The sequence below is a fragment of the Eulemur rufifrons genome, chromosome 2, assembly GCF_041146395.1.
Source record: "Eulemur rufifrons isolate Redbay chromosome 2, OSU_ERuf_1, whole genome shotgun sequence".
NCBI classification, from domain to species: Eukaryota; Metazoa; Chordata; class Mammalia; order Primates; family Lemuridae; genus Eulemur; species Eulemur rufifrons.
The window spans coordinates 75,138,039-75,426,396 of record NC_090984.1 but is presented as its reverse complement, the minus strand read 5'-3'; the positions used below and the strand labels follow the sequence as shown (position 1 = coordinate 75,426,396).

At 33.4% G+C, this 288,358-nt stretch overlaps 1 protein-coding gene across 5 annotated transcripts; it reads right to left on the bottom strand.

Moving 5' to 3' along the window:
• Nucleotides 1-48,359: 48,359 nt before the first annotated feature.
• On the bottom strand, nt 48,360-287,081 carry LRFN5 (leucine rich repeat and fibronectin type III domain containing 5). Of its 5 annotated transcripts, none has more exons than XM_069464583.1 (6): nt 285,391-286,595; nt 164,929-165,103; nt 64,135-65,539; nt 60,767-61,479; nt 54,424-54,467; nt 48,360-48,752 (listed from the first exon to the last, which is right to left on the bottom strand). In XM_069464583.1, the coding sequence occupies exons 3-6, from the start codon at nt 65,517-65,519 to the stop codon at nt 48,735-48,737; spliced, it is 2,160 nt and encodes a 719-aa protein (XP_069320684.1). In that variant the 5' UTR covers nt 65,520-65,539; nt 164,929-165,103; nt 285,391-286,595; the 3' UTR covers nt 48,360-48,734. The 5 variants fall into 5 exon arrangements, with proteins under 5 accessions (XP_069320684.1, XP_069320685.1, XP_069320673.1 ...); XM_069464582.1 differs by lacking the exons at nt 48,360-48,752; nt 54,424-54,467 and adding exons at nt 57,474-57,519; nt 57,625-57,707; XM_069464584.1 differs by lacking the exon at nt 164,929-165,103 and having other exon boundaries at nt 285,391-287,081.
• Nucleotides 287,082-288,358: the final 1,277 nt, after the last annotated feature.

Below are 288,358 nucleotides of genomic sequence, written 5' to 3'. Positions count from 1 at the left end.
GCAAATAACTGGAAATTAAGTGCCTCTTATTTATAAGACAGGAATAGGTAAAGTGATCTGGGACTTCAGAGGAGGGGGCAATCATACTATAGCACATCAAAGCTACTGGAAAATAAGAAACATAATTCAGTAAGATAAATAAAAAATGTTTTTAAACATCCTTTTTAGCTCCAGCAGTTTGTTAGCAACTGATAGAAAACAAAACAAAACAAAAAGACAGTGCCTGCCCTCCACAATTTTAGTGACCTAGAGAAAGACTTGATGCAATTTGCAAAATTTAAATATTTTTCCGTGTATATTGTAAGTGCATTAGGGCTGAGGGAGAAGAGATCAGGGGAACCTAGAGGGAAACTCTTCACAGAAGAAATAAAACTCAAAGAGCTTGGAAAGCCAGGGAAGACAATGGCTGAGGAAAGGCATGAGCAGAGGTAGAGTCTGTCATAAGAATCTGTGTTCCAGAACTTCTGAATAGATATACGTATTTTTCCAACAGATACTTCTTCTGTTGGGATATACAGATACAAAAGAAGTATCTCAAACAATGAGATAAACATTTCTTATAATAAAGGAAAGGGCAGAGAAAAAGATACAATGGAGTTGAAATCATAAAATTTGGTTCAAAATGCAGTTTGGAAACCTTGTAGTATTATAAGCAAATGAACATTTATTTGGCAGCTAGATGCAAGATGGATCGGAGGAGGCAGAGGGAAGAGGCAGCGAGAGGAGAAATAGATGACAGAAAAAATTTGAAAAATTTCCTAATATGAAAGTATGGTTCATTCTTGTTCCACCTTCAGAAATGAACGGTTTCCTCCCCAGGGGCTGGAGTGCTGCCAGCAGACAGCATAGGTGTTGGCCCCCTTTGGAGATTCCTTCAGTTGAATACAACCACTCTACCAAACATCAAGCCCCTCCCCCAGCGGGTCTGCATCCGGTTTTCTTGCTCCAGCTGGGGCGATGTCTGAAGGATCATCCCATCTTTGAATCTTTCTGGTCAACTGAGGCTTGCTTTAGGGTACATTGGAGCTTAACTTCTTTCTCTGCCCAATCCCAATGCCTTCCCTTTCCTTCTCTTCCGGGTTACCTGGAAGGTACTCCCCAATAGCTCCCTTGAACGTTAATTTCCTTGGTGCCAGCTTCATATGACCCCAAGTGACAAATATTCTCTTTTGTTTCTCTTTATAGAACTATAAAACTGTGTTCTTTGAGTTATACAGTGTTGTCAGAATGTGTAAACTATGTCCCGCTATTGCCTGTCTCTGCTCTTGTCTTCAGGAGCTACTGTTGTACCACTGTCTGTTCTCTGCACTTCCACGGGGCACAAAAGCACTGAAAAAACAAATGCAACATCTATAGCAAATGTGAAAAAAATAGAGTATATTTCTATGTTGTTTATTAACAGTGGCGAATGTCTTAAAACTTTTGCCTTGTTCCTTTTACTCTTTATAACATATTTCCTTGCCAAGAAGAAATTATTTAAAAGAAATTGATAGAATATGTGCATTGGTCTCTTCCCTCCTAAAGAGGAGGAAATGCACCTTCTTCCCACTATCGCCATCACCTCCATGCCACTCCGTGCACAATCCTGTAAGCTGAATCATTCACTTTCTGACCCAGCTCTTCCCTTTTCAGCAATGAAGAACTACATTTGTAAGAAGTGTGAGAAGAGAGATGCTACGTTGGTTTGCTCTGTTGAAGGTAAGTGTACCTGGAACACTTCACTTCTGTTGTGAGAGTCTTAATGGGAGCAAGCTTTAACAAGTGGAACGAAACAACTTCAAATGTCCTGTTATTTATCTACCCATGTTCACTTTTTAAAAATTATACATACAGAAAACTGTTTTAAAATAATGTTTGAAATGCTGTGCTTTTAAAAATGTGCATAAAAATATAATAAAAATCATTATGACCATTATTAAAGATTATGGCTTTTAATTAAGATATTTGAGAGACCAAGTCACTTAAAGGATAAAGCCAGTATTCTTGGGACAACTTTTTCTTCACATATTCAAGGAGCAAAGCTTTTTAATGAGCAAAAAAATTATCATTATTTGTCTCAAGCATTGTTTTCTCAAGAGCTTATTATAGGAGGAAAAAAAAAGCCTCATTTTTGGATAAGTGCAAATTTTCAAGCAAATCTAAAAGGTTGAAACTTTTATCATTTAGTTCATTTGAAGGAGAATGTTCCAATTATTGTAAGAATGGTTCAGATTTTTAGTTGGAAACACTAGTCTGTGGCCCATCCACCAGATTAAGTGTGGAGAACATAATCAACCAATTAAGTACTCGTTTCTAGGGAAGCATCCAGCTATAGTCAAAAAGTGAGAAAGGGCTATTCAAGGAAATGTCTTTCTCTGTTAGACCTAATACAGTGATTTAGCAGTTCTGAATTTATGCCGAAGACATAAAGAAGGAATGCTTTTGCTATATATGATTTTAAGCTACATTATATTAATTTCATCTCTAAATAAGTCTAAACCTAAATAAGCCTCTTTAATTTATGCAGAAATATTCCTAAATAATACATATTTGTTAAATCAAGGAAAAGGTTTTATTATTATTGTCTTCTCAAATATTACAACATTGAGTGGTCCACACAATATTTAGCAAAATGTTGGCCTTAAATATCCAAGACAATCAATCAAACAATTCAGTTTTTTTTCTGGTAACCATTTAATGGAAACAGCTCATGAACTGGGAAAAAGTAGTAAGTTTTCACAATCTATCTTACACCTAGGTTGATATTAACTGCAGCGGTCTAAACTCCAATAGCAAGCAAATAGAATGTGATTTTTATGATAATATAGATATCAAAAATTTACTGTATCTTATGTCTAACATCTTTGAAAGTTTCAAAGATAATAAAAAATAATTAATAGTTAATGTTTCAAAATATTTATTGTAGTTTCTATCATATGCTGCCTTTTCTCCAGAATACCCATCAGCTCCTATCTCTGATACTCTGACTAAAATGATCAGTTGATTACTTATTAATGCATTTCAGTCATCACTTTACAATTTCTTGAGGCATTACCATTTTTAATAGTAGACTGTTTTCCCCCAGAGGTCCTTACTGTTTTGCTAAATAAATTTATTATTATGATTTATAATTAACATGAGAAATGTAATTTTCACTAATGCTTCCTACTACTGAACATATAAATTCATATTCTCTTAAAAGGAGTAAAATTTTGCAGAAAGAGCATTCTAAAAAGAAACAATATAAAATGGCAGGATAATGAAATAACTATATTATAAATCATAGGCAATTAATAAATGTAAATTCTGATACATCCTCTTGCATACTAAATATCTTCATTCCTTCATATAAACTGATTCAAATTTATATGAACTTTATTCTCAAAATATCTCCTATGCATAGTCATATAGCACTTTAGTTTATTAATTAAGTAAATCAAAATTGATTGTTGCTTTAATTATACTTCCTAACAGTGGCCCACTGAAATTGTCAAACAGTATATTTAGATAATAAAAACACTCTCATTGAGAAAGATATTATATTTACTATTATCTATGTAGATTTTTTGTTTTTATTTATTTATTTTTATTTCAGCATATTATGGGGACACAAAAGTTTGGGTTACATATATTGACTTTGCCCTGCCCAAGTCAGAGCTTCAAACGTGTCCATCCCCAAAACAGTGCACACCGCACTCCTCTCCCCTGCCACCTGTCCAACACCCTATGAATGTTACTACTATATGTGCACATAAGTATTGATCAGATAATACTAACTGATATTGAGTACCTGTGGCACTTGTTTTTCCATTCTTGTGATACTTCACTTAGTAGAATGGGCTCCACCTCTATCCAGGATGATACAAGAGGTGCTAGATCTCCATTGTTTTTTGTGGTTGAGTAGTACTCCATGGTATACATATACCACATTTTATTAATCCACTCATGTATTGATGAGCACTTGGATTGCTTCCACATTTTTGCAATTGTGAATTGTGCTGCTATAAATGTTCCAGTGCAGATGTCTTTTTTGTATAATGTCTTTTTTCCCTTTGGGTAGATGCCTAGTCATGGGTTTGTTGGATCAAATGGTAGATCTACTTGTAGCTCTTTGAGGTATCTCATATTGCTTTCCACAGAGGTTGTACTAGTTTACAGTCCCACCAGCAGTGTATGAGTGTTCCTATCTCTCTGCATCCACACCAACATTTATTGTTTTGGGACTTTTTGATATAGGCCGTTCTCACTGGAGTTAAGTGATATCTCATTGCGGTTTTGATTTGCATTTCCCTGATGATTAGAGATGTTGAGCATTTTTTCCTATGTTTGTTGGCCATTAGTCTATCTTCTTTTGAAACGTTTCAGTTCATGTCCTTTGCCCACTTTTTGATAGAGTTGTTTTATTTTTTCTTGTTTATTTTCTGGAGTTCTGTATAGATTCTAGTTATCAGTCCTTTATTGGATATGTAGCATGTAAATATTTTCTCCCCTTCTGTAGGTTGTCTGCTCTTATGATAGTTTCCTTGGCTGTGCAGAAGCTTTTTAATTTGATCAGGTCTCATTTATTTAGTTTCACTAATTGGCAATGATAAGATCTATTCAGTTTCTTGAAGCACTTGTAGTGAGTTTTGAGGACCATTTCGCTGGATACACACTGAATATAATTCATATTTACAACGATCAGATGACCCTGGAAAGGTTCATGCTCAATCTCCTTGATCCCTGGAGCAGCAAAAGGCCTAACAGCGGAAAGAGTGAGGCACAAGAAAGCCACCTGGGAGCAATGCAGTTTGTTAGGTCTATGCAGTTACAGTCTGAGTAATTGCAGGGTGCTTGCTACAGGACCAATTTAGTTTTCTAGGTCTCTGGAGCCCTACAACAACCAATAAATCATACTAGCCACCAAGGAAAGAGCTCATGTTACACAGTCCTACATATGGCAAGGAAAGCAAAAATGACCAAGGGTAGGAATCAATCTCTTTTATGGGTTTCATTGGAAAACCAAAGTAATATTATATGGTACAAGACTAAGTGATCCACCTTGGGAGAAATGCAATTGTACTAATTCTTTGAAGCATGAAAATAGCTCAGTGGATCCTTGGTTGAATGATACGTGGCTGCTAACTGTACTGTTGGGAGAAAGATGTCTCTTCCAAGAGTGAAATGTTTTGTACCATTATTTTCTAGATTGCAATGTGGAACAAGGCTGTTCTGTTTTATTTTCTCTGCCATGTGTTTGAAAAGAATACATGCTGGTTTACTAATATTTAGTATTCAGTTGCTAATGTGTAAGAATTTTTTCCAAAAACACAGACATTATTTCAAGAAATTCCAATTTTTAATGAAGGGATTGAGTCTATCCAATAATTAGCATTGAGTAAAGCTTAACTGAGGACTCATGCTTCTAAAATTCATCTTCTTAGAGAGAATGTTTATGTTGCAAGCACACAATATTGAGCAATCAGGTAAAAATCAAAGAAATAAAAAATGGACAGGATAAAAATAAATTTTATCTGAAATTAGTCCCAATGATTACATTTTGCATTTCATAGCCATATGTGCTTTATAAAAGGTTCAATCCTAATGTAATTGAATTATAATGATTGCAAATTTGCAAAATGACAAAGTAGACAACTGTCAGGGCAAAAGGAATCACAAAAATAAAGTAACCTGTTTCTATGCATGTGGTACTTCCGCCTTGTTGGCAAATAGAGAAGTCAAAAAAAGGGCTGCTGGTATGTCTGTCCCTCAGTCACTTTTTAAAAGCGTGGAGCAGCTTGATCTTTGAAAACACTCACGGCTACCTAAATTGTTGCACTTTGGAGTGGTTCAACTCAAGGAAGCTGACCTAGTAACTTTCGTCTCTTGATCTCTTCAGTTAAGATATTCCAGAGGACATCTCAAGCCCAGTATTATTCTTTTATTCTGAGCTTCACAACAAACAGACTTCATATTCTATACATTTAAATTATTAGAAAATAAACAATAAAATTCCAGTAAGGCAGCAAATAAGTACTATTTACCTTTGTTAGATAGTGGAACACTAGACTAATGTGCTAATCTAAGTGGTTTCAGAGAAATAGAGTAGTCTATTCCTGGTAAAAATCCAACTAAAGATAATCTTATTGTGCACAAATTAAGGAGGTTTATATACCATTTCCATCCATAGTCACAAGAAATACACACACACACACACACACACATACATATATATGTACCCATATGTATATGTGAAAGACGTTAGCACAGAAATTTTTCAGAAGCATTTTGAGGCATTGCCATTGGAAAAACATGCATAAGCTTATCTGTATTGGAAGTAGACTTACATCTAGCATTTTGGTAGCCACTTGGAGTTGAACAAAGACAAAAAAGATCAAAAATATCAAACACAATAGACATTTGGTGGATTACTTTTAAGAACTAAACTTTCGGCTGGGCGCGGTGGCTCACGCCTGTAATCCTAGCACTCTGGGAGGCCGAGGAGGGTGGATCGTTTGAGCTCAGGAGTTCGAGACCAGCCTGAGCAAGAGCGAGACCCCCTCTCTACTAAAAAAAAAAAAAAAATAGAAACAAATTATATGGACAACTAAAGAAATATATAGAAAAAACTAGCTGGGCATGGTGGCACATGTCTGTAGTCCCAGCTACTCGGGAGGCTGAGGCAGGGAATCCCTTGAGCCCAGGAGTTTGAGGTTGCTGTGAGCTAGGCTGATGCCACGGCACTCTAGCCTGGGCAACAGAGCGAGACTCTGTCTCAAAAAAAAAACAAAAAAAAAGAACTAAACTTTCACTCTCACACATCTTGTTTGTGTAGTTATAAAGAGAGAAGGACAAAGAGCAGACAGGGAAAAGAAGTAGTGATATAGTAACACTGGTAATAATAATAATCAACACTTATTTAGCATTTATAATAATCCAGGCACTATTTTAAATCACATGCATTAACTCATTTAATTCTCTACATGGAATGTAGGAACTACTATTACTTATACCTTCTAAGTTAGAAAACTTGGGCAGAGAATAAGTAATTTGTACAGCATGATAGTTATTTTTATTTGTGTATATATAAACATAAATTTATAAAAATATAAATTTTTTTTACATTTATAGTGTCAGGATTGGAATATGCACACTGGAATTCTGAACTCAGTGCCTATATGAAAATGAATAATCTGGCTTAGATGCATCTAGATGAACATAAAATAAGGACTTCAAGGTGAATAGAGACAGATCATAAGATGCTACATAATGGCCTGATAACCTAAAGTTACTAACAACAGACTAAAAGTTAACAGCACATTGGTTGTATGATAGTTGTAAATTACTTCATATAGTCACAAGTCTGATATTTATTTCCAAACCTTATAAACAATATAGAGTTCACCTTATGATTAATTAAATCATGTTGTTCCCGTCATAATATTTAAAAATTAAAGAACTACATCAGGCAACAGTTTAGATGAGGTACCTTAATATTTTGGTTTAAGCCATATCTATAATTTCTATTTTGATATCCAACTAGAAGTCAGATAAGGCAGACTGCTGCACAATGATTTTGACCAGGTCTTATTCTCACTATAGATTTTTATCTACCTACTGTTACTATATTTTGTTTACTACTCATTGGCACTGTCCACTAAGATATTGAGCTAAAAAGAAAAAGAACCTAAAAAAAATTTTACTGGAACTGATGTCACACCATGGTTTAATTTAAAACTATAACAAAAAGCTGACAGAATTATTTTTCCTGTGGCTTGCTACATCTTCTTAAAATATACTCCCTGTAAAGTATACTTTTAAATTATATTCTGAAATTTCAGCAATATAACTTTCACTGACGTTAATGGAAACTGCCTTGCTAAAATATCATGTGATGCTTCCTAATGCACCCTGCAGTCCCCGGTGACCAATGTGGCCTATAACATATTGATTCACTCATTACTGCATAAGGCTGCATAAGCAAAGACAACTAGTGAACTGTCGTTCCTAGGTATGTTATAACTCTGCTTCAAAATAAACAGATATCTTTTCCAACTATTCAAATTACAACCTATAACTGAGGAACTATAAATAAGAACAATTACTTCCTAATCCATGTTAAAAGGCCAATATTGAAGTTTGTCTTATTGAGCAAAGTCTTGCCACATCAAGATTGAAGACACTACATACTAATGATGACTCCATGGCCATAGAGTACATATTGTCCTACTGTATTGCATTCAGGATTCTGAAGCAGAAAGCTACTGACCTGAAATCCTTTCAGATATAATGATCTAAGTTCCATTCCTTATGCAATGCTTCCTTACTTAAGAATCTCTAAGATGTTTGCATCTTTTCTTTCTTTTCTTAGTACTTGTAAAATTGTGTTTGTTATAATACAAAACAGTTTGCAATACATTAGTACGGATTCCAGAAATCTATTTGATTCTTTCATTTTTAAAAAGAGTTGTAATTAATTCTGAGATTTAAAAGAAATCCAAATACACACACACATACACATATATAAAAATATTCATAATACTACATATATGTGCATATATTCATGATAGTGTTCCACACCAATGTAAGTGATTTTAGGGAAATCTGCTCAAAGAAAAAGGCCAAGGACCTTATTCCTGTAAGCCACATTCTGTCTGATTCCAAGTTTCTCCTGGATTTCATTCAGTAGATTCATGCATTTCTTTCTTTCTTTCTTTTTCTTTGGGTTTTTCTTTTTTTTTTTGGAGGCTGAGTCTCACTCTGTTGGCCTGAGTAGAGGGCCATGGCATCAGCCTAACTCACAGAAACCTCAAACTCTTTGGGCTCAAGTGATCCTCCAGCCTCAGCCTCCAGAGTAGCTGGAACTACAGGCGCGTGGCATGACACCTGGCTAATTCTTCTATTTAAGTAGAGACAGGGTCTCGCTCTTGCTCCGACTGGTCTTGAACTCCTGAGCTCAAGAGATCCTCCTGCCTCAGCCTCCCAGAGTGCTAGTAGTAGAGGTGTGAGCCACCACCCCTGGCCAGATTCATGCATTTCTAAACATGAAATAAGTAATATATTGTTAAGTTAATATATTGAGCAAGCACAATACAAAGATTATTTATGCTGACAATGAAATTGAGATGGAAATTGAGATGGACTCAAAATACCAAACTAAAAACAAAAAATGAGATACTTGTTACAACATATTATTAAATAGTAAATCCACTTTCTTATAAGCTTTTCAAGCATTTATTTCCAAAGTTCAACTATGTGTATTTGTATTAACAACAACAACAACAACAACAACAAAATATTAGCTGGTCTCTAAAAACAGGGAGACCTGATTTTGTAGAGTTTAGGGGCTGGGATAATTCTGAAAAAAAAAAAATATATATATATATATATGCTTTATGTATAGTCATATTTGATGAGGACATTCAACCCTAACTCTACTAACTCATAGCTCTATTGTTTATCTGCTTATTTTTCCATGAATTAAATCTATATCAATGCATACCTAAACTATTGAAATTGTTGCACAGTTTTCATATCTGTGGTAAGAGGGGATGAGCATTATAAAATAGGTAAAAGAATTTGATCCATTCAGGCATATAAAGAGTTATTTAACTCACTTTCTTCAATAGTTTTACCTAACAAGGATATACATTTAATAGAGGAGATTTTTAAAAGTTATTTAAGGTAAATGTAACAAATTCTCTTGGTTATTACCTCATAGTCCTTAATGGCTATTCATCCTAGATATTCTTTGTCATTTATATCATGCCAAAAATCCTCTATACAGGGTTTAAGTAAATTTATTCTTATCTATCATTGAGAAAAGAAAATTCTCTATTTACAACATATCTTGAGATCTTTCCACTTCTCAAAAGCCTCAAATTAAATAAATCCATTTTCTTCATGTGGCCACAGTTACATATATTATCTAATTTTGAGGTGCTATTTTTAAACTTCAATTCTCTTTATAGCTATTTTATGGGTATAATATCTAGATACATTTGAAATCATATACATACAGTTTATTTCTAAAAATTCATACTTGTAATGGTATCTCCCACTGAGAATCATAACTCCAGAATAATTGTTTAATGGACATGTTACTTCCTCCCTTGTTTAGAATTACTATTAGTATTGAGAGGAAAAAAAAGTGTCTCTTTCTTGAATGCAAAGTATTATGTACAAACCCAAATCACATTCAATTAAGAGAATGATGTGTGAGTTTCAACCAATGGTTTTGCTGTGTGCTTATACTTCAGGTTAGCAAAATCTATTGCCTGAAATCCTTCTTTCGAACTCTAATTCTATTCATCTTTATCTATACTTATTGTCTCTATACTTATTGGCTCTGATATCTTAATAAATATTTTCTCATGTATAATAAAGCAAAAATTATTTTTAAATAAAAGACAAATTTTATGAAGATAAATATGCTACCAAAAATTATGTCAGTGTTTAGGTTCTAAATTATATTAGAGGACTTTAGAAATTTCATGGAAAATGCATATTATGAAAAACCTATGCATGGCTTTCAAAAAATTTTGCACCAAAATAAACTTGTTCTAACTTGTTATAACATCTGAACAGGAGCTAATTCGAGGCACTGAGAAGGATAAGACATCAGTTTGAAAACAACTCCTATCAGAGCAACATGAATTCTGCTAAAATTGAAGCAAGAACAAACATCATATTTATGGTGAAGGTTGGGTAGAAGAATGGTGAAATCATTGATTTGCAAAATGTTTTTGGGGACAATTCTCCAAATGAACCAGCAGTTTATAAATTAATAACTCATTTTAAGAAGGGATGAGATGATACTGAAGATGAAGCCCACAGTGGCAGACGATTTATATCAATTTTCAGGGAAAAAAGTAATCTTGCTCCTGTTCTCACTGAGGAGGACCAATCTTTAACAGCACAAATAATAGCCAACACCAGAGACATCCCAATTGGTTCTGCCTACACAATTTTGAATGAAAAATTAAAGTTGAGCAAAATTTCCACTCAATGTGTGCCAAAACTGTTGCACCCAGATCAGGGGAAGATAAGAACAGAGCTTTCAATGGAAATTTTAAACAAGTGGGATCAAGATTCTGAAGCATTCTTGGGAGAATTGTAACAGGAGATGAATTATGGCTTCACCAGTATGATCCTGAAAACAAAGAGCAATCAAAGAGATGGATACAAAGCAAAGTGATGCCGGAAGTGGTCCAGTGAAAGAAAAGGAGAATGGTCAAGAGCAAAGTTCATGGCAACAGTTTTTTGGGATGCTCAAGGCATTTTGCTTGTCAAATTTTTGGAGGACCAAAGAATGATATTTATTATGAGAGCATTTTTGAGAAAGTTAGCCAAAGCTTTAGCAGAAAAACACCTGGGAAAGCTTTAACAAAGAGTCCTTCTCTACCACAACAACGATCTTCCCCATTCCCTTCATCAGACAAGGGCAAGGTAGGACTGCAAACTAGTACAACCTCTATGGAAAGTATTGTGGAGATACCTCAAAGAACGAAAAGTAGAACTACCATTTGATCCAGCAATCCCACTAATGGGTATTTACTCAAAGGAAAAAAACACATTCAATAAAAAAGATACCTGCACTGGAATGTTTATAGCAGCACAATTCACAATTGCAAGGATGTGGAAACAACCCAAGTACCCATAAATACATGAGTGGATTAATAAAATGTGGTATTTGTGTACCATGGAGTACTACTCAGCCATTAAAAATGATGAGCTAATACCTCCTGTATTAACTTAAAGGGAACTGGAGACCATTCTAAGTGAAGTATCACAAGGATGGAAAAACGAACACCATATGTACTCACCATTAAATTGGTACTAATTGATATGCACTTATGTGCATATATATAAGTAACATTCATCACAGATCAGGCAGGTGGGGGGGGGTAAGAGGGGATGGGCAAATTCACCCCTAATGGGTACAGTGAGCACTGTCTGGGAGATGGGCACGCTTACAGCTCTGACTCGGGTGGTGCAAAGGCAATTTATGTGACCAAAGCATTTGTACCCCCATAATATTCTGAAATGTTTTTTAAAAAGGAAAAAAAAAAAAAAAAGAGCAATTTTGCAGGAGTTTCAGTGAAAAATCATTAGGCATTCACCTTACAATCCTGCTTTGGTGTCTTCTGACATTTTTGTTTCCTAATCTTAAAAAATGTTTAAAGAGCACCCATTTTTCTTTAGTTACTGATGTAAAAAAGACTGTGTTGACATGGTTAAATTCCTAGGGCCCTTAGATCTTCAGGGATGGACTAAAGGACTAATATCATAGCTTGAAAATTGTCTTGACTATGATGGAGTTTACGTCAAAATATAAGCTTTATATTTTAGTCTTTTAATTCCATTTTCCATGACCTTTTTTGAAGTCCTTTTGTATTATCCGAAAGCTACATCTTAGTGAATGTGTTCCTAAACTTACTTTTTGGCTTTCAGGGTGGATCAATTAAATAAAGTTACAATAACTGCTTGAAGGTCTCTGCTGTGTAATAAGAAATTTTATTAAGATACAAGTGATTTAATGAAATTCTCGGCTGAGTTTTGTGTTTGTGAGTAATCAGAAAAAAGATTGAAAGGGATTGGAGAATAGATAATACATTTAAAGAGGAATAGTTGCCTTAACTTTACTGTTTTTAAGTTATATGTTGACGTTCTTCTGGTTATATGCAAATAATCATTTTCCTTAATGTGGTTGTACAAACATTTGGGTTGTTTGAACAAGAGGAGAGATAAAGAGAAATTAGGAGAAAACAATGCATATTAGGTAATTTTGTGTGTCATGATAGGTATTAAATGAGGTATATAATATTCTGTCATTTTAATTCTATGGTCCAATGATGCAGATACTACTCATAATTGAAAAACTGGGTTCCAGAAACTTTCTTTTCAGCAGTCACATACCCTATTATCACCCTTTCTCACTTAGAATCAGACACCCGATTCTTCTGTTTAAACTTAAAAAATAAATAAAGGAATACTCTGAGTTTTCTTTAATCTCTTTAGAAAGCAAAAACAAACCCTTTCTTTTAACTTAAAAGATTCAAATGGAAGACATTTTGTGATTGTGCTGAGATCCAAAATTAAATGAAGCTGATTTTTCTGTCGGTATCATGGAATCTCTTTTGTTATTTAATAGCCATATTGGATAGAGTCTTAACATTTATTAATTTTCTTTCTCTCACAACCAAGAAATTATACATTTTCTAGCATTTTTTCCAGAATCTTCAATTTTTGAAAAGCAATGATTATTACCTCTTCCATTCATAGTTGTTGTGGCACAAATCCTTCAGTCCTGAGATTGCTTACCAGATTGAAAGGGAGGGCTACTCTCCCAGTTCCCACATAGGCTTGTATCTTTTCCTCAGCAGCCTAAAGCACAAATCACCAGTGAGTACCGGCTACACATGCAGGGGCTTACAGGAGATATGATCAGGAACAAACAAGCTGCTCTGTACTGATATAACATGTGTTATAATAGGAGTTGAATGAAAACCTCATGGTTTCTTGCAAAGAACTCCAGAAATGTGAGATTCTGGGTTGATAGTCATAAATGTTGGAACGCAAGGTAAGAATGAATGTGTTTCTTTGTTGTCATAGTTCTCTTTTTAAATAGGAGATAAATAGCAGTAAATAAAATGCAAGGTAACAAATAGCAGGTTTTCCCTGTGTATTTCTGGGACTACTGTACCTGCTAACTTTCAAGCATCTCCTAGATTCTACGTTTCTCATCATGGAATTCTTGTTCAGGTTTATAGATGACTTACACTCTACTCTTTGTGACCTTCTTGGGAATCTTGCCACCGAGAAAGCCTCACTTTTCATCTATTTAATAATTGCTTCAAGTATATACTTACCATCATTCAGAGTAAATGTGAATAGGAAAACATACAGAAAAAGAACTTCAGATGTATTTTAAATGCATTCAATTTCATCTGCATTGCCTCAAAATGCTTTCATTCGGAGGAGTTATGATTCACATGCAAGGAATACAATGTACCTAAAACTTTAAACCTTGCTCCTGATAATAAAGGAGGGATTCCATCTCAGAATATCTGCACATAGTTTACTCTTTCTAATACCAATAGAGTGTTTATCAGACTATTCTGTCACCCTAATTTGAAAGAAAACACAATGGGTATAATACACTAAAATGAATTGCTGATTTTACAATGATTGAAATTTGGTATAGAAGGGGTGCATTTACCTATGGTGACAAAGAAATCATCAACATCCAAATGATAAGTAATGTTGGATATGTGCTGATTCAATGATGGCTCTATTAAAGATACAGTGAGTCAAAAGTAACATCTTGAAGATTAATGGATTTCTGATTTTATAAATTAAAAAAAATTGGAATTGTTTTTCACAGAAAAGAAATAATCAAGCTGATACAGATTACAAAAATATATATGAAGTTGCTTCTTAGAACACCTTTAGGACTTTGTATCTCCATATATGTCAATTTCTTAGAAATAAAGAATTAATAGAAAGTGGTCATTAGAACTTCTAGGAACAACATTTGTAAATCATGATCTACAGATTCGTGCAATTCCTATTAAAACACCAACATCATTTTTCACAGATCTAGAAAAAATAATTCTACACTTCGTATGGAACCAGAAAAGATCCCATATAGCAAAAGCAATCCTAATCAAAAAGAATAAATTGAGAGGCATCAGTTTACCAGACTTCAAGCTATACTACAAGGCTATGGTAACTAAAACAGCCTGGCACTGGCACAAGAACAGAGAGAGACATGGACCAATGGAACAGAACTGAGAACCCAGATATAAAAGGATCCTCATATAGCCATTTAATCTATGACAAAGCAGACAAAAACATACACTGGGGAAAGAATCCTTAACAATAAATGGTGCTGGAAAAATTTAATAGCCACATGTAGATGACTGAAACAGGATCCACACCTCTCACCTCTCACAAAAATCAACTCATGATGGATAACAGACTTAAACTTAAGGCACAGAACTGTAAGAATTCTGGAAGAAAATGTTGGAAAAACTCTTCATTGGCCTAGGCAAAGAATTTATGAAGAAGAGCCCAAAGACAATCACAGCAACAATAAAAATAAATAAATGGGACCTGATCAAATTAAAAAGCTTCTTCATAGCCAAGGAAACTGTCATGAGAGCAAACAGACAACCTACAGAATGGGAGAAAATATTCACATGCTAACTATCTAATAAAGGGCTGATAACAAGAATCTATACAGAACTTAGGAATATCAGCAAGAAAAAAATCAAACAACCCCATTAAAAAGTGGGCAAAGGACACGAACAGAAGCTTTTCAAAAGAAGACAGACTAATGGCCAAAAAACATGAAAAAATTCTCAACACCTGTAATCATCACAGAAATGCAAATCAAAACCACAGTGAGATATCACTTAACTCCAGTGAGAATGGTTTTTATCAAAAAGTCCCAAAACAATAAATGTTGGCATGGATGTGGAGAGATAGGTACACTCATACACTGTTGGTAAGACTGCAAACTAGTACAATCTTTGTGGAAAGTGATATGGAGATACCTCAAAGAGCGACAAGTAGAACTACCACTTGATCCAGCAATCCCATTAGTGGGCATCTACTCAAGGGAAAAAAAGACATTCTATAAAAAAGACATCTGCACTCGAACATTTATAGCCGCACAGTTCATAATTGCAAAGATATGGAAACAACCCAAGTGCCCATCAATACATGAGTGGATTAATAAAATGTGGTATATGTACACCATGGAGTTCTACTCAACCACAAAAAACATCTAGCATCTCTTGTATTATCCTGGATAGCACTGGTGCCCATTCTCCTAAGTGAAGTATCACAAGAATGGAAAAACAGGCACCACAGGTATTCATCATCAAAGTGATATTATCTGACCAACACTTAAGTGGACATATTGTAGTAACATTCACTGGGTGTCGGGTAGGTAGGAGGAGGGAGGAGGGGATGGGTTTATTGACACCTAATGGGTTCGGTGCCCACTTTCTGGGGGATGGACATGCTTGAAACTCTGACTCGGATGGGGCAAAGGCAATACATGTAACCTAAACATTTGTACCCCCATAATATGCTGAAATAAAAAAATAATGAAACCTAAAAAAAAATTTTTGAATCACATTTATGCACCAAAAAGAAAAAAAAAGGAAATGACTGTTGATGTAGCTACGATTATGTCTTATGATACATTTTCTCAAAATGAACATTCAAATAAGTAGAGATAAAATAATAAACATTAATGAAAAGAACGGTAAATAATTAACTCTCTATATAATATGATTCAGAAATCATCAGTCACCACATTTTCTACCCCCAATGTAGCAAGTATATAATTTATTCTTAGCTCAATCATACAGTATATTTCTGAAATAGTTGTTTTATTGCATAAGCATTACATTGTTTATAGTGCTTTTAGTTTACCACATAATTCCTTTATTTTACCATATATTAAATAGTGAAAACTACATATAAGAATAGCAAATTAGTGTTATAATAGGCATAACTATATTTAGGTACAAAATCATCTTTCACAGTCTTTTTAAATTTTATTTTCATGGATAGCAGGAAATATAGCCTTAAAACCACATTTTTCAAGATCGATATGTTTTTTTTTTTTTTTTTTTTTTTGTTGAGACAGAGTCTCACTTTGTTGCCCAGGCTAGAGTGAGTGCCGTGGCGTCAGCTTAGCTCACAGCAACCTCAGACTCCTCGGCTTAAGCGATCCTACTGCCTCAGCCTCCCGAGTAGCTGGGACTACAGGCATGGGACTACAGGCATGCGCCACTATGCCCGGCTAATTTTTTCTATATAGATTTTTAGTTGTCCATATAATGTCTTTCCATTTTTAGTAGAGACGGGGTCTCGCTCAGGCTGGTCTCGAACTCCTGACCTTGAGCAATCCACCCGCCTCGGCCTCCCAGAGTGCTAGGATTACAGGCGTGAGCCACCGCGCCCGGCCAAGATCGATATGTTTTTTTCATGGCTTTTATTAGCAGTAGTAATAATGATAATGATGGTAATAACCATGGTACTCTCTTGGGAGAGATATTGTGTATACATACATTATCAACTTCATATTTTGAATTGCCAAAATAACTGATTTTTTATTATATTAAACATAAAGGATTGTTCATTAAAATGAAAAAAATGTAAATTTTCTACATTATCTACATGAGTACGTATAGGCATAGAAATACTTTGGATATATGTATAGATTCGCATGCATTGATGTGGGTAAAAAGTTCTATAGGAAGAAAATATTTGTTTGAAAAGCTTAAAGGCAATAAATCATGGCGTTTCCATCACTGTCACAGACTGGAGCTGTAGGTGAGTTATGATTACCATAAGAAGCCACGTTTTTGCATTTCTCAATTGTAATGGTTTTCCAATTTCCATCTGCCACATTGTTGAAAAAAATCTCATTCCCTGTTGCCTTCCACAGTAAATCATGCCTGACTGCCCAGTACCAAGCTTTATAATCTGGATCTCTGAGCCAAATCATTTACTAATTATCAGTGTTCCAAACAGGATTAAACAATAGAGCTTACAATTGCTTCACTGGTTTTTCTGGTTTTATAAAATAAGCTGCTTTCCTCTAGTTGATTATGTACCATTTTAGGTAGATACAAAATTTTTCTTGGCCTTTTCCTCTAAAATTTAATTTGTATTCATAGAATGCAAACATAATTCTTTTTGAAAAGAGACATACTTTTAAAAGATAAAAAGTACATTGATATTCCATCAATAAGATGATAATACTGAATAAAAAACTGAAAATTAAAATCCTGAACATCACAAAAAGAGACAGGAGTCTCTGGACTTTTCTTTGTTTATTGTTTCCTTTTATTCAATTAAGTACTCTTTCACTTAAATGTTTTTCCAAGTTGTTTTGTATTTTCTTTTATAATGTATATTTTATTTTTTAAATATTATATCAGCTCTCCTATTGTAAACAGGATATGATAAAAGATCTATAAACTATCTGAAAGATTCCAAAATTTACCTAAAGATTTTTTTATAGAGATCCATTCAATTAATAGATAGCTGCTGTCACTAAAATGATTTAAAGTCTGTCAAATGCCTGTTGTTCCTGAAAAGATCATTGTAGTTGTGTGTTTCCTCTTTGTTCCCCAAGCTGAACAATACTGACACTAAATGCGCAGATAAGGAAATAATCAAGAGAGTAAATACATGACATATAGATGGAAGAAAATATTCTCAAGCTGTACATCTGATAAAGGGCTAATAACCAGAATCTACAAAGAACTCAAGCAAATCAGCAAGAAAAAAATCCAACAACCCTATTAAAAATTGGGCAAAAGACATGAACAGAAGCTTTTCGAAAGAAGATACACAAATGGCCAATAAACATATGAAAAAATGCTCAATATCACTAATCATCAGAGAAGTGCATATTAAAACTACAATGAGATATCACTTTACCCCAGTTAGAATGGCTTTTATTAAAAAGTCCACAAACCGTAGATGCTGGCATGGATGCAAAGAGAAAGTGTGGGACTGAAAATTAGTATAATCTCGATGAAAAACAATACAGAGATTCCTCAAAGAACTAAAAGTAGACCTACCATTCTATCTAGCAATCCCACCACTGGGTATTTACCCAAAGGAAAAGAAGTCATTTTATCAAAAGACACCTGCACTTGAATGATTATTGCAGCACAATTCACAATTGCAAAGATGTGGAATCAACCAAGTGCCCATCCATACATGAATAGATTAACAAAATGTGGTATATGTATCCCATGGAGTACTACTCAGCCATATAAAAGGATGCATTAATGCCTTTTGCAACAATTTGAATGGAACTGGAGACCATTATCCTAAGTGAAGTATCTAAATAAAGAATGGAGAAACAAACACCTCATGTACTTGCTATTACATTGGAACTAACTGATGAGCAAACGTGCACAGAGAAAAGTAAACCTCAGTGGAAATCAAGCAGTGGGGAGGGAGAAGAGGGGATGAGTGAAAACTTACCTGTTGGGTACAGTGAACACTATTTGGATAATGGGTACCCTTAAGGCCATGACTCAAGCATTACAAAAGTGACTCATATAACCAAAACTGTTTTTACCTCTTAATATTTTGAAATAAAAATAAATTTTAAAATGTGCTGTTGACAGGAGTAAGTACTGAATGCTGTCATTGTAGGGATAAGGTACTAATAAGTTGATTGTTAATGGACATAATTAGATAATTCACTGCTACATTTAACATAGAAAAATTCTATTCTCATAATTCCTTCCAGAAATTTTCTTTTTTTTCTTTTTTTTTTTTTTGAGACAGAGTCTCACTCTGTTGCCCAGGCTAGAGTGAGTGCCGTGGCGTCAGCCTAGCTCACAGCAACCTCAAACTCCTGAGCTCAAGCGATCCTCCTGTCTCAGCCTCCCGAGTAGCTGGGACTACAGGCATGCGCCACCATGCCCGACTAATTTTTTCTATATATATTTTTTTTAGCTGTCCATATAATTTCTTTCTATTTTTTTTTAGTAGAGATGGGGTCTCGCTCTTGCTCAGGCTGGTTTCGAACTCCTGAGCTCAAACGATCCGCCCACCTCGGCCTCCCAGAGTGCTAGGATTACAGGCGTGAGCCACCACGCCCGGCCCAGAAATTTTCTTAAATCAACTTTACTTTTATCTGCTTTACAGATTTAAAATTGCCATACAAATAGTAACTGTTCGCTTATGCCAATCTTATTTCAGTAAGAAATTTCAAACACATGAGGAGACAAGGACTTAATGTTATGGGGAACATTTTTTGAGAAGTACGCTATCACTGAGAAGTACGTAGAACAATTTCAAACCAAATAGTAGTCATATATTTCTAAAATTTTAGGGTGGGATTATAAAGCCATGAAAATTCTTTATCTCCACATTCCATTCTAGGTATTGTTTAGTTATTTTTAACTTATAATTTTTCCATTTAATCAATTAGTATAACTATAATACAATAATTGAAAGAAATTTTATACCATCAGATTTCTCTAACCAACTATTCCAATAAAATTTCTCTATTTTGATCTCAAATCATTTTTACTGCATTAATATCATAGATCATTCACATGTATCTTTATCCAAAAGTCTAAGTATTATTTAGAATTCCCCAGAAGAGAGGTGTTTTGGAAGTATTTAAGATGTTCAATAATGAAAGTAAGAGTTGTGTTACAGAGTATAGAATTGCTCTTATGTTAATCAATGAGCATCAAATGCTCTTACTATACAAAATTCTAATATAATACTGACTTTTTGTTTTTATATCTGATAAAAAGTATACTTATTACATCTAAAATGTAATCTATATTTGGAAGACAGGTAATATTCTCTCTAACCTAAATAGATTATATTTTCTATTCTTTAGAATCATCACAATCTTATTTCTGAGGTAACAGTGTTTGAATTTTTATTGATCAATTACTTATGGTATGTATTACTTTATATGGCTATTGAGTATATTGAATATTTAGATAAGATATTTTAAATGATATATGATTTATACATATATGTTACAGTTTATCAGTTTAACTGAGAAAAGGAAGTCAATGGTGTCCTCAAATAAAAAAGAAGCAACTTTAATAAAATGATGTACATAAAGAGACATAATTCAATGAGGAACTTCAAGATGATTTCATTATAGCTAAAAATCCTTACCTTTAAAGAGGGAAGACTAGATTCTAAGACTATATCTACAAAAATATTAGGAATCCAATTGACAAGTTATACTTGAAATAGAGTTAAACCCACCTGTGGCACGGTAAGTTAGTAATTGCTGCAAAAAAGCTGTGTAAAACAATATACATATAGTCAATACTACTGTAATGCACTTACTTAAAAGTGGTTAAGATAGTAAATTTTATGTTATATGTTTTTTTTTACCAGATTGAAAAAAAGCCTCATGAAATTTCCATGTTTTTTTTTGTTTTTGTGACAAGTCTCGTTTTGTTGCCCGGGCTAGAGTGAGTGCTGTGGCGTCAGCCTAGCTCACAGCAACCTCAAACTCCTGGGCTTAAGTGATCCTACTGCCTCAGCCTCCTGAGTAGCTGGGGCTACAGGCATGCGCCACCATGCCCGGCTAATTTTTTTTTCTATATATATTTTAGCTGGCCAGATAATTTCTTTCTATTTTTAGTAGAGACGGGGTCTCGCTCTTGTGGTCTCAAACTCCTGACCTCGAGCGATCCACCCGCCTCGGCCTCCCAGAGTGCTAGGATTACAGGCGTGAGCCACTGTGCCCGGCTGAAATTTCCATGTTTTAAAATTGGTTTTAAAGATGAAAACATGTAAGTTTAACTCAATTGAAGAGAGAAAGTCTAGATCAAGATTATGATTAACTTACTTTATGAACAAAATTATGACATTATCTTAGAAAAAATTTACAAGTAGAAACATATTTTGTATAGAATAAATAATATGTTTTCAGTTTCCATAATTTATTCAAAAAATAAATATATGCCATACTTTGATTTGAGTTTTATTTTTCATGACATGAAACAGGGAATATTTTGTTTAAGGAAAAAGAGCATAACATTATAAACAAGATTAACAATGTTATGAATAATAAAATATGTAAAGTGAAATATTTAAATGAATCATAGCTTATTTAAAGATTAAACAACAAAAATCCCTTTCTTGTTATTTTTACAACACCAGGAACAAGCAATTATGGTATTGATCTTACTGTTTAAATGCATTTGATCACTTTTGATTTTTGTATATTGTTCTAATAAGCACCAAACTTCCTAAACATAATTATTAGTTAAAATTATGTCCCTATAGTACATGTTGAGTTTTCTATGTATAAAATATATTTGTTAATAATGAAAATGCTATTTTTGTCCTTTGATTTATTTTTCTTGGCTTGATGCACAAGCTGGAACTTCCAGTACATGTTTATTAAATAAGGTAAGGGTGGGTTATCTGTGGGTTTGTATGTGAGGTTTTACTTTAAGGACAGTATCTGTTTAGGTTTTTGTAATATAAGGATAGATTCATATATTATAAAAGAATTCATAGTTGAAATTGGTATAAATTTTCTTCCTTTATAGTCTTCTTATCTTTTCTAAAATAATTATTAATATTTTTATTGGCACATAATAGTTTTACATAGTTATGGGATACATACAATATTTTGATACATGCATACAATGGGTGATGATCTTATTTGTGTAATTACAATATCCATCATCTCAAACACTTATTTTTTGTGTGCAAATATTTCAAATCTTCTAGCTATTTTGAAACACACAATAAATTATTAACTATAGGCCTCTGTGCAATTGAAACTAGAACTTATTCCTTATATCTAATTGTAATTTTGGACCCATTAACCAACCTCTCTTTCTTCCACACAACCACACTTCCCTGCTTCTGGTAACCATCTACTCTCTACCCCCATGAGATCAAATTTTTTAGCCTTCATATATAAGTGAGGACATGTGATACTTGTCTTTCTTTACCTGGCTTATTTCACTTAACAATGACCTCCAGGTTCACCCATGTTGTTGCATGTGACGGGATTTCATTCCTTTTTATGGATGAATAATATTGCATTATGTATATATACCACATTTTCTGTATCCATTTATCCACTGATGGACACTTAGGTTGATTCAATATCTTTGCAGTTGTGAACAGTGCTGCAATAAACATGGGCATGCAGATATTTCTTGAATATACTGATTTCCTTTCTTTTGGATATATATCCAGCAATGGGATATGTGGGTCATATGCTAGATATGTTTTTTGTTTTTCTGAGAAATCTCCATATGATTTTCCATAGTAGCTGTACTAATTTACATTCCCACTAGCAGACTACTAGCATTCCCTTTTTTCCACATCCTTGCCAGTATTGGTTATTTTTGTCTTTTTGATAATAGTCATTTTAACTAGGGTAAGATCATATCTCATTTTTCATTTGTGTTTCCCTGACGATTGGTAATGTTGAACATTTTTTCATATGCCTGTTGGCCATTTGTATGTCTTCTTTTCAGATATGTTCAAATCATTTGCCATTTTTAAAATCAGGTTATCTTTATTTTTGCTATGAGTTATTTGAGTTCCTTAGATATTTTGGTTATTAATCACTTGGGTAGATAGTTTGCAAATGTTTTCTCCCATTCTGTAGATTGTCTCCTCACTCTGTTGATTGGTTTCTTTGCTGTTCAGAAGAAGCATTTTAAATTGACATAATCATAGTTTTATGTTTATTGCCTGTGTTTTTGAGGTCTTACCCAAAAATGTTTTGTCCAAACCAATGTCCTGAAGAATTTCCCCCATGTTTTCTTTTAGTAGTTTCATAGTTTCAGGTCATATATTTAAGCCTTTCATACATTTTTATTTGATTTTGTATATAGCGAAAATTTATACATAAATTATAAAATGAGTGAATGAGTTCTGTCTCATTTTATCATTTGGAACAATTTAGATAATATAATCAATTTCCTGAAAATTTAATAGAATCTCCCTAAAAAAATCATGTATGGTTCCTGTATGTAAGTACTTATAGGTCTGTTTTCTTTTTCTTAATGTGTTAACTTAGACAATTGCTTTTTGTAAAAATTGTTTTTGATTTAAAATTTCAATATTAATAATATATAATTGATTTATAATATTGCTTCATGATATTTTAAATATGTTAATAAACATTTAACATTATTTATAGAATTTGTAACTTTCCTGGTCTTAATCAATCATACCATAGAATATTTTCCTATTGAATTATCTTTATAAGAAAATGCTTTTCTTGTCACTCACATTTTGTTTTTTTTACTTTATTAAATTTAGCAATTACATGTATTGCCTGCCTTCTACACCTATCAATTTATTATCTTCTTCTTTATGAAGCTTTTTGAATTGCGTACATTAATATACAATTTTCTTCTTTTACAATATATGAATCTATGCTTATAAGTTTCCCTCTGAATGCTATCAATACTTTATCTGCATCCTAGAAATACTGAATATTGTGTTTTTGTATTCATGTGACTAATTTTTCATATAAAATTTTTAATGAATTATTTTGGAATATTTTTTAAATTCCTAAAAGTGAAGTACTGAGTTTTATCTCTTCATGATTGACATCTAATGCCGTGAGATAAGAACTCACGTTTTGTTTGAATTTGTTTGTTAAGTTCCTGCTGAGATTTCTTTTGTGACTTCACATATGGTCAATGTTTCTAAATATGCCATGAATGTCTAAAAAAAGCATTTCCCAAATTGTTAGACTAAGATCCTACATATGTTCTTTAAATTAAATTTGTTAAGTATGTTAATTAAAATATTTTAAATCATTGCTCAGTTTTGTCAATTCATTTTATTCATTGTGAAGAGTTTGCTTTACAATTTCAATGCTTTGTATCAATATACAGGTTAAAGAGAGTTTTATCTTTCTGTGGACCACAGAAATGATTAATGTTATTATCCTCTTTATTACTAATGTGCACATATATACACATACATTGTTTAGTATATAAATATATATACATACAAATATATACATGAATTCATTTATTCAATATTTTAACTAATCTTTATTTCTAAGTACACATTGTGAGTAATATGCACTGATATATATTGTGATTATATATTACAAATAGTATGTATTACTATACATACATATGTACATCTACTGATAATTTCTAGTATCTTAGTTAGAACTTTGAATTTGACATAGCTTTCCTTTATTTCCTTTATCTGCTTGTCATTTCATTTATCCTGTTTTCTTCACTTTCTATTATTTCCTATATTGCTTTGGCAGTTAAAATTTCTACATTTATATTTTTAACAATTAGTTTTACATTTCCATAACTATTTTTGACATTGGAATTTTCTTAATCACTGTCTCTGCTAGCCTCCTCTGGATAATATAAAGTTAGAATTTTTGATTTTTTATCAACTAAATCTTATCTTCTTTCTATATCTTATCACCCCAGTTGGTAATAATTATCATAACTATTTTTCACAGTTTATGATTGTTCAGATTTACTCATATACTTACCAATTAAATTGTGCAATATTGCTTCTAGCACTCCTCTCTTTTACCTAGATTCAATTTCTCTTTTCTATGAGTGAGTGACAAAATATTTTTTCCAGAAAAAAGTTTTTACTCTTATTCTCACATTTTAGTTCAATGGGATAAAGAAATTGGGTTGACGTTTACTTTTACTGATCACTTTGATGATATTATTCTATTGTCTTTGGACTATGTTTGAGGTTAATATACCTAAATATGAATCTAATAATTGTTACTTTGTTTAAAATTTAATGTTATTTTTTCCTCTTGCTGTTAATATTATCTTTTTTGTCAATGTTGTTCTGTAGTTTTACCTACTGTGTAAAAGTATGAGTTTATTTATTTACCTGTCCTTCTTGTCATTCTTTAGAGTCATTTTTTTCTTTCCCCAAAGTTTCTGTGCTTGCTTCAGCCAGGGGTTACCCTGATAACAGCATCCTGTGACCATTTTTCATGTTGTTCTCTTTGTTTGAAGATTCCTCAACCACGAGGATTCTGAAAGTCATAGTTGCAGTTTTTCAGGGGAGTTACTCCCGCTCTCATTCCCCATCAACTCTCCCAGAAACCAGGAAGAAACAAGTGCCTTTTGTCTTTTGCCTGTAACAACTGGCAGATATTTGCTCGGGCTACTTTTTATGCTGGAAGGATTTATTCAAGGGTTATGCTTTATGCAGTTCCATTTCCTGCTTCCAATTTGGTTCAGATCCAAAATCTTAACCCGTAATTGTGTATGTGAACACAAAGCCTTTACACAATGTAGTCTGATGATTATTTTGCCATCATTCCCAAGGTAATTTGATGTTACAGTTTCAACAACAGTGCCTGAGCTTAACATTTTGATTTTTTTCCCATTTCTACCAACTTTGCACTTTCTAATTGTTCATGCTATTTGTTTGAACTATTATGTTAATTTTTATATTTAATTCAGGTAGTCTAGCTATTATAGCTGAAGGATGTGTAGATTTTCTTAATCCACCATTTTTCATAATTTTCATAATGATTGAAATATTTTATAAATAATATAATAAATGCCAGTTCATTTCACCTTAAAGTTGTTTGTGTTATTTTCCAAAATACAATCTTTTTCATAAAATAAAATCTATGAAGACACATTAAAACAATTGGTTTTACTCCATTGATGTATTACTAAGAACTTATGTAATTTACATTTAATCTTTTTCATTAAAATATATATGAATGAGAAAATCATCATAGTCATAATTAATAAACTTTTAAACTCTATTAAAATAACAATTGCCACTAGAAATTATGCTTCTTCAGCTGTCATAGATCTTTTCCCTAGAATCAAAAAATATTCTTGATTGTTTTGACAAGACTGTTAAAATTCTGGATGCCTGACTATATCTGATGTCTACATGACTCTATTAATTAATTTGACTGATCCAAAACACATTTGTTGTTATCACTGCTCCATATCATCATCATACCAACTTTCCAATTCTCATTGCATTTTAGTAGTAAGATATAATGTTACTAATAATAGCTATCATCTTACTTTTGAGATTAGGAATTTCATAACTGAAGACAAAATTATTTGACAGTGTTATAAGAATGTTACTGTTACTAACTTATTTATATTTCACAAGAAACCTAGAGAATTTTTTGTGTTAATATCACTATTTGATATATGAGGAAATAGAGGTAAAGAAAGCTTAAGTATCTTGCTAAGGGCACACAGATAAATGATAAGATGGGTTTGCAAAGTCAGACATTTTTGGATACCAGGGACAGCATCTTAACCACTGTTCATGGAAATGAAACTGAAAGGAACACTTGAAGAAATGATCTTGCAATTCAAGTTAGAGCTATCATCAAGTTAGAGAGGAAAAAAAAAGCCAAAATAATACTCTTTTTATTTTTAAAGTTAACCTTAAAAATTTACAAAGAAATGTACAGTATAAGAAAAATTATAAATCTTAAATCAGAGATGAAAGAGAAGACTTGAGTAAAATCATTTTCTTAGATCGAAAATTCAAATGTATAGAAACTCTCCCTCGATTCTTTTATAGTTCATTAAGAACAATACAAAATAATTTTAGAAAGATGAAAGAAAATAAGAAAAGTTCTAGAAGACCATGCAGTTATACATGTACTATATAGTTAAAAAAGGTCTCCTCAAGAATAAAAACATTGATGTGGTATCAGTCAAATTGATACAACAGATTGAATGTGCAGAAACAGATTGTGTTTGTGTGTCCATGTATGTATAACAGAAAGTGGTTTCTGGAAAATAATGAAAGAAAATCAATGAAGAATGGAGAAATTATTCAACAAATGGTGCAAATGGGTAAATCTGAAAATTTTAAAAATTAAAAAAATATATTTCTCTGGCATACACTATATAATAAAGATATATTTCCAAATAGAAAGTTAAAAGAAAAAGTAAATTACTAAATAATATAACAATTTAAAGAAAATATTAGTAATTATCAAAAACTTTCTAAACATAAAAACAAAACTAAAAATACAAAAAGAACCACCCAGAAAATAATGTATTTAACTACCTATAAATTAAAACTCCAATATTTGTAAATGATTATATGAAAATACAAGGCAAATCACAAGCTTGTAAAATGTCAGCACACATGAAAATGAGTTAATGATATTATGTTTAATAGTACTTATAAATCAATGTAAAAATAATGAAAATTTCAAGAGAAATATGGAAATATGTTTAGGTACAAATAAACATGTAAAAATTGACCAAAGTCATTATTACACAAGGATTACCTGCATAATAACAATATATTTTCCAGACTAGAAATTGACCAGACCTTCTTTTCTGTAATGATAATTCCCCATTTTAGTTATGGTGTATGGTAAGATAGGTACTTCTAGGCATTGCTCGTGGGAAGATAACTTAACCCAATACTTCTGAATGCCATTTTGGTCATATGAATCAAAAGTGTCCAAATAGCAATATCTTTGATGGCTAGAAGTAGTTGTAAGAATTTCTGATAGTTGTGTTTATAACACCTAAATCCAATAGATTGGGATATGGTTTCATTAATTTTAATGCAGGTATTTAAAAAAAATGGATTCTATGCAACTTTTCATATTATTTTTTCAGAGTATTTAATAACAGAGAACAATGATTATGATTCACGTATCCATGAGGTGAACGCTGTACTATATTATGTGCATTAAAAGGAAAATATCCTTTATATATATACACATACATATATAAAATATTTTGAAGGTGTTAAAAATTTATTCTGTGCTTTTCACACAGGAGTGAGAGGATAAAACTAGAAGAGGCTAGTTTGGCGGTTGTAGGGACTCCCGAGGGCTTCTTTCCAGTGGCTGGAGGGCACAGGGCAGGGAGGGAGTTGGGTTAAGCTGTTGCCCTGGAAGATCTGTAGGTTGGGGGTGGCTCTCAGGTTAAACAGTTTAGGAAGGGACCCAGGTGTTGGTGGGGTTAGGGTGTTTCCTTCAGCTGGGTCAAGTGGAGAAAGAAGGCAGAGAGCAGACATCAGAATGCAGGCTGCAGTCAGGAGTGGAAAGGCTCACTTAGCACAAAAAGGGCACAGGACCTTCTTTATCACCAGCTCCACATACAGCGCACTGTAGATGTGGTGCAGCACATGTCAAATGGCTTTCAATCCCAAGTCAGTATTCATGAAAACCTTGACCCCAACAAGTGTCCCATCTATAACAGAGTTTGTAACGGCAAGTTTGGAAGGTCAGGAAGCCTTCCTTCATGTCTAGTTGGGATATCTTGCTCAGAAATGAGTTGACAGAGAAAAGCAACCCTTAAACCAGCTGTGTCTATACTTTGTTTCCTGGGATCTCCAATTGCTTCTTGCAGTGCTACCTTTTGTAGTGTAGACACACTCCATTCCAGAAGGTCAAAGAGGTGGTGCACAGCCATTGGACCTGCTCCTAATACCCATTACTAGCCACTTTTGTTGTATGCACACACACACACACACACACACGTATACATATACACACATAGACACACATATGTATATGTATACAAGAAGTAATGTGTGTGTTTGGGAGTCAAACACATCTGAGTTTAACTTACGATTTTACTGCTTAAAAATAGGGTGACCTGGGCTATTTATTAATTGAGGTGAGCCTCAGTTTTTTTTTTCTTAATTTTTTTACACTTCCAAATATTACAGGGGTACAAACTAGTGATCATCAAATCTAACTCCAGTGTTGGTGAATTAAAATTTTATATACAAACCACTTAATAAGTGCCCAATGGTAAGATAAATTGGTAAATCAAAGTGACATCTGCACTCGCATGTTTATTGCAGCACTACGCACATAGCAAAAATATGGAATTGACCTAAATATCCATCAATATTTGAACGGATAAAGAAAATGTGGTAAATATACATAAAAAATACTAGTCATCAATAAAAAAGAATGAAATCATGTCATTTTTAGTAATGTGCGTAGAACCAGAAGTCATTATCTTAAGTGAAATAATCCAGGCACTAAAAGAAAAATATTGCATGTGCTCATTCCTATGTGAGAGCTTAAAATTTTGGTCACATAGAGGCAGAGAGTATAAAAACAGATAACCGAAACTGTGACGGGTGAGTGATGGGGAGGGGACAATGAAGAAAAGTGGGTTAAAGGGTACAAACATACAGGAAGATAGAAGAATGAAATTCAATGTTTGACAGCTGAGTAATGTGACTCTACTTAACAAAATGTAATGTACTCAGAGGATGGACACCCTAAATACCCTAAGTTGACCGCAATGTATTATTTAATATATACATGTAACAAAATTTCACATGTATACCATATTTTTATAAAAATAAAAAAATTAAAGTCCCCAATAAATTTTTTCATAACTACCACAACTTTAATAAAGTAATATTGAAACTAATTTTAAAAGAAATGGCTGCCTATTATGACAAATTATTTTTTTTAAAAAGGAGACGCTTCACATATTACACTTACTATTCAAATATAGTATAATTTCATTGTTCTAATACTATTTTATTCTGGAGATATTAAGTTTAGTCACATGGACATGAATTGAGAATGACAGGGAATGCTGGGAGGTTTGGAGGTTGATTTGTGTCTCTAACATTCATGGGCTGAGTCATCCTGGGACAGTTGTTTAACCTCTTAAAACTTTCATTCACCTTTTAAAAATGGAAAAGTTTAGGCCGGGCGCGGTGGCTCACGCCTGTAATCCTAGCACTCTGGGAGGCCGAGGCGGGTGGATCGCTTGAGGTCAGGAGTTCGAAACCAGCCTGAGCAAGAGCGAGACCCCGTCTCTACTAAAAATAGAAGGAAATTATATGGACAACTAAAATATATATAGAAAAAATTAGCCGGGCATGGTGGCGCGTGCCTGTAGTCCCAGCTACTCGGGAGGCTGAGGCAGTAGGATCGCTTGAGCCCAGGAGTTTGAGGTTGCTGTGAGCTAGGCTGATGCCACGGCACTCACTCTAGCCCGGGCAACAAAGTGAGACTCTGTCAAAAAAAAAAAAGAAAAAAAAAAGGAAAAGTTTATATCTAACTCATAAAACTCTTGCAAGAATGTGATACATTAATGAATGTAATATGACAAAAAATGTGCCGGGCACATAGCAAGTATGAAATTCTTAATAAATTTAGTTTTAGTAGTATTATTTACTGTATTAGTTGTAGTAGAAATAGGACTAAAATAAAAGTACTATCTCACTTTAATAATACAGTGTTTACCTCTGCATGGTGCTACCTCTTTGACGTGTTATAGATTAGTTTTATGTCTTTAAGACCTGCTCTATGGTGTTAATATAACAATCCACCTCCAAGAAGAAAGGATGACAGTGCTTAGGAGACAGGTTTGGTACTTTCTGATATATGAATCTGGATTTAAATATGCTTAAGTAAAATGATTATCAGGTTTATAGGTATGTATCTATAAATATCATGATGGAGATTTTCATTGGATAGATTAGTAAATTCAACCAAGGACCTGATCAATTTAATTAAGATGAGATTGTCTGGTCTTATGACATGTGAGTAAATTAAAATAATTGTAATAGTTGATATTTTTTCCAATTGGTCTTTAGGCTAATGCCCAATCGATGTTAGGTATTTAAGAAGAGAAGTTATTTTGATGATTAATATAAAAAAAACTATAAACAATATTGTACCCTTATGAATGTGATGGCTTATTTTTTTAATGTTTGAAAATATTTTTGCTTCATATTAATTTTATATATTCATCCAACAAATAGTTATTACCAATTCTGTGCCATGCACACATTTATATGGGTTTTAATTCACTATGTTTCATTAGGTAAGTTATCTTCCCCCTTTTGAAAATGTAGTGGTTACAGCTTCTTCAAATGGGGAAAAATGTATGCTTTATTTAACAATAAAATAGATAATTAAGCATTAGGCTTTTCCTTTTCCCTTAACTTTTAAGGACCAACTTTTAAGTATTTTCAGATCTTTTTGTGGTAGTGAGATTTTGGGTTTGAATTTTGATTGAAAGTTTATTCCATTTGAAAAATATTCTGTAAAGAGACATAGAAAGGGTATGTGGATGTCTATTTTCCCCATCCATCCAGTCTTGGGTTAAGTATACGCAGTTTAATGTCTCTAAATTAAAAGAACATCTCTTTGCCTGAGATGATTGTTTAATATTCAGTCACCAATGAGAAAATTAAGTTCAATTTAACCTGTCACTTGGATCTACAAACAAGTGGTGTTGTATGTTATTAAAAGCAGTCTCTATAAGGCCATGGATGTTCCACTAAAACTTCTACTGAATTTTCCAGGCAGTTTAATATTACAAAGTCAAAGTTTGTATTTATTGGTTCAGGAGAACTCCAGGGCATTTATTACCTACTTCCTGACTGGACTTAAATCTTCTGAAGAGATAGCAGTGGCAAGAGAATATGACTTGATCTCCATTAGCTCCACCTTTGTTCTTTAAGAAAATTAAAACAGTCTCAAACTTAAGTAAAGTTCTATGAAAAACACAGCTTCATGTTGTGCTTTCAACAGATTGTAGTCTTGTGTGCCCTCCCATAGAGAAATTTTTGAACAGCCAGAGAGCATAGGCAAAAACCTTAGAGAGGTGCAGCCTAGTTGTATTTCAGGGATTTTCCAAGGATGATGAAAGAATATGTGATAAACTTGCTTACTTAACATTTCTACCTAGGGCCATGAGTTCCAATGAGAATAACAACACATCTATCACAAATCACATATCAATAACTATATAAATGCATTATTACCAAGCAAAACAAATATATTATAAAATTATAATGTTAGAGATTATATAAATTTAAATATATGTCTTCTGGAATGTGTCATCAGCTATCTCATGCCATATAAAGGCTTCCATGCAAACTAGAAAAGATACTGCTGTGTCAGCTTCTCATAATGAATCTAGGATTTCTAACTCTTGTAAAGTGAAACATTCTATTTTCGAAGACAAAGATTCTAGCTGTAATTTAGTACTGAATACATTTATAAGTGATGCTTAAATAATTTAAGCTAAGTAAGACCACACTTACAACTAAAAGCAATTTATAATTGTTCGATGAAGTAGATCCTGCTCTAATATACTTGAGTCCTGGCTTGAAACACAAAACACTAGACCATGATTTTTAAAGCTTTATAAATTATATCTGAGCTGCCACAAAAGGTCATCAGAATATGGTATAGTGGTTACACTGGCGAGTCAGAAGTCTTGAATTATATTCTCCACTATATTAATGACTCTCTTGTTCTTTTTAACTCTGGGAAAATCAATCAAATAAACAATAACCAAATACAATCAGCTTTGAATATAGCCTGATGATACTACACTGAGGCTTTTTAACTAGAGTGTCTGCTTTAGCCTAACTTTAACCTTCTTCATTCTAGGGCACCATACTTTGGCCACATGTAGGAAAGAAAATCTGGGTAAGATTCCACAAAATCTACAAACAAAAAATTTTGATTGCTATCTTACTGATGAAAGAACCAGCTCTGGAAAAACACACAGATGCATGTGAAATCCATCACTATTTTAATTTTAGCATGCCCTCCTTTTATTTTCTCCACCTCAAAGTATCCTGTACCATTATGTTATTGCCCTTTGGAAATTAATCCATGTTCTTCATGCTCTTTCATATCTGGCTTAGTCTCTAGACCATAAAAATGGACTATCTCCTATCAAAATATAAATATTAGGTGTCATTTACAGAAAGCTGTCTTGGGTCTAAAAATACATTTCATATTTTTGTTATCATGTTCTTTTCCTTATTCACCAATTTCTCCATTTAGACACTTTTGATAATTTTCTACTCTCTACTTGCCCTCAGATTCCATCTTAACTGATAAACCTGTTCTATATATTCAGTCTTCAATAATTTTCTTTAATATAGCACCTCTTCTTACCCACACCCACTTCTTTGGTCCCTGCATTTATATACTTAACTCCATTTCCTATGAGCACTCCCTATCTAAGGCCACTATTGTAACTTATTTATTTTTATGCAGACAACCAGAATTATGCTTTCATTTATTATTTCTACATGACCTTTACAAATTGTTGCAACTGCTATTTTTCAATATACTATATTCAGTACACTTCATCTTTCTCTTGTGCCTACTTTTTTGGCTTATTGTTAAATTAGAAGATGTATTAAAAATATCAGAACAATTAATCTTGAGGACTATAACACTATAAGACTGACAAAAATGTCAAGGCCAAGAGAGAATCATGTAGCCAAGTAAGGAACAAAGAAGTTGTGTACAATTAGATAAATTTTAAATATCTTGAGATAAAAATGTGAAAATGTAGTTGAATATTTAATTTAAAATTCAAGAATATAGTAAATAGTACAATTTAAAGATAATTTCACAGAAATTAAAAATAGGTAAAAAAAATAATTGTGCTGAATATTACATTAAAAACCAATCATGTAAAGAAATAAGATAAAGATGGTTGAAAACACGAAAGAGAAAAAAGAATTATTGGTACAAATTAGATATTTCTGAAAATTTAAATATCCAGCATTCTAAGGAAAGATTTGATTGCCTTATTTACTTACCTTAAATAACCGGACATTGATTAATTATCCACTATTTTATCTTGTCTCTAATTTTAAAGGATCTCTGAAAAAAAACTATCCTGTATAGATTACTAATGAGGCTAACTAAATATATAAATTCAGTATACTTGACATATTAAAGAGTTGATTGATCTAGCATCTAGTTGTTGCTTTTGGAATGGAACTTTTAGTGGCACATTTTATAAAATATAGAGTATTAAAATGTTACATAAAATTACTATTGATATGAAGATATTATGTATCTTCACTAATTCAAAAAATATATTAGAATGATTTTTCCATTTTAATGAACTAAAAACAATTATCGCTATTAAAATATTTCTGAATTACTAATGTTGGTTTGCTTTCTTCCTTTGCATCAAAGTCTTATATTAATCATGATTTTGGCAACATGTTGAGATCTGAGGAAATCTGAAATTGTAAGGAACACAATACTAGTTGACTTATTTGATATTTTTTCCTCTGGAAAACTTTAGTGCTACTTCTAAATACCTTTCTTATGAGCTCATGTTCAGAATAGTTATGGAGGCACTATAATAAATACCTTTACAGACAAATAATTTAATATTATTGTTTTTGACATTTGGGTTTGTTTAATTTACTAGAACATTAAAATTACATAATTAAACAAAAGAATTAATTCCTCAATTTATGACTTGCATAAATGTGAACATTCTTTGATAATAAATTATTACAATTGCATGATAGAAAATTTTGGCAGAAACATTTTACAATTTTTGTAGCGTAGAAAAGGCCTCCAAGTTGTAAAGTTAATATAGGATGAGATGGTGTCACTAAGAGCAATGAGATTTAATAAAAATAATTCCGTTTATTTAAAAATAAACATTTCATTTTAAATAATGGAAACACATGATTCTGATGTCCAATAAAGTTTGAGAAATATTTTTTTAGATAACATTTGGTGTCATTAAAAAACATACTGAAAACATTCCTTTGAAAAATATGGTTTGCCTACATTGTGTTATTCATTCTTGAATAAAAAAGAGTGTAGAGAAAATAATAGGGCTATTGGACCGTAGAACTAGAATTTAAAATGACCAAATTGCAATGTTTCAAAGAATCTTCCCAAAGAAGGATTAGAGTGTTAGCATTTAGTTGTTACGGTTTTCACTGACTATGTAAACAAGAAAATTGATTTTGGGTCACAATGTCAGGGGCATAAATATTAGTTATTTGCATCTAAATAATAGTCATCACTATTTTGACTTTCCTATACATTTGAAAATTATATTTTAAAAATGAAAATAAATAATTGTTCTTATTCTTGAATACTATTTTTTAATTCAAGTACTTGCCATTGAGCAAATAAAAGAAATATAGCAGAACACTAAAATAATTGCCAACATAAAATTCCTAGGGAAAAATCCTGTTACTGAGGTTCTTAAAATAAAATGAACTTACAGTTAATTTGATTTCACAATGAAAACTTCTTTCCTGATATTAAAGAAAGTCAATAATAAATAAGGACTAATAAAAGCACTACTAATAACCATATGATGGAAAAACCCACAAATAATGAAATACAAAGAAATGCATACAGCCAATTTTAGCTATTCACAATTGTCAAATCTGTATCAATTGATTTACTTGACTCAAACCCTTTAGCTCAGTCAAGGCAGCCAGCATAGAGAACGGAGAGTTAAACTATTTTTGAAAGGAGACTTTAAGAAGTAATTTGAGTAATTTAAAGTAATCATAGAGAGAATGTCCTGGGAAGACTCTTTATTGAGTTAAGGATAGAAAATAAGTTTCCTAGAGAAGAACAAGAGAAGGGTGGTTAAGCACCCAAGAATGGTGGTTAAAATTTTATTTCATTTTATACTTAGAGTTACATACGTTTCCCCATTCTCAAAGCTGAAAGTTTCTATTGTCATCATTATCAAAATTATACATTTAAAATGGAAATAACACTTGATGTCACTCATCTTTCCATTACTCAGTGTTAATCACTATATTCTCAGACATCAAACTCAGAAACATGTAATCATTTATAATCATTTATTTCTCTTTGTTTCTCATAGTGCATATATTATGCTTACTATCTTGCATATATTATGTCTTATAATAGAATTTGCTGTTAATATCTTTATCTATTCCTTTCAAAATGAACTTTCATAGCTCAGGAACCAGATTTTCTATGATGTCTAGTACATTGATTTGATATGAACACATCTCAGATATTCAAAAGTCTCTTAGTCTCTGTTCTATCTCAATCACCTAAAAGATTAAGCAGCACATGATTCTACCAAATATGTGTTAAATAAATATGAGTTTATTGAATAAATAAACAACTTCTCTCTGCTCATTAGCTATTACCCTAATGTCATCACAGACAGACTTTCCCACATGCTCATAGTTGACTCCAAATTTGCCATTCATCAGCTCACTCTGCATACAGCTACTGTTGCAATGTATTTATATTACAAGACAGTGTATATTCAAAGCACTATACTAAACATTGTAGGAGACCCAAAATTTAATAGAACATAATACATTCTCAAAGGAATTTTAAGTCTAGAGACAAAGACACACATTTCTATAAATAACACAAGGAAGGGTATGTGGAGTTTGGGGAAGGTGGATTGAGTTGATGTGGTAAAGTACTGAGTGTGGATTCAAAATTAAATCATAAGATCTTGTGGTTCCATAATTGGAATTATGACTTTGGGATGTTACTAAATCTTACTCATCTTAAGTAGCACCATTGTATGACCTTTTTTTTTTTTGTTTGTTTGTATTCATCTCTCTTGATCCATTGGGTTGGTTTATACTCTGTTTTCACATAGTTGTGATTCTAAATAACCTAATAATATAAATTCTTAGGTAAATATATGTGTCCACACATTTAACTACTATCTAGATATGAATATTTGGGAGTCCTCTGAGTCATTTATGTCTGTATCCCCAGTAAAGAGTACCAGACCAAGGACTCTTAAATATGGAGTACTAGATCAAGGACAATTAAATGTTGAACAAATGGTTGCAGAATTGAAAAAGGTTGATAAAAGAGGTCAGAGGTTTTGAAATATCTTCCCTAACCCATAATAGATACCTTTTAGGGATTGGAGATTCTTAAGAACATTTCTTAAGCTATTTCATTCAGAAATTCATTCAAATAAAAATAATTTCCAAACACATTCAATTAAATTGTTATCTATAAATTGTTAAATGTGATAAATTACAACTGTTAATGCGCTGACTTCATTTTCTTAACTTGAGTTGGAAAAATAACTTGCACTGATTCTATTGTTTTTTTGTCTCGACCTTTACACATCTCATATGCCTTAGGGGCTATGAAATGCTATGTTATTCTACTTTATGGCTACCCCTGATGCTCCTTATCTTTGAAAATAACCAACAACAAACAAACAAACAAACACAGCTTAAAATAACTCGTCCAAGATACTTGGTGAACCTCAAGTGGCCTCTGTGTGTGTGTGTGTGTGTGTGTGTGCTGCAATAATATAGAGCATTTATTGTTAACTTATATGTGAATTCACATATAAGTTATAATATTAAAGATTTATGAGTGAGTCATGCATATATATATTTAGATAGATTATGCATCCTTTTGGAAAGAAGTACAGTGTAATTCCCTCGTGGTCACTTTTAATTTTTAGGTTGGCACTTTGATCATAGGAGCAAGCAGAAAGTTGTTTACTACCTACTTTGTTAACCTAGAGAGAAAAAAAATATTTCCTGGTGATTTCATTAGGTGAAATTTGGGAATGCTGACTTGTGGGGGCAGGCTTCTAGAAGTTGGTAATATGTTAATTATAGAGAGTTTGGCATATGGGTTAGCTAATAAAACTTATGTGGGTGGTGGATGTTAAGATGTAGAAGTGGATTTCAAATAGAAGGAAAGAAATGAAAGATTAGGGCCAGCAAATAATGTCAGAGAAGGAGCGATTGACAGTTTGAGTTTTAAGTGAAACAGATGTGACAAATTTAGACGTAATGAATGAGGCGAGTCAACTTCAAATAAATTCATTCAGTTAACAATTATAATAATCAAATTTGTGATATTGAAAATATTTTAAAAGTTTAAAAATAATCATGTTCACTTTGGTAGAGTAGGAAACTCCAAGCTCTTATTATCCCACAGAAACATTGAAAACTAAGCAGAAACTATCAGAACCAGCTTTCTCAGAACTCTGATTAGTAGTCAAAGATTTATAGCAACCAGGTAGATGCTGAATTAAGGAAACTGCAACCTAAGATGGCAGGAAGGCATTGTGGCATTTTGATTTAACATCGCTCCAACTTCTCCTAGCACACCAGCAGTCTCAAAGCAGCAGCAACCTGTGTTCCCTATTTGGGGCCCTGGTCCCTAGGTCTGGGGGGAGCCAAGTGGAATTTATTCACAGATTATTGTGTATGTCTGCCCTAATCTCTCTGGGGACTACATGAAGGAGTAATGCAGAGAAGTCATTTCTGTTTTGTCTAACTTGGAACTCAGGCTACAGAAGTAGTAGGCATTGCTCAAAAATGCACCAAGGTAAACTAACAAACTGAAGATGCTTGAGGTAAAAGATTATGGTTGAGATATAAACTAGACTTCCTAAGGTCCAAGAAGACATTGTTTGGGAAATCAGGACATTAAAAAAACACTGTGTATACAAGGGAATTTAGAAAGCTAAGCACTTTCCCAAGTAAGACACGTGTTTAGAAAAGGCCAGGGAAGATCCTCTGTCTCCACCCTGGACTGATGCATAGGCCTGGTATAAGTCTGGATAAATGTTAAAAGAGTGTCACAGCACAGAGACAATCTGCAAATACTGAAAGACGTGCTTTGTTTTGTTTTGTTTTCTTTTCTAAGTTTTTGATTTTTTGTTTTGTTTTGTTTTATTTTTAGCTCCTAGAGTTCAAGGAAACCTATGACAAAACATTAGTAATACACCAGCTAAAGAAACAGACACTTCAGTGATTAAAAATACCAACAGAGACAGTTTTGGCAAATATAGCTTGGAAAGGTCACTACACAGACTACTTACTACAGCTTTCATGAATTAAAAAAAATAGCAAATCTTATGGAAGAGGTAGAATCTCATGTCCACAGTTACCATATTATAATTATCAAACACTCAATTGTCAATCAAAAACACACAAGGCAGACAAAGTAGGATTATTAAATGGAAAAGAACAAAATAAATTGACAGAAACCATCTCAGCGGAAGGTTGGGCATCACACATACTAGAAAATGATTTTAAAACAGCTGTTTTAAATATGTTCAAAGAACTAAAAGAAAGCATAAGTAGAGAACTAAATGAAATTAGAAAATACTGATGCATGAACACAATAATATCAGTAAAAATAGAAATTATAAAAGTGAATTAAAAAATATGAAGCTGAAAATTGTAATGAATGAAATAATAAATTCACTACAGAGGAAGTTCACTGAGGTGGTAGGGGAAATCATAATGGACTTAAATATAGAAAAATGAAATTATTGGGTTTGTGAAAAGAAAAAAAAAGATGAAGAAAAGTGAACATAGCTTAAGGGACCTGTAGAAAACCATCAGGAGGACATGCATTATGGAAGTCTCAGAGGAGAAGACAAAGAAAAGGTGGCAGAAAGAATACTTGAAGAAACAATGACTGCAAAGTTCTCAATTTTAGTCAAATATATGAATATGCAAATCAAAAAAGTTCAACAAATTCCAAGGTGGAAAAACTCAGTTACACCCACAGTCAGAAACATTATCAAACTACTGAAAACCAAAGACAGCGAGAGGATCTTAAAAGCAACAAGAGAGAAGAAATTTGTCACTAACAGGGTATCTTCAATAAGAATAATAGCTGAATTCTAACCAGAAACTATGGGGGTCAGAAGGGAGTATAATGACATAAAATATTGAGTATATATTTTTTATTATTATAAAAATTGTGTTTAAAAACCCATCAACCAATAATTCTATATCCAACAAAACTGTCCTTAGAAATAAGAGGGTTATTAAGGCATTCTCAGATAAACAAAAACTAAGAGAGTGTGTTACCACCAGATCTGCCCAAGAAGAAAAGCTAAAGGGAGTCCTTTGGATTGAAGTGAAAGGACATTACACAGTATTTCAAAGTCCTATAAATAAAAGTCTTCAGTAAAATAAGTACAGGCAAATAAAAAAATACTATTATTCATAAATTCTTTGCCTAGGCTGATGTCTATAAAAGTTTTCCCAACATTTTCTTCTAGATATCTTATGGTTTTATGCCTTATGTTTAAGTCTATTATCCATCATGAGTTGATTTATGTGAGAGGTGAGAGGTGTGGATCCTGATTTAGTCTTATACATGTGGCTATCCAATTTTTCCAGAAGACCTCCAAAGCAATCACAGCAACAACAAAAATAAATAAATGGGACCTGATCAAATTAAAAAGTTTCTGCAGAGCCAAGAAAACTCTCATTAAAGCAAATAGACAACCTATAGAATGGGAGAAACTATTTGCATGCTGTACAACTGATAAAGGGCTGATAACTAGAATCTATATAGAATTCAGGAAAATCAGCAAGAAAAAATCAAACAACCCCATTACAAAGTGAGCAAAGGACATGAACAGAAATTTGTCAAAAGAAGATAGACTAGTGGCCAACAAACATATGAAAAAATGCTCAACATTTCTAATCCTCAGGGAAATGCAAATCAAAACCACAAGGTATCACTTAACTCCAGTGAGAATTGCTTTTATCAAAAAGTCCCCAAACAACAAACGTTGGCATGGATGTAGAGGGATAGGAACACTCATACACTGCTGGTGAGGCTGCAAATTGGTATTAATACAATCTCTATGGAAAGTAGTATGGAGATACCTCAAAGAACTAAAAGTAGAACTACCATTTGATACAATAATTCCACTAATGGGCATCTACCCAAAGGAAAAAAAAGACATTCCATAAAAAAGACATCTGCACTCAAATGTTTACAGCAGCACAATTCACAAATGCAAAGATGTGGAAACAACCCAGGTGCTCATCAATACATGAGTGAATCAATAAAATGTGGTTTATGTATACCATGGAGTTCTACTTAGCCACAAAAACAATGGTGATATAGCATCTCTTGTATATCCTGGATAGAGCTGGAACCCATTCTACTAAATGAAGTATCCCAAGAATAGAGAAATAAGCACCACATGTACTCACCATCAAATTGGTATTAACTGATCAACACTTAAGTGCACATACAGTAATAACATTCATCGGGTGTTGGACAGATAGGAGGGGGGAGTAGGGGATGGGTATATACACACCTAATGGGTGTGGTGCACACCGTCTGGGGGATGGACACACTTGAAGCTCTGACTCGGGTGGGGCATGGGCAATATATGTAACCTAAATATTTATACTCATGTAATATGCTGAAATTAAAAAAAAGAAAAAAAAAAGAAAATGTGGTATATGTATACCATGGAGTACTACTCAGCCATAAAAAATATGAACTATCTACTGTATTATTCTGGATGGAGCTGGAGCCCGTTCTTCTAGGTGAAGTATCACAAGAATAGAAAAACACCACTTGTACTCACCATCAAATTGGTACTAATCGATCAGCACATATGCACATATGGAAGTAATATTCATTGGGTGTCAGGCAGGTGGGGGGGAAGGGATAGGTAAATTCACACCTAACAGGTGCAGTGCTCACTGCCTGGGGGATAGGCACGCTTGTAGCTGACTCAGGCATAAATTGCAATGGCAATTTATGTGATGAAAGCATCCCCCCCAACTGTAATACTCGGAAATAATAGAAAAATAAGCAGATTATGGAACTACCTATACCTCATGCTGCTTTGTCATTTTCCTTTGTGTTTTTATTATTCCTAAAACCAAGAACAATATTTCTGTTTCTGATTTATATCAAATATGTATCTTATATAAAGATGTGCTTTACCCTTTTCTGTTATAAAAAAAGAAAAAACATAGTATTACTGTATTTTGGGTTTGTCACTCCACTTTGTATTTCATAAATGATTTAAAGAGAAATGCATAAAAATATTTATAAATTTGTTCTTAGACATAGAATGTATAGATCTGTAATGTTACAATAAGAAAAGAGGGAGAATTAAACTGTTTAGGAGCACACTTTTTGTGTGATATTAAAGTTAGGTCGGTGTCAATTCAAACTATGTTGTTATAAATTTAGGATAATACATGTAACTGTCATGTTAACCACAAATAAATTATGTATAGAGTATACACAAAATAAAAGGGAATCAAATGGTTCACTATAAAAGTAAACTACACACAAACGAAAGTAATAATGTGAAACAAATGAGGGACAAACAAGATATATACAGAAAATTAATAGCAATATGGTAGAAGTCTTTTCTTATCAATAATTACTTTAAAGGTAAATTAATTAAACTCTCCAATCACATAGCAGGAATTGGAAGAATGGATAAAAAATTATCCAATAATATTTTGGACATGACTACTGTGACCAAAGACACAATTCATTGAAAGAGAAAGAATGAAAACTTAATTCTACACAAATAATAACCAAAGAGAGCTTATATGGCAATACTAATATCATACAAAATAGTCACTTAGTGAAAAGCTGTTATAAGTAACAAGGAATGACATTATAAATTGATTAAAGGGTCACTTTATGAAGAGAGTACAATAGTTATAAACTTATATTACCAAAAATAAAGCCCTAAAATACGAAACCAACATTGATAGAAGGTAGAAATAGTCAGTTCTACGTTAATGCTTGAAGACTTCAATATACCACAATCAATAATGGATAGAACTGACTTACAGAAATGAAAAAATATATATACATATAAAAATATGTTGAACAATTACATACCAGCGAATTATATAGCCTAGATAAAACTGAGAAATTCCCAGAAACACACATATTGCCTAAACTGACTCAAGAGAAAGTAAAAAATCTCTACAGGCCTATGGCACTAAAGACATTGAATCAATAATCCAAAACCTTTGAACAAGAAAATTCCAGAACTAGAGATGGCTTCACTGGGGAATTCTACCAAACACTTAAAAAATTAGAATCAATTCTTCTCGAACTCTTTCAAAAAACAAAAACAAACAAAACAAACAAACAAAACACAGAAGAGGAGGAAACTCTTACCTCATTCCATGAGGCCAACATTGTCCTCAAACCAAAGACAGATAAAAAGATAAAGACATCACAAGAAAATAAAACTATTCACTAATATCCATTGTATAGATGGATATTTACATATCCTAATGAATATAATGCATTTTATATATATGGACATTCATTAGGAGCAGAGTTTTTGTATACTATTAAGATACACAAATATGAAAAATATATATTTGCAAAAATCCTCAACAAAATACTAGCAAAACAAATGCCACAGCATAGTCAAAAATTATGCACAATGACCAAGTGGGATTTATGCTACTAATGTTATGGTAATTACAGACAGAAAGTTGATCAATATAATACACCATATTAATAGAATAAAGGAGGAAGAAACACACACAATCATCTCAATTCACGCCAAAAGGGTATTTGATAGAAATCCAATACTGCTTTATGAAAAATACACCAGGAAACTACAACAAAAGGAAACTTCCTTAACATGATAAAGGCAATTTATGAAAAATTCACAGCTTATATCATACATACCATGAAAGGGTGAAAATTTTCCTCTAATATCAAAAAGAATAAAATAATGTCCATTTTTACCACTCATCTTCAATATTCTACTATAATTTCTAGCCAGTAAAATAAGACAAGAAAAATAATCCACAAGAAAGATACTAGACTAATCAACACATTCAACCATATTACAGGATACAAGATCAACAGACAGAATTAATTGCATTTCTAAATATCAGCAAAACATTGTTGAAAGAAATCAAATAATTCATAAATATAAATATATCTCATATTCATAGATTGGAATTTTTAATATTGTTGCAATATCAATACTGCCCAAAGAAATCTACAGGCAATACAATCTCTATCAAAATTCCAACAGCTCTATTTTTTACAAAAATGGAAAAGTCAAACTTCAAATTAATATGGAATTGCAAGGTGCCTTGAATAGCCAAAACAATCTGGACAAAGAACAAAGTTGGTAGATTCACATTTCCTGGTTTTAAATTTTACAAAGCTACAATAATGAAAATACTGTGGTACTCATATAAAGACAGACATATAGATCAATAGAATAGCATAGAGATCCCAGAAGTAAATGGTAATTAACTTTTGACAAGACTGCCAAGTCTATTAAGTGGGAAAAGAATAGTCTCTTCAATAGATGGTGCTGGGACAAATGGATTTCCACATCCAAAAAAATAAAGGGGGACCTCTATATCACACTATCTGCAAAAAAGTATTCAAAGTAAATAAACCATCTAAACATAAGAGAGAAATCATAAAACTCTTAGAAGAAAACACTGGGGTAAATCTTTAAGACCTTGGATTTGGCAAATAAACACCAACGGCATGAGCAAAAAGAAAAAAAAAACAAAAATACATAATGAGACTCATAAAAACTAAAATGTTTTCTTCATTAAAGGATAATATAAGAAAGTAAAAAGGCAGCCCACAAAATGGGAGAATTATTTGCAAATCATATATTTGATAATCAGCTGGTGTTCAGAATAGATAATCAATTCCTACACCTCAACAAAAGACAACCCAATTTTTAAAAAGACAAAAACTGGAGTAGACATTTCTCTAAATAATATATACAAATGATCAATAAGTACATAAAATAATGCTTAACATTATTAGACATTAGGAAGATACAATTTAATCACCAATGAGATACTTTATACCTACTAGGATGATTATAAAAAGTAAAAATTAAAAATGAAGAGAAACTGGAACATTAACTTTCTCACAAATTACCGGAGGGAATGTAAAACTGTGTAGGTATGATAGAAAGCAGTCTGGCAGGTTCTCAAAAAACTCAATAAAAATCTCAAAACTAAAACTATCACAGGACCTGGCAATTCCACTCCTACATATGTACCCTAAAGAGTTGAAAACTGGAATTCAAGTAGATACCTGTACAGCAACGTTCACTGTAGCATTATTCATAGTGCCACAAAGGTAGAAACAACACGTGTCCATCAAAAGGTAAGCGGATAAACCTCAAACAATATTCTCTCTCGAAAGGAAGAGAGAGAGAGAGAGAGAATATTATTCCTCCATAAAAAGAAATGAAGTTCTGAGGCATGCTTCAACATGGGTGAACCTTGGATATGTTACAAGAAGTGGAATAAGCTAGATATAAGAGGACAAATATTGCATGGTTCCACTTACATGCAATATCTATAATAGGCAAATGCTTAGAAAGAAAAAAGTAGATTAGAGTTTGTCAGAGACAGGGATAGGGAAAAATGACTATTATTGCCCCATGGGTTCAGAGTTTATGTTTGGGATGATGAAAAAGTTTTTAAGTTCTATGGAGAAAAAAAGTTTTTTAAATGGTCTTTTAGAAGTATTTAAAATAGATGGTGATGATTGGACAACAATGTGCACGTAATTAATGCCTTTGACTTATATACACAAAATGGTTACAATGTTGAGGTTTATGTTACATGTTTTTGACAATAAAGAACACTTTTAAGAAAACTTAGTGCAAGTAGTCTCCCTATATATTACACTTTTATATTAAACAAAACAATCATGTGCTACGGACTTTGGTTGTACATAACATATTGTGCCTCATTTGTACTTTAAAATTAATTCCATATGCCTTCATACACACATACACACATTTAATCAGCAGATCTAAGAAATGTCAGCATAAATACATTTTGGAAATAAAAAAGAAAATAAAAGTTAAATAAGTTCCCAGTATAATAAAACAGAATGAAAGAAGAAATAATCTGAATTTATGAATATATTTTATAAAAAATAATAAAAATCTGTCCTAAAACATTTCATGTATATGAAATGAGATATTATGTGATTTAATTGGCAATAAACCATACAAAAACTAATCTGAGAGCTAATTATAGATAAAATAGAATATGAAAGTTATTAAGCTTTATTTCCATGTGTAAGTTATTCCTTTCAACCAATAACTCTTTATTGCTAATCTTCAGTTTTATAGGTTATGAATATTAAAAATAATGATTATAGATTTTCAAAATATGAACTATAGTTTTAAGTTCACTTTAATACCTCATATGCTATATCTATGTCATATTAAAAACACTTTTAACTGTATTTCTTTTGTATGTGCTTGATGTGCTTTATAATAGACTATGTGTAAGATGTGTCATAAGCTGCAGGCATTCATAGTTATGCATTTTTAGCACCCAGAATACTTCCAGAATTATTCAGAAATGTAACAGAAATAATATAAATGGTTTTCAATCTATGTCCATTTACCTTACCATTGAGACTATTGATTAGATCATTCTTGTACATTATAAACGTTCAGCTAAAATAAATTAATTGTTCCCACTTATTTTCATAATATTGTTTTGTCACTTTTTGTAGAACTTTTATTTGTGAATGATCCTTAATAACATCTAGTTATGGTCATACACCTGTGTTCTCTCAATCTTCTTAATATAAGAAGTAAATATCATTCCATAAAAACAATTAATACCTTGCATACCTCGAGCATCAGAGACTGTGCCTTCCTCTTCCTCATAAATATTTAAAAAAGAGAAACCGCCTATATTATGAGTGTCTGAGTAATGTTCGAATGCATGCATAAATGGAAGTTTTAGATTCAGGAGTAGGGGATGTACAGTGAAAACTTGAAATGACTAAGTTTAATTTTAGTTCTAACACAAAAAATTGTTTCTTAGGAAACAATGTGAATATCCTGAAGAAATGGAAGTAGATGACAGGTCAGGCTATGAACACTGTGTTGTTATTATCATAATAAAAGAAAGAATAAGTGAAACATGGGACGATGTGCTTGAAGAAAATTATCAGGCTTTCACAAGAGAAACCTTAAAATGTTACTCTGTGCTGAGATCTAGGAAAGCCATTACTATTCCTGGTTTTTTGTATACGTGTTTGAGGAGAAAAGTTATATACAACAGGTAGTGATTTTGAGAGGCAATGTTTATTGTTCAATCTGTCTCCTTTTTATCACCATAAATATTTACGTATGCATATGCACACACATCCATAAGCAGGATTGTTTCAGGGCATAAAAATTGTCAAGAAACAGAATTATGCAAATCGCCCAATGTCACTAACTATAAAATTGCAACTCAAAACCATAATTTCTGCTTCAATCTGCTTTGTGTGTCTGGAAATATGTGTGTCTGGGAGTGTGTGTGTGTGTGTGTGTGTGTGTGTGTATGTTCGTGTGTGCATGTGCATGCATGTACCCATATCAATATGCCCTCGAATGGCTGACATTCTGTAACCTCTCCTTGGATGCTTGTATATTTCTTGTTAGTCCAAGAAATGTGGACTGGCTAGCAGATTAGCCCAAATTTCTTAAAAGGCAAACAGTTTTCTAGTTTTTTTGTTTTGAACTATTTAAAAAAAAAATCACCCACATATCACTTTCAATAACTACCACAGTTGTTAAGGAATAGAAATATAATATTTAATATTTTAGAGAATTCGATTCAATTAGCAATAACAATGCTACTTATGATATTTTTATTGCTTATGACATGTACTGTAGTAATTTACATGCATTTCCAATTTTATGTCAATATTTATCCCATGACAATATGGAAAATTAGAGTGGGTAAGTAACTGGCCCAATTCACACAGCTCAGGCCTGTCTCAGACCAGGTACAACTCTTAAATGCAAACCTTGGATACTGTTTAATATGACTTTTGAAATTTATTAGCCATCAATGATAGCTCAGTACTATATATGCTGGTGATAAATCAAATGCATTATTTTTTTCCCCTCTGAAAATGTGCAAAGTTCAAGAAATGGGCACTTACACTGAAACGTAAGGCCTGAAATTATCAAAAGCTCTTTTTGCCTGGCTCTCTAGAAAAGCAATAAATTAATTTGGATTAATTGCAGCATGTCTACCATGATCTTTTTGGAAGTTTCACTAGGAGAAGACAGCCCTCATCACTTTCTGTCTTACACTGAGGCATGAAATTTCTACAAATTTGTTTAAATAGCTGTCCTACTCTCCTATGGAATTAAGTGGACCTAGTCATGGAAGAAATAATTTCAACACTATAAAGCAATCTGTGATCTTTTAAGGTTTTTGCATTACCTAAACATAAAACAGTATTATTAGTTCTGGCAGTAGTCATTTCACCATTCATACTTGAAGCATTAGGTAGTTCCAGAAATCAGGCAATGTGCGAATTCTGTCATAGTAAAACATTTATTTGTTAAAGTGATATAGATTATTCAAGATTCTACAGTCTGTTAAATCATGGATGGCAATGTAAGATGGATTGATACAGAACTTGATGCCAATGTAGGCTTTTTTTTCTTTCATTAAAAAAAAAAAAAATACTTGTAGACCAGAAGAAAAAAATTTGGTTTTAAAAGAGGATGAACCATGGTCTGATAGAGCCAGTTCCGCCAGCATCAGAGACCTGCGCCTGGGCTCCTGTGGACAATTTCTTCTAGGACACCAGTTCAACAATCAGCCTTTGTGCATTGAAACATTTTTGAACTTTATCCAGTAAAAATATCAGTGGCAACTTTTTTCAGGAGAGAGAGAAGTGGTGCTCTTCAGATTAACTCCAGCCTCTGAAACAAAAGAAAAAGAAAAAGGAAAAAAAAAAAAAAAAGAAAAAGAAAGAAAGAAAACACATGGCTAATAAGATCATTGTACTAGCAATCTGGAAGTTACTGAACTCTAAGCACCCAAACAGGAGTTTCTTGCCATAAAATAAAAATACACCTCTGAAAAATATCTAAACATGCATATCAATATGTAAAATTATGCTTGGTTATTTCACATTGACAAATATATAAAAATGTTACTTTAAAAAAGAATTTTAGGAGATGAGCCTAAATTACGTACATCAAATCCAAATTGTGGAATGGCATTTTCCCTTACTTTTGTTGTCACATTTATACTCTCAAGGTAAGATAAGACAAGTAATGATTTTATTCATTAATACATGCCATTTAAGTTTTAACAAATATTCATAATAATTTTTAAAATATGAACATCTTAGATCAAATTTGTTCAAGAATATTAAAATCTAAGTGAATTCTACATTTGTTCTATTCTTTCAAAAATTTCGTATAATAAAACTTTAGAAAAATTTATTCATTCATTTAATAATAGTAAATATTATTATTCATCTTTACTAATTAGTTCTTCTTCATCCACAGAACAAATAAAATAAATGAAAAACTTACAATAACTCACAAACAAGGGCACTCCATGGCTAAACTAAACAAGACTTTGAAAGAAAATAGTATAAAAACAATTTCATAAAAATATTTCTATATCAAACTGTGGAGATATAATTCCTCTAATATGGGTTCTAGTCTTTAAGGATTTAAAATATTTATAAATATTCTATCCTTGATAAAAGATGAAAATAATTTTTCAATAATATATTTTTTCATATATATGAAATAGAAATAATTTTCCTTCTCTCCATTCAAAAACAACTGCATGTTCAAATTTTTGATTTGGGGATTATGAAATGGCACAAATGAATCAAGAAATATAGATTTTTAGTTTACTTAATATTCTACATCAAAATGCTGCTGTAGAATATGTTTGAATCACCAGTGATCAGTTATTAAAGTATATCAAAGTTATTTTGACAAATTAATGTGATAAAGGTAGGTAAAACACTATAGAGATTTTATTTAAGAAAATTTTTCAAAATACTCTTAATCTGAATAAGGGAAGTTAATTTGGGCACAAATAGTAATTTTTGAAAACTAATATGGGACACAACCAATTATTGAAGATTGTTAAGGGACCAATGTGCAATCTATTTATAAAAATCAACACAAAGGTGCTCACACGGTAGTAATATTCACTGGGGGTTGGGGGATGAAGGTGGGTAAACTCACAACTAATGGACGCAGTGAGCATTGTATGGGGGAAAGGGCACGCCTCAAATCCTGGTTTGGGTGAGGGAAAGTCATAACATGTAACCAAAATGTTTGTACCCCTATAATATTCTGAAATTAAAATAAATAAATAACTGAATACCTTGGAAACCACTGAAATATAGACATCACTATCACACTTTACCTAGAATATACTAAGAAAAACATTACAAAATCATGTGAAAATATAATCGTATATATCACTAAATTCTCCTTTATTGGTTTCAAAGCAGAGCTTATATTGGTAAAATTGGATATCAACAATCTTTTTCCTCTTTATATTTCTAATAATATAACCCCTTTGATAGAAAAAAGTGTAATTTTATTATACCAAATTTCAAATTACAAAAAGTAATAAAATTACAAAAAATTCAAGATTCTTAAAAGAAAAAATATTGACCATGTAATTAGTTTGACTGTGTAAGTAATAAATCCTTCCAGGATAACAAACTTTAATTTAATATTAAGTTAATAATTTTATAAGCTTACATATCTTAAGGAGTTTTTTAATTAAATTTCACATTACATAACATTATTAACAAACTGTGGAATTAAAAATTTAAAAATCCTGTACTATCTCTAGTAGTAAAGATAGATTTATATAAATGCTGTTAATTTTGAAGAGGAAGAAATAACAAATATTTTTTGAACTATGAGGGTGTGCCCTGAACTTACTATCATTATTGAAATGATGACACAATATGGAGCCAAATAAAAACTAGTATTGGGTAGGAAATCCAAAATAATACTTTTTAGTTCAATTATCAATAGGCAAACTCTTAAAATAGTTCCATAAATATCTAAACATAAAATACAAAATCACAATAGCATCACAAAGATAAAAATGAAACAGATTATAATAACTACAATAACATTTCACAAAAACTAAAAGTAACTTGGGGCTTTGGTTATTGTTCTCATTTAACAGTGAAAGATATGCAAAACACTGTGGATGGACAGTCTGAAGAGTACTAAATAATAAGGAGGAAATGCAAGCTTCTTCAACATTAAGAGAAGGAAAAATGAACTCATATTTAATGGATTGTGGGGAAATGTTTATTACTGCCCTTATTCTGAATCTAATTAAGAACGATGAAAAATTTTGATCTTATATAGCCTGGATATCTAAACATGAAGAAAATTATTTCTAAAGGTCATTGCTGACACTAGCGTTCTATTTTTTTTTTCTGATGTGGTGTTGTGTTCAAATAAATATGTCAAAAGGTATGCTTTAATTATAAAAATAGTTAAGAGTTTTCTACACATGGGTCAAAAAATTCACTTGAGAGGAATTTTCATAGAAAACTCACTCTGTAGAAGCAAATCTTTTGTACTATCATTCTCACTTGGAAAAATATTGAAAGTATATTCTCTGAGTATTTGCTTTGATCTTTGGCTCCTATTTCATATATTTTCCTACCTTGTGTTTTCTTATTGTTTTTGAATGTTGCTGTTTATTTATAATCAGCATTAACATTTTATTAATTTATATATTAATAGTTTCTCTGAAAAAACTATAGTCTTTTCAAGGTTAGAACATCTGTACTAGAGATTTTAAGATAAAATTTAAATTTTTGATTGATATTAAACAGAATAATTATAAGTCAAATTTACTAAAATCAAGAAGCGGTATCTTAAAGGTTGGTGTTAACAATCACAGAATGTCACAGTTCTTGTGCATATTTGCACACACACACACACACACACACACACACACAGAGGTAATGCAGACATACTGGTTTGAATACAGCAAACATTTCTTAAGAAATTTTATTTAAGGCATTTTCAATATAAAAGCAAACTAGTCAACCATTTCTATAGTTACTGACGAACATGGCATACCTATTGTTTTACTGTGTTCATTTTAAGGATAAAATTCTTCGCCAAACATAAAATTAATTTATATGTAAGTACTAGTTTACATGTAGAGTATGACTAATTTTATCAATGATTCCCCCTCCCCTTGCTCTTGATTCATCTTAGTGTGATTAAAATGTTATGATGTTATAGAAGAATTTCATGCGAGACACTGAAATATTTCAAGTTCACTCTATTTCTACACATATTCAGGAAGGCTGCTAAAGAAGAAATTGGCATGGGGCATATTCTGGCTAATGGCCATGAAATAAGTGTTTTAACTCTCTGTGCTTTGAATAAACTAACCCGGTGGGTACCTCAGTATAATTAGCTATAGAAAACAAAGAGCTGAGGAGCTGCCATCAGAAGGGGCCCCTGCCCACCCTATCTCACTTCATTCACACTGTAAAGTGCTGCTGACAGAGGGCAAGGCCATGAGAAGACTAAGAGCACACAGGTCACACAGTCTCCTCAGCAGGGGCATCATTGTTTGGTCCTGTTGACAGCCGCAGAAATGATCCGGCCTGCTATAGCAGAAATCATTTACCAAAGACCAAGAATAGTTATCTTGAGGTCATGTAGTAACTTAAATTTGATAACAGAAATGTAGCAAGAAGCTGGTTAATGAGTGAATGATGTGTTGCCAATAGATTGTCTTACAATTATTCTTTGTGGATTTGTTTTTCTTGCTAATGTTTACAGAAAGAAGAGAAACTTAGCTCAAGTATGGAAGGAAGTTTTCTATGATATTATGACACAGTTATTAGTTTCATAAACATAACTAAGGAGAGACTCAGTATCAAGTTTTTAAAAAGATGACCTAGTTTATACATACATTCGCTATGTAAATCTAATGCAAAGGATACACACACGAATTTATTACATATTGAAAGAGCTAATCAATGAAAGATTATGAATCAGAGCACTAGTATTAGTAACAGGGTGGTGGTTAATGATTGTTTTACATTTTCTAAATTTTTTTAACTATGTTTTTGGAATTTTTCACAATTATTACTATTTTCTTTAGGATAAAAAAAGTCATTATTAAAAATCTTATGTACTGATCACCTTAGCAAATCCTGTACTATTTCTAGTAGTAAAGACTCCCAAAGAGATTACTTTTCTCTAAATTCCACTATTAATAGTGTGGTAAAATAAATATATGAGCACAATAATATATAATATGCCCCATCATATGTAAATATTTGGGAAATTTTTTAAATTGGTAATTGAAAAATGACTTAGACATTGAATCTCCTGTTTCCAAATTTTGATTTAACACTTAGCACCATTCTGGATTTTGCTACTGATAGATTAATCGTTTACTTCCTAATCCCTCTCTAAAGGTATCCTAAATTTCAGCTCAGCTAGATGTTCAAAGTCACGTGATAAACGAATTTTCAAAAATGAAAGACAGAGATTAGGGAGAGAAGCGGGGGGGAGGCAGGAGAGAGAGGGAAATGTGGGGAGAGAGGTTGAGATTGGTGAAATAAGGCACCTTCATGCAGGTCAATTCAGTACACACAACAGAATACAAAACATGTGCCAGACATTGTGCTATTGTTTTCAGTGAGCCATCTGTTCTTGCAATGTAAGAATAGGATCTTAAATTCAGTAAAGAAATGATGCATGAAAACATTTTTTTTCTTGATTTGGGGATGGAATTCATTAGGGAAGATCCTGAAAGATTGAGGAAGTTATATTTTTAAAAAAACATGAAATGTTAAAATACAAGGTCCTATTTTTACCTATCAACAAATAAATCAATGGCTCTTTTTAGATCTGAATTTTTGTGCCAAACCTCAAGCAAATGGCTGATGCTTCCAGCTGTTTGAACAGATTGCTAAAGTGCTGTTCTGCTCTGGAAACACACTTTCCAATCCAATTAAAATGCAGGAATCAAATACTCATTTAAAACTTCCAAAAAAAAAAAAAATCCACTCAAGAAGAGTAATTGGTTGATGACAAAAGGAATACGATGAATATTTCATGTGTAGTCTTTTGCTCCATTTTAAGGAGGCTTCATTCATTTTAGATAACAGTGAAACACTTCTGTTCATCCGTTTCCAGTGAGGCATAATGCATCATCTCAGCTTCTATTAGGATGTAGAAATCAAGGATAGGAGTAAATACATTCCTATCAAGCTATTGTCCTCACGTTTAGAAATATTTGTAAAAATGCACATATGTCATATGTGACCTTAAAAGTGACTCCAAAGTCCCATCTAGCATTATTAGCATTACTTTTATTTCTTACACTATTAATCAGAAATGTTTAGTTAACCTGAAATATGTCTAAATTTAGAAATTGGATGTTCACTTAACAAAACTTAACCTCAGCTTGCACTGTTCAGCATTCCAAGTATGTTTTAATGGAAAATTTCAACAAGTTACATAAACCAGCAAACCAAAACTTAAAAATCCATTTATAAAAGAATATATGCATTTAAGTGTTGAAATATATAACAGGTAATAATCTCACCTGTGTTTCCTGGACAATCTGGTCAACATTAGTCAGCAAAGCATCTGGGAATAAAATTTTCAGTGTCATGAACAATTCATTTTTATTTTTTAAGAAACAGATCCTAAATCACTTCTTAATGAAATCTTGGTAAGAGTCCTTACCAAGAATTAACAAAGATTTATCTAAACTTTTTTTTAACTTACCAGTTCTTGAGTTACTTGTACTTGACTATTACAATATTTCTTAGTTGTCTATGGCTAATTTCTGATACATAAGAATTAAAAGGAAAATTTTAAAAAATATTGTCCTAGTAAATAAAATGAGTGATTTTCAATGTGGAATATACTATTCCTGCCAGACTTAAAATAAGCTAATCAGATTTCCATTCATTTTCCCTACTCATAGTTAACATTTCAACTATATAGTTTCATATGATTAATATGGAAAAATACATCAAGGAAACAAGAATCCACAGAATAAAATATAGTTTAAGCATATTCACTGCATGGAGTATAAAATAATCATTTGTAATATTAATCATCATTCAATACTCACTCCCCAAATAGTAGCATGTTTACCAAGTACCCATTCATCCTTATGTAAAACAGTAACATTCTAAATACATTCTGCCTTTAAATGTCTATATGTATGTTTCATTTCTATAAATGTTTAATACCATTACATAAGCTTGCACAGCACACATTCTATTTCTTTCCAAAATGTTTTCTTTTTAAGCAAATATTTTTAATCCTTTAGAAGTGCCACATGATAAGAGAAAACTAGGTGTCTAACGGAAAGTTCACTTTCAGGGTTCATATATGAGTACGATGACTCTAGGACAAAATATTTTTACAAAACCTCCAGTATAAATATTTGTGTAAATTTACAATGGCCTCTGGAGATTAGATTTTACATGAAAGCAATAATAAGACTTACATCACAGAGAAAAAAGTGATTAGGGAATTGCATTATGGTACAGCCAACATAGTATATTTCATAAGCTCCTTGACTTTACTCAAACAATTATTTATTAGACACATTCTATAGCAAAAACACAATATCTACATAGCCTATGTGTCAGATAAGATTAAATATACAACCACTTGAAAACACAATTACTTTAAATGAAAGGCTTTCATGGCTTTCTCCTGAATGTATTTGAAAATAGTTTGGTTTTGTTTTTAAAATTCATGAACATAACAGTAATTTGAAATGAACAGATGAATTTTGACAGGTTGTAGAAATGGTTATCATTAGGAAATGCAAAAAAATAAAAATAAATAAATTTGTATTGAGATTTTATATTCCATTGTTATTTGATAAATAACAAGTGTAATTTTACAGGTTTTCTGGCTGAAGTTTTCTGACACCCATCCATTTAAATTTAATTCTTACATTAATAACAATCCATATTGCAAGACATAAAATTATGATTTTAACTGATTAATTTTATGGGTATAGAGATTTATGTACCTATATGGTACATATATAGATATTTATATAGTACATATATATGTGTGTAACTATATACAGCATATAAATTTATTCCATGTTAACTTTATATCTTAAATTTAGACTTTCTAATAGCCGAACATAATCAGAAGACAATGGTATGGTGATTATATTGATTATTTGCATAATCTGATAAAATTGCAAATGCATTCACGTTACCTTAATGAGGTAATTAATACTTAAATATATTCCCAGTTATAAACTGTTATTTTTCTATGTCCCACTTCAAATAAAACCACATTTTTAGGATGATTCAATCACAGTGATATGTTTACCACTCTTTATGTTAGGTGGTCTTCTGTACTGCTGCAAGGAGGACTGATTTCTGTTCCAAAAGAAATTTAAAAATAAATAAATAAAAGACAAAAAAGAAAGACCTGAAAAAAACTAATTACATTTATAATCCCAGCATATATTTATCTAGCATGGGAAGGAAAGGACTGACTAACTTGTCCTTCGAAATTTTTAAAAATCCAGTTATTTATTTTGATTATTCCTTATTTTCTCTATGCCATTGCAAAAATGACATATTTCTTTTCCATATATTTAATTAAAAGTAACCAGCATTATAGGATAAATTATTAGTATTACTAATAATAGAAACCTAGGAGGATAAAAAATATCCTTTTCACACTCAACCCACCTCTGTGATGAAGTCCTTTCCCCAAAAACTTAAATACACTCTCAGCAAAAGCTGATTTTTAAGGTGAAATCATTGTTCTTGAGTAACAAGGGATGGTTGAGCAAGGGAAAGAAAGTAGACAGTCTTTATTCTGTCTAATATAAATGAATATTATTTTCTTAGCATTATAAAATTCAATTGGAAATCAACCACACCAAGAAGACAATGGGCTTGTACCTACTGTCTTCTTAGAAGAAAGGGCTCATTTGCACAATTCTACCCACAAGAAGATGCTTTATATTTGTGAATTTTTTTAATTATTGACATTTTAAAGTTTGTTTATTACTCTAAATAAATAGAAGGGAAATACTTAAATTTAGGAACTAGAAGGAAATTGATGTCAACTTTGTGATAATTACTCTTAAATTTTTTTAGCTTTATAAATGAAATCCTTTTCATAAATACAATCAAATAAAATAATTAAAATTTATATGAGAAGCAAGTACTTTATCAGCGATTTCAATTGAAGAGAATATAATTCACAAAAAAAGATAAAAAAAATTCCTGTACACAAAAATGATACATTTAATTTTTAAAAATTCTTTAAAAATTTGTGGAGAAAGTATGCATCTTTCAAAGAGTAGACTCGCTATGTTTAGGGATTGGTTACAATAATTCAAAACTTATATTATAAAACTTTTTAAAATAAAATATATTTACAAACTACGTAAAATCCACTGTTTTAAAGATAAAATGGCTTACTGGGAGGTCCACTGACACCATTCATGATTGAAAAAAAAACAAACCGAAATATATTGGCCATAATGTGAGTGTTACTGCATCTAATTTAAATTGTATTTAATATACTTATATATTTGTATATTTTAGAATAAAAATAAATAATACTCATCAAACTAAAATTTGCTGCTTCTTAGAATTTTGAGGTAGCTTTAAATCTTCATTATCCCTTTATGATGCTCCTGTAATAAATAGCAGTTTGGTACGTTAAATTAGGGGACAGTTATTCAAAAGGAACAAAAACAGAAAAAAGAACACACTTTTGAAAAAATGTTTGAAGTAAATACCTGTTAAAACATGCTTAATGACAAACATAGTACTTTGTTAGTTGTTTTCACATTGAATATGCTGAAACCATAATGTAACATAGCTAAAAATGAAAAAAAATAATTAAGAACAAGGAAGTAAATATGATATATATAATCTACATATAGTCAACAACAAACAACAAACCACATGCTTCATATCACATATATATGGCTGTTTAAATGAGAAATTCAATAAATGGCAGAAAGAAAAACAAGAAAAGGACAGAGAATTTCTAGCTTATAATATCTAGATCACAAATCTCTATTGTGCTAATTAATCAAAATTTTCATTTCCACACCTTCCTTGCTGACCCCATTTATTTATTTATCTATCCATTTACTCATTCACTCATAAGCAACTATTGTGTTTCAGACATTATAACAAGTAACATTATCCCTAATTTTCCCATAGATTTATTTTTCAGTCATTTCATACTGCAACTGCTCTAGGCAAAAAATTCTTTATATATTTATAAACAAATACAAAAACCATTTTACCATCTTAATAAGACAATCTTTTGTTGATCTCTCAAAATATAAACTTTTTAAAAGACAAACACAAGTCAGAAATTCACCTATCATTTTAAAGAACAAGCGTTTAAGCATTTGGTTTAAATACCCTGAAAATGGTCTGATCAAATTAATAAAAAATTAAATTATTTTCAATGGCTTTAGTCAAAATAAATTTCACATGATTAGATATCATAGTTTTAAATATCTGTGAGAAGTAAAAGATATTTAATTAAAGTTTCATTAGGAACATAAGCAGGGCATTGATTTTAACAAATACAAGCCACTGAGAAATACAAAATAAGTTCATCCGTAGATTGGAGTAGATGTGGTAAGCTGCTCCGTATGTTTCAAGAATTCAGAGCCTTTTTATCCTTGTCACAACCTTCATAATTCCAAAAATTCTTTCTTTGTAGATTCATTTTGTTAAGCTTTAAATCTTGAAAGCTTTTGTATATTCAAGATTTTTTAATACTGTGCTGATAAATCTAGGAAGGGAAAAGTAATAGGCTTTTGACAATCAGCACCTTGTGAGGAATTATGTAATTGATGTTAATTAAAAATATTTGGTTGGGATTAGACCATTATTACCGTAATAGTATTGAAAATACACTTCACTTTGAGTAGTGCTTGGATTTCATAAACTACTACACATGTGATCTCATTTACTATTCACAAGAACTACAGACCTGAACAATGATGGGTGATTAGGCTTTGCAAATGTGAAAAACAAACTTTTCAGAAAGGGAAGCAGAGTAGAGAAGTGATTTAGTAAATGCCTGAGATAATAAAAGCCCATGGGACATTTTTTTTAAGACTGGCACTGAAAGTAATCACTAACTGCTTTAATCTTACACTCCATCGAATAACATGATGATAAATCTGATACGATCAGATGTTCCTCTGTCAAGTTAAAATTAACTTATATAAATGTTTATGTGCTTCTAGAAGAAGGAAATTAAACTAACGATTCATCATTTCTCACCTGTGCTTTAAGTGGTATTTCAAGTGATCTAAAAGAGTTAATAAACCTTTACTGTGTGTTTAACTTACTCCCAGGGAGTAATTTACAAAAGATAGTGAAGTACTTATCTTATTATGGCTAAAATTTCAGGTTCTTTTGTGCAAGGTAATATGTCTAAGTTCTCATGTGAGCCTTATTCTCAAAACAAAACAAAACACACTTCACGTTAACCCCATTTATGGATTTCCAGTAAAATACCAAGTTAGCATATAATTAAGTTTTCAACAAGTAGATAGGAACATTTATCTATAGACCTTGATTTCAGTGAATTTCCAAGAATACCATATTACCAAGAAACAACATTTGCTGACTAAATTTAAAATCCTTTTGTAAAAGCATGCATTCTCACTGAGCTGCATGATTTTTAATTAAATTTATCCCAGGTTTTAGTTAGAATAATAAATGCATTTACTTTAAGAGAGAGACATTCAAATGCAAAACTATAGTGCACAAAAGAAAAAAGCCACTATCTGGTTAATGAGCAATGACTTTATATCACTTAAAAATGTAATGAGAACTCCATTAGAAGTTGTGTTTTTTTTTTTTAATTTTACTTGGTGATAAAAATAAACACCCCTTTGATACAAGGGAAGTCTTGTATTTTTGTCTCCTTCTTTAACTTTCATTAAGAGCCATATAAAATTCATTCATTCAGCTAATGTGTATTAAATGAATGAAAACACTTTCATATGTCCATGTAGACGCATACAGAATTGTGGTCTGTGACTTAAAACTAATTGGAATTTTTGATAAATGCAAAATAAATTGCGTTTTCTTCTTTCCACTGAAAATAACTGTGTCATGGATAAGAGATATCTTAGAACCATTAAGGCACCTGAACCAAGGCTGTTGTTTAGAAGGGTACTTATTTTATTACTGTCTGGGTATGCTAAATGACTATTATGTTTTGAATAACACAAGAACATGGGGTTGTTCTCTACATTTTCCTAAAAACAAAGGCAACACTATTGCCATTGAAAGAAAATAGTCAGTCTACTCATTAAAAAATAGCAATCATCCATAGGTGGTCCTTTGTAAAATTGGAGAAAATATCACTTTTATATAAGACTTTTTTTCCTATGACAGCTTCCATTTTGTGATCTGCTGTTGCAGAACCTAGAAGTTGGTCCTAGCATAGGGAAAGGCACTGCTGCTATCTCTTGCTTTTTTTCCCTTAACCATTTTATTTATGTTACCTTCCAACATATATATATATATATGTTGAAATATATACCCTAGAAGGTTTATACACAACCTGGGCTTTATTAGCCATGTATCAGAGAGACAAGACTGGAATTACAAATTCCAATTTCTCATGTGAGTTCTCAAACTGCTTTTTCATTTAAAAGAAAATAGATTACACAGAGCTTTCCAATATCCACTCAGAATTTGAAAGAGTTGCTTTTCCACTATGACCATCAGAACTGTCGGACTGAATTAACATCCCATTCATAGACATGCTTCTTTTAGAAAATAGTCCACATGTGTTCGGTGAGTTAATATAACAATAGTATTCTTTTAATTCTCCATTCAGGGAGTACCTGTGCCTTGCTCTGGATCTCTCAGCAGGCAAAGTGAGAAACTTACTTGGCTTTGTATGTGCTCTTTTAGATGAGGGCTCCTCTGTGGTGGAATCAGGAGGTCGGCTAGCTAATTGCAATGCAGTTGAGTTGTTCCTGTTAGTGTTTTGGGACTCAACATTTGTGACAGCTTCATTCTGTGGTTCGGTACTTGGCTTTGTGCTAGTCTTTCTTTTCTGCTTTTGGGACACAGAAGTGCTTGAAGTCCAAGAAGGAGGCAAAGCAGAGGTAGTGGTGGAGGAGTCCTGACTGGAACAAGTTTCTGAAGATTGAATCACATTGTCACTGGCAGCTTTAAAACACTGGGCGTTCTCTTCAGGTCCCACAGCTTGTTTGGACACGGACTGGGGCAGTGTTACACTGCAGCCTTGAATTTGAGCCCCATTAGTTTGAGAATAAACATTGCTAACCTTGGTTACTTTATGTTGCCCATTATTGTTACAAACCTTATACCGGATCATTAGAATGATGATGAAAACCAGCACAGATGCTACAATTATTCCACCAATAATAATAATCATGGTGCCTCCCAAAAACTGGGACTGCATGAAATGGCAACGCACATAATCCTGTTCCGTAGTAAACTGGATGCAACCCACGACTCTTGTGGCAGTGAGGGAAGTGATGCCATCGTCATATATGGCCAAGACACATAAGTCATACATAGTTCCAGCAGCCAGATTATTGACCAGAAATGTTTTGCTCGTAGGAGGTATCATTCTGAAGGACAATGGAATTTATGTTAATATTTAGAACAAAATAAAACATTTACACACAAAGTCATTGTCTTTAGTTCTGTCTCATTTTAGTATTCATTAAGACAAGCACATTTATAACAGATATGAAATATGGGAAAATGATCTAATCTTATATTTACCCAGTTAAAATGACTAAAATCCATTGTTGGAGTCTACATTATATTAATGGTGCCTGTACTATGCCTTGACAAGCTGACTAATTACATTGCTTGGCAAAGCAGAACTCCAAATAAAAGCCACTGCTAAAAAATTATTTTTGACAAATTGCTTTTGAAAGGTGTGAGCGTGACATTATCTGACTACTAAACAAATCCACTTAGCACTTACAACACCTCTATGACTAAAAGCCAATTTGAAGGAAGTGAAAACACTGACAATAACATTAGAAAACAGAACGGAAATATGTTCCAGAGGATTTATTCTCCAAATCAGTATTAAGCCTGTGTGGAATGGTATCCACTAAATATTTCTTTAATAAAATTAAGATAAATAATAATATTGAAGTGTTTTATTTACAGACTTATCCCTTTCTAACGCCTTTAACAGTTGGTCCCCAGTATGCTTTTATCCCATAAAGGAAGATGATGAAAAGTATGTATATGAATAATATTATCCCGGGAATTTGAACAAGGCAAGGTTGTTGACCAGATCATAAATGCCTTGTCCCATTGTGTCTTAATGCAAATTTTCATCATAACACATTTTCTAAAATTTAAAGAAAGTTTATAGACATCTCTGAATCCATTACATTCTAAAAGATTTTTGTGGATGGCTATTTTCTACTAACTTTTTTTTTTCAGTTGCAACTACAAATGACCTAAATAAAAATTAATTTAGAAAAAAAGACTTGAAACCATATTTTCTTCCCTGAAAGTGAGTTGTAGAAATTTCAAAATTTGGTAATACTCATCTGTTATAGAACCTAAACAATGTGTTCTAACTTTCAGTTCAGACTATATAATTAGGACTGAAATCACCACCATTTAGCAGAATGCATGATAAATGCCAAGTATTACTAAGAACTTTAAATACATTAAAAATTAATCTTTACAATGACTTTATGAGACAGGCATTATCACCATTTCACATATGACAAAAAATCAGGGTCATATATTGAAGCAATTTCCTCAAGGTCACACAAAGTTTACTTATCATGGCAGGATTAAAATATTGGTATTTGGAAAATAAAACCTGACTTATTTCACAGAGCTAATGCTTAAAATACATGGACAGTTTAGCAGCTACAGAAAGGCGAGAGGGGGCCATGGGCACTTTTCATTGGCAACAGATTAAATACCCCAGAGGTTATGTGAAGAGACTGCTATGACAAAAGCAAACTACTTTCTGCTAATATACATGTAATATAGTCTATGTCCCCATATATTTAGTGATTAGAGGAATATTAGAAAACGTTTAGTCTAATCTCTTCCTTATAACAATGATAAAATTAAAACTCAGCCAGATAGAACCTTGCCCAGGATTGATCATATGGCTAGTTAGGATAGTTTTGTTTTTTCCTACCAGCCCATGCTTATTTTTAAAAATTACTCTCATTTACATATTTGAGTGAAATAAAATTATATTCAAGAATTTACCTGGGTATATGAGAACTGAACTGATCTGATTTCTGAAAAGCTTCAAGACCAAAAAAAAAAAAAAATCAAAACCATGATTTTACATCATTTCCTAGGGGTAATAATAATCTATAACAAATGAAATTATATGAAGGAATAAAACTGCGTATTTTCAACTGAAAATTGGGTAAGATGTGACTATAAATCAATGAGGCTGAACTTTAGAAAAACATACCAGAAATTCTTTAGCAGATGCAAATTCTCCATCATTATACCTGCCTGGAGATTATATACTTAACTCCAGTGATACTTTCACTGCTCAAAATATTTGTAAACTTTCTCTTTGGAACTGTCTTAAGAACCAGTGCACATGAGACAGAGCACACACACACACACACACACACACCACACACACAACTCATCATTCAGAAAATCAGTCTCATTATTTTATAGTTACATCCTATTTTTGACCATAAATGGCAATACCCATCTTGATCACCCACCTTATTCACAAGACTTGACTCCAAATGGCTTTTGCTTGTTTCCAAAATTCAAATTCACCCTCAAAAGACGAAGATTTGCCACCACTGAGGATGTTCAAAATAGTGTGATGAAGGTTCTAAAGATAATTCCAAAAGTGCTTTGAGCAATGGCAGCATCATTGGGATAATGGTATAGCTTCCCAACGTGACTTCCTTGAAGGAAAGAACACTCATGTGGATGTGTAAGTTCTGGTATGTTTTTGAATTTTTAAAATAAATCATTCTTGTTCTCTGATAGTCACATCTCTTAGATGAGGGAAATAAAACGTAAGTAAGCATAATATTAAATATAAGTTTAAACTCTCTAGAAACAGCACCATTCAAAATATTTCCCCACATGTATTCACCACCTTTTACAAACCTTACATTATACACTTTAAAAAATGGAGTACTATAATTACAACACAGAAGTACTGTCAATTAAAAAAAAATCAGTAGTCCATTAACAGGCCCTACATTAAGATGCATGGTAAGTATACAAAGTTGCTTAATTTTTCTTACCTGTAAACAAGGGTGTCATCAAAAGTACCATTGTACTGGATTTGAAACATACGTATTCCAGGGATATTTCTTTGAAAATTGAATTTAAGCAGTGCCGTTGATGATGTTGCCTCTGCCACCACAATTTTATCTTGACTCATTTTAGTATCACCATTACTACTGCTTGCATTAGACCCTGACTTGGTAGAAGTTGAGATATCTGAAGAACCGGGATCAGGCTCATGGATATGGTTTGTACTGTTTAGTAAGTGAGGGAGCTTAATTATATGAAGATCCACTGTTTGTGTTGCTTCCCCAGCAGGATTGGAAGCAATGCAGGTAAAAGCACCTGTATCCTTTACAGTTGTTATAAGAATGTCAAGTGTTCCATTATCATACACCAGAGATCTTGTTGCATTTGAAATAAGCTTCCCTTCAGGAGAAATCCAGTGAATTGCAGGTTCAGGGTCTCCCCTGGCTTTGCACCTCAGTGTTGCCCTTTGACCCTCCAAGACTCTCATTTCATGTGTGTGACGTGTAATGAGAGGAGGCTCACACAAAAACTCTTCCTCAGGAATTGACCAAAAGTAGCGGCCAGTTAAAAGTGCAGGAGAAGCACAGGTCTCTAGGTCATCTTCTCTGGACAGGCGCCTCAACCACAACAATTCACAATTGCAATGCAAAGGGTTTCCACCAAAACTCAATGCAAAAGTAGATGGGCTTATGATTCCTGAGGTTGCCAGTACCTGAGCTCGCTGAAAGAGAGGATCAGGTGGTAGCTTCTGCAATTTATTTGATGTTACATCTAATCGAGTCATCTTGTGTAAGTGGGAGAAAGTCCCCTTGGGAATGTTGTCAATCATATTGTGATCCAGACTAAGGGTGTGCAAGCTAACCATCTTCTCAACAGCATCCCAAGGAATGGTTTCTAGATTATTATATGACAGATCAAGCTCCTCAAGGGCAAATACATCATCAAATGCTGTAGAAGAAATTAAAGTCAGCTGATTGTTGTTCAATATCAAATGATGGAGATTGGAAAGACCACTGAACATATCATTTGTGATTTTAGTCAATCTGTTGCTATTCAAATGCAAAGCCCTCAAATTTCGTAGGTCAGCAAATGCATGAGGTGTAATAAAACTTATTGTATTCCTGGATAGAGTCAGGTCCACCAAGCTGGTCATGTTGGCAAAATCTTTCCTTTTAATATTTGTAACAAAATTGTCTGCCAACCGCAGTTCCACAGTTCTTCTGTCAATGTTTGGTGGAACAAATAAAAGCCCTTTCTTGGCACAAAGGGTTGCAAGATTAGGAGACAAAATTTGACAGACACAACGCTTTGGACAGATCTGAGCTCTCACTGCTATGCCAATGAAAAACAAATAAAAAAGAAATTTTTCCATTGTAGATCAGATTTAAGAGCCTGTAAGAGAAGACACAAAATATAGTATTAGCATCCCATCATTTAATTAACATTGATGTTCCTACAGAATAATATTTTAATGCAATTTTGAATATGGAAGTATTTTTGTTTATATAAGAAAAAGTATTTATATTTACTCAGTACTAATGGGTACTAGAGATGAATAATATACCATTCATGGTTTCATAGGATTTAAAATGAAATGAAAAAACAAAGAATTCAAAAGGTTATTATAATTATTTAAATTAAGTGCCATTTTTGAAATAAGTACAGGGAACGCCATGGATGTACAAAAAACAGAAATTCAACCCAGACTAGAGGGCTAGGAGTTTAAGAAAACTTCCCCAAAATCCTGAAAGACATCTTGTTTCATAATGAAGTTCAAAAAATGAGAGGTGTGGGGGGAGGGGATGGGCGTATACCTACATGATGAGTGTGATGTGCACTGTCTGGGGAATGGACATGCTTGAAGCTCTGACTCAGGGGGATGGGGGGGGAATGGGCAATATACATAACCTGAACTTTTGTACCCCCATAATAAGCTGAAATAAAAAAAAATAAATAAAAATTTATAATGGATATTCAGATGGTGAAAATTTACATAATGATGGACATCTGTATACAATATACAATATATGCATGTACATGTTGACACACACAGATTAAAAAAAAATGAGAGGCATATTTAAAGATTTACAAGTAGTTCAAATCAGTTGCCTAAATAGAAACAATAAATGACAGTATTTGTTATTGAGTTAACCTTGTAGCATAACCTTTGAATATAATTAATTACTGATTAAATTTTTCATCTTTATAAACTATCTTGACATAGTTTAACTTTCACATTCTAACTGCAAATATAGGATCTTATGCTAAAAAAAGGATAAGGCTGAAAATTTGCCACAATAGCTTCTAGTTTCCTACATTACAATATTGTACTAGTTATAAATGTGGGATTTTTGAAGATAATTTATGGAAATCATCGTCGAAATACTCAATGAGTTCAAGAAGATATAATATTGTTTTCTTTCTCTTAAAATCTTAATGCATTGGTATTTATCCAAATTTAATTTAAAAAATAAACACTTTGACAATTTCATTTTACAATTTGACCTTGAGTATATGCTATTGAAATCCATCTTCAAAAATAAAAATAACATATGTAATTAAATGTTCTCATACACTGCATGAAGTTTTAAATACCAAGTGGGAAAATAGCTGTAAAAATCACCCAAATTTTATTTGAATGTAAATGTGAAATATGGAATTATTCTAGAAATATTGTGCTTAGTTTTCTAAATAAAGCATATTTTTTATAACTGTGAATTATTTATGCCTATTTTATGCCATATTAAATGTGGTTGTAATTAACAAGAATAATCGTTTTCAACAAATATAGATAGAATCTCCTGTTCTTGACTAGTATTGAACTAGCTTTTCCATAATAAACAATGACAAAAGTACAAAAATATATAAAACATAGTTTTTAGATATTGGAACTGATCAAGCACAAAAATGTGATCCTTGAAATAGTAAATAAAAAATAAAACAAACCCTATAATTATTCCTGGAGACACTTTCCAAACCACTACACAAGAAGGAGAAACAAGGCTTGTTAAAGTGAAGAGACAGAGACTGGAGAGCAGAGAGTCTCAGGTGGCTTGAATCTGAGGGGCAGTGAGTGTATCAGAGAGGAGAGAGTTATTGAAGCAAGAGCTTCAGAAATCTATATAGGTGGAGACAGGATACTAACCATCCTGAAACAGTGATGAAAAGAGATGAAAAGAACGTGAACAAAAATCCAGTGACCTGTGGAACAATATTGAGAAGGCAAACGCAGACACAGACACACACACACACACACACACACACACACACACAAATTGCAGTATCAGAAGGCGGTGAGGCAGAAAAATAAAAAAACAAACAATTTTCCAAATGTGATACAAAGAATACCAATCTATAAACCCAACTCAACATAAAGAAATCATGCCAAGACACATCATAATAAAATTGCTGATAACTAGAGGGGGAAAAAAAAATCTTAGCAGCAGTCACAGAAATAAGACAGATTACGATAAAATAACGTGAACAAAATGAAAGTAACTGCAGACTCCTCACTGACTTCCCTTTGTAAATAAAGCGAGATGGCAGATAATGAAAATGTCTTTAAAGTGCTGCAAGAAGAAAGGAAAACTTATCAACCTAGATGGGGTTATACTTTTATAAAAGATGAAAACAAGGTAAAGAATTTTTAAAGAAACAAACTGAAAGTTTCATCACTGGCAGATCTGCACTATGAGGAATGTAAAGAATATTCTCTTTAGGCAGTAGGAAAATGAAATCAGATGGAAGAAACTTCAACCTTTACAAATGGATGAAGAACAACAGAGACGACATATCTGTAGATAAGTATAATTTTTTTTTTTTTTTTTAAGAGATGAGATCTTGTTCTGTTGCCCAGGCTGGAGTAATCATAGCTCACTCCAGCCTTGAACCTCTGAGTTCAAGTGACCTTCCCACCTCAGACTCCAGAGTAGCTGTGACTACAGGTGCAAGCCACCATGCCTGGCTAATTAAAAAAAAAGAAAATTATTTTAGAGATGGGGTCTTGCTAGGTTGCTTAGGTCTCGAACCCTTGGCCTTAAGGAGTCCTCCTGCTTCCACCTCCTCAGTAGTTGGGATTAGCAGAAATGTGGAAACAATTTTTAAAATTCAAATACTCTAAAATATGAAAAAAATTGTTAAATGTGCTTAACAGAAGACTGTACACAGGAAAAAAAAAAGTATCAGCATAATTTGAAAACAGATTAATAGAAAAAAATCTAAACTCAGACAAATTAAAAAACCTGAAAACGCAGAACAGAAAGTTGAGATAATGGTGCAAAATAAATATTAGAAGTGATAATAGCTGAAAAGATTTCAGAGTTGATGACATTAATGATCTAAAAAGACAAATACAGCAGATAGACATAAAAATAATTACATCTAGATGTAAGAATAAATTTCTGAAAGCCAAATATAAAGAGAAAATTCATTAAAAAAGACATTACTTATATGGAGACTAACCACACAAACTGTAACTGAATTTTCCTCATAAAAAGTAAGCCCACCCTCATGGAACAATATATTTAAAATTCATAAATTAAAAAAAAGAAGGAAAAAACCCTGTAACCAAGAATTTTATGTCTAATAAAAATATCCTTCAAAATTAGCTTAAAAATATTCACAGGTAGGCAAAGTGCAAGAAAAATTTATCTCAGGTATTCTCTATAAGACATAAAGAAAGCAGTTCGCCAGTATAGAAGGAATAGAGAGATAATGGACCCTTTGGGAAAATATAAAATCGATTCCAAAGTGGTAGTCGTAATCCTAAAATATATCAAAAATCTTAAACACAAATGGAGTGTAAAATTAAAGGCAAAGACTATTTGTATGACTAAAATAGCCAGGTCATCCATAAAGCATTTAAAAGAATACACTTTGAAAATAAAGTCATGGACAATTGAAAGTTAAAGTCTTGAAAAGATAAGTCATGAAAACACTGGGCATAAAAAATCTGGTTTGGCTGTAAGTTAAAAAAAAGGCAAAGAGTATACCAGAGATAAACAGAGGCATTTTAGAGAAAAAAACAAGGAATTCATCAAGAAACCATGAAAACATTGAATGTACATGCACTTAACAACAGAGCTTCAAAATATCAGAAACAACATGTGGCAGAACAAAAGGGAAATTTTTTAAAATCCACAATTATAACTGGAGATACAAACTCTTCTTTGTCATTAATTGGTAGAATAAACTGAAGAAAAAATGAGAAAAGTAGCTATAAAAGATTTGCATAGAACCATAACACTATCAATCAACCTGACCTAATTTACAATTATAGAACACAAATTCAGTAAATACAGACTACACATTCTTTTTAGGCACCCATGGAACTTTACTAAGATAGTCTGTGTAACAGAACATAATTCTCAAAATATATAAAATAATTTAAATCATATTGAACATATCTGGCCACATGACATTTTATTATAAATCAATAAAAACAAAATACTAAGAAATGCTAAAATGTTTGGAAAATTTAAAATTATATGCATCAAAGAAAAAAATCACAAGGAAAAATAGCTAATATTTTCAGTTGAATGAAAATGAAAACAAAGTATAGTGATTCATGGTATAAAAAAGCTGTGTGTTTTTATGGTGGGTCAGACTGAATGTATTAGAAAGAAAACATGCTTTGAAATCAATTATAAAGACTTCATATCTAAAAATGTAGAAAACAACAAAAAAGCAAATTAAACCCAAAGTAAACAGAAAAAAGGGAATCATTAATATAAGAGCAGAAATCAATACAATATAAAGGAAGACAGAAAAATTAGGAAAATACACAAAATCATAAGTTGGCTTTTAGGTTGATAAAATTGATCTATCCACACAAGAAAATTAAGATAAAAATAAAAGAAAAAGATTGCCAATGAGAATAAAAATGAGACAGCAATACAAACCCCATGTCATGCCAATAAACTTGACAACTTAGATGAAATGGACAAATTCATTATAAAGCACAAATTACCAAACTAACACAAGAAAACACATAGAAAAAATACATAAAAGATATGAACAACATCACATGTATTAAAGAAACTGAATTCAAAATCAAAATCTTCCCACAAAGGTAATTCCAGATCAAGGTTGAGATCTATGTATCTATTATCATTTAAATATAGTACATGATAAACTATATAGAGATAATTTATATATATAATCACATCTAATTAAATATGTGTGTGTATATATATGGAGAGAGAGAGAAAAGAAGATGGAAAAGAGGGGGAAAGCAAACGGTAAATTTGAGTATTTGCTAATTTGGGGAAAAGGTATGCAGAAACTCTTCATGCTATTCTTGCAACATTTTAGTAATCATTAAAAGGTGATTAAATTTTTAAAAAGGAAATAGGGTTTTTTTGCATTGTTTTTCCAAATATGGGTTCAAAAGGAAGAATACATAAAATGGCACATCAGTAGTTAATTAGAACTTACCCATATTTTAGAAACATATCTTCTTAGCTCTGTCATATATATTCAAAGATGTGATTCTACTCTACCTAAAATTTTGTTTCCTATTTCATAACCTGATTTACTTTTTATCATCAGGCAACATATACAAATCACTACAGATACGGTGATTTAGAAAATAAGAGTAAGTATAGAATTAAATGTGGACCACTCTCTTAACTCTATGTTTAATTTCTGTTTGATAGGAATGTTTGATTTTTTCTCACTGATTTTCCTGAGTCCTATCAAAAAGTGGGCAAAGGACATGAATAGAAATTTTTCAAAAGAAGACAGAAGAATGGCCAAAAAACATATGAAAAAATGCTCAACATCTCTAATCATCAGGGAAATGCAAATCAAAACCACAATGAGATATCACTTAACTCCAGTGAGAATGGCCTTTATCAAAAAGTCCCAAAACAATAAATGTTGGCATGGATGAAGAGAGACAGGAACACTCATACACTGCTGGTGGGACTGCAAACTAGTGTAACCCCTATGGAAAGCAATATGGAGATACCTTAAACAGATACAAGTGGACCTACTATTTGATCCAGGAATCCCATTACTGGGCATCTACCCAAAAGAACAAAGGACATTCTATAAACAAGACATCTGCACTGGAACATTTATAGCAGCACAATTCACAATTGCAAAGATATGGAAACAACCCAAGTGCCCATCAATACATGAGTGGATTAATAGAATGTGGTATATGTATACTACGGAGTACTACTCAGCTATAAGAAACAATGGTGATATAGCACCTCTTGTATTTTCCTGGATAGAGCTGGAACCCATTCTACTAAGTGAAGTATCTCAAGAATGGAAAAATAAGCACCACATATACTCACCATCAAATTGGTTTCACTGGTCATCACCTAAGAGCACATCCAAGAATAACATTAATAGGGTGTTGGGCAGATGTGGGGGGGATGGGTGTATACATACATAATGAGTGCGATGCCCACCGTGTAGGGGATGGACACGCTTGAAGCTCTGATTCAGGGGGGAAGGAGGGGCAAGGGCAATATACGTAACCTTAACTTTTGTACCCCCATAATATGCTGAAATAAAAAAAAAATTCTGTTTGAGACGTCTAAGTAATGAATACCAACATATAAATTGTTTTTAATGAGATTTTTCAAGTTATTAGGACAAAATGGAGATTTCAAAGTTTGTAAAAGATAGTAGTTAAGAGATCATGTAAAGAAGCATAGTTTTCATTTGCTATATTTATAAACTAATCCTTGACATATTTATTAAATTAATATATAGCTACTTGAAAATATTAATGTGAATGGAAGAGAAGAATAATTGTCATGCTTTCCTGGAATTAATAATTTAAAAAGTAATAAATATCATCAAACACAGTATCCTTATTTTTATTAATATCTAGTTAAGTAAAACTATTTTAAACATGATCTGTCGCTTTCTCTAAATAGTTAAATGCAAACATCACAGACAGATTTTTATTAAATATTTGAGTGGGGCTGTAACTTAGTAAATAGTGATACAGTGCAGCTCTTTAGATAATATTTACTCATCTCTATATTATATTCTTTCAAGCAAATTCCTTTCAGATACAAAGTGACACATTTATAAAGAAAGAAGAGTCTATCACACAACAAACTGGAAAATAATTTTCTAGCATTGCATCCATCTTTCAGCTCATGGCTATTACATAACACATGCTCAAGAGAGTCAGTATGTATTTGGCAACCAGAATGGAATATACAAGCAAATTTGGACTTTACAACAAACTGAGAGTATAATCTAGTCTCTGAAGAAACCAATATGGTAGCAATTTATATGTTGAGTTAAAGGAAAGCTACCGGGCTCCTCTGGAGCTGTCTTGCCATCATTCAGCAGAACTCTATCAATTCAGTTAGTGCCCCTTTGCCCAGACCAATGCCTAAGGACAAATACTAATGCCTGTTGATGCTGAGGAGTTGTTTTAGGATGTGTTGAAATGGTTATAGTACTGTAAAGGATATTTCATAATATAGTTCAGGTAGTGAAACACACTTAATAGTTTTATTTCAAATATTTTAGTTTTTCTGCCTAATTGTTTTTCTAGAGAGACTATCAGTGCTAACATTTTAACTTTATTCTCTTTTAAAACACATACTGAGGATATTATGATTGAACCTGTTAAGTCCAAGCCTCAAAACATGACATGTATTATACAGAACAATTATCTTTTGGTCCTTGATTATAAGAGTCATTAGTAAAATTCCTAAGCACACTCAACATAATAAACTCTTAAAATTCACCTATGCATCAGTTCATTCATTCTTTCTTTTTTTTTAATTTCAGAATATTACAGGGGTTACAAATGTTTTGGTTACATGGATTGCTTTTTGTACTGTTTGAGTCAAAGTTATAAGTGTGCCCATCACAAAGATAGTGTACGTTGCACCTGTTAGGTATGATTTCACCCATCTCCACCTCTTCTCTCCTACCTGGATTATTTCCATTGAGTTTTACTTTTATCTGTGCATGAGTGGTGATCAGTTAGTTCCAATTTAATAGTGAGTACATATGGTGTTTGTTTTCCCATTCTTGAGATACTTCACTTAGGAGAATGGTCTCCAGTTCTATCCAGTTGTTGTAAAAGGTATTAATTCATTTTCTATGGCTGAGTAGTATTCCATGATATACATATACCACATTTTATTAATCCTCTTATGAACTGATGGACACTTGGGTTGATTTCATTTCTTTGCGATTGTGAATTGTGCTGCAATAAACATTCTAGTGCAAGTGTTTTTTCATAAAATGACTTTTTTTCCTTTGGGTAAATACCCAGTAGTGGGACTGCTGGATCAAATCGTAGGTCTACTTCATTCTTTCATTATTTTTCAGAAAGATGTATTTAGTACCGGCAATACATACAAGGTACTTTGACAGAATCTACTAAAATCAGGTTAGAATTTGTATAGGACAAGTATGTATACAATCAACACTGATGGCAGACTATGAAAGTTTTGACTTAGATATCTTTTGATATTTAAATTTATACAGTTCAAATGGGTTTGTGAGTTCTTAATATAGCATTCTGTAATTTTTGGTCTCAACATGTGTGCATACACATATATGTATTTTTAACATGATGTAATATATAAATATTATTTATATAAATTGACTACAGATAAATAACAACTTACATAAACAAAGTAAGTAATTAAAAATATAATAGCATTCATTGAGCATAAGTAAACATAAAGGAAGTAATGGTCTGTTTATTTTGTCAATGATAAACTAATTTTGAGATTGTGATAATTTATAATTAAGCCAATTCACTGAGTGGAAAAGTTGCCATGCTCACTCTAACTTGTAGATGTACAAATACTTCAGCAATTCTTTGCTTCCCAAAATTGAGGTAACGGCTATACATAGAGATTTTTAACGTATTTTAAAATATTTATTTATATTAATTTTGTTAGCTTACATTAGAAAGCTAAAACAGGCTTGTTATATTATGTACTTATTGTACCAAATCCTATTTAATCCTTGCTCAACTGCATATAGTTATTTTTATTCCCATTTTATATATTAAAATCAAATTTGAGAAATTCCCTCAAGATCATATAGAAAGTAAACAAAGAGGTATGTTTAAGAGAGAGAGATATCTATTTCCAAAATCCATGCTCTTTCTAGTTTATGTTGCTAGTGGCAAATATTATGCATATTGTGTTTTTCTGATTATGTAGCACTTTCACATAAAAGATTGTTAATTCTTACAACGATGACTCTTTAAATTCATCAAGTCATGTACTTATTTGTTTTCTTGATGTCTCTTCATAATTGAATTACATATAAAATGTGCTAGCAGATTATTGTGGTAAAGACTTAAGAGCATAGGAGAAGGCAACTAAAATGACACATTGAACTACAAGTCATTCATTTTTCTTTGGTATGTCAAGATATGACTAATGTCACCCAAATGCTTTAATCCAGAATGATAAATATTCTTTTAAGTATATAAATTCCACCTTACAGAAAGGGGAGTGATTTATGTATATAAAAAGGTCTGAGTATTCTCTCTCTGGTATAAACTGAGTTGTCACCTACTTTACCTGCTAGAAAGTCTCCCTATAGAGACTATATTGTTATTAAGAACTCATGGATCCTGAGAGGAAATGCTACTAGGAACTGTGAAGGTGAATGTATTTTCTCTTGCAGAAAATAGGTTGAGGAGAAAAAGCAGCCTAGAGCAGCCCAGTGCTAAGTGGCTGTGAAGATTTCCAGCAGTTCTGGAACAGCAGTAGGCTAGAGTTGAGTCAGCTGGCACAAGTGGCAAATGGTTCTTTGAAATTAATTTCCATTGATTTTGAGCTCTCCTTATGAATGTTCAAAAGTAAGTGGGAAATATTTGGGAAGGAGGGAGTAATGCATACAGAAAAGAGGAAGATAACTTATATTTAAAACTTTAATTAAGCCAGTAGTGCCTCTGAGGGATAAGTATAATTAATCCACAGAGAGAACGGTTATTTGTTTTGACAAATAACTTGATAATCCACTTTGTATGTAAAAGATGAGTTTCCCAAGGTGTAGCTTTTAAAGGTGCAGTGAAACAAGGGATAGCCAGATTCCTCTGATTGATTAAATTAAATTAAAATGCTTTAGGGAAGAGGAGAGAGGACTGGAGAAAATATAGAAAGAGGCAATATTATGTGTAAATGGTGGACTTCACATAAATAAGCAGAGGTAAGGAATCTCTCAGATAAGGGGTATCTTGTTTGCTGTGACATTACACTGCTGCTTCCCATCAATGTCCAAACTGAGGAAGTTTGCTCCAATATATCCATGCTTTGTGGCAAGCATGAAGCATCAAGGTAACAAGAGCTTACATTCCATGTCATTGAATGATGAGGAATCTGAATCTCAGTGAAGGTCTGAAGACGTTATTAGGTGTCTAAGATTCCAACCTGGATTTAAGGTACCAGGTTCTTTTCCTACTGGATCTCATTGCAGGATAATCAAGCTTCAGTGGACACAGGGGAGATGATAAGTTCACAGATGGAACAGTGTCACAAATGTGAAATGCAATGAAATCACCATCCTCCTATCTCAGTGCAGTAGATGACCCCTGTTTTGTTCCAATTTCCAAGAATATAGCAGCTCCCTCTCCATAATTCACCTTGATTTATGACAACTTGAAAGGGCATAATAAAGGTTATAATACGAATTTCAATGCTATCATCAGTGTTTCAAATACAGTAAATGATTTAGTACTTTACCCACTCATTTCTTGAAATTCTGAAAGGTGAATCTCTGACACTTTGAATGTCATACTATCCATTGTAGTTCAGTTTCCCTAAGGTATTTAACATTTGATGTAACTGTAGTCCCTGTGCTTATATTGGCTCTATTGTGCTGTTGCCATAGCAATTAAAGACGTACAGTCAGTCATGGGGCCCTGCAAAAAGTATGATCATCAGCACAGAGATGTATGACAGGATTCAGGCATTTAGAAATATGGATAATTCGTCATAAAAAATGTCGTTCAGACTTTTTCTTGATATTATTGTGGGCATCAAAATAGTTTAGTTATCTCCAACAGAAAATCTAATTGAATAGCTGAGATTCAGTGAAGCTGAAAAAAATGGAAAAAGAAAGACAGACACACAGAAGGAAGAAAAATGAATTTACTGAAGGTTTAAATACTAAATATGTGTGCGGGTGGAAAGTTCCGGCAGTACTCCTACAGAAATATTTTACAAACTAATACCATATGGAATCTTTTATATCACTGAAAGCAATCTCTCTCACTCTCCCTCCTTCCTTCCCTCCCTTTCCTTCTCTCTCTCCCTCTTTCCCTCTGTCTCTCCTCTCTCCATTTCTCTATGTCTCTCTCCATCTCTCTCTTCCTCCCTCAGGGACATTCAGGATATTTTATTGTATTTTGAGCAGTGCACTCTCCTATTCTATTCCTAAAGAAAACATTACGTAAAATGTGAATGATTCTCAAGTGTTTTTGAGATTTGAGTTTGTATTTTTTTTCAAATCCCATACTATACCTGAAAATAGGAGCAAGGAGCAGTTTTATTCACCTAACATGTACATAAACTATTTAACAAAATACCTGGCCCAGGATAGATACTCCCTAAGTAGAAGCAGAAGCAGCAGCAGCAGCAGTCATCAAAGCAGCAGCATGGCAAGTAAGAAGAATAACAATGTGGAGATCCTGTCACTAACTTTGGGGTATACTATGATACATCAACTTAGTGAATTTTTAACCAGGATATGAAATTGATTATGAATCATAATGAAGCAGAATTTAGACAGGTGCTTATTGAAAAATCAGTATAAACTTCACACATATATTTTATGTATATACAAATCTATATGTGTATCTGTGTGCACACTTGTGTGCCCGTGTATGTGTGCATGTAAGGAAGTAGTAGTTGCCTGTACAATATTCATTCTTCCCTTATTTAGAAACAGAACCCAATTTTTTCCTGTCATATTGCTTCTCAGAATGGTTTATTTTCTATTTTCTTTTCCAAGTAGGTATACTCATGTGAATCACTCTTCCCAATGATATGTATATGAAAATGTTGAGATTTTTATAGAAGGCTGCCAAAAGAGAGATGACTGAAATGGGGTCTGCCCTGCTTGTCCTCTTGTCTGTCTGCCTCCTTCTGAACTACAATATGGATGTGATGTCTGAAACTCTAGGAGCAAACTTGGACACTGAGGTGACCTGGAAGATGAGTCATAAGCAAGGACTATAAAGGAAGCATTCCTGATTGTCACAGATTTGCTCTACCAGCTTGAGATTACCTTCCAGCATGTTTAAACTGTGATTTTGAAAAGTCTCTGTTATCCATAGCCAAACTAATCTCAACTGGTTACAGTATGATTTTTCAAACATAAATGTATCAAATATGAATTTGCTAAAAGTGACTAGAAAGAAACAGAGTGTATATTCAAGTCTGTATGTCTACAGATACTTCAGAATTTTTTTAAAAAGTATGTACATATTTTCTATAACATTAAAAAAAATTAACCCTAACTTTTATTCCTTTCATACTAAATCATTCATGTTAGCAATGAGTCATAACCACAAAAGTTATCTATTAATTGAGAGATTTTTAAGTTATTGTTCTAAGCTATAAATAAAATAGTTAAAACAAATATTTTGTGATGATCAAAGTGACTAAACATAGTTAACATGCATCTTTCATCTATCAGCAGACAGACATTATTCTTTTAGTCCCTGAAGTATTTTTTGATAGTAAGTTAGTTAGGAAATGTTATTAATTATTTCAAGCTAATCAAATAATATTTTATATATAATCAGGTATTGGGCCAATTACAGATATTCTCTGACCATGAGAATGTAACATAAAAATAGCTTTCAGACTTGATGATTGGTTAAACTGTGGGGTAAGCACAAATGTTGGCTGACTTCCTCAACTTTGGCTTGGGTAAAAGAGTGGATGGGGTGGTATTAATTAAAATACAGAATGTAGGGGGAAAAAAGGTTGAGATATGATGAGATATAATAATGAATTTCACATGGAATAATCTATTTTTGAAGGTGTCTGTCTTGTTTAAGTCAGGGCTGGAAAGATGTTGAAATAAATGATATGGGTATTAAAATCTATGAGAATCCAAACCTTGATGGATACAATGGATATGGCTGGTTTGCAGACAGCAAATGTGTTATTTTAAATTTCTTGATAGCACTCTATTGTCTAAATGTGGGAGTTTTTTTCACTGTTATTTATTTATTATTATACAAAATAATGATTATATTTGATCTGATGATTTTCAGTTGTCAATTGGCAAGACTACTGACACAAGCATATTTTTTATGAGATAAACATAGTATCTACTATTTATCTCTAGGATTTTGAAAATAGAACCAGATAGATTTTTAATAATGCACTCACCCCTCACTTTTTCCAGTTTCTAGTTTGCTGATTTCTAGTTGAGACAACTGAGGCCCATGTTATTTGTCAGACATTAGAGTTTTTAAGACCTTAAAAATTAGACAAATACAATAAAAATACTGATAAATATATAAAGATATATATACTGATAATCTAGTGTTTAAGTGAATCATATTAATAGTATACTTGATCAGATGGACCATGATACAGTTATGAAAAATCTTTAAGAGCTAAAAATCATAAGAAAAATATGTGTCACAATGTACGGTATGTCCCTGTCATTCCCACTCCCTGGTGTGTACACTCTTGTGTAATTTTCTCCCATTGAGTGTAGTGTAGTTAAAAGGTACAACTTGCTTCTAGCCAGTATATTAAATGGCGTTGATAAAGTGATTTTGCAGATATAAGATCTCTAATTATTTGATTTTTAAGTTAATAAAAAGAGGATTATCCTAGGCAAATAGCATATTGGGTGAGTCCTTTAAAAGAAGGTTTAAGCTTTTCTTGAAGTTTGAGGCTTCACGCAGCAGAAATTCTCTTGCTCCATTGTTGGCTTTGAGGAAGCAAAGTATCGTGATTCTATAGCAGCAAGGAAATGAATTTTACCAACAACCTGAAGGAGCGTGGAAGTGAGTTCTTTCCTATTAAAGCCTCCCAGTACAAACTCAACCAGGCCAACACCTTTATCTTAGCCTTGAGCAGAAGATCCAGCTAAGATGTGCCCAGACATCTAATCCATGGAAACTGGGAGATAATACATATATACTATGTACTGTTTTAAATTTGTGTTAAATTCCCAGCCATAGAAAAGTTTTTTATATGTATATATATATATTTAGATTTAAAAGTGAGCTATAAAATTAGATGTGCATTATGATCACAATTATATAGAAAACTAAAACTAAATATAATACTCAATAGAATTTTTATTTTGTTAATGTTGGGCTAGATAGTTTGGACTCTCTTTTAAGCTGAATGAAATACTAATGAAAAGCTTTTTAAAAAGCTGCATAAAGTTAACATAATGAGGTGTGCCAGTTTAATGTTGGGGAAACATAAGATGGCACAGAGGTTAGCTTACTTCTCCAAGCCAATTTTGCCCTGAGAGCTTTTCTGCTTATGAAAATGGAGACTTCCTAACAGACCTGTGGTGTCGCACGTGTGCCTAGGAGACATACAGAAAGTGTTTTAAGCAGCATTGTTTGTAATAACCCCAAACTGGAAACAACCAAGTTGTCTACCCAGAGTAGAATGGAAATATAAATTGAAGTTAATTAACAAGGAAAAACTATAAAGCAATGGAAACGAATGACTACTGCTCCAGGCAGCAACATGTTGTTTACAAGTATAGTATTGACAAAAGTAGCTAGACACAAAGGATTAAGTACTACTCTATTTATGTATAAATTTTAAAACCAGGGAGATATTCAAAAGGCGATGGAACCATAAACAAAAACAAGTCAAGTGATTAACATAAAATCTGAATTGTGTTTATTTGTCAAGGAATGGAGGGTATGTGGTCTCCATAGGAAATATAGGGTCTGGGGGTACTGGCATGTTTAATTTCCTACCTGAGAAGCAGGATATATGGGCATTCATTTCATAGTTACTCATTGTACTGCAAATGTGTGTTTTATGCACTTTTCAGTATGAATGATACAGTTCACAAAAAATGTTTAAAATTACTAAAATGTTGAAAAATAATCAAAGTGTCCTTTGAGAAACAATGGTCTTCATTCAAATGCTGCTTCTCATTTCAACCAAGTAGGTACCACTAAGGCTAGGGAAGGAGTCATGGGAGGGAAATGATGTGCTCTACACATTCCAGGGCACATTCTCTTTCTGGCATGTGTCAGTAGGTTCTTAGGGGCTCATTGGTATGCGCTCTTTGGAGAAGCCAAGTTTTAAGAATTTATTTAGGTTTTGTTATGTGAGTAAATGACTACTACCACTACTGTAACTGGTTAAATCAGAACTCTTAATGATCTGGCAAAATTTATTCATTGCTTTACTTGTGTCTGGGCTAAGCTTGAGGGAGCATGATAGTTTAAAATATTACTCAGTGAGGTATTTTTTTTACTATAATCCCTTAACCTTGATATCTCCTATTCAGCAGGTAGACAGACATAAAGAAAATTCAAAGAGAAATAAAGAAAAGTTAATTCTTATCTTATGAGCTTTGGAAGGCCTAGGTCCTGAAAAAAAAATTTTTTAATGTACCCTATTGCCACCTAGCTTGCTGTTACTTTTTGATTGCTTTTTTTTCCATCATAGAGGAAGATGATAAAAAATATTCTGGCCTAGAGGAAAAAAGTACAATGAAAAATACGTACACATGGACAGCACCACCATCATGAATATAAAAATTGTAGCAAAAGCATTCATGGATTCCAGGAGTTGAAGAAATCTATCCTATCTTTCTGTCCGGATTCCTGGAAGACATTTTTTCCCCACAAAAGTTCTTTTTGCAATCATGTAGATGAAGAAGAAATGAAGCAATACACTCAGTAGCGTAAGACAAAGAGGGAAGCAGGGAGGTAGAGTAGCAAGAGAGTGAGAGAAGTTGAGAACTGACAAATATAAAAGGTATGAATGAGGAGATTTGTCAGTCATTTCATCACTGAACAAAAATTGCAGGAATCTGGTTGGGATAAAACATCTAAGCTGATGGTAATATGGAGGTATATTATTATCTGAGAATCAGCTGGGATGATGTATAATACATAGTAAGCATCAACACCAATGTGGACTGATATTAATGACCTGTCAATCTATCATGATAAAAACCTGGTTGACATTCTGGATAAAAGAATGGGAAGGATTCAATAATCAGGTGAAAATAAGTTGAAATACAGAGATTTTTATTTACATAAAACACAGATCTCTTTTTATAAGTTGGAACATTTGTATTAAATCATTGTTTCCACCATGAGTGCATATACACAGAAATGTGTACATGTCTAAAATATATCAAATAACATTAAGATGGCATTATTATGTAAGTATTATTAAAATTGTTTTTAAACTTATAGAGTTTAAGTTAGTCATCAAGAGTCATAGTGCTATTAAAAAGTATATCTATGATTTCAAATGCATATATGTTTGAGTCTAAAGCCTGTGTTCCTAAATAGCATGTTATATCACCTTTACTGGAAATAGTCATATATCATAATTCAGCTCCTTTATAGATTTAAGAAGGCTAGTCTTAAAGCAATTTCTATAACTAAAGGCTCAGTGCCAATAATCTTGTCAATATACTTTTGGAAGACAGTTCTTTGTGATTTGGAGACTGTATCTCACTATATTAGACAAATTGCATTGACAACTACATAAATAAGAGCACTTGGTTCATATAATTATATCTAATATTATTCATCTAATAATATGATCTAGGTCATATCATGGATTCATTACATGAGATTGCTTATAGATCTTATAAAAGACAGCATTGTTAGATGTCTGCCTTACTGTTTTTAGAAATTGATAACCATGTGTTCAAATCAGGTATATTCAGTTTATCACATAAATGTAACTTGTTAATTATGTGATAATTTTAAATTCTGTGATTTGTTCTACACAGGAGCTTTTCTGTTTCATATTCATTGTTCAATAAGTAAAACAATAATGATAAAATTCAAACAAAATACAGAGGGTGTTTTCTTCTCTCTTCATAATAATATGAAACACTGCCTGGAGTTATCAGGGTGGGTTGAAGGAAAGGCACCTAGCTAAGTAATAAGACTGGGTATCATGGGAGTACAGCAAGCAGCTCACACAGTTTATTTGTATTTTTGGATATCCTTGGGCTAAGTTCATATATACCGCATGACTTGGGCTGAAATACCTTTCCTACTTATCTCATTGTAAGAGACCCAAGAGTAGAAAATTTAATAGTAGCAGTAACTCTGTAACCCTTAAAATGATAACTTGGACTTGGTCCTCAGTCATATCTGCCTTGAACCTACAAAAGCTGAGAAACTCCTTCAAAGGTTTTATACTTCTGTTCTCTTAGAGCCTAAGAAAGTCTGGTAACACAATACATTATTGTCAGAATTCCCAGGCAGAAAGAAATGTGGATGATGAAGAATGAATATACTTCCTTATATCATACAACAAAATTTAACTCGTAGGTCTAAATTTAAGACCTAACCCTATAAAACTCTTAGATAAAACAGAGTTTTATCTAAGAGGGAACAGCTTCTTATATATGACACCAAATTCTAAATAACTAAATAAAATGGCCAAATTGGAAGTTATCAAAATTAAAAACTGTTGTGCCATCAAGAGATACCATTAAGGAAAATGAAAAGACAGCCTACAGGATGGGAGACAGTATTTGGAAATCATATGTCTTATATGGGACTGGTACTGGAAATCATGTCTTATATGGGACTCTTATATGGGACATAATAATAAAAAGGAAACCTGATTATAATTGGGAAAATGATTTGAATAAATAAACATTTCTCCAAATAAGATATACAAATCACCAATAAATACATGAAAAGATGCTCAATTTTTAAAAATCAAAACAATAATGAGATACCACTTTGCATATATTATAATGGTTCCAATCAAAAAGAAAGACAATAACAAGCATTGGTGAACATGTGGAGGGATTAGTACTTTCATACATGGCTTATGACATTGCAAAAATGTGCAGCTACATTCAAAAAGTTAAAGATAATTGCTTAAAATGTTAAATACACAGTTACCACATGACCTTATAATTGCACTTCTAATTATATACCAGAGAAATGAAAACATGTTGACACAAAATTTTGTACAAAATTTGTGGAAGGAGTATTATTCATAACAGCAGAAATGTGGAAATAATCCAAATGTCTATTAACTGATGAATGTATTAATAAAATGTGCCATATTCACATAATAGCATATTATTTGGCAATAAAAAACAATGAGGTATTCAAATATGCTACAACATAAACGTCAAAATTATTATGCTAAATAAAAGAAGCCAGTCAAAAAAGAACACATATGATATTATTCCATTTATATGCAATGTCAAGAATAGACAAATACACAGAAACAGAAAATAGAGTAGTGGTTGTCCAGGATTGGAGATGGGGCATGGACAGTGTTGTTAAAGAGCATGTTTTTTTTTTTTTTTAATTGGGTGACAATAATATTCTAAAATTAGATTGTGGCCACGGTTGCACAACTCTGTGAATATACTAAAAGCCACTGGATGGTACAGTTTAAGTAAGTAAACTATATGGTATATGAATTATATCTCAATAAGTGTTCCAAAATAATGGTACACATTTAAAAAAAATCAATAGAATGTCTTTTCTTCCTTTGGGTAGATGCCAAGTAATGGGACTACTGGATCAAATGTAGTTCTACTTTTAGCTCTTTGAGGTGTCTCCGTTTTACTTTCCATAGAGGTTGTATTAGTTTTCAGTCCCACCAGCAGTGTATGAGTGTTCCTATCTCTCCACATCCACGCCAACATTTATTGTTTTGGGACTTTTTGATAAAAGCCATTCTCACTGGAGTTAAGTGGTATCTCATTGTGGTTTTGATTTGCATTTCCCTGATGATTAGAGATGTTGAGTATTTTTTCATATGTTTGTTAGCCATTAAGCTGTTTTTTGAAAAGTTTCTGTTCATGTTGCTTGCCCACTCTCTGATAGGGTTGTTTGATTTTTTCTTGCTGATTTTCCTGAGTTCTATATAGATACTAGTTATCAGCTCTTTATAGGATGTGTAGCATGTGAATATTTTCTCCCGTTCTGTAGGTTGTCTGTTTGCTCTCATGACAGTTTCCTTGGCTGTGCAGAAGCTTTTTAATTTAATCAGGTCCCATTTATTTATTTTTGTTGTTGCTGTGATTGCCTTTGGGGTCTTCTTTATAAATTCTAAAAGACATATGTACTAGAGTGTTTATAGCAGCACAATTCACAATTGCAAAGATGTGGAAACAATCCAAGTGCCCATGATGAGTGGATTAATAAAATGTGGTACCTGTATACCATGGAGTTCTCCTCAGCCACAAAAAGCAATGGTGATTTAGCACCTCTTGTATTACCCCTGGTAGAGCTGGAGCCCACTCTACTAAGTGAAGTATCACAAGAATGGAAAATCAAGCACCACGTGTACTCACCATCAAATTGGTATTAACATATCAACACTTATGTGCATGTTTAGTAGTAACATTCACCAGGTGTAGGGCAGATGGGGGGGAGGGGATGGGTATATTCACACCTAACGGGTGCGGTGCTCACCATTTGGGGTATGGACATGCTTGAAGCTCTGACTCAGGTGGGGCAAAGGCAATATATGTAATCTAAACATTTTTACCCCCATAATATGCTGAAATAAAAATAAATAAACAAATAAAATTTAAAAAGTCAATAGAAAAGTAAAATTCTATCAAAACAGACAAAAAGTTTAAAACTGTTTGTATTTTTCAGCCTAAAAAAAGGCAAAATAACTAATTTAGTTATCCTGTATCAAATTAAGAATATACGCTGTACAAGAAAATAAAGTACAACATAATATCTAATAGAGGAAAGAAATAAGAATCACAAGAGTTCTTCACTATTCTAAGGGAAAAATAACTAGAAAACACACAAGAGAGAAAAGGGGGAAAAAATGTATAACAGACTAGAGAAAGAGAAAGCCAATGCTAATATAGTATATTTAACCCAAAATGTATTAGTATTTATATGAAGTATAAATAGACTAAATATTCTATTATGGGTTGAATTGTGTTCCTTCAAAAAGTCGTATTAGGTTTTGAACTGTATTCCTCTCAGTACCTCTGACTGTGACCTTATCTGGAGATACGGTTATTGCCGATGTTTTTAGTTAAGATAAGGTCATAATCAAGTAGGATAGGTTCCTAATCCAATTTGACTTGGGTCTCCATAAAAAGGGGAAATTTGAAGACAGAGACACAGGGGGAACACCATGTGAAGATGAAAGTAGAAATCGGGATGATGTTTGTTCCAACCCAAGGAACACCGAAGATCTTCAGCAAACCACAAGAAGTTAGGCAAGAGGTGTGGAATAGCTTCTCTTTCACAGCCCTCAGAAGGAAGCAATCCTTTCACTACTTTGATCTAGGACTTGAAGCTTTCAGAACCATGAGACAAAAAAATTATGTTGTCTAAGTCATCTAGTTTAAGGTACCTTGTTACGGAAACCTTAGCAAAGTAACACATGAGCCAAAGGAAACCATTTACTAAGTTAAGTATCCCAAGAATGGAAAAATAAGCACCACACGTACTCACAAGCAAATTGGCTTCCCTGATCATCACCTAAGTGCGCATTTGGGAATAACACCAATTGGGTGTGGGGCAGATGTGGGGGGTGGGGGGAGGGGATGGGTGTCTACCTACATAATGAGTGCGATGTGCACTGTCTAGGGAATGGACACTCTTGAAGCTCTGACTGGGGGAGGGGAGGAGGGGGGCATCGACAATATACATAACCTAAACTTTTGTACCCCCATAATAAGCTGAAACTAAAAAATAAATAAATAAGTAAAATAAAAAATCTATCAGGGGGCAAAAACCTAAACCCTACTGTTAAGAAAAAGGTTAATCCATATTAAAAAAAAAAAGACAAGTTTGTCACACTGTATTATTAATAGAAATAGTAAACTTTGTGTTCCTTGTACAGAAGACACATATAAAATATAAAAAAATATACAAATGCTGAACATAAAAGATAAACTGTCAGATGCAAATCAGAAAAAAGTAGATGTAACTAGTAATATCAGAAAACACAGATTTGAAGTAAAAAAGTATTATCCACAGTAAAAAAGACACACTTCAATAGGAAGATATACACATTATGAAACTGAATGATTTTAACAAGATAGTCTTAAATGTATGAAGCAATGTAAGTACAGTCAAAATCATCAGGTATAATATAATACTTCACCCTCTTGCATATGACAGAATAATCTGAAACTAGTAAGAATATGGAATGTTTGAAGACATGACTAACTCATTGCTTTAGTAAATATTATATAATATATACATATATGGGGATGTGTATCAACTGCAAAATGTGTATTTTTAAGACAGAAAAAATGTATTTAAAAATAAACATTCTTTTAATTAAAACTGGTCTATAAAAATATCAAAAAACTGAACTTAGAATAATTTTTTGGATTGTGGTACAATTAAGCTAAAAATTAATAAGAAAAATATATTTGTACAATCTTCATATGTATGGAAGTTGACCAATACACTTTAACCCATGGGTCAAAAGAGAAATCATTAACATAGATTAGAAAACATTTTAATTAAGTGAAAATAAAAACTTTGCATATCAAATCTTATGGGATACATCTAAATCATAAAAGGCTAAATGTATGGTCTTAAAGGAATACTTTGAAAACAAGAAATGCTGAAAAGCAATGTCTAATCGTCACTGTTTTAAAGGATACAGCAAATTAAGCCCAAGGAAAGTAGAAGAAAATAATAAAGACAAGGCAAATTTATTGAAATAGAAAACAAATATGCAATAGGAAACACCACAAACCAAAAATATTATTTTAAGTAACTATTAAAATTGATTACCCGTAGTGAGACTGATTAAAGGCAGCAAGGTAATTCATTATAGATAATAAAGACAGTTAAAAATATATGAGGCTACTAGAACAACTGAGGCCATGTCTTTGAAAATTTACATGACATGGACAAATTTTTATAAAAATAGAATTACCAAGTCAGGCACAAGAAAAAAATTATAAAATTTGAATATTCCTATCATTATTAATGAAGTAGAATCCATAATTAAAATCCTCCTCGAAGAAAATCTTCAGGGACAGATGATTTCACTGATTAATACTTCCAACAAAGTAAAGAAGAAATACTAGCAAACTTACACAAATTTAGAGAATACAAAAAGATGAAACATTCTCAAGCAATATTACTAAGTATAACATTAATACTAAATATTGATGAGGATGTTATTAGAAGGAAAATTATGAACTAATTTCACTAAGGAATACAAACACAAACATTTTTAATGTGTTATTACTAAACCAAATACAGTCATATATTAAATGAAAACACATGATGATAAGTTTGATTCATTTCAGAAATTATTTTTAACATTTCAAAATCAGCCAGTGTAAATCCTTAATAGAGTAAAGGAGAAAAATGTGATCATTTCAATAAATACAGTAAAAAAACTGAGAAAATTCAACACCCATTCTGATTAAAAAAAAAGTAAAGCTTTGCAGACTAGAAATAAAATGGAAAGTACTGAACCTGATAAATGATGTCCTAGAAATATTCTTCTTTATGATGAAATACTGAAAGCTTCTATCTGAAGGTAACAAGAGGGTGTTTACTACCACCACTTCTATTTAACAATGTACTGGATGTTCTAGCCAGTAAAAGAATCAAGAACATAAATAAAAAAATCAGTAATGGAAAGTAAATCATTATTATTTATTGATGATAATGATTTACTTTCCATTACTGATTTTTTGTACAAAGAACGGTAAAGCTAAAGAAAAAAATTTCCATTTGCAATAGTAGAAAAAAGCCAACTACATCTGATTATATTTAATGGAACTAATGCAACAAAAGCAAACAAAAATAAATGAAATTAAATATTGAATTAAAAAGCTAAATAAAAATGCAAGAAGTTTCATTATTCTAAAAATTCTCATTTAAAAGTCCAGTCAAAATCCCAACATGGTTGAATTTGTTCCACCACATAGAATGATTTTTCATAAAGCTACCATAAATAAAACTATGGCACTGGAAATAATAGGGTAGAATTGAGCAACAGACGAGAAGATATTTGCTATCCATGTAACAGTAAAGAATTCACATCCAATTTATGTAAATCTCTATAAATCAATTAGAAAAATAAAAATCAATAAAATATGTAAAATATTTGAATAAACACTTCATTCACTATAGGTGATTCCTAAAAGGCCAATATGCATATGAAGAGATAGTCTATCTTGTTAGTCATCAAGAAAACACAGAGTAAAATTTCAATAGGTTTTTATTACATATCCACACATTCACCAATTACTCCTCCTCCCCAAAACGCTGCAAATTCTAAGCATGGTGAGAAAATAGAGCAATAGGCCTGCTCATAGCCTGTCAGTAAATTGCACAATTATAGTTTGGTATTCTCTACTTAATGTTGAATATATATGTTCATATTATGAACCAGCTTTTCCACACATGGCATATATTCAACAGCAATGCATGCATGCAGGTACTAAGATAGATAAATAGGAATGTTCCTGTCAGCATTATATGCAATAGATATGCCCATAAATGTTGGATACTCGTATAGTAGAACACTATACAAGAATGAAAATGATTTGAATTACTGTTAATACACAGAAATCTACATAAACCTCACAAGCATAACACAGGGCAAACAAAATAACATACAGAAAGTATTGAATGATTCTACTGTATAAAATATAAAACCAAGCAAAAATAATTAATGATGTATATAGAAGTCAAGATGGTGGTTTTCTTTTAAGAGGAGGGATGGGTTACTAATTAGGCAGGGCATGAGAGAGCTTCTGGGGTATTGGCAATAGTGTTTTTCTTGACCAAGGTGGTGTTTACATAAAGATTCACACTGTAATAATTAATTGAGCTGTAAATTTACTTTTTGCACTCTTTTGTGTATTGTACTGTACTTCAATAAAACAGTTGAAATAAGAATAATTCACGAGAGCTATTGCCACCTCCTATCGATGCAACATGTGTTTACTGATCATTATTACTACAATGAAAGCATTCTGTAAGACATCAGAAATACAGATATAAATAAGACAATGTCCCTCTTCTCAGAGAGCTCTAGTGAAGATGAAAATAAATAAATAAATAAATAAACAAACAAACAAAAGCTAATTAAAAATGCAGCCCAGTATTTGCCAAAGTGAAGCTCCTTAAAACTGTATTGGTCAAAGTGGGTTACGTGTAATTTGAACATCAAAATATATGACAGCCGTGGATTATAATCTGTTGAGTAAAATAGCAGCTGATGACTCAGTACTGATAGAAATGAATAAACATCTGAACAAGAAGTGGAGAAAGAAATGGACTTCCTTAGAGTAACAGAATGCCAGCTAATAAATACAGAAACAATAATAAAGCTAGTAAATTCACCATTTTACAAACATCATAGTGACAATTGATTCAAGCATAACCATTAACAGATGATAAAATAGTGGGTGAAATTTTTATGAGAAATAGGATATTTCCACAGTCTCAAAATATCTCCTGACAATTACTAATTTCAAAGAGAAATGCCGTTACTTTAGAGTAAAGAAACCTGGGAGATAACATATTAAATTAAAAGTTTACAAAAATTAATTACATTCTGAAGAACTGTTGCAGATCAATACAAACTAAAAGGGCATGAAAACTAAATGCAATATGTAATCCTAGATTGGACACTGAACCAGATTTTTTTCCTATAAAGGAAAATCTTGGGATAGTTAGTTTTAAAATTTTTTTTGAAAGTACATTATTTCTCTTTAAATGTATTTCAATTTCACTGAAATTTGCAGGGATTTCACTTTGTAGTGGATGTCTGTTGCTCTTGGTTCCCAAACATCCCTTCCTCACTCATATGCTAAAGAACTCCTCTGTCTACGGGAGAACTCTGTCACTCCAGGTAGTTCTCAGGGAATGACTAGTCACAGTACTCGGCCTTTCTTCCCTGAAAACAGGGGCAGGCCTGAGAGCCAGAGGAGACAAATCACAGTCATTTTCTGTATTAGCCAGTCTTGGATGAAAATAGAGAGGAAAATCTCCCTTTCCTCATTTAACTTTTAAATAGTACTTTCAAAAACTTGGTTAAATATAGCACAGAAGAAGCATGCTATGAGCCGGTAGAAAAAAAAATTCTAAATCTTTGTGCACACTACATAAACCATGATAAAGTGTTAGACAAAAAATGATTAGCTTCAGAATAATCTACTTTGCAGAATCCATTTATATTAAAATATTGTCTATGTGGGTATACTTATTTTTATTTATAGAAAGAGATCTAAAAATATAAATCTAAAATAAAACTAAGATTAGAGCAAGAGAAGAGAAAGAAACACTTTTACTTTCTAAAATCCTGTAGTATTTGAAATATTGAGAATTATTTTGTAATAAAGCAAATGCAATAAAATAAAAGATTTTCATTGTTGTTTGTTACTGTCTGCATGAAATGTGCAAGGATTTTTATTTTTTATGCTGGGTGCCTTATTATGCTTATAAATTTTCAGGTATTTTTCAATGTTTTGTTTTGTTTGTTTTCTGGGCTGTAGTAGGGATTCTGGACTTTATTATTATTTGTTTTTTCTAGGCAGCCATCATTGCACTAAGGTAATGAGGGCAGTGAGAACCACCTGGATCCATAATCCTTGGAGCCAATTTGAGAATATTCGGACAAAAGTCAAGCAGAAGAATGCACAAGGCCATGCTATCCCCCAGCATAAGTCATGTGTTTTTGTCTGGGAACCACAGTAGTTAGCTCCAAAATCCAGTGTAGAGGGAAGTATATGGTAAGTGATATAATAAGTGGTTGATTATAACGTAAAAGAAACTTGGCACAAATAAGAGGGAAGAGAGGCTTTTAATGTGATGACAACTCTGAGAGAGTATTAAGGTATAACAGTAATTTTCAAAGGTATAATATTAAAATATTATCAGAGATAAATTCAGACAGAAATGTTAGAATTGCTATTTTTTTCCTAAGTAATTTGTGCCAGGATAGCCTTGAATTTCTGTATGTTTGGATAATGCTTGGATTTTTCAGTAAATGAATGCATCTATAGCACTCCCTAAATATGTTTACAGGTAGGCACAGTGACCACTGAATGCTTCTCCTCTGGGGGATACACAACAGATATTTGTGATGTTCACCCTGAGGCAGGAAGGAGTTTAGCCACAGCCTATATGTTATACTAAAGGAAGAGTTATAACTTCACCAAACTTGAGGGTGATGGTGGTCTTTCTTTATGAGGTTACATCCTCTCAAGTGGATGTAAATAAATATGGTTTCATCTATAGAACTGTATTTGAAGAGAGTTGAATTGGCTGGGAAAAGATGTGGAAAGTTAATAAAACTCTAGGACTAATAAAATCATTTAGAATTGGTCTCTGTATCAAAGTTAGTCCTACATATAATCTGATTTCTCATGACATATAGCTAAGAAAGTTTCTTAATCCAGTGGTTTGTTGGAGATGGCTCTCATTGACGTGTGAGAGACACGTGTTAAAATTTCAGGAATGTTGTGAGCTAGTTCACTTCACAATGGTAGCATGGAATTGGCCCTGGTGGGAATAATAACACCATAGAAATTCACAAATCAGAGTTTCTCCCCAACCACCAGGCAGCCATTATCCATTTGCCAAAACACTAGTGTGGAATAGCCTGCCAGCCAAATGGTCTTTGTCTTAATTTACGTCATCACTGAGACCACAGGAATCATTAGTCCAGGGCAGAATTTGTATGGGAAACAGAGATTAGAAGGAAAAACATGGAGAAGAATATGATGTTACGGAAGTGAGGGTAGCAGAGAGTTCTAAGAATAGTAAACCACGTGAAATGTGTGGAGAGCCCAAATAAGATCGTGATTGAGAAATATCCACTGAAGTTCACGGTTAATAGGGTTAATAGTTCATTATCTTTGGTGTAATGGTGGAGACAAAACAGTTTGCAGTGGACAGGGCAAAGCAGGGGAAGACAGGAAGTGGTAACAGTGAGTTTTTTTGGAGTACTATGAAAAGTCTGCTTTGAACATGAGACTGAAAGGACAAAGATTAGAGAAGTATGAAGGATCAAAGGACAGGCTTTTATTTTGTTGTTTTATTTCATTTACTTTTTAGCATAGTCCAGGCCAAGGCAAGGCAGAGGAAAAGAGCTGGGAGAGAATGAACCTGTGACAGAAAAAGTATTTGATAGAGCATGGCTTTTATGAGTCCACGAAGGGATGAAATCAAGAGCATAACCCGGATCAGGAGATGAGAATAAAAGATGAATTATATGTAGAATCAGAGAAATTATGTATTGGGAACAGGAAGTTGAAAGAATGTGGGTGTAATGGCTTTTTTCTCTCAAAGAAAAGGAGATTCATTCTGCTGACATCATCTGAAGGTGGCATGGACTGGCTGGTGCTGGGGAGAGCAGTAAAGGTTTGAGACAGCCCCTGGGCTAGTGAGCAAGGATGCTGCCTCGGGAAAAGCTACAGTCATGTGAGAAGAGTGTTCCTACTCATGTATTTTTATTTTTATTTTTTTGCCTAAAATTAAACTTTCCCCAAACATGGCTGTAACCTGTTTTCTTCTCTCATCTTTCACCACTGCTTGCGGGGACTCTACACTCCAATCACGCTGGACAGCTTATTCTTTGCCCAGTAATTTCAGTTCTTTCATTTCATTTTTAATGGAACTAACCCTTCTCCCTTTTCCTCTTGACTAACTCTGCCAACTGTCAGGTTTCAACTTAAATGTCCTCATCTCCACAAATGTTTTCACTGTCATTCCTACTGAGCATAAACTGCCATCTCCGTTACCTTCTAATGACATTTTTTAGAGACCTCTCATAGAGAACTCGCAAGAATGCATAACAACTTTTTTCCAGATATGTGTTTCTTTCCAAACTGTGAGAAGAACAAGTACAGGGTATGTATATCATGCATCTTTTTGTCATCATACCTAGTATAGGTTCTACAACAGTGTTAACATGTGGGATGTTACAATGAATGAAAAACTGAGTTGCACCCAGCAGCAAAATCAGAATTAAAAATAGCAGTGCCACCAACTTTAAATAACTCTGCTTACCTGTGGTGGAAAATTGATTTACATATATACTGAAGAAGCAGAAACCACTGAAAGGCAGCTTCTGGGCATTGTATAATTCCATCTGTCTATTTTTTAAGTATTATATTTTACCACAAAAAATAACAAAAGTATTAGCATCTGTCTCTTGTTTGTTTCCAGGGAAAGAGTGTAATTAAATTAGTTAAAATTGTGAGATCTAGGCTAATTACTTGGGCTGCATCAAAGCATCACTCTGCCACTGAAAGCTGTGAGACCTTGAACATGTCACAAAAGCCATTTGTCTTAGATCTTATCTATAAAATAAGAATAGTAATAACACCCACTTTAATTCACTGTGAAAATAAAATAATATGTGTAAAGTAATTCGATAAAGGCTTTGCACATAGTAAGTATTTATTAAAGGTAAGGTATTATCACCCATTAGTAATTAGGAAAGAATTCCAGAATACCTAGAAAATCTATTAACAGAGCTGGACAGGTTTAGTGCCTTACATATATTGGGTGCTCACAATGTGTTCAATAAATGGGTCAGAAAGTGAATGTTTGAAATGCTAGCATAAAAGGGGGCACACATGGTTTCTTTCTCTTATTATTGCCTCCAACAGGGCTTTATCTCCTTGAGGGAAAAGGCTATGCATTATTTAAATTTCTATCTCTTGTGTATACTACAATACCAAGGATTAGCTATTAAATGCGTGGGTTGATTAGGTATCCAAATTTTGATCATGTGTTTATAGATAATGATTCTCTTTGTTCATTGTCTAGATCACGAACTATGGTAGTTGCACAAAGCCAGTCCATTTGTTATATTTGCTGAAAGAAAAACCAGGTAAGAGAGATAGGGCCTTAATGCATACATGCCACTTTTCTCTCCTGAAAATATTGCTGAGATTTGACTTTTCATTGACGTGAAACAAGAAGTTTAACTGCCGTGCCAATATATCAATCTTGGTAGAATATTTTCATGGAGGGTAACTCCCTTACAGAACAAAATTAACTGTCTGGAAATGCCTAGCTATCAGGATAGGGAAGGGGTTGACAAAAGAAGTCACAGGTTGATTTCTTAAATACTTCTAAAGAAAGTAATTATTTCAAATTATCTAATATGTATTTATCAGGTCTCTAAACACTCAGAAAATAAGTCCAAACTGATACATAATTTCATAAAATGATTATTTTATTTGGTTAGGTCCTAAGAGGCAGAACAGTTTTTTTAGTAAAAATATCTGTTTTACTGAACTTTCTGTTTGGGTTGTGAAGGGTGAATCAAAAATTTATTTTAAGTCAGGAGGACTAGTTAAACATTTATAGAAATGTTTATTCAGCTTACTAGCAGCAGTCATCAAGAGTTTTCTTAGTGAACAAGAACTCCATTGGAGTTAAATTTTTCAAAGTGGAAATGTGCCAGAGATGCTAAGTGGTTAAAATATTTAGCTATATTTTAACAGTCAAAAATACACCCCTGTATCTAGGTCATCCTCTCCCAACTGTACAAAAGAGCATTGTCCTCAAGTGTTGCCCTAGGCTTAGAATAGAAAAGATAACAAAAGAAAAAGTTATGTCAACCTAAAGTATAGCTAGATATCTTCAGTGGTATTAAATACCATAAATTACAAAACAGTAAGGCTCATCATCTACTTCCAAATATATTTGTCTCATCACTCTAGTGCTTATAAACCTCCCATGTCTCTCAGGCTATTACAGGATGAATCTATACACAGCGTGATATTAAAGGCCCTTCACTATCTGTCCCTAATATTTTATGGGAATTATATCCCACTATACAACTTTACTCATCCTACATTTAAGCCAAATCATCTTTATTACTTCTGGTCATGCCTTTGTTCACCATGCCACTTCCATCTGTAACACCCTTTCCTCAAAATTTTGCCCATGAAAATCCTATTCATTCTAAGAGTATCAGTTAAAATACGGTTTCCTCTATGAAACCTTTCAAGATCACTAGGTTTTAATGCAGACTTTTTTGAACTTTGATGGACTTTTATCTGTCTTTTACCTGGAGCATTTAACTAATTCATTTCTTATCCTGCTTTCTAGAATCAAGGGCCCTGTGCACAATTTATGCCATAGATATATGTGAGTGCATGCCGCTTATAAAGTACTTGTTTTACCGACTGGAGATGTGTATTTGTAAGGGCATTGAGTGTAAAACCTACAAAATAATCAGGCTCCCTTTACAAATCAATACCCTTTGGTATTCCCCTTAAAAACACCAGCAACAACAATGATAAAGAGAAGCAATCAAAGGGGAATTCTTCATCCTCCTGCACACAAATTACACATTCACAATATACTCATATTGTACATTTACTCATTATTTTCTTCCTTCCAATTACACTAATTTCCTCAAAGACAAACTTCTTTTCTTGCATACTGAATTCCGGATTTTCTTTCCTTCTACATTCTCAAGGGCCTAGCTTTAATGGTTAATCCTCTTTCTTTCCTATATCAGCAATTTCTCATTCTCTCTATGAGGTCATTTCCGATAATACACAAACGTGTTCTAGTGCCTTCTTACTAAACAAACAAACAAACAAACAAACAAAAAACTCTTCATCTTAGTCAAGACATTTTATTCTTTTGTGCCTGTGGCTCCCCCTCATGCACACAACATAAGGCTGTCATGAGGAAAATGAGTCTTCTAAAATAGTGTGAAATGCTTAGAATATTGATTGGTTCAGAATAAGGACAAAATAATTTATAGGTGTGCTATTATTCTTGTTCTTACTACTGTCATCACTCTCCTCAGTTACCTATTCCTCTACCTGGCATATAAACATTGCTGTTCCTTCAGAATCCAATATTTGAGTTTTTATTCTTCATTATCTACATTCTTACCCAAAGTAACTTTACCATTCTCCATAATTTAAAATAATTTCTATAATGGTATTATTTCCTCCAAATATATCTCTTGTCCTGAGCTCCCATCTGAGTTCCAGACCATTATGTCTATTTGCTTCTTGACATCCATATTTGGATGTTTAATAAGTATCTCAAATATAACATAACCAAAATGAAAGTTCAAGCTATGTAACCAAAGGAAGCTACTCCCCACAATTCCTATTCCTCATCTGAGGTGCTAAAATGTTTATTTAAGAGTCACTGCTGTGTTATTACCTTTCTCATATCCCAACATCCAATCCTTTCATAAATCCTATCATTCCATAGCCAAATATATCCTAAATCCACACACTTATCTTTATCTCTATTGTCACTTTCCTAGACTAGTACCCCATCATCTTTTGATTGAAATTGCTTAATTTCCTATGAACTGTCTAGAGCTCCAGTTTATTCTACTAGAATAAAGCTGAGGACAATTAGCTCTATGGAAGTACTTGTTATACGGATTAACAAATAAAATAAGCCTTCTTCTCTCACACATAGCAAGAAATTTATTTGAAAACTTTGTAATTTAAGAAACATTTTTCTTGAAACTATTCTCATTCTCAAATTGGGAGATAGTCAATTCATGAATGCTATTATGACATTGGTTTTGATCATAATTAATATATTCTTTTCAATCTTCTTTGAAATAGAAATTTAGAAGAGCAGACATATAGCCATAATTTGCACTAGAAAAGAAAAATGCAGTGGGAACTAAGCTGGAAAGAAAGGATGTTATGGCTTCCACTGAGACTTTCTTCTTTTCCCTGAATTAACTTACAGCAAGGCCTATAGGATTACCACTGGCACAGCACACAGATCAAGTTAGGTATGGCTATTATGTTAAAACTTGATCATTAATAAAACACCCCAATTTTGGACTTTTCTCAAGTGCCACAGACCCATCAATTTTGGATTATGATAATAGTTATGGAGAAAGCCCTGAGAGTGTCAAATGCTTGGACGGAAATACGCAATTCTAATACACTGTGTGTGTAATGTAAATTGATGTTTTTAAATCAACTTTGCTATGGCGTTTGGTACTTTAAGCGACCCAATCTGTTTATGAAAATTAAGCTAAAAATTGCATTTACAATATTTTTATTAAATAACCCTTGTTATGAACAGCTTCAGAAAATGAAAGGAAAAAAACCAACATAAGTTTCCATGTTAAACAGATGTACCTGTTTAATTTAAATTCATTTATGCAAAAAAGTACCTTTGGAAATGTTTCTAATTCTTCACAAAATTATGTTTCCATATTGGGGAATCTGCATAAGCATTTTACGCAAAAATCTAAACATCATATGTTACATAAAAATCCCAGCATTTACTTTTTAGCTTTTATATTTGAAGTGAAAATTATCTTTAGAATCAGCATAACTGCAATAATCATATTGAAAAAACTTTCCATGTAAACTGAGTAGTAAGTTTCCAGAATGTAAGTCATATGTTAGTATTGTAAAGGTCTTTAATAAGAATGATTTTCTAGTTTCCTTGTTTTACACAAAATATATAGACAACATTTGCATCCAGGTGCCAATTTTCATGGTTTAATTATAGGCAGTAGGTACAGCAGTAGTATGCATTATTATGACTTTTCCTTGGATTAGTAAACATGGTGTACTACAATATTGCTGCCAATAAAATAGCTCATCTTTTTAAAATTTCATTAATACTAACTGTATTTGAGCAAGAAAAGCATGTTCTTATATTATGATACACAACTTTCAATAATGTATCCATTATTACTAAATCTATTGGCAAAAATGATGGACACTTTTCCCACTCACTCGTTTACTGCAAGGACATGTTCCATGTTGCCATCTAGTAACTCCTTAGTAACACTTTTCTCAAAATACTAAAATTACACTTAAGGAATAACAGAGTTATAAATTGTTTTTGCAAATTATAAATTTCAGCAAGTAGTCTCTGGTATGGACAGGGTGCTGTGCATGAGACAAAAGACTATTCCATAACAGTGTACTGTAAAAATAATGGCCAGCTGATGGTCCTATAGCAGACTTAGGTGATTGAATATAATAAAATTGAAATTGCTCACTGAAATTAATTCAGCAAATGAAAAAAATATCAGCTATATCACAGAGAAATTAAGTGTTATTCCTTTTAATGTGCTGTTTAACTCTACCTCTCTTTTTGTTCTTACTTTAATGAGAATAAATGGATTGGTGTGGGACATAATCCCATAACATCCACAGCTCTGAGATATGTTAATATCCTGGTCGTAATAATAAGTGAGAGGACTGAATACTGGCCCTTAAATGCAGATTTTCTGAAAGTGACTATATTTCTTAGATGCAAAAGTCCTTCAAACAATTCATTCAGGTCTGAAGCAGATTTATGACTAGATTTATTTACTCAGCACATCAATGTTATCTTCATTCTACCCATCACTTTTATTCACCACCCATTAGTCAGATCTTTAATGAGTGCATATTATGTGCGTGTCAGAAATAGTACTTGGAGCTGAAGAACAAAATATAAGTAAGTCATTGTTTCTGCCTTTACCCTTGAAAAGCTCACCATCTCATTTTGGGAAGTAGTGGAGGTATGTCATGAAAATAACCGAAAATTTGGTATGAAAAATTAAGTATCAGTTTTTATAAAGTAAAGTTTTAACAAAGTTGATTAATCACTCTATGAAAATTTGTCAAACCCATTAAGTAAACAGAATATAGTGTTCACTTAGTGGTAAATAAATAAGATAATTTAGAAATCAGCAGAGGAGCATGGATGGGGAACAATTTTAAAATTCTAAAATACTACTTTTCTTTGAGCCTACACACTAAATTCACACAACAGACGTTCACTAAACCACTGCACAGGGGCAAGAACACATGATCCTACCTAGAGGAGATGGGGAAATCCTCACAGAGACGGTGATATTTGAGGTGGTTCTTAAAAATAAGTAGTTTATAACTTGGAATAGAGAGAGCAGAACATGCAGAAAGACAAGGAGGTGTGAAGAAGCAGGTGAGTGAGGATGCTCACAAGGAGGTACACCTGTGCTTGTCTGGAGCAGTCTGGGAAGGGCCTTTCTTACCACACTCAGCAAATCTGATGCTGTATTATAGGTAATTAGGATCTGTTGAAATGTTTTAAGATAGTCAAATTTGTGATTTAGAAAGCAAATTTCATCATAAAATGGAAGATGGTTTGGGCATGGTAAAAATGAAGACCTAGAGATGAGTTAAGACATTCTGCCAATTTACCAGCTATGGAAATTTGGGAACATTACTTCACCTTGATTTTCTCATCTGAAATGGGTAATAACCCTGAAAAAATAACACATATAAAACAATTAAAATAGAGTGAGAGCACAATCAATAGTACTATTTTAATAAAGCAGGAGAAAGCAAGGTAGTGACAATGGAGATATAATAATTAATTTGAAAAATATTAAGGAGTTATGTTCAATATCAAAATCAAAGAGAAACAAGCCTTATGAGTGATATTGAGAGCTTTTATATGATACACTTTTTTTGAGTTTCATATTCAAGTATATTTGGGGAACACTGGGTTAATACAGGTAAGTAAATTTCTTTACTGTATAATATCTCAGAGCCTTTCTATATTAATATATACTATTATTCTCTATGAGAGAAGATATTGTTAGGATATCTGCAGCTTAATTAAACACATTTAAAGAAATACAAGACTCACTTTTAACAGAAATCTTGAAAGATTTCAGGTAGTTTATCAATCTCAGGGACTGGGAGGGAAAACAGTATGGGCCCCAAAGAAGGCTCTGATGATTACTCTGGAATTATTACTGCCTGAATATGTTTTTAAAAATATTTTTATGGAATTTTTTTACATTTGAAGTTTAATTTGTATAGTAGGCAGAATAATGTCAAACCCAAAGATGTCCAACCCCTAGCCCCTGGAATCCATGAATGTGATACTTTACACAGTGAAATGATCTTTGCAGATGACAGCAAAGTTAGACTTTAAAGTAGGAAGACTATATTTGACTTAACTGAGTAAGCCCAATACAATCACTTAAGTGAAAGTGAAAGGCAGAAGGATAGACCAGAGAGAATCACTTAAGTGAAAGTGAAAGGCAGAAGGATAGACCAGAGAGAGGTGTAACTTAACAGGAAGAGGCAGGACAGATTGAAAGCACAAGAGAGATATGACCCACAGTTGCTAGCTTTGAAGTCGAAGGAAGAAGGCTCTAATAAGCCAAGAATGGGAGTGACATGAGAAGCTGAAAAAGCCCACACTTGACAACCAACAGAGAAATGGGGACCACTGTTACACACACCCAAAAAACTGATTTTTGCCAAAAATCAGAATGACCAGGCAATGGATCCTTCCCTAGATCCTGCAAAAAGAACACAACTTTGCTGACATCTTGATTTTAGCTAAGTGAGACCCATAGCAGACTTTGGACCTACAGAAACACATATATAGAAAAGTGAAGAAAACATGAGGGTGTTACTTGATAAATGTTCACATGCACACATTTATGTGACTACCATCCAGATCAAGAAATAGAATACCACTCCTTCCATTTATACCAATATTTTGACTTCTAGCATAATTAATTTTTGACAGGTTTTGAATTTTTTATATGTGGAATTATACAGTATGTATTCTTTTGTGTGTCACCTCTTTCCCTCAATATTATGTTTGTGAGCTTCATCCATGGTATTTTGTTTCATTCTTATTGCTATGTAGTATTATATTATATGGATATAGTACAATTTATTTATGTATTATATTGTTGCTGGACATTTTTCTCTTTTTTGATGACTTCAAATAATGCTATTATGGCCATTATTAGAATCTCTTTTTGTGAATATGTGCAAACATTTGCTGAATTTATATTTCACAGTGAAATTGGTAGATGGGAAAGTGTGTTTGTATCATAAAATGACATACACATCTTTGTAAACACTGAAAATAGTTTTCCAACATTGTTGTACCAGTTTGTATACCCACTAGCAGTGTATGGATATAGTTTGGAGCATGCTAGATTTCAAGATTGCATAATTTCATAGCCAGTAAACAATGTCTGCCATGCAATTGAGACACATGGTCATCCTTACAACTTTCTAATTTTATAACAGTTATAGAAGTGGTTCTCGGCTGTCTTCCAAATAGTATTGGTTATCCTCCTGAAACAAATCCTTTAATAAATATTATACCCTTGAGATTCAAACTCTCCTATTAGTTTTAGCTCCTGAATGCAGAGACAATATCTCTCTTGTTCATTACCTAATCAATAGTAATTTGCAGAAGTGGCTGGCAATAAGAGGCACTGAATACTTGGTTTTATATAAGAATGCATGAACTAACAGTAGTTAGCTATATATATGAACATATGAGCTTTTTTAATACTATTACTCTTTGATATTTCCAACTTTTCTTCATTGGTAAAACTTACAAAAGTAATATTGGTTACTAGTTGCACACAATAACTTTGGAATTTAAAACTACACTGTATAATATGCTCAAATAGAAATAGGTCCTTTTTTGACACTACATGTCAAAAATAGACATCCAATGTAGAATCATACAGGTTACAAAGAGATGTAGAATATTGAGAAAATAGATAAAAAGAAAAAAAAGAAATTATAAACCTTACACATAATGAATGCTTTTGTTAAGCTACAACATGTAAAATATGCAAATATATGCATATATACTTTACATCATATACATTGCATCCATATGCAATGTATACATATCATATAAATATATATGAATAAGACAATAAATGCAGATATAATAAGTTAAATGCATAAAATACTTTATAATAAAAAACTCTAATGCTGTTTGGTGGCTGCCTTTTCCAATATGTGTACTGCAATAATTTTATCATGCCCTTTAATTAGTATTTTAAAATATTATGTATAATAGATGCTCATTAATCCATATTCTAGCTTAATTGTAATTGGACTACAATACTGATTATCTATTCATATTTTCCCCAACAGTTGCTTAAAAAATGTAATACTTCAAAGAGTCTAACACTAGATACTTTTATGCCTATCCATTTTTATTTTCTTAGGATAATTTCCAAAAAGTGGAATTTATATTTTAAAATATGAGCATGTTTTTAGATTTAATACTTATTTATAAGTTGGCTTTCATAAAGCCAGAGGCTTTTAATGTTACATTTTTAAATGTAGAAAATAAACAATATTTCAATCCATTTCTTCTCAAAATAATTATACCTTAAAGATTTCTAATTTAATCTCTTATTTTAAAATTTACAGGTATTTAAAAATTACAAGGAAAAAAAGATTACATGCAGTAGAATCCTTGTTCTGGCTTGTATTAGCTTGCAAGGGGTAACTGTGAAATTCTGTGAGTGTATTGCAAAACTATTAGTAGCTTGAAAGTGACCATGATAGGAGTACTAACATCATAAACATCAGTGAATGCTACAAATCGAGGCTGTACTTTTTACAGAGAGCTAAACTGCCAGCATATTATGATTACGTACATATGGTAATCAGGGGCAGGGTAGTTTGAGCAGTAAAGGATGTGATACTGGTATTACCAAACTGTCTTTTGAAATGTTGCTAATGACTTTTAAATTATGAGCTTATGAGAAGAATGCTCATTTTATCACAACTTCAAAAACATTGTGATATATATATATTTTAAAATATTCATTAATTTGAGAGTTGAATTGTGACATTGTTATACTTTGCATTTCTCTAATAATTAACATGGCCAAAATTTTTCATGACATCTGTTTTTCCTCTTGGATGAAGTATCTATTCACCTCCATTGTTCTTTTAGCTATTATAGGGCTCTTAGTGTGCTTTTCTTACTTTGCAGAAGCCATTTGTATAACAGACTATTAAGATTTTATCTTCATGTGCACTGTTACAAATATTTCCATATCTGATTTTTCATGTTGTTTTTTCTTTCTGAATATGTGTGAGTTTATCTGTGACAACTTACCTTTGTAATTCATTCCATTTCTTTCAGGTTTATGGAATTCATGCTCATGAGGTGATCACATACATAGTCTTCTATATTCAGACATAGTTGCACTTTGTATTGACAGTTATGTCTTTGATGTATCTAAATTTATTTTAGTAAATTATATAAATATCTGACTTGTTCCGCTATGTCCCCGACTGATTGGTAGAAATGGAAGATAAATTAGAAGCAGAGAAGATCATATTAATGATATAAAAATAAGTAAACAAATAAACAAATATAAAAATAAATATGTATAGGCAAAAAAGTGCCAACACATTTTAATGGAGAGAGGGAAGTTCTTTTCAGTAATGATGCTGGGACAAGAGTGTATTCTTAGGGTCAAAATGAACCTTGATAGTTTCTTGCTGATTTTCCTGAGTTCTATATAGATTCTAGTTATTAGCCCTTTATTGGATGTGTAGCGCGCGAATATTTTTTCCATTCTGTAGGTTGTCTGTTTGCTCTTGTGATAGTTTCCTTGGCTGTGGAGCAGCTTTTTAATTTGATTAGGTCCCATTTATTTATTTTTGTTGTTGCTGTGATTGCCTTTGAGATCTTCTTCATAAATTATTTCCCTAGGCCAATGTCTATAAGTGTTTTTCCAACATTTTCTTCTAGAATTCTTATCGTTTCATGCCTTAGGTTTAAGTCTGTTATCCACTGTGAGTTGATTTTTGTGAGAGGTGATAGGTGTGGATCCTGTTTTAGTCTTCTCCATGTGGAAAATCAGCAAGAAGAAATCAAACAACTCTGTCAAAAACTGGGCAAAGGACATGAACAGAAACTTGTCAAAAGAAGATAGACTAATGGCCAACAAACATATAAAAAAAATGCTCAGCATCTCTAATCATTAGGGAAATGCAAATCAAAACCACAATGAGATATCACTTATCTCCAGTGAGAATGGCTTTTATCAAAAAGTCCCAAAACAATAAATGTTGGCATGGATGTGGGGTGATAGGAACACTCATACACTGCTGATGGGACTGCAAACTAGTATGATCTCTGTGGAAAGTAATATGGAGATACCTCCAAGAGCTACAAGTAGAACTACCATTTGACCCAGCAATCCCATTACTGGGCATCTACCCAAAGGAACAAAAACATTCTATAATAAAGACATCTACACTAGAATGTTTATAGCAGCACAATTCACAATTGCAAAGATGTGGAAATAACCCAAGTGTCCATTAATACATGACTAGATTAATAAAATGTGGTACATGTATACCATGGAGTTCTATTCAGCCACCAAAAACAATGGTGATCTAGCACCTCTTGTATTATCCTGGATAGAGCTGGAGCCCATTCTACTAAGTGACACCACATGTCCTCACCATCAAATTGGTATTAACTGACTTAACTGACCAACATTTAAGTGCGTATATAGTAGTAGCATTTATCGGGTGTCAGTCAGGTGAGTTCAGGGAGGAGGGGATGGGTATATTCACACTTAATGGGTGTAGTGTGCACTGTCTGGGGGATGGACACGCTTGAAGCTCTGACTCAGGTGGGGCAAAGGCAATATATGTAACCTAAACATTTGTACCCCCTTAATATGCTGAAATAAAAAAAAAAGAAAAACAAAAAATAATGTGACTTACAAGAAATATACTAAGAACCAAATAAATAGACATTTTCTACACCAAAAGAAAAAAAATTAATCTTGACTGCTATGTACAATATACATAAAGACTGATTTAAAGTGGATCATTGACTAAATGTGAAGCATCTACAAAGCTTCTAGAAGAAAACATAGGAGGCTGTTTTTATGATAGAGGGGTAGGCAAAAGTATAAACAGGATGTAAAAAGGCAGTAACTGTTAACTATTAATAACTGATAAATAAAATTTTGCTATAATTAAAAGTTCCTCTTATGAAAGATCATTAAGAAAGCTTTCAGAAAGCTATAGCTGGGAAGAAATATACATAATGTGTATATATATATATCTCTAAAAATAAATCATATCCATAATATATAAAGAATCTATAAAAATCAATTAAAAAAGAAAAAATATTTGAATGGGCATAGGTTGTGAATATATTTCACCAGAAGTGATATCAAATTGTCAATAACATATAGATAGGTATTCAACATAATTTATATCATGAAATGTTAGAAATCACAGTTAATGTGCTTAAAGTCAGGTTAACATGCCAAAACCCCTAAAATGACTACAATGTTAAAGCACTGACAATATAAAATGTTAGAGAAGACATGGAGTTATTAAATCATTTATACAGTCCTCATGGTAACAAAATATTATATATCCACTTTAAAAAGCCCTTTCCCAGTTAGTTTCTAATTACTGATTTTTTAGAGTGTTGTGCTGTGTGGGGAATATTTAACAACCAACTCTGAAAAATAAATGTGTATGTGTATTTAATACTTAGTGCATGTATATATTTATAATCAGTGTTACTGATATAATGGATGTGTACCACTCTATGTAGAAATAATAAAATAGACAATTTTATTTGTAAATTATACACAATCAATATATTTTAACAGTATATTTTTTAAATATCTGCAGCCAAACTATGGTTGCAATTAGTCGATACATGTAGTTCTGATATAACTATTTGTTGATATTTTTGTTTATATTCACCAGCAAGACAAAAGTAAAACAAAGATGCAGGCCACTGTTTCATCAATGGTGCGCACAACCGATCTTTTGACTCAGATAACAGTTTTGAATACTGGAAGAGTATTTGTTCAAGGTTTAAAATACTCATTTCAAATGTGACACACTTTTAAGTTTAACTTCCATGTGTAACATTTTATCCATCATTTTCTTAAGTCTGGACAAGCTAAAAACAATAAATCTAGCTCTTATTTGTATCAAATTCTGTGCTATAAATAGTCCCACCATGCCTGATCTTTTATTTGTTGTTCTCTATTCACATCATCCTATGGAGAGCTGGGGAAAAATATACTCTAGCACATCTTTATACAACATTTCCACCATACAGATATAAAAGACATAAATAACCTCAATATCATAGATAACGGTAAAATAGTAATTACGATATCATGAATTTTAAAAATTTATTCACTTTGGTTTTAATATAATTTAAGTATACATTTATATAATTTTTAATAATGTCTACATTTAAAAATCAGAAATAAAATACCTAAAACTTTAACAAGCACCCAGTGGGCTAATATGAGGTCAGTCCAGCATATACATTTACTCTATGATCAGAGTATACACACTTTGTATACTCATGAGAAATTAGTGCATAAATCTACAAAAATACTTACATAAGAATGTTCAAGGCAGCTTTATTCATAATAGCCCCAAACTGGTAAAAAATATGCAGGACCAGCACGAAATTATACTCAAATAATGGAATACTACACAGCTATAAAACTAATAAATTACCGGTACATATAAAGCATGAATGAATGTCTAAAATATTTCATTGAGTAGAAAAAACTAGACACAAAATAGCACAAACCATCAAATACCATATGTACATATGTATGCAAGATACACACGTAAATCAGTGAGATTTATGAACTTCCTGGAAGGGAAAAACAAGGCAATGTTTCTCCAAAGACCTAACTTTAGAACAAGCTGTCTCCACCCAATGAAACCATTTTACTTCTCTGTTATATGAAGTATGATTCTAGGAATTCCCTTTTCATGTTCAGGTTTTCTTATTAGGACAGTAAGGGGATAACATCCTTACATATTTTCTATACTTGCCTGTAAAAAATATCAAAATGTTATAATAGAGTCATTGATTTATTTGTAGTTTCCATATTTATTTATTACATAATATCTGTATATTACTTATATAGTTATATATTTGCTATTGTGGCAAAATTTTTTTTTATGCCCACATTGCTACAGGTACACTATTATTACTAGTATGTTCTGGAATACATACAGATCTTTTGAATACTAACATTTTTGAATAAAATTCAAATTCTGACTGCTAATTTACGTAATACATACATTTATTCTCTGTGTATGACAAAAAATAAAAATAAAATGCTTATCATGACTGAATAGATTCATGTTGTAATTAAATCCAAAAATAATTATATCTCAGGCTTTGTATAACAAATAGATCCCACATTATTAAAACATTTAATATTAACAAGAGATAATTGTATAAAAATTAAAGAACAATGTTCACTTAGAATTGCCTCTCAGCCCTCTGAGGGATATGGTTCTTTTGGCTCTCAGCTGGCCTATAAAATAATATAATGGCAAAGTTACAACTTTTCCTACTTAAGGGATGAGGGGAAAAAGGATATTCATTATTGATACATACAGAAAATACTTATGCCTGGGAAAGCTATACTAGAGTTTTTATAATTGTCAAAGTCTATTTTAAATTGCACTTAAGCATCAATAAAATATTTTAGATTCTTCATCTGTAATTTTGATGTTTTGTGCATATAATTATGCTAAAATATTTAATAGATTTGATTAAATAATAACAGAAGTCATTCCATGATATCATTGCCTAAATGTCCTTCAGGAATAGCTTCTTTGAAAATAATCACAAAATAAATTTCAATAATAGTATTCATAATGATTTATTTTATAAAAGAACAAACACATTTAGTGACATTTATTCATTGATCTACATATTTGCTGCTTTAATTCCTTAGTAACACGCTTTTATACTGGTAATAAAAAAATCATGTAAATATTTGGTAACTTTTTTAAGGTTATGCAATCAGCCTACCAGACTGATCCATTTTTTCTACATCTTTCCTGACATTGTGGATCAATAAATAGGTTACCAGATATTTCTGTCTACCAAGAATGATCTTCTATAATTAATTCACCTTTCCAAGTTGCCTTCCATAGTTAATGCACATACCCAAATTACCTTTCCAAATAGTCATGAAATTAAAATTACAGATTGGGATTATATGGATGAATGAAAAAGAGGAAGAATTAAGAAGTAACAGAATGCCAGGATACTGTGACTATTTATAGCAAAAACAGCATGCTTGTCTTGATTTGGTGATTTTATGGCTGTTCCCCTCTGTACTATCAAAGCTATGAATATGTGTACACAGCATGCTTTAGCAGTACCTACTGGTTAGGAATTGAATTAGCTGAAGCCAGGGGAGTTCAATCAAAAGACCTCAGCAAGGCTATAGCAATAGGTTCACAAGGCATTTAGATCAGGAAGAAAAAGCTGATCGTTTTCAAAGTCCTTCCACAAAAACAGCTTTGCTGAGTTGAACTATTTCTTTTGCAGAAATTTTACAGCTATCGTTATTGTAAAGAAAACAATTTGGTTCATATTCAGCCTGAACATGTGGTTTTTCCTGCCAGAATGCATATACTGTGAGAAAATACCTGAGCTTGCTTGTATAGAACCCATGGTACAGCACCACCAGGGGAAAAATACGATAGTTGCTACCAGGTTGTAAGGACTGCTAATAAATATCGTAGGGGAATGTAAAAATAGAGAGATACTATACAGATCATGCAGTCATTGCTACTGAAATTATTATTACATGATCTTAAGAATCAAATACATATTGCTTAATGCCAAAAAAATATTGATATATTTGAAAGAATTTCCTCTTTCATGAAGAAGTCCCCACTTAAAAAAAAAAATATTCTTAAAGTCAAAGGAAACTTGGCTAGGACATCCTATCTGCTCAAATACTCAGTAAATTTATTCATTTTGTTTTCCATCCTGAGAATTCTTTTACTTATATAGTGAAAAGGGGGAGAAAGTTGTCGTTGATAGAACTGTCTTGAGATCATGGAAATTAGGAAAACATGCAACATTCTGACTAATTTATAAAATTAAAACTCTGTTAAGTAATACGTAGAATGGACTAACTGGGACCACCAAAGATATTCATAGGTGGCAGGTACAGTTAAATATTAAAATCTGAAGACACAGAAAAACACAAACAGCAAAAACATGATATTCTCCATTGAAATCTGAAGATACAGAAAACCACAAACAACAAAAAAATGATAATCTCCAATAGCCTGGCTCCCCTAAGGGGGGTGTGGGGGGGAAGAGGCTACAGTATTTTTAATATTGCTTTCCTTTTGCTATTCTTAAAATAAAGAATATAGTTTCTAGTCTCGTGTTTATTGGCAATAAGACAAAACAAAAAGCTCCCACATTCATGGCTAATGATATTTTTAACACTATCTATTAGAAGTTAACATTTCCTACAGCAGTCCAAGATAAGATAATTTTACTTTCTTTACAAACTTATTAAATATTCATTCATTTGTAAGGCACTCATTATTTACAGACTTATTCAAAACAACACCACATTATTTCCAGAAATACTTTAATCTTATTTTCTTATCTTTATCTCTTCACTCCCTCCACAGCCACCTGAGTTTCTTTCAAAGCCCTACGGAGGAGAACAAGGAGAGACACAGGACATATCATCCAGGAAGATGACAAACATTATCGCTCCTATTCTTCTTATTTTAGCTTAATGTTTCTCTGTTCATAACTCTAAATACAGAGATTAGAAACAACTTATAGTAAAGTGCTGGAGGAAAGAACAGAATAGAACATTTCTCTCAAAATTGTAGCTCTTATCTAATTCCATCCAGTTCTACTTAATTAAAGCATCTCCTTTGGGAGGGTGGTACCAAGTACTGCCCATGCCATAGTCATGTATTTTCCAGAATGAAATGTATAACAATAAAATACCACAATAGTTTGATATGTGAAGAATTATCAAATGGGAAAAATATGTCAGAATCAAGTTTTTCCTCTGATTTGGTCTCAGTAATAAATAATACAAAACAATACAATAACATAGTGCATATTGATATTTTGTAGGATTTAACAAAACATGTTATTACATTAATATTGGACTAATGACAAATACCCACTTATTTCCTTTTTATAACATTTGGTGTGCTTTACAATGTAAAAAGCACATCTATTTAGCTCAGTATCATTTGATAATGCACAACATTTTTTCCCAAATGCTAAACATAGTGTTATGTGTGTATGTTAATGTATTATAGTACATAAGCACAAGCACATGCAAGTCTTACATTTACAGCAATGAGTGTATTTGTGAAAAATTAGTCCATAAGACACAATTTAGTATTATGCCAACATTTAGCTTTCCTTGGTTTGTATTACAACCTTCAAATTTGAATATCATTTTATAAACTCTCAGATATATTACTTTAGTTATTTTAAAGCAGCAACTCTTTAAACAGAGTAATTCCTTTACATGACTGACAGGTTGTACATGCAGGTAATACATTTTTAAAAAGTGCCTCTAGCATAATAACTAAAAAAACATGGTCCCTGTTTTTCCTTTGTTGGCCTAACTTCTCCATCTTTATATAACAAATATCATTCCCTATTTGCTATTGTATGTAAATTTATATTTACCTATAAAGTGGGCTGTTACTTTGGTGAGATTCTATAATTTAGAGGTTGCTTTCAGTTAATAAAATCTAGTCCTTCCAGTGTACTACTCCAATTTCATTTGTGATTCAGACCTCTCCCCATCCACTATCTCAGGACAGATCAAGGGGACCAAGAGGCAAGTGGGAGTAGATTCTGTCCTTCTGTGTCTTTCTCCATTGTCCTCTGCTAAGTCCTACTACTTCACCATGAGGCTACGAAGACGAGCTGAAAAAAATACAAATTTTTCTTAATTGTAGGCTGAAGATTTTTCTCTAACTCTGACTTGACTGTTGGTGTAACTAACTGCTGGCCCTTTTGTAGAATGTGTGTGAGAATTCTTTAAAGTCTGTATAAGGCCTCTCGCTTCTGAGTTCCCTGATTTGGGAAACCAACTGAACTTAACATTTTTCACCTCTCAGTTCTCCAGAGGTTCTTGCTTGGGTTTCTTTCTTTGGAGCAATCCTCCTGGGTGGGGAGGGGGAAACTGGCAAAACTGACCAAGCCCAGTCAACTTCCCAAGAAGCGCTAGACACAGAGGAAATTCAACCGTCCTAGCCCGGTCAAATAGAGGAGTACCCGCGGCTCCTCTATCATGCCCTCCCTGTGCCCTGCCCACTACCATCCTCTCTCCTTAGGAAAGCTCTAGCTGAATAGGAAAATTGCTGACTATGCACATACCCAGCAAGGAGTGGGTCCAACACGAAGGGACAAGAATGCCTCTCTTAAGCAGCATCCCAATCTCTATGAGCAACTCTGTTCAGGTGCAATAGTACAATTATACTGAAGAAAAGGAAATCCTTCACAGAATAAAACATTACAAATTTTACAAGGCCAAAGATTCTATTAGCAATAACTGGGTAAGATTTGATTCCACTTGTTTCTGGATTACTTCAGAATATGAATATAATTAGTTTCTTTTTATCTTCAGCTTTGAGCCCTACTAGCCAAACCAGAGGCCATCAAAAAGTTCCTTTTAATATCTTATAACAAATGCACATGTGCAAACATTATAACAAATATACATACATACACAGACACATAAATACACATGCATATATTATGTATACATATACCTAAACATGCACATGCTTATGTGTGTGTGTGTGTGTGTGTGTGTACATGTCAAGTATCTGTTTCCTTTTAATTCGTGAATTTCAAATGTGTTTTCTTTGCTTGGGGGTGTTTATAGTCTTTATGTGTTAAGGTTGACAAAGAAAAAAGTGTTTCTTTGTCAATGGTGTATTTTAGAAAACTTTGTCAAACAATGCTACTACATTTGTCCAGAGATATTCATGTTCTAGGAATAATAAAGGCATGATGATTTACACTTTAAATAGAGTGCAAAAGCTGAAAGTAAGGTTTGACTTCACAGAAATATACACTAGTCCCCTTCCCTCACATTCCAAGTAAGCAGGATTTATTTCATATCCTTTGTGATTTTTTTTTAAAGGTGGAAGAGTATATTATTTCTTAGCTCACCTTGAGATTCTTCGCTTTATGCTATGGTACTATTACTGCATTTGCATTATGGTGAATTCTGATGACAACTGAAAGCCACAATTTCAAAGTTTAAATAAAAAAGCTTTTTAACCTGCTTAAAATTATTTTTGGTTTGCATGCTGTTTGCAGATGAACCACTACTTTCATCTGGAATCATTACTTTAATATGAACTCCAAAGATTTCCATCTCCATTTCCAAAATCTTGTTCTCTCCACCCCATTTATTCACCCATTTGATTTTAAAGCTCCCTTGACTACTTTTAACCCTATTTAATGTCACGAGGTCTACTTGATTTCAAAGTACTTGACAAGTGTTCTATTTCCAAACATAAACATCTATTTAAATTGTTCAGACCAGAGGTTTATTTGAATTCCTATTTACTGTACAATTTTGTGTCCTTAGGCAAAATAGGGGGCTCGCCATATATTTTTACTCTATAGCCAAAGAAGTATTGAAATACAGCAGTTGGGTATTTATTTATCACCATCATACTTCCTGGTTTGTAAAAAGGGTACTCTATGTGTTTAGTAATCCTGGCCTAGATTTTCTTTTCCTTCTCAGTGTGACATTTGAAAACTGAAACTGCAATAAAAGTTTCTTCTTAAATTTATACTTCACTTTGATTTTGTTTTTTAAAGCTACTATATTCAAGGAATAACAATAAATAATAATTAAAAATTTGCTTCTATTCCTTAGGTTTTTAGGATTCTTTTCCATGGAATACTTTTTTCCAAATTTGTTTTTCTGAAATACCTTGAAGACCAAATCTCAGATGTCAGTCCCTTTACACTATTTAACATAACTGTCAGGGAATTAACTGATGATATAGAAGGTGTGCTTATCAAATGTTAAAGTAAAATAAAAATGTAAACACATGTGGAATCAGCATACAGCAGATCTTGGCAGACTATGAGGACAGGTGAAGGTTAACAGGATCGAATGCCCTAATTTTAGTTGAGTTCAAAGAGCAAATATAGATTTCATTTAATATGGTGATTTGAGCCCTTACGTTGAACTCTTTCAGCTCTGAAACACCAAATGAAATGACCGAAGTGAAAATAAATAATTGAATAAACCAAGAAATATAAGTAAAACAGGGAAATGAACTTAGAAGATAATAGATATCTTTGTAAAATGTATTTAAGATTTTCAGCTACTTATTGTACAAAGTGAAACCAAAATAGGCCTAAATTCACTGAGCCTCCCTGAATGTAAAATACTATTTTTTAGGGATACGGTGGAGCATACCTCCATTGGAATCCCACTGACACCCATAGCTCACAATGTGGATCTGGAAGCAAGTGCAGGCCATGCTGAGGTGCAAATGTAAGTGTTCTTCTCTATCCCCTCTCTGCTTTCCCTGGAAACCAGGGCACTACTACACTAGAGTAACAAATTTACGAACACATGCAAAACACTAACCTCTTATATAATATCTGGGGCATAGACTGATGAACAAAAATCTACCTCAGCTGTCAGATTCCCAATAATAAGTAAATACTAACACAATTGCCCCCTAGGAAGGCTGCTCAGAGAGTCAGTAGTTCAGAGAGCCAGTAGTTCAAAAGAAAGAGATGAATTTGGGGAATTCAAGCAACTCTCTCCTTATAAAGACATTTATGCCAAGGAGGTGGTCATCACATGAAAAAAAATCTTGACAAAGACAGTAGAAAAAGTGAATAATAAAGTAGATACTTCCCAAAAGCCACTAATTGAATATACATGGCCTGTTCAAAGAAGTAAATCAGACTTTCTTAGATCTTGATTGAAAATCAGAAATATCGACAGCAGAAGCTGTAGCATTAAAACACCACTTAGAGGTGGCCTTCAAGGACAGTGTTAATGGGAAATCTCCCCAGCGGGTGGGACTTTCAGCATCGCACCTGATTGTACGATTGCCTGGAAGGAGATGGACAGAGGTATGGATTTTCTTTAACTCATAGGTAGTGGTTAACATTTTGGATGAAGGGTTAAGGATCTGGAAATAACATAATTGGAAAACTGGTAACAAGAGATTCTGTAGAAGTGGAATGTGGATAGCCCTCTTTGAATGGATAAACAGAATGAAGAAATCTGTGTCTCCTGATGCTCATTACACAGCAGATCCCAACAATCAGGTGGATAAAATGACTTTTACTGTGGATGTTAGTCAGTCTTCTCTAGCTACTTCTGACCTTATCCAATGGGCCAGTGAAGAAAAGTTGTCAGAGTGGCTGGAATGCAGTTATATGATCTTATCAATGTGAATTTCCTCTCACCAAGGCTTATCTGTATAAAGACATTACTGAATGAGCAAACTCCAAGCAAAAGAAATCAATACTGGGCCCCTGAGATAGCATGAATCCCTGAAAGGGGGGAGCTTGCTAACTGGTGACAAGTTTTATATATTGGACCAATTTTAAAACAGAAGATACAGTACGGTGCTCACAGGAATAGATATTTATTCTGGATATAGACTTCCCTTCCATGCTCACAATGTCTCTATTAAAACCAACATCTCACATTTTAGGAAATAATGTGTGGCAATGGGCTCACATCCTTGGAATTTACTGATTATCATGTTGCCATCACCTTGAAACAACTGACATGATAGACAAATGGAATGGCATTTTGAAGACACAGTTATGGTACTGTGTGGTAACACATTGTAGGGCTGAGACAACACTTTCCAGCATATGATATATTCTGCACTATGTTCTGAAAAAGGGATAAATACATGGTGCTGTTCCTCTCATAGGCAGCATTAACAAGTGCAGGAGTCATGTTGTGCAAAGGTGAACAGCTCCTCTCCTTATTGCCCCTAATTATCCTCCAGTGAAAATTTTGTTTCTCATTACTGCAACTCTGAGTTTTGCCAGTCTAAGAATCTTAATTCTGAAGGGAGGAATATTTCCACCTAGGGGCACAATAATCTTTTCATTAAACTGGAAAACGAAACTGCCACTGGTCACTTTGTGCTGCTAGTACCAATGAACCAAAATGCATAGAAGGAGCTGATTACGTTGATTATTAAGGGGACATTGTATTGGTATCAGTACTACAAGATGGAAATAAAAAGGAATATATCTGGAATGGAGGGTAACTCTTGGGCACCTCTTAGTACTCTCATGTTCTGTGATTAGGCAATGGAAAAATGTAACAATACAATTAAGGTAATACTAGCAATGTTGCAGACCATTCAGAAATAAAAAGGTGTTCAAGAATAAAAGTCTGGGTCATTTCACCAGGCAAGAACCCATGACTAGCTGAGATGCTTGATGAGAGCTGCTATGGACTGAATTGTGCCCCCTCCAAAAACATCATATATTAAAACCCTAACCTCCAATGAGATGGTATTTGACGACTGGGGTTTTGGAGAGGTAACTGGAGATGAGATGGGATCATGAGCACTTGTGATAAGATTAGTGGCTTTATAAGCGGAAGAGATAAAAGGTTGAGATTGCTTTTTCTCCCCCATGTGAAGACATAGAGAGAAGGCGGCCACTGTCAAGACAGGCAGAGAGCCCTCAGTGAGAACTAAAACAGCAGGCACCCTGATTTTGATTCTCCTAGCTTCCAGAACTATGAGAAATAAATGCCTATTGTTTAAGCCACCCAATCTATGGTATTTTGTTATGGTAACTTGAGCTAACTAAAAGGGCAAAGGACAATGAAATATACACAGCAAGAAGGAAGATGCAAATACCACCTTGAAACCATACGAGTAGCTACAGAATAAAAGGACTGTGTTAGGTATACATGTAAAATGTAAATATGTATGGGTGTAAGTGTATATTCAGTTTAAGGAAGAAATACTCATAACTACACAGTCCTTTTCTCTATTTGTATGGTCCAAGCTGACAGATATATATGTGTATATTTACACACATATGTACACACAAACACAAATATATGTGTATATTTTTATACAGATATACAAATACATGTGTATAAGTATATACCATATATTGCATATCTATGTACATTTATATATTACACACATTGTATATTTATGTATTTTATATATAGTATGTATGTATGTGTGCATGATATATATACTGAAAAGCATTATATATAGTATATGTGTGCATGTAGGCATGTATATATATGTAAGTGTATGTGTACATTATATATAAGCAATTGTTTTTCTTCACTCATCCCCCTATTCATAAATGTGTTAATAGTAATTGAGTAATAATATCTCAGTATTTAAGTTACAATCTCAAAGGGTGCTGTGACTCAGAAAGACTGTATATTATTCAAAGATGGATAAAGTGATATGCATCCTCTTTGTATTCCCTTTGGGGAGGTTAACATGTTTTTAACAGTATGAGGATCAGTTACATGGGTTTTCTATCACTTTACTCAGAAGGAATATATGATTTAAAAAGTGACATATGAATGCTAAGTTTTCAAGAGTGGACAATGGTGGTGTTAAATTGTGTACATATATCAGCTGAAGCTATGTTTCTAAGAATTTCTGGTATGGATAAACAGTAAAAATTGCTTAAAGAGAAATTTGCATGAGATGTGGAAGGAAGAAATGAAGTTCCAGCTTTTACTCTCTGCAGGTTGTTGTGGTGAGACGAGGGGATAGACAACTCAGAGGTGCTGGTGATTCCAGCTTGTCTTTGCTCCCCCATTAGAGCAGTCTGGGTCTTCTTTCCAACTGCTGACACTGCTGACTAATAGGCCCACCACTGACCTAGTATCAACTGCCTTCCATACCCATCACCCAGCAGCTGCTGGGGAATCCACATCCCCAACATCCCAGATTCCCTGAAGCTCAGATTTCTCAAGGGGTGCCACTGCTACAGGGATGCTAATTAGTGCCTATTCTCTGGCTTTCCAAGTTCTGTTTCTGGATTTCACCTCCAATACTATGTTCTTTATTTTTCAATACTCATAGTACTTCTGCTTTCTTGTTCCAACACTGACTGATGTAGAAGGCTGTATTTATTAATATTTAAGTTATTATACACTAAAGATGAAACTTTCATACTATTCTATATATCAAGTTGCAGTCTTGAAATAAAAGACAAAGCTGATGAGAAACATAATAAAAACAATATTTAAAAATCTTAAAACAGCTATTTCACAGATTGAGCTTTGACTTTTAAGAATCATGTTTCTGAAAGCTAAATTACTAGGGCCATACCACCCTGAAGGTGCCCGATCTTGTCTGAAAGCTAAATTAGAAATTAAAGTATACTATATTATTTTATCTATATTGATCATGAAATAAGCCAGAAAGAAAACATTTTTCCACATTAAAACAAAAACAGAACAAATAAATGTGTGGAATATATAACTCTACTGCAATTCAAAATACATAGATATAAATACCAAAAATATAAACCAAAGATTTAGAAGTCAATAAAAATAAAAAATAACTCCATGTGCAAAAAGAAAATGAAAGCTGTGTTTTCCAAAATACAAGATAAATACAATAAGGGCATTAGAGTCAAAAGTCAATTTATGTAGTCAATGATACAATTAAGATAAATTCAAAGCTCTAAATAGTTTCATAATTAATAATGAATGAAATATATATTAAACTAGCCATTCAAGTAGATGCATTTAGCCGAAAAATGTTTATAAGAAAAAACAAAGGATTTTATAGATATTAAAAAAAAGTTAAGAAATTATTACTAAAAAAGTACATAATGAAGAAATTCAAGAAATATTTAGAAGAAAAAGAGAAAATAGTTTAATTATAAAAATAAACACACACAAATGCACAATATTTGAAACAAAGGAATATTATTACTTAAGTAAAGGGAATTTTATTTAAAAAAAGACTAATGTATTTAAAATCACTAATGAAATTTATTAATATTTTTCTTGAGGAAGACAGCAATAAACAGATCACTTCAGAAAAATGTAGAGCAAAATTAACAGGAAAATGATCACTTAAAGACTTGGAAAATGTTGTTTATAATTTATTTCATATAAAATGACTGACACTTATTTTTAATACTTTAAAAACTTTTTTAAACTTTGAAAGGGCAAAAATAATCTTTCAATGTCATTACAATTGCTCTACAGAACAGAATATAAATTTTTCTGCAAAATTATGATTGCTATTTATCACTGGAAAAGGTAGTTTTAAAAACAAAGAGCGAGACCCCGTCTCTACTAAAAAATAGAAAGAAATTATACGGACAACTAAAAATATAGAAAAATACAGAAACAATTAGCCGGGCATGGTGGCACATGCCTGTAGTCCCAGCTCCTTGGGAGGCTAAGGCAGGAAGATTGCTTGAGCCCAGGAGTTTCAGGTTGCTGTGAGAGCTAGGCTGACGCCACAGCACTCTAGCGGAGTGCTGGGGCAACAGAGTGAGACTATGTCTCAAAAAAAAAAAAAAAAAAAAAACCGCAAAAAAACACAAATAAATGTAAAATTATAAATGTAATGTGGTGACATATAATAAAGCATAACAGGGCAACTCTTCCAAAGTTTATGGAGAATGGAGACAGTTTGAAATGATTGTGATGGAAAATGAATCAGTCAGATAAAACAGATTAGCAGGCAGTGTTGACAATTTGTCTGAAATTACCAATCATAAATTTTATGAATGAAACTAACATTTTCATGAAATATATTTTAAAAATAAATCAATGAGAAGATATGACTTACTTGTAGATTTTAGTATTAATGATCTCAGTGGTCCTTTTACTAATATTGGAATTTAATATAACTCTCTCCAAAAATTCATTTGTAGGTTTTGTTTTTGTATTATTGGAAAGGGAATGTAACAAAATGAGTCTATATAAATGGCCAAAAGGTATATGAAAAAATGTTCAACATCTTTCGTCATCAGAGAATTGCAAATCAAAACTACAATAAGATATCACCTCAACCCCATTAAAATGGATTTTATTGAAAAGACAGGCAATAATGAATGCTGGGAGGATGTGGAGAAAGGAGAACTTTTGGACACTGTCATGGGAATGTAAATTAGTGCAACTACCATGGAGAATAGTATGGAGGTTACTTAAAAAACTAAAAATAGAACTACCCACAGCTTTCACCTCTCACAAAAATCAAATCACGGTGGATAACAGACTTAAACCTTAGGCGTGATACAATCAGAATTCTAGAAGAAAATGTAGGAAAGACTCTTACAGACATTGGCCTAGGCAAAGAATTTATGAAGAAGACCCCCAAGGCAATCGCAGCAGCAACAAAAATAAATGAATGGGACATGATTAAATTAAAAAGCTTCTGCACAGCCAAAGAAACAGTCACGAGAATAAACAGACCACCTACAGAATGGGAAAAAATTTTTGCATACTACACATCAGATAAAGGACTGATAACAAGAATCTATTTAGAACTCAGGAAAATCAGCAAGAAAAAATCAAGCAACCCTATCAAAAAGTGGGCAAATGACATGAATAGAAACTTCTCAAAAGAAGATATAAGAATGGCTAACAAACATATGAAAAAATGCTCAACATCCCTAATTATCAGAGAAATGCAAATCAAAACCACAATGAGATATCACTTAACCCCAGTGAGAATGGCCTTTATCAAAAAAACCCAAAACAACACATGTTGGCGTGGGTGTGGAGAGATAGGAACACTTATACACTGCTGGTGGGACTGCAAACTAGTGCAACCCCTGTGGAAAGCATTATGGAGGTATCTTGAACAGATTCAAGTAGACCTGCCATTTGACCCAGCAATCCCATTACTGGGCATATACCCAAAGGAAAAAAGGTCATTCTTTAACAAAGACACATGTACCCGAATGTTTATAGCAGCACAATTCACAATAGCAAAGATGTGGAAACAACCCAAATGCCCATCAATACATGATTGGATTAGTAAGCTGTGGTATATGTATACCATGGAATATTACTCAGCTATAAGGAATGATGAAGATACGACATCTCTATGGTTCTCCTGGAGAGAGTTGGAACCCATTATATTAAGTGAAGTATCCCAAGAATGGAAAAACAAGCATCACATGTACTCACCAGAAAATTGGTTTCCCTGATCATCACCTAAATACAAATCTGGGAACGACACCAATTGGACATCAGACTGAGGTGGGGGGTGAGGGAGGGGATGGGGGTATGCCTACACAATGAGTGCATTGCGCACCGTTTGGGGAGTGGTAACACTTGAAGGTGCTGACTCGGGAAGGGGGGGTGGGGAAGGGAGGGATATATGCCTACATGATGGGTGCAATGCGCACGACCTGGGGAATAGACACGCCTGGAGCTCTGACTTGGGGGGAAAGGCGGTACAGGAGCAACGTATGTAACCTGCAATTCTGTATCCCCCATAACAAGATGAAATAAAAAAAAATAAATAAATAAAAATAAAAATAAAGTCTATTTTGCTCTATTAAAAAAAAAAAAAAAAAAGAACTACCATATAACCGAGGAATGTCACTGCTAGGTATATATTTAAGAGAGGAGAATTCAGTATTTTGAAAAGATATCTGCACTCTCATGTTTATTGCAGCACTATTCACAATAGTGAAGATTTGGAATCAACTTAAGTGTGCACTAACAGATGAATAGATAAAGAAATTGTAGCACATATACACAATGGAATGTTATATAGCCACAAAAAGGAATGAAATCCTGCCATTTGCAACAACATGGATGGAACTAGAGAACATTATGTTAAGTGAAATAAGCCAAGCACAGAAAGACAAATCTCACATGTCCTCACTCACATGTGGGAGCTAAATATTAACAACAATTGATCCCATGGAGACAGAGAGAATTATGGTTACCAGAAGCTAGGAAGGGTGGGGGGCAGGGGATAGGGTGGGGATGGTTAATGAGTGCAAAAATATACTTAGAATGAACAATATTTGATAGCACAACAAAGTGTTATAATCAACAAGTTAGGGTATACTTTAAAATAATTAAAAAAGTAGAATTGGAATGTTCCTAACACAAAGAAATGATAAATGCCTGAGGCGATGGATACCTCAATTACCTGATGTGATTAATTCACATTGTATGCTGATATCAAAACACCACATGTACACTATAAATATATACAACTATTATGTACCTATAATAATTAAAACTAAAATATATTTTAAAAAATGAGTCTATGTTCATAGAGCTAATCTCTGTCTTCATGGGATGCAGAGTATAGTGGAGATGGAGGTGAAAATATTAAGCATGTAATTATGCCAATGATTAATAAGAAGAAACAAGCAGAGTGCTTTAGTATCAAAAACTGGGAGTGATTATATTATCAGAGAAGAAGCATTTTTGACAAAATGAAATTTAAGCTAATAAATGAGTAATGGTTAAGTCATAAAATGTGGGAGAAGGGTGACTGCAGAGAAAGGGAAGATTATAAGAAAAGACATCATGTGTAAGGTCCTGTGTTAGGAAATGCTTACGGCGTTAGAACAACTAAAAAAAGATCATGAATCTGGTGCTTTTTGTGAGGAAATTCCATCAAATGAGTCTAGAGAGGTTGTACAATGAAGTCTGTGGCAAGCACTTTCAACTTTAAGAAAAATGATCCAGTAGTTAATTTGGGATTGGAGAAAAGAGTAATATTACTACTCAAAGTCAGAAACAGTAGTATCCATGACTATAATGGTATTGACAGTCAAGCATGAGATTTAGTGGAGAGATTTGGGAGCTAACTGAAGAATCAATAGGACTTATTTCTTTATTAGATATGAATGGAAGTTTCCCATGGATGACTTCCAGGTTTTTGATTTGAGAAACTAGATGACTACATGGAGAACAGTGGATGAAGCAGCACGTTTCAAAAGAAAGATCATGAGTTCATCATTGGACATGTTGATTTTAGATGTGCTTGTTAATGAAACATTTATTAGGTATGTGAAATAATGGGCTGGGTACTTGGATCTGGAGAGGAAAGTTTAGAATATATGAATTATTCTCACTCTATTACTGTTCAGATAAATTTTGGTGAACATCACTTATACCATCCTCAAAAAAGAGGTATCACGATGATGGAAAGACTCAACCATGTGTCTTGAGGTATCATTATCTAGTAAAGAGAAGGTATGAAAGTTGCTTTATTTAGCAAAAGATGAACTATGCATCCAGGACTCTAAATATAACATTTCTTTATCCATTACCTGATCTGTTTGCTTTAGGGTAGAAGCTGTGAAGAATGAAAATAAACTGGATTCTATTAGCTAATCTGATGCATACAAAAAATATGGTTTGTTCAAATTTCAAGTATTGAACTATAATTATTTCTTAAAGGAAACACATCTTATTAGAATAATTAATATTCTATAATAATAGCAAAAAGCAAAGCAGAAGTTGTATTTAGATTAAAAAAGAATAAGGGAAACAAACTGTATTGTTAAGTCTGAAAATTTTTCTCCATATCTAAAATCTAAAATGTATGGTCTACTGACAAATTCTCCATATCTAAAAACTAAAATGTATAGTTCTACCGACAAAAAGTTTATGACTAGAAAAAAGCCGAACTAAATATTTCCCTTTGAATGACTTCAATTTCATGATAAAACAATATTCACTTCTTTTATTACAAACAGATATACTCCCCTTGTGACATGAACCGAATACTCAACATTAAGAACAACCTTGAAGCAAGTGTAAGTTTGAAGGACAATCGATGAAAGTTTTGAAAATAAAAGCACATAATCAAGGCACTTGGCAAGGAAGATCATGTTATGTTTCCTTTTATTGCTAAAATAAAGTAGGGGAACAGAAAGATGTAAACTAGAACTAGTTCCTAAATTTAAAAACATATAAGAAATAAAATTTTGATACTTCAGAAAATTATTAGAAACAAATAAGGCATTGTGGCCGGGCGCGGTGGCTCAGGGCTGTAATCCTATCACTCTGGGAGGCCGAGGCGGGTGGATAGCTCGAGGTCAGGAGTTCGAGACCAGGCTGAGCAAGAACAAGACCCCCGTCTCTACTAAAAAAAACAGAAAGAAACTATATGGCCAACTAAAAATATATATAGAAAAAATTAGCCGGGCATGGTGGCACATGCCTGTAGTCACAGCTACTCAGGAGGCTGAGGCAGTAGGATCACTTAAGCCCAGGAGTTTGAGGTTGCTGTGAGCTAGGCTGATGCCAGGGCACTCACTCTAGCCCGGGCAACAAAGCAACAAAGCAACAAAGCGAGACTCTGTCTCAAACAAACAAACAAACAAACAAAACCAAATAAGGCATTGTAAAACAAAGGGTTCTAAACTTTAAATTTGGAAGGATATAATGACCTTATGCAAATGTAATTAATTTTATTTTATTTTGCAAAACACATAGCTGGCCTATGGTTTTGTTTCATAGTTTTAGGAATTTATAAGAAGGTAAATTTAAAATAAGATGATACTTAGATTTTCAGGGAATGGTTAATGAATGTGTCATTAATTTTTTCATTTCCTTTTTTATGTTCCTTTGATACATTTTGCTTTTATTATTTTGCAATGTATCTGGCTTGATATTTTCTCTACCTCATGCAAATATATGCTTAGCAAATATACATGTTTCCATGTGATACAAGCAATAACTTTTGAAGAGATGTTTCTATCTTTATTTTTATGCATTTAAAGTCATATTCTAGTATTGCCTGCAATTTATTTCTTCTTGAAAATTAGAAATAAATGCACGATCTCTTTTTGTGCAGCCAAGAAATGCAATTCCTATCATTAGTTTATGTTTTAAAAGCCCTGATATTATTTTATGTTATGAAAAATGCCAGAATGTTAACATAAAAAAGAAAGCTCTAAATGACCCTCAGTTTCATGAATCTGAAACAAACTGTGCTATTCAACACCAATTAACTTGATCTTAGTCTTAATTAATTTCTATCCTTCAAGTATAAGCAATTTTGCTCTGATTATACATGTTTTAATCTCAGATTTTTGAATTAGGTAAGGCTAATACATATTTCTGGAATTACTTATGAGATGACAGAAAATTACCTTTGCAAAAGTTGGATGTGATCTGCTTAATTCAGAGTGAATCAAAATAAATTATTTTTTAAAGCAACACTTATGTAACTCTTGTAATATGTTAAACAAATATACCTCATGTATATTAGCTAATTCCATTCTTACAAACCTTAGTTCTTATGTACTATTATTTTTCTCATTTGTAGATGAGAAACTCTATGCATCTAGTTAAACAACATGTCCAAAGGCATAAGGCTACGTAGGAACTGGCAAAGCTAGTATTCAAGTTCAAGGAACCTGCCACCTTATGTATGCTTCTAACTATTACACCACATTGCTTTGTAATTTATGTGACAAGAATTTACCTGTTAGAATGACATATCTAGCCAGCATCAAAACATTTATTTCTTATTTTTATGCGTATATTGGACCAATGGACAGACTGGACATTGTCTACATTGTTCATTGGTAGGGGGTGAATTTAATAGTTGACACATTTACTGTAAAACTGTTTTCAGATGGAATGACATTTAAGATTTGGTATGAAGGAAAAGAGTATTTCTGGTTAAGAGAGAGAAGAAGAACATTTCAGATTAAAGAAAGAGCATGCAAAAACATCCAATATGGGAAATGCACAGATGGCATTTTAAGAACTAAGGGAAGTCAACCCTGATTGGAACTTCATGTATAAGGGAAGTATGGTAAGAGATTAGTTTAAAAGGCACAAAGTAGCTTTTGAGGTATTTGAATAATCTTCATAATGCACTAAACAACCTCTGAAAGGTTGCAAACTATGAGTTGGTGAGAGTTAATTCTCAAAACAATTTCTGCTCTCTGCACTCCACCTCAGAAAATCATTCCAGAATGATGGCAAAGAGATAAAATAAGGAATTAACACAAAAATTCAAAAATATTTGGCGGGAGGCCAGTTGTGGTGGCTCAGGACTGTAATCCTAGCACTCTGGGAGGCTGAGGCAGGCAGATAGTTTGAGCTCAGGAGTTCAACACCAGCCCGAGCAAGAGCAAGACTCCGTCTCTACTAAAAAAAAATAGAAAGAAATTAGCTGGACAACTAAAAATATATATATAGATAGATATAAAATTAGCCAGGCATGGTGGCGCATGCCTGTAGTCCCAGCTACTCGGGAGGCTGAGGCAGGAGGATTGCTTGAGCCCAGGAGTTTGAGGTTGCTGTGAGCTAGGCTGACGCCACTGTACTCTAGCCCAGCAACAGAGTGAGACTCAAAATTATACATATATATATATATAATTAGAGGGAAAACAATAGAGGTCAAGATATTTCAATACATTTGTTATGTCTGAAATTAGAAATAGCCACAATAGACTTGGAAGATCAGAAACATATAGCAAATTAGCCCACATGGAACTTAAGAAATATTGAAAATGTGACAGTACATATCACTGGAAAGGAGGGTATATGTGGCTAATAAACCAAAATGAAAGTTCTGCTTTATGGTCTATATATAAAATAGTGAGATTTCCTAATCCTCCACCAAATGCCACCATAATGAAATGGCAACACCCCTTCTACCTCCCAAGAGATGAGAGCTTTGTTCCTTGCTTAAATTTATTCACAAATCAAGAATTAAAATCTATATAAAAGTAAAACTGAAAAAATAGTACTAGAAATTATGATAGAAAAAATTAAAAGATAGTTAAAAAAAGATTTGCAGATGCAGTTAAGTATCACACCCACGAAGTAGAATGAAGTGTAAATAAATGATAAACAGGAAGGGAAGAATAAAGAAGTAATAGACTAAGACCCAGAGAACAAATATCCAGTTCATATGATTTTATAAAGTAAAGAATATAAGAAACAGGGGGAATAAAATAATAATATAAATAATAATTTAAAATTCCCAGAACTGAAAGAAATAAAACCAAGGTTATGTGAAGATCCCAAAATGAACAGAGGAAAATTAAGTATAACAAAAGGATTTAGAATCAAAACATCATTGAACTTCTGGTTTCTGTTCCAGCATCTAAGAAGCTGGAAGTTTCAATTACACCTGATAACAAGTAAAATGTTGCATCAACATAAAAATTAACAACCCTTCTTAGATCCTTCAGAGTGATGGGGTCATAGGACAAACCACTGTCCCTCAAATTGGACAGACATACGGGTGGATGCAGAGAATCACAGCTTGCTGGGACAGAAACCCCTGCAAACAAAGCTCAGAGGCAACTAGTACCCAGATAGGGAAACCTGAACTGTAACTGATGAACTGCTGGAGACTCAGCATGAACAAGTTTGAGAGTTAAAAACTTCAGATGGACCCAGACATTAGGGGCCTTCATACATTTGTAAGTTTTACCTCTAGGAGTTTGTCCAGGTTCTCATAGTAAATACTGGAGAAGAACCTCCTAATTCTTGAAGCAGCAGAAGAAAAAGACCATTTTGAAATATGCCAACAGCCAGATCATCCTGTTCTACTAGATATGCTCTCAGGAGAAACAATTTAACTAAAGCCTAACCTCTTAGGGTTTTATCAGAGTTTAACTGAACTGGAGTAAGGGAAATCCCAACTGCAGCCCACTCTAGCCATTCTGTTCCACAGAATGATGGAGATGGACTCAGAAGCATGTGTGAAGTTCACAGTTCAGAGGTACAGGCTCACTTAAATACCAAGATCTACTCGTATGATTACAGAATCCTTCTCCTTACCACCACATTACTAAATGCCTATTTATAGCAGTTTTATTTACCCTAGGTACATCATGTCCAGGTATTAAGAAAAATTACAAATTTTACTAAAAGGAAACACATCATTTGAAGAGACAGAGCAAGTATTAGAATAAGACTCAGATATGGCAGGGATATTGGGATTCTCAGGCTGAGAATTTAAGACAACTATGATTAAGATGCTCAGGGCTGTAATATATAAAGGCAACAGCATGCAAGAACAGATGGACAATGTAAGCAAAGAGATTAAAATTCTAAGAGAGAACAAAACAGAAATGCTAGAGACCAAAAAATTGTAACAGAAATAAAGAATAATCTTGATGGGCTTATTGGAAGGCTGGACACAGCTGAGGAAAGAATCTCTGAGCTTGAGGATTTCTTAATATAAACTTCCAACATTGAAAAGCAAAGAGAAAAAAAGACAAGAAAAAAAAATAGAACAAAATATCCAAGAACTGTAGGATAACTGTAAGTGATACAATATATGTGTATTGGGAATTGTAGAAAGAGAAACATGAGAAAAATAAACATGAGAAATATTTGTAACAATAGTAACTGAGATTTTCCCTAAATTAAGGTCAGACAAAACTACAGATCGAGGAAATCAGAAAACGCAAAGCAGGACAAATTCCAAAGAAACTACACCTAAATACAACATTTTCATGCTACAGAAAGTCAGAAGTGAAGAAAAAATCCTGAAAAAAGCCAGAGGGGAAAAAATTTCATAGAGCAGGAAAGATAAAAATTATGCCTAACTCCTCCTTAGAAACCATGAAAGCAAGAAGAGACTGAAATGAAATATTTATAGTGATGAGAGGGAGGGAAAAAAACCCAACAACATAGTATTTTGTACCCTTTGAATTAACCTTTAAAAGTAAAGAGAAATTAAGGACTTTCTCAGGAAAACAAAAATTAAGGAAATTCATTGCCAGTAGATCTGCCTTGAAAAAAATGTTAAAAAAAAATAAATAAAGGTTTTTTTAGAGAGACAGAAAATAATGAAGGTCAGAAACTTGGATGTATATTAAAAAGTAATAGCATTAGAGAAAGTAAAATAAAAACATTAATTTTTCTTATTCTTAATTCATCTAACAGATAACAGTCTTCAAAATAATAATAGCAAAAATCTGTTCAATTACATATGCTTATGTATAAGTGACATTAATGACAGCAATGATACAAGGGGCAAGAGAGAAGAATTAGGATTGTTTTGTTACTGTAAAAAACTCACACTACTTTTTACATGGCATAGTGTTATTTGAAAGAGGACTTGGACTAATTGTAAATGTATATTGGAAACTCTAGGGCAATCACTAAAAAATATAGAAGAAAAATTAAAACTGATATGATAATAAAGGAGAGAAGCTGAAATCACATAAACTGCCTAACTAAAACTATGAAAGGCACAAAAAAAATGGAAGACAAAAATAGGAACAAAGAATAAGGGCAACAAATAGAAAACTGTAACAAATATGACAGATATTAATCCAACAATAACAATACTTATGTTGAACATCAACAGTCTAAATACTGCAAATAAAAGACAGAAATTATCTGAGTAAATAAAAAAATAAGACTGAATTGTCTACAAGAAACCCACTTTAAATGTAAAGACAGATATAGATTAAAAATAAATAGATGTGAAAAATATACCATGCTAGCACTAATCCAAAGAAAGCAAAAACAGCTACATAAAATTAATACAGATTAAACCTCAGACCAAAGAAAGTTGTTAGGGATAAAGAGGGCAATTACATAATGATAAAAGATTGATTTCTCCATGAAAACATAATCCTTAACATGTATGTGCCTAAAAACAGAGCATCAAAGTATGTGAAGCAAAAACTGATAGAATGGCAAGAAGATGAATTCACTATGATAGTTCAGGACTTTAATACCTTTTAACAAAAATCGATAGATCCAGCAGGCAGAAAATCGTTAAGGGCCTAGTCTTAGAGGATCTCAACAACACCATCAATCAACTGGATATAACAGACATCTATAGACTACTTTGTCCTTACTGGAACAGACTTCCTTTAGTTCTTCAAATGTCTTACATGCCTTTCCCATATTGGATCTCTTCACATGATGTTCCTTTAATCTGAAATGCTCTTCTGCCCTTTCTTAACCAGGAATATTTTCTGTTCCTTTGTACCAAAGCTTAAATGTTATTCCATCTGAGAAGTGTTTTAAAGGGATGAAATTATTATATTTGTTTTCTGTAGTAAATTGACAACAGACATTGGGTAAACCATATGACAAATATAGCTTAATATCCAGAGTCACCTTCAAATAATGCCTGCATATCATTAATACAAATATAGCCATTTCAGCCATTGCTAAGAATGAGAAACAACTTTCCTATCTTATTTGTCATCACTTTCAATGCACATTTTCTATTTAGTTAGCACCTTTTACTTAGCTCCCTCAGTTCACAGGTATCTGTGTATATCCTTTTCCTACTCTGGAAAAGGATATTTCTTCAAATCATTACCCATTCATAGATTTAGCTCAATACAACTGCCTTCATGAAATTCTCCATCACTACTTCAACTTTCATGTTCTTTCTTGAAAGTATATTGATCTATACTAAATGGAATACTATTCAGAAGGTATCATTTAAAGAATCATTTCATTACACTAATTTTTATTTGACAAATTTTACTGAACATCCATTGCATTAAAACCATCTTGTTCAAGCCAAAAAAAAAATCATATTAATTATAAACAATCTCTGTCAAACAAAAGAAAACAAAACATTACAGAAGATTGAGAGGGGCCTTTCTTAGAGTAGATGAGACAGAACACACTGTTCCTTCAAAGACAAATGGTAGAACAATAAATTGAGAAAATAAGGAAGAAAATTCCAGGAAGGAGGAATGTCAAGACCACTACATAAGCTGTGAAATTCATGGTTATTTAGAAGAAAAGAATGGACAGTAGGAACTAGTTTTACCATCTTGGCGGTTCCCTCATTAATGAATTAAATAAGTCTTTGACATTTGCTCACTTTTGGAAATTATACCTAGACAGTTTTAGAAGTCTCACTAAGAGGCCCAAAACCTCTTAGTGAGGGGCCAATTAAACTGTGTTGCCTAAAAGTGTGCCTCATCAGCCATTTAAGCCCGAGCATATGTATTACTGGTCTTGAAGTAAAACCTAGTGGCAATAGAAATTTCTTTTCACTGATTCTGTTTTTCCTTCCCACCATCCCCTTTGTGTGTGTGTGTGTGTGTGTGTGTGTGTGTGTGTGTATTCCTTTGTTCTTATCCAAATTTGTTGGGTTATCTGTATTTAGCTTTGGACTGTGTCCAGTACTAAAACCAGGCTGAAGGACTGATGTGTCCATGACCTGCAAGAACAGTCAGACTGGACATTTGATGGCACAGTGTTTGTGTACTTCAATTCTGATTTGTACATGGATGAAAGATGACTCCCCATTTGTAACAGCACTGATAGGGAATCTAGCTTGATGATGTGACCTGTAGATTACCTTTCAGGATGATCAGGATCTATTCTCTGTCAAGTGAGATAGGACAGAGAATGCAATTTAATATTGCTTATCTTTTGGGGAGCACCAATCATTAAGAAAATAATTTGTATTTAATCAAAAGGAAAGCATATTTTTTTTGAATTTTGATATGTGGCTGAAGTTACAGAAATAAAGTTACAAGTTTTCTGTATGCCTGTGTATATGTAATTGAGAATAATCTTTGCCTATCATTGTCTAAGTATAAAAATTTTCTACCTCCACAGGGTATTAAGACATTAAAAATAAATGCCTTAAAATAAAGGAGCTCTGTTCTAATTAGTTTACAGAAACTAATATTCTCACAATTCCCAGAAAATAAAGGAATTAAAATGGTAATATTTTTATGTGCTAACCTTTTAAGGAAAACAACTCACAGAAATTTCAACTTAAAAAGAAATTTTATATGTAATAAACCCAAATTCTTGTAATAAAATAAAGATTTGTTCTGATAATTTTAATATCACTCACATATTGTTCCCTGATATTATTATGGAATATTAAAAAAAGTACACACAGATTTGTGTGAAGTAAGAATTCAGTTTTATCTCTACTAATTGACAAATTGGTTTAGAGTATTTAATTAGCTTATAATAAGGTTACCTTCTATTTACCAAAATAGTAAATATTCCATATTTTATCAAGATAACTTTTTTTTGCTTTATGTTGATTTTTCATGCCTTTGATTTTTAAGAAAAACAGTAAACAAAATTTCCTCATTTCTGAAAGAACTAAGGTTTCTTAAAATTAAGATACCTTCTATTATGTTTTAAAAACATTTTATGGCCACTTTTATTAATAATTACCCAAATTTAAACCATTTCATTACATCATACACCTATGATGCTATTAAATCAGTGGCCAGTCTTCTTTCACAAAATTTTGGTTTTGCCTTCCAATTATCAAAACCTGAATTCAAAAAAAAAAAAATAAAAATATCAACATGTACTATTAAGGAAGATAAGTAACAAAATTTATTTTTAATTATCTTATACTTGGTATCTATTTAATTATTTTAATCGATTTATTGAGATATAAATCACTTACTGTATAGCTCATTATTTTAAAGTGTATATTTCAAAAGTTTCCAGTGTGTTCACATAATTGTACAACCATTACCGTAACAAATTTAAAAAAATTTTCATCACCTCAAAAAAGAAAGCCCGTACCCCTTATCATTCACTCACTGTTTCTCCCAAGCCCTCACACCCTACCCTCAAAACTCAGGGAACCATCAATTTTTAATTCTCTGTTGACTTGTTATTCTGGGCATTTCATTTAAATGGAATCTTATAGGATGTTTTGAGCGTCTTCTTTCTCTTAGCATGCTGAGGATTCATTCAGTTTATAGTATGAAGCATTACTTCATTCCTTTTTATTAATGAATAATAATTCATTGTAAGAATATATTGTGTTTTATTTATGGATTCATCAGTTGATGGTCATCTTGCTTGTTTCCACTTTTTGGCTATTATTGAATAATGCTGCTATAAACATTTGTGTACAAGTATTTGTGTAAATGTATGTTTTCGTTTCTCTTGGTATATATACAGTTAGGCAAGGGATTGCTGGGTCATACATAGCCATATATTTAAGAGTTTGAGAAACTACCAAACTGCCATCCAGTATTTTAACACTCACATCAGCAATGTATGAGGATCCTAATTTCTCCACATGCTCACTAACATTTGTTATTCTCTGTCTTTTTTATTGTAGTCCCCCTAGTGTGTATAAAGTGGTATTTTATTTTATTGTGGTTATAATTTACATTCCCCAATGGCTAATAATTTTAAATATCATTTCATATGCTTATTGGCCATTTTAATCTTCTTAGAATGAGGAATGTCTATTTAGATTATTTGCACATCTTTAAATTGAGTTCTTTTTTTAATGAAAAGGAGTTCAACTTTATTAGACATCAGGAAAATCCAAATGAAAATCACCTGATAAACTATAGTCCCATCAGAAAGGCTAAAATAAAAAAGACAGATAATACCAAGTGTTTGTGAAGCTGTGGCTCTACTGAAATTCTCATACATTGGTGATGGGAGGAGTTGTATTTTTATTATTAAGCCCTCGCTGTCTACATTATGCTCATTCTCAGGGAAAACACTGATAAAATCCTTATGAAGTAACTCCGTATTTGAATCTAATAGAGGACCTTACTCTCCTTTATTCAGATATGGTTGTTATTTTAATAAAAAAATAACCACAATCATTAAGTCTTTCATCAACATGTAATCTCTGCTTTTCCTCATTCTTGCCTGAAATTTTCTCTATTAGCCACATACTAGAAAAAGTGTTTTCAACTATGGACAGTTCAGAGTCACATGAAAAGACTGTACCAGGGTTGGCAAGTTGTTTTGGAATGTTATTGATATCCTAATTTTGTTTTTCTTTCCTGATGAGCATGAGGGGAAATGTTCTTACTTTCTTCATGATACAATTTAACCACCAATGTAATGCTTTTAATAACTGAAATAAAACTATAAAAATAGTATTTTGTTTCCACTGAGACCTTAGAATTTAGGAAAAATACTTTTAATCTGCCTTTATTTTTAATGGCAATGTAGATATTGCAGTTTCAATAAAAATCTATTCCTCTGTTTTTGTTTACTCAAGGCCATACTCAAACCTGGGTGGCATATTGAGAATAATTCTGATTTTGCCAAGGATGGTAAGCCCACACTTACTACCAAGGCTTTTACTTCAAATATGAAACTGATGCCTAAAAGGCTCTGCTTAAAAAGCTGACACCTATTCTATAGCTTACAGGTGTCCAGCCTCACAAATAATTATAAAGGTCTTCCTGGTAGGCCAGGCAACTTAACAAAATTTGTGGATCTCAAGGAGAAAGTGATTTATCCTTACTTATAGATCTTCACGCAAAATTTGGTAGAGATCAATTCTGTAGGTTTGAGCTTCTAAAATCTCTAAATAGAGGTCATTGAAATAAATGACAATGGAATATCTGTTAGTCTGGATTTGGTTTCAATGATGTCATTAAGTTCAAACATCTCAGTGAATTCACAGCCTTGTCAAAGATAATTGTTAAAATATTTGTATTATTAAAGATAAATACATCAGGTTGTTTGAAAGTTGACTTCTACATTAATATATATTTGAATTGACTTATTCTGCTATCCGGACTTGTTGGTCATAGTTTTGGTAACTAATACCCTTGGCTTCCCTTAAGGCTCGAATAAAGAAATTGGCATTAATTCTCTGATATGCTTACTTTTCATTCCTCTTATATTCATTACCTCTTGCCTGGGAAAGACTCAAATAAAGAGTGTACAGTATTTTTATATAGTATTATATCTAATGAATGAAAACATGTGTGTGTATCATATAAATCTGGATATAACAATGTTGTTGATTCATATTTAAATATATTTATTTTTTTTTCCATGATTTAGAAAACACCAACTGCTTGTTACAAATATAAGAAATATAAAAAGTTAAGATAAAGGTAAAGATAAATTATAACCCTACCATTCAGAGGTAACTACTGTTAACATTTAGTGAATACCATTAATATCCTTATTTGGTTTATGTATTTTAATAAAAAAGGGATATTTATGTATTTTTATATATGCATAAAATCTGGTCTACAATATAGTATAGCAGTTAAAAGTATGAACTTTATAATCAGACTTTTTGAATTTATATTCTAGGTCTGTTATTTGGAAAAAATGTGGTGATTAGATTGCTCTACCTCTATCATTTATTTTCCCCATCTCAATTAGGAAAATTAATAGTACTTATCTTACAGAGTTGAATTAAGAACTAAATAAGAAAAGAACTTAGCAAAATGCCTACTATATTATAGACCTAATATAAGTAAGCTACTATAAGTCATTTTAGCCCGCATTTCTTCACTTCATTTATTATGGTCACTTTTCATGAAAATAAATTTACATCATCATTTTTGACTGCATTTTATTTTAATTTCATGAGTATTTCATAATTTGTTTAATCACTATCCTACTAATAAACTATACGTAGTTGTATGAGCTATTTAAAATGCAACTCTCTAAACCAGAATTCTTGTTTGTGCTTCACTAGAGAAAGAAATTCAGATAACTATAGCCATATGGCACTTTGTACTAAGAAGGAAGAATAGTCAGAGGAAAGAAAATTTTCTCCTGCTTTGCATAAGTGCAGTTCAACAGCATACATATTTCTGCTAAAACCTGATGCTAGTTATAATGCCAGATGAATATAGGACTTTCTTTTTTGGAATGACTGAATAACTGATTAAATTAAGTGTCTCTTCTGTGGGAAAAAATATTATAATCAAATACACAATGGAGGGTGGTGGTAGGGAGCCAGAGTGGATTTCTTTCCGACCTAATAAGCAATCAACTGACGCTTAAAGCCTAGAAGTTACCTTATCTTTAGCTTATCCTAACAGCAAATTATATTAATTGACACTGATACCTACTAATTCATTATTGAAGTTATAGAGTTTTAATTATTTTGGCTTATATGTGTGTGTGTGTGTGTGTGTGTGTGTATAACTTATTTGCTTTATTAGATCTGGCCACAATGAGGGCACTATTTCTGAAGCTAATCTCATAGATTTTTCTTCCTTCTTTCTCTCCATCTTTCCTTTCTTTCTTTTTTGTCTCATCCTCTCACTTTCTTTCAACTTCCTAATACTTTGAGGCATAGAATTATAGAGGTTCAAGACAACTGATCTCATGGAGGCACAGATTTGTTTTAACACCTTGCAGTGCAGATATGTAAACAAGTTAATCCTGCATGCCACTAAAAGAGTATCAAATGTTAAACAGCACATTACAAATCACTAACTAGCTCATCTTGGTCTTGCTTTGACTGAGGGTAACAACTTGATTGTCTCGAGTTCCAGAGATAATCATAGTGAAATCATTCACTATGCTTGAGTGATAATTGATTTTCATACTAAAAGTCAATTGAAAGAGGATAAGCAGTTCATTTGTTACATTTTGTCATAGCTTAAATGTCTACAAACCAAGAAATATACCTTTACGCCACCATACATCTTCCACAATGTGATCCCTATATGTAGATTCCTTAGGAATTACATGTTTACACTTTCTTTTAACTGATCAAAGTTCTTCACTATAGCATACCAAGTATTAAAAATAAAAGGGCAGGGAGAAACATACTAATTTCTGTCTTAATTTGAAGCTATGTAGTAAGGAATTCAAATTCTTATTAACTCGCCCCTGCCTATACCTTCTTTTGTTCACATGCTGTTCCTAATCTTAGGCATTAATCTAAAAATACACCAACAATCCTCTCATAGCCCCCCACAGCTAACATGCTGGTCTTTGCATTCTAGCTTTTGCATATAGTGCTCAGGTTCTTTTTGAAACAGAATTCAGATCTTATTTACACAGTGTCTGATACCTAGTCCATGGTATGACATCAATGAATGTCTGTTAAATAAATTTTCATCAGATGTTTTCCATATTTTTTAAATGGCTACAATAATTCTAGGCCTGTTTTCTTCTACTTTGTAAAAATGTTTTATGCTTAAAGATGGATACTGTAATTCTGATAACATATCATCTGTAGCTATTATTTTGGCCAACATTTGACTACATTTTTAATGAAGTGATTTTTATTATTTAATGTTTCACCTAATTGATAGATACAAAGCCACAATATTATTTTGAGCTAAGAAAATTTTTTAAACTGATTCTCAAATCTAAACAGTTCATATTTCTTCATCAGGCAGAAAATCAAGTCTACAGACATCCTTTCATTTATGGATTATGTCTAAAATATCAGCCAATTATTCTGGATGTTTGTGTCTCACAAGATGTGTGCTATCTTTTTTATTTTTCAGATTGATTCCTTTTTTGACCCATTAGATGGTATGAATTCCCTCAACAGTGTTGAAATTTAGATGTTCAGTCTTTTCTGGGCAGTGCAAGATGAGTAATTAGTAAGAGGTAAGGGAGTTGTTGTTCCTCTAGAGTAGCTCATGGGCTATGAGGCTTGGATCATTTGATCTAAAAGTTTAGTGTTGGGTTTTGGAAAAACTCTAGATTCCCAGGCTTCTTCAATTTTTACTGGAAAGGTTTAGTCTCCACGAAAAGGGAGCTGTCCAGGTTAACAGTATGCTGATGACAGCTTCATCAATAAGATCAGCAGACTTTTGCAGGTTCATGTACAGCAAATAGGCAGTTTATCCTCTCTTTGTGTACAGAGAGTATCTACTTAGCTTAAACAGATGCTGGTGGTGGAAGCTCAGTCTCTAACCCAGGCTTCTCTAAACCTCAGATTTCCTAAAACCCAGCCCTGTATCCATCATTCTTTTTGAATATCCCCAGAATTCAGTTTATTTTAAATGAATCTCTAGTCCTAATCCACAGCCAAATTTCAATCATGTTATGTACCAATTCCACCATCCACCAGCATTTGGGTTCACTTTTACAGTATAAAGCGCATAGCATTGGCCTTGGTGTATTATTTAAAGGTACCTAGAATACTGATCATTATCATATATAATCACAGCAAAGCTTTCAGTTGTTCAAGATCTCTCTTAAGTGCTATCACTTCTAGGAATACTTTTCTCCTTACTCAAGCAGACCAAATTTCCTTTCCTGTAGTATTAAAGGTACAAAAAAAAGAGAGCAATTTACTACTTAGGACTATTTTCCATCATATGTATTTTAGCCCTTTTCTCTAACAAAGCAGTAAACTCTTTGGCCAGACAGATAGTTCATATGTCTGTATTCTCTGAATGTTGAACACAATTAAAACAGTCAAACTAGCTTCCCAAGATACCTATAATGGTCTAGGTATTACCTTATGTAATCTAGCAATGTTGCTATTTAAGATTATCTTGCAGTTTAACTGAAGTATCATTACATGTCTCAGACTCTTGGAGTCTCATCCTGACCTTCAAAGTAAAGCCAAGATGAGCTAGTGAATGATGTATAATGTGCTGCTTAAAGTTTAATATTTTCTTAGTCACACCCAAGGTTAGCTTGTCTACATTGTTTAAGGATATCTACACTGAGGTTAACACCTGTCTTACCTTGCTACACAGCCAGGTCTGGCTGCAAGACCAGTGGGCAAAGATCTCACTGAAAACATTTGCTTGAGTTCCCTGAAACGAAGATTCCTGCTGCCTATCTTGGCAATTCATAATCTGAAGAAAAAGCCATTATGTGCAATAACCAAAAAAGAAAACAAACAAAAAAACACCCTGAGGAACTGCACCAGGAAACCACTCAGCTCCTGTGTTCATCTTTACTTTCTTCCCTCCATTCAACTGTATTCTATAGTTAAATAAAACCTATGTGAGTATACCCTGATGAGTATTGTGAGAACTTTCTATTATCCACATCTGCATAATTGATACACTTACCCATCTATAATTTACTATTTATAATATGCAAATATAAAAATGTTATCTAATATTTCTGATACTTTTCACTTCCATAATTATCAATCTGGCCAACATTTCAACTGATTAAGAAAAGGCTCAGACATTTGCTGACATCTAAACTCTTGCTTCAGGAACAAAGCAGGCACAAAATTGTGCTGTAATCCAATTTTTATTTAAGTTGAAAAAACAGATGCTATTTATTGCTTTTTTTCTGTAGCTAATCTTAGCAATGCTATCTTCCATCTGCTTTTTGATCCACATTGATCTCCCATCCTCCCTCCTTCTGCAGTGAAACCATTACCATCACTAATGGCCTAAAGATATTTACAAGTAATAGCTAATATAATGATGATTTCCAGAATTAATGAACTGATATTTCAAAAAAAGGAAATGCACATTTCTATCTTGAAGGCTTCTTGGTAATAAAGCTGTATCAGTTTCTGTTCAGAACATTATAAGGCAATTAAAAATTAGAAATAAATTAAGAGAATAAGTCATTCATTCAGTTATTCATTCATTTAACAAATACATTTTGAGAACGTACATGTTCCAGACACTGTTCTAAGCATACCATAATAAAAATATCATAAAACATCATAATTAAAAGTTTATGCATATCAATGCTCTGTTCAATGAGTTGAATTAGCTTATGAAACCTAATTACTGCATATACAGCATCCAGCTTTGAAAAATACACAAAACACTTAAAATACCTGCACATCCATTGGATATCAAAAGAATCTTAAAGAAAAATATTGAAATATATGATTTTTTCTGGTGATAATTCATATATGCTATACCTTATTAAATAAATTGATCTTTACATACAAAGAATTGCATACTATTTGGAAATCAATAATTTCCTTACAGAATTTCTTTTTTGTTTGTTGTGTTATTTGGGAGGTATAAGTTAAAAGCTTCACTTTTTCTTGTACCAACCCAAAAGTAACTTGAATTATTAAGTAGAACATGAAATACTCTTTTAAATTTATTTTCTGTAATGGAAGAACATAAACAGGAAAGGATTATGCCCCCCAAATAGGTGTTAAGATTTGTCTTTAATACTATCCAATTCTGTTTCCTTTCTGTTTTCTGCCCCCATATCAGCACCAAATAATTTTCATCCTCCTTACATACATTCTCTCCACTCCCTACACACTCTAGCAAAAAATTTAAACTTTGAGTAAATGATATTTTTGGAAACTAAAGTTACAGACAAGGAAAAAAAAATACCGCCCATGTATACAATCTTCACTATGATTTTAGCCTATAATTCTCTTAACTGGAAGCAAAGATCTTCATTTTGCAAGTAGAACTTAAGGACTAGAAAACTGCAGGCTAAGAAAATTTTGTCCTAGTTTATTAAATTATACTATTGTGATAAAAACTCTTTCTTTGACCAAACTTTATTCAGGTTCCTCTCAACCCTTTTTTTCAACCAGGCTTAGATCTTTGGGCTTCTATATTTGTCTTCACATTTCCTAATTTTAATAAGAATCTTGCGAAGTCAGGTTAGCGAGAATCCCCCATTCTCTTATTTGATCAAATTTTTATCTCCCACCCTGAGTATATGATCACCCTGGCCTGCTTTCAGCAAGAATCCTGTCAAGTGATTTAACCCAGAAACCTCCCTACCGCTGATATTTCCTCTTAGTAATTATCTGCCTCCCAACCTCCACCCCTGCCAACCTGCTCCTTGGCTATAAATACTCACTTGTCTTTGCTGTGTTCTGAATTGAGCCCAGTTCTATACTTAGGTCTCTTTCCTCCTGCTGTAATAGTCCCTGAATAATTTGCTCTTAAGTGTTTTAATTATTGTCCAGCTCTTTTTTGTTTTTTATTTTTGGCAATGGTTAAGGCTGACTGTTAGCATTTTAACACTGCTGAGGGATAACTCAAAACTGTTGGAAGACTCCCTCAATTTCCACATTCTGGGAATTTAGAGCCCATTCCCCTTAATCTTCTACTCTCAGAAAGCCTCTCCCTGTATTTTGTTTTCACTCTTGCTTCAGGCAGGTGTACCACAGCCTTAGGACCCACTTGGGGATGTCAAGGAACTGGGGAGTAAGATGTGGCTCCTCCCTTCCACTCTATGGCACATGCTGCTTTCCTCCTGCAGGTTTTAGAGCATTCTTTCATTCTCAGAAGAGCAATTTATGAGGCCACTACCAATCACTGGAAGCTGGCAGGGGGAGATAAAAGCTATTTACCATCTCCAACACACTCTATGTGGTGCTTCAAGTGCCCCAACATCTAGGATAATGAGCACATGCTGTGAGATTCAAGGTCCTCAAGGACCCTTGTAGAGAAGAAAACAAGTATGGGAGAAAAACGAGAAAAATGAAAGAACCCTGATGGAACACAGAAAACCTTTACTCTTGAGTAACTGTCAATAGTACACTTTGGGTGGAAAATCAAGGACTTCTGTCTTTTAAGACATCTGTAGTTTGTTTCCTTGTAGGTGAGTGTGATGACTGAATGTTCTATGTGATTAATGCATATTAATTTCAGAATGAAATTAGGACTAAGAAAAGAAATCAGGACTAAGAAAAAAAGCCTGCAAGATTTTAATCATCATTAATTGCATCCCCATCTTTAACTGAGTACCAACATTAAGTGCTTTACAAACATACATGTGCTTAATCCTCACAACATTTTTTAAAGGAAGATTGTTGTTCCATTTTTCATATGCAGATGCTAAGTGTTTGAATTACATTTGTGCAAATTTACACAGCATTTATTGCTAAGTGCAGGAGACACAATTTAAATTATATTAGGTTCCAAAATCAGCTTTTTTTCCCTACTCTATTACCATCTTTTCACCTGTATTTTATGTAATATTCATATCTGTGATATTGTTATAGGTGATATTACCATTATATATAAATACAAGTGTCATATTAACTTTGCTGTAGGTTTATTGAAAAGTATAAATCCTCTATATGTATATTCAGTCTTTATATTTGACTCATAGGTCAAGCAGGGCTTAAACTTTACCTCTTTTCCGCATGGTCCTGCTTACTAAAGCTAACGCTATTTAAAAAGAGAAATCTGACTCTTCTTTTATAGCACCTTGGCAGTACCACTGATATTTCTGACATTTTCTCTGAGATGATACTGTAATTTTTTCTCCAAGGGTATCTTTTATGAATTAGAAGGGACACAGAATCTAGATTTACACTTTTTATTACAAATGTTGTCCTCTACTACAGATTCTGTGTTTAATTTAAAACATATTATTTCATTTTTTGTCTTTTTTTTCTTTTTGAGCTTTTTTTTTTAAATTTCAAAATATTATGGAAGTACAAATGTTTTAGGTTGTGTGGATCATTTGTATAAAGATGAGTCCTGGTTATAGGTATGCCCATCACCCAAATAGTGTTCACAGTACTCATTAGGTTGGTTTATTCTCCTTTCCCTTCCTCCTCCCTCCCCCCTGGTTGCTTTCCACTGAGTTTTATTTCCCTCTGTGCACAGTTAGTTCCAATTTAATAATGAGTACATGTGGTGTTTTTTTATCCATTCTTGCGATACTTCACTTAGAAGAACGGTCTCCAGTTTCATCCAGATTTTTGCAAAAGGTATTAATTCATCTTTTTTATGGCTGAGTAGTACTCCATGGTGTACATATACCATATTTTATTAATCTACTCATGAATTGATGGACACTTGGGTTGATTCTGCATTTTTGCAATTGTGAATTATGCTGCAATATACATTCAAGTGCAGGTGTCTTCCTGATAAAATGACTTATTTTTAATAAATTGTTGACTTTAGTTTGCATCTCTTATTTATATAGAGTGCAACTAATTTCATATTAAATGAAAGCAGTTGGCTGGGCATGGTGACTAACATCTATAATTATCCCTACACTTTGGGCAGAGGAGACGGGAAAATCTCTTGAGGCCAGGAGTTAGAGACCATCCTGGCAACATAGTGAGACCTTATCTCTACAAAAAATAAAAATATTAGCCTGGTATGGTGATGTGTGCCTGTAGTCCCAGTTGCTCAGGAGGCTGAGACAAGAGGATCACTTGAGTCCAGGAATTCAAGATTACAGTAACCTTACCCAAGCCTGGGCAACACAGCAAGACTATGTCTCTAAAAAAAATTTTTTTAATCAAAAAAAAGAAAGTATATATACAAATAATTATAGGATGCGATACAATTTGAAATTTTAAATCACCCACATACTGTATTATTAAGGTGTCAAATTCTGTAAGTGTCCTCTAGAAATATTAGCTAGTAATAATTATACACAATATCATGGGGCTGTTATTAGTATCAAGTGAAATACCTTGTCCAGCATCTTACAAATAATTAATCATAAATAAATGTTTTCTTTCTTTCGTTTCCCTCTGTTGACTCTAATTTATAGCCTGAGATCTTAATTCAATCAATTATACTTTTTATAAACAGGATGTTTAGGACTCAATTACCACCCATCACCCTACAGGTAACCGATAGAAAATCAAGTTGGAAAGAAATGTATCCGCAGTGATGAGGAAAACAGGTTTGAAGCCATCAGCAGAAAAATAAATTAACAAATAGCAGAAAGAAAAAGAGTGAAAGAAAGAGATATAATGTCTATGAATTAGGGTCATGGAAGTTACAGAAGAGAGGGGTGATAATCACAGAGGGTGGAGGCAAGCAGTGTTTTAAAACCGCAGAAAAAGAAGTTATGCCTGGAAATGTTTGGCATGATGGAAAGAAGTAAAATATGGAGTGGAAAACAGTGGTATTCATTGTAAGGTTGAATCTGGATCAGTAGCGTCTCCTCCACTTCCAGACACACAACACTGGTGTGCACATAATGCCTGGCAGCAATCTTACCTCCAAATTCCCAGGCAAAAGTGAAAAGAATTTTCCTAAAACAAAAAATAATAATAATAAACTCCCCTAGAAGAATTAGAATAGTTTTTTGCTTATTTGCACTCTATAGAAAAGATCTTCATATTCTGATGTTCAGTGGTACCTTGGCTCAGTGCAGCAAACAGCAATCTATGTACTTACCCTCCAGCTAAGTTCACTAGTCAATAAGCTTGGATCATGCACAGTGCTCCCAAGTGGATTTATACTCTATTTTAAAATTTGAACATGCAACTATACTTCTCAGGTCTTCTAAGGAAAATCAGAGAACAAGTTAAAATAAGCAGCAAAAAAAAAAAAAAAGCAATAAAAAGTAACTACAATGAAAGAAAAAAGGCCATGTGCCACAGAAAACCTCAATTAGTAGCCTCAGAGAGATTAACATAGACAATACGTTGATACAAATTAATATATTACAATGATGAATCAAGACTCAGTGACTATAATGAGTGTACAGAATATATTCAAAATAAAAGAAAATCTAAAGGATTATGTGAAAAAGTCTATAAATTGACCCAAATTTTAGAACAAAACATGATAAAAGGCGTAAATCACAACAGATTAATATGAAAATTTTAACTTCTAGTAAGACAAAATTGTAGGAAAAAACAAGTGAATTAAATCATTAAAAATTAATGTAAGAAATCCTATTGCTCAAGGTCATACCATTTCTGATTGAAAGGGCTTGCTGGATGCCCAGCACAAGATATATTCCTGCACTTCATCATCAGGAAACTGCTAGTCTGCTTCTCCCAGCTCTATGGTAAAGTAAGTGAGAGCAAAGATTTTATCTGTTTTGCTCACTGCTCTGTCTTGACTACACAACATGGAACCATAGCTAGTTCTTAGCAACTATTTAGCAGATGTATGAATAAATAAAATGTTAAGTTCTTAATGTTTCTAGAGAGGAAAAAAAGAAGACATACCACATGGGTATTGGATTCTTATCAGCAACACTGGTGCTAACAGGAAGTGGAATAATGCTTTAAGGTCAAACTACAAAATAAAGTAAGAATATTTTCAGACATGGAAGAACTCACAAAGATTTACTCCCTAAAAACTTTCTCAGAAAGTTTTTGAGATTGATACAATAACATGATTAGACCAAGAAAGAATAAAACCTATGGATGAAGAAAAAAATCAATTTAATGATCTAACCAGGTGAGTAATTAAGGGAGCTCAGAGGGTAACAGTTTGGAACAGGCCTAGAGAGAAGTTAAGTTTATATTAAATAAAGTAGGGCTCAAGACAGGTCCAGGAGGAAATCATCCTGAAAATGATAGGAATCTTGATACTTTTGTACTATCTTGATGATTACTAATAACTTAAAGATGTGACAACCTAAAGAATAAAAAAAAAAAAGATAATTTAAAAAGTCAGAAAAAATAAGGAATTTTTAAAAACAGGAAATTCAAATATGGTATATTTTAAAACTCACAAGCAATATGTGTATGGTGTATGAAGTTCAGAATTTTTTGTAAGAAGTACTTAAAAATAAGAAGAAGCAGTCTGAATAGAACAAATGAAAATAACTGGGGATGTTAATTTTCTCAAAGATGAATAGACAGATACCAATACATACACATATATATATAAAAAGTTTGATTATTTTATATATTGCTATCTAAATTTATAAAATTCCAAAACTTTTTTTGGAGGCAAATTTAACAAATTATGAATAGAGAAAAAAATAGTCCTATTGAGCTAAGAAACTTTATAAAAGAAAAGAAAACAAAAAAAGAGTAATGAAGAATACTTTTCTGATAAGACTATATGCAATAATATCAAGTTAAACATATTTAAAATATAACAATGCTGTTGTAACATTTGCTGAGTTAATAAATGAAAATCTATCTCAATGACTAAAACCTAAATGTAGAATTGTAAAAATCACCACAAAATAGGAAGGTGATATAATTATCAACAAATGGCATTGAGAAAAACCGTCTAAGTACTGAGAAAATAATTCAGCTAGGGTATCATATTTAATAGCATTCAGAAAAATTAATTCCCAGAGAAAAAATAATTTTAAAGATCTTAAAAATTGGTCAGTTGACTATTTAACGAATCTTTTTTTTTTTTTTTTTTTTTGAGACAGAGTCTCGCTCTGTTGCCCGGGCTAGAGTGAGTGCCGTGGCGTCAGTCTAGCTCACAGCAACCTCAAACTCCTGGGCTTAAGCGATCCTACTGCCTCAGCCTCCCGAGTAGCTGGGACTACAGACATGCGCCACCATGCCCGGCTAATTTTTTCTATATATATTTTTAGTTGTCCATATAATTTCTTTCTATTTTTAGTAGAGACGGGGTCTCGCTCTTGCTCAGGCTGGTCTCGAACTCCTGACCTTGAGCGATCCACCCGCCTTGGCCTCCCAGAGTGCTAGGATTACAGGCGTGAGCCACCGCGCCCGGCCTATTTAACTAATCTTATGGTGAAAAAAAACTTTCTATGCCTAAGATGTTAAAAAATCACAGGCTAGGCACCATACCTCAGCCTATAATCCTAGAGCTATAGGAAACTGAGGAAGGAATATTGCTTGAGGCTGGGAGTTTGAGACAAGCCTGGGCAACATAGTGAGACCCCATTGCTATAAAAAAATATTAGAACTTAGCCTGGCATGGTGGCATGTGCCTCTAGTCCTAGCCACTTGGGAGGCTTAGGCAGGAGTATCACTTGAACCCAGGAGTTTGAGGATGCAGTGAGCTATGATTATGCCACTGCACTCTAGCCTGGGCAACATAGTGAGACCTTATCTCTTAAAAAAAAAAAATCACTAAAATATTTGATACATTTGATTAATTTACATTTAAAATTTGGTAGATTAAAAACTACCAGAAAGAATATTGGTAAATGAGTAGAAAAATATAAGCAAGAAGCACATAAGATAAACATTCTTACTAATTAATTTAAAGACAATTTAATTTTTAAAATAAGTAAAGGATACAAATGGAAAAGACAATAAGAAATAAAAAAGTAAACAAATATTAGAAAAATGCTCAAAATCTTTAATGATTTAGGACAGAAAAATACTAAGAAATTATTATCTTCTATAGCTACTTGAAGAAAATATTTGGGAGTAGCTGTTTAGCAAAGATACTTAAAGCAAGAAATGGGACAGTCAGAAGACAAAACATGTTGCAAGGCTTATGAGGTTGTTAAATAAAGCAATATGACCAGAGATTCATGAGGAATTCTATGATATATAGTATTGTAGAATTAATAAACCTTGATACAGTAATACCTATAAAATGATCCCTAACTAATCTCTAAGGAAATAATTAGAAATACAAACAAAAATTTATATGACCTATTATTCATTACATAAAACTATAAAAAAGGTAGCAAAGGTTAAATTTCTTAAGGTATGTCCAAATAACAAAATATTACCAACCTTTATAAAAGCATATCTTGGGAGAATATTATCTAATGTAAAGGAAATTCTTATGATAGATTAACTTAAATTAAAAATATGAAACTCCATATAAAATATAATTAAAACTTATTTACTTATCTACCATACATGTTCACATGCACTAAACTTAAAAACACAGAACATTGGACAGCCATGGCAGCAACATGATAACAATTATATCTGAGTTATAAGTTTATGTATGATTTATATTTTTTGATATTTTTATGCATTTTGTACAATAATCACACATGACTACTACAATCAGACAAAATGAAATTTTTATAAAATTGCAACATCAGTCTTAACAGGTGATTAGGAAAGCCTTTTTATTCAAAGCATTACTAAGATTTTTGAATTCATAAAATATACAGCACATTCTGAGTTAAGAAATATATACAGTTTTTAATTTTGAAAGCCATTATTGCTTTTGTGTTTTTAGAAAGTGACTACAAATTAATTTGGTGTATAAGAATAAAACTGTTTATTATTTGTATTTTGCCTAGTCCTAAAATTGAAAGGACTTTTAAAACACATAAACATAAATCCAATGATAGTGTTCTAAGCCTGAATATTTTTCTAAGTATTTGAAAGCACAAATTTTAAACTGTTGTGCTGACATTTATAGCACACTTATAAAAATATATATAATATATATACAAAACATATACATGTGTGCATAATTAGAATGTACAGCATGTATAAATAGGTATAACATATATAAATATCCCTATACAGATATACATTGAAATAGTTATAACCAAAGTTTTCAATAATTGTACATCTTAGGAACATATGACTATATTGCACAAGTGACAAATATTGAACAGAAAATACATTTTTGAAGCAAATTATACTTTTTTTAAATCTGCTGCATTGCTTAATTGACTCAAGAAAAAATTCTAGACTAAAAGTGCATCTTCTAAAATTTCTGACTAGCATAAATCATATATTCTCATAATTAACTGTTATACAGAATTATTTTATCTCCCAGAACACAATCCTCTCAAAAAAGGTACCTTAACTTATTGATGTCTGTACCCTGACTTTTAAGCTCATTTCTTTTTTTTTAGTTGTCCAGCTAATTTTTTTCTATTTTTAGTAGAAATGGGGTCTCGCTCTTGCTAAGGCTGGTCTTGAACTCCTTACCTCAAGCAATACTTCTGCCTGGCCTCCCCTAATGCTAAGATTACAGGTGTGAGCCACCACACCCAGCCCTAAGCTCATTTTGAACTGTGTTCATGCTGTGCATTTCTATACTCCCCCATGCACTTATTAAATCATAAGTTGACTTCCTCCCGTCACCCCTTACAGTGCTAGGCAATGGGTATATACTGTCAAATAAACACAATTTATCCCATTCACAAAGCTTAGAGTCCTGTTAAGGAGAGAGCTAAATAGAGTAACTCTCAGAATGAAGTATAATGAGTGCTAAGACAACACTATGAAAAACATGCTATGGAAACATAAGTATAAATTCAATGAATCAGAAAAGTACCCCCGTAATATGCTGAAATATAAAAAATTAAAAAAAGGTATTAGAGGAGGTAATACTTGAACTGAATTTTAAAGGTATGGTAGAAATTAGAGCAAAAGGAAGGAAGAATATTTTACAAGAATAAAATGCATATTCTCAGGCACAGAAAGCACTGAATTATCGTTTGATAGGTAGGGATTATGACCAACTCGGTATTGTAAAACACAGCATATGCACATGAAGGGGAAATGGTCAGAAGGGATTATGGATGGAGTATAGAGTAATGAGTAAATTTTGCAGATCCTGGGATGTAGAGAATAAAATTTCTTGAAAGCTCTTGGGAGCTATTATACTCTTCAGCAGGCTCATTACTTGAATGAATTGTCATGTGAGTAATAAAAATGTTACAGAGGGTAGACAGGAGGTAAGAATACTATTCTGGTGGAGGTCACATTTATAAATATAAGAATTGATATAGGCAGAGCCTATCCTATCCAGGATGATGGGAACTTAGCAAAAAAATCTTAGGCTAGAAAGTAGTTATTTATCAATCTTATTTTGTGTTTTATGTATGTTTCTCATTCAGGGGTCATCCTTGGGCAGTACAGTTCTTTAGTTCTAATTATTTTCCTTAGGAATAGGGTTATTGTATATTATAATTATGTCTAAGTGAGCTCCAGTTGACAACTGTTGTTCCAGCATACTGTTTGAATTAATTAGCATTTGTCTTGCTACAAGTGTCCCAGTTTGGACAATAAATTATAGTGTCACCCTATCAGAAGTCAGTGATCTTATGGGGACCTTGAACGAATATTTAAGCATTAGAGACACTAAAAATTACAACATGAAATGGGCAAATAGAAAGTGTTTTCTAGTAAAATTATATCCCAAAAGTTACAATATTATGAAATTTTCCTGAAGGAGAGACCTTTCAAGTGGAAGAAAGATTCATTATTATGCATGGGAGCTTTGTATGTCCCAGTACACAAAGTACATTTTGACTCCAATCAAACCTGTGTGCTTTGTGTACTTTACATATGCTTTTGAACATTTACCTTTATCATGTTTGATGCAAAACTATAATAAATTGTTATTTGCCATATTGGACAGCCAAAGTAAAGAAACTGTATTGCTTTTTAAGATGGCTTATATTCCATGACTCAGCTGAAACCGCTTGTTAGTTGATAGTGATTATACTCAAAAGGCTTATCCAGCATAAATTTTCAGGATAGGCTCACCTTTAAATAAAGGAAGCACCACAGATATTATCTCATCTCTTTCAGCAATATGATCTGAAAATTGAGATGAAACAAACCTCTTAATGGAAGCACAGTATCATCAAAGACACTTTCATCAGTAATAAACTGAACACATATATTCAATGACACTGTTAACAAGAAACATTTTTTAAAATGATATGATAATAGGACTGAGTAAATATTTCAGGCAAAATTAAGTGAAACAAATGTCAGAAAGTTATGACAAAATATATCATATGAGAAAGGTTGAGTCATTATTACCTATTACTACCTATTGATCTCACTTCAATATCAGTCATAACTGGTCACTCCTCAGAAGCAAGTAAATCCATTATGCACATGAGAAAGGTTGACAACTGCATCTGAAATCGTCTGCTGATGCTGACTCACCACCTGCATTTCTAGACAAAATGATGCATGACAGATGTTACCACCTTCCCCCCATATTGTTGGTGAGGCATTTATGTTATAACTCATAGTATACCAACTATACTACAATTTCAGTAAAGTTAGAAAGGTTTTCAAAAGACTTAAAAAAAATAGGTAATCAAATGGTCACTTTAAGGCAAAAGGCAAGATACCAATGATGTTGGCTCATAAGTTAAAATTTTCAATTCATCTAGAAGTCAACACACTTTAAAGTATTAATCACAGAGCATAGCCACAAAATATATAGAGCAAAACCTTGTCATAATATGAGGAGAAATAGGTAAATCCAAAATAATGCCTAAAGATTTTAACACGTATTTTTCTGTTGTTAATAGCCTATAAAGAAAAACAAATACAATAAGCATATGGAAGATTTAGTCACATAATTAAGAGCCAAATCTAACAAATATATATAGTACATGGTACCTAACAATCATAAGCTACACAGTTATAACATGCATTAAGAGATCATTAAAAAATCTGACTATAAATTAGTGCATAACACATTTCAATCCGGAATCATACAGACCATGGTTCTTGACCAAAATAAATTAAGTTTTAAATCAGTCATAACTGTTATGAAATAAAAAAAATTCTCCTAAATTATCAATTGAGAAATAAATTCTTATTTTATAAATAATATAATATTTTGAACTGAATGTTCACTAAATACTACATATCAATAATATGTATTGCAACCAAGTCAGCCTTTAAAAAGAAACAAAATCATCTACATATGTGTATATTATTAAAGAAGAAGTCTGCACATTAATTAGAAAAAATCCATCTCACATAGTTAGAAAAAAATACATCAACATAAATTATGGGAGTAACAGAAAGAAAATAGTGATAAGCTAAAATTAATTGAATAGAAAACAAACATTCCAGGGAACATACTGACAAAGTCAATAATTATACCGTTAAAAGCCAAAAATACAAATCACTGGTAATATTAAGAAGAAAAAAGATGAAGGATTCAAATAGGAATTCCAAGATGAGAAATGAAAAGGGAAACACTACTACAGAAAATACAGACATTAAGATAGTAATAAAAGTATATTATATATAAGTAAATAACAATAAATTTTAATATGTACTTAGTGCAAACTCTGAGAAAAATGTATCTCTCAAAACTAATACAAATGGGAATGGAATATTCCTTTAATAATCAAAGAAGTAGAATAAGTAATAGCAAATCTTCCACAATGAAAATTCCAGGTTCAGATGTCTTCTCTGTCAATTCTACAAAACTTTCAAAGGAGAAATGATTTCAATCCTATATGAACACTTCTAGAAAATGGAAAAAAAGACACTCTTCAAAGAATTTTATGTAGCAGCATCACCATGGGGAACAGATGAAAAGATAATTACAGAAAAATTACTCATAAACACAGATGCAAATAGCTTACAAAAATATTAGCAAACTGAACCAAAAAAGTATAAAAAAGGATGACGTATAATGGTTAATAAAGATTTACCCCAGGAATGCAAGGCAAGTTAAACATTATAAAATCGTTACATTCTTCTTAGTAGATGCAAAAAAGAATGATAAGTAAAATTAAGATTAAAAAGACCAGCATACACAACATTTTACAGTGAAACATTTAATGTTTTCCTCTTTTGGATAAAGAGCAAGGATGTCTGCCATTACCATTCTATTTATAACTGTATCGAAAGATATTCTCTCAGAGAAAGGCAAGAAAAAATGAATTAAATAAGAATTACTAACAATTGAAGAGGATGAAACAAAGCTGTCCTTATACATAAATTTTATACCTGAGAGTAGAAAGTACACAGAATCTACAGATCTATAATTCATATAAAGAGGGAGTTCAGCGAATTTGCTGGATAGAAAATCAAAATGTAAAACCCTAGTGTGAGTTTTCCTTTTGGCAATGATTGTTTGAAATGGACTAATCCTCCTGAAAACGTATGTTTGTCTGTGAGTGTGCTGGTGTTTAAAATCACCAAGAGAGTGAAAGTTTGTGACAAGTTCCAGAAAAACAGAGAAGCCAAAAAGAAAGAAAAAAAAATGAAAAAAGAAAAAGAAAACAGGTACCGCGGGGGACAGGGATGAGTCAGACATTTTAGCCACCTAATGCTGAAGGCGACTGAAGATGCTATAGTGACACAGAAGTGAGTAAGAGGATAAGATGCTGCATGTACCTCTGGGTTTGGAAGGATAAAAAACAGAGTTTGGGTCTTTCCAGGTAGAATAGCCTTAGTAGATATCCCACAGTTTTGACTGAGATCAAGAAGGATGACATTTAAAAAGCAAGTATAAACTACAAATAGACCAGTCCTCAGAAAAACTGAAATCCAGGTTTACCTCAGCTCAAACTCTAATCGGATACAAGTGATCAACCTCCAGCTCACTTGCCTTTTCTTAGCAAAAGTAAACCTACTGAGATATCATCCATATACTCAAATTACTTTCATATCCATTATTGGGAAATTTTTTTAAATTAATCAGTCAAATAAAAAGGCAAGATTTGACTGCAGAGAAAGAAGCAAAGGATGCAATGACAACAGCTAAAAAAGACAAGAAAATATTTGACTTATCAGTTACCAGATATTAACTTTAAAACAAATTTAATTAATAGCTAGAAATTAAATGACAAAATTTAGAATTTTGTAAGAAAATTAAAATTGATTTAAAGACTTCAAATATAAATCTCAGAATTGTAATTCAAAACTCAGTAGATGGGTTACGTAGATAGTGACAGACCCTGGGTTTCCTAGGGACGAAAGTGGGTGCTTTGCTTTGGTGCAATTGCCCCAACTTAATCTTCTCCATACCTGGGGGGATGAGGGAATGCCCTACGATGACTCTGCCAGTCATAAATAACTTAGTGGGTCAGCTGCAAAAGAATGCAGAGGACTCTCTAGCCCCTGGGCCAAGCTGCATAGGTACCTAAGAGTCCAGAAATTAACCTAGAACAACCCACTTGCATAATAATACAACTCCCAACCATAGAGTCCGGAAACTGACCTAGAACAACCCACATGCATAGTAATGCAACTCCCAACTGTCCAATCAAAGCGGTTCCATGGTGATGTCTGAGCCATGGACTCAGATGGGCACTATAAAACCAGACGCAGACCATACATAACCAAGCCCTTTTTTTGATGCCCTTCCTTTGGTTCTCCCTTTGCTGTGACAATGAGTCCAGTCGTCGGACTTACTATGTTTGCCACACTTTGGTGCATCTGGTCATTCTTCGGCCATGAGCTAAGAACCAACATTTTCACACTGAAACCTGACAGCAAAAACTGACAGAATCGCAAAAAGAAATAGACAATCCCACTATTATTGTCAGAGATCTCCTTCTTTTAGTAATTGATAGATCTAGCTGGCAGAAAATAAGTAAGGATATAGTTGAACTGAATAGCTGCATCAATCAACTTGAAATAATTGATATTTATAGAATACTTCATCCAACAACAGCAGAATACACATTCTTCTCCAGTTCACATGGAACACAGACCAAGATACAGCACACTCTGCACTGTAAACCAAAATTTATCAAATATAAAATTATAGAATAATAAAGAGTATGTGTTCAGATAACTGTGGAAATAAATGTTAAGTTAATGACAGAAAGATAGCTGGAAAATATAAAACATTTGGAGATTTAAAAACATTCTTCAAAGTAACCCATATGTCAAAGTCTCAAGATAATTTAAAAAATTTTATGAACTAAATGAAGCTGAAAACATAAGTTAACAAAAACAGTGAGATGCAGTGAAAGCACTGCTTAGAGGGATATATTAAAAAACAAAAGATACAAAATCAATAATCCAAAGCCTCCATTTTAGCAGCCTAGAAAAAAATGAGCAACATAAACCAAAAGAAAGCAGAAGAAAATAAAAATAAAAATTAAAGCAAGAAACCAGGAGACAATAAAATTGAAAACAGGAAAATCTGGTTCCTTGAAAAAAATCAATAAAATTGGTAAACTTCTAGCCAGACTAATCAAGAAAAAAAAAAAAAAAAAAAAAGAGAGATAAGGCATAAATTACTAATCTCACAAACATAAGAGTCGACATTACTAAGTCAATGCACATTAAAAAGATAATATGCTGGTGGTACTGCAAACTAGTACAACCTCTATGGAAAGTAATATGGAGATACCTCAGAGAACTAAAAGTAGAACTACCATTTTAGCCAGCAATCCACTACTGGGTATTTACCCAAAGGAAAAAAAGACATTTTATAAGAAAGACATCTGCTCTCCAATGTTCATAGCAGCACAATTCACAATTGCAAAGATGTGGAAACAGCCCAAGTCCCCAACAATACATGAGTGTACTAATAAAATGTGGTACATGTATACCATTAAGTACTACTCAGTCATAGAAAAAAAAAGGCGAACTATCTCTTGTATTATCCTGGATGGAGCTGGAGCCCATTCTTGTAAATGAAGTATCACAAGAATGAAAAAACAAGTGCCAAATATACTCACTACTAAATTGGTACTAATTGATCAACACTTATGTACACATATGTAAGTAACATTCATTGGGTGTCAGGCAGGTGGGAGGGGGGAGTAGGGGATGGGTAAATTCATATGTAATGGGTGTGGTGCGTGCTATCTGGGGGTTGGGCATGCTTGTAGCTCTGACTGGGACAGTGCAAAGGCAATTGATGTAACCAAAGCATTTGTACCCTCATGATATTCTTAAATTTAAAAAAAACAGATAATAAAGAAATATTATGAACAACCCTATGAACACAAATTTGAAAAGCTGGTCAATATTGGCCAATTTTTAAAGACAGCAACTACCAAAATTTACAACAGAAGAAATAAATCATCTGAATAAGCCTCTATTCTTTAATGACATTGAATCAACAATAAATAACTTTCTAAAAAAATAAATATATAAGCCAAAACCAAAACCAAACCTCCCCCCCCCAAAACAATGCACGAGGTCCAGACTATTTTATTGGCAAATTTCACCAAACATGTAAGGGAAAATTATACTGGTTTTCTCTAAATTCTAATAGAAAACAGAGGCCCAGGGATCACTGTTTAACTCATTCTACGTGGACAGCATTAACCTAAGACTAAAACCAGATAAACAAATTACAAAAACAGAAAACTACAGCTCTCCTTAACAAAGATGCAAAAATCTTTAATAAAATATTCGCCAATTGAACCAGCAATACATTAATAGAATAATGCACCATGACCAAATGGGCTTTGTTCCAGGCATGCAAAGCTAGCTTAAAATTTTAAAATCAATGTAATCCATCAACAAGCTAAAGCAAGCAAACAAACAAACAAACAAACAAAAACATTTATCAACTGATGCAGAACAAGCATTTGATAAAATCCAACATTCTTTTATGATAAAAATTCTCAGGCAACGAGGAATAGCGGAAAATTTCTTCAACTTGATAAAGAACATCTATAAAATTCTTACGGTTTATATCATACTTAATCATGTGAAACTGGATGCTTTTCCTCTAAGATAAGAAATAATGTAAGACTGTTCCATCTCATCATTCCTATTCAACAGTACACTGAAAGCACAAACTAGGGCAATAAGATATGAAAAGGAAATATATTTATACAAATCAGGAAAGAAGAAATAAACTATCTTTGCACACAGCTGGCATGTTTGTCTTCAAAGAAAACCCAAGAGAACTGACAAAATTATATCCTGGAATTAATAAGTAAATGCAGATTTAACAAAATATATACAAGATCTCTGTAGAAGTCTGTGCATATGCACAACAATTCACATTTACTTTATTTGTGATAACCTTAAACTTGAAATGCCCCAAACATCCATCAAAAAGAGAATAAATAAATTTGTATATATAAATGCTATAGATTACTATACAGAAATAAGCATTTACAATTTGTAGCTATGTGCATCAATACAGATACATCTAAAAATACAATATTAAGCTTCCTTTGCTTATTAAACAAGGTATAAATAGCAAGTACAGTATTAATTCATTCCTATAAAGTTCTAAATCTGACAAAACTAACTATATTGGTTATGTAAGCATACATAGGAAGTAAAATAAGAGCAAAACAAAGAAGTGATTATTACATAGCTTAGACATTATACAGTTTTTAGCTTTAGTCAAGAAAGATGACATAGGAGATAGAGGCAGAAAGAGATGGTGAAAATGTTTTATTTCTTAAATTGAGTGGAAGTTTCACAGTTGTTTCATTGTAGTTATTAATTCAAAAGTCCATGAGTTTTATGAAACTTTCTCATATGTTGGAATAAAATAAGAACACATTTTTCACTAAAACATTAAACCATAACCATGATAACAATAACCTCAATGGGAGTACACAGCTATATAGAAAGCAATAATGATCTAAGAAATAAACTGGAAAATAAAACCAAAGGATATTACCTGTAAAACAGCAAAATAGTCCAACAAGGACTTAAAATTTTTGAATTTATAGCTTAAAATAAGATAAACCAATTCCACGAATTGTATGAGCTCAGATAAATTAATAATCTTTTCTTGGCCCATAATCTTTCAACTGTAAATGAAGAAAGAGTCATGCTGTTTTAAAATTCTATTCAATTACAGAATATATGCCTAATTGTTCATTTATTTAAAAATAATTTCTTATTTACTTCTTGATTCAGGCTATGAATCAAATTAATCATGCTATTTTCAGTTATTCTAAATATTTCACATTTATATGCCAAATTAAAGCTTTTTTGGAAGGAGCAGAGAAGGGCCATTATTCTGAGCCTGGAGATAGTTCTGATAAGCTGAATATCAAATCTTGAGGTATTCAAAAATACAATATTACCTGCTCACTCCCCCTAAGAAAAGGATCTAATGAATTTCCTTAAATGCTACTTTAATGCTAACTGCAATGTAAGTTGGGAAGAAAAGGCAGCATCAGAAACAGAATTAGGGTTTGGTGAGTTCCATTGCCGTGACCCTTTAAAAATTAAAACTCACTACTGTAATAGAAACTCCATAATGTTCATTATGAAAAGGAAAATAATTCAACTGTGCTTTTGTAATTTAAAACAGTGTGCATAACTCAAATTTCTGCTTACCATAAAATGATTTAAAGCAAACATCATACACTATGGCAAAACATGAAAAGTAGTTCGTTTAAAGTCAAGGAAAACATAAGAATGGCCAAAATCACCATTTGCATTCACCATTGTAACAGATCTCCTAGCCTGTTCAATTAGAATATAAAATAATAATATAATGAAAATTTTAATAATGCTATTTTCATAGATATGCATACAATTACATAATTGCAAGAACTATAAACTTCTAAAATTAGTGAGACTAGAAAAGTTGCTTAGAAGATATAATGATAAAAAGCAACATTACTATTAAGACACAATCAACTTAAAAATGTAACATTTTAAAAGCCCATTAACAAAAACACAAAAAGCATCATTTGTGAAGGAATATAAAAGAAATACAAGATGTATAAGGAAAAAATGTATAAAAATTTATTATAGGACCTGAAAAAGATCATTGATAAATATATTCATTATTAAACATATAAAATAATGAAATATTTCTTCCGACACTAAAATAAAAATTGTATGTGACTCCAATAACGTTTACAACATAATTTTTCACCAAACTTTTCTATTCCCAAAATTGAAACAGAAGGATAAAGAATAAAAAGCCAACATTAGTCAAGGCAATTTTCAGGAGGAACAGGAGGAGTGGATTCATTTATTTGACAACCTATCAAGACTTACATTACAAGTAAAATAACTATTTTACAGCATAGTATTTGTGTAGAGATGGTTAATATACAATATTGATAGAAAATCAAGATGTACCCATGTATATGTGAAAATTTTGTATGGCAGTGCTACAATTTCAATTCAATGTGGAAAGGATGGATTATTCAATAAACAATATTGGGGCAATTTATTATCAGTACGGAAAAAATAAAATAGAACTGAACTTTACTCCAAATCCAATTTAATTTCTGCACTAATAGTAAAACATAAAAAGAAATTTTTAAAATGTTAAAAGAATATAGAGGACAACATTTTATGTCTTCAATAACAGGATAATTTAAACAAGGCACAAAAAAGCACACACACACGCAAAATAAAATCAAAAGAAGCAATTGATAATTTTACCACATTAAATGTAATCTTTTTTTCTGGAACAACCCCTTTCTTGGTCACTCTCACTGTACTGTCCCTTAAAATTAAAGATTGAAGTTATTAAATAGAAAAATGTTCCACAAAACCTGATGATAATAAAATACACTAAATTAAGGTACATGTACTATGTGGGCAATGATAACTGTGTCATTAGCATATATATTTAAAAACTATCTCTGTGTTACTTGTGTAGGCAAGTCTCAGAATGCCCACACATCCACATCAAATAAGACTTAGGGACACACTCAACTGACATCCTAAAAGGTGGCATTTATGGCCATCTCTGTAGTACAATTTGAGTCAACATAATCTCATTCAGGACACCAGTGTCCTACTCGCAGACCCTCTTGCAGAAGTGCTATTTCCCCTGACCAGACGAGGAAGGGCCAAGTTTCCTTGGGGATCTGTAACCTGTAGAAACAATTGCATAGGTGCCACTCTCCTCCTACTTTGGTGTGTGTGAACTGCTACTGGAATGGGAAGAAGCCATGACCTACATATTCCTCTTTTCTGACCTTCTGGGTGTCAAGGGTCAGGGGCTGGCACTAAAGCTTGCTTGTGTGTTACCTATATCTTGTGAGTTTGTGTTTCATTTAGGAGGAAAAATCATAATCCTATTCAACCTTGGTCCTTAATGAAAACAACACATTATTAAAGTGAAAACACTAGCCATAGATTAAGGGTGATATGTATGTGAGAAAGAGTGATATGTATGTAAGTAGAAAAATCCACAAAAGAATAAAATGAAAAATCTATTGTTTTAAAACTACCATAATTTGGTATAAAAAAACACAAAGTAATATAAATATTAGCAAAGGATTTCACCAAAAGGGAAATCTGAAAAACCAATAAATTCACACACAGATTCTCAATCCTACTAGTAATCAAGTAAATTTAAATTAGTAAAATTAAAAAGATTCATATCAAATATGGCAATTCCAAAGTTATATATGCAGTAGTATTTCATAATATAGAGATAATTTATTTAAAATCTGAAGTATAGAAGTTCAACAATGAAACTATGGAAATGTTTATATTGTCTTTATATTTCACTTGCATGAGATCCTTTTGTAAGTTCCAGAAGTTACAATTATTGGATCATTTAAGATATTAAATTAGGTATTTGGGTTTGTGACAAAAGATATTCCATATGATTTTAATCAGTTACTTTGAAGTCTATTCTTGCTTTCAATTTTTACTAAACTTTTCATTCATAATGATTATAACATGCTGGTTAATTTATAGTGAATTGAAAATGGCTATATGCCCTAAATGCAAATTAATAATTTGTAAGAAATTGCAGCAAATAAAAATGTACCTAACATTGAAAAGAGAAGCAAGATAAAATATCTCTATGACTATCTATTCCTCATAAATATTTCCAGTAGCTTGGAGTTTCCATTCTTATCATTATTTCTAATGTATCTGATATATGTATTTTTAAGGTAAATAACTTTACTTTAAAAATACATGACATTTGTTTGCTGTTTTCACATGAGAATATTGCATAAAGTGCATTGCAAAATGTTTAAGTGAATATATGTTCTTTTGGTTTACCTGGAGTAGACTAAATTAGAGTTTCTCATGGAGTAAGCCATTATAAATCAAAGTTACTATTATATTAATGTCTGTACTTATTTCTGAAGGTGACTCAAGAAATATCCTGAGAAACAAAAGCATAAAGAATAATTTCTATTTATATGAAACATCCCTCTAGATTTAGGGGACAGACAGTAGCCTGTGAGGTGTAAAATATATAAGAACAAAATATTCTAATTGTTCACATGGGTATCATTTGGCAAAAGTAAATTATAAGTGTACTACCAAGACTGGGTAAGAATGAGCTAGACTCACTTAATGACTACAAGATTCTTACTTGACATTTTCCTTATTATCTTCTTTATCTTTCATTACTTTACATACTGGGCCATTATAGATCCCTTGACATGAATAACCTTGTTAAACTGTACAAGGAGTCATATATATGTATTTTGTCTGCAAGTATTTAGAAATCAGGATTAACACTATAAAACTTCCCATAAAATAAACAGAAAATTAAACAATCTCTCTATAACTTCAACAAGAATAACATATATGTTATGACAGAGAACCACAAACACAAGAAGTGATTCAGATGTTGAATGTTTTCTGAAATCTCATTCTTGGATACCAGTTTCCAGGCTGGAACATTTACATATAAGTACATAAAGAAAATCCATGAATGCCATAAAACCACTCTCATTATCACTATAATGGTTACACATGGAGTCATTCTTTAATAAACCCAGCCTAAAATTTTGTTCATATACTGTGCTATTTCAGGATGCATATAAGAAAAACATCTCATAATATAACCTAGAAAAACTGGTAACATTATTTTATAATTACATATAATTTTGTCAGTATTTCTCTTTCAGTTTTATCTTTTAAGTAGAGAATTCTTGTTGTGAAAAAAGTTTACTCTATCTTTCTGTCAATTCATAAATAATTCATGATATTTGCAATCATGGATGATTTCTATGTTGGATTCATTATTGCAGTAGGTATTGAAATAATCTAAGAGGTACTCACTTGCTTGTAATGGAACTCCATCTTCAAGGCATTAATAAGTAAGCAGGTATTAAAAGGTTATTTGTTTTCCAGATATTAAACAGCATATTAAGGCTTCAGGATTTGGCATAGTAATCCATATTTACATACATGTGATCAAAAAGAAAGTGAGACTCTTACTGTGGATTTAGGATTGCCTGGAATTAATAGGAATAGTCACCTTAAAAGAAATAGTTGCTTAAAAAATAACACCAAATCTTTCACCTCAGTTGCCAAATCTAATGCACCTGTTTTTTTTTTTTTGTTGAATTGCTACAAAGGGAAATGTGTTTTTATGTTAAGTCAGTAACTCCTTGAATATTTCTAAGAGACCAAAGGTGAAGTAATTAGACATATGAGATCAAGGTACCACCCTGCAAGGTCATCCAGCCCTACACATGTGATCAAGAGTGATGGGAAAGGTAATCATTTGCCACTGACCCATAGGTCGCCTGCATGTTACCATTCACAATGGGTGTGCCTTATTTATCCTCTACCAGTTATAATTTCTTCAATACCACTGGGGATCTTTACACATTCTAAATATTAATTATTTCTGTGTGAAAACTGTATTGTTACAGTTAACTATACCATCTAAGTCAATGCTTTTCAAAATCAAGTCTCTAGGTTTTCTTTTTTTTTTTTTTTTTTTGAGACAGAGTCTCACTCTGTTGCCCGGGCTAGAGTGAGTGCCGTGGCGTCAGTCTAGCTCACAGCAACCTCAAACTCCTGGGCTCAAGCGATCCTACTGCCTCAGCCTCCCGAGTAGCTGGGACTACAGGCATGCGCCACCATGCCCGACTAATTTTTTGAATATATATATTTTAGTTGTCCATATAATTTCTTTCTCTTTTTAGTAGAGACGGGGTCTCACTCTTGCTCAGGCTGATCTTGAACTCCTGACCTCGAGCGATCCACCCGCCTCGGCCTCCCAGAGTGCTAGGATTATAGGCGTGAGCCACCGCGCCCGGCCTCTAGGTTTTCTTATGTTAAAAACTCTTACAGACATTGGCCTAGGCAAAGAATTTATGAAGAAGACCCCAAAGGCAATCACAGCAACAACAAAAATAAATAAATGGGACCTAATTAAATTAAAAAGCTTTTGCTCAGCCAAAGAAACTGTCACGAGAGCAAACAGACAACCTACAGAATAGGAAAAAATTTTCACATGCTACATATCCGATAAAGGACTGATAACTAAAATCTATTTAGAACTCAGGAAAATCAGCAAGAAAAAATCAAACAACCCTATCAAAAAGTGGGCAAAGGACATGAATAGAAATTTTTCAAAAGAAGACAGAAGAATGGCCAAAAAACATATGAAAAAATGCTCAACATCTCTAATTATCAGGGAAATGCAAATCAAAACCACAATGAGATATCACTTAACTCCAGTGAGAATGGCCTTTATCAAAAAGTCCCATAACAATAGATGTTGGTGTGGATGCAGAGAGATGGGAACACTCATACACTGCTGGTGGGACTGCAAACTAGTGCAACCTCTGTGGAAAGCAATATGGAGATACCTTAAACAGATACCTTAAACAGAGCTACCATTTGATTCAGCAATCCAATTACTGGGCATCGACCCAAAGGAAAAAAGACATCTGCACTCAAATGTTTATAGCAGCACAATTCACAATTGCAAAGATGTGGAAACAACCCAAGTGCCCACCAATACATGAGTGGATTAATAAAATGTGGTATATGTATACCATGGAGTACTACTCAGCTATAAGAAATATTGGGGATATAGCATCTCTTATATTTTCCTGGATAGAGCTGGAACCCATTCTACTAAGTGAAGTAACCCAAGAATGGAAAAATAACCACCACATGTACTCACCATCAAATTGGTTTCACTGATCATCACCTAAGAGCACATTTAGGAATAACATTAATTGAGTGTCGGGCAGATGTGGGATGGGTGTATATATACATAATGAGTGCGATGCGCACTGTCTAGGGGATGGACACGCTTGAAGCTCTGACTTGGGGCGGGGGGTAAGGGCAATATACGTAACCTAAACTTTTGTATGCCCACAATATGCTGAAATAAAAAAAAATGTTTTCAGCTAGTAATGCTGTGTCTTAAAAGTTTTTGATTTTTTCACACAATTTTCCATTTATTTCCAAAAATAGATTCCATTGTGTTTTATTCCCTTCATAATACAAATCATTAGTAATGTTAAGTTAGTGTTTATGATCAATACACAAATTCTTACAGTCTGTGAATTTCTTCTCATGGTAAATCATGAATTTTCTCTAAAAGAAGCCTTTGTGTAGACTTATAAAGTATCCCATATTCTATCTAATATTTATGAGAGATGGCTCAGTTTACACAGAGAATTCTAAATCTGACTTGTGCTAAAATACTTCATAGTGTAGCCCACAGTGATGGAAGGAAGGTCAACTGCACAGTCAATGAGAATAGCTTATTCATCACAATAACTGAGATAATCTTAAGTTGAGTCAGTACAAATGGGACTGTTTCCATTGGGTTTCACAGCCAGTGCTTTGCAATTAAGTCTCAAATATAGTGGAGTTTGTTTCAGAAAAATAAAAGTATTTTAAATATTATATATTTAATGGCAGTAAGATTATCTTAATACTTAGAAGGAGTACTAACTTTGTAGAGGGATTATCATTGCCATATATATATATGTTACATTATCTTTACATGTAAATATTTATACACACACACACACACACACACACAAAAGTACGTATTTACACAGGCACATACATACAGACACATTTCCTATTCAGGACATCATTATGCATTGTTTAAATCCATCAGTGCTTTTGTCAAATGAGAAAGAAGAGCAGAAACAGACAAAAGTGCTCTTTTATGGCCAAGACTAATTTGAAACACCACGATGAGAAAAATAACCATTGTGGCAACCACGACTACCTCAACTGTCCTGCCTTAATCACAAGTGGATATTCCATTGCCTCATTATTTTCCTACTTCTTCTCCATTCACTATTTCACTCTAAGAAAATATTCAGTATTCCATTTATTTTATAAATGGATTTTAATGGATATGCTATGAATTTTCAATGAGCTATTTGAAATTTGAGGAACCTAATTAGGAATGTGTTTACTTTCTTTTTTTTTCAGTGTGATTAATTCCATGCAAGACTTTCAGCCTAATGTTACTCCAATGAAAAAAAAATAGAAAGAGAAAAAGAGGTAATACTTCTAAAGACTAATGGATGGGTAATTTAAAAACTGAATCAAGCATTAACTCTGAAGAGTCTTTTTCAATACATAAATAATTTCTGTTTAGCCTTCCATTGCCAGGTTAATTAAGTAAATCCTTTGGCCTTGATTGTAACCATTAGTAAATAATAATGTGTTTGAGTTTACTTAGTTTTGTGATGTACACTAGGGAGTATATATCAGTAAATATATTTCCTTTGCTAACAACTTTCATGTTTTTGTTTAGAAAAAGTTAGCCTCATCAGTGGATAACAAAAAAAATCATTAATTAGCTAATTAACTGGGCAGATAAAATCTCTGAGGTTTCTTGTGGAAGATACAAACCCTGTTCATTTCTACATTTTCACAGTGTGTGAGATTACCTCTGGCTTGGACAGGTTCCTCTGTCACCTTAAGATGGAAAATTTAGAATGTCTTCTTCAAGTTGTCTCATTTAATAAAAGGTTCATGGAGCAAAGCAGTAAAAGCAATTCTTAACATAAATGAATAAATCATGTACAAAAGGAGCACAAGGTAATAAAATATGCATAAAAAACTTACACTAATGATTTGTAATATATCCTCTGCATACTCAGACTCTTCATTTTATGCTACAGTTACAGTTATAATGAATTAACCTCATTATAAGCTAGATATATCCTTTTTGTTTATGTCTTACAAGCAGTTCTTTCCTACAACTTTGAGCACAACACCAACAACATATTGGCTGCTTGTTTTAAATCTTTCATAAGCAGTAGCATCATGATTCAGAAATAAATTCTTAACAATAGTTTTGATGTTCTTTTAATGAACACTTTAAAGCATAATTTTAACATTTCTGTTGCAGGCATACTGGCATTGTAATATGTTGCAAAATAAAACTAAGGTTATTAAGTATCTCCAACCTGTTCTTTTCAAGAGATTTTCAATTTCTAAGCATCCAATCACTGTTAGATAATCTAGAATATACCAAACTCTTACTTTCTATAAAATATGTATTTATAATCATTTTCTGTGTGGTTACATTGCGATGTAATGTACCCCAAGAATAACAAGAGACACCTATATCAAGTATTTGGGAGAAGGAAAAAAAAAAAAAAGAAGAGAAATACCTCAAATTTAAACCATGTAAACTAGAAAAATGGCAAAAACAGTAAGATCATAAATCTGAACCAGGAAAGTCTGAACTTTTCCTGAGAAATTATCTTTGTTTTTTCAGATCTATGAACATAAGTAGTCTTGTAACTAATGCATTTACTTAATTTATTTAGAAGTTAGAAAGCCCAGAGATAAATCTATGGCTGACAATTTGTTTTGGGGTTGTATATATAGTATATTATGTTATGCATTTGTAGATTCTTCACGCCCCCTTATTTCAATTTGTTTTCCTATCTGTAATTTTCATTTTCTTTAGTTTTTCCATTATGAGTATTTATAGGTTACCATATAACTCTCTTATGACACAGATAACATATCATAAACCAACCAATCAGAAAAGCGTTTTTTCTAACTCCTGCCCATTTCCATCCAACTAGAACTGGCCATCACAGTCATGGAAAGAACACTCAATTTTTAAGAATCAAAAGACCTGGAATTTTATTCTATTTTCATAATTCGTAAGCCAAGCAACTTTGATACAATATTTGATCATTCTGAATTTGTTTACTCAATTACAAACTTTGTTATTTTAATCCCTTCCCTGTGCAGGCCATGAGGCTGCAAATGTAAATTATAATAATGCATGAGATACACAATCCTGAAAAAAAAAAATCAGAAAATCCCATATAGGTTGTTAACACAAAAAGTGGTAGACTTTATATCTCCAGAATAATATGACTCAAAAAAGAAAGGAAATAATGGTGAATACTATTGGTTTTAATTTGTATATTAGTCTGCACGATTTCTAGTTAGCCTCCCCTAAGTGTCTTTAAACCCACTGGTAATGATCAAACTGAAAGCCATCGACTTACTTCTGGAGCCTGAAGAGTTCCTCACTGCTGTGAAGGAGTCAGCACTCTGCCTGGCTGCTGCAGAAGATGGACAGGGTGAAAGCATCTCCAAAGCTGATTCTGAAGATGGTGTCAAGAGGAAGGTGCTCAGCTACTACATATCTTCTCAACACCTGGCTGAATGGTTACAGGAACTCTTCAAAGGAGGCAAGCACACACAAAAAATGTGTATCAAAAAATGCTTATGAAGTGTCCTTGAGAAATATGGTTTTTGTTAACTGGGTTACCAATCTCAAACTGCACCAGGACTATCACTAAATGTACTTTAAGTAGATTTGCCTTATCAAGCTTTCCAGTGGAATGTGCAATATGCTGTGATTCCAATAAATATGTTAGCATTATGTATTTCATTTTTGGAAGGAGTTTTCTTATCTCAAACTGAAGATAATTTAAACCATAATAAGCTACATAGTTCAATTTTCATAAGATTTCAATTCAACTTCAGTCTAATGTTAAAATAATACAAAGGCAACACATATTTAATCATCATCTACTGTGTAGTAGGCACCTGACCCTGGGGATATAATAGTGAATGAACCTGAAAAAGCCCTACCCTCATAGAGCGAATCATCTCATATTATGTTGTTTTGCCTTATGTTATGATGTATTTAATTCAATAGAGAATATCTATTGCAACACATATGTCTATGGAGGAAATACACAAACATTCCACTTGTATTTTAACTTAATGTCAGAAGATTGCTGATTTCTGCCTCTTACTGAGGGCGCCAATGTCAATTTAAATACTAATTGACTTGACTCTGAGACATAATGTTTAACTTTCTTTCCCCTAAGATCTATATAATAGTACCAATTGAAATTCAACTACTGACATTTTAAATACAGAAATATGCTGAATTTTTTTAAACATTATTGAAATGAATAAAAGTATTATGCTTTTACTTCGACTATGAGTTATTTCATATGCAGAAGCAAGTGTGAGGAATAATATAATTCCAAAGCATAACAATAAAGCAATAAGATGATACAATGATGACATGGGTTTAGTTTACTGTTTCTGCTGTCTCCATTTGTAAAGGTATATGAATGACCTGGTAAACCCACAATATAAGACGGTAATTATATTGTCTTAGGATACCCAATAATTAGAAACTAATTCAAAAAGGAAAGTTATGTGGTTGCCTAATTTAAAATTGAAATTCTCAGAAATAATAAAAATCAAAGCACAGATTAATTGTACAGTTGAATAAAAGTAAATTGCAGTATATATATGAATTATTTCTATGAATCTGTCAACTAATGCTATCTCTTTTTAAAATTTATATTCATTATAAAACAATGTTTTCTTTTTTCACAGACATAGAAAAAATAATTTTACACTTTGTATGGAACCAGAGAAGACCCCGTTTAGCAAAAGCAATCTTAAACAACAAAAACAAAATGGGAGGTATTAATTTGCCAGACTTCAAACTTTACTACAAGGCTGTGGTTCTTAAAACAGCCTGGTACTGGCACAAGTGCAGGGACACAGACCAGTGGAACAGAACAGAAAATCCAAATATAAAACAATCCTCATATAGGCATCTAATCTTTGACAAAGCAGACAAAAACATACTCTGGGGAAAAGATTCCTTATTTAATAAATGGTGCTGGGAAAACTGGATATCCACATGTAGAAGACTAAAACAGGACACACAGCTCTCACCCCTCACAGAAATCAAATCACAGTGGTTAACAGACTTAAACCTTAGGTCAGAAACTATTAGAATTCTAGAAGAAAACGTAGGAAAGACTCTTACAGACATTGGCCTAGGCAAAGAATTTATGAGGAAGAGCCCTAAGGCAATCACAGCAACAACAAAAATAAATAAATGGGACCTGATCAAATTAAAAAGCTTCTGCACAGCCAAAGAAACAGTCACGAGAGTAAAAGACAACCTACAGAATGGGAAAAAATTTTCGCATACTACACATCAGATAAAGGACTGATAACAAGAATCTATTTAGAACTCAGGAAAATCAGTAAGAAAAAATCGAACAACCCTATCAAAAAGTGGACAAAGGACATGAATAGAAATTTTTCAAAAGAAGATATAAAAATGGCTAACAAACATATGAAAAAGTGTTCAACATCTCTAATCATCAGGGAAATGCAAATCAAAACCACAATGAGATATCACTTAACTCCAGTGAGAACGGCCTTTATCAAAAAGTCCCAAAACTATACATGTTGGCGTGGGTGGGAGAGATAGGTACACTCATATACTGCTGGTGGGACTGTAAACTAGTGCAGCCCCTGTGGAAAGCAATGTGGAGATACCTTAAACAGATTCAAGTAGACCTACCATTCGATCCAGCAATCCCATTACTGGGCATCTACCCAGAGGAACAACAGCCATTCTATAAAAAAGACACCTGCACCCGAATGTTTATAGCAGCACAATTCACAATCGCAAAGATGTGGAAACAACCCAAATGCCCATCGATTCATAAATGGATTAGCAAAATGTGGTATATGTATACCATGGAATATTACTCAGCTATTAGAAATAATGGCGATATGGCATCTCTTTGGTTCTCCTGGAGAGAGCTGGAACCCATTCTATTAAGTGAAGTATCCCAAGAATGGAAAAACAAGCACCACATGTACTTACCAGCAAACTGGTTTCCCGGAGTGCACATTTGGGATTAACACCAATTGGGTATTGGACAGAGGTCGGGGCTGGGTGGAAGGGATGGGTGTATACCTACTTGATGAGTGCGATGGGCACTGCCTGGGGAATGGACATGATTGAAGTTCTGACTGGGGGGGATGGTGTGGGGGGAGGGGAGGAGTGCACACCTACATGATGAGTGTGATGTGCACTGTCTAGGGAATGGACACAACTAAAGCTCAGACTCGGGGGGATGGGGAGGCATGGGCAATGTATATAGCCTGATCTTTTGTACCCCCTTAATGAGCTGAAAAACAAACAAAAAATAAAAAAATAAAAAAAATAAAAAAGTTTAACTCATAAAAAAATTAAAAAAAAATAAAACAATGTTTATTATAGAATAACTGGGATATACCACATACATGCACATACTTGAGAATATGAATCAATCATATGCCAACCACTCTGATACAGCTATGTTTGCCTTTTTATTTATTTAATTTTATGAAATTTTCAACCAATTTTTACATTTATATATGCATGATAAAAAATAGAAGAAATCCAAAAATAAATCTTCCTCCAAAGGAAGGTATCACTCTCAGTGAGAAACAATTTTACATTCAGAACATTTTTTTCAGAAATATTGTGTGTGCTTGTAAATGTGGATTTTTATACACAGATGATACTGTACCCTGTTTTGCCCTGTTCCTTTCATTTAATGTCTTGAAAATCATTCTCCATCATCAACCCATCCATTCTATCAGTGCACATCCATCATATGCATAATTTGCTCATAAAATGTCCCAATTGAAAAATATGCAGGTGTATGGATCTTTATTATAAAAATGATATAATCAATGTTCATATATATATTTTGCACACATGAGTTAATACATGCATAATAATTTTGAAGTGAAATATTTAGGTCAAAGGCCTCATTGTTCCTACAGCTCTGATCATGTTCCCTTTTCTGTAATAAAGACACAATATAAAGAGAGAAAAAGTAAATCTGAATTCTGTAATTATGTTTGATATTATTCATTGTGGTAGCAAAATATAAATATTATCCTAAGTCCCCTAACAAATGTACTTATCATCAACAGTATTTCCATGTCTTTATTTTGGCACAAAATGTACAGTAACTGCTAAAACTCTTATCTGAATTCCAGTTCCTCAGAGAAAATTTTTTCTGTATGGTCACATCATTTATTAATGGGAATATTTTTTTTTTTTTGCTATAATAATGTATTACGCACCTACTACCTGCTAGCCACCATAAAACCTGTGTTACCTCCATCAATTCTCCCAAAAATCAAATGAAGTAAATACATATCCCTATGTTATTGTTATAAAAAAACAAGGACAGAGAAAGGTCAACTAACCTTGGACAAGGTCATACAGCTAGTAAATGGTAATTGCAGGGCTCTCACTGAAGGGTATCTCACTCTATGAGATGTCTTATATCTCATAATATAAGTGAAGATTTCAGAAAACCATTATAGGATTCCATAATAAAGTAGGGTGCTATTTTATGAAGTCCATATATTTTGGTTAATGCAATGCTCAAGGTAGGAGCTTTCAGATTTGAGATTCTGATACTATAATTTTCTAGTGTTATCATAAAAAGATTTCCTTTTCTTCTTCATAACATATTGAAATTAAACATCCTATAAGAAATGCTGGTCAATTTCTTAGTTCCATAGAAATTGTTATGATGTTGGCCATCTTCCACAGTCTCAGGAAATTCGGCAACTGTTCTTATTTATGTACACATATTCCCAAGAAATATGGCTTTCTCTCTAACAATTATCTTGGATAGCAATACTAAACTCTGAAAGAACTCAGGAAACATGGGAAAAACTATGGAAGTTATTTGATAATATGTTTTTAAAAGTGAGAATTAACTCCTCCTCCAGCACCCATTGATGCTTTCTTGTCCTTTACAGTGTCTTTACTAAGTGTCCATCAGTTGTCTGAACATACATGTTGATAAGAGTCTTGCTATCAACAAAGTCAGGACTTTAAAGTCTCATAGGTCTGGGTTGAAAACATAGCTATGACTATATTACTCACTTTTCTCCTTTAAAATAAAAAGAGAGACTTATAACAAAAAGTTTTCATTATTTCAAGATATAATTTGTATAAAGTACCAATTATGATACTTTACACATTGTACCCATGAGATATTTTGTTTTCCTCAGAAGTTTCTTCCTAAGGCTGCCCTACATTTTAACCCATTGGAAACTAAGGAAACCCTTGAAATATTTGAAAACATCAGTCATGTAATCTTAAGTATTCCCTTCATTTTAAATGTTCACAGCATTTGAATAATTATGAATCCATCAAATAGTATCATTACCCATCCTCCCTCATCTGTCTCACAGTACAAAATAAAAAACATGGAGGGAGTTTTTCTCCATTAGTCTTTTATTTACCTTGTGTTGAAAATGATTAAAAAATAAGCCTTTAGTTATCTAAATATTTAACCTATAAGATGCAAAAAGCCAGGTGTTTTGAAATATATGAAATAATTGAATCATATGGTTTCGCTGCAATTCATCCAATCATTTATTGAATAATAATATAAAAATGTATTATTTAGAAATATAGCCGTGATCTTTAGTGGACTATTCCAAAAATGATGTTATAAGAAACGCTATTTTATTAAGATGAATAACTTGAAAATAATTTGGACCAGAAACAGAATGAAATAAAAAATTATTCCATATTAATATGTTTTTAAATCATAAATATTCAGAGATTCATATAAAAGCTATTACTAAGACATGCTTGCCCCATCACTAGTACTGCTAAACCTACTTTAAAAATTAAATTACAGACACTGATTGACTATAGAAATGCATTTTTGTTATCGGATAAAAGTGAAGTACCATACACTTGGCTATAGGAAAATGTTTACAAATTATTATACACATCCAGGATCATATGACAAATAAATTTATGCACCACTAGAGCATTTATTGCTTAATGTAAATGTCACACTGTAAATGAGAACAACTAATCATTCCTTTCCTCTAATAGCAAAAGTTCAGCAGTTAAATAAAACATAAATCTTGGTGACCTAAAAATTTTATTATTGCATTTGTAATTTCCTGTTCACAATGCACAGAAAATAACTTTAAGTGATGCTATATTTCAGTAAGCTACAAGCCAAGGTGAAGGCTTTTTAGAGGGTAGTTGGAGGTGGTATTTGCCTTGCATTGTTTTTAAAAAGCTGACTCATTTACTAAATTTCATAATGATAGTTTAAAATAATGAATCTTCACCATTAAAAAACAGATATTAAATTGACAACTGATTTAGTGAAAAACAAAATGCATTATCACAATATGATTTTACAAAATTTCTGCTATTAGATGGTAGATACAAAATTTTTATATAAAATAAATAAAAGAAATAAAATAAGGTCTCCATGAAGACTATAGAGCTATAAAAGCATTTTTACTAGCACAACTAGTATTTTATCAAATAATAGAATCAAAATAATCCAAAAGAGTAGTAAAAATGATTCAAATTGTAATTTAATAATTTAAATTTACTCTGCTAAAAGTTTTCTTGAAATTTCCTTGAAAGTCAAAGTTCTATAAATATTTTAATTTTCAAGAGACAACTTTGACTGTCATACCTTCAATCCCTTGGTGAAATGGGAAGGTGGTCCTTTGATTTCTTTCTTTTCTAGTTCATGTTCTGTTCTAACAATATACATATCAGTCCTGCTCTGTTATGTTGAATACAGGAGAAAATAAAACATAATATTCTTGTTACCCTTAGTGATTTGGCAAAAGTCAGTAGACAGGTATTATGGTTACAGTAACAGTCATGTCAGTGTATATACTTGGTAATAATCTTTCTCAATTAAAAGAGATATATTATTGAGTGTTTATTGATACAATGACTATTTACCTACCTGTATCCACATAGTGTTTCATTCTTTCTTCCCTCATTCCCTACTTTCTTTTTTCCTATATCCCCCCATTTCCTTTCTCCCTCCCTCTCACCCCTCTTCCTTCCCGCTTTCCCTTCTTCCCCTTTCCTCAGTGACTCTTAAGAATTTACTTTAACTATTTGTCTCTTAGTTTTATTTTTTTATTTCAAAGTACTACAGGGGTACAAATGAAATACCTAGGAATATACTTAACCAAGGAGTTGAAAGATCTCTACAAAAATAACTATGAAACACTGAGGAAAGAAATCAAAAATGATGCACACAAATGGAAAAACATGTCTTGCTCATGGATTGGTAGAATCAACATTGTTAAAATGTCCATACTACCCAAAGTGACTTACAGATTCAATGCAATCCTCATCAAAATACCAATGTCATATTTAACAGATCTAGAAAATAATTCTTTGCTTTGTTTGGAACCAGAAAAGAGGCTGAATAACCAAAACAATCTTAAGCAAAAGGAACAAATCTGTAGGCATCACATTACCAGACTTCAAACTATACTACAAGGCTATAGTCACCAAAACAGCATGGTATTGGCACAAAAATAGAGTTATAGACCAATGTAACAGAACAGAAAACTCAGATATAAAATGACCCATATATAGCCAACTGATCTTTGACAAAGCAGACAACAATACACACTGGGGAAAAGAATCCCTATTCCATAAATGGTGGTTGGAAAATTGGATAGCCACATGCAAAAAATGAAACAGGATCCATATCTCTCACCACTCACAAAAATTATTTGTCTCTTAGTTTTAAAATGATTATAATGACACCTACATCATAATGCCATTCTGAATACTGATATATTACACAATGTACACACCTGTGTGTATGAGTATGCACAAATACCCAAGTACTGTAACTTGCAAACAAACAAACAAACAAAACAGGAGTTTTATCTAAATCAAAAATTTCTATATTTCAACTCAGCTTCACCCGATTTTTGGTGCATTTTTATGCCTTCCTCCAGGGTGCCAACTAAGGTTCATACCTGGATGAGGTGTCAAGTTTTAATATTAATCCAAATTGGCATTGGTGCTTACTGTGAACATTATTCCAGCTGATTATCAGATATTAGCAAACCTCCATGTTAGTGTCTTCTTGGATATTTTACCTCCATCTGATTCCTGACAATTTTTTTCCATGATGCAATCCCCTTATTTAAACCCTTTCTATCTGCCAGTTCTCACCTTCCCTCTTTCCCTCTCCTCTTCTGTGTCTCCTCCCTCCATCTCCTCTCTCTCTCTCCCTCCTGCCCTGCCGTTCTCATTTCCTTCCTCCCTTCCTTTTTGCCACAACGTCCTCTCTAGCAAGTTAAATCAGATATTATTTCACAAAGAAATCATAATACTGTGCATTCCCTAAACATACACTCTTTTAAAAACATTTAAATAGAATTTCAATACATGTAGATTACATGATGTCCTCCCCTTACAATTCTGACTCCTATGTACATTTGTAGAGGCCAGATAATTTTTTTTAATGTGCAGATGAGAAAGTCCATGTCCCATTTGTTTATTAACATTCATTATACATGTAATATATGAGTATTTCCTTCTTTTAACATTAAATATAATAGATAAGGGTTAAGGAGAGACATGATTATGCCTGTAAATGGGTAGCAGGAAGTATGATGGTAATAGAACTCTTCTGCATTTTGACTGTGTTCATACATACCTATGTATTTGAGAAAATTTAGAAAAGTAAATGTAAGCATATACAAGTATACATAAAATTGATAAAATCTGAATAAGATCAGTGGCCAATATGAGTGTCAGTTTCTTGGTTGCAATATTGTACTACAGTTGTGCAAGATGTTACCATTGGGAGAAAGGAGGTATATGACATATGGAATCTCTCTGTATTATTTCCCACAACTGCATGAAAATCTACAAAATGGTGCTAGATGTGCCTTAGGGTGACACTTAAGGGTCAACAGTTTCAAGACTGAAATCTTAGCACTCTACTAGAAAAGGAATAGCTAGAACAACAAGTCTAACAGTTACAGTGAATTATTTGTTTTATCAAACCACATTTAGAATATAGTGTGTCTCACAGAAAAACTAGAAAAAAAATTAAAACAATTAGTCAATGAAAAGTACTGAATTGCTGCTCGATTTAGTACCAGTCCTTATCAGTGGCATTATTAAAGGGACAAAGATTAGGTTTTATACCACATATGTGGTATAGTAAACAGACCAAGTACTGAGTGTCCTGCTGGCCTGATGTTGAGAAGAGTCTACCTGCTCTTGCTTGCTGCATTTTATTTTATTAGCTAATGAAATAAAATAGAATGTGGATTTCTGGTACTTGAGGAGTGTTAGAACATTTAAGAGTGAGAGAAAATGCTTAGTAGTGTGGATTGAAATCATTCTGAATTTTTATCATGGTGATTGCTATTTCTTTGTTTTTAACTCATTTTAAGCTCTGATCAAGATGCCTAGTGAAGTATCTTAAAAATAAATCTACCTAAAATGCATAATTCCAAACAAACTTATGTATTGTATAAGTAAACTGAACCCACACACAGGCATATATGATATACATATATATATATATATCCATATATACATAAAGTAGATATTTCTTAATAGCATATCCACATGAGTGTATATTGGGACAATATAGAAATATAGAGAGAATATATTAATATATATAGATATAGATAGGTACATATCTTTCTATTTATATATATGTAGATATATTTTTTATCTCTGTGCATATCTACATAAATATATACAAAGAGGGAGAAAATATACTTTATATTGATCACTGTAAGAACACTAGAGCATATATATTAAATTTAGTGGGTTGAATATGAGGCTATAAGTCCTAGGCAAATGCTGAGCAATTGAAAATTAGATTCATAGTGGGTGGCTTAAAAGATTTTGAAACAATGTCAGATAAACTATGGACCACATGGACTATAGGAATTCGAAACCACTGCAGACATGCTGAGAAGCAATATGGGTGGGAAAACATTTAGAAGTACAATAACTACTTTTCTTTTGGTGGAGGTACTTAAAAACACCTTTGCTATGACACATTACAGTGACAGGGAAGAACTAAGAGTTCAGAAGTGAGAGATATCATACTTTAAAATGTACTATTCTAATGGTACATCATGCACCTTAGAACTTTATTGGCCTATAAGCTCATATAAGCAATTGTATGTGCTGGGGCATCTAAAATCTTTATTACACACAGCAGATAAGAAATACACATCAAAGGTTTTTAGCTGCAAATGAAGGAAACCATATACTACAAAACTTCAGAGAAGTTATCTTTTTCAGAGAAAGTTCCTAAAAGGAAATATGAATAAAAAAAGAGAATGTTCTAAAAATAAAAGATATATGATGCAATTAGAAATGACTTTGGTGACAAGAGGTCATTGGAAAGAAAGTTAAATAAACCATGAAGACGGTACAGGAGGAATTCTCCATAAGGTCAGATTATGAAGTGTCATGTATAAAAGTCAGAAGGAAGGATGCAGAACTAAAGAAGAATACAAAATAGTGTTTGCAAAGCACTTTCAAATACATTATTTCATTAGACAGTAACCCTGCTGTCCTTGGTCTTTTCTTGTTCAGCATTTTAACACTGACTTAAAAAAGGACATAAGAAACTGCGCTTTTTAAATCTGTGAATCTGTGACTGACACAAAACTGGGATTTAAAAATGTCTCTATAGGTTTAATAGATGGGCCAAGACTGTCAAAATGAAATATAATAAAGCCAAACACAAAGGGGCTTAGATCCAGAAAATTAACTATTAAAGTGCAGGTGAAGGACACATCTTTAAAAGGAGTTCATATGAAATACACATAAGGGATAAATTTCCTCCATGATTCTTAAGGGTCAACAGTTTCTGGGCTACAATTTCAGCATTTATTAATAAAAAAGGCATATCCAGAACAACAAGTTTAATAGCTGCATTGAATTATTTGGTTTTTATCAAATAACATCTGGAATACAGTGTCTTCCATTCAGAACTCTGGTAAAACATGCCTAGAGACACTCACCCAAGGAAAGTGTGGCTAATCCCAACCATTGCAATTAAAACATGATTAAAGAAATAACTTGGAAATTCTAACTTGGGAAAGAAATAAGATAAAGAGAATATATCTTCAAATATCATTTGAGAGCATGATTTGGAATGAAGGATAAGAGTTGCATGGAGGTTCTAATTTTATATTAATAAAAATGTACTATTTGGACAATCCTGCCTTAACATGGGCCATCTTGGAGGCAGTGAGTTGTTTGTTGATAGGTTCTTTCTTTATGAGTATCAAAGATAGTATGCTTGTGTGGGACCTAAGACTGGAGGAGACTGGCCATGACAATCCTGTCTAATGCTAATGTCCTGTGGGACTGCCTCTAGTAAGGCACCCAGGTTTAGGCTGGTCCCTGTTCAAAGGCAAACTGGCTTCCTTGCAGCCTCAGAGTATGGATCTGCCTGGAAAGACATCTTCCAAAGTGATGAGATAAACAGATATATGTATGTATCACCAATGAATTTATAATGTGGTAAACATTTAAAATTAAATATAAACGAGACATTTTACCTCATCTCTTTGAATGCATCTAGAAGGAATACATTCTTAAACCAATGCATATATGCATGGGAGGAAAGGAAAATAAACATTTGTGGGGGGTATACTTTCAGTGGTTTTTTTCAATATGTTATCAATTTGTGCTTTGACGTTTGACCAAGGGAACTGCAGCTTCCTTGATAACTCTAAAAATGTGTGCATTTGTATTTTCCCATAAATGGTACTAACTCCATGAACTTTAAGTTTCTGAGCAAGAGCACAATTTGATTTTCTTCTTTAAAGTGATTATATGCATTATCCAAATGCTTCTGCATAGGTGTTAACTGAGATCATAACAAAATAAAAGCCAATTTTAATATTTTATATGTGTATTTTACCATTTTCAACGCTTTTTCATACACATTATTTTGTGTGACCTTCAAAATAATCTTACAAAGAAGGTACCACAGTTATCATGTGCTTTCATTTATAACACTCAGAAATGATAAGTCACTTACACAAGGCCATTCTACTATTTAGTGGCAGGTAAAAGAACAGATTACAGATTCTCTGACTTTCTGTAAGTCTATTTCCAATGATTCCATTTTTATGATTTATAGGACAATTTAGGCACAAGAAATCTCAACCAAGTCATAATGTCAAGAAAGAATAAAACTGTATTATACAGGATATGAACAATAAGAAATAAAATGGAAATGTAATTCATAGGGATCAACTGTTAAATCATTTATGCATGATTTTTCTAATTTATTTTGGAGCTAATGGTAATATATGTTTAAATTTATGTCAATATAGCAAAAATGAATGAGCCTAACTGAAAATATGCTTTGATATAGAAATGAAAGTTAGAAACTTGTTTTCAAAATGTGCATGTATTACTACTGATGTTGGATTGAAGCTGCCATTTTTGAAATTATTTTTTTAGAATATGTACTGATTTTCCTGCATCAGTTATCCTATTCTTAATTATGGCAATGATTTACTGATAATGAACACTCAACTTGAAGATGAAAATTTTCTCACCTAATCAATGAAGTTCTGTTGATATGATGTCCTTAATATCCTCTGGTTCTGTTTGCACTTACTTCTACCTTTATTATATTTCCATACTTCACTACCTCTTTCATGCATTAATACAAAAGCTTCACAAATGGAATTTGTGCTCCAGTCTTATCACAAGACCACACAACATATCCTCCATTGCTATGGCTTGAATATGTCCCCCAAAGTTCATGTATTGGAAACTTAATTGCCATTGCAACAATATTGAGAGTCTGGGGTGTTAAGAAGTGATTATGTTATGAAGGCTTTATGTTCATAAATAGATAAATGCCATTATTATGAGAGTAGGTTAGTTATTAAGAGAGTGGGTTCCTGATCAAAAAGTATGAGTTTGCTCAATTATTCTGTTTTGCATGTTCCCTTCTATCTCCTGCCCTTCCACCATGGAATGACCCTCACCAGATGCTACTGCCATGCTCTTGGACTTAGCAGCCTCCAAAACAGTAAATCAAATAGACTTCTGTTTTTTACAAATTACCTAGTCTGTAGTGTTTTGTTATATAATAGCATCAGAAAAAAGACTGACATCCATATTTTCATTTTGCCACCATCATAATGATTATCTTTATAAAATGTAGATCAAAGTATATATCACATATAAAATTCTAGTATGGCATATAAGGCCCATAAGCATTTGGCTTTCACCATTCTTCACATCCTATGCTCCACACATATTAAACCGTGTATGTCCCTCCATAATTTTTTTAAATTGCGATAAAATACACATACTATAAATTTTACAATCTTAACAGTTTTTAAGTGTACAATTCAGTGGTATTACGGGCTTTCATATTTTTGTGCCACCATCATCACCATCCATTTCCAGAACCCTTTTCATTGTATATAACTACTTAATAGGAACTCTCCATCTCCCTTCTGCCCAGCCTGAGGCAACCACAATTTTACTGTCTTGATTTTATGAGTGTGACTACTCTAAGTGACTCATATTAGTGGCATCATGTAATGTTTGTTCTTTTGTGACAGTGTGATATGATGTATCACATTAATTCATTTATATATGTGGAGCCATCTTTGCATATGGAATAAATTCCACTTGAGCACAATGAATAATCTTTTAATGTGCTTTTATTATAAATTGGGCTTGCTGATATTTTGTTCTGGATTTTTACATCTAAGTTCATCAAAAATATTGGCCTGTAGAAACCTTTTCTTGTAGTGTCCTTGTCTGGCTTTGGTATCAAGATAATGCTGGGTTTGCAAAATGAGTTTGGAAGTATTCCTTCCTTTTCAACTTACTAGTTGAATTTGAAAAGGATTGCTGTTAGTTCTTTAAACATTTGGTAGAATTCAAGATTAAAGCTATCATGTCCTGGGCTTTTCTTTGATGGGAGATTTTTAATTATTCAATCTCCTTACTCATTATTGGTCAGTACAGATTTTCTATTTCCATTTTATTTAGGCTGTTTGTGAGTGTATAGTTGCTCATAATGATCTCTTATGATTCTTTTTATTTCTGTGGTATCAGTTATAATGACTTATGTTTTTAATTTCAGATTATTGGGGTACAAATGTTTTGGTTACATGAATTGCTTTTGTACAGCTTGAGTGACAGTTATAAGTGTGTCCATCACCCGGACTATGTGCACTGTATGCATTAAGAGTGAATTTACCCATCCCCACTTCCCCCTCCTCCCTTAACCTGCTTGAATTCCATTGACTTTTACTACCATATGTGCACATGAGTATTGATCAATTAGTTCCAATTTATAGTGAGTACATGTGGTGTTTGCTTTTCCATTCTTTCAATACTTCACTCAGAAGCGTGGTCTCCAGTTCCATCCAGGTTCTTACAAAAGGGATCAGTTCACCATTTTTAATGGCTGAGTAATACTCCATGTTATATATATATATATATATATATATATATACACACACCACATTTTATTAATCCACTCATGTATTGATGGGCACTTGGGCTGTTTCCACATCTTTGCAATTGTGAATTGTGCTGCTATAGACATTTGAGTGCAAGTGTCTTTTATATAAAATATCTTTTTTTTTTCCCTTGGGTAAATATCCAATAGTACGATTGTTGGATGAAATGGCAGGTCTACTTTTAATTCTTTGAGATCTTGCCATACTGCTTTCCACTGAAGTTGTACTATTTTGCAGTCCCATAAACAGTGTATATGTGTTCTTTTCTCTCTGCATCCACACCAGCATCTGTTGTTTTGGGACTTTTTGATGCAAGCCATCTTCACTGGAGTTAGGTAATATCTCATTGTGGTTTTAATTTGCATTTTCCTGATGATTAGAAATGTTGAGCATTTTTCATCTGTTTATTGGCCATTAGTTTATGTTCTTTTAAAAAGCTTCTGTTCATGTCTTTTGCCCAATTTTAATGGGATTGTTTGATATTTTCTTGATGATTTGCTTGAATTCTTTGTAGATTCTGGTTATTAGCCCTCTATTGGATGTATAGCCTGCAAATATTTTCTCCCATTCTGTAGGTAGTCTATTCACTCTATTAATTATTTCCTTGGATGTGAAAAAGCTTTTTAATTTAATCAAGCCCCTTTATTTATTTCTGTTTTTGCTATGATTGCCTTTGTGGTCTTCATATAATCTTTGCATAGTCCGATATCTGTAATAGTTTTTCCAACCTCTTCTTCCAGAATTCCCATAGTTTCATGCCATAGGTTTAAGTCTGTTATCCATCATGAATTAATTTTTGTGAGTGAGGAGAGGTGCAGATCCTGCTGATCTTTGACAAAGCAGACAAAAACATACACTGGAGAAAATAATCCCTATTCAGTAAATGCGCTAGAAAAATTGGATAGCCATATGTAGAAGAATGTCTTCTTTCCTTTCTGATTTGGTTTATTTGCATCTTCTCTCTCTCTTTTTCTATTAGTCTATCTTAATATGTTTCCAATTTTATCTTTAAAAATAAACCAACTTATAATTTCATTGAACTTCTCTATTGTTTTTCTAGTCCCTATTTTGTTTATTTCTGTTCTGATCTTTGTTATTTTCTTCCTTATGCTAAATTTGGGCGTATTTCATTCCTCTATTTCCTTGAGGTGTAATGTTAGGTTGTTTATTTGGGAACTTTCTTTTTCTTTTAATACAGGAGTTTATTGTTATAAACTTCCCTCTATGGAATGCTTTTGCTGTATCCTACAAGTCTTGGTATGCTGTGTTTCCATTTTTGCTTGTCTCAAAATATTTTTTAATTTTACTTTTCAGTTCTCCTTTGACTAACTGGTTGTTTAGAAGAATGTTGTTTAATTTCCACATATATGAGATTTCCAAGATTCCTCATACAATTGATTTCTAGTTTCATGCCATTGTGTTCAGAAAAGAAAATTATTTCATTCTTCTTAATTCTGTTAAAAATTGTTTTGTGAGTTAACATATATTCTATTGTGGAGAATGTTCTTTGTGCACTTGAGAAGCATGCATATTCTGTCACTGTTGGATGGAATGTTCAGTAAATATGCTAGGTCCATTTGGTCTAAATTTTAATTTAGAAAATGTTCCAAGTCTTAGAAAGAAGTCAGAAATCCAGCTCCAGGAAGCTCAATGGACACATAATAGAATGAATCCAAAGAAACTCTCATCGAGACACATTATAATCAAATTGTTAAAAGTTGAAAGCCGCAAAGGAAAAGTCATTTGTTACATATAAGGGGACCTTGATAATGCTATCAACAGGTTTTGTTTTTTGTTTTTTAACAGACTGCTACAGGCCAGAAGAGAGTGGGATCATATATCCAAGAAGACAAAAAGGAAAAATCTTTCCAACTAAGAACTCTATACCCAGAAATCCTGTCCTTCAAAATTAAAGGAAGTTAAAAACTTTCTCCTACAAACAGAAGTTGAGAGAATTTATCGCCACTAGATTTGCTGTACAAGAAATGCTAAAAGGAGTCATTCAAGCTGAAGGAAAACTTTGCTGTGCAGTAACATGAAAATTATAAAAATATTAAACTCACTGGTAAAGTAAGTATACAGTAAAACTCAGAATACTTTTATACTAAATGGTGGTATGAAAATGAATTATATTTCTCGTATGAAGATTTAAAGGCAAAACTATTAAAACAACTATAGCTACAATAATTTGTTAGGTGACACAAACTATGAAAAATAACAAATGTGTCATCAGAAACAAATTTTGGGAGTAGAAGAGTAAAAGGATAGAGTTTGTGCACGTGGTCAAAGTTAAGTCATTACCAGCTTAAAATAGCCTGTTAGTATAACGTGTTTTATGTAAGCCTATGGTAACCAGAATGCAAAACCCTCAGTAGATACACAAAGGATAAAAAGAAAGTATACCACAATGGAATTTCATTAAAGTACAAAAGAAAACAACAAGATAGGAACAATGGATTTTCAAATTAACCAGAAAACAATTTAAATGGCCATAGTAAGTTCTAACTTACCAACAATTACTTTGGTAATGCATTAAATTTGCCCATCAAAAGACAAAAAGGAGTTGAATGGATATAAAAAACAAGACTCAACTATGTGCTACCTACAAGAGACTTGACCTCTATGGACACACATAGACTGAAAGTAAAGAAATGCAAAAAGGTATCCCATTCAAATGGAAAACAAAAGAAAGCATGGTTAGTTTTACTTGTATCAGACAAAATAGACTGTAAGTCAAAAACTGGAAAAAGAGACAGGGAAAAGAAGGTTATTATATAATGATAAAGGGGTCAATTCATCAAGCAGTTATAACAATTATAAATACATATGAACCCAATATTGGAGCACCTAAATATTACTAGATCTGACAGGAGCTATAGGCTACAATACAATAATAGTAGGACACTAAAATATCCACTTTTTGCATTGGAAAGATCATCTAGACAGAAAATCAATAACAAAATAGTGGACATAAGTTAATATTTTTCTTAATGCATTAGATCTTTAAATTGTGTAAAAAACAAAATGTAGAGTTACAAACCAGAGTTACAAAAATACTACTTTTTAGACAAAGTGTTTTTAATGCATTTTTCTGTTAAAGCAAGGTGAAAACAAAAAATGGAAGTACATAACATTTTTATAATACTACCTTTATACCTGTCCATATATTTACCTTGACTGAGATGTTTATTTCTTCATATTGCTTGAGAATTACCATATAGTGTCTTTTTATCACAATCTGTAGAACTCCCTTTAACATCTCTTGCAGGCACTTCTAGTGGTAACACCTTTGCTAAGCTTTCTTTTTTTTAATTTTTAATCTGAGAATGTATTAATTTATCAATCATTTTTTGCAGGACAATTTTGTCAGGCATTGGATTCTTGCTTAACAGTTTATTTATTTTTTTCTAGCACTTTGAATATATCAGTCCACTGCCCTATGGCCTCTAAAGATTATCATGAGGATCCCTTGTATGTGATAAGCAAGATTTTCCCTTGCAGATTTCAAAATTCTTTGTTTTTAAAAACCTTGACTATAATATGTCTAGGTAAATACCTTTTTTTGACTTCATCCTACTGGGAGTTCATTGAGCTTCTTAGACGCTTATATTTATGTCTTTCATCAAATGTGAAAAGCTGTCAACCATTTATATCTTCAAACATTATCTCTGTTCCTTTCTTTCTCTATTCTTCTTTGGACATCAAAATATGTGCCCTCCTTGTACAGGGCAACACAGGACAGGATGCCATCCCACAGGTCCCTTAGGCTCTGTTCAGTTTTCTTCAGTCTTTTTTTTTTTTTTTTCCTGTTTTGAAGACTTGATAATTTCCATTGTACTATCTTTAAGTTTGATGTTTCTTTCTCCTGCCTGTTGAAATCTGCTTGTAAATACTTCTAATGAATTTTTCCTTTCTGTTGTACTTTTCCAGTTCAAAATTTCTTTTTGGTTTCTTTTTAGGTTTTCTATCACTTTATGATGTTCCTCTTTTGTTCACACATGATTGTCCTGACTTTGTCTATGCATTCCTTTAGTTTTTGAGCATTTTATTTTTTTTATTATTATTTTTTTATCATTAATAACAATTTAATTTTACAGAATCAAAGAGTCTAACAGTATATCTTGTTAGATACAGTATGTCCTCATAATGTATACATTATTTCTTGTACAATGATATGAAGTAATATGGGAAATATTCATGATAAATTATTAAGTGAACAATGCAAGTTAAAAACAACAGTTTCATATTTTTTCCCCACCCCCCCCTTTCCCGAGTCAGCACCTTCAAGTGTTACCACTCCCCAAACAGTGCGCAATGCACTCATTGTGTAGGCATACCCCCAACCCCTCCCCCACCCCCCAACTCAGTCTGATGTCCAATTGGTGTTGTTCCCAGATTTGTATTTAGGTGATGATCAGGGAAACCAATTTTCTGGTGAGTACATGTGATGCTTGTTTTTCCATTCTTGGGATACTTCACTTAATAAAATGGGTTCCAACTCTCTCCAGGAGAACCATAGAGATGTCGTATCTTCATCATTCCTTATAGCTGAGTAATATTCCATGGTATACATATACCACAGCTTACTAATCCAATCATGTATTGATGGGCATTTGGGTTGTTTCCACATCTTTGCTATTGTGAATTGTGCTGCTATAAACATTCGGGTACATGTGTCTTTGTTACAGAATGACCTTTTTTCCTTTGGGTATATGCCCAGTAATGGGATTGCTGGGTCAAATGGCAGGTCTACTTGAATCTGTTTAAGATACCTCCATAATGCTTTCCACAGGGGTTGCACTAGTTTGCAGTCCCACCAGCAGTGTATTAGTGTTCCTGTCTCTCCACACCCACGCCAACATGTGTTGTTTTGGGTTTTTTTGATAAAGGCCATTCTCACTGGGGTTAAGTGATATCTCATTGTGGTTTTGATTTGCATTTCCCTGATGATTAGAGATGTTGAACACTTTTTCATATATTTGTTAGCCATTTTTATATCTTCTTTTGAAAAATTTCTATTCATGTCCTTTGCCCACTTTTTGATAGGGTTGCTTGATTTTTTCTTGCTGATTTTCCTGAGTTCTAAATAGATTCTTGTTATCAGTCCTTTATCTGATGTGTAGTATGCAAAAATTTTTTCCCATTCTGTAGGTGGTCTGTTTATTCTCTGGACTGTTTCTTTGGCTGTGCAGAAGCCTTTTAATTTAATCATGTCCCATTCATTTATTTTTGTTGCTGCTGTGATTGCCTTGGGGGTCTTCTTCATAAATTCTTTGCCTAGGCCAATGTCTGTAAGAGTCTTTCCTAGATTTTCTTCTAGAATTCTGATTGTATCACGCCTAAGGTTTAAGTCTGTTATCCACCGTGATTTGATTTTTGTGAGAGGTGAAAGCTGTGGGTCCTGTTTCAGTCTTCTACAAGTGGCTAACCAATTCTCCCAGCACCATTTATTGAATAGGGATTCTTGTCCCCAGAGTATATTCTTTCCCGCTTTGTCAAAAATTAGGTGACTATATGAGGATGGTTCTATATTTGGATTTTCTGTTGTGTTCCACTGGTCTGTGTCCCTGCACTTGTGCCAATACCAGGCTGTTTTAAGAACCACGGCCTTGTAGTATTGTTTGAGGTCTGGCAAATTAATACTTCCCATTTTGTTTTTGTTGCTTAAAATTGCTTTTGCTATACGGGGTCTTCTTTGATTCCATACAAAGTGTATAATTATTTTCTCTATGTCTGTAAAGAATGATGTTGGTAATTTAATAGGGATTGCATTGAATCTGTAGATCACTTTGGGTAGTATAGACATTTTAACAATGTTGATTCTTCCGATCCACGAGCATGGTATATTTTTCCATCTATTTGCAAGTTCTGCTATTTCTTTTCTCAGTGTTTCATAGTTTTCCTTATAGAGGTCCTTTACCTCTTTAGTTAGATATATACCTAGATATTTTATTTTCTTTGTTGCTATTTTGAAGGGTATTGAGTCTTTAATTTGGTTTTCCGATTGACTGTTATTGGCATATATAAATGCCTCTGATTTGTGTATATTAATTTTGTAGTCTGAGACTTTGCTATATTCGTTAATCAATTCCAGGAGTCTCATGGTTGAATCCTGGGGGTTTTCCAGATATAACATCATATCATCAGCAAAAAGTGAGAGTTTGATCTCTTCCTTCCCTATTTGGACTCCCTTGATTCTGCTCTCTTGCCTGATAGCTCTCGCAAGGACTTCCAATACTATGTTGAAAAGTAATGGAGACAATGGGCAGCCCTGTCTGGTTCCAGTTCTAAGTGGGAGTGCTTTCAGTTTTTCCCCATTCAGTATGATGTTGGCTGTGGGTTTGTCATATAGGGCTTGTATCATTTTTAGGTAGGTTCCATCAATGCCTATCTTGTTAAGCGTTTTTATCATAAAAGGGTGTTGAATTTTGTCAAATGCTTTTTCTGCATCTAATGAGAGTATCATATGGTTTTTGTTTTTGCTTCTATTTATGTGGTGAATTACATTTATAGATTTACGTATGTTGAACCACCCCTGCATCTCTGGGATGAAGCCCACTTGGTCGTGGTGGATTACTTTTTTGATAAATACTTGGATTCGATTTGCTAGTATTTTATTGAAAATTTTTGCATCTATATTCATGAGGGAAATTGGTCTGTAGTTCTCTATTTTTGTTGTGTCCTTAGTTTTTGAGCATTTTAATAGAGTTATTTTAAAGATTTTTTTTTTCTATTGGATATACTGTCAAGTCTTTTTCAGGGAGTGTAATATTTTTGTTACTCATTCCTTCTTATTTCTTTGTATAACTATAATTTCTTTGTTGAAAACTAGATACCTGAATCTAATAATGTAGTGACCCTGAAAAATTAGATTCTCCCTTTTCCCTGGTGTTCTGTTTTGTTCTGTTTTGTTTTGTTTTTGATTTGGTTTTGTATATATGTTGTTTTTGATTGTTATAGTCTGTCTCTATTACAGAATCAATCTGAAACATAAATTTAAGGTCTTTTAAGGTCTTATATGTGCCTGTAACTTGCCCTTGGCATGTGTGGTGAATTTCTAATTTCCCCTATATATGTGGTTTCTTTTGAATGTTTTAGTTATCAATGTCTGGCCCCTAAAAGGGAAAAAGGGAATAAATGAAGGTGGGAAAAAGGCACCAACCCCTTAAATCCCCTTGAAGACATCTCAGGCAGAAGGGAAAGGACTTGCTACAATGGGAGTTGGTGAAATTATAATGGTTGCTGCCTCTCTACACCTCTCTGATCAGAAGCAACAATCAATAACCAGAGCACAGATCCTGATATTTGGAAGACAGGGTCTTTTGCTCACCCTGGCTTCCCCAAGCTGTGTGCAAGCTGATCCAGGAACACATGCACAGCTGGCTCCAGGAACACATGCACCGGGGATGGGTAGCTGTTACTATATTAAGAGTTGGAAGACTGAAACTCTTAGCTCCTATGCCAAGAGGAGGAATTGACCAAAATTAACTACAATTTATTGTGTTAGGCTTTCCCTGGAATTTGCATGCTTTCAATAGACTCCAGAGTTTCAGTACAGTTACATCAGACAGATTCTGCCAGTGCAATTGTTGTCTGGGTGGAAAGGTAGATTTCTAGTGATTCCCACTCAGTCACATTCCCAGAATCATTTCCTAAACCATATACTTTTGAAAATTACTTTAAATTTATAATTATACTTGGAAATCTTCAAATTTGCCTTTTGGATATATAACACATCTTCACAGAATGCTTCTTTAATGTAAATATCCTTATCCCTCTTTTTTTTTTTTTTTTTTTGCCTCGCTAACTCCTTTGTATCTTCCAAACTTAGCTCAAGTATCTCAGTGAGATGAAGAAGAGGAAAAAATCAGGAATGTATTACATGCTCAAATTTGTGCTTTTAAAATATTATTTTAGCTAATGATGGCCCATACAGAATCAGAAAAACCAGTTAGGAGATGATTTCTAATGTCCAGGACATAGAGGATATTTTTAGGGAAGGATGGTAGCAGTAATAAGGATGGAACTCCCTACAAATCAGCCTGATGCCAAGCTGGTATGATCACTATGTTACAAAGTGACATTCAAAATTTTGACTCTATCAGTTACTAGATTTATGATTATTGGAAAGGCATTTTACCTAAGCATTAATTATCTTATCACATATATTTTACACGAGAATTAAGTAAGACCATGCAAGTGATGAGTTAGCACAAAAGCCTAGAACCAGACGGTGGCCTATAATGGAACTTACCTTTAAAAATATTAAATCTGGTAAGTCTGTGACAAATTTAAAAAGTAGTGGAGCACTTCAGATACTGTATGCAAACATATAGAAAAAATGACCTTCTAAATTCATATACAGTGAAATTGCTGCATACCTACGTGATGAGTGCGATGTGCACTGTCTAGGAAATGGACAAGCTTGAAGCTCAGACTCGGGGGGATGGGGGGGCATGGGCAATATATATATAACCTGAACTTTTGTACCCCCATAATGAGCTGAAATTTAAAAAAAAATCTTAATTATTTAGATAATTTCAACAATGGGCAAAAGGAAAATAGAATGACGAATATCTGTTGTCTGTGTGTGTTGAGATCTTGGTCCCAGACTCAATTCTCCTACATTTTTTGTTATTGCTGTCATTCTTGGGCAAATTAATTAACTTCTGAAATTATCAAATATCTTAGATATTAAGTAGGATTCTTGAACTATATAAATACAAAATTTCTTCTCATTTTTTAAAATAAATATCCAGATGCCAAAGGTCACAGACAGGAACTTATCATGTACAAACTCAGAGAAGGAAAAGAAAACTTCAAATTCTCTCATTATTATTAAAAAATAAATCCCATCTTTTCTGACAAAAGCACATCATTCTGAGGGGCTTATTTTAATGAGAAACATATATATATTCATTAGACATATGTGTGATTGCAAATTGAAGGATAGGAAAGAACCAATGTTCAAAAACAAACAAAAAAAATTATGTAAAATCGAGATGACTGGAATACCATATCATCATTAAAAGTGAAAATTATATATTATTTTCTGACATACAAAACTTAAACTTTAAAAACTTAAGTTTAAAGTAGTCATAAAATATTACCTATGCCTTTGTTATAACTACTCCTATATATCAAGTCCACACTCAAACTGCATTTCCTCTGATAATCCTTTCCTGACTCATAAGTATGATTTGTCAATCATATTTTAGGCTGCTTGTAATATAAAACCATATTTATGACACTTTGTGTTCTTTGTCTTTCTACATATGCATCTTCTTACCGGTCGATGTGCTACCTTTCTACCTTTCTAATCTCAATCCAGCAAAGTGCTTCATAGTTATAAGCCATTGAATTGTTTATCAATTTAGCAAACTTTGCCAAAAGTAAGTTGGCATATTATCAAAGACTGGAAGGGAATAGAGACATGGTTGTTATGTTCAATATTTACTGAAGTAGTGGTAAGCAACAAAGATTTGTATTTATTTTTAAATAATAGAGTTCAATTAGTACTTTATATCTTTGCAATACAAGGTAAAAATCAGATAACAGCCATTTTAAAACAGTCTATCATCTTCTATGGTTTTATTTGTATCTATAATGAGATAATGAATAACCAATGATTTGGAATATATACTTCCATATTTATTTCCAAAGAAAACAATAGTAATATTCAAATACCAGAGAAGGAATTTTTGACAAAAAGAACTATTGACTTTATAAAGAAGATTGTCATGTTTTAAGATACAGTGTATATATGCTTTGATTTCAGCAGTAAAATTTTGAATGCTAATTGTTCCAGGAAACTATCTCATTGAATAAACTATTCTTCACTTATTTGACAAAAAAATGCAAATTTCTTAAAATTTCCCCTAATAATCAAAATGTTTTAAAATTTCTAATACTCCAAAATCATTGCTAAATATCTAGATCAAATTTTTTTAAAAATTAATATTATTCTAGAAAACACATTAACTTAGACCTATTCAGTTTAAAACAGGATACAAAAAACTTTTTAAAATTTCATTTTTTAAAAATATTATATCTTCCATAGAGCTATTTAAGATATCAAGACATGTTCAAGAATGATTTAACAAACATAAGAAATTATTAAAATTACAAAACTATTGTCACTCAAACTAATATTCTTTGCTGACAGGAAAGCATTATTGCAAGAACTGTAAGATAAATAATACATATTTTGAGGGTTTGACTGGGATTGACTGATACCACAAAGTGAGTTTATTGTTGGAAATCCTGGTTCTGGGTTTCAAAGTGTAAGTCAGATTTATTTTTTAAAGATATCATCTATGAATAAATAGTTAATTCACGTATTGAGCTCAAGGGAAGTTTTTAAGCAAAAATGGATGGATCTTTAAGGTTGGCAAGTTCATTTTTAAAAGACCTCACAAAAACAACATACTTGATCAATTTTTGATGGAGCCATTAAAATTAAAGATGCCATTTTTGTCAAAGTGATAAAAATGTCTCTCACCTAAAATGCTCCGACACTCAACTGAGTTAAGAACATTAGAACCAAGAGACTCATAAAATGTTTTGGCTTCAAGATAGAAAACAGCTATAAAATTTGGAAACTTTCCAAATCGTATACAGCAGACTTGACGGATCCTCCTAATAATGAAGAATTAAGGCAGAAAGTTAGCAGTGTAAACTAGATTATAATTCTTAATTACAAAGGAAATCTGAGGGTTAATTAAAGGACTTACAAACATTTATAAGGATCATACAATATCTTTCTTTCTGGCTTTACGAAAAGATAGAGGATGTTTAAATTTGTTTTATTTTTCATAATTGAAAGTTTTTTGTCATCTTTTGAAATGGAGAAACAGATCTGTTTCTGCTTCAGTCTTTGGCCTTATTAAGATGATCTATCTGTATGAGGCTCAAACAGAAACTTTTTGGCTGAGCAATTATATTTAGTCTTTCTTTTCCTATGGATAGATCTTTGAAAATTGTTAGTCTGAACTCTCAAAGAGGTGTTACAGCCCGCTTTATTTGTGTTTATTTTCAAAAAGAAGCAACACCAGCTAATTTTGTCTGTATGTGCTTTTAGTGATTGCTGACCCTGCAAGTTTAACCAATAAATACAACTAATGGAAGATTGCCCAAAGTGAAGTATAGCCCTCAAAATTCTATAAAAACCACACACACGAAAGTGATATTGCCAATATCACCAGAATTTTTCCACTGTACTAGTACAGACCTGAATATAAGCATGAGCCTATGTTATCAGTGTCATGAAAACAACACACACTGTACCTAAATTTTTTTAAAAAGTCCCTTAGGGTGGTTCTAATGTAATTTTTGTGTAATTAAAGCTAAAGGAAATCCCTAAGCAATAATATAAGATGTAAAATGGTTTTCTTGGGAAACAGATCATGGACAAAATTGCAGAAAATGCCCAAATGAATTTAGATGGTTTCCTTCTAAAAGACTTGTCATGTTCACAATAAACCCTAAATGCTACAAGAGGTTTAATGGTCAAGCATGTAAGAAATGCTCAAAGTCATTAATCATTGGAGAAATTGGGATATCATAAATGAGATGTTACCTTATAGTAGTCAGAATGACTAATATTAAAAAGTCAAAAAAAAATAACAGATGTTGGTAATGATGTGGAGAAAAGGGAATGCTTGTGTACTGTTGGTGGGAATGTAAACTAGTACAACCTTTATGGAAAACAGTATGGAGATTGCACAAAGAACTAAAGATAGAACTACCATTAGGTACAGCAATCCCACTAGTGGGTATATAACCAAATGAAAAGAAATCATTCTATCAAAAGAATGCCTTTACTTATATGTGTATTGCAGCACTATTGCAATAGCAAAGATATGGAATCAACCTAAGTGTCCATCAATGGATGATTAGATAGAGAAAATGTATCTCTCTTTCTCTCTCACACACAAACACACACACACACACACACATATATATATATATACCCACACACAATGGAATACTGCTCAGCCATAAAAAAGAATGAAATAATGTCCTTTGTAGCAATATAGATGGAACTGGAGGCCATTATCCTAAGTGAAATAATTCAGAAATAGAAAGTCATATACTGAATACTTTCACTTATACATGGGAGCTAAATAACATGCATGCATGGATATAGAACATGGAATACTAGACATTGGAGACATGGGGTGATAGGAGGGTGGGGGTGAAGGATGACAAATTACTTAATAAGTACAATGGGTGTTGATGACCCTAAAAACCCAGACACCACCACAATGCAATATATTCATGTAACAAAACTGCACTTGTACCCTCTAAATATACACAAATAAAAAAACAATAATCTGAATGTTCCTCAATGCACAGATTTGGAAAAAGAAAACTTGTTTTTGTGTCACAAAACAAGCATTTAATAATCAATCCTAAGCAAAGATGTAAAAAGGGTGAATCATTTCCTTCCATCTTTCTCTTTGAGTTACCTTTCCCTTTTCAGTATCCACTCCCTATATCACTAGAAAATAAATATCTTCATATTATCCTAAAATTTCAAATTTAGTCCCATTTGCAACTGCCCTCCCTGGAGAATTTACACTCACATGTGAGAGAGCAATTGTACTTGAGATTATTTGGTCACCCCTCCCCCACCTCCCACCACCCTCATGCACTACCCAATATTCACACAACTTTCACAGTTGGAATATATTATTAATACAGAGAATAAAAGTATTGTGGCTCGAAGTCACACCTGCAGCTAAAGGCATTGCCAGAATTAAAATCCATACTTTTCAGACTCAAGTTCAAATACTTTTAAAATATTTGTTGATATTGGTTTTTTTTATGTTTTATTATAATTTTTTGTTATATCCTGTTGCCTGACTCTGACTGTTTTACCTTAATTGTTGATTTGATATGTTTAGAGCAGTAATCTCAAATGTCATTTAAGGTAAAAAGTCACCAAAAACAGTTTACTGTTTTATCTTACAAATGACTTTTAAATTAATTACCTACATTAAGATTATATTCTTCCATCCACGTGTAAAGTCATTGCCTCAAATAAGTGATTAGTAAGAAGTTTTGTCATTGAGAAAGGCTAATGGAGGTTCCATTTTAAACCGGAAGTATCTTACCTGTGTATGAGCACTGAATAATCACACAGTGCACAAGTTTCTTAAAATATCAAGATGTTATGAACTTGTGCTAGAACAGCATCCATGTGAAAAGAAAGAAATGGAAAAAGAACTGGCAAAGAAAGTGAAAGCAAAATAAAATTTAAATAAAATGTTTATATATATATATATATATATACACACACACGTACAATTACAACCTTCTGTTTTTCCACATTCATACTTATGTCATTTATTACTCAGGCAAACATTAAGTTGGTTTAGTCTTTTTACTGCATATCTATCAACTACTCATTTAAGTATCACCCATATTACTATCCATGTATATTTATACAGTTCAATAGTTTAACTATAATAAATAATGTGCTTTTACATTTTTGAACCTCCTGTAAGAAGATGGTAAATAATAGAGTAATATTACAGAAAAGATGGTGCTTCAAATCTAAAGGCTTTTGAAAGGTGATTCCTGGGATTGCCATTAAAAAGACACCTGCACCCGAATGTTTACAGCTGCACAATTCATAACTGCAAAGATGTGGAAACAACCCAAATGCCCATCAATTCATGAATGGATTAGTAAAATGTGGTATATGTATACCATGGAGTATTACTCAGCTATAAGAAATAACAGTGATATGGCATCTCTTTGGTTCTCCTGGAGAGAGTTGGAACCCATTCTACTAAGTGAAGTATCCCAAGAATGGAAAAATAAGCACCACATGTACTCACCAGCAAATTGGTTTCCCTGATCATCACCTAAGTGCACATTTGGGAATAACACCAATTGGGTATCGGACAGAGGTGGGGGATGCGGGGAGGGGATGGGTGTATACCTACATGATGAGTGCGATGTGCACTGTCTGGGGAACGGACACGCTTGAAGCTCAGACTCGAGGGGACCAGGGGGGAGGCATGGGCAATATATATAACCTGAACTTTTGTACCCCCATAATAAGCTGAAATTAAAAAAAAAAGTCAAAAGAGTAGAAAATATGAATGAACCTTTATTTTACTTATAGAGAAAGTATGACCAAGCAGAGCAGACTACTGCTCATGTGCAATTTCAAAGGTATATCAGTATTTGGTTTCAACTTCATAATGCCCCTAGGGAAATTAATGCATTATATATGTTATTTTGGTTAAGTTATTATTAATATTTCTGGAATGTTCCTGAGAGGATGTATGTCTGTTACTTGTTCTAATGCAGGTTAGCAAGAGTTGCCATTCACATAGTGTATTTGTATTTAATAAAGATTAACTTTCATCACACTACCATTTAGGAAAGGAAAGTTTTGAGTGACAAGAATTGGGAAGGAAAAATGAAGGCACTTTATAGGAAAGACAAGCAATGGTGACAGTTCCATGGATCCAGATTTACCAGATGGTATATTGAACAGATACTAAAAAAATAACTAAGGGAAGCAAAGTCTACATACCCTACTTTTCAGCTTGCTATTGCTGTGGTCAATAGCAAGCCCAGCTTTTTAAGTAATCTCTTTTTATCCAATTAACATATTATGATCACAATCATACTTGATACTACATGTTTGAGTTTCTAAGAGCAAGCTTTTTTTTTTTTTTTTTTTTTTTTTTTGACAGAGTCTCCCTCTGTTAATCAGGCTAGAGAGCAGCGGCATCATCATAGCTCACTGAGACCTTAAATGCTGGGCTCAAGCAATCCTCCTGTTTCAGGCTCCCAGAGTGCTAGGATTACAGGCATGAGCCACTGCGCAGAGCCAAGAGCAAGTATTTTTTTAACAACTAGTTTGCTCTTAAAAATTCAAGAAAACTTAGCCAAATAAATAGCTGATGAGAATTATTAACCAATTAGATCATAATTTTCTATTTAGGAGATAAGAAGCAGGTGGACACTGAACAATATCATTTTCCAGCATGTAGCATAAGAGAAAGCAAAGCAATTTAAAATTTGGGATTTAAGAGTGAATACTGATTACTCCAGAAAAGAAAACAGCATGTATGCAGCAGTCAGGAATCAAGATATACTAAGAAACAGACACACACTCCCTAGAACAGCAGTCTCCAACCTTTTTGGCACCAGGGACCGGTTTCATGTAAGACAATTTTTCCACGGAAGGGGCAAGAGGGGGCCGCAGGGAGGTGGGGCTGGGGAGGGGTGGAGCTCTACGGCGTGGTCCCTAACAGGCCATGGACTGGTACCGGTCCATGGCCCCGGGGTTGGGGACTGCAGCCCTAGAAGATCTTAAAAGATTTCAAGAAGTAAAGCAATGTGGTTCAATGGACACTAAAAATATTACCTGACCAGAAGCATTATGGTCAGCATACTATAGTTTACAGTAATCCTGGCAAATATTTACCCACTCCTGACAAATAGATTTGGTTAAGCAGAAGAGAGGTATATAAGGAAATGTATTCCCGCAAAAGTATGGCACAGCAACTAAGGAATTAAGGATAACCTTCTGGCTTTCAGTTTTGATACAGATAACTAGTTCCCACGTGCCAGGCAGTGGACAATATCCAATTAAGGGTTAGCAGAGACAGAAATATATCTCCCTAGGCCTGACCTAACTGCCACATGTTATGAAGAACAAAACTTATGAATCAAGATGCAGTAAAATGTCAAGTATCTCCAAACAATAGATGAAGTTATGCGAGCAAATTGAAAGCAGAAAGCATGAGAGTTATAGCACTGGGTTCCAAAGTCAGATAGTCCTGGCATTTTACCCTGATGCTATCTCTTAATAACAATCTCACCTAAGGATGATATTAACATCGTTAAGTATTCACTAAAATGTGAATACTAACTCTAGTCACCTCGTTGGAGTAGTAATAAAACTTAAATGAGAGAATGAATCTAAAGCACTGTACCAATAACTCCATTACTAGTACTAGACTTCTATTTACTAAGAAACTAGGAAGGAAAATGACAAAGCCCTGAGGCAAAAAACATCCTAGTGGATGACTGATTAATTGCAAAAACTGAGTTTATTGTTGGAAACCTTGGTTGTGGGTTTCAGACTATAGGTACAATAGAGTCAATAAAAGCACAATTCAGGTCTATTAAAAAAATATTCTGACAAATTGGAGAAAAATTAAGGTGATACAGTCTTTTAAAATCTAGGGCCTTGGAAAGGTACTAACTGATCATTGAGATGTAAAACAGAAAATTCAGAGAGTAGGAAATATGAATGAGATAGCATGACTGTGGGGAGAAGATGATTTGAGAACTGACATGATAATCATATGGTAGGTGAGCAAGATTATGCTAAGATGTAAGCATGTAAAGAAAAAATTAGTAATTATCATATATAATATATTTCTAGCTTTAGTTCATTACATGTTATATTGTATATTGATAGTATACACTCCTGAAAATATGCTCAGAATTTTAAATTTCTCAATCACACTCACTTGGATTATATTTATTTCAGGATTATAAAGGAAACTTTACAGTGTTTTATAAGATGTTACTATGCATTTTTATTACACAAAGATAAAGAAAAATAATTATACTGACCATTTGGCTACTTAAAACAACTGTTATGTATTATGTATGGCCTTATACTTTTAATTAATTAATATAAGTCTATTCACATAAGCTTATCAACATTATTTATTTATTTATTTATTTATTTTTTTATCATCTTACCTTCAGTTTATTTCCTGAGGGAAAAAATTTCCAAAATTAACTTTGGTAAAATTGCTTTTTTTTATTTTTTATTTTTAAATTTCAGAATACTATGATGGTACAAATATTCTGGTTACATACATTGCCTTGGCACCGTCCAGGCCAGAGAATACAATATTATTTTTAAAGTCATCTGCAAGTCATTTCAGCCTTCAGTGTGGCATATTAATAACAGAATATATTTTAGCTAAAGGCATTAGTTAATTGGCAATGAAATATAAATGTTAATATGTTTCAAGGGTTTTTAGTTTGTAAATTTGGTGGCCTCAAAAAAACATATCTTCCAAACTTAAAAGATTATTTCAATCATGCTAAATATGACAAATTAAGTATACTTTTTAATGTCTGCAAATATTAAATGAGATTTCTATAAGAAACATTTTTTCTTGCAGTGGAAGTTGTTACTATATTTTCTATAAGAGGCAGAATCTGTCATTTTTATACAGAATTTTGCTAAATACTTTTAGCAACTTTTTTTTGTTTGTTCCGGGGGAATTTTTTGCTTCCTTTTGTTTGGTTTATCTTTTGCCTTCTCTTTACATAAATATACAAAGAAAAATATTAAAGGATGAAAAGGGTAAAATGAGTTGGAAAATATTTAGTTCTATCAGAAACAAAGAAGTGATTATGCAGAATATAGTGAATTTGCATTAGAGGTGAATTGAAGGTTCCAGGATTACTAAGGAGATTAAATGGTGGCATGACTAAAAACAATAGTAAGGTATAAAGGTTTTATGTGGGTGACTTGAAATAATAGCTCTTATAATAATAAGATAATTTCATCAGTAATTTCTTAAAATACACATATGTATAATAGATATTAAAATATCACACAATATGACTATAAAAGGATACTATGTTCTTGGGGCATTTTTATATTTTTAAAAAATATGTATTTAAAAAGTTAGTCATTTATAAATGTTAACGCACTCACTACTACCATTGCTCAAATAGAAAGGCCTAAATGGAATAAATAAGATGATATATTTCAATAAATAAATATATAAGCCCCTTTTAAGTGATCTGAAGACCCAAAGTCAGCATGAGGATAAAATAATGAAAAAACCCATTCCAACAGATGGGGCTCTTTTTTGCTTTTTGTGTGATGATTGAAGAGAAAGGATTCTACAGATTCATAATACTAGAATTCTAGAGAAAATATAGTTCAGAAAAGTCATCAAAAACCCTGGCTCTTTCTGTTTTGGTACTCTCTAGTCTAGAGTGTTCAACTTCATCTTACGGGTGCTTCCCCGTATGGTATAAAGTGGCTTCCCATAGCACTGGCTTCCTCATTTCTGTTTTCTGCAAGAGAGATGGCAAATGCCTCTCTCTAACCATGCAAAATAGCCTTCCCTCACTGTAAATACCCCTAACAGAGGTCACACGTCCCCACCCATTAAAGCAGTACCTATCACCAGTGGAATGTCAATAAGTATTGTTTAGAGCAGGAGTTTCTGAATCAATGGCTAAACATAAGAGGCAAGATTACTATGATTTATAATAGTTTAATCAGGGCTCAGTTGTGGAGTTTTGGCCAATCACCTAAGTGAATATGCAATTAGGAAGAGATGAGATGGATTGGAGGGAGTCAGTTCTACCGTCTACTTCATCTGACGAGGGCAGCTTTTCCATACATATGTGGTATGAGAAACTAGTTCAAAATATGTGAATTCTAAAAATTAAGCATCTTATGTTACGGTTAAAAAAATGTACAGTATAGGTAAGTACATGTAAAATATAGGTTTAAAATGGTTATAATAACTATCAGTTTTTGCCTATTGTTAGCTAAAGGCATATTTCTCTGTCCTTTTTAATCCATGTCAAACAAATGAAAGGATAGGTACTTAATATGACATTTAATGATATGGTTGGCTCATTTCAATAAGCTCAATGATGACTTATACTAGTGATACTTTAAACTGTAAGACAAAGAAGTATATATTATAGAATTATATCCCACAACCATCTTATTATGAATCTACTATTTGTCAGGTATTTAAGTCGAATAAAGTAGATGTGGTATTTCCTTTTGACAGATGAGTAAGCTGAAAGAATGGCCTTGCTAATAAACTATCCAACAGAGAGAAAAATTATCTATCAAAAAGAAAAAAAAAAACAGAAAAAGATTACTCGTTGTCTTTCAGATTAACCACCTGTAGCTTCTAAAAGTTTTTTATAGCACTTAAAAAGAACTGAGCAGACAGAGGGAGTGTGATGCTTTCTCAGCTCCCGCCACAGCAGATTCCAAGGAGACTGATAATCCAGCCTCACAGAGAAGAGAACAAAAACAAAAAAAAGGTAAAAACAGACACAGCCACTTCACAGCCCTCCTCTTGCTATCAGCTGGCAACAATAACTATTCATTTTATTTTTTTTCCCTTCACCCTCAATAAAAACCCCAAACCTCTTCTACCCACTGCCAACACTTCTTTCTTTCACTTATGGCATACCTTTCCCACCTTTGAGAAGTAAAATAAACTTTCTTTCTTTAAAAGTATTCTAATCTTTGTGTCAAGAATTCTTTTTCATCCAGAGTTACTAGTCCCCACCCTAAAAGAAGCTAAACCTTAAAACTGTCAAGTAACTTCTTCAAGGTCACTAAGTTAGTAAGAGACAGATGCAAACCATAGTTAGATCTCTTAATGTGAGCCCAGTTATCTTTCCACTGCATGCATTACAATGTCTCTACATTTGTAATTTAACAAGAATATGCTAAAAGTAGACACTTTCTGTCTTGGTTTTGGGAGAAATCACATAATCTGAGAACAACACAAAAGTAACTAGTATGCCCATATTCCATAGTGAAGAGCAGCCCATGGATGCAGAGTTTATCATAAAAATGGTCTAAAACCTGTTTAGTGACTTTTGGCCTCTCACCCTCTTCTAGGGCAAATAAGAGGTTTAAGGCTGAAGGAAGAAGTAGAGAGACTTTTCATTTTGGAGAAATATATAGGGCTGCTGAGATTAAGAGAACTTGCCTTAGAGTTATAAAATATGCAAAATGTCAGCCTCAGGATTTGACATGATACAGACACTTAACAAAGGCTAGAGTAACCTTTAAAATGGATCTGGCTGTAAGTAATGGAAAACCCAGCTTAAGCTGGTTTAAAATAATAATGCATATTAATGGTTAGCATAAGTGGGACCTGTGGTGAGGATGGGCTTCAGCAAAGCTCAGAGGCTCAGGAATGTTATCATGGACCCAAGTTTTCCAACACTCCCCAAGTGTACAGTATTAGTTTTACTCTAAGGCTTGCTTCTCACCATGCAGATTACAATGAATTTAAAGCTACATGTTTTTGGGTTCATATCTATTAAGAAATTGAAAAGTTTATCTGTCTTAGTTTTCTTTTAAACACAAGAAATATTCTTTCCTAAATGTGTCCAGCAAGTCTGTCTTCCACATGCATTGATCCATACAAGCCTATCCTGAGCCATTCCTGAAGTTATCACTGCAAGACAAAAAGATCAAACATGTCCGGCTTACAATGATCACATGGGGGTAATGGAGGCTGAATTTGGAGTGGGGAGGGCAACCACAATGTCCAGAACTTCTAGGTAGTATCTTAGCCATTTTTTTCCTTGTTTATATATAAACATAGACACTTAAAAACACTAATCTATAAGCTTAGATTAGTGAATAGTCACTCATAAAAAAGAATTTAAAAAGCTCATTGATATCATGAGACTCTTGTTTCCAGAAGTAATAAGTATATAGGAAAAGAGGATATGATTTAGGAAATACAGTTGTTTGATGAAAAACAAAAGCTGAAAGAACAGAGTAGAAATTAGGACATAGAAAAGTAATTCCATCAGAACAAGGATGCCATTGAGGACCATGAATTGAAGAAGAGAAGACAGGAAGAAAATCAAACAGAAACTGAAGTGCTATGGTTTGAATGTCACCTTCAAAACATGTTGAAATTTACTTGCCAATGTAACAGTATTGGGAGGTGGGGTCTTTAAGAGGTGATTAGGCTCAGCCCTCATGAATGGATTGAAGGTGCTATCACAGGAGTGGGCTACTAATCAAGGAGTGGACTGCTGATAAAAGAATGAGTCTGACTTGATTTTCTCTCTCTGTATCATCATCTCTCTGTACTGTTATGAGTCAGCATGAAGGCCCTTGCCAGATGTGTTGCCATGCTCTTTTATTTCCCAACTCTAGAACTGTGAGCCAGATAAACTTACATTCTTTATAAATAATCCAGCCTGTGGTATTCTGTTACAGCAGCAAAAAAAATTGACTAAGCCACAGAGAAAACTATAAACTCCTTTACTTGTGAAAGAACAGTGTCCACTTGCAAATTCAAGCTAATGTAAGATACCATGGGATGTGCTTTCCTTAAAGGAGGTTAAAAAAGGTCACAGAGGCAGAGACGGAATTCTGATCTTTCATATGGAGTCACTGAATGTCACTCTGATTCCTACATTATAAGCCTAATTTAAACCCAAAATAAAGTTAATTAAACATTCCACATTTTTGGATCAAGGGATAGAATGTTCTGATGACTCAATACACAGGAAACATAAAGACAACTGAAATAATGCCAAAGATCTGGTCTAAGAAGAATTCCTCTTTGATTTTTAAACAAATCACTTCAGAATGGCAATGAAGTGTCATGTATTTAAGGAAATGCTAAATATTGAAAATGTTTTCTCTCTCATTGTTTTTTATTCTTTCCCTATCATAACATTCTTTAAGATACAAATTCCTTCAATTCATGCATGTGTTATTCATGAATATAAGGAACTTGGAAATCTTTCTGCCTCTGTATACTTCCCCAACCAATATTTCACCTAACACTTTATGTTATGTTTTTAAATGTGTGAGGACTATATGAGGATAGTACTGTTGAGGTGAAAAACTTTAAAAAAAAATCATGATTTTCAGCATCTTTGACCAAAACAATATAAAATATCCATGGCCTCTACATCTTAGAAAATAATGCAAGTTGGCCCAATCTAAATTAAATTTCTACTATAGTAAAACATTGCTAGTTCACTATGGCAAAGGTAAAAAATTAATCTCATATTGTTAACCAGGAATAATTTAGAAGCAATAAAGGAGTAGTATATTAGGTCAGTAACAATTTTTGTATGATTATTATGTGTCAAGTATTATGTTTTTGCTTTGGGAGTAAAGAAAGTAATAACATATTGACTTTTCCAGGCAGAGCTCATGATTGAAAGGAAGTCCTAGAGAAGCATGATCAAATTTACGAGGGCAGCCAAAAGAAAGAGAAATGAGCATTCCTTTATTACCAAAAGAGAATATTAACAGTGACTCTCCAAGGCCCTGTCCCTTTGCATTCCATAGCCCATCCACATAAAGTAACTCATTTTTTATTTTTTTAGAGAGGGAGGATCCTGCTCTGTCACCCAGGCTAGAGTTCAGTGGTGCATTCGTAGCTCACTGCAACCTTCAGTGCCTGGGCTCAAGCAATCCTCCTACCTCAGCCTCCCAAAGTGCTAGGATTACAGGCATGAGTCACTGAGCCCAGAAATGTAACAACTTTCTTAAATCTTGTGTTCTTCATGTCTTTTTTTTTCCCCAATTTTATTGGGATCTAATTGCTATATAATAAAACTGCATGTAATTAATGTCATTTCTATTTTATAACTTAGTTTTGCATATTTGTGCCTTTGAGTATAGTTCATTTCCAATGCTGCAGAGTATTCCCCTGCAAAAATACACCCAAATTTACATATTATTGTTCTGTCGGTGGATGTTTCATGTTTTTCTGATTTTTTTTTTTTTTTTTTTTTTTTTTGCTGTTAAAAGAAATATAGGCATTAATGTTTTGTCTCCTTGTTCACATTAAGAAGAGTTTCTCTGGAATTATTATATTTTGATAGCTAAAACTATAAGGTTATAAGTTATGGTTATAAGTTATACCCACACTCTATTTAACAAGGTAATTACAGATTGCTTCACAAAAAGATTGTATCAATTTACCTCTCACCAATAGACAAAATTGTTTATGTTCTATTCTAACAAAGTGATAGAAAAATAGATTTATGAATCTATATGAATTTCCCAATATGGCAGATTTGAAATGGTATTTCACTTTGATCTTAGTTTGTATTTCCCTGATTATTGATAATATTGAATGTATTTTTATAGGTTTATTGCCCAGTTTTATTCCCTCTTCTGGCAAAAATCTATTTATGCTTTTTCCCAATTTGTAGGGTGATTCTGGAGATTTTAGATAGTATTAATATACAGAAGATTATTTGCATTCCCTACTACTAATCCTTTATCAATTCTATGCTATATGTATCTTCAATGTTATGTTAATGAAGATAAGTTTATGGTTTGTCTTTGTACTTTATACAGTGTTTTGATTTAAAATCTGAATTTTACAAGACTCAAATTTCTTAATATTGTTCTGTGTGGTTTACATATTTTTCTTTATTATTTATTGTTAATGTGTTACCTAAAATTTCCCTTATATCATAACGATTCTCCCATTATTCACTTTGAAAGTATTAAAAGATTGTTTTTGCACGTTTAAATCTTTGCTCCAACTGGAATTGATTTAAGATTACTATAGTCACAAATTTTAATATTTTCACATTAATAATCAATAATTATCCCTACTGCTTTTTTAATAATCCCTTTATTCCCATTGTTCTGCAAAAACACCTTTGCCATATGTATTTTGCATATCTGTGTAGATTCATTTGTAGATTAACTATTTTCTTTCATCAGACTCTTCCATGAATATGTCATTGCTAACATCACATCCTTTTCTTTTTTTAAAAATTATATTTTTCTTTTCATTTGTTTTATTTTATTTGTGTTTTGATAAACCCATCTCACTGCAAAATGACATTTGTTTTTCATTTTTACTGATAAAAACTGTATATATTTATGAGGTACCATGTGATGTTTTGATATACCTATACTTTATGGTGTGATTAAATCAACCTAATTAACATATCCATCCTGTTATTTATCTCTATTTTTAGGTGAAAATATTTAAAATCTACTTTTTTAAACATAAAATTAAGGAGGCAATAAAAGTATAAAATTTATACATGAGATCAAATTTAAGTTATTATTAGCTTAAGATAGCCTGTTATAAGATGTCTTATGCAAGCCTCATGGTAACCACATTCTCATGATTGTTTAAGTTATATGACAATTGTTGCCATTTGGTAAGAAAATATCTAAATTTTTTCATTTTTTTTAAATGTCTTGGTTCTTCTTGATCCTTTACTTTCTATATTAATTTTATACTTGCCAAGTCACATAACAAAACCTATTATAATTTAGTTTGGAATGACATTTATTCTATGTATCAATTTTAGAAGAAGATATCAAGATAAAACTAACACAAAATTAAGAGCATTTTCTCTTAGAGAAAATTATAAATTTACTCATAATAAGACCATTTTGATAGAGATTATCTAAAGCTGCCCCTCATTTCTCTGAATCACTCTTGCATATTCCCCAACTCTGCTTCCACTGCTTTTACTTAATTTCTTCAGTTCTCTCTTCAGCTTCAACATTGTTTTCCTCTTTTGTGATAATCTGCTGTTGATGGATTTTTAATTTCAACATTATGGTCATCTAGCTCTTTCCCTAATCTCCCTGGCCATTTTTCATAATCTCCTATTGTCAATCATCTTTTTGATACACACACACACACACACACACACACACACACAGGTTTTATATTCTGTGATCATTCCGAAATCTGAGAACACTGAAAGTCTGAGTCTGTTTTCTGTGACTTCTGCTCAATCTTACTGTCTCATCTATGTTGTTTTTTTTCCTTCCATATTTTCTGATGTTTTCCTGTTATTTTATGTTAATGAAATCTTATCTGTGATATTGAATCCTGTATTTACAGAAGTTTTCTTTTGAAAGAAACTGTGGTTGCTTCTGCCAGTTATCTACAAAGCACTATAAACCTGGCACTAAATGAAAAGTAATTTACAGCTTAAGATTGTTTGGAACCAGAACCACAGTAAATTCAGATCACAAATCTATTGTATATGATGGCCAACTTGAGGTTTTGAATTCTCAGGAGATTATATGTATATGTATATGTATATATGTGTGTGTGTATCTCCCCAGTGCCAAGTTCAAGACAGAAAAATTTGATTGTTCTCTCCCTCTGTGTAGAACATCTTTTCCTACTTCTCTTTGTTTATTTTTTTTATTTCAGCATATTATGGGGGTAGAAATGTTTAGGTTACATATATTGCCTTTGCCCCACCTAAGTCAGGCCTTCAAGTGTGTCCATCCCGAGACAGTGCACACTGCACTGCACCCATTAGGTGTGAATATATCCGTCCCCTCCTCCCCGCTCCCACCTGCCTGACACCTGATGAATGTTCTTACTGCATGTGTACTTACTTGTTAATCAGTTAATACTTCTCTTAGTCACTAAGCATGTTACTCTCCAGCGCCTTGGGTTCATGTAGGCATCTCGTATGAGTCACTCTATCTTATATGTGCTTATATGTGCACTGGCTTTTTATCCTGCCCTCTGCACCATGTACTCATCAAAAAAAAAGAAGAAGATCAAAATCTTCTATAACAACCTTACAGGTTTTCTTACCTCTCTAGCTTCCTATTTTTACTTCACTTTTATGCTTCTGACAATATCCATTACTTTTCTGCAAATGTGTGTGTGTGTGTGTTTTTATTTGCCAGATTTTTCTTCTTCAGGATAACATGTTTGTGCAGAATATCTGATTCTGAAAGAGGGAAACTCATGGATAAAATTTAAATACATATTTCCAATTATTATTTTGAGCAATTTTTTTAAAGTTGAGTTATCAAATTATAGATCCTTATCTATATGTGCAAGTCAGATAAAAAATGCATAAGCATTAAAACATGTCTTAATTTATGTTTCACCTTTTTTCAATCTAAGAAATCTTGATGGTTATAACAAAATGAACTACTGTTACCTTCATAAAACATCTTATGTTGTTACGCTAAACACATATACATAATAGAAAATCCTTTACTGAATGCATATTTGACAGAATATAACCACATTAGCTATTTTGAAAAAAAAGATACAGAAAAAAGCTTTTAAAAAGCTAAATGTTTTATAAAACTTGGCTCTGAAGTAATTTTCATAAGTCATGATACAGGAATATGTCTATTAATGGAACTTCATTAATTTAAGGTCCATTCAAAATGTTTGAAAACTAAAGCTCTTTGTCAAAATCTAAAATTATTTTATATTGAAAAGAAAATGTATTGATATTCCCATGTAGTTTCAAATTAGAGCATAGAAATTAATAATATAATATATTCATATCATTGCTTTAAAAATATCAACCTATAGACAATCTTGAGAGCTACAAATTATGTATCACTTTTAAGAGTTACAAATTATATAATGTATTATTTTTAAAACAACAATGTATTCTCTTAATGATCTTTAAGTTTAGAACAGATGATAATTATGTAACGTTCCAGTTAAACTATGCCCAGAGAGAGAAATCTGAATGCAGACCCTGGCTTTCAATATTATTGTTTGTTGCTTTTTGTTTGGTTGGTGGTTGTTTCTTTAGTTATGCTTATATCTAGTGGTAAAGTCACTTATTGGGCTAGAATATATTATATATTCCTTTGCATATTTATATTGAAGTAAGCTGTTATATTTTTCTATTTAGGTGAAATTGAGACAAATCTGCTTTAAAATATTAAGTCAAAATAAGGTTATATTATCCTTTAATTTTCCAATATTATTTTATTTTTATGGTTATATGTTCCAAAAATGATAACATAATTCCATAAAACCAATAGCATACAAACACATAGAAAGATACTCAAATTCAAATTAAATCAACCCTGAGACATTAGACAACATCCGTTAGATAGACTGATATAAATTTAAATGAGCACTAGTAAGGACAGATAACCTGGGTGAGAGAGGATACTCATATATAGCTCAAGGACTGTGGGCTTTTGAGAAAATGAACTGACAATATGAACAGAATCTTTGACTCAAAAAGCCCTCTTGTGGGAATCTATCCCACTGAAGGAAAAAAAATAATAAAAGCTTTTAAGGATTTTAGGGTAAAGTACAGGATCATTGTTATAGAATGTTTGTAACAGTAAAAATTAAAAAAAAAAACCCAGCATATGTGATATCAGTGAGTGTACAGTTCAGTAAGTTATTATCAGATTTATTATGAAGGAATAAACTGGAATCTACTAGTGCTCTGTATGTGTGTGTGTGTGTGTGTGTGTGTGTATATGATATAGGAATAATCACAAAAATGCTAATGGTTATTACAGAATGATTACAAGAAATAATTTATGAAGCAAAATAATATGTATTATTTCATGTATGATCTGTAACTTCAAATAATAGTACTCTCATTCCTAAACAATTCAAGAATTACCTTAGTTACTTCAAGAATTTTTACAATCTGGAAGAAGATACTTTGAGAACTGGCAGCTACGATGACATTAATATTTATGTGGCATTATATCCTTGCAGTCTCCAAGAAAGCAACTGAGGCCACAGCTGCTGCATAAAGTAGTGTATGTTATTTTGTTTGTGGATTTTTTTGTATTTTCACAGAATAGATTTTGAGACTCATTTGCAATTATATTAGTTAATTTATAAGAAAAATTGTTACTTTCTCTTTCTGAAAAATGATACATTTTAGTATTTAAATGCTGTAGAAACAAATAAGTGAACTAGTCAAGCCACATAATAACTTATCCTTATAATTAATAGATGTTGCATTAACCACTGACTGGCCTACATCCATCGCTTCAACAAAACATATCTTATATTTACCCTTTCTTCTTTAACAGCATTTGAATGATGAGAAGATAGAATCAAGAAACCTAATTACTTACAATAAGTTTATTTCTCCAGAAATGTATCATATAGTCCAGCTAACAATAATAGGTATCTTCTTCATTTCCTCTCCCAGATATTTTTAAAAGGGATTTATTCCCTGCTGTGTATATAACAAGAGGACTATAATAGGAAAGTGGTATGATCTTTCACTTTTAAAAAATACAAAGGATAAGAAACACTCCCAGTAATGGTACAATTGGTGACAATATATTTTGGACATGGGGATAGACAGATGATGTCAAGTATAAGTCTAGCCAGGCATGGTGCCACACACCTGTAGACCCAGCTACTCTGGAAGCTGAGATGCGAGGATCACTTGATCCCAGGAGTTTGAGGCTGCTGTGAGCTATGATCATGCTCGTGAATAGCCACTGCACTAGCTCCACTGAATCTCTCTCTCTCTCTCTCTCTCTCTCTTTCAAACACACACACACACACACACACACACCAGTACAACAGTAAGTCTAGAAAATGGTGGTGAAATTCTTATTGAAGGCTACATACAAGCACTGTGAGACCAGAAGTAATGTACTGAGAAGATGAGACAGTGCGGGGGGAAAAAGAGAAAGAAATCAGGTGGCTACTTCAAAAGTTACAAATAATTCCCCAAACTACAGTTCTGGCTGCTGACATCTAAAGATGGCCTCCACATTTAGAGAAATATATTTAGCAAATAAGAGAGCACTCATTTAAATTCAAAGAAACACAATTCAGTAGCCATTTTTAAAGGTCTATTTTGGTCACTGTAGGACCATACACTTGTTTTTAAAAAAAGTATTGCCCTTCAGCCTCTTCCTGTGGAGACATGATCGCTCTGAATCTAGAATATAAAAGGTCATATTCCCAGGGTAGAAGTTCTGGCAAATAATGGAGCTACCTAGATTGGAGTGATAAGCAAGTCAGACAGATTTTAGAAGAAGTTCTCCATTCTTATGCTCTGCTTGACACTGTTAGCATGAGCATTAAATGCCATTAAATGAAAATAAATGAAAGTCAAATACTCCAAAGAAAACACCATCAAGGTGTGATACGAAACTGTCATAATAATGCTGATAAAACACCTTGACATCTATTGTACCACCTGGCAGTATCATCTTTCGAGAAGGAAATGTGCTGATTTTCAAAGGGGTTTACCATGAAATGATCATCAAATCTGGGACATTTACTCTGGGAAATGTGCACAATATTCTAGACTATTATTTATAAATAGTCATCCTTCCAAAGGAAAGATGACAAGGAGCAAAAACTGCTGTGTGCTGCAGCCCTTTTTAAGAAGAAAACACTTTAGCTGAAAAAAAAAAAATTAAAAAAAAAAAACACTGTCTTAACTGTCATTGCTATGAAGGTCATTCTGTTTCATGGCATAAGTTTAAAAAGAAAACAGAAACTGGTTAAATTATCAGAATCTAATAATTAATGCAGTTTTTTTTGTTAGCAGACAAAATGTTTTCATCATTGGCGTGTAGACTATTTCAATTGTTTTGGGGGGGGAGGAAAATATCCAATGATTTTTTATAGAAACTTTCTCTTCCAAGAAGGAGCTATTTTTAAAGGAATGATTAATTCTACTAAATTTGTCGCTATAACATATGCACATGGTATATAAATCACAATCCATCATCAAACATCACTGTATTAAAATGACTGGAAGAAATTAACTGAAGTAATTAAAATAATTAATTTTTTAAATTGCTAATTAATTAAACAATTACGTTTCATTTGTAGATAAATATAGACATTATTATCAGACTTTGATAGCTACACTGCAGTCTTCTTTCCTCTTTCAGTATTACCAAGAGATCTAAAATGATCCTCCAATAATTGAGTCAGACACCAGAATTTTAAACTGATATAGGAGTACTTTTGTTTAAAAAGATAGCTGGCTTACTAAGAGCCTACAAAAATACACTTTGAACTATTTTAGCCTGGGAGGGGGTGGGTAATGATTCACCAAGTTTTTTCTCCCCCTCAACTGAGAGACAGAATATTTGTACTATTTAAATAGTATGGTGTAATGATATCTCCAGAAGAGTATCATGGAAATTAGTGTGATTATGCTTATAAAACATATTGGGACCTTGACTCTAAGTTACTCTACTTGTAATCAGAATTCTAGAGTATACAATGTATCATGCCAGTGCTTTCATAGTGACTTAATTTAGAACTGTATATGAGGTATATGACCTCTTGTTGAATCATTATCTTGCCATCCCTCCTCCCTCTCAACTCTACCTTCATCCTTGTAAGTCACTTCACCACTTTGCCACCTTCACTATCACGTGCCTCTAGTCACTCCTTTAATGTTCTGCTATGATTCTTGTTAGCTACACCTGGAACCCTTACTCTGGCACTCTCATTTAGAATTAACTCAGTCTATTTTGGTGACATTACAATCAAATGAGTCCTTTTACCACCAAATTTTTCTCACCTTCCTTCTCCACTTTTTTGTTTTAGCAGAAACTTGACATTTCCTAAACAACGATAGCCATCTTGCCCAAGTGCCAGTTATGAAGAGGCCCTATTGTCTCTCCTGGTTCCTGATCATGGCAGAGAAGGTAGTAAGGGCATACTTCTTGTTAGTCTGAGGGACTTCTCATTTAAAATATTGGCAGTATTGGATTTTATAGTCAGCTGATTTTTAAAAAATAAACATTAAAAAATATTGGCAGTAGAGTGGAAAGAACACAGACTCTCTGCATGTGTCACCTTGAGTAAGTTACTTAACTTCTTGGAGTCTTCATTGGACAAAACCCCAGTATCTCTAAGCCTTACTAACTTGTGTTTACAGATGGAGTCATGCTAATAACAATTACCAAGATTTCATTTAAATTCTCCTCTGTATGTTCACATAGGGTTTGTATCCATCTACCATATCAGTATAGAATCCTATGTCTACTCATGAACAAGACTGTTTTTACTGATATTGCCACTGCTCCAGGAGCCTCTGCTCCAACAAGCTGCTTGTCCAAGTACTACCTACCAACACTTCTCATACTTTAGAGTGGGAATCTTGTTAACATGCATATTCTGAATTAATAGATGCTGAAGCTGTTGGTTCATGGGCCAAAATTGAAAGATCACAACTTTCAGAGTAGTGCTAAACTAAACTTTTCCCTCCTATGTGCTATCCCTGAGCCCTCTCATCAATGAATCATCTTTGTGATCTGTGTTAAACTAGTTGGAAGAGTTTATCTTCCCATCACATTATCCATTTTCCTATATATTAATAGCATTTATTTCAACAGCCTTTTTCTCTGCCCATAGAGCACACATGGATCCATGCAGGTGTGCTGAGGAGAGGTTTCATCTACCAAATAAAACTCCCATTTAATAATTAATGGTTTGTGATCAACCCACTTTGGCCTGGCACCTTTTTTGTTTTAAGAGGCATTGTCTCCAACAGAGCCCTCAGCATAGAAATCATCTTTTGTAACATCTGCCCAAAAAGTTCACCACGTATTCCTGCCTAAAGTCTAGCAGTAGGAAATTGACAGTTTAAATACACGCTTAGGTCCCTGATGTTATAATAATATCTACTTTTGAGAGTTGTTATGAGTATAAAAAATAATGTATGGGCAGCATGTGGTTCATAGCATAAGCTCAGTAATTGTTATCTATTTTGATTGTCCATCAATACTTAATTCACACTTAAAGTGATAAATGTTCTATAAAACAACATCCCCCTTAGTAGATTCATAGTTCTACAACAGCATCTAATTGATAACAAATTCTAAATTTTAAAAATGTGTTTATTCAGCAGATATATAATGAGCACCAACTCAATCAGAGATATACCAGAAAATAAAAGAGAAAACCAAAAACACTGCACTTATGGAGGTAACATTCTGGAAGGGAATCAGCATCAAACATTCATTTACCTTTTCATTTCACATTATCTAGGAACAAAGTTGTCATATTTAATAGGCTCTTGGCATGTACACCTACACCACCTTGGTCAAAATCACTACCACCACAGCCACCATTTTACCACTACCAAGAACAAGAAGAGTCAACCATCTTGTATTCTTGTCCCAAATATTATCTAAGAGATAGATGTTTCTGGACAAGTAATTTACCCTCTTATGAGCCTACTCATCTATAAATTATGTCATTGAACTGTATTAGCTCCAAGTACCTTCCCAACTCTATTACTCTATGATATTACAATTATGCCTTTCTTTCCAAGTCTTCAAAACTAGGATCCATTATCTCTTTCCCTAACTATTTCACAAACTGGTTTACATGTTTGTTTGTTTGTTTGTTTATCCCCATCTCACACTTGCAGACATCTATACTAACTCTAATAATCACATAGTGGAACCTGTTGGCATCCTGATTTTGAAGAAACTTTTTCCTCATGCTATTTGTGATCATATTCACTCCACATTAGTCATTTACACCTCATATAATCATGCCTTGTAACTTGCCATCAAATACCATATTCCAATCTCAAATTTCAAGTATCTTCTCACTCCCAGATCTCACAAAGTAATTTATTTTACACTTTACATTCATCAAAAACTTCAAACTACATGGATGGTCAGCCATTTCTAGGCAAGACTGCCTGCCTCTCCATAATTATGGTTTTTGGTGCCATCAACAATAGTGACCAGTGCTTCACTACACACATTTATTTCTCCATTGTCTTCCCTAGGCTGCAGAGCATAGCTAGAAGAAATATCAATGTCATGCACCTAGCCCACCACAAATTCACGTATCTAGTAGCAAACAGTATCTTAATGCTGCTTTATAGGGCTCTTAAGTCATGTCATACTGATTCTTTTTTCCTGAGGTATAAATACTCTTGTTTTTCTAATTTTTTTTTTTTTTTTTGAGACAGAGTCTCGCTCTGTTGCCCTGGCTAGAGTGCCATGGCATGAGCCTAGCTCACAGCAACCTCAAACTCCTGAGCTCAAGTGATCCTTCTGCCTCAGCCTCACGAGTAGCTGGGACTACAGGCATGCGCCACCATGCCCATTTTTGGCAGATATTCTTTCCGCCTATTCCCTTAAGAAGAAGAGCCTCTGACAAACTATTCCCATTCAGTTTTTGTTTTTCATCTTTGAAACAGACAAAAATGGTTTTTTTTTCTGTTTTCATGGTTTACTCCCAACTCTAATGCTCTTATTTTATTTACTTATGTGCTCCCTGAATATCTCCACTTTCAATTTCACTCTTTATTATATCTCCATAAACAGTACATGCCATTTCCTGATTAGTATCTGGTGTTGACTCAAAAACTCTGTTCCCTGTAACACTCTCTTCCACGCAGAATTAGTGTCACATGAACAGATGAGGAAATGTATTTATGAAGCATGTGGAGTTTTATATTGACTATGATAAAAAAACAGCTGGAGATAAAACAGCCATGCTTCTGGAAGTTCCTAAGCTTATAAGTTCTATTAACCTTTTTAAATATGAAACCAAATCCTTCCTTAAATAGTCTCTTATCTTTATGAAATACAGAACCCCCTCCCCAAAACTTCTCCAACATATTCTAACATGTTGCTCTTTCACTCAAGTTTATTTCATTCTCATGTGAATTTCAAAGAGATGTCCTTGCAACAAAGAAACCATAAGGGAAATTAATAAAACAAAAAGTTGGTTCTTTGAAAAGATAAACAAAATAGACACACCTCTGGCCAGACTAACCTAGAGCACAAAAGAAAAATCTCTAATAACCTCCATTAGGAACATGAAAGGAGAAATCACAACTGATGCCACAGAGATACAAGATATCATCTATGAATTCTACAAGAATCTTTATGCACACAAACTGGAGAATGTGGAGGAAATGGACAAATTTTTAGAAATGCATAGCCTTCCCAGGCTCAACCAGGAAGAAATAGAGTACCTGAAGAGACCAATATCAAGAACTGAAATCGAAACAGCAATAAAAAAAACCTTCCCAAAAAGAAAAGCCCTGGTCCAGATGGGTTCACACCCGAATTTTACCATACATACAAAGAAGAACTGGTGCCCATCCTACATAAACTATTCTCCAATATTGAGAAGGATAGAATTCTCCCCAACACGTTCTACCAAGCCAATATAACATTGATACCAAAACCAGGAAAGGATGGAACAAAAATAGAGAACTACAGACCAATTTCTCTCATGAATTTAGATGCAAAAATTTTCAATAAAATACTAGCAAATCGAATCCAAGTGCTTATCAAAAAAATAATCCACCACGACCAAGTGGGCTTCATCCCAGAGATGCAAGGGTGGTTCAACATACGTAAATCTATAAATGTAATTCACCACATAAATAGAAGCAAAAACAAAAACCATGTGATCCTCTCAATAGATGCAGAAAAAGCATTTGACAAAATTCAACACCCTTTTATGATAAGAACGCTTAACAAAATAGGCATAGATGGAACCTACCTAAAAATGATACAAGCCCTATATGACAAACCCACAGCCAACATCATTCTGAATGGGGAAAAACTGAAAGCACTCCCACTTAGAATTGTAACTATACAGGGCTGCCCACTGTCCCCATTACTTTTCAACATAGTATTGGAAGTCCTTGCGAGAGCTATCAGGCAAGAGAGCAGAATCAAAGGAGTCCAAATAGGGAAAGAAGAGATCAAACTCTCACTTTTTGCTGATGATATGATGTTATATCTGGAAAACCCCCAGGATTCAACCATGAGACTCCTGGAATTGATTAACGAATATAGAAAAGTCTCAGGCTACAAAATCAATATACACAAATCAGAGGCATTTATATATGCCAATAACAGTCAATCGGAGAACCAAATTAAAGACTCAATACCTTTTAAAATAGCAACAAAGAAAATAAAATATCTAGGAATATATCTAACTAAAGAGGTAAAGGACCTCTATAAGGAAAACTATGAAACACTGAAAAAAGAAATAGCAGAACTTGCAAATAGGTGGGAAACTATACCATGATTGAGGATCGGAAGAATCAACATTGTTAAAATGTCTATACTACCCAAAGTGATCTACAGATTCAATGCAATCCCTATTAAACTACCAACATCATTTTTCACAGACGTAGAGAAAACAATTATACACTTTGTATGGAATCAGAAGAAGACCCCGTATAGCAAAAGCAATTTTAAGCAATAAAAACAAAAGGGGAGGTATTAATTTGCCAGACTTCAAACTTTACTACAAGGTTGTGGTTCTTAAAACAGCCTGGTACTGGCACAAGTGCAGGGACACAGACCAGTGGAACATAACAGAAAAATCCAAATATAAAACCATCCTTATATAGACACCTAATTTTTGACAAAGTAGGCAAGAACATACTCTGGGGACAAGAATTCCTATTCAATAAGTGGTGCTGGGAAAATTGGTTAGCCACATGTAGAAGACTGAAACAGGACCCACAGCTTTCACCTCTCACAAAAATCAAATCACGATGGATAACAGACTTAAACCTTAGGTGTGAAACGATTAGAATTCTAGAAGAAAACATAGGAAAGACTCTTACAGACGTTGGCCTAGGCAAAGAATTTATGAAGAAGACCCCTAAGGCAATCACAGCAACAACAAAAATAAATGAATGGGACATGATTAAATTAAAAAGCTTCTGCACAGCCAAAGAAACAGTCACGAGAATAAACAGACCACCTACAGAATGGGAAAAAAATTTTGCATACTACACATCAGATAAAGGACTGATAACAAGACTCTACTTAGAACTCAGGAAAATCAGCAAGAAAAAATCAAACAACCCTTTCAAAAAGTGGGCAAATGACATGAATAGAAATTTCTCAAAAGAAGATATAAGAATGGCTAACAAACATATGAAAAAATGCTCAACATCCCTAATCATTAGGGAAATGCAAATCAAAATCACAATGAGATATCACTTAACTCCAGTGAGAATGGCCTTTACAACACATCCAAAAATCCCAAACAAAATCCCAAAACACCACATGTTGGCGTGGATGTGGAGAGACAGGAACACTCATACACTGCTGGTGGGACTGCAAACTAGTGCAACCCCTGTGGAAAGCATTATGGAGGTATCTTAAACAGATTCAAGTAGACCTACCATTTGATCCAGCAATCCCATTACTGAGCATATACCTAAAGGAAAAAAGGTCATTCTGTAACAAAGACACATGTACCCGAATGTTTATAGCAGCACAATTCACAATTGCAAAGATGTGGAAACAACCCAAATGCCCATCAATACATGATTGGATTAGTAAACTGTGGTATATGTATACCATGGAAAATTACTCAGCTATAAGAAATAACGAAGATACGACATCTCTATGGTTCTCCTGGAGAGAGTTGGAACCCATTATATTAAGTGAAGTATCCCAAGAATGGAAAAACAAGCATCACATGTACTCACCAGAAAATTGGTTTCCCTGGTCATCACCTAAATTCACATCTGGGAACGACACCAATTGGATATCAGACTGAGGTGGGGGTGGGGGGAGGGGATGGGTGTATGCCTACACAATGAGTGCATTGCGCACCGTTTGGGGAATGGTCACGCTTGAAGGAGCTGACTTGGGGGAAGGGGGGGGGACTGCGAGGAGGGGATGGGTATATACCTACATGATGAGTGCAATGTGCACGGTATGGGGTACGGACACACCTGGAGCTTTGACTTGGGGGGACGGGCAGTACATGGGCAACGTATGTAACCTGAAATTCTGTATCCCCCATAAGATGAAATAAAAAAAAAAAAAGGTGTCCTTGTTTTGATGACGGACAGTTATCCAGGCAACTAAGAAGGATGAATGAGCAGGTTTGCTTTAAGCAGGACACTTGCCCTACTTGCGTTATGCAACTGAGCTCCAGCTCCCTGTTGCTGTAAGTGAGGCCCCATACCAGCAGCATGTCATTACATAGACACTTATTTTTAAAGCATAATTTCAAGTCCTACTCCAGAAATCTACTAGGTCAGAATCTTCATTTTAATAAAAATCCCCAGGTGATTCCTCTGTACATTAATATTTGAGAAACACTGATCAAGTTCTTCTCATTTTTTTGGTGGTAAAAATATGAAAGAAAATTCTGCAAGTTTGTTATCTGCTTTTTCCTGTTTTGTCTTTTCTCAAACTCACCTTAACTTACACTCTCATAAATTTATTGCTTATCTAGTTTTATCTCTATAAAACAATGTTGCTTACTTTTCTATTTCTGATGTAATTTATTCTTCTGATCAGTACTACCCATTCAGTTTCTGAGTAGTTACAAACAGCAAATTTTCTTACCACCCATTCACATATTACTCCTATACAGATTATTATCATCTATCTATTGTGCTTTGCCAATTACCTCCTAATTTACACACTTCAGAAAGAAAATGCAGATAATTTTAGAACTGGAAGGGGTTTGGAAATCATTGATCCAACCTTTCTAGTGGTGTCTAGCACAAGGTATGCCCTTAATAAATATTTGCTGAATAAAACTTAAAAAGATACATAGATAAAATTGATGCATAGAGAATAAATGATTAGCTCTCAGGCAGAACAAAGACTCAAATCCTGCTCCTAAAATCCTCCTGAATTCTTGTTCTTAATTGTCTAGTCTAGTCCCGTTCTCTTTCATGTGCCTACATCACTGGATCTCAACCTTGGCTGCACAAGAAAGCCAACTGGGGAGCTTTAAACATACTGATGCCTGAGTGCCAAACCCACAGACTCCAATTTGGTCTAGAGGATGGTCCAGGCAATGAGATTTCTCAAGGCTCCCCAGATGATACTAATGTGCAGAAAAGGTAGAGAACCACTGTTCCACACATTGCTTAAATTTAATGTGCAGAAAACATCACTTGAAGGTTTCTTATTGTAAAATCTGATATAGTATGTCTGGAGTAGTGCCTGAATTTCCACATTTCTACAGGCTCCTTGAGGAAGCTAATACCGCTAGTCCTACGACCACACATTAATAAGAAGGCTCTATGGCATTTGCCAGTGTTAAGCACCTAATCCAAAAGGAAGAATTTCAGAATGTAAAATATACAGGATTTTTCTACAATCTCTGATTCCTTCCCTACATTTTTTCCATAGGTTTCTGTTGATTTACACGTCTTAAATTTCCCCATTGCCTCTTCATTTTGAAACAAAATGCTTACAAATATCCCCTTCATGTACAATTCTGTTAATTTTTCCCAAGTTGCTACAATTTTCCAGGATATCAACAACTCAAATATGTGTTAATTGTAATAATTTCTTAATTGGTTTCTATGACTTCATTCCCTGCCTACATCAATGACATAGCCTAATTCTATAATAAAATTCTCATGTTATTGATTTTTGAAAATATGTTAATAATTCACCATGTCTATAATATAAAATAAAATTTTAAATATATTATCAATACATAAAATATAAAGACCATTATTTCCTTTAATATACAAAGATTGAGATGCTCTTTTAAAAACTATTGATGTACTTTATAAGTCATATCTTGAGTAGGAAGCTACAGAAAAGTTGAAAATAAATGGCTAGAAACAAGACACACTCCCTCTCCCCCCAAAATAAACAGTGAAGCAACATTTATATCAGTGAAATATAGTTTAAGAAAAAGAATCCTTAATAAAGGAAAAAAAGTAGATTTAGCACTGAGTCAATCCACATGAGGACTATGAAAATTATTAAAATATTTGTTTCAAATAACTTTGCCTCAAAATATCCAAGCAAAAATTGACAAAAGTCAAAGGAGAAATAGATGAATGCATAATCATGGTGGCATATTTTAGACATGTTTAATAGTAATTATAAGCTAATCAAACAAAATTAATAAGAAGACTTGCACTTCTCACTGGAATAATCCTTAAAAGATTATTGACATCTTAAAACAAAAAATAACAATATAACAGTTTTGAAACAAAAAAGAGTAAGAGAAATATTAAAGAACAATATTTAATTTTGTGAAAACATAAATACAATTGATAAACTCTGGGCAAGAATGAAAAAATTTTCCTACAAAAATAATTCTATGGCCACCAGATGGCTTCATATGTGAATTGATCAAACATATCTATATGAAAGAAATAATATAATGCCTTTAAAAACAATATTAGAAAATACTGAAGATATATTTAAAAGGGTTTAGGAGATTATCATAACACTGATACCAAAACCTAATAAAAATACTACTGATATCAAAATTTCAGACTAATACCTGAACAATACAAAAACTGTGAACAAAATATTAATAACTATTATAGAATCCAGCAATATGGTTGTGTGGTTTACTTTAGGAATATGAGGTAAGCATGTCATTAGAAAATAAATAAACTTGTTAAAAAATAGGCAAAGTACTAGACAGACACTTATCAATAGATGACATACATATACTCAATAGGTTCATGAAAAATGACTAGCATCACTAATCACCAGGGAAATGAAAATTAAAACCACAATGAGATGTCATCTCACACCTGTTAGAATGGCTTTTCTGAAAAACTATGAAACATAGCAGGTGTTGGCTAGCATTCAGGGAAAGGGAACCCTTTCACACTGTTGGTGGGAATATAAATTAGTACATCTATTAGCGAAAGTTGCATGACAGTTCCACAAAAGGTAAAATTAGAATTATCATATGATCCAGCAATCCCACGTCTGGGAATATATCCAGAGGAATTGAAATCGATATGGCAAAGGGATATCTGCACTCCCACATTCATTGCAGCAGTATCACAATGTGCAAGATATGGAATTATCCTAAGTGTCCATCAATAGTAAAACGGATAAAGAATATATTTACACACGCATACCTCAGAGATATTGGCGGTTTAATTGCAGACCACGGCAATAAAGTGAATATCACAACAAAGGGAGTCACAATTGTTTTGGTTTCTCAGTCCATATAAAATTATATTTATACTATACTATAGTCTATTAAGTTTGTAATAGCATATGTCTAAGAGAACAATGTATATACCTTAAGTAAAAAAACTCTAGTGCCAAAAATGCTAACAATAACCTGAATTATAATCTTTGTGCTGATGGAGTGTCTTCACTAGAATGTAATGGCTGCTGACTGATCAGGATGATGGTTTGTTGCCATTCCAATAATGTTCATGACATCTTCACCTGGAATAGTTTCCATCTAAAGAAATTACTTTCATTGCTCACCCATAAGAAGCAACTCTTCATCCATTCAAGTTTTATCATGATATTGCAGCAATTTCGTCACATCTTTAGGTTGAATTTCTAATTCTAATCCACTTGATATTTCCACCACATCTGCAGTTATTTCCACCACTGAAGTGTTGAACCCCTCAAAGTCATCCATGGGAGTTGGAATCAACTTGTTCCAAACCTCTGTTAATGTTGATATATTGATCTCCTCCCATTAATCACAAATGTTCTTAATGGAATCTTGAATGGTGAATCCTTTCCAGAAGGTCTTCAATTTACATTGTTCAGATTCTTTGAAGGAATCACTATCTATGGCAGCCACAGCCTTACAAAATATATTTCTTAAATAATCATAAATAATAAGACTTGGAGTTTGAAATTACTCCTAGATCCATGGGCTACACAGAATGAATGTAGTATTAGCAGGCATGAAAACATCATTCACCTCCTCATTCATCTCCATTAGAGCTCTTAGGTGACTAGGTGTATTGTCAATGAGCAGTAATATTTTGAAAGGAAACTTTTTTTTTCCTCCAAGCAGTAGGTCTCAACTATTCAGTAAATCATGTTACAAATAGATGTGCTGTAATCCAGGCTTTGTTGTCCCATTTGCAGAGCATAGGCAAAGTAAATTTAGCATAATTCTTAACGATTCTTAGGATTTTCAAAATGGTAAATAAGCATTGGCTTCAATTCAATGTCACCTGCTTCATTAACCCCTAATAAGTGAGTCTGGGTGCCCTTTTAAGCTTTGAAACTAGGCATTGACTTCTCCTCTCTAGCTGTAAAAGTCCTCGATGACATCTTCTTCCAACAGAAAGCTGTTTCATCTACATTTAAAATATGTTCTTCTGCAGGATAGGCACCAGTCCTTCCTTGTACATGAGTGGATTAATAAAATGTAATATATGTATTCCATGGAGTTCTACTCAGTCACAAAAAACAATGGTGACCTAGCACCTCTTGTATTATCCTGGATAGAGCTGGAGCCCATTCTACTAAGTGAAGTATCACAAGAATGGAAGAACGAGCACCACATGTACTCATCATAAAATTGGCATTAACTGACTTAACTGACCAACACTTAAGTACACATATAATAGTAACATTCACTGGGTGTCAGGCAGGTGGGGGGGAGGAGGGAATGGGTATATTCACACCTAATGGGTGCAGTATGCACCATCTGGGGGATGGATACGCTTGAAGCTCTGGGTGGGGCAAAGGCAATATATGTAATCTAAACATTTGTACCCCCAAAATATGCTGAAATAAAAAAAATAAAAAAGGAAGGAACTTAGACTATAATCTGAAGAAAGGACAAAATTTAAATAAATGGAGAGGAGGAGGAGGAATGGACTCTTACACCTGAAGCACAGAGGAATCTAAGGGAGAAATCAAACACAATTTTAACACTGCAAGAAAGAAGGGAATAAAAATAGCTAATATATATAGAGTGCTTCCTATATGCCAAACATATTTCTAAAGTATTTTACATGTATTATCATCATGTAATCCTAACAACATCTGGTGAATTAAGTATGCTTGTTATTCTAATTTTAAAAATGAGGAGACTGAAGCATGTAGGAAATAAGTACTTGCCCTACATCACCTAGTGGAGGAGAATTTGAACATGGATTAAACCTCTGGATTACAAAAAGGGAACTATTAAGAATACAGACAATAAATATGGATAGACCTTGAATATGGATACATGGTGAATAAATAGGTCTTGAATCACAATTTGGCAATGAAGTATGTGACATATCTTACACATAATTGTAAACTATTGGAGATTCTTGGGCTTGAAAGTGATACCATAAAGTGATGTTTTAGAAAGATTTCTTTAACCATCTTGTTTGAAGAGAAGTGAATTGTTCAAAGAAGTACTGCAATGAAAGAAACAAGGATTAATTACTTGAAGAGAAACTGGAGTGAACAAATAGAAATGACAAGCTAAAATAGCTGATATCTAAGATATCAGAGCAGCCAACAAAGGAATTCTTAGAAGTGGAGAAAAAGATAAATATGTTAAAGAGAAAAATGCTAGTAAATTGTTCTTTATTTTTAGACTAAAATAATTATTAGTTTCCAATTAAGACAATTTTTAAACTTTAGAAAATATAGTCCATACTATCATCTTAGATGACTGTCATGTTGAAAACTTGATTTCTTTTAAACTATAAAGTTTCTTATTGATATTAATTTTTCATAATTTTGTCAAATACTATAAATATTCTATTTTCAAAGAATTCAGAAAGTCTCAGGGTACAAAATCAATGCACACAATTCAGTGACATTCATACACACCAATAACAGTCAAACTGAAAATCAAATCAAAGACAGAACACCTTTCATAATAGCATCAAAGAAAATTAAATTTTTAGGAATATATTTAATAAAGGAAGTTAGAGACCTACATAGGGAAAACTACAAAACACTGAGAAAAGAAACTGTAGAAGATATAAACACATGGAAAATCCTACTATCCTCATGGATTTGCAGAATCAATATTGTTAAAATGTCCATACTACCTAAAGTAATCTAAAGAATTAATGCAATTGCTATCAAAATACCATCATCATTATTTACAGATCTAGAAAAAACAATTCTATGCTTCATATGGAACCAGAGAAGACCTTGTACAGCCAAAGCAATCTTAAGCAAAAAGAACAAATTGGGCGGCATCAGTATACAAGCCTTCAAGCTTTACTACAAGGCTATAGTAACCAAAAGAGCATGGACTGGCACAAGAACAGAGATATAGACCTTTGGAACAGGATTGAGAACACAGATATAAAACCATCCTCATATTGTCATCTAATCTTTGACAAAGCAGACAAAAATATACATTGGGGAAAAGAATCCCTAATCAATAAATGGTGCTGGGAAAACTGAATATCCACATGCAGAAGTTTGAAACTGGATCCCCCATCTCACAAAAATCAACTCATGTTGGATAACAGAGTTAAACCTAAGGCATGAAACCTTAAGAATTCTAGAAGAAAATGTTGGGAAAACTCTTACAGACATCAGACTAGGCAAAGAATTTATGAAGAAGGCCCCCAAAGCAATCACAGCAACAACAAAAATAAATAAATGGGACTTGATCAAATTAAAAAGCTTCTGCACAGCTAAGGAAACTATTAGAGCAAATAGACAACCTACAGAATGGGAGAAAATATTCGTATGCTACATATATGATAAAGGGCTGATAACAAAAATCTATATAGAACTTAAGAAAATTAACAAGAAAAATCAAACAGCCCCATTAAAAAGTGGGCAAAGGACATAAACCGATACTTCTTCAAAAGAAGACAGAATAATGGCCAGCAAACATGTAAAAAAAGTGCTCAACATCTCTAATCATCAGGGAAATGCAAATTAAAACCACAATGAGATATCACCTAACTCCAGTGAGAATGGTCTTTATCAAAAAGTCCCAAAACAACAAATGCTGGTGTGGATGTGGAGAGAATGGAACTCTCTTACACTGCTGGTGGGACTGCAAATTAGTACAACCTCTGTGGAAAGTAATTTGGAGATATCTCAAAGAGCCAAAAATAGAAATACCATTTGATCCAGCAATCCCACTATTAGGCATCTACCCAAAGGAAAAAAAGACATTCTATAATAAGACATCTGCATGCGAATGTTTATGGAAGCACAATTCACAATTGCAAAGATGTAGAAACAACCCTAGTGCCCATCAATACATGAGCAGATTAAGAAAATGTGGTATATGTATACCATGGAATACTATTCAACTACAAAAAACAATGGTGAACTAGCACCTCTTATGTTATCCTGGATAGAGCTTGAACCCATCCTTCGAAGTGAGGTATAACAAGAATGGAAAAACAAGCACCACATGTACTCACCATCAAATTGGTACTAACTGATCAACACTAAGCTACCCACATGGAAATAATACTCACTGGGTGCCGGTCAGGTGGGAGGCGAGTGGTGGGGGTGGGTAATCTCACAACTAATGGATGCAGTGCTCACTGTATGGGGGAAGGGCAAGCTTATAGCCCTGGCTTGGGTGAGGCAAAGGCATTATATGTAACCAAAATGTTTGTACTCCCATAATATTCTGATACAAAGAAAAAAGAATTCTCATATTAGAAAATAAATTTACTTTTCAAAGGATGAGCTTTGGAGTCTAGTAAGAAATTTAAAAAAAATATTAATGTACTATTTTAAATATTAATATATATCTTAAAATTATACATTAATATTTCTTAGTTTAAAATTCACATGTTCTATTTTCCTAACAGTTTTGTCCTTGAAGAGGAGCTAGTTCAAGGTTTTTACAAAACTCTAAAATAGAAGCTTTTAAAAGTAAAATAGAACATATAAGAAATGATAGTGCAATGTAATAGAATTCATCATCATTAAAGGAAATAATGGCTGAAGGTTAGAAAATAGAAAATTTAGTCTATTTTCTCCCACTACCTTGCTTTCCTGACATTATGCAAATGCAATCTTGCTGGGTCTCACTGTGTTATCTATTAAAATAAAATGATGGATAAACCCTGAGCCTATTTCAGTGAGGAATTATGATTTTATAACTCAAAAAGATACAACAAAAGATTAATTTCAAAAAAATAAACTTCAGAGGCTCAAAAGTCCATTCAGCCCACATAATGAATGAAACTTGTATTGTTCCAAATGGCTTGAAAGACAAGTTATAGAAATATGATTTTATTTTCAATTTCTCAAAGTATACTTTCTCAATTAAAGTTTTTTATAATTCAATTTATTTTTAAATAGGTAATACATTTAAGTTAATCATACATCAAAAATATAAGAAAATTGTACAGTGAAAAGTTTTCTTCTCATCTCTATCCTCATACACATACTCCCCATGTATCACTCTAACATGTATTCTTCAGGAGGTTATTTATGTATTTAAATAAGCATACAGTAAAATATATTTTTATTGGACTACATTTTTGTATTTTGTCATTATATTTTACATACTATACAGCAAATTAATTTTTTCAGTTAACAAAATAGCCTACATGCCTTTTCACATCTCTGTACAGAGAACTTCCCTATTCTTTTTTCTAATTATCAAAGTTGGAGACCTTTCCACATTATATGAACATACCTTAATTCATTTAACTATCAAACACTGTGGCAATTTAAGTTGTTCCTGCTATTACAATATACTAAGTGAAAATTTTTGTGCCAACATTATTCATGCATATGCCACTATAGAAGTGTAATAAATGCTTGGAAGGAGAAATGGCTGAGTCAAAGTATGCATATTGTTTTAATAATTATAGTTCTTTCAAAATCATCCTACATATGGGATGTATTATTTACATCCCAACAGGCAACACATGAAAATGTTATTTTGCTACTAGTAACCATGCCAATAGTGTTTGTTAAGCATACAGGTGTTCATCAATCCTACTGGTAAAAACACAGTGGTGTTGCTTTAATTGGAATTTCTTACTAAAATTCTGATGTTGGATATAATTGTTATGTCAAAAAGCTATTTTATCATCTTCTTTTATTAAATGTCTGCCCTTTCTTATTGGTTTAATTTTTGTCTTGTTCTTGGTTTCTAGAAAATTTTAGTAATATTAGCACTTCCTTGTGTTTTGAGTTGCAAATAATGTTCCCTGTCTTTCTAAAGTAAATGATGTCTTACTATAATTGTTGTTTGCATTGGTCCCAGATTTGGAGTTATGGTCATAAAGAAATTTTCCATTTCAAGACTATAAATGTTCTTAGGTTTTCTTCTTATATTGTTAAGTTTTCATATTTTCATAACAATGTTTTATTTATTCATGTTGGCATATGGTTTGAGATGTAGACCAATTTTTGTTTGTTTGTTTTGCCATTTGGCTATTCCCCCTTTTTTATAACAATATGTACAAACTAGTCATTTGGCTCTATGAACAAAATTACGTATTACATAGCTGCCAAGATTTTTCATACTGATTTTCCACATTTTTCTTCTCTTCTGTATATAGGACATAGTTGGTTGAATAAATAAGCATTATTAAGGTATATATGCATGTATATTTATATGCATATACCTTTTTTATACCTCTAAACATAGAATATTTATACCTCTAAACATAGAATATTTAGAGGTATAAAAGTCAGATAGAGTTATGTTCAACCAATAAAGTCAGTGGATGAAGATAAGTGAATGGTGTCCTTGGCTTGATTAGGCTTTAGGATATCTGATTTATTATGTAAACTCTGCTTAGTATCTGGTAAAGACATCAATTATAAAAAAAATATTTCAAATCTGAGACTCACTAATTCTGGTATAGAAGGTGAATTATATGAAAAAGTATTCCTTTATGAAATGATGTGAAAAGCAGTCTTGGGGAGAGTATTCTGTCTGGAAAAATTCTAAAGTTTTTGGAGTAGTGATTAAAAAACATAAGGGCATGTGTAATTAATAGCAGGTTTTTTTAAAACTGCCCTCCAAGAAGATCCTGTTGACTTATACAAAATTTTCAATCTAGTTATAAAATAAACATAAAAGAGGATGTATCTTATGATATTCTGACATAATAAAAATGAAGAGTGAAATGCACATAATCCAATAGTTTTAATGGAACCATCTGATGCAAACTAAAGGAATACCGTTAATAATGGCTGCATCTACACGGCAATCACTGTATCTCAAGTATTATTTTAAGCATTTCACTTGCATTAACTCATTTATTCCTCAAGTAACCAAATGAGTAAGATACTAATATTGTCCCCATTTTATAAGTGAAGGAGCTGAAGCACAAGGGATTAAATAACTTGCTCAAGCCAGTAATGATCCAGTTGTGGAACAACAAAATGCAAAATAGCAGCTTTATCACCAGGTTTGGCATGCAGGGATATAGGATAGACTCCAATCTTGTTGTATAAATAATGGCTGAAGAGCCCATCCAAAGAACCTTCTATTAAATGGAAAAGTTTTAACAGGAACAAGAATTTTTCCTGTCCTCTTGCTTCTGTCATCTGGACAATCCCTAAGCTATACAATTGAAATCTTAAAAGAATGGAATTCAAGTATAAAAATGTTTTCATCAGTTAAAAATTAACTGTCTTCCATTTTTCCCTCACAAACATCCATGCGCCCTAGTTATAAATTGCCTTAGAAACTATAAAAGAAAAAGGAGAATCTAAACTATGATTTATTTTGCCAATAAGCAGTAGTGATCATGATTTGAAATATTCATCAAGATGAATTCATGCAAAATACTAAGATGTCGTCGTTGCTGAACAGTGAGGTCTAGTGCAAGATACTTTAAACACACTACGCTTCAGTTTCCATTGCTGAAAAATGGGGATAATACTAGTATCTTCCACTATGGCTAGAATTTTTTGAGATTTTTGAAATTGTGAAGCTCTTCCAAATGATCATTAACATCTTATAACCACAGTCACTTCCCAGGACTGCAACAAAATGAGGAAAACTGGAAGCACAAATGAAACAAATCATTGATCAATTTTATTTCAAAGGCACCTAGATAAATTTGGATAAAATAATATGTGACAGAAGTTACAAATCCCAACGGTTTTTAATTAATTAATATTAGTAACATAGATTTTCATGTAAACAAATGAAAATGTTAGTTAAATTTTAAGCAAGAAATTGTCTCTGAAAGAAATCTCCTTGTCCAAAGTGAAATATCAATGAACTAATATACATCCAAACATTTAATAACACAAAACATTCCTTGAGAACAAAATTGGTAACTCCAATTTTATGAAATATTCAGTCATAATAGAACATAAAACAGATGTGAAAAATAAATGTTAATATGGTAATATAATTAGATTTAAATTTTAATTAGGGATAGCCACGTATACCATAAAAATCTAAACTTTATTTTGTAATTTAAGTGAATAACATGGTATCAGTTTTAAACATTAAAACTGAAGCAGGAAATTTTTAAAAATACCCTATTTTCCTCCATGTATGGTGTGTCAGCTTTATCCCATTACTACTTTTCATAAAAGAAATTGTGTGTTTATGTTACAAATTTCAGAGCAATAAGAGACACAAGCTAAGCAGGATCCTATGATATGACAGTAAAGTTTGGTTGTTCTTTGGCTGAAAATCCCAAATATGTCTGCCTTGTGTGATGTTTTTATTGCAACTATAATGTTTATAATTTCTTACCCATATAAAATGTGTTTCACTGACCAATAATTATTCAATCAAACGAATGAGTAAAGAAAATGTCCAGGTGTTTATGCTGCACTGGATAGAGGGTAGTTAGGCATTTCTAAATTCCACCCATTTATGTTTTTCTATAAATTCCCTAAATGTTACCTCTTATGCCTCCATTTTTAGCCCCTTATAGAAATTCCTAATTTCTAGTTTGCTACTATTTTGTTCCTTTGTTTCCTTTAGCCTTCATAAGCAAAAATGTCTCCATTAGAAATCATTGCAGTAAGCATATCATGGTTCTCATATCTGCCACAAGCAACTTCCTGCATAAAACAATATTGGATACCAGACAGCATAAGGAATCTGAGACCATCTGTTATCTAAAGAAAAGGCAGAAAACGAAGTGAAATTTAAGAATGAACATTTTTAAGCTTTCTAGACTTAGACATATATAATATTGATATAACAAGGAAAATGTATATTTTGAAGAAAATAAACATTATTTTAAGTCAAAGAAAACAAACTGGCTTCCTGACAAATTATCAAGTGCTGACTAGCTAGAAGAAATATTAGCGTAATCATTGGTACCCAGACATTTGGCAGTTACCCGGTGGATAGAATTACTGTCATCACATACAATCTGTCTTCTTATGTATTGATTTGTGTGGGCCATATCTCAATTCAATCAATACCAACACGTTCAGAGAAAGAAGCTAATCAGAAAAGAATTTTTAAAAGACTACTTCACAGGAGAAAAACAATCATTTTGTGATTGAATGTACATTGCATAATTTTTCCCTAATGTTTTTTCTTTATGCAATTGGATTGAAGGGAAAATTTTAGAATGTTTGAGTACGAACACACCCCAAGTTCTCAAATAAGAACTTTTTTAGTAAACTGACAAACTAGAGAGATTCAAACTCATTGATCTTAGCAGTAAATACCATTAAGAAAAATTGCCAGTGGGGAAAAAAATACAAAATAATGGCACAAACAACTGAAACTGCTTTAAGTTATGTTCTGTATGCTCTGTTACCATTTATAGTTAGGGAAATAGCATAAATTTTACATTTTTAAATATAATTTATTTATTAGCTATTCACGATAACAGGTTAAAGATATAACATCACTCACAAAATTTAGCAACTGCCTGTGAGAGTAAAATCTTATTCTAATTTTAACTCCCCCATGTCTCACCTACAGATGATTTGCAAACACTTGGAAGGAGAGATTAATTTTGCAGTTATGTTTTCTGGGAATGATGGAAGGTGAGGTGGAAGATATTTTCACAGTGTTTATAACACTCGAGACTATTATTCTGGAAAAGGGGGCGGGGTGGTGAGAAGAAACCAAAAACATTTTATCATGATTCCTAATGTGAACATGTTGATGATTATAAATCAAAATAAATTTATTGTTGGTGTTTAATATGTATAGATTAAGTTATCTCTCTGCTACATGGAGATTTGTCACTTACAAAGAATAATTTGTTTTTATACTAATTCATCTTAATATTTAGTATTTTTTTCTGAAACCAGCAACTCCTCCCATGTTTTTTAACTCCAAGTTCATAGCTCCATGTTCCCCTTTGTGTACACAGAGACTAGTCTACAGAATACATAGCAATAAATTCCCTGGCGCATTATCACTAGGCTATCGATGCACAAATAAGCATGGGCTGTCAGGATATGCTAGAAAATAAAGAGTGAAATAATTTTTTAAGTAGTTGCTTTATATCTGTATAATATCCTCAAAAAGGAAAATGTGACTCCACTCAAGGTAATCCTCCCCTATTCTTATTTTTCTCTAATAAATAGGTCTTGCTAGGCATGGTTTCCTCTCTATCCTTAAACAAAGGGTTCATAATAGATACACAAATTAGAAGGCTTGCTTCTCCTCTGTACACCAGTGCAGACAATTCACCCCCTATCAAGTCTTATAGTCCTGTGAGATTCTTACTGCACTTCCCAGTACTCTTTGGTAAGCTGTGAGCCTTTTTGGCCTTTCTATTAACCTCTAAGTCTAACCCATTGACATCAAAGGATGAAATTAGTCCTCTCTGAAAAAGAAGCAGTGTAAATACCTATCTGGACTCTGAACGTTCTTCTCATCACTATTTACACCAATAATGAAAAATCCTGGTTCTATACTCAATAGAACAGTAGTTTGGCTATACTCCTTAGCCTAACAAACTAGTGTTTTTTTAACAGAAAGATATGCTAGAAAAATAATGTTAGTCACCCCTCATATTTCTATGAAAATAAAATTAGATTAAGCTGTATGTAAACAGATTCCTCAGTTCTTGGTAGACCCTAAGTAGACAATAAATGCTATTTTTAGTAGCAGTAAACTGCCATTATGATTCACATGGCATTCCTTATGTTCTTGTCAAGGTACAATTCATTCCATATGTGGAAACATTCTAACTCATAAATGCAACCCAAAGAAGGCAGTTGGCAATGTGAGTAATGGGCACATTGTGCTATGTCAATTTGCTTAAGCTGGAAACTGGGGTTCCAGAATTTGAATTCCATTCCTTGTGTTATCCAGGTTAGATTTGGTCAAATGTGGAATTTCCACGAAATGTAGAAAAGTGGAAATGAAGCAGTTATCAGAACTCCCTGAAGAGCTTTTCAAAGGCAAATATGGTGATAGACAAATGCAAAGATGCCTGCTAGGTTCCAGGTAGTTGACATTCTCCTCTGCTACATGTACAACTCTTTTACCTGATTGATGGCCCTGTTGTCCAACTGCAACTCCAGGCCCACCACAGATGCTTGGCTGTGGACCTAAAGAAAACTTCCTAGTTATCACCCTAATTCCTGTCTTGCTTTCATGACAAACCTTGCCTACACTTGCTTTATCTGCACTTTCTCTTCTTCTCTGTACTATTTAAAACTTTGCAGTTGGTTGCAGCCCTTCCACAAATGGAAATATATCTCCCTACTTCACTGGTTCTGAAGCTCCAGTGTGCAAAATAATCTCCTAGGTATTTTTTTAAAAGAGATCCTAAGCCACATACCCCAGAGATTCTAATTTAATAGTTCCAAATTAGAAGGTAAGGATTTGAATATTTATGAGCATCCCGAAATTATTCTAAAGTAGGTGGTTAGGAATCATGGCATGAATAACTATCAAATCTGTTGGAGAGTTCTCAGCTCTTATCCACATTTGACCTTTCTGCAATATTTGATACTGTTGATGATCCCTCCTTTGAAATTTCAGTGTCGCAGATGGTTAAGGCCCAGGCCTTTGTAAAAGCTGACCTACCCACAAACTGTTCGTTCATCAGTGAGTACATAAAAGGGAACTACAGACATCACCTACCCTAAGTTTTTGCTTACTGCTTGGTCTGAAGCTTCAGTGGCCCCCACTCCTTCTCCCGTTAATGTCTTTCATGGGATTCTCTTCCTTTCTCAGCCCACTGTTGAAATAAGTAATACAAATAATGATGAGTATTTACTGAATGCTTTGTCTCATTACAATTTTGTGATTGTTTAGGTTAGTTGTTGGTGGTGGTGTTTTCTTTCTCCCCACCCCCTACCAGGTACTCTCCTTGCCTAAAGTGCTCTTCCTCACATCTACTCCTGCCACCAGTGTCACATTCTCTGATACGTTTTTCCTGATGGCTTTTACTGACACTTTCTATTACTGGAGGCCCCTCTCCCTGTGCTCTAGATCACCTCACACACTGTGTTTGATTTGCTTATGCATCACCACCTCTAACCAACAGGCTTCTTGAAAAAAGCCTTTCTAACAAGGCTTTTGAAATGACTATGGGTATACATGTAAATTTAGTTTCATCATATAATCACAATATTGCTTAACAATTTATATGTCCTTATCTATTAGCCCCCAGGGCCTTAGAGCCTGGCTAAATGGCTTTATTTTTAATTATTTGAGGATAGTTATAATTATTTATTTATTTAACTCTTCGACCCTTCTAGCAAGATATTGTACATTATTTCACAAAATGTGCTCCTTGGACCAATTATATTCAAATCACCCTCGAGGAATGCTAAAAAGACAAATGTCTGAGCTCCTTGCTTACCAGAGTAGCAGAGCAGTATTTCTGAAATTGAGCCGAAGAACATTCATTTTTACAAGCATTCTAAGTGATTCTCATGAATTGTAAAAGTGGAAAAATATTTCTGGAATCGGAAGAGTTTTTACTGCGATTTAAGAGATCTGTCTTCTACTAGTGACAATACTAATAACTAGCTTACCTTTTGTGAACAAATCTTTTAATAAGATGAAATTTTAGTTACATTTAGAAATGAGGAGTTAGAATAAATTATCTACAATGTCTCTTCAGTCTCTATTTTTTTTTTTTTTTTTTTTTAGTTTTAGTAATTTGGAATAACTAGTACTATACTTAACATGTAAATTTTCTTCTGACTCATCTGAAATTGGCGTCTATCTTTTGTACCTCACAGGAATGAATAAGAATAATTTCAAATAATGAAAGGGTGCAAGAGATACAAGTACAATAAATCCAAGATTGGAACTGGAGCTATTCTTACAATTGCAATTACATAGAGAAGAGCAGTAACGGGTGTTCAGACTTGACTACAGTATCTTAATTTCTTTAATTTCTCATTCTAATTAGTCCATTATACATAAAGATTGTAAGCCAGGGGTCACATGCCTCAGAATCACTTGGGATTGTGATTAATACTGTAGTCTCCCAGATCATACCAATACCTACTGAATCAAAATGTTTGGCCAACAATTAGTATCTTTACAAGCACTCCAGGAGACTTACTCATCATGTACCATTTCAGAACTACTGATGGTAGTTAAGTGAAGATATACATGAATAACAAACAAACTGTTGCAATGTCTACAATAAAAAGATTACTCCTCTAAGGTCCTCTGCAAGCCAGCCTTCTGAACACGCACAGCAAATGCTGGCACTGCCATGTGTACTAAAACACCATGTTTTCTGACTTTAGGAATGGGAGATTCAAGTCTGTGGGCCAGGATACAGCTGTAATCCAGCATATAACTAATGCCTTGCAAATGTTCAAACATTGTGATCCAGCACGGTTTTGGGTTGAAATAGAGGCACCAACTAGGATATAGAATTGGCCATAAAACAAGTGAAGGAGGCTTTGGGGGCTAAGAACAAAAGAAAAGACCATAGTACATAGAGAAGCAGGAGAAGAAAATAATTAACAAATGAGATAATGCATTAAGTAAACGAAACTACAGTTTGCTTAGTTAGATAAACTAATTTTGATCCTAAAATCTGTGATTAACAATCACCAGTTTAGAAAATAAACAAAGATTACACATATTAAAATATAATGACCACTGATCCATCATATCAATTATATACTTGATAAAATATCTTTCTCTTTTTTCAAGGCAGTGAGAAAAATTTTATAAAACATTAAAATATTTGAGGAATATATGCTAAAAATTTCAAAGTATATATAATTTAATTTTTAATAGGATAAATGCATGTCATTGGTTACACAAATAAAACTTTTATAAAGTCCATTGTGAGTTTTTTAATTTACATTTGAGAAAAATTTGATATGTTAGAAATGAATTCTATGCTACAGATGGAAAGGAAAATAATTTGAAAAATATATTACAAGTTCATGAAGGTTGCTTTCAAGAAAGTGACAAGTGAATGCCTGAAGCATCAATGAATTATTATTCACTACTTTCCCTGGAAAGAAAAAGTTGCATGTATTAATTAAGTCATGATAAAGGAAAGAGGGTTTAAGTGCCAATCATGCACTCATCAGAAATGCATCAAGGAAAATTAAGGTTTAATTTTCCCTTTATAATCCTATGAATAAAAATGCCAGTCTTTCTTCATTGGAGACTTAGTCTAGTGTTTTTGCAAGGTCAAATTTCCCTGACAAATGTGTTTCCAATATCTTATTCAAATTACAAATACAAAAACTATTATCTGTATTGAGTCCAAAATGATTTATTGATCCCTATAACATGACTTAGCCATTAAGCATGTGACCCTCAAAAAATAATGATGTTTTTAGCTATAGAATTTTTTAAATCAGTTTTTTTCCTTTAATTAATCATAAAGTAGTTTTAAATTTTAATTATTTAGAGCTTTGTAAACAAGTGGACTATACATGAATTTAATAATAAAGTCTTGAAAAATAAATAAATATAGGTAGAAAGTTGTTTTTTTTTTTTTTTTCCCCAAGGCTGGTTTTCAACAACCTCTTTCAACTTACCAAAGCAATTCCTATTCCTGGTCTATCTGTGAGAGAAAGCAAGAATATTCCTTACAACAACTATATTTAAGATTCATCTGCAATGCCACAGGGTGCTATTGATAAAGGAAAGGAATGAGAAGGTTTATTAAGCTATTTCATACCTATTTCAAGCCTTTCTAACAAGGCTTTTGAAATGACTATGGGTATACATGTAAATTTAGTTTAATCATATAATCACAATATTACCTAACAATTTATATGTCCTTAAATAGTTCAAGTGACTTTAAATACTTCTCACATATTATGAAGGTGCCTATAAGTATCAAAGGGTTTTAAAAGACATTTGCATGTTAGTTACAAATGAATTTTTCAAATTACCTTATAAGCTTCCTACCCAATACAATAATTATTTTGATCAAGACTAATCCTAAAATGCTGCCTTTCTCATGTGCTTCTAAGATGGATCAAATCAGAGTATTAATTCCAGTGACAACCACAGAAATCTTCCACTTGCTTTTATAATACATCATTCACGATAGAGCTGAAATGGATAGTATACATGCTCACTGAATGAAATATACAAGTATCCACCGAACCCTTATTGAAAACACTATGGTAAAATTATTCTGTATCTGTCTTGTCCCTAAATTAAACAAAAATATAACCTCACTTCTTCTCCATAGAAAATTTCCAAAGAAATGCAAACACTGAAAGATCACCCTATTTTATGCTAATTAGGACAATTTTAATATGTAAATAACTAACATTTCATAACGCAAAAACTTAGGTCAGAAAAGTATATGGGAGCCATAGATGAGAGGATGAAAAACAAGGTTGTATTCTGCCACTTTTACTTACTAAACAAATCATCCTGTGATTTGGTCTTTCTTGGCCTTCATTCTCTTTTCTATAAACTAGGAATAATAATATCTGCCTAGGAAGCATAACTCAATGGTTGAGGATAAGGATTTTTAGTTTAAAAGGAGAAATTTTAGTTTAAAATGGAGAGCTTTCTAGAGTGGTAAGTGATATAAAATGATGAACTAATACAAGGTGGTGCTATGTATCCCTATCTAGCTTAGGAAAGACACACAGGGGTTTTTCCCATCTTCAGTCTCAATAACAATATAATAATTGAAATAAAATCATTTTTTAAAATCACACTTGCAGTCCTTCAGTCTTCTTAAGTCATCAAGGCTTCCCCCCAAAAAGGAAATGCTTTCTAAGTTCCAGTAATTATTAATCACTATATTTGCTGAGCATTAGAATCCTAACAATGTGCTCGATAACTATACTCTGAAAGTATCTAAGATGCACTGAGGTATGGAGCACTGTTAAGTTGAATGCTTTAGACAGATGTTTTAAACTGTCCCCTCTCTCACATACCTGGGGCCCAAGACTCATCCTGACTGGAAGATCTGAATTCATTAAATCTTTTAAAGAGTGATTCAATAAAGCTACTCAGGTCTCAAAAATCCCAAACTGTGAAATATAAAAAAACAAATCTCACCAATAAAAACATTCAAATATTACCAAACAAAATTCAGTGTGAATGACTAATGCATTAAAATTCATTTATTTCATGCCTTTAAGTGGCTAGGATTACCATAAAGAGCCTTCTCAGAGGGTAGGCAACAATAAAAACTGTAATAACTCATACTTTGTGGAGACTTTCATTTTTGAATCTAGATATTCTTTAATTTTCATAATAGCCTTGGGATGTAAATATCATTATCTCCATTTCAAAGGAGATGAAATTGAGAGATTAGTGATTTGCCCCTAGCTACACAGTAAGTGAACTCTATGTTGATTCCAGTCCAAGGCACTGGCACTAAGATTACTGCATTACTCAAATTTATATAGCTAGATGGTTAGCACTGAAGAGAAATAGCATTGAAGTAACAATTTAAAATTCAGAAGTCAAAAAAATTCAAACAAATATATAAAAGTAGAAAGGAAAAGTGGAAAATAACTGATAGGCACTTAAAATCATAAAAATTCTAGTATTTATTGAGCATTTATTATGTGCCAGGTACTGTTTTAAATGCTTTATATGAATTAACTATGTAATTTTTATTTAAGTCCCAACAGCAGTGTTCAAAACTGGAGGTCATCCTTGGTTTCTTTCATTCTTCTACACTTCACATCCAACCCATCAACAAATCCTTTGGTCTTCAGCTTCAAAACACATGTAGAATCTGTTCATCTTTCTTGCGCTCCCTGCCTCACCCCATCTGTGCTGCACTCCTGTGTTCTCTTACCAGGATCCTAGCTCCTCTAACAAAAAAAAAAGAAGGAAGAGAGGAAGAAACAAAGGAATGAAGGAAGGCGATAGGTAAGAAACAAGAGCGAGAGAGACATAATTAGAGTATAGGGGAGGAATGATGTATGAAGAATCAAATTAGAAAATATCTACTTTGTCATGACATTTTAAGATTTATTTCAGGCAAGTTTCCTCAATAGTTCAAAAACCGGAGAACAACATTTTCACACATTCCTAAAATAATCACCTCACAGCTTACTTATTTCCCCTTATTAATGACAAATGAGAAAAGCAGCTTTCCAGAGGAGAAATCAGTCAAACACCACCTTAATCATGACATGTAAGATAACCAATAATGGGAAAAGCTAATGCCTTGGATGCCCTAGTGCAATGTCCTATGACAGAACACAGCATCACCTAAGTATTAATAATTACATTATCAAAATATTCTACTTGAATCTAATCATAAAAAAAGATCAGACTAATCTAAAATCAGAAACATTCTACAAAACACCAGGCTAGAGTCCCCAAATGCCAATATTATTAAAGAAAAAGAAAGAACGTAATCCAGGCAATTAAATGCAATGCATGATGCCTAGTTAAATCCTAGATTTGATTAAAACTCCCTATAAAGGATATTATTAGACAATTGGAGAACTTTGAATATAGATTATATTTTAGGTAAGAGTATCATATTAGTGTTACATTTCTTGCATTGTGAACTGTATTATGTTTATGTAGGAGAATGTCTGTCCTTGTTCTTTGCAGGGCATTCATGCATTTAAAGGTCTAAGGTCATGATGTCTTCAATATCTCATCTGGATCAGAAAAAGCCCTATATCTATAGTATCTATCTATTCATCTATGTAAGAAAGAAACAGAGAGAGGAAGCCAATTTGGCAAAATATTAGCAATTACTGAATCTAGGTAGAAAGTATATGGGAAATTATTTTATTTTTTCCATTTTTCCATCAGGTAATATCTTCACAAATAGTTGGGGGAAAAGCTACTTTCTAAAAACATTGAAAATACTAAAACATTTAAAAACACTAAAAAGTAAAAATAATTTGTTGCTTCAGATCCATTTGTGTTAATACATGGGTTTCTTCTCCCATACAATTCTCTCAGAATTCAAACTATGTAGCTTTTCCCCATTTTTGACATTGATTTTTCACACATAGAATCTTAACTCAAAAATGTACCAATAACAATGGTTAAATTTGCAGATTATCTAATATTTGACTTTAGAGTTGGTTTCAAATCCACATTTATTTCCTGCCATTGGGATTCTCCTAAATATTTCAAGTTTGTGAATGTGATCACAGCTTAAATTCCAGGATGGACTACTTATGCAGAACAGTTAACATCCTTCCTAATGCCCATTGTGATCTCTGGTCCAAAATGAAAGGGTTGGATTTCTCAAGTGCTATATGAAAATATCTACTTAAGCCCAGCATCCGCTCAACAGCAATAAGTGGTAGCAACAGTTCATTTTGAAGTCATTTTTTTTTAACATCAGCTTTTACGAGGCTGAGTAGAGGGGCTTAGTACAAGTTGGACAGGAAAGAATCACTCTGGAGAGTTTAGGCAAAGAACATATATTATAGGATATAAAGAGGCAGATTCCAGGATAGGCTTTCAAAAGTAATACTTCACACTTGGGCATCAAAGGAGCTACTGTTCCTTCCACTATCAAGAAACCAGCTACTGGGATCGAGAATTGCTTTCCCAGATGACAGCTCCAGAACCACACTGTCTCCATCACCATCTGCACCAGCAGAATGAGGATGCCCTTACTCCCTGGGTCTTCTTCTGCTTAATCAGTTCCAAATTTATGTCTTACCCAAACCTATCTGACTGACAGAATCTAGATCACATTCATAAACTCCATGGAAATTTGCCTGGGTCATATAGCATTTAGTCTTCCAACCTTTGTAGTGTAGGAAGGCCTACTAGAGGGTGGTTGGCATATACATTGAGCTAGGCAGTGGTACTAAGGAAACTTCCCATCCCTTCCCTCACAAACCTATTATTATTCCCTTTCAAACTTGCTCTCTGACATCCTAAATGTTTTCTCTAAAGCTCCACTTCATTTTATTAATAGTTATTACTCTGACACCTGGCCCTTGTTGAAGACATTTCTTCCAGACCCCCAAATTCTTAAGAGTAAGCTGCTTTAGTTTAGTAGACTAAGTGGAGGAAATAATTAGAGTAAGAAGGGCATAGAATTAGAGTAAGTATCCTCTTTGCTCCTCCTTGATATTTTGGAACTGTGTCTCGTTTCTCTTTCAAAACACTAGCTCTTTTAAAATGCACGTCGTCAGACTTTTTAAATATCTTTCCTTTTCTATATCCCATATACTCCATATCTTTCCTAGTTGTCCCCAACTTCTGACATTCTCACTATTATATCCCTCCCTCAGTGATGATTTTGGTTCCTGGTTTGCTATCTCCCTATTCACAACTGATGCTCTCTCTCATCATGCTTAGCTACATCAAAGTCAGGCATATGATCCATTCAATGACGGCCTTTTATTTCTTTATGCCCTTTGTCTCAATAATCTTTTCTTCCCCTTATCTCAACCGCACCTGTACCTGGTCATATAAGAGATCCTGTTGTCACTGAGAACTGTACACCCTATTTATTACTTCCAATCCTTACTCCAAAACTACCTTTCAACAATTTTCTGATCTCACCAAGACCTACTCTCTACCATATCAGAATTTTACTATTCATTACCTCCTTTGTAGCTTCATAACCCTCTTACTCAGCTGGGATTTAATGGTCCAGAAGTATAACTTGCTTACCTATATCCTGATTTTGTTTGCTCCTCTGTTTTACTCTTTGAAGAAAAACTCAATGCAGTAGCTGAACATTACTGGTTTATTCAGCAGCGCCAATCATGTGGTCACATAGTTCAAGCAATCTTGTAACAATGCCAGACTGCCCTTACTATTACTACATTATTATCTAGTAAATTCACTTTCACACATTTCAAGATAACTATTTCACAGTGCCTTGTGATCCTCAAGGTTCCTATATCTTTTCATCCCATGATCTCCAATTGATGACACCACTGCCTAATCCATGAAAAGAACAAGTACAACCAAATGAGAATTATATCATTTGCCAACTACTAATTCTTCTAATTTACCTGCACCTGTACTCCATAAACTGTCTTCCATCATGTTACCATAGAAGTGTTTCCACTCCTATCCATGGCCAATGTAGCTGTGTTCTGGATCTCATCTCATCTTTTTTTGCCTACTCAAGGAATTCTTCCTGAAGCATTCCTCACTCTCTCTTGAATCCTTAGTTTCTTGTTTTTTACTGGATAGTTCATTTCAAAAAACCAACTAATATCACCCAATTTAAGCAACATCCACAGACACATAGCCATGGGCATAAATTCCCTGGAATCCACTTTTACCTCTAACCACTGACAATTTTCCTACAGTAGCAAAACTCTTCAAAGGTGTCCACATTGTCTGTATCCTCTCTTTGTCACCCTCCATTCTTCATTAAATATACTCACTGCTTTAATTACCATTACTCCAATGAAAGTTCTTAATGAGAACATCAAAGATCTACATTTTGCCAAAGCCAATGATAAATTATCTGTTCTCATCTTATTCAATCATTCAATACAATTTGACACAATTGATTATTCCCTCTTCTTGAAAGCTTATCTAGGTTTCCCAGACCCTATGCTCTTGAGTTTCTTTTACTTCATGGACTATTTTTTCACTGAGACATCTTCTCCTCTAAACCTTGAAATGTTGTAAGCCTTTTAATTCTGTCCTAGAATCCCTTCGTTTCTATTTCTGTATTCAACCTATGAGACCTCATTCAGTTCCCTATTGCTTCCAATATGATATATATATACTGATAACTCTCAAACACATACTTCTTGCATGGAACTCTTCCCCTGTGACCAAGACTCATATCCAATTGCCTATCAACTTCTCCATTACCTTGGCAAAGGACAACGTGTCTTTTCTCCTCCAAATCTACTCTCCTCCCAGATATCTCCCAGTAAATGGTACTACCTTTTAAACAGTTGCTGAAGCCAATAAAAAGTTAGCTTTGTCTTGGATTACTTGTTTCCCCTTACAAAACACACCCAGTTAACCTGTTATTCCTGTCAGCTATATCTCTAAAACATACCCGATATTCAATGATTTCTCCTTTTTTCTATTTTTCCAGCCCTTCTCCAATCTATCTTTACCTCTTCCCTGCACCACTATAGAAATAATTTTTTTTCTTTTCTTTTAAATATTTTTAAAGGATGGGGTCTCACTCTGCCACTCAGGCTGGAGTGCAGTGGCAAAATCAGAGCTCACTGCAACCTCAAACTCCTGGCCCCAAGGGATCCTTCCACCTCAGCCTCCCAAATTGCTAGATTACAGGTGTGAGCCACCCTGCCCAGACTGTAGAAATAATTTCATTTGTCTCCCTGCCCAACCTCCTGCCTCCCTCCTAAGTAAAAGTGATTTTTTAAAAAAATATTTATAAACTCAGGCTATTCTCCTGCCTCAAACCTTCAATGGAATCCAATTATACTTAAAATAAAATCTAAACTTTTTATGTAACCCCAAAATTTCTCTGTTATGATAGTCCTCTCTTTCTGAACTCAGTCTCTCCCTCAAAACTCTTCATTTGCTTCACTTCAGTCACAACCACCTTATGTCTACCCTTTCAACACGTGATGATCATTCCATTTTAAAGGAATTTGCTCTTGTTGTTACTTGGCTTAAGGGCAATCATAACTCAAACCTTGTCTGCTCAAGGAGGGCTTCGCTGACCTTTACAGATACCAGGCCATCACTCCCTATCATATTATTCTATTTTATTCTCTTCTTTGTAACATACTATCTTCCTAAACTTATTTTATTAATTGGTTTGCACATTTATTTGCTGTCTTCCCCATTTTCTTGTGAGCACTCTAAAGGGAGGGGCTCAATTTCCTTTATTTATTCTTACTCTAAATAACTAGAACAGTGTCTAGTCTACTCTGCAATTACCTTTTGACTGACTTATTGATTTAGCAACAATTACTTATCACAGAACCAAAGACATCTTGCTCCAGAATCTTTACTTACATTTTATACTTCTATGTCTAGGAATATCATGAAAATGACATTCAATATGATGTGGAAAAGACTGCAATCACCCATTTTATTCATTCATTCAGCTATACAGCTAATCATCCATTCCTTCGATTTAGTTGTGCCTGCCCCCAAAATTCATATGTTGAAGTCCTAACACCTAGTATCTCAGAATGTGACTGTATTTAGAGGTGGGTTATTTAAACAAGTAATTAATTTAAAATGAATTCATTAGGATGGGTCCTAATCCAAGGTTACTGGTGTCCTTATAAAAAAAAAAAAAAAGACTAGGACACAGGCACACATGTGAAAACACAGGGAGAAAAAAGACCTCACAAGCCCAGGAGAGAAGCCTCAGAAGAAACTAGCCCTGCCAGCGCATTGATCTCCTACTTCTAGCCTCCAGAACTGTGAAAAAATAAATAAATTTCTGTTGCTTAAGCCACCTAGTGTTTGCAGACAAGCTTGTCTGTTCTAGCAAATAGAAATAGCTGAGAATAGCAACCGGCTAATACAGTATGCTTTGCTTAGGAGTATTTGTGGCTCAAGTACACATTTTGAAATTAACTGCTTTATAAAAAAATGTTCAGATTCACACACCTTATTAGTTGGATATGTAATTCTGTTCTTGCAAAAAGGTGGTTTATTCTAATATCATTTCCCAGGTTTCTAAGATACATATCTACATGGAAAAATAAAAGAATCATGAAATGAATTGCCTACACAGCAACCATCTGGTAGAAGATGTGGAAGATTTTTTGGTTTTTTTTTTTTTCCCCCATTTCAAGTTCTTTCTGTGAGTGCATGTGCAAAAATTTAATCTTGTTCTTCCATTTATCTTTTTGTATTATAGCTTGTTAATTTTTATTTAAAGTATCTTTTTAACTCACATCATATATTTTTTTAAGGGAACATCTCAGAAGCACTGCTTGACAGTGTTCACCACTTGAGATTCAGTATTTGCCACATAAAACTTCAGAGTTGGAGAACTACCATCTCAGGTCAGCAGAGTCATTGTGCATTATGGCAGAATAATTTGAACTTTCATTTAAAGTTCCCACTAAGGAAGCTCAAACTGGTTGTGGTTGTTAAGGATTCATGAGAATGCTGTGATAGCAAAAAAATTGCACAATTTGCTCCCTTTCCTTGAGTTGAGCACAAAATACATTTGTCATCACGTCTACATAAATGAAACAAAACTTAGAAATAGCTTTATCTTTTTCCAACTCCAAACTAAAATGTGCTTATTTTACTTATAAAAAAGTACACAGAAGAAAATTAATATAATTTATAGGTCCAGTATCTTTTTTGTAAGATTTTGTTATATATCTTTCTTGCCATTGTATATAAAACCGTATCTTTCCCCCTTACTTTCTCTGTGTCTTTTTCGCTCGACGGGATTGTATTACACATGTAGCCTATCACTTCCACTTTTACTTAAGAGCACAGTAAAGGGAATGTTGATTTAAGCATTTGATGGTTGCACCAAACTCTAGTGTGTATGTGCATGTGTGTGTGCAGCAATGTACTTTAACTTAACCATGACCAAAATACTTCAAGAAGTTTTCCTTTTTTTGATTATAAATATCCTTATATAAATCTATGCAAATACGTATTTTTCAATTAGTTTATCAAGAGATATTTCTCAATGTTGATTTTCTGAACTAAAGTCTTACTAATATTCTAATTTTATACATAATGTCAATTTGCCTCTTAGAAAGGGTCTATCAGTTTATCCTTCAACAAAAAGTTCAAATAAATTCCCATTTTCCCACAGTTTTGTTGCCTTTGGGTACATCTTTAATTGCTAATGAATTTGATTCTATCTTCAATTTCACTGACCCTGACCCTATTACATATTACCTAATCATCACTGGCCATTTTTACGTTGGCAAATTTCTATTAATATTATGGGTAAATTAAACCTCTGTCTCTTATCTATGCTGCAAATATCTTTTACCAGTTTGTCATATTTTTATTAACTTTTTGCTTCTTTTTACCAAAAAGCAAATAATAATAATAATGAAAATAATGCTTACACAGTGAAATCTTTAAGTATTTTCTTAATGATTCTTGCCTTTGGACACTACTAATATTAAAATAAAAATTATTCAATGATACTTATTAAAGCACCATAAGAAAGATTTTATTCAGGAACATCATGATAAGCATAGAGACCACAGCAACTGACTCCTGCAGTGGGGGAGAAAGATTGGGCTCTACTCCAAATACAAGATGGGCAAGTAGGAATTTACAGCCAAGGAGTAGTGGAGGTGGGGGGGGGTCAGTAGATGGAAAATTACTAAGAGGAAATATCAGGGGTAAGGGAGATTCTGGCTAAACCCACTTAACAGGATTCTTGCTGAATACAGGCCAGAGTAATCATATATCACCTGAGGAACAGAGGAGGATGAAGATCCTGATCAGATATTGAGGATGACCAGATATCAACAACAGGGGGTTCTTGCTAAATTAACTTAGCAAGGATCTTTGATAAAACTGGATTTTACAAGGAACTGCACAGATGGACCTAGTAGAAGATTCAGAAGCCAAATGAAAGTTGGCCAAAGATTCTTTGTCACCAAATGTAAAATGTATTTACCTCATTTTATTGTAGTATTTTAACAGCTAAATATTTAATATGTGAGGGTTTATTTTGATCTATGGTGAAAAGTAAATATATTTCTTGAAGAGTTTTTCCAAATTAAAAACTATTCCAATATTATTTATTAAATAATCTATCTCTCAAAGTTATAAAAATTTTAGCCTCTAAACTGATATACTTACTAGCACTTACTGCTTTAATAACTTTCTAGTCTCAATAATTTCCTTACATATTTTTCACCAATATTTAATTACACAAATCTTTAATTACATGTTAGAAGTTTACAGGGAAAATTCCATATTATTATTCCTATTTGCCATAATTTTTCTGATTTATACCTTCAATATGGAGGTTTATTTTTTAAATAAATTTGAGATTTATTTCATCATGTTCCAAAAGATATATATATGCCACTGCATAGGGTGGGTCAGAGAGGAGGTGGAGTTTAATAAATGCATAAAACATTTTGGGAGAAGTGACATCTTTAAAACATTGAGTTATCCCATCCAAGAGATTTGTTAATGCCATTTATTTAGTCCTGTTGAATTTCTCAGAAAATCTTTTAGTTTTATTTATAAAGTTCTTATACAAGTCTTGTTAAGCTTATCCTTAAGTATTTTATACATTTTTTTTTACTATTTTGACAACAAAATCACTTTGTTTTTAAATTGTTTACTGACAATTTTTAAAAGCAAGCTTTTAAATTGTGCATATTTATATTTTCACCAGGCATGCTAATGAACTAGTATTATTTCAAATATATTTATTGATTGAGAGGATTTCTGGATTGATAAAATAACTTGAAAATAATGATAAACATTAGTCTTCATTTCTAATATCTATTCTTTTCCTGAAAGCAATCCATATTTCATCCCCCCACCTTCCCCAACCTGCACACTTCGAGAACAATGTTAAACAATAATGGTAAGTTCCATTCCAGAACCTTATTAAATACTATTAGTGATAACAATAATTATTATATTGTTTTATTATTATAATAATGGATTTTATGGTTCTCAACCAAGCATGATACTGATGTAGCCTGCATGTTATCTCCAAAAATAGACTATTAAAAAAAAGATGAAGCTATATGAAAAGGTTGAAAGATGTAGTAGATGCAGATATCATAATATAGGTTTACACAGAGATACATTATCTCAAACTGCTAAACTGAACATACTCTTCTCAGTTATCAGTGTATTCACTTCTATATGTGAATCTTTACTCTTTACATTTCTATATAATCTTTATTCTTCGTGAAATTACCTAAGTTCAGATATTGCCCCTCCTGTTATTTAAAATTCATTTTCACTGCCCACAACCTTGGTCTGCTCCTCTCAGTTTGTTCCCAGCTATTAAGTTCATCCATCTATTCACTTCAAAAACTGAATGAATTCCAAATCTCATAGTCCAGATTTGGCCTCTCTTCTTATATTAAGCTTTGAATCCCTGTTTTATTTCACTTGCAGCTCAAAATCAACACATCCAACCCTGAACTCATTATCTTCCCGACAAGCCATATCCTTCAGTCTTTCTTACCCTTGTTATCATTGTAATTAAAACCCATAGTATCACCTCCAATGAACTTAACCCCTCCCTCCTTTTCTCTGCCCCCTCGTTTACCCATGCTTGTGGGTTGTGCTTCTACATGGTCTCTTCATTTTCTGCCTCATGCTCAATGAAAAAATCTCCTGATGTACCCACATCCTATCTCCTATATATTACTACCTTATTACTATCAATATATTCCTAGTTATATTTCTTCTTGCCTAAATTCCTTCATGACATGAGACATTTATAGAATAAAGCTCAAACTCCTTTGGATAGCATTTGATGACTGATCTGCTTTCCCTGGTAAGCTGACTGGGGCCCCATTGTATAGGGCCTAGACCAAGCACGGCATATGTCACCTTTTGTTTCTGTGACATGGTGACTGGTGACACCTAAAAGAATTTTAGAATATGGAGAATCAAAATCTATCTATTTTATCCAAATACCAAAATCATATGAACAAGATGAGAGGGACTAGTGGTTATAACACCAAACCAATGATATAAACTCCAAGGGAACTTGATAGACTTTGAACTAATGTTCAGGTGCATATGGAAGCATATTAATAAAAGTGTAGGGACATTTACTCTTCCAAAATCTTTCACCAAATTCACCTTTCCAGTTGTTTCACCTTCTTTCTTATAGACTCATGGGAAAGCAAAGGACGCTCTGGTGTTCTCTAAATACTATCAGCCCTTGCCTCAATTTAGATATGTTAAAGATGGGGACACACAGGCTCTGCCTTGATCCAACTCTAAGCCAATCTAGACCTGAAGACTATTAGGAAGCCTACTCTCATCATACCTGCACATCAAAAGATGGCTACAGAAATCATTTGGTGGCCCATGGGCAGTATCAAAGTGGCTTTTTGAGGAAAGAGATACCCCTAATAGAAGTGAGTGCTGTCTTACCAGTATGGATGCTCAATAAATATGCACTAAATTATACTAAAATTTGTAAATATGAGGATACACTAACATAAAATAAAAAACAAAGTTAACCCAAAGTAAAATGATGCTGCAAGCTAATCAGGGCACAATCAATAGGCAGACCTCTCATATTATTTTCTTAAGGCTAAAGAAAGTATTTTGGGAGTTAAGTACGGGGGACTGGGGAGTGATCCTAGGAACTGATATATAAAAACGAAGTCTGTGTCCCTGAGACTTCTGCCTTGTCTAGGGAAGCACCATGTCTCCTTCCACTTTGAATATCCTCACCAAGAAACTGAGGCGATGTCTGCTCTAGTACAGCAACAAACAGAATGGCATCAGAGGCTTAAATTATTTTTATAAGAATAGAAAGAAATTCTTACACCAAGACTTAAAAATGTTAATTAAAACTAAGACAAATACACATGATAAAGGAAACATAGCTTAACATCATCCAATCATAGGGACAGCAGACAAATCATTTCATTAAAGTATACAAAATTATAGTTAGAAAGAGTAAGTTTTAATGTTCTATACCACTGTTGGATGACTATAGTTAACAATACTATATTACATTACATAGTTTCAAATAGCTAGAAGGAAGATATCAAATGTTCCCAACACAAAGAAATGATAAATATTTGAGCTGTTAGATATGCTAATTGCCCTGATCTGATCACTATATATATGTATTGAAACATCACTATGTACCCCATGAATATGTACATTATGTGTCAATTAAAAAATAAAATAAGACAAATGAAACAATTTGAAATGTCATTTCAGATTTTGAGTTGACTGCAAACTTGATTTTAGTGATGCTGTCAAAAATGTAATGTGTGTCTACCTCAACATAACAATAAAATGTACCCCCCCAAATAATAAGAAAAGTGTCTATATCAGCAGAAGCATAGTACACAGGAAGGGGCAAAATTTTGCTTGACGCTGCCTCTACAATCTGCCAGGAATATTGCATTCAATTTCTAGAAAAACATTAACACATGCTCCGTAACCAGAGGAGACTTGTCAGAATGATGAATCATGGCACATAAGAGATGAAATGACTGAGAATTTTAGCCTCAAAAATAAAGACATGTTACCTGTGTATTTGAGGTCTTAAATGGCTCTCATTTGAAAGAGAGAGTGTTTTTAGATACCTCCAAATATGCTTAAACTCTTCTAACATGTAGAAGTAACAAGATTCTAGTTGAGATTTAAAATATTGGGAAAAAAATATTTTAACACACTCTCAAACAATGTTATGATATAAAAACAATTGCCAGTAGTCATTCAGAGTTTCCTTCCAGGCACTGCGCTGCACTTTACATGCATCGTCTCTTTTAATCCCCTCAACCACTCTGTGAGATAAGTATTATTTCTAACTTCATTTTACAGCTGAAGAAACTGAAGCATAAAAAAGAGAAGCTCACTAAACTAGCAAAGGTAAAATAGATAGTCCCAGTTGGACTGATCCATAGCAAGAGCTCTTAACCATTACAACCATTACACTGTAGTTACTTTACTGTGGTTGTTCTAAAGAACCCAGATAGTTACTTTTAGAAGACTAAAAAAAATTATGCTTTAGGTAGAAATAAAAAAGATTAGAGCAGAACTAAATGAAAATAACAAAAAAACTATACAGAAAATTAATAAAACAAAGAGTTGTTTCTTTGAAAAAATAAACAAAATTGACATGCCTCTTGCTAGATTAACAAGAAGCAGAAAAGAAAGGACTCTAATAAACTCCATCAGGAATGAAAAAGGAGAAATTACAACTGATGCCATGGAATTACAAAATATCATCTATGAATACTATAAAAACCTATATGCACATAAACTTGAAAATGTGGAGGAAATGCACAAATTCTTAGAAACACACAGCCTCCCTAGGCTCAATCAGGAAGAGAAAGAATTCCTGAACAGACCAATATCAAGTACCGAAATTGAAGCAGCAAGAAAAAAATCTTCCTAAAAAGAAAAGTCCCGGACCAGATGGTTTCACATACGAATTTTACAAGACCTACAAAGAAGAACTGGTGTCTATCCTGCAGAAATTATTCCACAACATTGAGAAGGAAGGAATCCTCCCCAGCACATTTTATGAAGCCAACATCACCCTGATAGGAAAACCAGGAAAGAATGCAACAAAAAAAAAAAAGAAAACTACAGACCAATGTCCCTTATGAATATAGATGTAAAAATTCTCAACAAAATCCTAGCAAACCGAATTCATATGCTAATTGAAAAAATAATCCATCATGACCAAGTGAGCTTCATCCCAGAGATGTAGGGATGGTTAAACATACCCAAATCTATAAATGCAATTCACCACATAAATAGAAGCAAAAACAAAGACCATATGATCCTCTCAATAGTCATAGTAAAAGCATTCAACAATATTCAACACGCTTTTATGGTAAGAACACTTAACAAAATACGCATAGATGGAACATACCTAAATATGATACAAGCCATATACAACAAACCCACAGCCAACATCATACTTAATGGGGAAAAATTGAAAGCATTCCCACTTAGAACTGGAATCAGACAAGGTTGCCCTCCATCACCACTTCTATTTAATGTAGTGCTGGAAGTCCTAGCCAGAACACTCAGACAACAGAAGGGAATCAAGGGCATCCAAATGGGGGCAGAAGAGGTCAAACTATCACTCTTTGCTGACGTTATGATCTTATATCTAGAAAATCCCAAATATTCTGCCATGAGACTACTGGAATAGATAAACAAATTCAGCAAAGTCTCAGGTTACAAATCAATGTACAGAAATCAGTAGCATTTCTATTATGCCAACAACAGCAAAACTGAGAACCAAATCAAAGACTCAATACGCTTCACAACAGCAACAAAGAAAATAAAATACTTAGGAATACATTTGAATATGTAGGTAAGGGACCTATACAGGGAGAACTACGAAACCCTGAGGAAGGAAACAGCAGAGGACGTAAACATGTGGAAAACCATACCATGCTCATGGGTCACCAGAAACAACATTGCTAAAATGTCTATGCTACCCAAAGTGATCTACAGATTCAGTGCAATCCCTATTAAAATACCAACATCATTTTTTGCAGATCTAGAAAAAATAATTCTATGCTTCATGTGGAAGCAGAGAATACCCGTATAGCAAAAGCAATCTTAAGCAAAAAGAACAAATTGGGAGGCATCAATTTACCAGACTTCAAGCTATACTACAAGGCTATAATAACTGAAACAGCATGGTACTGGCACAAGAACAGAGACGTAGACCAATGGAACAGAACTGAGAACCCAGATATAAACCATCCTCATATAGCCATCTAATCTTTGACAAAACAGACAAAAACATACACTGGGGAAAACAATCCTTATTCAACAAATGGTCCTGGAAAATTGGATAGCCACATGTAGAATACTGCAACAGCATCTGCACCTTTCACCACTCACAAAAATAAACTCACAGTGGATAACAGACTTAAACCTAAGGCATGAAACTATAAGAATTCTAGAAGAAAATGTTGAAAAAACTCTTATAGACATTAGCCTAGGCGATGAATTTATGAAGAAGACCCCAAAGGCAATAGTAGCAACAACAAAAATAAATAAATGGGACCTGATCAAATTAAAAACTTCTTCATAGCCATGGAAACTGTCACAAGAGCCAACAGACAACCTACAGAATGGGAGAAAATATTTGCATGTTACACATGTGATAAAGGGCTGATAACTAGAATCTATATAGAACTCAGGAAAATCAGCAAGAAAAAAATCAAACTATCTTATCAAAAAGTGGGCAAAGGACAGGAACAGGAACTTTTCAAAAGAAGACAGACTAATGGCCAAAAAACATATGAAAAAATGCTCCACACCTCTAATCATCAGGGAAATGCAAATCAAAACCGCAATGAGTTATCACTTATCTCCAGTGAGAATAGTCTTTACCAGAAAGTCCCAAAACAATAAATGTTGGCATAGATACAGAGATATAGGGACACTCATACACTGATGGTGGGACTGCAAACTTGTACAACCTCTGTGGAAAGTAATATGGAGGTACCTCAAACATCTACAAGTAGAACTACCAATTTGATCCAGCAATCGCATTATGGGGCATTTACCCAAAAGATTGAAAGACATTTTATAAAAAAGACATCTGCACTAGAATGTTTATAACAGCACAATTCACAGTAGCAAAGATGTGGAAACTACCCAAGTGTCCATCAATACATGAATGGATTAATAAAATATGGTATATGTATACCATGGAGTACTACTCAACCACAAAAAACAATGATGATATAGCACCTCTTGTATTATCCTGGATAGAGCTGGAGCCCATTCTACTAAGTGAAATATCACAACAATGGGAAAACAAGCACTATATGTACTCACCCTCAAATTGTTTTTAACTGATCAACACTTAAGTGCACATATAGTACTAACATTCATTGGGTGTTGGGCAGGTGGGAGGGGGGAGGAGGAGATGAGTATATACACACCTTATGGGAGCGGTGTGCACCATCTGGGGGATGGACATGCTTGAAGCTCTAACTCCAGTGGGGCAAAGGTAATATAATGTAACCTAAACATTTGTACCCCCATAATATGCTTAAAGAAAAAAAAAATTATGATTTAATTTGGAATGTGAAAGATCTTTGAAATCTCTTCCCTTCTCATGTTTAAGATTTTCTGATCTTGAGTTCTTTGTGGAAGATAAACTCATGCCTTTAGCCAAGATTGTCCCAGGATTCTGGCATCCATCTGTTCTGGTCTTTCACGTCTGGGAATTAAAGTATCCAATAATGGAGTGCCAGAAAGTTGGAAAAAACAGGGAAAGAATGTAAAACATCCTAAAGAAACAACCACACACATTTTTCTTAGGACATCCTTGTTCCTTCTTTCATCACAGGGTTCAACTTCAACCTTTGCCAATAAACACACATACGTTCACACATGTGTGTGCACCGTGCACACACACACAACACAATCTACTTACCCCACCCACGCTCTCCTAGCGTATGGTATAAGGTTCATGATATGTAATGAAACCGATGATATCCTGTATACAGTAGAATCTATGTATAATTTCAGATCATGCACTACTGAAGCATTACAAAGCAGCTTGAAACAAAATGTTTTGCTAAATGCATGATATACTTAAACATTTATTGAAAGCAACATAAATGGCCTTCATCTTCATCTTCTGTGCTCTAAGATAAAGATATAAGACACTATTTAAGAGATTCAATGACCAATTTATAATACTTGGAGTCTGCCTGCATGTGTGTTGTAAATATGTATGATTTTAAGTCCAATGAGAATCTCCAATTCACACAGGAAGTACCTGAATTATCAAAACTGGTTAAAATCATTTTACAGAACTTAAGATTTCAGAGTATCTATTAATCCTAAAAATTTCATAAGGTTGCAAAATAAAGAAGCCAATGGATAGTATTATTAGTAATATCAGAAACAAAATATCATGTTTGTTTTCAACAGTGACTTCAAACAGGAAAAGCATTCTAATTACTTTTCATTTGATCTTTCAACAACAGAAATCTATTTTCATATGACCACATGTTATACACAGCAATTACTAAACAGGGCATTGGCCACAGTGGTTCTGAGTAGGGAAAGATTAGTTTTGGCACATTCAGCGAAGGATTCACTTTGCGACTGTGACAGACATTAGAAAGGGAAGTGAACCACACCAAGGAAAAACCTGAGCATAGGCACAAAGAGGGAAATATGGATTCATGTGTAGGGAAAGAAGAGAAAATAGGAGCATGTAAAGCACCAGGTTAAAAAATATATGGAAACAATAGTAACTAGCCTTAAACAGGAAGGGTGTGTCTGTGTTTGTGCATACATGTCAGTTGGGAGGGAAAGATTGTGCCCAGGAAAGATAGGTAAAGAAAGAAAATTGTGAAATGACATTATAAAATTTACCTTTTGTTAGTGAATAATGGGGAGCTATTGGAGATAGTTCCTGAATTAACTGAATGATGCAAAGACAACTGATTTTAAATACATGAGAACATTTAGAAACTAACATACATAATTTGTGGGTGGAACAGGTATGTGCATGTGGGGGGTGGTTAGTTCCAAAAATATCCCTTGAAAGGAAATAATAATATATTCCAAATATTTTCCATCTTAATATTTTTTTTTTTTTTTTTTTTTTGAGACAGAGTCTCACTCTGTTGCCCAGGCTAGAGTGAGTGCCGTGGCGTTAGCCTAGCTCACAGCAACCTCAAACTCCTGAGCTCAAGCGATCCTCCTGTCTCAGCCTCCCGAGTAGCTGGGACTACAGGCATGCACCACCATGCCCGGCTAATTTTTTTTCTATATATATTTTTAGCTGTCCATATAATTTCTTTCTATTTTTAGTAGAGATGGGGTCTCGCTCTTGCTCAGGCTGGTCTCGAACTTCTGAGCTCAAACGATCCGCCCACCTCGGCCTCCCAGAGTGCTAGGATTACAGGCGTGAGCCACCGCGCCCGGCCTGCATCTTAATATTTTCACAGAATACTGTATATATCTGTATCTATCTACCTATATCTATCTCTTTAATTATACTGATATATAGTCAGATTTCCATTGTTTCTGATTATTTGGTTTCTGCTGGTTTCTGTCTGGTAATCTTTATTTACTCAAACTATTCTGAAAAATATAATGGAGTTAAGAATGTTTTTAATTTCTATCAATACCTTTTTATCTTGATTTATTTTTATGAAGGAATCACAGATTCTATACCTGTGTAATCCTTATTTTATCAACAAAATATCTGGGGTGTAAACAATACATATGTTTTCCCCAAATACTGTATTTTGCTCTTGAATTATAAATTACTTAAGATGTATTTTTAATACTGCATTCAAAGTGACTGTCTGACACTGACTATGTACAGCTCTTAATTCCCTTTTTTATTACTTCTGCTAAAATATATGCTATAAGTTGTGGCAATGAAGTTTGAAGCAATAGTATACAAGTATAACAAATTATTTGTATTTAAATACTGGTGCTTTAATCCAGCTAACTATGAACCTCTAATCTTTAGCATTAAAAACATCAGTGTCATATTATATATAATTTTATGTAAAACAATAGCATATTTTCCTTATCCTTTTACTCTAGAATTCAAGATGTTAAGGAAAAAAAAAGAGAGAGACAGTTTAGAAGTAGTAAGTAGATACTGGTAAATCATGAAGTGCCTTTCTATCAATCCATATTGGCAGTCTTTGTTTGATCCAGGTCATCAGGAAGACATAAGCGAGAGACAGGACTCAAGTCCTGGAATCTGTGCCAGTTCCTCATGATACTCCATATCTTTTGGCAGAGAGCCTGCTTTGCCCTTAGAATTAAAGAAATTAAGTAACAATGAGGAAGCACCTGCTTTAGCCAGGAGATTTGACCTATACTTTGCCTCAGTCTGCAAAGCAACTTTCTTTGAAAGCTCTGCTAACTGTTTATATATGCAGCCTCATCTGTTTTTGTAACATTCATTGAGCTAGATGAAAACTACAGTTATCACCATTTTCCAAATGGAAACTGTGAAGTGCAAAGGGATGATATGGTAAATCTGAGAAAAACTAGAATTCATGTTTTAAGAAAAACAACCTTTCATTCTAGAATCTATTTTCTCTACATGTTTCCTAGCCAGGTTTTACTTTGTGATCATATAGATGATTCATCATGCATATCTATTTCAACACATTTTTGGAGGATAAAAGTGTAATAAATAGTTAAGTTTGGTAATCTGTTAACTCTTAAATTGAGCATAATGTTTGTGATGTTTTCTTAAAGCTACAAACAAAATTGTATGACAAGGTCTTACATGTGTTTTTCACAACGAAAATTATTTTTCCATTTTTATAAAGCTGTAAATCAATAAATAACACATGAAAGGAATCTATTGTCGGAAACAGAACATGGTTCAGGGTAAATTTCAATAACTTCAAGGTATTACAGAAATGCACTTTATGGTGATCAATATACACTTTTCTCGCTCAAGGGGCTTTTATGCTGATGCACTCATTTTCAACAAGGAGAAATATTTGGCACTATGAAAACAAAGGGATGTTAGTTGATTTGTGTGACTATAGTAATGTTTCAAACCTTCACCTTCTGAAGTAGTACAATTACCTTTCACCTTTCAAAATCTTTTAAATCTTAATCATAAAGCCATTATCAAACCACAAGGAATTGTGTCAATATTTGATTTAGGACACCACTGATCTGATAACTACAACTTTGGCAGTATGTTTGTGGAATTTAAAGAGCAATTTGGTATTCATTTTCATGTTGATTTTCTTCCCAAGCAAACTTCAAATATGTGTATAGAAATTTATAGAAAAGCCACTCTATAATAAAAGTACTGATGTCTACCTACAATGAGAAAATGGCAATTTTATTACTATAGTGTGGTATTTCAGAACATTGAAAAACATATTATCATAAAGTAGCTAAAATTTATAATTTTAATTGACTGAAATATTAGTCTTCCCAACCAATCAGCAATTAATCAAAAAGAGTATAGGTAATTATTTTCTTAATGATGGTGAAAGAGAACTATGAATTGATTTCTTTCATCCATTTTATGAAATCTACAACCAAATGCATTCCCACTTCTGTAGAGTGCTCTAATATAATACCTGAATATATAGTTAGTATTTCATGTGACCCATCCAATGTCCTTTTCAGACCTTCAGAATAATGTTTTCAAATGCCCTCCAAAGAGATCTTCCTGTCTCCGGGAATGATCAAACATGGCTCAAGTTACGGTGCTGCAGTTTTACATTAGGAGGGAATATCTGCCAACAGTTCATGTAATTTGCACTTGAGAGAGTGTGAATTTTTTCATGGCTCAGCCATCCTATATCTTTGAAAAGCATAAAGTTCTTTGTGTCATTTCTTCAAATGCTCGTCCTTGAAATTCTAACACCAGGGATTCGTATGTAGTTCCTAAAGTAATGCTCTGTGTATTCTATCTAGACTTGAGATTTTTCATGTTTTGCTGATATAAGCAACCAAAGATAAAAATAGGTCATTTGGATAGAGAATTCTAGAAGTCTGCAAGACAGAGGTGTAAAATCATGAAATACGTGATAAAGGGCAATGAAATTTGAGAAAGGAACTTCTTGGATAATCTTTTAAGTTGAGACTGTTTGTCTGTTATACATGGCAGGTGCTTGTACAATAGCTTTGACAATAAGGAAGGTTCAGAGTTACCTAATATCCAAATACAAGTTAATCAGTGACTATGATATACAAATTTAATTAAGAAAGAAATGACCTACTTCTGCAAATGCTGAGGGCACTTAATTTTTCATGAGTACTCCACATGACTCTGTCTCCACAGTATTCTAATCTTTCCTGCAGTGTTGCTTCTTCAAAGGTATAAACACAAGTACAATGCGAAATAATAAAGGTCATGATATTAATAGAAACAATTAGAGGGTGTAAACACATCCAGTTTTTTTATGCAAAACAAAAGGTTTGCCTGCATAAAAATATAATGCTTTGATGTCCATTATTGTCCTGAAATTCTGGAATTATTATAGGTTTCTAACAATAACTTACTACTTGCTTTAGCATTAAAAGTGTGTCTTTATATTTATGGACAGCCTAAGCCAAAGCAAAAGTGGCATCCCAATTTATCTCAGCCTGTAAGTCCATATTAACAAAGGTTATTTGGAATGTCATGGTGTTGAGAGTGAAAATGAAATATGTTTTCACCTCTGACACGTGTTACCTAGGTTTACTTTTCACCTGTGATCCCAGGGATATGGCATCCAATTTTAAAATGTGCTGGGTATCATCAATGCAGCAGTTTTTATTATAATTCTAATTACTTGATAGTAATTTCTCCACAGAGTAGAAAATTAAACATTACTACCTTATGTCTGTTCAATCCTCTTACACTTTTCAATTTCAATTTTACCTGTAAAATAATATATTTATTTCCTTACATCAATCCTGGGAGGTAAGTAAAGCAAATTTTCTTATGATCTTTTTATCAATAAACAAACTTAGGACTCAGAAAGTTAAATGATATTCTCAAAGTTGCATATCAAGTCAGTAACAAGACAACAATGGAATCCAGATGTCTTGTTCCTGGGAAAGTGCTCTTTTTAAGAGGCCATCCACTCAACTATGCAGATAAAACAATTGGATCTGTACTCACGAGGTTCTCTTTCCTTAATTAGTAACATTGCAGAAAGAACCATAAGACTGCATCATATTGTTTGTTAAAAAGACAAATTATCCCCTATGTCTGTGATTTTCAGAATAGAGTATGACATGGCCTATAAAAAGTATTTATCAGACTGTCCATTTTTGAAGACAAAAACTATATTTTTACTGTTATGCTCCTAGTACCCTGCAAGATATCTGGCCAAAAAGAGGAATATAATTGATTCTTGCTGATGAGCAAATGGTTTAAAACTCTATCCCTAGGAAACATATTTTATTTCAGCATTCCAATAGAGATAAAATAATATTAGGAGTCAGAAGATTCTAGGTCCATTTCTGAAATTTCTCAGATAAGTTTTATTGAATATATTTCTTATCTGTACTATAAAGATAATGATACCAACATTTTCTACCTCACAACATTTTTGTAAGGATTAAATAAAATAACATAAATGTTTTTAAGAGATGCCAAAAAGATATACAAATATAAATTATTTCTGTCTGTATTTGAAACACAACCACCCATTTTATCATTGATACTGTTGAATTTTCAGAATCATATTTTAAAGACTCTAAAAAATTAATATGTGTTAATATATTTATGTATGTATGTATGTATTTATTGAGACAAGAGTCTTGCTCTGTTACCCAGGCTAGAGGGCAGTGGTGTCATCATAGCTCCCTGCTACCTCAAACTCCTGGGCTCAAGCGATCCTCCTGCCTCAGCCTCCCAACTAGCTGGGACTATACAGGTGCATGCCACCATTCGCAGCTAATTTATTCTATTTTTTTTTTTTTTTTTTTAGTAGAGACAGGGTCTCACTCTTGCTCAGGCTGGTCTCAAAACTCCGGTCCTCAAGCAATCCTCCTGCCTTGGCCTCCCACAGTGCTAGGATTATAGGCGTGAACCTGGTCTGATTATTGTTATTTCTAACCTTTATAAAATTTAAATTTATATGTGCCTATACATTATATATTTTAGTTTATATTATAAAAACTATGTTATCTTACATAATTTAGGTTACATTAATTTTAAACCTATCTTCTATTAATTGAGATTGGTTAGAATTTTTTTTTAAAGAGCTAAGATTTTTCATTCATAAAATATGAATTTTGATAAGGAGAATTGACATATAACCCTAGGAGAATTACAAACTTGAAATTGGTAGGTGAAATATTTTTAAATGTCTTTTGCTCATTTAGCAAAACAAATTTGAATATTATATGACATGTACACAGTCTATTTTTCTTCACTAAATTGTTCTCATCATTTATCCCAAAAAATATATTTAAGCAAGAACGTGGAGGGCTGCCACACAGTAATTCCTGGGGATACACAGCTGCCTCTCTGACTGTGTAGAATTGATTGTTAACACTATAGAGATGCTTCCATTACATTCTAAGGATAATTTTACAGCTCTTGGTAGGGCCAACCTTGGTTTCTAACCTTCTACCATTTAATTATGAGGAACAAGTTATATGTAGTGTAACATGAAAATACAGTGACATATATAAAGTTCTCACTATTAACAGCAGAAATCCCAGAGGTGCCAAAGTCCCCCAAAGGGTTATATCATATCTACAAGCTGAATAAAGAAACCAAAGTCCTGTTACCCATATGGATAGGTTATCCTCATATATTAAATAGCACGTGCTTAGGGTGTCAAAGCTGTCTTCTGGGTGGAGTGGTCCAGTCACAAAGGGCAAAAGCAAAGGGGTCTGGTGTTAGTATAATAAGTAAGATGGACCTGGAAATATGAGAATATTTTTATATTAACTCCAAGGGAGTAAACAGAGAATGAAATCTAAATGTGAAACAAAATCTGTAAAGAGTTTTTCAGGTAAATCTAAGCTTGAGAAAGAAACAAAAGTGGGTACCTGACATGGAGCCCATGGGCAGAGAAGAACTGTTCAAGGTGCTGAGCTGACATGACAATCTAATCCTGCCAAAAAGTTCCTAAAGACTCCCTTAAAATTGTGAAGACTGTGATCATATCCCTGGATCCTCAGTAAAAATATTCAAATCAAGCAGCTCTTACACTTTTGAGGTTCATCCTTAGACACAGGCTGCAATTTTCATTTATCCATAAGCAATCAATTATATCAATAACCTCCAAATGAGGTGTCTAAAGCTCAGAGCAAAAGAATAACATGGAGTCGACCCAGTATGTTCTGGCCTTGGCTGACACAGACCTCAAATCTGGGTAAACAGAATAATTCCAGTCTTGACTGCTGTGCTGGGATAACAGGATACAGGTAAAGTGTGCAATTTCAGAATGAAGCTCTTTAAGAACTAGAGACTAGTACAGACAGATTTTGGTTCAAATAAAACCCCTTGATTTATACCTATATCATAGAAAAGTATATTTGGAAAAGGAAAAAAAAAAAGTCCTATCATCCTGTTCATCGATTCTAGTAGTTTTAATTTGTTCATATGACTAAATTAAAATAAAACAATATATCTGAACATACGGTGCTGCAAACCACGTAATTCCACTATTGTAAGATGACAAAAGCCAAGAAAAGAGGGCAACTCTCTCGAATTTCAATCATGGAATTAAACAGCCTGATGAAGAATGAGCAACTCCTACAAGACAGTTCTCTGGGTGGGCTTGGACCAACCCAATTCTCCCCTCTTTCTTACATGCAGTTTTCAAGAATAACCATAGGATGTGCTGAAAATGTAATATCCTGAGATAGGGAGGGGACAGCCCAGGCTTTGTTCCTCTCTCCCCTGGAAGTAGGATGTCCTTCAAAGCTTTGCTCAGTGATTTATGCTGCCCCTGGGGTATATAACTGAGGCCAGGCTGCCTTTTGGGCCCTTCAGCTCCAATGCAAGTGAGACAACGTGCAGTCAAGATTAGATCAGCCCTGGACAGCTTTCTTGAACCTTGGGAGATCAGATCACAAGAGACCCTAGGCTTCTTTTGTCCCTTGCTGCCTCTCTGTAAGTAATAAATGCACTTCATGTGACTTGTTGCATATCAGTGTGTTCTGTCTCACCAGATTCAGACAAGTTGGTAACCTGCTTCACATCTGCTACTGAGGACCACGGCCTGAGCATTTACTTTCCTTCTGGCCTAAATAATATAACTGGTATTGAGGGGCCTGCAGGCCATAGAAAATGACCACAGTCAGGAAGAGTGTGAAAGAGCCATGAAATAAACCCCTCTTTCAGATTAAAAGAAACTTCATTATTAACCCTTGCAGTCTCAAAAAAGAAAATGCATTAAAACTCCTAATTGCTGAGTTCTAAAGGAAGTAAACTGGAGTTCACTGAGCCAGATGTTTATTTCCAGTTCTAATACCAACTCCATGCTACACGTCCTCATTGCCTCATACCCAGGATGCTTTAACTGCCTTTTAACCAGTCTCTTTGCTTCAAATATTTATCTTACTCATAAGATGAACCATTATCTGATTACATTCACAAGTAAGTTCCAACAGTATAATTCTGAAGCTCAGAAAACCTCAATGGCTCCCAAATATCATCAAAATTTAATATGAATTCTTTGCCTCTAAAATATTTTCAGGTATTTTCTCCCATTATTGTCTGATTTATGCCCTGAATTCAAGTAATATTGAGATTTCTCCACATTCCTAAATATAATTTGCACCTCCTCCTGTTGTTGTTTTATTCATTCTGTTTCCTTATTCTAAAATACCTACACTTTATTTTCAAAGCAGAGAAATCCTTCTAGTTCAAGGACCATCTAAGGTGCCTCCTTCTCGGTGATATTTTTCTGGATTCCTAACAACTGGATCTTATCTTTCTTTCACTAAATCCTGTAACCCAGTGTTCTCTTACAGCACACTTCACATTCTGCTTTGATTAGAATCATGTGTGAGGTTATCATATTTCTCAAGGACATATAAATTTTCTTAAAAACAAATATTATGCCTTCCTTATTTTTTAATCACTCACATACTACATAGCACATTCTGACACACAGGCAAATCTCTGTTAAATCATTAAATTTATCTAAAGAATCAGACATTTCAACTTAACTTTTGAGTGCTATGTATTAACTTCTAAAACTAGTCTCAAAATCTTGACATTTGAGTATTTAGGTTCTTTGGTTTGTAAAGTTTCAGATAAATTATAGATACTATCAAATACATAGGCCTGTGACTATATAAATTTTATGTATGATTTTAAAAGTTTATTAAATTAGGACGCTTATATCCATCATTCTGATTATCTGGGTTAATATTCAGAATTAAGTATAGTTTCTTGACCTTAAAGGACTAATTATTAGAGAGTAATAGGTTCCAGGTTCACTGTAAATCAAAAATAATGTCTCTCTGCATTCTAAAATCATAAAAATATTAACATGTTATCTTAGATTATTTGTAATTATTCAAACCTATTTAAAGGTACCTGTTAAGGTATTTTAAAATAAGTGAAAGGAAATGAACATTTATTGTTTGGGAACAACTAAGTACTAGGGAAATTTTTCTTAATAGCCTATAATAATGAATTTGTCATATTATATATTACATTTAAGAATAACTTTGAAGAATCTTGATGCAGTATATGTAGAAACTGAAAGAACAAACTTCACTTTCAACAATTTTCAATGTAAAAAGGGAATCAAAACTGAAAATTATAAAATGAAAATGGACCCAAATTCCATAGTTTAAAAGAAAATCAGATCATTTTGAGCCAATTAAAGCAGTGTCTTTAGCATCCATTAGAACACACAGTTCTTGGAGTCAGTCTACAGATACATTATAACTAACCATATCCTAGAGGAAAGTTTCATATTTCAATATTTCAGGACTATATCTATACAGACAGTGTATCAGGTAGGATTAGTCAATTCTTCTTAGGCTACAAAATTATATTATTCTACTATTTTATTTCTACTCTTGAAGTATAGAAAACCTCATGCCTAGCCAACAGCACTATATATTCTTTCTCTGCATTAAGTTATTTGCCTTTATTGCTTTCTGAACTTCAGGAGATGCCATGGGGAGAAACTACATTACACAGAAGGATATCTCAGGATGGTACCACTGTTAGAAGAAATTATCAACTTATTACAGAAACATTTTTTGGGTACAATTCAAAAATGAGTATGACTTCCAATATAGAAGGAGATGCTGAAAAGATAGATCATTGGTGATTCATATAGATCTATAATTGAGTAGATATAGTAGAACTCATTATGATGAATACCCTTCACATACTGAACTCAGTTTTATGTAGTTTTATTGAGAACCATTATATAGCATCCTAAATTTATTTTGCAACAGTTACTGTACTATGAGGTATCCTGTAACATTGAGGAAAAGCAAAAGCCAATGGGAATAACTGAGCATAAATGTAAGGCAAATGTAGATAATATAAATTATACAACAATAATTTAGTAGGACTGATAGTTTTGAAATACATTGCAGAACAATCCATTATTTTCTATTTCTTCAATCCCTTCCCCAAGAAAACATGCAACTGAGCCTTAGGGGTAAGACACAGGGAAAAACACACATTACATACATACATTTGTGTATTAGGAAGATGTGGTCTATGCTGTTCTTTTAGGTGTGCACATAACTACTTCATCTAAATAGTTTTATTTTATGACTTTTTAAATTTCCTAACTAGAGAAGGTAACATTTACAAACATTACAGAAAACATTTTTGCCTGCTGTTTTAAAAAATGTAATTGAGTAAAAGAATATCTTAACTAACACTGTGACATTATTACACATAATGCTATAATTGCAATTGCAATGATTTTTATGGAACTGGTCCTGTTCCTAAACTTGTATTTAGACAAAACAGGCACTGACGTCAAGTCTGTTAGCAACTGAAGTCAGTGGAATTTTTCACTGAACAATGTTGGCCCATCTTAAACCAGTATCTAACTGTAATCCTGAATTGATTATTTGTAATTATTCAAACCTATTTAAAGGTACCCGTTAAGGTATTTTAAAATAAGTGAAAGGAAATGAACATTTATTAACTGTGAAATAAAAGGAAAATAAATGCCATGTCCCAAAGCAGCATCAAAGCCTTTAATCAAGTCATAATGTTAGGAAATGAAATTGTGAAATTAAGCAAAGTTCATAGATGAAACTAATTTTTATGGTAATTTATTAGTTATAATATTCAGCTATCTATGTTATATATTATGATAGTATATATTATGTTGTATTTCTTCAGCAATTTAATCTCAGCATTTATATAATATGGACATCATAAGAGCAACCATTTATTATGTCCTGTTATGTTACAAGCATTGTGTCTAAAACTGTCATTTTGTTATCCACTTGCATCCTGAAAATAAGCCCAACAACTTGGGATTTTAGTTTACAGATGAATACACTGAGGTTCATGAAAGCTAAATTATTTGCCCAAGGTGATAGAACTTGAAGCCAAGTCTGACTACAAATCCTATACTTTGTCATCTATAAAGCAGTAAAGTGAAATAAATGGGGTAAAAATTCATAACTTTTATATTTAATTTTCCTATTATAAAATCAATATCTTTATTCATCAAAATATAATAATTTTAAAATAAGTAAAGTAAAATTAATATCTCTTCTTGAAAGAAATGCAGATAAATATAAAGATCCAAAAAATTTATCTATTATTCTACCACTGTTGACATTCTGGTATATTTATTCTCAGTCATTTCTTTCCTCCTATACTAAGAATACAGGGAGATAGACATATACAATATTTTCTTAAAACTCAACCTCTCTGTATTACAAATTCCTCATCTGTAAAAATGTAACAATAATAACCCCTATACTTCATAGGATTGTTATGAGATTTAAATATGGAAAATGGAAGTAAAGAGCATAGTAAAGAACCTGGCATAAGAACCTAATGTAATAAAAAAGTAATGATAGTTTTTAAGATGAAGAAATATTTCCCAAAATGCTACTGATTTTCTTTGTGAATTCTTACCTGCCTTCAAATATACTTTCTTATTTTATAAAACTTTCCCTGAATGTCATTACTTCCTACACCAGAACCCTGGTTCAATTCGCCACCAAATCTTGATCCGCATAGCCTTTTGTACTCCCTTGATTTTCCTTTGTGTCCTTACAGTCTATTCAACATAAGCCATTTCAGGTCCCGTCTCTGCTCAAAACCCTGGCTTCTGGCTTCTAATCACTTTCATACTGAAAGCCAAAGCCCTCAGATTGGCCCAAGAACTCACTCCTCTCAGACTTCTTCAGTGACTCTCCTGCTCACTGATTTCTCTTTTGGTCATATGTGCCCCTTGGGTATTTTATAACCATGCCAAGCTTCCTTCTGCCCCAACGTTCACAGAACCCATCTTCCCTCAGGCTCTGTTCTTCTCTTGGATACCTTCATGACTTATTCTCCCTTTCAGTTGTCTCTCTCTGAAAATGTCTCCTCATCCGAGATGATATGATTCTGATCACCCTCAAAATATCAGTACTGCCTCTCCAATTCCACACTTCATATCTCACTTTCAATATTTTCCTTCATAGCACTTATTAGCATTTTACATGTTTATTTTATGCATTTGTATTTGTTTATTTTATATATTTATTTGTTCATTTATTATCTATGTCCCCTATATAAAAAGTAAGCTCAAAATAATAGGGGTTTGTCTTTTTCATTCACAGTACACTTGACTAATGGCTGGCAGATAAATATTTGTTGAATAAATAAATCAGGAGAAGCTTCTCACAGACATGGTTTTCTGAGATGAGCTTTGAAGGATCAGCTGAATTTGAACAGCAAGAAGTCATACAAGAGCAAGGGTTCTAGGGAGAACAAGCCCAGAAAATTATAATAAGTGGAAAAAAATAGAGCCTGTACAAGCCAAATAAATTCATTTACATCATTGTGAACAGTTCAAACAGAGTAGTAATAGATGAGACTAGAGGCTGGATTATATTGGGGTTTGGAGGGCCATGAATGTCAGAGAGCAAGTTTGAATTTAATTTAATAAGCAATGGGTAATCTCTGGAGATTTCTGAGTATGGAAATTATATGACTGAACCACTTTAGGAAGATTTATCTTGCAGGAATATATAGTAAGGATTAAAAGAGGGAAGACTATAAGAAGAGAGTCCAGAGCTTTATATAAGCCATTCCAAACTAACTGACTCCAGCATTTGATAAAGCAGAAAAGATTTCCAGATTATAATTTATAAATCTTCCAGCTAAAGTCAATGAATTAAAATGAAATTCCTTTAATATAAAAGATAACCAGCAAAACAGTAAAGAACTAACACACATATATATCAAAGGAAAACTCTCAAGAAAATAAACTATGCCTAAATTGATATAAATGACTTTAAAAATGACTAATGAAAATGTGAATAGAGAAATTTATGTCCCATGACTGAAGCAGGGGTATGTCTTACATGAATAGGATAGCTTACTGTAAAAGAAAATTATCTCTTCCCATTTATGTCCTCTCAAAAGTATATAATGTGAAATAGTAATGCTCTTAAAGAAATGAGATTCTTCTCAATGTTTTATTATTATACATCTGAATTAATAGCAAATAAATGATTTTATAGTATAAAATACACAACATGGAATTAGAATTTCTGGATTCTGAGTAAATAACATGGACTGATACTAAGCAAATGGGAAGAATGTAATGCAAGGAAATGATCTGTTTTTTAAGGCCATGCATTTCTCAAAAATGGTCTTCAGAAATCCCTGAAAAGGGTCAGTAATTCAAATTATACATTTCAAACAATAAGCATTAACAGTATTTATTGAATTTACATAATCTAACAACCCATTCAGAAAGATAATTGCATATCTGAAACAAGTCATTACTTTAAACTCATTTCATTCAGAGAAAGTGTTTCCTTTAATTTTATTCCAGTTGTGTATATAGGTCCTTCCTACTTCCAGTATTTCTTTATTGAGGAAAGTTTTTCAAATATTACTCTAAAGCAAATCTTTCACTTAATATTAATGAGCACAGGGGAATCTCTCAGAAAACTATTATCCGTGTTTTATATCATCATTAATGCTTTTACATATAATTGAGTGCTTCATTTTGATAACATTTTAAACACTATTCTAGGCACTAGGATAAAAAATTAAATAAATGTTAAATATAACAAGTCCTCAAAGACATTAATGTCTATCTAATATATGTGGAAATAAAGATAAAATAAGATTTAAATATAATGTGTAAGTGTGATGATGAAACATGCTCTGATACAGGAATGGCTTCTACACAGAAAAGTAAAGTTCTCAGAAAAACATCTGCTCACCAAACAACTCAATAGCAAAAAAATATGAATAATCTGATTAAAAATGAGCTAAAGGTCTAAACAAGTATTTCTCAAAAGACTGCATGCAAATGGCAAATGGGTATATGAAAAAACGCTCAACATCACTAATCATCAGAGAAATGCAAACCAAAACCACAATGAGATATCATCTCACCCTAGTTAAAATGGCTTATACCAGAAAAAAAGGCAATAACGGACGCTGACAAGATGTGAAGAAAGGGGAATCCTCATACACTTTTGAGGAGAATGTAAATTAGTACAGCCAGCCACTATGGAGATCAGTATGAAGATTCCAAAAAAACTAAAAATAGAACTACCATATGATCCAGCAATTCCACTACCAGGTATATACCCAAAAGAAAGGAAATCAATATATCAAAGAGATATTTATACTCCCATGTTTATTTCAGCACCATTTGCAATAACCAAAATATAGAATCAACCTAAATAACCATCAATGGATGAATGGATAAAGAAAATAGGTCCTATATACACAATGAAATTTTATTCAGCCATAAAAAAGAATGAAGTCTTATCATTTACAGCAACATGGATGGAACTGGAAGCCATTATGTGAAGTAAAGTAAACCAAGCAGAGAGAGACAAATACCACATGTTCTCACTCATATGTGGGAGCTAAAAAGGTGGACCCCATGAAGTAGAGAGTAGATTGGTGGTTACTAGAGGCTGGGAAGGGAAGAGAGAGGGGAAGATGAAGGAAAAAAAATAATATAAATACATTTATTACCACTGAACTACACACGTAAACAGAATAAAGATGATAAATTACATATATATTTTACTGCAATAAAGAATACATTTAAAAAATGAATAAAGATCTTGGAACTGAATCTGTAACTTATGAAAATATTCTACACAAAAATACAGAAACCCACCTGTGGCCTCTCCAGTACATATGATTTGAGATTAGTATGGGGAAAAAATGTGTGATATTAACATCAACTGTGAAGGACAGGGAAAGCCTTCCCTAATAGGAGATTATAAAAATCCTGGTAAATAACTAATTAGGAGATGATAGGGAAAAATGATATTTTAGCAGAAGGAAGAACAGAAGCAAAGAAACAATAACATGAAACAGTTTAGTATGTTTAGAAAACTACAAATAGTTTAGTAATGCATGGACAAGATTTGTTTCAGCTACACCAATGATCCAATTAGGAAATTCCATTCTGAGAAACAGAATGGTATTTGTCTAACCTAAATAGAGTGCAGGAACCTTTGAATGTGAATGTGTTAAAGAGAGTGAGTTGAAGTAAAACAATAGAATTATTTTACAAACACATAACAGAAAACTCTTTCAAGGCCATAACGCAGCATGGAAGTGAAGCCCACAAATAAGTGAGCATGAAGTTGGTTGAACAGTAAAACCCCAGGCTCCTGTTGTTGGATAAATTATCTGATGGTGTAATACAAGAAACAACCATAGAACAATATGTTTTCACTAACAAAGAATATTCTTCAAAGACATTCTCAATCCAGCACTTGAGCCACTGTATTCTACATTATCAAAATAGAAAGAAAAGTAGGAAAATCCCCAGACTTCATGAATAACTACAGAAAGTATTTTCTGCAAATACAGAGACACATGGCATCTTTAAAGATCTATTGAAATCTATAAATATCTTTTAAAAAACTAGTTGGTGATGAGTCTAACCTAAAAATTTAATTTTAATACCACACATTAAACGAGAATTTACGAGAGACATAATGGCAACTCGAATGTAGAGCTAGTCTAACATTCACCATATTTGAACTGTACGTAGTACGGACTGAACAGAAGACCCAGAAGAAGGTGACTTCAACATATGGAATCCTACCTTAAATACTGCCACAGCACACTAAGTTTCCTGTATCATAACAGTCCCTACCCATACAAAGCCACTCTATCTTTATACTACTACCAGTACTAGACACCAAATTGGTGCTCACTACATTGAATCCATGAATTTCTGAGTATCTTAATCCCTGCTAATCTGCATATTTAACAGGGCAACAACCATCTCTCTCTTGTTTGTTGCAGAGTCTTTAGATCCTACCATTATTTCTTACATAGGAAGAGTTTTATCAATAAATATTTGTTGAATGAATGAATCAATGAGTTAAAGATGCTAAACTTGACAAGAAGAAAAGAGGACCAGCCTAGAGAGAAGAATCTTTTTCTCTTTATCTACTCTGATAAATGATTTCACTATGGCTTATTGAGAAAAAAGTTGAGATATTATTAAGAAAAAATGAGGGGTAAAAGAAATTTAAAATTATAGTCAAGATTAAGGAACTCAGAGTTGAAAGATCAGATTAGCTTCACCCTTACAGAACAGTCTCTGCCTAGAATTTGTAGCCACATGTTACAGAAGCAGTTGTGAAAAGGAAACCAAAAAAGAATTAACTCAGCAATTTTGAAATTACTTATCAGTCAAATGCCACCTAAAACCTAGAATAAATACTAAGAAAATGCTAATTTCCTTATCTGCAATAAATAAAATGAATTCCTATTATACAATACTCTCAATCATCAATTGCACAAATGGAAAATTTAAGTACATTTCATTGTTTCTCAAGAAAGAAAATATGTATATAATTTCAAGTGACATAGAAAGGGGCTCTTAACCTAGTATTCTTTACTATAGTATTTGAATTATAAGATTGCTTAAAGAAACAAAAAATGTCAGTCTAAAACATAGTCACCAATGAACTAATCATGTATATAATTTACACTATTCAAATAATTCTCTACTTAACACCAGCACAGACTAATAGACAGTTAAACCAATACAGAGATAGCTATATCTTTGGCCATGTTGTCAACTCCTTTATCATCATTTTGGCATTACAAACATAATGTATTTCTATAGTAAAGTGAAACAAATTTCATTTATAAAAATTAGGATTTTATGAAGTCAAGGAAAATAAAGTTGGATAACTTTTAGAATCAAATTCATTGCTGCTGATAAATAAGGATCTGGCAAAATTAAACCACTTTACAAATGAAAAAAAAATTCTGGAAGGATATTTCAAATAAATTTTTAATTATCTAAAAGATTGAGAACGGCCTTTGGGAAAATGGTTTAAGTTTGATTTTTGTATATTTTTGTTTGTTTGGGTTTTTTTGCTTGTTGTTTTTTCCCCAGAAATTAACCTTCTTAGGAAGGGGGAATAGGGAGTGACTGCTAATAGATATGGAGTTGCTTTGGTGATAATGAAAATATTCTTAAATTAATGGTGGCAATGGCCACAGAAAAAACATTAAATTGTATAATAAAAGGGTGAATTATTCTGGTATGTGAACTATATGTCAATTAAAAAGTGGGAGATATATGCTAGTCTTCCATTATCACTTAGAAATATTCATAGTTAACTTTTTTACCTATAATAATCTCTTATATTTCAGTCTTTATTATTATGAATCATTACATGTACAAGGTAAGAAGTTTCAAACTCTATAAAAAAGATAAGATTGGATATCATTTGACTCTCCCACCCTTGCAAAAAATGTTAACTGATAAATATGCATTTTTGTGTATCTGCATATGTGTGAATGTATATATTTTACACAAGGATAACATTATATACACCATGACTTTCATTCCTATATAACCACACATTTTCATCAGCTTTCTTTATCAACAAATTTAGACCTATTTCATTTACTGAAAGAGCAGCACAGTATTCCATTAAGAAACCTGTCCACTATTGATGAATACTTAGGTTGTATAAAGTTTTGTATATTATGTTTTTGCTATTATAGGTCATAATACTCTAGTAAACATTCTTGTAATTACATTTTATCTGTGCAGCTATATCTATGGGATAATTCTGAAGCCATACCTGTATCCTATTACTTTCAATAATGTTAAAGTACAATACAAAGTACTATCTGAAGAACAGTAGTCTGTAATTATACTATCCTCTCTGGTTCATTATGTATCGTTAAATAGTCATCCCTTAATCATGATGATGATAATAAAGCAGTCTGTATCTTAGAAAACTACGAATGGAAATAGTACAAAAAGAGTATCCTTAAAGCTGGATCATCAAAAATTAAACCAACAATTGATTACGTTTGATTAAAATCTTTTATCTGGAAATAGTCAATTTCAATTTTTGCAGCTAAAACAAAGAAAAAAATGAAAATCATGAGGAACATTCTTTAATTTGGTCCAAATAAAAGGACAAAAGGAGGAAATGAGGAAAACTGTAATTTCTTGTGTGTACCTGTGTGTGCACACACTTGTGTGAAGGGTTAGAGAATTGATATAAAAGGATAACATGATTCAGTTTTTGTTTCTTTGTTTTTGTTTGGTTGCTATCGTTGGTTTAGTCAGACCGTGTACTCCAATTAAGGTTCCCAGCAGTGATGTAGAGTAATGGTATTTTATAATTCAACACTGCTTAATCAAAATGTCACTTTAGTCTGTCACTGGTTTCACTTCAAAAAGCTGGGAGTTATCTCAATTAAAAGTGAGTCTTTAGAGCACTTTGCAGATTCCATGCAGAATCATACCATAAATGCTCTACCCAAATTGAAAAAGACAGAGAAGAGAGTGCTATTTTTATAGCTCTTGCTATATTCTATTTTTGCTGATAACCTTCCAGCTCAATGATTTTTCCCTCTGAAGAATCATCTGAAGAGGTTACAAATGATATATTACATTACCGTATATTCTCCTTGTTCATGATTATGAACAATCTATTGCTGATTTTAATTAAATAATAGCAATGATACTTCCACAAAAGGATTAATTTCAGAATAATTAACCAGTCATTCAAATTTCAGTCCACTTTGCTTAAAAGTACAATGTCTTGGTTTATATTTAAAAGATTAAATATTCTAAAGTATTCTTATCTAGTAAAATATATGGGTTATGTGCTACCCATACTAAAGTAAGGGACAAAGGTTATTTTGAAATATGAATGTCTGAAGCTCAAGGTATTTGACATCAGATATCTTATATGCAGAGGCCCAAGAACCATTTCCTTCTTGACAATTCAGAAGCTTCTTGTTGCATATGTAATTGAATAAACTAGTTACATTATACTAGAGGAAGCAGGAACATTGGTTAACCACACTGCATTATTTTCTTCACAGGCTGGCACCAGCTTCCTTCCAAATGGAATGCTGAGTTGTGATGTCACCATTATTAATAAATTTTAGAGAACTCTAACCAAAAACTTATTATAAAACAGAGACTTTCAGATTCCCATCACCACTCTTTTGAAGTAAGCTAACAAAGAATGTGTGAGCCTGCCCAGTCTCATAAAATACAATAATAACACAAGTAGATGTTATCCACAGTTATCAATTAAGACTGGAAAGTCAGGGCTACATATTGTTTTTTTGTTTGGTTTTTTACTTCTTTACGCAGCTTTATAGAAAAGATACTGAAAATTTATTATTAAAACTGATGCTAAATCACTTACCATAGGGTGCATACAAAAATAAATGCATTAGGTTGGAATTTCCTATAAAACATAGGTATGTTTGGTTACTTGTCTGATATGTCACTTAGTAGGAAATCGAACACAGAATTTTTTTCCAAAATCCTCACAGGAATTAATTTTGGCTGTTTTATTTTTCAAATGGAAGATTCTTTATTCAATGATTGCAGGGATGCTCTGGTCCTGAGGGAAAAGCAATGAGCCTTTAGGTAGAAGGAAGGCTGAGCATGAATAGCAGAGCTGACCCTGTGCTGAAACAGACTCTCAAAACTTACCCAGTTCACCCCAGGCCAGGGGTTTATAACTTCCTTCCTCTAACTAAAACCACTCTTAAAACTGAGTTCATTATTATCCCTACAACCTTAAAATTAAATGATAGTAGAAAGCTAAAAATGAGGTTGACAGGAAAATATGGATTTATCACTATCAAAAAAGACTATGATTTCTAGAAATGGGTAAATCACAATGGATAGTTCTATACCTCAAAAGATTGAAAAATAGATGAATGATAATGAATACAAAAGCTACAATAATTATTCGCACTTGTATGATCTCTATTTTACAAAGAGAAAAAGAGGCTAGCTAAGAATTTTAGAAAAACTTTATCTAAATTCAGCCATTATCATTTTCACTTCTACAGTTTTACTACACTGTATTTTATTAAAAAATGAATAAAAGATTGTATCTTCACAGCCTTTTAGCTTAGAATTTATTCATAATCTTCTTTTAAAGTGTGAAAATTCTGAACAGTACAATATACAGCATGCATATCAGCAGAGATTTAGTATTTGATAAAAATAAGCTTATGCAAAAGTATCTATATATTCATGTACATATATGGCCTCTTACTGTTCTGTTATAATAAGACAAAGCTTGGCATATACAAATATTACAGGCATTAACTTCTCATGAAAAAACAGACAGATGTAATTTTATTTGTAGTAAAATTTTATTAAACCTACTCATTTCAAAGGTTTTACAGTAAGACTGTGGCTTGATAGTTTTCAATTTGTTCCTCTAAAATAACAAAACTTGCTAAGAAATCTTAAAACAAGAAACAGTGATTATCAAACCAAAATATTAAAATTTTACTAAAGCTATATTCACTTTTGAATTTCACATTGAGAAGAGCAGCTTTTCATAGAAAATAATTCTGAAATAAAGGAAGGGAGGGAAGAATAGAAGGAGAGAAAAGACAGAAGGAAGGAAGAGATAAATAAGCCAAGCAGTGCCTTGACTCCTACTAAGCAAGTTCAGAGATGTAAATATGGCACAAGTCCAAAAAATTATAACTGAAAAGAACTACGTAAACTTAGAAGCATCTTCCCCAGGAGAGGATTAGGGAGAGTACAGTACATTGATCTCTCCTGAGCTCTCCTCCTTTCTCTCTCTCTCTCTCTGTCTCTGTCTCTCTCTCCTCTCTCTCTCTCTTCTCCCCTCCCCCTCCCACCTTCTTTTTTTTTTCTCTCTTCCCCTACTTCTTCCTCCCTTTCCCTCTCTTTCATGGTCTTTCTCCAGCCTTTGGACTTGGTGTTGTTATGATGTGAAGCTACAGTGATCCACCCTTCCAAATCTAGGATAGGAATCAATGGAGAGGAATTAGATCTTGGTTTTTTAACTCGTTCAGTACTGAGTCAAGCTATGCCTGAAGATAACCCTGCTACTAGTTTTGTGAACCAAGAAATCCTTTTGATGCTTGAGGAAATTTGAATTGCATTTTCCACTTGCTACTAAATGAGTCCTAAGTGGTACAACCATATTTTCTAGCTTTAACTCTAGGTGCTGAAACCAAAAATCTTATGCTGTAAAATGCTGGTTACAGACCATGAACTCTAACAAGCTTGAAAACAGTCACATAATTCCATTTGTCTCACTCTTTTACATATTATTCACTTGTAGGACTCAACTCCTCCTTGGACTACTATATATAGAATTTATCATTTCAGCTTAAAATCACATGGCATATCTTTAAATAATTATTGATAGCACCAATTTGGCCAGAATGAGTACTACCTCCATCTACATTCAGCGTGCATAGATCCTCTCCAAGAAGCACTGATCATCCCATAGTACTGATTACCCCAGCCAAGAAAGTTTTGTGTTATGTGCTTTGAATTAGTTTGACAGAGCTGGTACTTCCCATTCCCAATAGAGACTGTATTTCATAGAGGGCATAAGGGTACACACAAAAGAAGAAAAATTTTCAGAATGATATCAAATTATTTTTCAGAGGTTTTCTTTTCATATTTCAAAGATTATGATTCTTTTTTGTGCATCCTCAAATATTAAAAAATACTGTCATTAAAATGTAAACAATATACATGTAATGACTATAAAAAATGAAACTAGTTTCTACTGCTACATATAAATAAATTTTAGTGCTTTATAGCCACATTCCAAACCCAATATTTATTTATTAATGTATGTAGGTATGTATGTATCAGTTGATTCAACCAGCACCTCTTGAGTACATGCTTTGTACCAAAAGTGATATATTTCACCAAAATTCCCTATCTTGCTTTTAAATTGGCCTTGAATCTGCTTCTTTTCTTTAACATAGACACTTGAGAGACAATTATTTATTCCATGTTTTCAAATTGTAATGCTACAGACAACACTTGGAATTGAGGAAACTTTATTTCCCCAACATCCCTGGGAAAATTTGGTTATCAGTTACACATATTGATTTGCCTATTTAGTTTGATCACAATAAAATAATAAGCACTAGAGTCATATACTCATATGGCTACTTAGACAATTACTTTAATTTTCAATTTAAAATTCAAAGAAATAAAACTATTAAAGAGATAAGCATAAATGGCAAAAGAAACAAGTTAGCATAAATTAGTCTAAAGAACTACAAGGTCAATTTTCCCAAACAAACAAAAAAAGTACTCATTTCTCCTCAATTCATTGAACATGTACTGAATAAGAGGAGAAGATTTGCCACAAAACTAATTATGTATACAAAGTTCCCTTCCAAGACACTAACTGAATCTTTGTGTTTGTAATTTATATTATTTTTCTTTGTAAGATCTCAAAAGTTATATAGTTTCAAAACCCCAAACACCTTGGATTGGTGTTGCCTATTTCCCAACCATGTCCTAAAGACCATACGTTATTTGAGATGTTGTTTTTAACATATGATCCAAGCGGGTTTACTGATGTTTACTTACTCTAGATCTGAAAGATAGTTTCTTTTTAATTCATTTTTTTTAAAAACTCACTGGATTAATCTGTGAAGAAAAGTATTGCCTTAATACTATCTTAGAGGATTCCTTCAGTCATGGATCTCAACAGAGTAAAGTAGAAAGAAATTTACAAGCTGAAAATCTACTGAGGCCAAATATTACATTCTGATATGTAAGATATAAAGATATTTATTATTTTAAAAAGAGAAATTGTACTATACATATAAAAATATTTGCAGTTATCCTTTACATATAATTGTAATTTTCTCACTTTCAATATATATTATATATATATAAAAATAATAATTGCTAGTGCTGTTTGAACATTCCATTATTTGCCAATGTGTGACATGCTGTAAATACATTATTTCACTTACTCCTCACAACAAGCCTCTGGGATAGACATCAACATTAGCCTCATTTTTATAAGGAAACTGATACATATTATGCAAAGAAAATCAATTCTTATGCACTGCATGTAAGATATATAGTATATATTACATATAGCAACATACATATATTGCCAAATGCAGCAGGTAGAATAGATACCTGGTTATTTTATAATTTACTAGTAGAAATTTCAAATAATTACCACAACACACATTACCTATCTTATATTAAGCTCTAAAATCACAGAAAGAAATACCAGAAAGAAAATGTAAATAAAGTATTTTATATTCAATATAATACAGAGAGGCTTTCAAATCTACAACAATTATAAAATACTTCTGAAGAAAATATTTAGTTGAACATGACATGCATTGCCATGCACCCTCACAAATATATATATCTCTTTTCTAAAAGTAAAAAAGACACTGAAGTCAACTATACTCATCTTTAAGTATTATTTGCTAATAAATAGTAGTAATCAGAAAGTTAGAAAATCACCATTATTGCACTACCTGTGGCTTACACTCTGCACCGTATTATACCTGTAACAGTAAGTTAAATTCCTGTAGAGTAATTTGATACATAAATGAGAACATTATTAAATAACATGAGGTATGTGTCAAGTCTCCTTGTAAAGTAACGTTGCAATCTAGATTTAATTTACAGAAGAAATGAATAGTAAATACAAATCACTAAAATATAATTAGAAGATAAAATGAAATCCTGGAGAAAGGACACAATGTCACATGGAACTAAACCAAGCCCAAATATGACTTGGAGAAACAAAGCCAACTTCTCTCTTGGGCTTTAGGTGAATGGCATCACCCCCACCATAAGAAGACAACATTTTTAGAGAAGCTTCTTTAATGCAGTGATAAGTTGCTACATTAGAAAACAGGCTAATCCAAATTACTTATCAATTACATTCAGTCATGTTAGGAAATATCTTAGGAAAAGGCACCTACTGAAAAATCAGCAAACACTTCCAAAGGTTTAAAAAAATAATATATTCTGCCTCAAAACTCCATGAATCCATGAATCAAGGGGCAGCATGCTTAGCTATAGTATATATTTAACAAGTATTTGTTGAGAGAGTTTTGGAAAAGAGAGCCAAGGTTTTCTTTCAAAAGAGGCATAGAGGCTTGCTATGTCCCATTACCCAAGGTGGGTGTCTCAGTTATCTATTCCTACCCTATAAATTAGTGGCTTAAAGTAACAACCATTTTATTTGTTGATTTTGTATAGGTCAGCAATTTAGGCTGGCCTCCGCTGGATGATTCTTCTGCTGGTCTCAAGGAGGGCTACTCACGTGACTATAATTACCTGGAGGCTCAAATGTGATTAGATGGTCTAAAGTGGACTCATCCACATGTCTAGCCACTGGTGCTGGCTCTCAGCTGGGCCACTTGTCCTCAGCAGAGGAACTGGGCTTCTGCACATGATGGTAACATCTTTCAAGGAGGGCAAGAGTGAAAGCTACATCGCCTCTGGACGATTAGGCTTAGAAGTTACATCATCACTTCTGCTATACCCACTGTTCAAAGCAAGTAACAAGGCCAGCCCGGATTCAATGGGAAGGGAAACAAGCATCTATTTTTGATGGGAAGAGCTGCAATGAATTTGTGGCTATTTTGCATTCACCACAGGAGGTAGGAAAGTAGATCACAAATAGGAGCACATCACAGTGCTTATTCTAGAAAAAAGTTTTCTTTGTTGACAACATGTACATCTAAAATTAAGCACAGATTTTGGCTGACCGTCATCAGGCCCCTCTGTCATTGAAATGAGAACATTGATTCAAGCTGAAGACATAAGATTGTCACGACTTCTTTCTGGCCCTGTGCCAAAGGGAGGCAGTAAGGGGGGTAACACCTGACGTATTTATTAAGGACTGCAACAGAAGTCTGCACAAATAACATGGCAAAGTAGTACAAGGTGAGTGGAAGGTAGAGCCTGAGGAGACAAACACCAGGATGTTAATGAAGGACAGAGTGATCCCGAATTTCCACCCCATCCTAACATTGCAGTTTGCTCTGATTCTTCTGCATCCGGAAAAGTGTTAAAGGGACTATTTGTTTTATTAATCACATACAGCATACCTGCCAATTTAAATGGCTTGCAAGTCCCTTTTGCAGATGGGAATTGGGAATTAAAGAGAGTAAAACACCCAAAATAGCACAGTCTAGTTTATCAAAATGTTTTAGTATATACTTATATCCCAGACTTAGGATGCAAATATTATCTTAATACAAAAAGCCACAAAATCCCCTAATGGATAACCATAAACCCTGTACATAAACTTTCCATAAAACATGGCAATACATACAGCACCATAAGGCACAAGAGAAATTAAAAATATAATATATTTATACATCATAGGATGTTCACCATCCTTGAGAAATCTAAAACACATTTATATAATAATCAACAAAAAAGCCATAAGATGAGGAAATAAAGGGAAATGTCCTAGGCACAGTAAACAGAGCATCTTCTTTAGAATAAAAAATATTTAGATTTGAAGTCTAGCCCTATTGTCTATTAGTTGCATAATCATGAACAAGCCTATTAACTGCCCTCTAAAAAATGAAGACAATCATGACTAACTAAACTGTAGAGTTACTACTAAGCAGTAGAGAAGCAAAAACCAACAGTGCCAGGCAAAGAGTACCTTCTCAGAAAATGATGGTGCTGCTAATGATCTTCATCATGCATTATATATTATCCAAGAGATACGAACATCTTTTAGTGCTCTTCTCATAAAACACATAGACCAAAAGCTCATGTGTTTTACTCAGAGGATGAGGCCTTAGACTTTCACTCAGCCTCAGGCTCTTATGTTACAAACATGTCTAACAATCTTGTTATTTTGTTAATAAGTTCCTATCAGTGAGTTAAAAAGGAAATCAGATACACTGATAAAAGTTAGCTATATAAAAGCAAGGGAGATTTTTAAAAAATCACACAGCAAAACTAGAAAGGAAAAAAGGTGGGGAAAATTTAGTATCAGAATAAATTGCCTTGAACATGTAATGAATTGGTTCCTGAAGGCTTTCTGCAATCACTAGCCTACATAATGAAGGCGTTGTTAAAAAAATAACTATATTTAGACTTGGTATATAAATCTTGATAACTATTTGCATATATATTACATGTAAAACTTTTAATAATCATTTTTAAACATGATGCCTAAAAAGAATAACATTCAAGATTATGGACAATGTTGATAACCAAAAGACTCATTCTGCAAGGAAGGCAGCTAATGGACGTTCAGTTGTCATTTCCTTCTGTATTCAAATCATTTTTCCCCTTGTTAGAAATTAGACAACTTCCTATAGAGACTGGGGATACTACGAGGAGCCTAATCATCAATTTTATTAATGGAGAAGGCAATACAAATTAACTTACTAAATATTCTAGAAATCAATATCATCTATAGGCAAAGGTGTGAAAATGTCATCAAGACTGATTTAGGACTAGGGCTGCAATTTGAAAGAATATTTGTTTCTCATTCTACATTGCAACTTTTCCACAGTGACATCTATGCCATTTTGGCTTTTGTGTCTCAAAGGAGAAATGTTTAGTGTAGTGTCTAAGTATGCATTAAATGTCAAATACATGTTTGTTAAAGGAATTAAAGAATGGCCTTGAGTGATTCTTGTCTGGATCAGAGAGCTCATGACGAAGCCAGCCAATCACCTCAGGAATAGGTGAAACTTTACTCTTCTCACCTTGCTCCATTTCATTGTTTTTTTTATTTATTATGAATGAAAAAATTAAAAAGTATGTTATTAATACTTTTCTCTCACCATTTAGTAGGAAAGAATTAAGTAATTTGGTCATAATGAGTAAACCATCTGGTTTGAACTTTGAGAAAATGGTCTCGTGTATCTTTATTAATGTCTAAACTGATAATAGTAAATATTTTTAATTTTGTGACCAATTTTGGGTTGGCCAGTTGTACGAAGCATCTTGAAGAGGTATATGTTAAGGACTCCTATGTTGTGTTCAAGTTCAGCAGGAAAGAAGGCATTGAACAAATTGTAGCAGCTAACATGAGAGAGCAAGATGAAAAGTTACGGAATGTACCTGCTTTCTCTGTCCAAAAGCAAGGAAACAATGGCCCTGCTCAACTCTACACTAGTCAACACACACTGGTTTTTGACATTGATACTACACGTCAATGAAAGTGTGACAAACCAGAACCTGTCCAGAAGAGAGTGATGATAAAGACTAATGATAGCTGACATTTATTGAGCTTAAAAGGTAAAAGGGATTTGAAAACATGACCAAAAAACTGCCCCAAACCAGTTTAGGTTCAGGATATGTTTAATCATAAGTGGACCAATTGTGTGTGGGATCTCAAAAAACTCATTCCAAATATTTGAAGTACTTTCATCAGGTAATAGATTATTGTGTTGCCTCCTCCTAGGTAAAAATTAATTAGAAGCTACAGGCTAGGCATGGTAGTGCATGCCTGTGGTCCCAGCTATTCCAGAAGCTGAAGTGGAAAGATTGCTTGAGCTCAGGAGTTCCAGGTTGTAGGGTACTATGATGACTGCACCTGTGAAAAGACACTGCATTCCACCATAGACAATGTGGATTGACCTTGTTTCTAAAAAAAATAGATAAATATTAATAAATTAAAAAAGAAGTTACAGGATACCAGAGTTTTGTCTCAACCCAAAAGAGAAAATTATGACATATATATAAAAGTGGAATAATCTACTTTCAGTGGTGTGATTTTGGAATCACTGAAAGTACTCAAGCTTAGTTGAGATGACCACCTGGCAGAGATGCTTCAGAGAACTATTGAGATTGAATATATGTCAGGAGGACTTAAAGGTTTCATAAATTCCATGTCCATCAGGGGTTTAAATGAATTTAAATTTGAATGTTTTTATTCAAGTCATGCACTCTCCAGTATAGCAGAGATCCTACAGCCTATGATTTCTTATACCCAGCCAAATTGCCTGCTTCACATCTTCTGCCTGGTTTTTAAAGACACTGATCTATGTGCCCCCTGGTGTGGATGGACTTTAGTATTCCCTGAAACTCTGAGGTTCTATGATCTCAACCATAGACTTTGAAGTGATACAATTATCATTTCCTCTATAGTTTCTTTCTTCACACTCATGCTAAGTAATGATGAGGTGATGATGATGATGGTGATAATGATAATAATAGCTAAGTGCCTAATGCACTATATCACTAAAACCTCCAGACAGCTTTATTCCATAGCTCATCCTAGTGGCCTCATTCATAGTTGAGGACACTGAGGCTCAGAGAGGTTCAAAGACTTGTTCAAGGTTACATAGGGCTTACATACAGGTGTGTGGAATCCCAAAGTTCATGCTTCTAACTACTGCAAAATACCAACCCCTACAAAACACAACCATGATTTCTGCCTAATTTCTTTTCTCTCCCCTACTGCAAAGCATGAAACATCAAAATAGAATTAAAAATGTCAGATAATAAAATACTTTCAAGAATTTTCATTTGTTTACATTTTTCATATTACTAAGAAAACAAGTTCCTTGAGGTCGGCACCCAATGCCTGGTTATATGTTGTTAAAGTGCCTGACAACTGAGCAGTCAACATATGGCAAATATCCCAACAGAATTTATATAAATAATCTCAAATTTTCAATCTAACATTAGGTTTATATCCATTGAATATGGAATTTCAAATTAAAATGCCTGTAAATACTAGTAATATCAGCATATTTTTCATGTGGAATAGAGCATAAGTACTACTCAATGTAGTTAGTGTTCAATGTTCCCATATAATTTTATGCACTTTATGCTGCTATGCAAATGCCTAAATACTACAAAAATAAGTGCACATAAATCATTTAATAACCTGACGAATTTTCACACTATGGGGAAAAATAATAAAAAAGAAAGCTAAGGAATAAGAAAAATATCACAACCTGTCCTTTTAAAGAAGATGAGAGAAAGTTTGGTTTCATGGTGACATAATTGATATACTCCCATCAGTAAATCACTTTAATGCAAATATCCTATAACTTTGGAGGTAACACTACTAAGATCCATGAAAAACCTACTTTAAGACAAGAAATGAGGAATCAAAATGGAGAGTACAACTGAAGTTTGTCCTGCAAGGCTCTGTAGCACTTTTTCAAAAGAGCTGCACAGGGTGAAGTGAAAACAGATTAAGATAAACAGCACCGCCCCATGTTGACTTCCATCCCTGATTAAATATACAATTTCTGATTGAGTGTATATCCAACTAATTAGTTGTCTTTCATTCTTTTTCTAAGAAATTAGAAACTGCTCCCAGACTTTGTTAAAAGTATTGTATAACCTTAATCATTTTTCCTATTACTTCTTTTCTAGAGTCATGTTTGTTGTAAAATCTAAAATAGGTTCAATATTCTATCAAAAATCTACAAATGTTCTTCACAAGGATTATAATACAAATTTCAAAATATTTCATTGGAAGATTTTTAAAGCAATAAATTATATATATGTTTCCATAAAGAAATGTAGGAACAACAGTATGAGCTTTAAGATGTGATAGCTTTCTTTTATAAAAATATAAATTTTCTAAGAAGACCCAAATTGATCAATTGGCATTTTCCTTCCAATGTGACCATGCAACTTAACAGATATTGGCCATCAAGCCAATTTCTGAGAAATAATACAAATGTAGTTTGAAGTTTAATAAAGCCTTCTCATGTGGCTTACTTGATATCAGCTAAATGATAGCACATTTATATAATCATGTAATTTAATTGTAATTCTCTATCATTCATTAACCAACTTTCTAATTAGTATTAAATTATGTTATAGTTCAGTAAAAATCACTTTGTCAGAACAGTATGAGAACACTATGATGAAAAAGTTCAAAAGCAGCCTTAGCTATCTCTGCATTCAATTCTTACATTTCTGTCTACTGTTATATTAAACTGAGTTTCCATAATGACATACAATTTATGTTGATAGAGCATAATGAAAATAATTCACCTCTAACCAGAATAGCTTCAATAATTATAAATATAATACTTCTTAATTTCACCATGCACACACCATGTAATGGACAAATTATACTGCCTTAGGTCCTAAATAGTCCTCAATGATTGAAGGATGCCACAAGAATGAGAATGTGGGCTGTAGAAATAGAATAAGTAGTCTCACTCTCAAGGTTTATTGAACAATGCAGAATATGCACATGTGTGTCTTTGGAATGATTTAGCAAAATCATCTGTTAGTCATGTCTCCTGGAGGGTCACACTCACATTCCCATCTATCAGGCCTAAATTTCTATCTTTATTCTTCAGTGAAACATAAAACTTAGAACTGATTACACTATACACAACTCTGAAGTTAATATCAATATGTTACATTTTTCTAGTAAACAGAAAATAAAAATCACCAGAATAAACTAATAGGTTAGACAGTTAAGACAGGAAGTTTCAAGTAGTTTTTTTTCTCCAACCTCAAAACTGGCAAAAATACTTAATCTTATTTATTGTAAATTTATCATCAAATAAATAACCGATTAGCTATTATATAGTAGTTTCATAGAGAGGCAGGAATATTTTTAGATATTTGCATCTCATTCCAACCACATAACAACACAGCACTAGTATCAGCAGAACGTGAGATCCCAATTTCACCAGCTAGAAAACTCAGCAAAACTACCAAGCCAAAAGTGCTTTAAGCTGCAAGAAGAAACAGAGGTACCGGTTTAAGTGGACAAAGGGAAATGATGGTCACTTATGAAAAGACGAAAAGAAGATATAACATATGATGATCATTTAAACATCAATGCCATGACCAGGTATCACTTTCACACCAAGAATCCATTTAATGACAGAGGACACAGAAAGAACAGAATTGGGGTTAGGAGTGGAAGAATTCTCACTCAGGTGTCCACAGCTCTTGCTATCTCCTCTTCAGAAAAAGGAAAGAAATCACCTCTGGCTCATATTAATCAGAGATATACCCTGATGAACTCCTCCTAAAGCAAACCAGAACAGGAATCTCATATGAGATGATTTGTTTCCTACATTAAACATAAAACAAAATACTAAAAAAAACAATGAGATGTGTGTATATGTTTTTTCATATACACTTAAGGAAAGAGGGAAGGAAAGAGGTATGCGATGAACAGAAGACTGGTGTTGCTCAAGGTCATTCTCCTCTTAAAAAGAGAAAGGAACAAAATGACTAAAAGAAATGGTTCAAGGGACAGGAATCAAGCGACAACTTCTTTGCACCTGACTACCTGTTCATGTCTGTTTCCATAGATGTCCTATTGTTCCACCTCTACTAATAGTGACTTAAAGAGGGCTTACAAAGAAAGAGGCTTTTGCTGGGAAATTTCTTATCATTACCTGATAGTCTTATCAGTGAGATAGGCCAGTGAGCCAGGCCAGTTAGCCAGGCCAGCTCTAAGGACAATACTTAACAAGGACAGTGGACTGGGATCTCTAGACTAACTTGTACACTCTCCATCTCTCCAGAAAAGGGAGAAGACAAGGCTGGCAAAAACCTTCATTATTCTGATGAACTTCTATACATGAAACTCTGTGCTAGGAACTCTATTTAGTTATGCCATTTAATCTAATTCCAATGTGGACCAATGAATGGCATTTTTAAGCAGGAATCACACCATAATCTATGTTTAGGCTTCTGAGCATTCATCATCCATTTTAATTCATTTATTTTGCCTTCTCTGAGGATGAGGGTGCAACGGGAATATTTAACCTACAAAAGATTGACCTGTTAGTGGGGAAAGGCCAGCAGAAAGTGAAATGAGGCAGGAGATGGGGAAAATATCTTATTTCCCAAGTACCTAGATTCACCACCATTTGTTCTTTCTTGGGCACGCTCTAAATAGGTATGACTTATTTGCTAACAAATATTATGAGTAGGATATTTCTATTGCAATAATATTCCGAAGTAACTTGGGGAACAAAGGAGTGTCCTTGTCAAACATTTAGAACACACAAATCAGATTTCTGTCTAGGATTTTCCGAGTGTTAAAGGAATTACAAGTAAATTCACTAAAAGATAAAAATAAAAAAAAAAAGTTAAAATAAAAGAAAAATCCTCTCTTAATTTTTCCCAAATTCTCAAGTTTTTAAAATTTTATTTATTTATTTTTTAATGCAGGCAATACGCTTTTTTTTTTTTTTTTTTTTTTTTTTTTTTTTTGCTGAATCCTCAGAGGGCAGAGTGTGGACCTGTTTTTCTGTTAAAGTGGAGTTATCTTCTGTATCCTTCATTAGTTCTTCCTAGGGCTTGAAGTCTTCACAAAACAAATCTGTCTGAAGAGTGGCCCTCATGTCCTCCTCCTTCATGTTTACCAGGCATGAGGTGGGGGAGGGATGTTAGTTGACTTCGGAGCAGTGTTTCAACTGGAGGCAAAAAGGGTATAAATGACCTGATCAAATTCAAGAGAGCAAGAGGGGAGGGGAGAAGAGGAACAAATGGGAATCTAGGAAACATACACTTGGCTTCAGGTTTTTAATCCTGATAAATCAAGCAGAATTTCAAGGCATTTTTGTAGACAGCTTATGGTCCATGTTCTTGAATATTCATTGGGGAGGGGGGGTAAGGGGGCGAGAGAGAGAGAGAGAGAGAGAGAGAGAGATTTTTTTTTTTTTTTTTTTTTTTTTTTTGCTGGCACAGGCAGGACACCACCGCCCTCCATACGCCTCTCTCCATCTCCCTCCTCTCACATCCATCCGGGCGGCCACCTCGGCCACGCCATGACGCGCCTGCTGTCTGCCAGGGGGCCCCCTGAGCTCTCCTGCCCCGCCCCAAGAAATTGTCAAAGCCAGCCTGGCAGCTGCAGTGGCAGGACCCAGCCCCCAAGCCGGCTACATACACGGCCTTGTAGCACCACCAGCCTGCGAAGGCTGCAGCAGCAGCCAAGACCAGACTCCAGAGGAGGTGTTGGGGATGTAGGCTCACAGGGACAAGGAGAGCAGCTATCGGCCAGCTCGAAGTCTGCAAATGCCATCATATGGGTATCTACAGAAACGCAGCAGCGAGTGGAGAAAAATCAATCAGCGCCCCTATACTTCCGAAGCAGCTTTAGCAAAGAGAAACCCCCAAACAGCCCCAGCCACACCGCCTCCTGGAGCAGGGCGCCCAGAGCTTGGCGCGGCCAAATCCTCCGCTGAACGCAGCCAGCAGGCAGCTCCCGAAGGCGGGAGACAAATGAGCACTCCCTTAGCTGAATTATTCAGCTCGTCTTCACTATGGAATAAAACATTGATGAGACTACTTTGGAAGTGCTTTATCTTGTTAATCTTAATGCTTTCCAGAAAGAAGTGAAATTTTCTGAACGGGTGAACGCAGAGGTGAGGGGAAAGAAAATGAGAGAAATAAAGGTGCTTTGGAAGTTAACTAAATTTGTTCTGGCTCAGCCGGCCATGGGAATCTCCATTTTAACATATCAGACCAATATGTAATTAGGCAGTTACAAATCTAACCTGCCCCTTGTAAATCAAAGCACTAAAAAGAATTTTCTAAATATCTATTACACAGACATAAAGCAAAAACAAAACAAAAACCCAAAAACGCACACACAAGCTCTTCTCTGCAAGGGAGACAATACAGCTGGGGATGGTGTTGGGTAGTGGTTAAGGTTTTAGCCTCCTTCTTCTAGATATAAAAAGGACTTCTTACATGGATTTATTCTGCTACATAAAAGGAAACCCATGCAGTTAAACATCATATCTCAACACACACATCCCTGACAATGAATTCCCTTCCACGCAAAGCAAGTCCCAAAAAAACTCCATTTAGGGTCAAAGTCTCCAGATGCGTAATTTACAGCTACTAAAAGGATCTGGCAAGCTTGTCCACAACAACAACAAAAAAAGAAAACCACCTGGCACCAGAAGTAGAGAGAGGTCAAAACGCTCTTTGGCTGAAATGATGGGTGGAAACCAAACACCCACTCACACTGCACAATCTGGAAAGGGTTGGATACCAAATGGTCCATGGCAACCATAGCCCGAAGGAAACATAGAATTTTAATCTCTGGCATCTTCAGACAGGTTAAACACGTCTAGCTCTAAAAAATATCGTTAGGGTGGAGCATATCCATATTCCCTTAGCTTTCACTACTAGATTAAGTGCTCAGGTATAAATTTCCATTCCACCTACTAGAAATCGTATTACAACATCACCGAGCAGGCGCCCTTGGATACCCAGCCCTTCCTAATGATTTTCAAAACATTAATAAGTAAAGTAGCCTGCAATGCAGATAAGACACTAGAAACAAGATCAGACGGAAACTGGGTGAGGCGAGTAGTCGTTTGCTTGTTACCTGATTCCTCTAGGGGAAAAGAGGGTCGGTCGTAGGAAGACTTTCTGCCCGCAGGTACAATCCCGGCAAGGTGGCTCCAGGTGGTTTTTACAGTCGTACGCCGAGCTCGTTCGTCACTTCTCTGCCCTTTGCCATAGCTCAGCACCCGCATCCTAGGGAGCCGGAGAGGCGGCTCCTGCCACTGCCGCCGCTGCCCGCAGGTCGCGCCGGGTGGGGGATCCGTGGCGATCGCCCCATGAAACCCGCGGCTCAGCGCCCAGAGAGCGGGCAGAGGCAGGGCGGCCAGGCACTCACACACAGATACACGCACACTCACATACGCACACTCACACACTCGCACCCGGGCGCGCGCGCACTTGTACTCACACTTGCACACGCACACACAGCACCGCACGGGGAGGGAAAAGCAAGGAGGGAACTGGTTCTTCTCACGGTCGGCTTTGAAGTCCACCAGACCGCGGGCAGCAAAAACAGCTTTCACGCATAGCCGTTTAATCACGTTTCCTTCAAGTTCTCCAACCCAAATCCATGTAATTCAAGAGCTGTTGACATTTTGGTGGGGAACAGGAAGCCAGGAAAGGGCTGAGGAAGAGTCGGGATTTTGTTAAGCAGTTTGAAAAGCAATCTTCATTACCTTGTTTGTACAGCAAACCAGCTAGAAGGGCTGAACTTTTGGCTTCAAATGCTGTGGAATGAAACGGAAATATCCCTCTGGCCAAGACAGTAAGGTCCAGGTGCACAGAAACAAGACAGCTGCAAGACCCTCTCTTGACCTTGTAATGTACCTGGAAGCAGGTTAATCCCGGCGTTTTCCAAGCCTCTGGGTAAAGCAATCCACACACCTGGGTCCACAACCCAGCGGCTTCTCCGAATCCTGACAGGAAAATGGATCTGGGCGTCTTCCGCGCTCTGCAATAACCCGGGCATGGAGGGGCATCGCCGAGTTAACACATTTGCTTCTGGGCAGTTGGATAAAAGACAGTCAAATGCATCAGATATGCGCGCGCGTACACACACGCGCGCACACACACACGCAGCTAGCTGGAAAGCAGCTTACAAAAACACTAGAGGGATGCCAAGATGACTTGAAAAGGTAGCAAACATCCAGGATCTTTCCGGAAAACGGAAAGGCCAGCAGGGAGGTTATCAAAGTCTTCTGAAGTCTTTCAACTCTTCCTCACGCTTGTGAGTGTGTGTGTGTATTTCCAGGTTTCGTTGGTCTGCCCCACCTCCGTCCAGTTGCGCTTTTTTTCCTCATATAACCAAGCGTGCAAAACAAATTATATGGGTGGGTTGTGCTCACAGTCCACAGCTCCCAAAAGTCAAGAATCCTAAGGGAGCAGCCAGCTGCGAAACCATTCACATCCTCACGGGAAGAAGGAAAAACACGCGCAAACACACGCGCACACAGGCACACGCGCACACACGCACACAGCCTGTGGTTCAGGCAGCTCTGCACACGCTCACCGCCTTCCTGCGCGCCGCTGCACACAGCGCCCCGCCCGCCGGCCGCGGCGCTGGGGCGAGTCCGCAGTTCAGGCGCGAGGCAGGCAACCGAGGTTCCGGGCTGTGGCCGAGGCTGGGGCGGGCCCCAACGCCGAGCTCCCCACGGCGGCGCGTGCTGGCACCGGCAGCCGCCTGGTCCGGAGGAACTGCGTCCCGCGCTGCAGCATGGAGGCGGCGGCGGCGGCGGGCGCGCGGCCGTGAGCCCAGCCCTCGCCGCAGTGACGGGAGCGGCCGCGCCGCCCAGACCCCGAGACTCAGACAAGACCCCGAGAATCAGATGATACCCTGGCCCGAGTCAACTAGCTCTTCTCAGCCGTCGGGCCTCCCCACCAGACGTGTTCGGAACCGATTCACACGGGGCGTGCAGAGCGGAACAGCAAAGCTCTGGGAAATCCCGGGGTTGAGGAGGCGCGCGGGGGCGTTGCAGGCAGGGGGAGGGGGAAAGGCGGAAAACCTGGAGAATGAGAGCTAACTTCCCGGGGCGTCCCCAGCTGCCTGCGAAAGGGGAATGTGCTCCTCGCCCACGGCCCAGTGGTAACAGAATAAAGTGCCACCGGGTCAGGCTGCGGCTGCTTAATGGCAGTGGGAAAAGTCATTAACTATAACGTGCTGGAAAAATCTGAGATGGACAGCTACAGACTTGGAGTTTCAGTCACCTGAGGTTGGCTTCCAGTGTCCCTTAGTTGTGGGCGGTGGTTTGCTTACTAACCAGATGAAAGCGAATTCTGAAGAGAACATTTATTTTTGGGGATTAGCTCAGCACCAGACGATTGCTGCAGTTGGACACATTTTAGTATGTCAAGGGCAGAAAAGGAGTCGTCATAAGCCAGGCCTACCTCTGAGGTCACCGGCACAGGGGAAGGGTCTGAAGCAGGAGACAGGTGCCTCGGGCGAGGAGGCTAGGCAGGGCCCCACGGAGAGGGATCTGCCCCAGGCCCTCACCTGGTTTTGCTCTAGACTCCGACAGAACTCCAGGTGCTTCTACTCCCGACCCTATCCCCCACTCCCACCAACCTGGAAAACCCAATAAGTAAAAACAAGACTTCTGCCTAAGAACCCCGGAGTGAACTCTCGCTGTTCCCTTCTGCTGGAGCCCTGAACCGCTTTTGCCTCGACGGGTTTACCAGCACGTGGTCTTCAGCCTCTACACATATTTCCCCTTTCAGCTAGGATCCTGGCTGGCCCAGACACCAGTCTGTCCCCAAAGGGAATGGAAGAGTTGGGGGTTGCAAAGGGAAAGTAGCTAATAAGGGCCTCTTCCTGGCCTACTTGGCAAAGGCTCGAGCGGTGGTGGCCTCCTTGGATAGGGCGCTCTCTCCTTTTGCTATGAAGAGAGCGCTGTCTGGCTTTATCGTTGCCCTGCCGGTGCACACACAAGCGTATACTTGAGCACACGCACGGGCTCACCCGAGCGCGCACACGTGTACCCAGGTGTAAAGAAGAGCCACACAGCCGCCTCTTC

Bases quoted from the DNA above. Each gene is read 5' to 3' on its own strand.
- LRFN5 (XM_069464582.1), bottom strand. From the start codon at position 65,519: ATGGAAAAATTTCTTTTTTATTTGTTTTTCATTGGCATAGCAGTGAGA. The intron at 61,480-64,134 runs GTAAGAAAAATT...ATTGTCCTTCAG, and splicing joins GATGACACCCTTGTTTACAG to AATGATACCTCCTACGAGCA. The intron at 57,708-60,766 runs GTAAGTTTCTCA...TTTCATTTTTAG, and splicing joins AAGAGCACATACAAAGCCAA to CTATGTTACATTATGGTTTC.